The sequence below is a fragment of the Cyclospora cayetanensis genome, unplaced genomic scaffold (assembly GCF_002999335.1).
Source record: "Cyclospora cayetanensis isolate NF1_C8 unplaced genomic scaffold, CcayRef3 CcayRef3_contig_7, whole genome shotgun sequence".
Lineage (NCBI taxonomy): Eukaryota > Apicomplexa > Conoidasida > Eucoccidiorida > Eimeriidae > Cyclospora > Cyclospora cayetanensis.
Genome location: NW_020312700.1, coordinates 37,514 through 270,319, shown reverse-complemented (window position 1 = coordinate 270,319; position 232,806 = coordinate 37,514). Strand labels below are relative to the sequence as shown.

General features: G+C 52.4%; 34 protein-coding genes across 34 annotated transcripts; 15 read left to right on the top strand and 19 right to left on the bottom strand.

Annotated features, from left to right (window-relative positions):
• Positions 1–4,277: 4,277 nt before the first annotated feature.
• On the bottom strand, positions 4,278–8,204 carry LOC34620777 (puromycin-sensitive aminopeptidase). The gene is made up of 9 exons (XM_026335468.1): positions 8,051–8,204; positions 7,797–7,875; positions 7,294–7,530; positions 6,969–7,125; positions 6,634–6,822; positions 6,055–6,378; positions 5,341–5,722; positions 4,709–4,929; positions 4,278–4,454 (listed from the first exon to the last, which is right to left on the bottom strand). The coding sequence occupies exons 1-9, from the start codon at positions 8,202–8,204 to the stop codon at positions 4,278–4,280; spliced, it is 1,920 nt and encodes a 639-aa protein (XP_026191253.1).
• Positions 8,205–12,396: 4,192 nt separating this feature from the next.
• LOC34620776 lies at positions 12,397–22,130 on the bottom strand. Its single transcript, XM_026335467.1, has 20 exons — positions 20,427–22,130; positions 20,251–20,318; positions 19,908–20,095; positions 18,957–19,549; positions 17,910–18,719; positions 17,229–17,409; positions 16,779–16,951; positions 16,451–16,610; positions 16,141–16,287; positions 15,659–15,802; positions 15,403–15,509; positions 15,179–15,266; positions 14,986–15,032; positions 14,687–14,800; positions 14,416–14,526; positions 14,066–14,197; positions 13,430–13,703; positions 13,094–13,156; positions 12,604–12,918; positions 12,397–12,518 (listed from the first exon to the last, which is right to left on the bottom strand). Exons 1-20 carry the CDS (start codon positions 22,128–22,130, stop codon positions 12,397–12,399), a joined length of 5,541 nt encoding a protein of 1,846 aa, XP_026191252.1.
• Positions 22,131–22,768: 638 nt separating this feature from the next.
• Positions 22,769–25,223, top strand: LOC34620775 (zinc finger CCCH domain-containing protein 13). Its single transcript, XM_026335438.1, has 7 exons — positions 22,769–22,843; positions 23,098–23,164; positions 23,252–23,429; positions 23,894–24,046; positions 24,236–24,320; positions 24,456–24,544; positions 24,773–25,223. The coding sequence occupies exons 1-7, from the start codon at positions 22,769–22,771 to the stop codon at positions 25,221–25,223; spliced, it is 1,098 nt and encodes a 365-aa protein (XP_026191223.1).
• A 1,053-nt stretch (positions 25,224–26,276) lies between these two features.
• On the bottom strand, positions 26,277–28,133 carry LOC34620774. Its single transcript, XM_022734010.2, has one exon. The coding sequence runs from the start codon at positions 28,131–28,133 to the stop codon at positions 26,277–26,279; it is 1,857 nt and encodes a 618-aa protein (XP_022588935.1).
• An 876-nt stretch (positions 28,134–29,009) lies between these two features.
• On the top strand, positions 29,010–31,220 carry LOC34620773. Its single transcript, XM_026335466.1, has 7 exons — positions 29,010–29,134; positions 29,197–29,437; positions 29,689–29,776; positions 30,027–30,087; positions 30,289–30,454; positions 30,758–30,829; positions 30,921–31,220. The coding sequence occupies exons 1-7, from the start codon at positions 29,010–29,012 to the stop codon at positions 31,218–31,220; spliced, it is 1,053 nt and encodes a 350-aa protein (XP_026191251.1).
• A 1,315-nt stretch (positions 31,221–32,535) lies between these two features.
• LOC34620772 lies at positions 32,536–35,447 on the bottom strand. Its single transcript, XM_026335465.1, has 4 exons — positions 34,557–35,447; positions 33,656–33,844; positions 33,198–33,290; positions 32,536–32,772 (listed from the first exon to the last, which is right to left on the bottom strand). The coding sequence occupies exons 1-4, from the start codon at positions 35,445–35,447 to the stop codon at positions 32,536–32,538; spliced, it is 1,410 nt and encodes a 469-aa protein (XP_026191250.1).
• A 1,353-nt stretch (positions 35,448–36,800) lies between these two features.
• LOC34620771 (proline-rich protein 36) lies at positions 36,801–41,431 on the top strand. The gene is given in 8 exon segments (XM_026335464.1): positions 36,801–37,016; positions 37,200–37,292; positions 37,936–37,976; positions 38,287–38,384; positions 38,513–38,568; positions 38,797–38,829; positions 39,293–39,998; positions 40,149–41,431. Coding segments are annotated over 8 exon segments (2,526 nt in total).
• Positions 41,432–42,607: 1,176 nt separating this feature from the next.
• On the top strand, positions 42,608–43,555 carry LOC34620770 (delta(3,5)-Delta(2,4)-dienoyl-CoA isomerase, mitochondrial). The gene has a single exon (XM_022734006.1). It carries the CDS (start codon positions 42,608–42,610, stop codon positions 43,553–43,555), a length of 948 nt encoding a protein of 315 aa, XP_022588931.1.
• Positions 43,556–43,937: 382 nt separating this feature from the next.
• Positions 43,938–46,449, bottom strand: LOC113146861. The gene is made up of 7 exons (XM_026335463.1): positions 46,419–46,449; positions 46,097–46,305; positions 45,836–45,934; positions 45,449–45,784; positions 44,903–45,261; positions 44,386–44,795; positions 43,938–44,248 (listed from the first exon to the last, which is right to left on the bottom strand). Exons 1-7 carry the CDS (start codon positions 46,447–46,449, stop codon positions 43,938–43,940), a joined length of 1,755 nt encoding a protein of 584 aa, XP_026191248.1.
• A 165-nt stretch (positions 46,450–46,614) lies between these two features.
• LOC113146860 (antifreeze protein Maxi-like) lies at positions 46,615–47,242 on the top strand (the record flags this gene model as incomplete). The annotated part of the gene is made up of 2 exons (XM_026335461.1): positions 46,615–46,668; positions 46,745–47,242. Coding segments are annotated over 2 exons (552 nt in total), but the record flags the coding sequence as incomplete, so codon positions are not given.
• A 4,792-nt stretch (positions 47,243–52,034) lies between these two features.
• Positions 52,035–54,759, top strand: LOC34618384. Its single transcript, XM_026335494.1, has 12 exons — positions 52,035–52,083; positions 52,194–52,324; positions 52,500–52,636; positions 52,908–52,977; positions 53,116–53,187; positions 53,418–53,481; positions 53,594–53,668; positions 53,902–53,970; positions 54,116–54,177; positions 54,297–54,357; positions 54,454–54,512; positions 54,697–54,759. The coding sequence occupies exons 1-12, from the start codon at positions 52,035–52,037 to the stop codon at positions 54,757–54,759; spliced, it is 912 nt and encodes a 303-aa protein (XP_026191279.1).
• A 5,872-nt stretch (positions 54,760–60,631) lies between these two features.
• Positions 60,632–64,424, bottom strand: LOC34618387. The gene is made up of 6 exons (XM_026335460.1): positions 64,401–64,424; positions 63,020–64,268; positions 62,218–62,698; positions 61,689–61,770; positions 61,265–61,531; positions 60,632–60,838 (listed from the first exon to the last, which is right to left on the bottom strand). Exons 1-6 carry the CDS (start codon positions 64,422–64,424, stop codon positions 60,632–60,634), a joined length of 2,310 nt encoding a protein of 769 aa, XP_026191245.1.
• Positions 64,425–65,365: 941 nt separating this feature from the next.
• LOC34618388 lies at positions 65,366–68,493 on the bottom strand. The gene is made up of 5 exons (XM_026335459.1): positions 67,570–68,493; positions 66,977–67,319; positions 66,456–66,710; positions 65,980–66,254; positions 65,366–65,851 (listed from the first exon to the last, which is right to left on the bottom strand). Exons 1-5 carry the CDS (start codon positions 68,491–68,493, stop codon positions 65,366–65,368), a joined length of 2,283 nt encoding a protein of 760 aa, XP_026191244.1.
• Positions 68,494–72,120: 3,627 nt separating this feature from the next.
• LOC34618389 lies at positions 72,121–74,389 on the top strand. The gene is made up of 4 exons (XM_026335458.1): positions 72,121–72,420; positions 72,664–72,855; positions 73,180–73,482; positions 73,796–74,389. Exons 1-4 carry the CDS (start codon positions 72,121–72,123, stop codon positions 74,387–74,389), a joined length of 1,389 nt encoding a protein of 462 aa, XP_026191243.1.
• A 2,593-nt stretch (positions 74,390–76,982) lies between these two features.
• Positions 76,983–83,496, top strand: LOC34618390. The gene is made up of 16 exons (XM_026335457.1): positions 76,983–77,165; positions 77,574–77,808; positions 78,002–78,083; positions 78,285–78,525; positions 78,932–78,997; positions 79,335–79,389; positions 79,511–79,578; positions 79,835–79,959; positions 80,207–80,312; positions 80,445–80,519; positions 80,647–80,808; positions 81,054–81,177; positions 81,441–81,587; positions 81,832–82,043; positions 82,182–82,280; positions 82,405–83,496. Exons 1-16 carry the CDS (start codon positions 76,983–76,985, stop codon positions 83,494–83,496), a joined length of 3,072 nt encoding a protein of 1,023 aa, XP_026191242.1.
• Positions 83,497–84,123: 627 nt separating this feature from the next.
• On the bottom strand, positions 84,124–90,719 carry LOC34618391. The gene is made up of 8 exons (XM_026335456.1): positions 90,145–90,719; positions 89,482–89,976; positions 87,530–88,777; positions 86,891–87,013; positions 86,405–86,644; positions 85,231–85,328; positions 85,032–85,105; positions 84,124–84,927 (listed from the first exon to the last, which is right to left on the bottom strand). The coding sequence occupies exons 1-8, from the start codon at positions 90,717–90,719 to the stop codon at positions 84,124–84,126; spliced, it is 3,657 nt and encodes a 1,218-aa protein (XP_026191241.1).
• Positions 90,720–91,449: 730 nt separating this feature from the next.
• LOC113146858 (sporozoite antigen-like) lies at positions 91,450–93,143 on the top strand. The gene is given in 5 exon segments (XM_026335455.1): positions 91,450–91,488; positions 92,045–92,134; positions 92,136–92,310; positions 92,313–92,613; positions 92,828–93,143. Coding segments are annotated over 5 exon segments (921 nt in total).
• A 358-nt stretch (positions 93,144–93,501) lies between these two features.
• LOC34618393 lies at positions 93,502–96,368 on the bottom strand. Its single transcript, XM_026335454.1, has 6 exons — positions 95,888–96,368; positions 95,306–95,566; positions 95,053–95,159; positions 94,765–94,889; positions 94,318–94,707; positions 93,502–93,973 (listed from the first exon to the last, which is right to left on the bottom strand). The coding sequence occupies exons 1-6, from the start codon at positions 96,366–96,368 to the stop codon at positions 93,502–93,504; spliced, it is 1,836 nt and encodes a 611-aa protein (XP_026191239.1).
• Positions 96,369–100,714: 4,346 nt separating this feature from the next.
• On the top strand, positions 100,715–110,982 carry LOC34618394 (puromycin-sensitive aminopeptidase). The gene is made up of 15 exons (XM_026335453.1): positions 100,715–100,788; positions 101,034–101,275; positions 104,004–104,100; positions 104,253–104,538; positions 104,973–105,341; positions 105,708–105,893; positions 106,380–106,617; positions 106,877–107,006; positions 107,237–107,473; positions 107,720–107,876; positions 108,110–108,298; positions 108,737–109,120; positions 109,568–109,958; positions 110,294–110,514; positions 110,800–110,982. Exons 1-15 carry the CDS (start codon positions 100,715–100,717, stop codon positions 110,980–110,982), a joined length of 3,384 nt encoding a protein of 1,127 aa, XP_026191238.1.
• A 4,133-nt stretch (positions 110,983–115,115) lies between these two features.
• LOC113146857 (peroxisomal multifunctional enzyme type 2-like) lies at positions 115,116–117,943 on the top strand. Its single transcript, XM_026335452.1, has 6 exons — positions 115,116–115,133; positions 115,631–115,770; positions 115,963–116,114; positions 116,412–116,536; positions 117,393–117,474; positions 117,720–117,943. The coding sequence occupies exons 1-6, from the start codon at positions 115,116–115,118 to the stop codon at positions 117,941–117,943; spliced, it is 741 nt and encodes a 246-aa protein (XP_026191237.1).
• Positions 117,944–132,786: 14,843 nt separating this feature from the next.
• LOC113146856 lies at positions 132,787–134,769 on the top strand. Its single transcript, XM_026335450.1, has 3 exons — positions 132,787–133,410; positions 133,474–134,183; positions 134,259–134,769. Exons 1-3 carry the CDS (start codon positions 132,787–132,789, stop codon positions 134,767–134,769), a joined length of 1,845 nt encoding a protein of 614 aa, XP_026191235.1.
• A 186-nt stretch (positions 134,770–134,955) lies between these two features.
• LOC34618398 lies at positions 134,956–137,895 on the bottom strand. The gene is made up of 7 exons (XM_026335449.1): positions 137,599–137,895; positions 137,268–137,434; positions 136,721–137,149; positions 136,497–136,563; positions 135,911–136,276; positions 135,457–135,534; positions 134,956–135,030 (listed from the first exon to the last, which is right to left on the bottom strand). The coding sequence occupies exons 1-7, from the start codon at positions 137,893–137,895 to the stop codon at positions 134,956–134,958; spliced, it is 1,479 nt and encodes a 492-aa protein (XP_026191234.1).
• An 18,757-nt stretch (positions 137,896–156,652) lies between these two features.
• Positions 156,653–157,854, bottom strand: LOC34618400. The gene is made up of 3 exons (XM_026335448.1): positions 157,819–157,854; positions 157,158–157,704; positions 156,653–157,041 (listed from the first exon to the last, which is right to left on the bottom strand). The coding sequence occupies exons 1-3, from the start codon at positions 157,852–157,854 to the stop codon at positions 156,653–156,655; spliced, it is 972 nt and encodes a 323-aa protein (XP_026191233.1).
• A 96-nt stretch (positions 157,855–157,950) lies between these two features.
• LOC34618401 (uncharacterized abhydrolase domain-containing protein DDB_G0269086) lies at positions 157,951–160,963 on the bottom strand. Its single transcript, XM_022731732.2, has 4 exons — positions 160,859–160,963; positions 159,851–160,594; positions 159,434–159,728; positions 157,951–158,006 (listed from the first exon to the last, which is right to left on the bottom strand). The coding sequence occupies exons 1-4, from the start codon at positions 160,961–160,963 to the stop codon at positions 157,951–157,953; spliced, it is 1,200 nt and encodes a 399-aa protein (XP_022588839.2).
• Positions 160,964–163,823: 2,860 nt separating this feature from the next.
• Positions 163,824–167,407, bottom strand: LOC113146854. The gene is made up of 8 exons (XM_026335447.1): positions 167,363–167,407; positions 167,096–167,143; positions 166,516–166,863; positions 166,202–166,446; positions 165,927–166,139; positions 165,542–165,796; positions 165,219–165,359; positions 163,824–164,010 (listed from the first exon to the last, which is right to left on the bottom strand). Exons 1-8 carry the CDS (start codon positions 167,405–167,407, stop codon positions 163,824–163,826), a joined length of 1,482 nt encoding a protein of 493 aa, XP_026191232.1.
• Positions 167,408–170,270: 2,863 nt separating this feature from the next.
• LOC34618402 lies at positions 170,271–172,849 on the bottom strand. Its single transcript, XM_026335446.1, has 8 exons — positions 172,835–172,849; positions 172,292–172,483; positions 171,925–172,052; positions 171,629–171,779; positions 171,325–171,444; positions 171,028–171,111; positions 170,694–170,837; positions 170,271–170,642 (listed from the first exon to the last, which is right to left on the bottom strand). The coding sequence occupies exons 1-8, from the start codon at positions 172,847–172,849 to the stop codon at positions 170,271–170,273; spliced, it is 1,206 nt and encodes a 401-aa protein (XP_026191231.1).
• Positions 172,850–173,473: 624 nt separating this feature from the next.
• On the bottom strand, positions 173,474–178,840 carry LOC34618403. The gene is made up of 9 exons (XM_026335445.1): positions 178,553–178,840; positions 177,850–178,030; positions 177,640–177,742; positions 175,466–176,358; positions 175,153–175,235; positions 174,624–174,797; positions 174,291–174,397; positions 173,904–174,090; positions 173,474–173,656 (listed from the first exon to the last, which is right to left on the bottom strand). The coding sequence occupies exons 1-9, from the start codon at positions 178,838–178,840 to the stop codon at positions 173,474–173,476; spliced, it is 2,199 nt and encodes a 732-aa protein (XP_026191230.1).
• Positions 178,841–185,772: 6,932 nt separating this feature from the next.
• On the bottom strand, positions 185,773–193,034 carry LOC34618405. The gene is made up of 8 exons (XM_022731736.2): positions 192,835–193,034; positions 188,937–189,101; positions 188,739–188,857; positions 188,329–188,513; positions 187,276–188,032; positions 186,775–186,951; positions 185,999–186,589; positions 185,773–185,861 (listed from the first exon to the last, which is right to left on the bottom strand). Exons 1-8 carry the CDS (start codon positions 193,032–193,034, stop codon positions 185,773–185,775), a joined length of 2,283 nt encoding a protein of 760 aa, XP_022588843.2.
• Positions 193,035–196,219: 3,185 nt separating this feature from the next.
• On the top strand, positions 196,220–198,149 carry LOC34618407. The gene is made up of 4 exons (XM_022731738.2): positions 196,220–196,374; positions 196,617–197,473; positions 197,761–197,852; positions 198,057–198,149. Exons 1-4 carry the CDS (start codon positions 196,220–196,222, stop codon positions 198,147–198,149), a joined length of 1,197 nt encoding a protein of 398 aa, XP_022588845.2.
• Positions 198,150–199,191: 1,042 nt separating this feature from the next.
• LOC34618408 lies at positions 199,192–204,209 on the bottom strand. The gene is made up of 5 exons (XM_026335444.1): positions 203,798–204,209; positions 203,353–203,761; positions 202,977–203,118; positions 201,043–202,708; positions 199,192–200,660 (listed from the first exon to the last, which is right to left on the bottom strand). Exons 1-5 carry the CDS (start codon positions 204,207–204,209, stop codon positions 199,192–199,194), a joined length of 4,098 nt encoding a protein of 1,365 aa, XP_026191229.1.
• A 1,820-nt stretch (positions 204,210–206,029) lies between these two features.
• On the bottom strand, positions 206,030–207,681 carry LOC34618409 (ubiquitin-fold modifier-conjugating enzyme 1). Its single transcript, XM_022731740.1, has 5 exons — positions 207,494–207,681; positions 207,103–207,166; positions 206,531–206,607; positions 206,299–206,389; positions 206,030–206,095 (listed from the first exon to the last, which is right to left on the bottom strand). Exons 1-5 carry the CDS (start codon positions 207,679–207,681, stop codon positions 206,030–206,032), a joined length of 486 nt encoding a protein of 161 aa, XP_022588847.1.
• Positions 207,682–208,303: 622 nt separating this feature from the next.
• LOC34618410 (AF4/FMR2 family member 4) lies at positions 208,304–211,084 on the top strand (the record flags this gene model as incomplete). The annotated part of the gene is made up of 1 exon (XM_026335442.1): positions 208,304–211,084. A coding segment is annotated over one exon (2,781 nt), but the record flags the coding sequence as incomplete, so codon positions are not given.
• Positions 211,085–212,856: 1,772 nt separating this feature from the next.
• LOC34618411 (centrosomal and chromosomal factor) lies at positions 212,857–216,746 on the bottom strand. The gene is made up of 5 exons (XM_026335441.1): positions 216,596–216,746; positions 216,326–216,386; positions 215,043–215,872; positions 213,776–214,313; positions 212,857–213,493 (listed from the first exon to the last, which is right to left on the bottom strand). Exons 1-5 carry the CDS (start codon positions 216,744–216,746, stop codon positions 212,857–212,859), a joined length of 2,217 nt encoding a protein of 738 aa, XP_026191226.1.
• Positions 216,747–217,209: 463 nt separating this feature from the next.
• On the top strand, positions 217,210–220,367 carry LOC34618412. The gene is made up of 8 exons (XM_026335440.1): positions 217,210–217,389; positions 217,855–217,916; positions 218,181–218,340; positions 218,495–218,565; positions 218,715–218,798; positions 219,310–219,370; positions 219,853–220,008; positions 220,254–220,367. The coding sequence occupies exons 1-8, from the start codon at positions 217,210–217,212 to the stop codon at positions 220,365–220,367; spliced, it is 888 nt and encodes a 295-aa protein (XP_026191225.1).
• The last annotated feature ends 12,439 nt before the right edge of the window (positions 220,368–232,806 follow it).

The following is a 232,806-nucleotide window of genomic DNA, read 5'->3' as shown; positions in this document are numbered from 1 at the left end:
TTTGGCAGATGAATGCTCTGTGACTCAGCTGTGCGTAGCTCGTACAAGAATGCAAATTACAGCAGCTATTTGAACTCCTTTAATCGAGAGCTACATGCAGATGAGCCTGTAGCCGACAGAACACTCAATAAGGGCATACACATTGAAAAGCAAATGCGGCGCAACTATTAGTTTTTACATGTATACATAGATTCAAAGCACATGCAGGCATACTAATGTATTATACATACGATGAAGGTTTTCATTAGCTACTGAATATGAGTTTTCGAAACACAAGCGACAGTTGCTTTCAGGCGGGGTGGATGAGGTGACACAAAAGACATGTATGGCAGTGTTGAGTAGGCCAGGAAGCCAATTCAAGACACAGAACAGCACTAAAGTGTATGGCGGGAGCACATACACATGATAGTCTGGAAGTATTCTTTTTCCATTCCTCTGTCGGTTTTTGTTCCCGCCCCTGTCCTCAATTGTGTGTCCCGATGTGCGATCGCCTGTAGGGCAGCCAGGAGTAAGAGCACCATCTTTTGAATGTACATAATAAGAAAAGGGGGGCTACTAAGGGAAAGCCACGACCTCCTGTTGATGAATGTCCTGAAACGAGCACTCACGTTCCTTGTTCGACAAGCCGCGTGGTTACATATGTGGTTTCAAGATCGACAGCACAACCGATGGGGTCACCAGTCCCTGGCAATTCTCTTATCCGCCTCGTCACATGCTTGCTGTTTGATCCTCAAGCGCTTCCTTTTCTTTACAAAGTCCGCTAGCATTCTTGTACCTTCTTTACTCCAATTTTCGCCTTTTTATCTTTCTCCCGCAAATCATCTTCATGATCGTTGCCCCCCGTCCCTTTTCCGGAATTGCTCTCCTTTTCTTGTTTCGCCTGGCTCTCTTTGGTTTAGCGAGAGTAAATAAAAGCATCCTTAGCGCTCTTCGTGCTGCGGGCAGGTCGGCTGACAGATTACTCGTATCCCTTCATATTCAGTTCTTTGGTGTCAGGAGAGAAGGCGCCTCACTTGGGCGGATGGAGTCCCCATGCAGCTTACAGAGTACTCCGTACTAGAGGCAAGCAAGCCTTCAGTGACTCATCTGCCAATGTCTATTGTCTCAGAAAATTCCCTAAGCTGTAGTGCTTCCTCCTGCGCCCCAAGCGCAGCAAACGGCGTCGGCCGCATGTTGTATGGGTCTTTTTCCGAACACAGCAAGGCCCCCAACATAAAAGCAAGAACGGGCCTCCAGTTGCGGATAGCTGCAAGATTTCCTTACTCAGCCTTATGCATTAAAGGGCTCGTTTTTAAGGTAAGTTAGGCCTTCTTCCTTTGGAAGAGGTATACAAGCTCCTTGAGCCGCAAGTGTTGCTCAGACACTGCAGTTCCCAGAAAGCGCGTTGTCCAGGTAGCGTGGACTGTGCCAGTCCCTTTTAGAAACACCTACCTCGGGATGCTGAGGCACCGCAGACCCATGAGGGCGCCAGTCACCTATGCTTTTAATGCCTGCAGGTACCTCGAGAATAGCCCGCGGAGCGAACTTTTAACGAAGTGGTTTCCTTATTCTTACGCAGATTAGCTCAAGTATTCTTTTTGTATAGAGGGATATATGCTCTTTTGCGTCATCCCTCAACCTTTTCCCCCCAAGACACTCTACGTGCACTGCTTACAGCTGCTCCTCCAACCACGGGAAAGACTACCGGAACAGGATATAGCTCATGATATTCATAAATACAGGTAGAATATTCAAATAACTTCTTAAAAACAAGCGAAGGAGGTGGAACACCTACAAGGATCACCGATAGGCTGAATAGCACTATAGTGAAAGGGAAGCGGGTTTCTTATGATATTTGTTCACCTGCTCGTAGGAATTTTCGCTAGTTTTGCTTATGAGGCTTATGTAATTCAAAATTTTAGAAAAAGCGAATTAGCATGCTAATAGTAGAAAAGATGCAAGAATAGGTCAGTTAAAAACAGGATAATTAGCCTCACTTCCGGAAACGGGGTACTGAAAAAACCGTCCACGGGAATTGTGGGTGCCAAACAAGTAAAAGCAAGGAAAAAACATCGATTTCCTGGATATGCCAGAGCTTTCCATACTGAAAGAAAGGCTTGAGGAGGGAATGGGAGAAGTGTCTGCTCTTTTAGTTGCAATTTTCATGGCGAGCTGAGGTTTAGGAGACCGCTGATTGACACCAGTATGGAACGCGCACCCCAGACAAAATATGAGAGAAAATGCAGCAAAATAATAGAGCATTGCTTTTGTGCTTTATTCCTTTTATACCGCATGTGCACCTATGAATTCACGAGTCGCTATGATGGACGACAAAGCCCATAGGCACTCCTCACAGAAAGCATGGTTCGTCAACGTATTATTCTAGAACAAGTACGAAACTACAAGCAAAGCTAAGCCAGACTGTATGTCATTAACTTGGATGGGCTTCATGCCAAGGGATATAAAATGAGTGCTTATTCTCTGTTCTCGCTGGTCTCGGCAGGTTCAATGTACACAGCACAGGCCTCGGCGGTGCAAGCGAAAATATCCAATAGAGCAGGAGTTAAAACAGAGTATACAATCAGTGACACCAAAAGCAATAATCATGTGGCTCGATAAATATTCATTTCATGAACATGTTAGATTGTTGTATCCCTGTCATGTGTGGTACCACTGAGCACCACCAATCGCCCAGTAGTGTTCGCATTCGAGTTTTGCCTCCTAAGCCCACATGTAATATCGCTTTCAGTCAGTCTCAGATGAGAGACTCTCACAAAAGTAAAACTCGCTGAGATGACCCTTCAACCATTAGCATTCCACATTCTGCCCCTTTGAATAAAGACTCTCGCATTGGCGACGCTTGATATATCATATTTTATGCAAAGACTTCATTCAATAGCTTGTTTTGTGTATGTAGGAGCACGGATACGTAGCAGTGCAGCTCCCTTCTGTGTGGCACTTAACCAAAGCTGGGCCAGCAGCCTTGGGCGAGGTGCCTAATGTGGCATGCAAACTACACCTATCCATTTTCTATTCCAGTAGGAGTGGTTGGCTAAGCTTAAGTAAGAAGTCGACCGATTCGTTCGTCTGTTCGTAGATCTTAGTTTTTGCGGCACACCATTACCTTGACACAAGGAGTCGCAATGTTGTGTGCGTGCGCACTGGAGATTAAGTGCAAATTTTTGTAGATGCTCAGAATGCTTAAGGGGAGCAGCTACGCGTGTCGTAGCTGTCCCTCTCCCTTATCTCGGGAAGTCTGAAGGGTGCGGTAAGGTAAAGGAGGGGAGGATCTTTTCAAAACAATACTTTATTGCAAGTTTGCATTGGTGTGAATTGAAGCGTCTATGTACGGAGACCTTAACCAAAGCCATATAGTTAGCCTAGTAATTAAATGCTATCGGTTTAGTGGACTATTTTCTTCCATTGCCCACTGATATTGGAAGAATTCCCGTGCCGTTCCTTTATGACCCCGCGACGTTGCATCGAGCGCTTACAACACAAGAGTAGGGGCAAGGAGGAAAAAGTGAAGAGTAAATATGTGAATCTCACATTTATTATAAATGGGCTTTGTAACCCGAAAGCTTTACCGATTCCACAGAACCTACCAAGCCTACTGGCTTTCATGGTGGCAATATCCTGGCCAATGCGGAAACTGGAAACCAATCCTGTTGGGGTACTTCACTGTGAATAGCCATGAAGCACCAACACTACGGCCCTACTAAGGCATGCAGATTGGAAATGAATGGGCCACTGACCGGCAGGTCGTGAGCCTGCATGTGCACTCGCCTAAAGGTGATAAGGTTTCGGCGTGATTTTTGTTATCTCACTATCCACATCCGAAGAGCCCAACCATGAAGAGCCCACAAGCTCGTTCAATTGCACGATTGTACCATCCCAAGGTTCGCGCTCCTACGAAGTGTCGAAAAAATTCAAATGTACAGCGTCACCATATAGCCTCCGTACAATCCCATACGGTAGCAAAATTCCAGTTCTTCATTTTGGCGAGACACATTCACTCAAGGCGCCCTCTTACGCAGACTTTTACCAGCTTTACAGCAATCCTAGTAGACATACTATATGATTCAGTTAAAGGTCAGAAGGGAAAAAATAGCCTTTTTCTTTCTGACCCTCAACTGGCTCAAAATGTATTATGGCCACCAGCATCAGACAAGAAGTCAGAAAGAGCAAATTAAGCTCGGAGCAGCAAGAGGCTATGACCACGGCAACGAAAATCGCGGTTCTAGATGGTCGCAAGAGTGTCCCCATTTCACGTCTTTATCAATGTATTTCCCTTGTGCTCAATTCGCGGCAAGCGCTTTGGAAGCCCAGTCTTTTGTATTAATAGAGAGAGAGGGCTGATTTAAGATTCGCCTGAGTTGCTTTTTCATGAGCTCTTGGCGGCTTTCAACAAAGTTAGTCCAATTAGTCAAAGGAATAAGAAGTCTAGACGCCATTTTGGGGATGTGCTTATCCACCTGAAGAGATAAAACACCATAGGCTCTTAGGCAATGCGATGTATAGGGCATAGTAAAGTTGAGGAGACAACGTAGACACGGAAAAGCACAGCAGTAGGAGATGAATCCATTAAAGGCAAAAAGCCGCAGCGCGAATATTCCGCCTTCTGTTTGCTGTACTGGCAAGACCGTGCCGCAGCCCCTAACTAATCGCGGTGCTTAATGCCGTCCTTCTCTTGCCCCCCTCGCCTCATTTTCACCCCCAAGGTTCTTACCTGAATAACGACGTCGGCCAGGAGCTCATAGCCCCTTCCGTCTTTTCTGTGAAACTGCATGCTGTTCCACGACGTGAGCGTCAAGAACAGGGCCCCCAAGCGGGCGGGATTGGTGTATGAGAAGTCGGGATGCTCTAAAAGTCGTTCCACTCTCTCCAGCTGATCAGGCATATCGGCTAACGCCTGTAGACGAAACCAATGATTGATAAGCTCCGCATTACCTGAACGTTTCCACCGGAAATACAGAGGAATACACAACCAACAAGGGTGCTACAATGTTATGTTAAACTGCACTAAATAAAGGTGCATCACTCTCAGTAGTATCGAGCTAGGCGAACACGGCATGTGCGGAAAGAAAAACACAGAAAGAAAGATAAGCATATTACACTCCCCCTGATCCCACTGCATTTGCACTCCCACACCACGCAGGGCTGCCAAAGTTGCTTGTTGATGGACAAAATACGAGCAACGGCCGCGGCTCCATGTCATCAAGGCAAGTCTTCCGCGCCAATCGACAGCCGCCAGATATAAACAGCTTGAAAAGACAAGCCCGTTCCTCCATCCAGCCCTGATATTTTTACAGCATCTGTCCACGGTGCTATCTGAGCCGCAGTTCCCTGGACTCAGCTTACCTTCGGCTTCTTCATATAGTTTATTGAGCGCGATGTGCCCTTCTGGGTATATCATGCTGGCAAGTGCGTACACCGCGTAAAACGTGTCCGACGGGCACCGTGAGCTAGCGAAGTGCTCAAAGGCTCTCGTTGCCGCCTCTCTGTCTCTGTGCGAGGTGAGGTACATTAGTAGCTCGTTCCGTAGCGGCCGTCGACTGACTTCCTCCAGTGCGGAGTTCTCCTCTTGGCTTGTCAGTTCATTGTACAGCTCAAGCATCTCTCTCTTTAAAGCACTTGTTAAATCCACAATCACGGATCGCCTTGCCCGGTGAAGTGCTGTCGGGTCAGCAGGCCGCATATGGTCTTGGAGTTCAAGCATTTCTGGCATCCGCAGAGTCATGGCCTCCAGACACACACAGTAACACGCCACGAAAGGCGCCAAGTGAGGGAAGGTGCGTGTATCAGGCGCGTTTTTCAAGTGGCAAGAGCACCAAGAAACAGGCACGAGGGGCCGTAAAGCTCATGTATTCAAGTGCGCAGGCTAACTATCTGCTAGTCCAGAAAAGTCATGCATGGAGCTAGTGGATGCTTCAAGAATGCACATTACGCAGGCCACCACTGATATATTGTCGTTTGCACAAACAAGCTACGGTTTTACAGGTAGACTGTCTAGTACATGAGAAGTCCCTTCAGCTGCTCCGCCTCCCGTCTGCCCGCCAACCCCATTAGCCTTACCTTTACAGCTCCCAGCGTTTGCTTATTCAATAGCATAGCTTTCATTAAATCCACGAAGATAGACGGAAGCTGCTGGAATTTTACATCAGGGTTCTGTACGGCCTCGGCGGCCCTCGCAAGAATAATACTCATTGCCAGTTCTTGGGCGGCCCTCCATTTGTTGATAGGGTCTGAGTCATAGGCCATCATGAAGGCCAATTGTTGATGTGTCCTCTCGTAGATAAGTCGTACAGGCGCAGAGAAATCACGAAAAAAAGATGGTTCACAGTCTTCAGTAATGCCTGTGTAGCGGAGGGTGCGCCACTCGCCCGTGAGCAAAACCAGCTGAGAACACGGGCATAGAGCACAGAATACACGCCATGTAGTGTCCAGGGATGCACACAAAGGAATCTAGACGGACTTGTGCAGACCACACACATTGAGACGGCAGGCATGCTCTCTATGAGAAAGAGTGTTACCTGTTGTGCAAAGTGTCAGCAACAGGGGGCATGGATGCGCCATGTGTCGATTTCATCTTTAAAATAAGCCTACAGCTCGTGAGACCTGTGCAACTGCTTGTGCAGTTGGAAGTCCGATTACCTGAGTTGGTGGGTCTAAGATATCCTTTTTGCTTTTTTTGCCGATTAGCCCGAAATTCATGGGAATCATGAGCCACTCTTTAACCGGTTGTCCAGGCGATGGCGGAGTCCTCTGCCTCACAGTGACGCTGTAAGTGTGCCGAACCGGATCGAATGAGGTGGCCTCAACAATAACTTCCGGAGTGCCTGCCTGCATTGAAGCAAGGACAAAAATGCAGCCTACTCAGGAGAGAATAAAGAGGTGCATGCCTGAGCGCGCTCTTGGAGTAGCACGCTCACACGCAGATATGCACAACAGCTGCTACCAATCACTAAGGAGGCTCCGTATCGGCCCACCTGTGAGTACCACAATCCAAATTGATCAAGTTGGCGCTTGTTCGCCCTAGACATGGCCTCCCTAAAGTCATCCGAAGTTGTAGCTTTGCCATTATATGTCTGTTGGTATAGAAGCATGCCTTTTCGGAAGCCAGCATCTCCTAAGATTGTATGGTACCTGAGTCGGGGAGACATACATCAGATGGATCCAAAACATTGGAGGCGTGGCATGAGGGAGCTGATAGGTGGCAACGGGACGGAAGAGGCACAGGACAGCCAAATAATTTCGCCTCAGGAGCTTGAAAAAGCAAAGGGTTAGGCACAGCCTGAGCCAGGAGGGCCTTACATGCGCATGACTTCTGCACCCTTGAGAAACACCGTTGGCGTGTACAGATTATCCACTACCTCATAGCTTTCGGGACGAATGGGATGAGCCAGAGGGCCCGCATCCTCCGGATACTGAAAGTTCAGCAAGTTCCTTAAGTCTTGCATACGTGTAACTACGGGCGGGACCAAGGTAGCAGTGAAGAGTTTCTCCCTGAAAGTTGCTAGACCCTCTCTGTGGGACAACTCGGACCAGTCCCTGCGGAAAAGGGAACACATCGAGCAGATAGAAAGCGTCTATGCGGGGCTACAAATGCATGCCTTGTGCGTTAACATAGATACCAAAAGAAATAGGCAGCCGGAGGCCTAGCAGGTGCGCTTCCAAGGCCATGCGTGCCCTCCTGTCTGCAGGGCCCCCCGACGGCCCCCTTCCTCATCGTTTGCCTCGGTTCGCGCCGAAAAAGGGGGCCCTCCTGAGCGTTTGCGGCAATGCGCCTCCAAAGAAGCTCCCGCAGAGTTGCCTACTTTATGGTCATGAGGTTGTTTGTCCAGCTGTGGAAGTACGCGTGGGACACCGTCTGCACCACTGAGGCATACTCCATGTCTGACAAGGCAGAACAATACCAGCGGCGGGTGCCGAAGCATTTGTTTGCACACAGCGTTTAAAGAGCAGCTAATTTTCTAAGGGGCGGGCAACCTACTGGTGGCCCTGCAAAAGCGCATCAAGTGACAGAAATGGGAGGGTGCATGAGCTCAGGGTACCAGGAAAGCAACCGGACCAATGCTTTCCAGAGGGTCTGCGAGGAGGCTGTCGCAGTCGAATATGAACATCCCCTTGTTCTTTGTCATGCCGATATTGAAACCGTGGAAGCCGACCAAATGTAAGCCTTCGAGAGTATACTCTCGTCCTGCATTTTCCTCATCCCAATGCATGGCCGCCTTCAGGACATCGCTCGCCATTAGTAAAAAGTCACGGCCAGGTGGACTGGCCAAGATAGTGACAACTACGCTTCTGTATCCCTGCAATAAAAATGCAGAGCAGCCGTGGAACGAAATAGGACCAGCGACCACGTCAACTGAGCAGCCGCAACATACAACAAGGCATATGCAAACAAATGGGAGACTGAATTATTCAAGGAGAGGCAGCACCCCTGCCGCCGTCCCGCAAAAGCGCTCGAGAGCAATGGGGGAAACTTCTTTGTAGATGGGCTCAGGATGTGCCAGAAAGGAAACCGCGGCCTTCTTCACACCACTCGCAAAGAGTCTTACAAAAGTCCAGAATAAAGTCATGAGGCTTGTGAACCTTCCACCAATGAGCGAGAAAAGGTGTGATGGTTGTTGATATGGGTCTAAAAAAGTCGCGTAGTGTCGACCTGGAAGATTTTCGACCAATCCATGCGCAACCTGATTTCCATTGCTCAGCAGCAGTGGGTACTTTTCCATATCCGCCTCTATGCGCACCTGCGGTGACACAGGCCCGCAGACAAAACCAGCCAATTACAGCCATCTGTGGAGGGGAAGGGAAGGGGGGGGGAGAGGGATTGGGAAGGATAAGCTGCCTGTGCCTTGCGAAGGAAAGCGCACACCGCAGTGGCGGCAGCGGTTCCGTGCAGCGGCATTTTTGCTTGGCCCTGTGGCGTACTAAATACCCTTGCACCAAGTGTACTGGGCGTTTGCACACTGCCGGAAGCTGCCAAACTGCAAGCTTCTTGGGCTGTCTGTCCTATGGAAGGGGTTCCCTCTGTCGGGCGTGCTGCCTATGGTGCGGCCGCAGCGTTATTTAATTCAATAGCCTTGGCAATTCCAGGGATGAACTTCATGGCTGAACTTACCTCGTACTGGGTTAAGGAATCCGGACGGTCGAGGCAGTAAGTGATCCGTCTGAACCCTTCGGGTTCGCAGTGCGCAACAAAATTGCCATCAAACATGAACAGCCCCTTGAAAGAGAGGTTCTCCTTGGGGTTGATGATCACAACTATCTTCAAAAAAAAAATCTTTTCCTTCATGGGTGAAAGCAAGGTATATGGCACCTTAAGTCTCCCATCTGGCAAGATAGTGTAACCCGTAAGGGGATCTTCAGTCAGCTGTGTTTCGTCCAGCTGGATCGAAACCAGCTGCAATTCCTCGCCATCGAGCACCAAGTCCGTCTCATAGACTTCTTCAGACCGATACACGGACATTATAGACGTCACCTGAACTCAGCCAGCGCGGAAACAAGTTTAAAGTGCCAGCAGCGCGTACACTGGGTTAGCAAAGGAGGGGCATGGAGGCCAGGGACCAGCGGGGTACAAACCGGCCAACGCAGTTCAGGATGAGCGATTGCCGAGCATGCACACAGCTAAAACAAAATTCAGCAAACAGCTGTTTGGGGGACCGAGTAAGAGGTGGACAAGACAAGAGTTACTGCCCGAGATGGTTGACCCAGGGTAGTCATCGCCCGCTGTGTGAGAAACACTTTTTCTGCAGGTAAATTACGATCTTGGCCACTACCTTGGTTGCCTCTTCATCGAGCTCTATTTTTAGGTCGGTGCAATCGACAGTATATGCCAATGGCTTGCGATTTCTCCGGTAGGTCACTTCCCGCGGTGCTTCCTTAACAGCAGTCCTTTCCTGGGTACTGGGCCTTGCCTCAGAGGCATGGGCCGCCGATGCCGCATCTGCAGTAATCAGATGCGGGAGATGCTGCAGCCAAGAAGAAGTCGGAGAAGGGTTTTTTACCGGGGTTCGCCAAAGTCGATCCGCTTTCCTCCACGACTGCAGGGGAGAAGGTGCCAGCCATGCAAATAACAAAGGTGCCGAAACATTTTGGAAATGCTTGAGGTGATCAAATGTGAATTCGAGTGCTTCTGCGCCTACAGTAATCCAAACACACAGCACGCCAGATCACTGTACGCCGTAAGCGCTAGGCAGTTTTGGAAAGAGCTTTCCCATCCGACTATCCTGAAGTGACCTCTAAAATGTAATGATGACCGAGAAAGAATCAGTCCTAAGAAGGGGCGCTAAGATTTAATAGCTGAAGTGTGGAGTTTCAAAGCCCCAAGAGACGTGATGCCGTCGTTGTCCTCGACCTCCCCATTCCCTGTCTGTCTTCCTTTCAGGGGTGCGAAAAACTTGTGGCTCGATTGCGCAAGCACGCTTAAGCAGTACAAAAGCGTTGTATAAGGCTCTAACACAAATAACTCTTCACTAGGGGGAGGAATTTACTTGTCAGATTGTGGCCCTGGAGGGAGGGGGCAAGGAAGGATGGCAAACAAAGAGTCGCTAGACCAGCAATCGTTAAGGCCCTGAGGAGCATCTTGCTTTGGTCCCTGAGAAATTGAAAATTCTTGATTGAAACAAAGTCTACGTCTGAAAGGTGTGTTTTGTGGAGAAGAAGTGTTCAGCGTGTTCGCAGGATCGAGGAATACTGCCCAGAATTCAGGGGGAGTGTGCTCTCCATCGTCCCACAGTGCATCCACACCAGGACGCAGCCCCCGTGCTTCACACTGGCCACAGTCAGGGTGTGGCAATGCATGTATATTCCCTTGCCCCTTTTCAATGTCTTCATTTTGAAGGTTTCATACTGCAATGCTTTTAACGATGAGACCTGGCTGCCTGCCTGTCGGTGGACACACGTGCAACGCATTTCCTCTGCTGAGGGAGCTTGTGTGCGAAACCAATGTTTGAGCATTGGAAGCTGGGAGTTTAGGGTAGGGCGCTCGATCTATGCTTGCCAGTGTTGTGTTTCAAGCTGTAAAAGCAAGTGTCCGTGTCGGCATCTCCATGAGCAGAAATCTGAAGCACTGAGGCGTCCTCCACTTGATCGTATTTCCTTTTATGTACGTGGCGTGTGTATTGTTGCAAATGTAAGACACGGTATCTCCGAGTTTGTGTTGTTTCTGGCCAGAGTTCTCTTGGGAAAACCCGTGGGCACTCCCGAGGCAGTCAGGAACCGCTGGTGCAGCCAGTTGCTCATTGCCCTGGAGAAACAACCCTGAGACCAACAGCAGTCACAAGGAAGGCCCTGGCAAAAAACATTGCAACCTTCTTCTATGGAAGGCATAAATGGCAGACCAGCGGATCTGCTTATGGGGCCCTAAAGCGTGCCTTGCTTAGCGGGAATGTCTTGTATACTCTGAGGAATTGCGTCCCCGCACATTCTCTCATTGGAAAGCCATTTAGCCGTTTCTCTGTCGCAACAGCTCTCAAGGATGCTGTGACATGATCCGTAGCCGCAGGGCCTGCGCCCTTCGAGTCCTCAGGCGCTCCTCTGTGCACATATAGTTCACCCTACGTAGAAATTAGGAACTTCGGAAAAAACTCCACAGGCGTTTGCACATGCGTAGCGGTCGGCTTTGCGTGGGTGAGACTGCGAAGGTGACACGTGAGAGACTGCTGCTGTTTAGGAACCACAATCGCAACACTGCCTCCAAGGTCACCGCACAAATGATCTCGTGCCTGTTCCTCCTAGCGTCCCCCAAGTGCCCTATCAGGGGAGAGGGGCAGCCACGGCACGCGTAAATACGCCTTCTAGAACAGTCGAGCATTCACAGCTACTTGTACATAGCATCGAGCACACTCGTGTAGGGCCTTGCTCCATCCTGTATTGCTCCAACAGGCTCTAAGATGTACGAACAGACGAGCCAACTCGTCAATCCCTAGAGTCTTCTAAGTAAAATGTCACTAGTGGTCACGTGTAGGTTAGCCCGCCATAACATGTCTCTCAGGTCTTCTCTGTACCGGGAATGCTGCTAGGCAAGAGCATCGGCAAGAATGCTAGGAAGCAGCAAATCGACGACGGCTGCACCATTCAAAACTAGCATTGTCTAAAGGAGGACAGTTTCTTAAAATCTCGACGTGTTCAGTCAGGATTCCAGAAAGAACCAATGAATCAGCGCAAGCGGCCCTTGTGCTAACCAGAGGCCCCGCAGCTGAGTTGTCCATCTGCTAGTAAACGAAATGCCTTGGAGTTGTCCCTCTGGTCCCCCTCGCCGAGGTAAGGGGGGCCCTAACGGCGCCGTTTGGATGCCGCTTTGGCTTTTGCGCCTCCCCGCTTCTTGTGCTTGTTGATGACAGACTTGAGGGACTGTAAACGCAGCAGCACCCCGCAGCACAAGAGCCGCACAGCAGCCTCGCTCTCTCCCTTTTAGCCTTCGTTTCCCTCGCTATCTGCTTCTGCCCCGTATGGACACATGACGCCCCTTTCCATAGTTGCACCGTCGCCCCTCGGTGAGGGCTCGGCTCCAGCATTCTCTGCGATCAGCAAGGCTAAAGAGGCTGAAGAGAATGAGAATAGTGAATGAATAGTTGAAGCTTAGAGTGACTGCCACCACATCTGTGAACAGTGTGTCACGCTCTGCGAGTCGGATTGCAACTTGACTGACCCTAACAGCTTGAGCCCTATACTTCTCTTTCAGCACGCCCCTATTGAGCTTCACGAAGGCGTAAGGATCCATTCCTGCTTTGAGTTTAAGGTCTCCCTGGGCGCGTTTGGCCTTAAATTCTTCTCCGCTGCGCTGCACGAAGTGCCCGCCGCTCTGCTTCTTCCGCATCTCGCGTAATGCGGCACGCCGAGCGGCCAGACAGCTCAGAGTTACTCGCTTTCCAGTCGTGGCCGGGCTTCTGTCGGGGTTGTTGGACTTGGCCGCAGCAGGGGAAGAAGCAGCGGAGGAGAGGCCCTGAACTCAGCATCACCCGCGCAAGCAAACATAACGCCTGTATCCACGGCTTCCCCCGAGTCGCCCCCCGTACCCTATTGCTAATTGTTGCTGCTGGCCAGGCCATAGTCTGCTAGCCTGTGCCGGCAAGCGGCCGTCTTTCCCCGAAAGGCATAATATTGCGCCTTGCCTTTAAGCCTTTGCGGCGACCCGCGGCTGGTGTCTTCTTGCCAATAGAGAACTTGGGAGCTGCCAACAGAAAGCGCACCAAACCAGCCTAGAAGGAGTTAGGTTGCAGAAGCCGCCTCATATCCTACAGGCGCAGCCAATAGCAGGGCACCTGAAGGTGCCCGCTGCGGCCGTAGTTCCAGCAACCCCACCATCATTTCGGCTTGCCAGCAGCAGAAGCAGCAGCAGCACATGCCACGGCCAATGCCAAAGTGGCAGACATCGCGTCGGTACACAGAGCCCGCGCGGAAGCAGTATTTACAGTCCCAGAACATGCTGCCTAACCTTGTTTGCCTTGCGTCTCCTGACCATCATTCTCTTCTTCATCCTCGATGACGATTTTACCGTCTTCGTTGACCTTCACCTGACTGAATTTTCGTTCTCTCTTCGCTCCTCTACCGGCATTCTCTGTCTTTCTGTCTTTTCTCGGCTGCATGCCAACGAGAATCTGCTGAGCAGCGGATACACCGCAGAAGTCTAAAACAGCAGACGATGCGTCAGCCCCGTCCCCATCCTCGAAGATGCACAGATTGCCCGAAGAAGAAGCCCCTGTTGATTGTCGCTTTCGCTGCAGAGTCAGTCACATCCATATGGACATACGAATATCCATCCATCCACCCCAACGCCCTACAGGTGTAGTGCACACTCTTACTGTTTGTCAGGTGCAGCGGCAGCGGCAGAAACGTGGCTATGTCTAGCCCCACACATGGCTCTCCCAGCACTTTACAGCATGCTCGTACATGCTTCTGGCCAGCTTAAGAGGGAGCACTGTGCTATTTGAAAAGGGCTGCCCCCAGAGCTGCTTATACAGAGGTTTTGAGAAGTGGTCATGCAATACCAGATATGACACCCGCTTGCTGATGAGTATCCGTCGGTACCGCGGACTCAAAGAAACATGCAGCTGGGTCGCTCAGTCAAAAGTAAGCTTACCCTGGACCTTCGCTCGTTTTCGCTTTCCTCTTCAAAGGCATCTAACAGAGATTTTATCCCTACGGCTTCAACGCCTCGGCTCTCAACCCGCAATTCCTCCCCTCTGGCCTTCGCCTTGCGTGGTGGCGCAACCTGAGACGCACAACCCCAGCAAACTGTGAATCCTTAGGTATTGAAGCTTTCGCCCTATGCCCCTAACCGCGTCATTCCATTACCTTGCACGACAACAGGCGGAAAGACTCGGCAAAAGCTACAGGGAGACCCTTTAAGACCGAAACTCTGCCACCAAGGGGCTAGATCCCCAATCCGAGACTGACGAAGGGTCCGGGTGAAGCAGCTGATTCGCATACCTTCTCATCGACGGCGACATCGTCCTCCGAATCTGCGTCCGTCTCGGATTCCTCACCACCTCCTCGCTCCTCCTCGGAGCCTTCACTCTCATCAGCCGAGTCAGCCGTTCCCTAAGACACCCCAAGCCGGATATGATGAACTCTAGAAGCACGTTGTTAAAAAATAGTGGGGTGGACGACGGATCAAGAGCATGCTCCTCTAGTATTCCAGATATCAGCGGCTTATTTGGGCACAAGACTTTAGGAATACGGGGTAGGGTACACGCAGCACCTTCAGAGTCTGTTGGATGAGCCGCCGAATAGTTCGCCGCCTCTCGGAGCGAAGGATGTAGCGCAACAAAGGGATGTGCTGCTCTGGCATGGCCTTCTCTAGAGCCTCTTCGCCCTGTGGAACCCATATAAAGACTTGAGAAGTCTGACTCTATATTCCGAGGGCAGTACAGGACAGCAACCCTACACCCAAAGTTTCTCGGGCAAACAGGTAAATACGAAGGTCGCTGCTCAGCCAGCGCAGCCAAAGGGCAAAGAGGCTATAGTGAGCAGTCGATAACACTCTAGCAGCAGACGCACCATCAATTTGCACAGCTTTTCAATCAAACGGCGGATCTTCATGCGAGCTGCACACCCACATGGACGTCGCAACGAAGCCGCAAGGCCTGAACCCCACTCTTTACCCTGAATCAGCGGGGGTGTGGGGGGGAGGGTCCGCACGCTGCAAAGAAAGGAATCTCGAGGCTGCCGGGTTGAAGCTTGAAGCACGAACCTTTTGCAGCATTTGGATTATCCAGGGCGGCGAGCATCGAAGGCAACCAGGCGGCCAAGTCATCCATGTCACCAGCACGAATGCATGCCTGAGAGACAGAAAAAGCGGAGCCTCTGTGCAGCGCCATGTGGCCAACTTCTCCCGATGAAGCATGAGCCATGACTCCCCGTTTCAACACGGAAGTTTAAAGGCTGGTACTCTGGTGAGCTAGCTTTCGGGCCTGCCTTTGCGAAGTGAAGGCCTGCGAGAAAGGCGATGCGGTTGTGATCCTTGAGCAGCAACAATCCAACCTTTGCCCACTGCTGGATTTGGCTGTGGGGAAGCTCATCACCTACGGCACAAACGGTACACCCTACGGAGTGCCAACCCAACGGTTCGCTGAAGCGCTTTTCAACCCATCCTTTAGCAAACACGGCGGCCGTCAACGCAGGCACAGACACACTGCCGAGGGTTTAGGCCTTGTAGGTGCAGGAAGCGTACCGTAGAGGTCAAGGAGTCTCCCTAAGGCGAGGGCTGCCGCGGATTTGAGTAACGGAGGAGGTGCCCCTTGGTCCCCCTGAGGGCCCCCGATTTCGGGTGCAAGACCGCCGAAGCCAGCAGCGACAAACGTAGCCAGGGCGGATACTGAAAGAAGCATCCCGGAGCAAAAAACAAACACACATGCACACAGAAAGACATGTACATGCAAAAACCTAGAATGCCGGCACTCCCTGTCAAGTGCTTGGGACCTGCTACACGAGCTACCCAGCCACACCTCGGTCGAGCGGTGAATGATATACACGTCAAAAGCACGCAGAAGAGAAATGGAGCAAGCACGCAAAAGGTCCACACAGCATGCTGCCGGGCATTAAGAAAACGGAGGAGACAGTGCAAGAGTCGCTAGGAAAGACTTTGTAGCGTTGGGTAGCAGGAAGCAGTAGGCGCACGAGCAGCAGCAAGTGCATGTGGGAAAGGCCCCTCACAGTGAAGCTGTTTGTCTTCACAGAGCTTGACGAGGGCCTCGAGAGCAGCAGCAGCGATTTCGCGGCTCTTCTTGTTGGGGTCCTTTAGAGACAGCAGTACTTCAGGCACCGCCGCAGGCAGCACCTCTTGCAGCAGCCCTTCCCACTCTGTTGCCACACCGTCGAGCACCCACAGACACACTCAAAAGGTCAAACAGACGCATTCCAAAAGGCGTGCACTGCACTTCTCTCTTGATGGTTACAGCGAAAGAGAGGCCAGGGGAACAGCGCCGACTGCGCCCTCTTTCGAAAAGGGTCGTTCGGGGTTTACCAGACTCGGGGAACGCCGTGCGGTGTCTGTCGAAGGACTGCAGAAGCGCGAGGAGACAGCCGAGCCTTTGTTTTAAGTCAATGGCCGCTGCGGTAGTGCCTCGGCTTTCCTTGAGGGCTGCCCACACCTCCAACAACTGTGGCTGCCCGACCACAAACCCCTTCGGCGCACATTAAAGCACACAGGAAGGCTGCCGTTAAGGCCTTCGGCCTAGACAACCCTCGGGATATTTGCCCTGTGCATCGCGCGGCCCTTTTTTCCTGAGTTCCTAGTCTCGGGGCTCGTATAAAAATCGGCGTGTGTCTGCTTAGCGGAGGGGCGGCCTTACCGAATGCTGCTCGGCGTCGTCAAGTGTATGCTTCAGAGCTCCGTATGCCTTCCGCTGCAGCGTCCGCAGCAGCAGGACGGTGTTGCTGCTGCTGCCGGAGTTGCTGCTGCTGCCGCTTAGTGCGCTGGAGCAGCGTCTCAGCAGAGCGAGCAACGCCTGGAAGAGATCGGCGCCTGCAGGGGTCAACCAGCAGCAAAACTCCAAACCCAGGCGTATAGACAAACGCAGGTGTATCAGAAAAAGGAGGCCGCGAAGGGAGCTCCAGGGAGGACATTGCGCCGAAGACGAGGGGCTCTGCCCTCGCTTTTACAATAAGAAATACGAGGCACTCGAGTAGGCGCCGCCAGCCCATGAGGACAAATTCCCGTAACAAGACGCGCATACCACTGCCCTCCCGTGTCGAACGAATTCACGAGGACACCTTTATCATGGCCGCAAAGAAAAACTCACCCGTGTCTGCCGCCGTGAAGGGCCGCAAGGTGTCACAGACCTCAACCAACGCTGCACACTCTTTCGGGGCGAGTGCGGGAGACGCCGCGATGGACGCAGAAGCCGCAGACGCTAGAAGGGCTGACGAGAAGCGTTTCACATTTGATTCCATCAAAGCACGCGGGCAGAGCGGCGCAAAGGCCTGATAACCAAACGGCACCTCCCAACAACCCTCGGGAAAAATCCAATGCAGCCCAGCCCCCAGAGAACCCCGCACATGGCGGCGTCCGAGCAGCACAACGAATGACGCGACGCTAAAAACGTGGGTCTAAAGGGAGGCATTCCCGCAACGGCCGGCAAAAAAAGACCCTCAGATCACACGGGAAGGGCGGGGGGCAACAAGGGCCAGATCAGAGCAAAGGCGGCATTAATTGCAAAAGAATGCCACATGAGAGTCCTTGCATGACCGCCTTTGCATCTCATCTCGGCAGAGCGCTGGAGTGTCGCCCGCCTCGGTCCGCGTCAGCTGCATACCCCGTGTACTCCCCTATCTGCCCTCCGTGAAATCGAGGCGCGTTGCTTCCTGGAGGACGTCTAACGCGTTTTCCACAACTCATATTGTGTGTGTATGCGTGTGTAGATCTGCACCTCTTAGATCTGCCCCCCGTGAGCTCTTTGACCTGGCGTCTCTCAGAAACTTACCTGAATTGCTTGGAGCAGCTGCTGCGCAGCTTTGGCCTTCGCGGAGGGCGACAGCGCAGCAAACACCGCCTCCGCTGGTCTGGCTGCCGCAGCTCCCGCTGCTACGTCCTTGTGCAACAGCAAATACCGAACCGTCAAGAACCCGAGAGTCTCCTCGGCGAAGGCAGAGAGGGCTCGACGGTTGCTGTGGGATGTTGCTGCAGCCGTGACTGCGGCAGGCAGCAAGCTGCTGTCTGCGGGGCAGCAAATGCGAGCGGCACGCGCTGCGGCGGCCGCTGCTGCTTGCACGGCAGCTTGTGCTGCATCTGCTGCTGCCGTGTCGCCTGGAGACGCAGCAGCAGCAGCGTCAGCAAGCTGCTGCAAACAGTGTAAGACGCGAGCCCCCGCTGGTGTCGGCGCGCGTTTTCCACCACTCCCTGCCCCGAAGCACAGCAGCGCTGCCTGCTGCTGCTGCTGCTGTTGTAGCTGTTGTTGTTGCTGCTGGGCCGTATGCCCGCCTGGTGCGGCTGCAGACCTGGAGAGAGCAACAATGGCGGCGCACGCGGCTTCCCTGAGGAAGGCGTCGTGCAACAACTCCAATATCCTGGGAAGCAGCTGTGCGGGCTTTGAAGCTTCCTCCCCGTCTCGCGGGGAGCCGTTGCCTCCCTCAGGCGTCGTCTCCCCCTGAAGAACCTCCTCCAAATCTAAGGGCTGGGAAGCGAAGGCCGGCAGCAAACACCAGAGCTGCCTGTGCACTCGCACCCAGTCATTGCTCTCTATCGAACGGCCATTTGCTGTCGCCTCCTCTGCCCGACGCTGCACGGCTGCAGCCTGCAGCAACGCATGCGCACTCACGCACGCACGACGCAGAGCACTACGGCAATAGCAGCACCAATAACGCAGCAACAGCAACAATAAGAGCAGCAGCAACAACAGAGAGCACATGCTCCGTGGATAGCAGGCCAAAACAGCACCGGCGGGGGCCACCACAGCATGGCTAGACGCTGCACACCCTCGTGGAAAAAAGGCAGCCTCCTTCTCCACTTCCGCGCTTTTGTAGCAGCTCACCGCTGGTAAAATGTGCCTGCAAAAGTATTGCAGGCTATCCCTGCAGACGAAGCGCTGTAACAACGGCAGCATCCAGACATTACTGCGCGTCACAAAGGCCTCAAAGGAGACCGAAGCATTAGCGGCGAGCGAGAGGTGCAAGCGTGTGCCTTCCTGTCCATCTCCCAAGAGCCGCATGCAGCCAAACACGCGCACCGCAGTTCCAAAAGCAACCTCCAGCTGAGGCCTGAGGGACAAAAAGCGAATGCAGCAGTAACCGACCTCAACTCCATGCGCTTGAATGTGGAGTAGGGTGTCGGGGGAGGAAGGGGTATGCCGGAGCGCGCGATATATGGCTACCCACAGCATATCGCACAACATACACCCCGACTTCCCCTGCGCTGGAAAAGGGCCCAAAGGAGCGCCATCCATAGTTGCAGAAACCTCGCTTGACTTTTTCGCAAAAGGGGGCAAGGGTAAGTACTGCACGAACTTGTAAAAGCGGATTTCCTGCTGTTTCGCCTTCAAAAAAGCTGCATTTTTTCTTGACGCGTCGCTGCCCCCCCCCATCGCGGCAGCCTCTTCCAGCTGCCTGAGCGCGATGCCCTCCGCCGCTAGGAGGAGAGACCATATGGCAGAGATGAGGGGCAGAAAGATAGGATAGTGATAGCTGAGATAGGCCTCCCTAAAGGCTTCGAGTCCCTTCATCGATCCCACCGCTCGCTGCAAGCGTGCAGCCATCAACACAAAGCAACATATTCCCATTCGTGAACCCTCAGCGCTTCTGCAGCTTTACAAACGCAGCGGCGATGCCCCTTGTACACCTCACAAATTCACGCCGCTCCCACAGCGTTGAGTAGGATTTTCACGGTGACCAAGGCGGGTCGAATGTGCAGACTTTTAAGCTGAGGGCCCTTGCTAGGGTCCCCGAGTGGAGATGATAGGCTGCACAGTCTGTGTGTGCGCGCAAACTCGAGAGCCTCTGCAGTTTGGGGGTTGAGGGTGTGACGCTTACAAGAGAGAGGCAGCTGGGCTTGGCGTCTGCTACACTGCATCCTAGGAAATCCACGAAAGAAGCACATTCCAACGCAGTCAACGCTTCGGTGCACAGTTCAAAGGCCTCAGGCCAGCGCGTCTTGTGTCGGTAATGCAGCAAACTCCTGTGAATCACGAAGCACACGTCTCGACATGCGGCAGGCTGCATGCATTGCGGGGAACGCTGTGCAGGGCCTGCCATGCCAAGTGCACGAATCGCTCGGCAGTCTAACGCTTAAAGCTCGGCAGCGAAGAGGGCGCAGAGGAATGTAAGGCGCACATGATGAGAGGGATGATAGCCGAGTATAGCGGCACGTTCGTGACTTGAGCCTGCAGCACCAACCGCTTCTGCAGCAGCGTCGAACACACATACGCGCAACACACCCCTAGATAGCGGCAGACCTCTGAACACACGCGCATGTGCGCAGAGACTAGCGGCCACTGGAAAAGACGTACTGCTGCCTTAAGTGCTGCCGATACGGCGGTTGGGTCCGAGGCCTTATTCACAATCTCCGCGAGGGCTGCCACGAAGCGTTGCACTAAGGATAAGCACACGCCCATCCGATTCCGTCCCTGCTGCTCCTGCTGTTGTTGATGCTGTTCTTGTTGATGTCGCGAAGCCTCGAGGCTGAGCCTGTCCATAAGGGCCATCAATTGATCCTCCGCTGCATCGGCTACTGCTCCTGCTGCACCTGTTGACTTGCCACTCGCTCCTGCAGTGCCTGTCTCCTGTCGCGTCTCTTGTTGCACGAAACTCTCGCTTGCCCACAGCATGACGGCAGCAACCGCAGCAGAACTAGCGGCGCACCAAGCGGCAACGTCCCGGGGGCCCCCGCTGGTGCAGCAGTAGAGGGCCCCCTTCTTGGAGAGCAGCCGCGGCAGCAGCTGCGAGGCAAGACAGAGCGAGGAGAGGCTGTATGTCTGATGCTGCTGCTGCTGCTCGCCGTGCTGCTCATCCTGCTGCTGCAGCTGCAGCAGCAATGCACGTCGCTGATGCAACAACTCCGTGAGGATTACTCCCACTGCCTCCAAGCACTCTGCGGGGACCTTTCCCTTGTATCCCTTCTGCACCAGCAACAAGCATAGGGCTTCAACTTTTTCCTTCTGCTGCATCAACATCTGCTGCTGCTGCTGCTGCTGCTGCTCCGGCGGCAGCCGCTGCAGGGCCTCCAGACGGCGGCCGAGGGCCCCCAGCAGCTGAGGCAGCATCCGCTGCAGCAGCACCAGCAGCCTGGCTCCGCTGCTGCTGCCCTGTTGCCCCGACAGGTGCTGCTGTTGCTGTTGCTGCTGCTGCTGCTTGAGCGCCCGGATAAGCGCAGTAGTGAGGGCCCCTAGACTCGAGGAGGCTGTCGCCGAGGCCGCAGTTTCCCCCTGCTGCAGCTCTTCGCAGAGCCTAGAGAGTGCGTGTAGCAAGAGACGCCGAGCTGCTGCCTGCGCAGAGACGTGGGGCACTTCTGCTGCGACACGCAGAAGCACCTCGAAGCAGCCGCGCGAGATGCCGGCTACGAGGCCGCATCTGCCGTTGGGGACGGTGCGAACAGCTCCTTCTTTGCGAGATTCGATGCCCATACAGAGGCGCAAGGACTGCACAAGTGAGAGAAAAGCCCTCTCAGGAGCAGCGGGAGCGACGGTTGCGGCCTGAAGAAGGTGCAGAAGCTGTCGCAAAAACTGCTGCTGTTGCTCTCCCGCTTGCGGGAGAAGCTGCGCCTTTGCGCCGGCAGCCAGCAGGGCCTCCAGAACGACTGCCATACCTACGACATACAAAGAAGGGCCCCTAAAGGGCCCCTTCTCTGCGACCTCCTCCTCGCCCCCACGCTCCTGCTCGTTCTGATGCTGCAGCTCTTCCATGGCTTTCTCCAGACACTGCAGCGTGACGGTAATCGCGAGGGTCAGCGGCTGCTGCTCTGCAGGAGCAGCCGCTGCCGCAGCTCGAGATGACAAGGCAGTACGCAGTGCCGTCCAGCAAGTGCGGCCTGCCGCCCTCTCGGAGGCAGATAGCCGGAGGGGGGGGCCCTCCCGAAGAAGGCGGGAGGCGTCATCTCCCGACGGCTTGCCGCCTTCTGACGCGTTGTTGGCTCCTCCTCCCTCGAAGAAAGCAGCCAAGACTGCAAGCGAGTTTTGCTGCTGCTGCTGCAGCAAAACCCGCTGAGTGAGCGGCATCATCGCAACGCGCGTATGGACGTACTGGGGCCTAAGGGCAGGAGAGGGGCCTCCTTCTGCCCTAAGACCGACGAGGAGCCCAAATAGAGCTGAGAATTCGCTTGAAAATCAACGGAATACGGTCCAAGAAGGAACAAACTATCGTCTGCTGCGGGGAAGGGCTCTCGAAGCGGTGTTCGGCTCCCCCCGTGGAAAGTGCTGCCCTCCGCGGACGCTTCCACAAGGCAAGGCGCTCACAGAGGGCTAGAATTCAGTGCTTAACGTACAGACTTGGAGCGAATACCTGGAAGAACTCTAAAGAATCTCGACAGGATCGACGTGCAGCGCGAGGCCATGCGCCACAGGCAAGCCTACCTGCTACTGCTCCGGGGGGCCCCCTCTCTTCCCCAGCCTCTCGCCCCCCATGCCTACCTTACCCGCGAAGGGGCCTTTTCGTAAGACGCCGCCCTTTTTCCGGTTTAGACGAAGAATTGCGGACCCCTAGCGTGTTTGTGCATTCGCTTTTCCCAGTATTCACTCAAAGGAGGGAGAAGGAGCTCAGATTTTAGGACCCTCCTTTCCGCCGGGAGGGCAAGCTGCAGAAACTGCGTTTCCTCTCCCGCTCAAGTTTCGCGCTTCGGGTTTGCACAACGGACCCCATGGAGGAGGGAACTGAGAACGCGGGCGACAGCCAGCGCGTCCAGCAGCTCCTGCAAGTCATTGCCGAACTCAAAGTAAGGCCAAGCGACAGCCCTCTCTGCCCTGAAGCCTCAGCTGTAGACATACATACGGAACGTCCGCGCGTTGGGGGCCCCATGCGACTTTCGTTCTCTCCTTCTTTCCCTGTGCACTTCTTACGGGCCCCAGGGGGCTGGTTGGGGTCTCTCTGTGTGTGTGTACACATATACATGTGTTTGGATGGAGAGGTAGGAATACAGATCACCCCCCCTCAGCCGCATGCACTGTCGTTCGCATGCGCGTCCTGCAGCGCCGGGAGGCCCTTCACCTGTCTCTACTAGCCTCGCTAGAACGCCAGCTATCCAAAGCTCAGCTTGGCGGAGGGGGGGGGTTGGAGGGCCTCCCCTTCACGAAGGATATCAAACGGGAGGACGAAGGACGCGCAACCGCAGGGGGCCCTCCAGCGCCTCTTGGGCATCCCACGCCTGCAGGATCTCAGGGGGGCCCCTCGCTTAGGGGCCTCGTCCTGGACCCTGCAACGCAGCTCGAGATCAAAACGCTCCGCACGCGGCTTGCAGAGGCAGAGGGGGCCATCGAGAAGGCAAAGGAGGCTCAGACGGCGCAGCAGTTCTCTGGACAGAGGTGCGGATCTACGCTCGAATCCTTGCAGCTTTCGCTACTGCCGCTGACAAGAGTACCTTGCAGCTTTCGCTACTGCTGCTGACAAGAGTATCTTGCAGCTTTCGCCACTGCTGCTAACAAGAGTATCTTGCAGCTTTCGCTACTGCTGCTGACAAGAGTACCTTGCAGCTTTCGCTACTGCTGCGGACAAGAGTATCTTGCAGCTTTCGCTACTGCTGCTGACAAGAGTATCTTGCTGCTTTCGCTATTGCTGCATGAATGTGGAGGGAACGCAAGTGGACTCTTTCTTTCTCCTCCATGCAGAGGCCTCCACGAGCTCCTCTGACGGCAGCGCATCCATATATATCTATCTAAATATCTATAATTTCACGTATGCAGTCCCTCATCTGGTACCACGAGCTCGCATGCAGCTCCCATGGGCATTTAGCTACCCTTTTTTCGATGTGCGCTTGCGGTTGCCTCAGCGTCACTGGCCAGCGACTGATCACTAAGTGCAGAACTTTGCAGCAGGAGAACGCAGAGCTTGGACGAGCGCTTGCAGAGGGCTCTCTGCTCCCAGCGACAAGCCAAATAGGGGCCCTCAAGAAGCATGTTCTATTCTTGAAAAATGAGCTGAGGCACGGCTCCCCTGCGATGCCGCTTGGCTGCCCCCGAATAGAGGCCCTAGGCGATGAGCGGCAGGCCTTTACGCCTCCCGCAGTCAACGGGGGCAGAGGAGAGGAGAGGAGAGAAGAGACAGAGTGGCGAGGATGACGCCACGGATGCTGTGCATCGTCGTGTGGGCGGCGTGCTTGTTTGGTGTGCAGGCAACTGCGCGAGCTGAACGCGGATCTCGATGCTGACAATGAAGACCTTTCGCAGAAGCTCCAGGCTGTGTTTGTTAATTTTAGTGTAGGCTTTTGCGGCGTCGGTGGGGCTTGAAGAGGGCGTGTAGCTCACAGACAGCCTTTTGAGGGGTCTTTTTTTCTGGCCGCTGCTGGCTCCTGAGGCTGGCTCGCGAGGGCGGTGTGCGTGGCGTGTGCTTAGGAGGTTAAGGGCGAGCGAGATTCTCTAAAAGTGGAGGTGGCAGAGCTGCAAGCCAAGCTGAAGGCGACAACTAATACGCGCCCGCCACGGTGTGTTCGAGGCCTTCGCTGTGTGGCAATCTCTTGGCTGGCTAGGGGTATTCCGCTGCCGGCGCATTGTGACGAATGGTGCGAGTGGTCTGTGTCTATATATATGCATATTTGTGTGTGTATTTGTATTTGTGTGTGTATTTGTATTTATGTGTGTGTTTGTGTATTGTGTGTATTTCTGTATTGTGTGTATTTGTGTGTGTATTTGTATTTGTGTGCATGGTGCAGCTCGGAAAGAAGCTATGCTGGCCGCGAAAGCCCTTCGGGCAGCAGGGCGGAGCCAAGGGTCTCGTCGAGGGGCCCCTCTGTGGACTGGAGCAAGCGGGGGGGGTCCATAGGACCCTCTAGAGATAAAAACGCCAGATCTAGCCGGCGCGTTTGGGATAGAGAGCGGTCCCCAGAGGGTCACGCGCGAAGGGGGGGCATGCCCGAGGGGCCCCCGTCCACCTCCCACAGCAGAGCAGCGCGGGGAGAACGGGAGAGGGAAAGAGAAAGGGACAGAGAAAGAGAGCGAGAAAGAGAAAGGGAAAGAGACAGAGACAGAGAAAGGGAGAGGGAGCAGAAGGAAAGGGAAAGGGATTGGAGGGCAAAGGAGACACACAGGCGGCCATCGGATGACTCGAGGGGTGGCCGAGGCTCAGCCAGTGCAGCCTCGAGGCAGCGTAGTGGAGCGCGCTAGCAAACATTCTCAGCGCAGCCGGCTAGTCAGATCACCAGTTGGGTGCTTCGGCTAGGGGGGGACTGCCTAAAGGGAGAGCTGCCTAGCATTTGCTTGGCGAGCCGATTGGCTTGTGGCTGGCCGGCGGCTGACTGCCTCATTCATCGATTGTGGGTGTATGCTGAAATAGAAGGCACGCGTTAGAGGGTGATTAGCAAGTTCTTAGGTTGACTGCTCTACGCACACTAGAGAGTTGTTTGCTGCCTCCTGGAAATTAACAATACAACGGCCCTGCTTGAGGGGCGTCTTGGTTAGGGGGCGGGGGGCGGGGGGCGTTGAGCGCAAGCCTCGTAGGCCGCATGCGGTGCGGCATTTTCTCGGTAGCCTATCACCTAGCTAGATGATCTTTACGATGGCTTCCTAAATGGCTTGCACGCTAGCTGGCAAGTCGCCTTGCTGACACGTGGCTCCTAGAGCGCAGGGCATGCACTGCTCCAAGCCATCGTGCGAGATGCGTTTTTCGTTGGAGCGTACGGAGAGCTGTTCTCTCGTGAAGCGCCTCGTCTGGAGAAAAGTGTGTCTTCATCATGAGAGGCCCCTGGCGAGGATGCAGCGAGCTTTTTTCGTGATTTTGCAACCCCTCTCGCCCCCGACTCGCAAAGGATTGAGCAAAAGAATTGGTTTTTCCAGCACAAGGCCGAAGGCGGCAGCATCCCGCGTCCCTCGGGGAGGGCCAGGAATGTGCCGCGGGCTGCCGCTTCATCCCCGCATGCAAAGCAAATGTGGAAGGCGCAAGCCTCAGTCTAGAAAAAGGCAGGCAAGGACGACACGGGCCCAAGATGCTGCTTTTCAGAGGCGGTGGCTGCTTGCATCCCCATCTACACCATGTTTTTTCGCACAGGCCGGGTGTGTGCGTGTGTCTGCATGTGTACGTGTGCGTTCTTTCTGAGAAACCTGGAGAGCGTTCAGGGGCTAGAGGGCGGCGCAAGGGGGGCCCCTGAGAGGGGAGGCGGCCGCTCCTGGCCCCTCTTCGCCCCCCCCCTCACAACACGTCCCCCACTGCCGCTGTGCAATTCAAGCAGTGGCTCTAACGGCTCCGGAAGGGGGCCCCGACGCAAATCTTCGATGTCGGCGGTCCTGCGACTCTTCCGCGAGGGATACAGTACGACTGTTGGCTTCATCTTGGCAAGGGTGGTTCGGACTATGGGTGGAGCCTCTTTCGAGACCTCCATAGTGCCTGCCATCGCCCAGTTCTCCGCGCTGTGCTGACACAGATTCTCCCTCTGCAGGGGCCCCTGGGTGGGCTATCAGGTGCCCCGAGGTGCTAGTGGGTACCAATTCCATGGATTGCCTGCGCTCGGATTCTTCGCGGAGATGGAGTTCCTTCTCCTTTTCGCGGCCGAGGTTTCTGATGAGTGTGTGCGTGAAGAAGATGCAGAAGCAGAGGGTCGCAACGAGGGTCAGGACTAGCGAAACGATCGCAAGGACGGTGGCACTGCCCAGCCTGCAGACGGCAGCTCCCCCTTCCTGTGTTACGCAGGCTGCAACGTCAGTGCCGACACCCCACGCAGTGAGAGCGCTCAGCTGCACGATCAGCGCGACCATCCAAGACACCGTGCCTACAAGGTTGAGGGGCAGCTGCTTTAGCTTAAGGACGCAGGAATTGTTGAAGGGGACCAGCAGCATTGACGCAATGGCAGCGATCATGCCAAGGGAAGCAAACACAATGTACCCCGTCATCATGCGCAGGAACAAAGAGCCACTCTTTAAGAAGTGCGGGAGGTCCTTGCAGTGCAGATCAAATAATGTAGACCCCAACAAGGCTTCCCGCATCTCTACATACCGGCCCGACAGGGAGCCAGGTACACCCGGGTGTCTTCCAAGAGTCACACTGAAGGGTGGGGGGTTCGCCAGCGGTCCCTCGCGACTAGAGGTGTCCTCAGAGGAATCTTGTAGCTGACGCGGCAGGAAGCCCTCATCCAGCAGTGTTCTCCCTCCCTCAGCAGAGGCCCCCAACGCCTCCCCAGCGTTGGGTGCTGGTTCTGTTGTCGCTTCTGACACTGCAGACGATCCGGTCAGGGAGGGCGCAGTGTCGGCCGTCTCAGAAGGATGCTCCTCCTCTTCTCCAGGAACGGACAGCTCCTCTTCAGGGAGGCAATATGCACTGCTTATGGCGTCGTCATAGCTCAAGGGAGGATCGAACATGACCACAACCCCGGTGTCGCCTGCTCTCTCAAGGGTCTGTATTCTCTGGAGGTAGGCAAGGCCTAGCTCAACGCGAGTAATGTTGTGTCCGTTCGAGTCCTGATACATTAGCTCCTGATACCTCCATGTCCGTAGGCTTAAGGCTACGGCTATGAGAATGATGGAAAGGGAGCCGCACACGATGCAAACCCACATGGCGCTGTCTAGGGTCCTATTCCAAGCCTGCCCCACCTTCTCTCCAGCAATTACAACCTGTGCAGAGGCGTGCTTAACGCCCTCTTTCATGGACGTCGTTGCGCGCTTCAAGGTGCTGCGAGCGGTAAGGGCCTTCGAAGAAAGAGTGTCGCTTGGGCGTGCTGCTACGTTGCTTGTAGGGTTAGGAGGCTCTTGCGGATCGCCGGAGTGCCGTCTTGGCGACTTCTGACTCTCCATGCCTCTATAATCCTCATATATGGGCTGTAGATCTGGGGGGCCTCCCTGTTGGTTAAAAGGGTTATCTGCTTGCTGGTCCTCCTGCAGCCCTAAGCTTCCTCTGCGTCCACTGACGCCGTGTATTCCTTCCATCTCAGCCTGCTGGTGATAGTTCTCGGTTGTGTCAGACACCCCTTGAATGACAGGGCTTTCCCCAACGGCCCCAGGGTCACTTCCTGACTCCTCTGGTCTATCTCCTTCCTGGCCCCCTATAACTATGTACTGGGGAGTCGGCTCCCTCTCTAAAATACTCATAATGCCTGGCCTTTTTAGGTAAAGACGACAACGAGTCTGAAAAAACGCAAAAGGCGAGGCGGTATGCTTGCGCGACCTTTGGGGCACGCCAGACAACAGAAGGGGCTCCCTACTGGACTAACTAGAGAGAAGGCACTGGATGAATTCTACAAGGTGATATTCATATTAAAATTAAGCTACTGTGAACTATAGATGGTCTTTTGTGTGTACAGATACGGAATGCGCAGCAGTCGACTAGCAGAGGTGGGTCCGCCGGAAACACGAACGACATGTGGCCGCTCCAAGTTCTTCCGCTGTTCTCTTTCATCCTGCTCTTGCTTATTTTCTGCGCCTAAACACCTTAATACTGTTATATATACTCGGTAGCCTAAGGGGCTAATGATCTCTTGCATATTGAGGAGCGCATCATCAATGATGCATCCATTGCAGTACAGAGCGATGTTCGTAGGAGCGCACCACGACCACTGGACCGACAACAACCCATGAAAAATTTTTTGGGTCCGCAGATACCTTGAGGCTTAAACCATAAAGCACAAACTGTTTATCATTTTAATTGCACACATTTAATGTAACATTGAAAGTTTACCACATGGGCCCATTCCGGAGCCCCCCAAAACAAAATAATAGATGTTCTGGTTGGCGCGTAGGCCCATCCAAGGCTGGAAACAAAAAGCACTGTTCTTGAAAAGATGATCTAGAGCTTCAATGATAAGCATTTCGATATTACTGATGTTGAAAATGGTTTTGAATTACCTGGTCTCTCCCCAGTTCTGCACGAGCTGGCTGTACACCGCATCGTGCCACTGTTCCCCATGACCCAGCAGCACCCAAGCGTGCAGAATATGTTCTTCGTGATCCCTTAAGCATGCTTCCAAAATGGCGCACTGTTACTCCATTGGGAGTTCAAAGCTATTTTGTGCTTTGTTCATCCATGTAGCCATTGTTTCATGCAGTGATCCTTTTGATGGGCACAATGACACCGTTCCCCGGGGGGATGAAGGGTTCCGTTCTCCTCACTTCATGCAAACTAAAGGTATTGTCTATCCTTGAGCCTCCCATAAAGCCCTAATGAATTCTACGTATTTGCTCTAGAGCGGTTCCTGGGAAATCTTGCAAAGGGGGCACTTTCAGGCGCAGTGAACAGCTTGGCAAGTACTCTGCAGATTCCCGGAGCGGGAGTTCTCGGCGCGGGAATTCCCGGTGCGGGAGTCTTGAATGGAATGCCGGGCGGGGTCATGCAAGACCAGGCGCAGCCCGCAGCTGACTCTGCCCCAGAGGCGCAGCCAGTGGACCTTGATGCAATCGTAAGGACTTCATGATCAGGGAACACTGGAGCAAAAGATCAGATTCAACGCGTCGACATTACAGGAAGCAGCGCAAACGGCAGTGGATGAGGAAATCGAAAAAAGTGAATTGAGCATGACACAAAGGAATTTCCTTCTGTATTAACGTACATCCGTTGATGCTGTTTCGTTCTCTGTCAGCTACGAAGCTTGGCAACAAACTGAAGGAAGCAGTTGACGTAGGGCCTTTACTCCTCTGAGAAAGCCTTTAGAGCATTAACTCATGTCTCTCCTCAGATGCTGTCTGCGGCGACTTCATCTCACGTCCGAAAGGTAGCGATATCCCAAAAAAACTTCTAAGTGCAATGCCTCCACCGCACACTTGGTTACCTAGGGCGTCAATTACTCAGCCACAGTGGTGCAGCCCCCACCTCCCCCTGAAGAGCAAACTGTGAGACACCATTATAAATGCTTATGAAACGTACATTCGTTTTACGAAACCGTTACCCACTTTACATTATCTCAGGGAATCGAATTAACTGCTGGAGGTCGTACGTCTGCTACTGCACACACGCCGCAGGGAATGAATGTTTAATGTTCTTCTATACAGAACAAGAGCCTCTTTACACCGCCCCAGTCATCATCCTTCTGCCCCCTGAACCGACACCCACGTGGGTTACTGCCGAATTATCTTTGAACTTTCCCAGCAAGTCACCAGCTCTGTTTCTCTCTGGACTCATGCCGCTCTATCTGGCATCCTCTTTCTCTTGTCTGTTTTTGAATCACATCCTGTATACCCTCTTTGTCTTTCATTTGTTCATGGGGTGACGCATTCGACATGTAATCTGCTTCCATGCGCTGCTTGTCTCCAGGGAGAAGCTGGAGTTCGCAAGGGCGGTTGCATGCCTTGGGAAGATGAACTCTCCCGAAATGAGGCAAGCAAGAAGCGCGGAGCTGGCGGAGATGGCGACTATCAAGGGCCACACGATCGCCGAATTGCAGGCGGAAATCGCCGAGGCGCAAGAGGAACTAACAAAAGTTAGACTCCCCCCCTCCCTCCTCACACAATATCCCAAAGGGATTCAAAAGCATCCCCTGTTAAATTACGTCTATTCATGCAAAGGATATCCCCTAGTGTTAGCGTTTGTGCTCGTGTTTCTATTTTTGCTACCAGAAGAAACTACACACGCTTGCCTGTTTGCTTTACTAGCCGTAGATTTTTGTGGCTACAAAGCTGTCCGAGAATTTGTCTACCGCTATCACTTTTGCACAGCTAATATACGTGAATGCGTGAATGAAAATCTTGCGATCGTGGCATTGAATGGATGATCCTCTCTTCAGGCGAAATCTGACAGGAGGCGAGTGCAGCAAGAGTTGCGGCAGGTAGCATCAAATGCAGTGGAGGGTGGCGCGGTGAGTCATATGAATGTCTTCAACGCGCTATTCCATTCTGGTCAGTTCTGTGCTCCCTGGCAACTGCATCTGTGCGTGTGCGTGTTCTTAGTCTCAGGCTGATGTCCTTTTCCTCAAACGAGACACGCAGCTGGCAGACGAGAAGATTACTATCTATCTTGATAAGTTGCAGCGACTCGAGATAAAGTTGGCCAGGGCACAAGAGAAAGAAGAGAAGGGGGAAGGCCAAGCCCTTGCTGAGGAAGAGCGAGAAGAAGAACGTGAAGAAGAAGAGGGTGATGATTTTGAGGATGAAGCGTCAGAAGAATCCAAAGGAAAGTCGGGGAGATCGGTAGGCTCGCATATTCCAAGACTGAGCACTGGGGCAAACGAATTGCATACCTTGAACTGAATTGCCCAGAATAAATCAAAGAAGAAACCAAAGAAGAAATGGTGGAAGAGCAGATCAGGTTTTCCACAAGTTGACAAGGATAACCTTAGAACTTCTGTACGTGAATTTAACGACGCTTCCACTATACACTCAAATGAGGAGCAGCAGTACCGCGTGCAGAAGGTGGATCAGATGCTACCACAGAGATCTCAGGAGTTGCGAAGCACCGCAGCAAATCATCAGCGGCAGGAAACGCCTTCTTGGTCAACCCTACGAAGTATTAGACGACAGGATAGAGGCACACGTAACAGTAGCAGCAGCCGATAGCGCTGTTTTGTTCACAGCTTATGGCTGAACGGATGCGCTTACTACAAACACTGCATCGCGTCCCTCCTCCAGCAGCACGTTCCCGATGTCAGCGGTGCCCATAAGGTTGTTGTCCTCTTCTGACGCTGCCGCAGCCTTTGCATCGAACACGTTCGGCAAGTACTCGCAGCTCACCAACAGCTGTGAGCTAAGGCGTTCACGTTAGCAGAGGATTTTTTACGAAATCTAGCAGGGACTCGGCACTGTGCGTTTGCCAGTGTGTTGCTAACAATGGCAAGTTAGCTGCACCATTCAAACGTTTAGCGGTTCGACTGCAGAGGAGTTCGTAAAAAAGAAGCGTGGCACAAGAGCCGCTCTGCGGCTGCAAGGAGTGTCGTCCTCCCCCGAATCACTAGAGGTGTCAAGTGCATACCGGGAGGTGTACTTGCGATAAACGCCTGCTACATCCCACCCGCAAATGTCCCACAGTTATATCCATCAGTCACCACCATAAGGTAATGAAACCGGGGCCGCAACAGACCCGATTTAAAGAGGGATGTGTGCATATGTTGACTGAGATATATCGAATAAACATATAGGTACCGTATACATAGAGACATATCCGCGCTGCGAAGTGGCCATTCCATAGAGCACGCGGTGTGGCGCAAACGTGCCTGTGATTAGCATGGTGTTCGAGCTAGCTTGCATATGGTAGGTAGGCTGTTTAGGCCGGGTTCCCGTAGAAGGAACATATCTGTTTTGCACATACAAAACGATGTAAATTAATACCTGGTGAGCTGGAGGGCGGACCGCAGCGTCACGTGGCTGCGGCAATGTCCCTTAAAATGTCTCTAGACAGGTAAAAAGGGTGTTTCTCTGCAGCTCTCTCTGCTGCTGCTCAACTTTAACCGCGCCGTTTGCTTTCTGGGATTCGACATGTTTCCCGTGTCTGCGGCTCTGTGGCCGGGCTCTGCAGCACGCGTGCATGGCAGTGCGAACGGATGGGAGGTGACTTGGAGCCGTCAACCTGTTAAACGTCTGTTGTAAGCTCGTCGATCTTGTTCCTTTTGGTTGCCGCCGCGGTCGTGTATTCATGTTCGGGACCGCAGAGGATGTACAGGAGGTTGTAAGCATCCTCAAAGTGGCGACCTGCAATTCGCAGACGGCTATTTGCATAGGGCTTTCCCTTCGCCTGCACTCTGGACCAGAGCACGTCTCCCATCTCTTCGTACAGCCAGGCCAGCGAGTACGAGGGCAAGGGAAGCACCTGAGAGGGGGCAAGCAGAAGATCGCATGCACGAGGAAGGTGCGCTTCACAAACCTCTAGAGGAGTCTAAATAAAGAGCCGTGGACGGACAGCCTCCATGGAGGCATCTCTGCGGACTATTGGCGAGGAATAACGGGAACCGCCTCGAAAAAAGAACGAACGGAGAGGGGCACCACCGAAAGGTGACTCTCAGAAAAGCTCAAGCGAGCAGCAACAACGGTGAAAAAGGCCAAACAAGAAAGGAAGCAACGCGGGGAGGCCCAGGGCCATGGCCATCCCGGCATTTTCAATAAGAAAATGAATGCGCATCCACCGCGTACTTGTAGCCTTACAAGCTACCTATTCCCAAGCAGCACGATCAGATCGGCACTCCTCAAGCACACCCTCCCCTCCACCCCCGGCCCACCCCTCCTTCGCCCACTTACTGCCGAAACATATTCCAGTCGGTGCATCTGGTGGACGTAGGCGGACTCATAGTCGCCTGCAGCGCGGTAGCCTTCAAACAAGATAGTATCCAGCTGAGAGGCAGCCACAAAACGGGAGCCGCTCGCACAAACATCGAGGAAGAGAGCAGAACGCACTGGACACTACGTATGCGGCACAATTATTCGGCCCATAGGGGCGTCCCGCACACTTCTCCCCCCTCTTCCTCCTCCATGCACGCCTGCTTAAAGACATGCACAAGCGTCCGATTGCTTTTTGTTTATCTTCTCGTTCTCTTTTTCTCTCTCCCCCTCTCGCACGGATGCACAGTACACATCTGGACATCTATGTCTACACCCATATATACGCCCCTACGCATACAAATCCCCCCTTCTGTGTGTTCGACACCTGTCCTTCAGCCTCAGATTAAAAGTGAGCTCGAAAAGGTTTTTCTCCTCACTTGGAAAAGAATCCAATGCCGCGTAAAAACTCGAGAAGCCTGTTCGTAAACCATCTCCGCATCGGGCATATCGTTCTTGTTGGTGTCTGCCAGCCGATCGGCATAAGCCGTTTCAAAAGTAACATACTGCTCAATAGTTGCGTCAACCGGCACAGTTCGGCACACACTGCAAGGGCTGGAAGTTGTGACCTGCGCCACACACAGACACACACAGAAACACACAAAGACACTACCCAGTCCCCTAGAAAGCACAGCATCACCGGCTGCCGCATGGCAGGTGAATACGAAGGAGATAAGGAGAAGAGGAACAAGAAGAACGCGAAGAAGAAGCAGAAACCGAAGCCGCAGAATTGAAAGCAAAAGAATAAGAATAAGAAGGACGCCTTTTCGGTGTATCCGTAGTATGCGTGCTCGTCCTCTGTCCGGCAATCCGGAATGTAAGGCAGTGAAAGTGTGCAACGGGTGCGTGTGGAGCGAGGAAACAAGCGCGCACCTCATCATCTGTTTTAAAGTACATGCTGCCGGTGCCGCACGTAGGGCATCTGAAGCCTCGTGCTTTGTCGACTGGATCGACGCAACGCGAGCAGCCGCACGTGAAGAGCCAGCCCTGCACCTTCTCCCTGCGCATGTTTGTGCTTTTGAAGAGCTCTTCATCGCCGATGTAGCTGATTGTGATTTCATCGCCACGGTTGAGGGCCACTCGCGAGCGCAGAACGAATGCGTCGTCCTCTCCATAGTGCCAGCATGCGGTTGCCTCGCAGCTGTGCGCCATCATGGAGATCCTGTTGTACAGCACTAGGCCCTGTGTCTCCGTGTGGTGTCCAAAGCTGTTGTATCGCCAAACTAGAAGCAGGCGTTCGTACAGTCTGGCGTCGATGTCGCCTTCCAAGTAGCCGCAGACTCGCAAAACGTCTTGGCTGGGTTCGCTATCCTCGTCGGGCACCCACTTGTCGAGACACACGTTGAAGGCCTCTTCATCGAGCATCGTCAGCGAGCAGAGTGCCGCGAGATGCCAGATGGGGGGCAGCTCGAAAGCCGTCTCTCCATTCAGCTCATTCAGGAGATCCCACAGTTCTGGATTGAGGGAGGGCACAGCGACCAACACAGGCCGCTCGACAAAGATGACTTCTCCCGGGGCCAGGGCGTTTCGGGTGTACAGACACCTCCCCTTGCCCTCCACGCGGCGAACATGCACGCGCTGGGCAATCTGCGATAAGGTGAAGGGCTCGAGCGACTGGGAGGCCTCTTCCTCCCCTCTGCCTTCCGCAGCAGCTTCTTCTTCGACACTGGCTTCCGCCTCGTCCCCTTCCTCTTCTATCCCTGTTTTCTCCTCCATATCCACGCCGTAGTCCTCGTAATCCGCCTCCGCCTCTTCGTAGGGCCCATTCGTGCCTTCTTGGTCTTCCGCTGCCCCCTCCTGCGTCTCAGCACCCTCATAAGAGTAGTCATACGCCTCCTCGTCCTCTAGTTCCGCCACGGGAGACTCCGCTTCCAAATATCCGGAGTCTCCGTCTTCCCCCTCGCCTTCTGCCGCCTTCTCCCCATCCGCCTCCGTGTAATACTGCGTGTAGTCGAGGTCCTCGGCCTCCCCGTCATGCTCTGCATAGTCGCCCTCCGGGTACAACGTCTGTCCTTCCTCGGCCCCTACCCCTTCTTCTCCCGCTGCGGGTGAGGTGTACGGGTGACCCTTCCTACTGGAAGCTCGAGCCCAACCATCCTCTGCGAAGGTGACTTCCTCCCTCTTATACCCTCCTCCTGTGGAGGCGGTAACCCCTTGCAGCAACCTCCGCATCGTGCTGCGCTGGATGCCTTTCTAGTGTCTGCCAAGCAGCTGAGAGGAAAAATGCCGCCAAATGTGGCACAGCAAAGCAAGCAAATAGGAACTCGGACAAAAAAGGAGAGAAAGAGGCCACCTTTACACAGGCTTCAGTGCGCCGACTCGCAGCAACAACGGCCCGCCGCGACTGGCTCAGCCAAGGAATCGTAAAACCCAAATCGAATTTAAACCCCTGACCCTACACGCTAAAACTCTGTGATATCGAAAACATGAAGACGGAAGAAATCATGACAGAAAATGAGAAGGAAACAAGAGTAAAAATGATCCCGCGGAAACCGCACCGACAGCAGCGAGCTGGCCGAGGCCAGCGGTATGAGGCTCTCCAATATATGATTTTGATTCTTCTCTCCCCGTGACAAGAGAATAAGACAATTAAAAACGGTGTGACAGACGAGAGAAGAACAACAGAACCGACACATGCACAGGTGCTTGGATGCCTGTGCTGAGACCGGCGTGCCGTGTTGAGGTGTACATACGCCGGAGAAGTCTGGAGCCCTAAAATGTACTCAGTCGAGCTTCAGCTCTAAGTGCTAGACCTTGATGCTTTCTTCTTGTACAACGTTAAAATGCCAACAATATTCCAAAGAGGGTCTCTCCTAATTCCGTCGTCAATCGCCTGAGCTTACAGGGCATCCGTACGGCAGCAATCGAGAGGCGCCACAAAACTTTAGTCTTCTTCGCCCCAATAGACTAAAGAATTAATCAACAAGGCAACAAAATGAGGTTGGTTTTCATATTGGGGATCTCTTTTTATATTGTGAGGACGTGAGGCGTAGATTTTGTATGGTGTGTATAGTGAGGAAACTAGGGCCCCTGAACGGCATCAGCGCGCGAGTGGGCGCCCGTGCGCCGTTGGTGGGATGAAGAGTTTGCCCCCAGATCCGAGGCTTCGGGGTTATTGTACATTTTCTGTGTCATAATCTCCTGCGAGTGCCATTGCTATCCGTCTGTGTGACTTCTATTCTCGATTTCTTTGCTACTCCCTTCTGCTTGTTCCGCAGTGCCTTCCTCTGCTGCACCCCAAAAGGGAGATCCTGTTTTTCTGTGCCTCGTCTGAACGCTATCCTCGACGCCTGGTGGCTCTGTCTTCTTCCTACAGGCCGTTGCCTGTGCTACGGCTCTGGGGGCCCCTGCATCGCCAAAGGGGGCCCCCAGGAACGCCTGCGAGGGTTCGTCGGCTTCGCACTTCCTTGCAGGGGCCTCGGGTGTATGCGCTCCGGCTCATGTGACTGGCCTGTGCGGAATACTGTCTCAACGCTTTCTCTGCCCCCTGCCTAAAGCACCGAAAAGACGCAGACTTTCGGCGTCATGGATTTCCCTAGGGGGGCTTCTCCCCCTTTCGCCGATGCAGTGGCCTCGTGCCTGACTTACCATGGGGGACCGCTGGATCTTAGTGTTTCTTTGGCCCTTCAGTGCGTTGATGCCTGCTCAACCAGCCGTGACAATACGAGATATCTGCTTTCCCAAGCTGCAGAAAAGCTGAGACAAGGCTCCGACCCAGAAGGCATGTACAGGGCCCTAGAGGTAAGGAAGCGTTGCGCCTCTATTTACGGTGTTTTGGAGGAAGCATGTCTTGCTGCGGCTTAGGAGATTCGGCGAAGGCCCTTCGCAAAGAAGGCTGTACAGAGGGATACGGTAAACTCTCTGTGTATGTAGGGTCTGGGTATATGTATATATATATGTATATTTACGCGAGCGCTGCTTCAGCTGGTGGAGATCTGCGTGAAAAACAATGGCCTAGACTTTGCACGACACATGGACGAGCACTTTCTCCGATCGATGGCGAAGGTTCTCAAGATCGTCAGTAAAAGGCACCCTTGCTGCCTACACCTTGGGGAAGATGTATCGCTGCTCTAGCGTCTCCCCCTTGGGAAGATGTATCGCTGCTCTAGCTTCTCCCTCTTGGGAAGATGTATCGCTGCTCTAGCTTCTTTCTCTTGGGAAGATGTATCGCTGCTCTGGCTTCTCCCCTTGGGAAGATGTATCGCTGCTCTAGCGTCTCCCCCTTGGGAAGGTGTATCGCTGCTCTACGTTCTCTACCTTGGGGAAGATGTACCGCTGCTCTAGCGTCTCCCCCTTGGGAAGGTGTATCGCTGCTCTACGTTCTCTACCTTGGGGAAGATGTATCGCTGCTCTAGCTTCTCCCCTTGGGAAGATGTATCGCTGCTCTGGCTTCTCCCCTTGGGAAGATGTATCACTGCTTTAGCTTCACCTCGGGGAAGATGTATCGCTGCTCTAGCCTCACGCGTGTTCGGCCGCCTGCTGCAGGTGTGTGTATTCGTGCAGACGACCTTCAGGCGCTCTCTTACAAAGGATGTCAAGGAGAAGCTAACAAAAATTATAGGCGGGTACGTGGCCTTAGATTTGTCGGCATTCGGGCATGTCACGAAGGCATAAAAGAAGAGATCTGACAGCGGCGTTTCGGGTGGATTTGTGTATTCAGGCCGTTTGTTCATCCTGGAGTCGCGACGGATCCTAGAATCCATGTGAGATGCAAGCTGCTTAGGACGTCGATTGACGTGCTGTTGAGGAATTCGGATGGATAGGGCTGCGGGGAAAGGAGGGGAGGCGAGGGTTCCTTGGCACTGGAGCTCTTTGTGTGCATGCATACAGAAATTGAAGCGGAAGGTTCTGTACATGCTGCAATTATGGCACGGTGGGGATGGCTCGAGCGCTCGCCCTTGCTTCTTTACGGGCCTTGTGTTTAGGGTGGTCGCAGGCGTGAGCGTTTAGGCCGTATACATATATATATATATATATCACTATGTACTGATATATTCAAATATATATAAACACTTTGGTAGCTGTATGATGTGGGCGCAGACTCCTTTGTGCTCTACCAAGAGCGGTGCCCCGCCCTCTTTGCAATGTACAGGAAGCTGCGGAGCAAAGGTGGGTGGACGGTGTCTCGAAATGCGAGAGATTAGATTCTGCAGAAGGGTTGCGCTGGAAGGGCATCTGCTTTTGCTTCTGCGTCTGCGGTGTGTGTGTGTGTGTGTCTCTGCACATCCCTACATCAGGGGTAGAATTCCCGCAGATTGATCGATCGCAAAGGTATCTCGTCAAGAATGCAGAGGTATATATAGCAGGCCCAAGAAAGACAGTCTTTCTAAGTGTGGAGATAATGCTGAAGGGGCGAGTCTCCCGGAAGGCGCGCTGCGGGAATCTGCGTTTGCCTTTCCACCGAAGCCATCTGCATTTTGGCTCCTGGGCTATGCTCTTGTCTGGCACGAGTAGTCGCGCTGCACTGAGCATTTTAATGCAAAAACACGCTTTGTCATGTGTACTTTGGTCGACCTTTTAGGAATCACCTGCCTTCAGCGTTCCGCGACATGCAGTGCCGCCAACGCCACCGCCTCCCCCACCATTACCAGGCCGAACTTCTTCTTCTTTTTCTTCTTCATCACCTTCTTCTTTTTCTTCTTTCTCTGGCTCCTCCTTTTCGGCAAACTCTTCGGGCCTTTCGGTCGAGCCCATCGAGCAGCAGGTTCGTGCGCGTCCGCTGCGTCCTCTCTAGAAGCTTTTTTTGCTTCTGTGTGTGCATATATATATATATATATATATATATATATGTGTATGCGTGTGTGTGTTTGTGTGTGTCTCTGTGTTTTTGTGTGTGTGTCTGTGTGTGTTTGTGTCTCTCTCTGTGTGTGTGTTTGTGTGTGTCTCTGTGTGTGTGTGTGCTTGTGTGTCTCTGTGTGTGTGTGTGCATGGTCCCCGCCTTTCCCCTCCCTCACTCCCTTCTGCTTCATTCTGCTTCCGCTTCTTGCCGCTATGTCTTTTTGCTGGCGAATTTTTAGGTTGGCCAATTACGGCAGTCCCTTGCCATCCTCGCCTCCCCGGGGGCCCCTCTTTCCCGGCGCCTCGCGGCGTACAGACACCTGAAGGCCTCCCGGGAGTCCCTCGGAGGGTGGCTGCAGTCTCTCTCCCAAACGGATCAAGACATGCAGCGCAACCTTTCCTCCTTATCAGCGGGCCTAGAACTAGCTGACTACGTGGACAAGGAACTGGCGAAGGGGGAACCTTCAGAAGACAGGCTCGACGAGTCACGCCGCTCCTTGGAAGGCCGTCAGAAGGGGCCTCAGAAGGCCGTAGGCTCGTCAGAGGGGCCTCGAGGGGCCTCCATCAGCCTCCTGGACCTATCGCCAACAGAAACCCAAGAGGATCAGGCCCCCTCTGCAGAGAGAGAGGCCTCGGCTGCTACCAGGGGCCCCTCCGTCCCCTCCGCTGGTGGGGCCCCCGACCTGTTGCCCCCAAGGGCTGGAGGCCCCTCCACCTTCGCCCTTCTCCCTCCGCCTCCGGCTTTCTCGACCCCTGCAGGATCTGTGGTGGCTGCTGCCGATAGAGTTAGCCAGGGGGCCTTCTCCGGGGGCCCCCCTCAGCAGGATCCTTGGTCTGCTCTCAGCGACCTCTCGTGTGGAGGAAAAGGCTCTGCAGGGCCTCCTTCGCCGTGTTCTGGCTCCCGCTCTCCGGCAAAAACCCCCCTATCCTCTGCCCCCAATGGCAGTAGCAGCAGCAGCAACAGCAGCAGCAACAGCAGCAGCAACAGCAGCAGCAGCTCCCTAGGGGCCCTCCCAGCAGCAATCTCGGTGGCCAGCAGTTCGTTCTCCCCCAGGCTGTCTGCTCCTGCTCCCTTCATTCCTTTGCTTCCTCCAGAGGGCCCATCCGCCCCTTGGGCCTCGGGGCCTGCAGCAGGCTCGACTTCTCAGGGGGCCCCTGGGGGTTCCTCCGGGATGGCTCCCCCACCTGGCGTCCTTCCAGATTTGCATCCATGTGTCGCGTCTGTTGCACCCTCAACGCCAGGGCCCTCGAGTAGCGCCTCCGGAGCTGCTGCACCCTGGCACACGTTTTCTTTCGGGGATTTCGTTGCTGCTAGCCCCCAGCAGGGGACTCCAAACCGGCCTCAGGGGCCCCCTCTGGGGGGCCCCCAAGCGGGAGGAACCCCTTGGCAGGGAGGCCTGCCCTTTGGGAACCGTCTGGCTCTTATGGGGCCCCCAGCGCCTCGCAGTGTAGAAGACGACCCCTTTGCTGATTGCGGACCGCGTGATCAGCAAGACCACTGGCTGCGGCAACCCTCCCAGCAGACCAGCTCCTCATCAACAGGCGCAGGGGCAGAGGTGCTGCCGGTACAGCTCCCTATGGTATTGGTACCCAGCCAGCAGGATCGGGAAGGGAGAGGCCCCCACTCGCCGCCCAAATCGCCAGATTCATCCAATTGTAGCTCTTCTGGAGGCAGCAGCCAGGGCCCCCCCCCTGCTGCCCGTGGCACTCACAGCCCTGTCCATGCCGCCCTTTGGCCAGATACCGACACTCAAAGGAGCGCAGAAACCAACGCCCGCGACTCTTATTCATTCGCGGCTGCTTCTGCTCCAGTCAGCTGCCCCGCCTCTCCTTTCAACGAGTTTTCACCATCTATACACCCCTCCAGATCCTTTTCTAAGGGTCAGTCTGCAGAGGGGCCTACTTGGCCAGGGGACTCAGAAACGCAGAGCGTGCAGCAGCAGCAGCAAAGTCACCAGCAGTGGCCAGGGCCAGTCGAGAATCTCGCGAGCAGCGACAACAACGCTGCTGTAGACGGGCGACGGTTTTCCTTTGGGACCCCTTCAGAGAGGTCGACCTCCCAGCCGGAGCAAACCAGTCGACGGGGGGCCTCCCCAAGGCCGACTTTAGAGGGCAGAGCGTGGACTCGCAGCAATTCAGGTGCTTCCGAATGCAAAGGCTCCCCAGCTGTCTGGCCACAGGGCACCTACGGGGGCATTAGTGAGGAGGCCCCCTTCGGGGGACCCCGTCGAGCCACCCCATTCCCTGGGGCTCAAGGCGCCTCTAATGGAAACACCCAAGCGTTCGGTCCAGGGGCCACCACTGACAATGAGCTGTTAGATAAAGTGCATCAGCAGCTGGATGAAATGGCGTTTAATCTTGACCTCTCGGAGCTGTAAGCAGCAAAAGGGTTGTCTACAAGCCCTAGGGGTCGCCCCTGGACGGCGCCAACTTAGGCGCTATGCATTGGATGGGGGCACAAGGGGGGTTTCCCCGAACTCCATTTTTTCTTTCACTGGATGTTTTTCTGGCGAAAGGCTGGAGGCCAGTTCCTCCTTTTGCTCTCCCGCTGGGTGGTCACTGCGAGTAACCTCTCGCACACTCGGGGCTGGTGCAGCAGGGCAACTGCCAGCTGGCACCAGCCATGCGCCAGCGCATTTAGTGCTTTAAATTAGAGTTTTAAAGCCGTGGCACCAGGAAGGAACGCAGAGCACACGGTAACAGAAACGAGCAAAAGGGGAGACCTTGATGGCGTCTCTTAAGGCTGGTGATCGCTACAAAGCTGGTTGAGTATCTGAAGCAGCGTGGAGGTCGGTAGCTAGCTGCACTCCAACCTCCGGGGCACTAGGGAGGAATCTGGGGAAAGTATGACGACACAGGGCAGGAGGGGAATGACACAGGCTCGTCAGGCCATTTGTGCTCTATTCACTCCTTTTCACACAAAGATATCGTGCATAGGGGCTGTTACAATTCCGGGTGTCACTTTACGTAATCGGATGAGGGCTGTGTCACCATTGGTGAGCGGCGAAAGGGGAAGGAAATAAACTATGATAAGAAGATTGCACGCTTTTCGGTGGCTGCCGAAATCCGATTTATACGAAATAAGGAACGCGCGGGGATATGAGATGAGTTTGGAGGGGATTTGCGCAGCTCTTTCTTCCATGGCTTACGGCGAACGGGCCCCTCATGATACCAATCGTGACGAACCTCCTACACGTCTCGGTATCATTCGCTTTAACTGAAAAATGCATTGATTTATACATTTTCTTCTCAGAACGAAGGAAGAAGTGCTTATCCTCAGAGAAACTTCACGCATGAGCTGCTTCAGGTGACCCTTCATGTACTCTATGTTGGATATACCTGTCAGTCAAGGGTCTCGAGAAGCGTAGCTTTCCAATGATTGATTTTGCAGAGGTCTGAATTATTTATTGAAATACGTGTTTACTGTGGCTTCCTATTTATTCAGTGCGTCCCTCGTGCACGGTCCGCCGCCGATACCAGTGGTCTATCGCGTTCCGAACTCCCAAATCTCGGTTTTGCACAGTATAAAACCTTGACTGCCACTTTCGCCAAAGATGTCTGAGATTCCTGACATTCCAAGGTCCTTACAGGAGTTGGAGTCGCTACGTGTGTCCGTTGCCGCTTCGCTCCCTGGTCAAAAAGGCGTTGTTGTGGAAGTTTGTCTCAGTCGCCCCCGAAAGCTCAATGCCCTAGGTGCTTCGTTTTGGCGCGACTTCCCTCTCTGCATGCGCATTTTGGATACATGGGCGCCCTGCCGCTGTGTTTTACTGACGGGAGAGGGGGCAGCCTTCTGTAGCGGCATAGAACTGCAATATGCAGCTTCCCTCTTCCAGCCAACGGAGGCCGAACCGCAGGAGGAGAGCGGCAGAGAAGTAAACTCGCCAGCAGCTACACTCGCGGACCCTGCCAGGCGCGCTTTGCACCTCCGCAGAGTTGTGGCGCCCCTGCAAGAGGCCATATCCAGCGTGGAACATATCAACAAACCCGTGTTGGCTGCAATCTCTGGACCGTGCATTGGGGCTGGCGTGGACCTCGTGAGCAGCTGTGATGTGCGGCTAGCCGCTGCAGATGCTCTGTTCAGCGTTAGGGAAGTGCAGCTAGCCATGGCACCCGACATTGGAACCCTGCAGCGGTTGCCACGTATCGTCCGTAGTGGTAGCTGGGTTAGGGAGGTGTGCTTTTCCGCGCGCTTCTTCTCTGCGCAAGAAGCAGAACGGGAGGGCTTTGTCTCTGCCCTTTACCCTGATAGAGAGGCCCTGCATAAAGCCGCTGTTGCTCTTTGCCTAGCGCTAGCTGAGATGAGCCCAGTAGCGCTTGCAGCGACGAAACAGGGGCTTAACTTTGCGAGGGGCCGTCCGGTGTCAGAGAGTCTTGAGCAGCAGCTTACTGTAAGCGCAGCAATGCTCCAGACGCTAGACATTCCCCTTGCGGTTGGCATGCAAATGCAGCAGAAAGAGCGAGGGAGCAAGAGAGCCCAAATGCCTCCTTTTGCAGGGCTGTGAAGCCCTACAGAGCGAAGCATCTAGTGGCAGTAGCTCCTGCAGCCGCTGAACGAGATACTGCATCCTAATGGCACCACCTAGCAAACCTAACGGGCCCTCGCGGCTCCTGAGTTAAAACCTTCTGCAGTCTGTGTGGAAGCTATTTTAGAGCGGCGCACATAGCAGCGCCAATAGCGACATTGCAGTGTCTCTATCCGCTGCCCTATGTAAATATGTAGAGAGAGAAAAGAGTCAGCACCAGCAGCAAGCGCTCGGTCCCGTATGCCGAATTGAGAAGTGCGTAACGGCGGGTGCAGCGCTCTTTTTCGCTTTTACTGCATAAAATAGCCTTCCTTCTACAGCCCCGAAGCCGTGTGTGCTGGCAAGCTAGCTCCCGAGAGGTCTAGTTCCTCTCTATAGCGAACCAACTATTTAGTTCCCTTGCGAGCACAGCCAGATATACGGCCTTCTGCCTGGCCTTGCAGGCGAGCCTGCTTCGCTTAGCGGCTCCCCGGGAAGGGGATTCGGGGCCTCTCTCGCCTCTCGCACAGCAGACTGGAGCAGCCACTGCTGCTGCCAGCACAGGAAAAGGCAGAAGAGACTTGCAGTGCTCGCCAAGAAGAGGGGGGGAAGTGCTGAGCAGTGAGGCGAGTGGGTGGAGCGTTTGCCCCGCAGGGAGGCCGGTCCATACACATACACCCCAAATCTGTTCAGCTTGAAAAAAAAGAGGTTGGCAGATCAAACCAAAGCCTCAAGGGGAGGATGTGCCCTCAAAAAGTCTCTCTCTGCCAAGTGCCACTAGGCCCTGGAGCGGTGGGGGGATGCCAGTCTCCCCTGGAGGGCCTCCTGGCGAAGGGCCCCATTAAACGTGAGCCGGAGAAGCAACGGCGATAGGATCTGCAGTGGCTGCAACACGAAGAGGGCTCTAATAAAGGCGCTGCTGTTACGCTCGAAGTCAAAGGCCAGGCACCCTAGTTCTCTGGCTGCTGCTGCTTCTGCTTCTGTCGATGATGAAGGTGATGACGATGATGATGCGCCGAGAGGCGGAGGGGAGGAGGCAGCGGCAAGGGAGAGGCAGCGCGACAAAGAGGCACGCACAATGGACCCTTGATGCATGTGCTGCTGCGGCTGCTGCTGCTGCTGCTCCAGTAGTTGTTGGTGCTGGTAGTACTGCGTCAGCAAGGCTTTGAGACGCCACGCGCATTGCATGATTGCCACGAGCTTTTTGTGCAAAGGGGCGAGACGGGGTGCAAGGAGGCACCTGCAGCGGCAGCCACAGCAAGGGAGATATTTTTATGGGGGATATGGCATTCTGCAGGGAACTCACGGATTTGCCGTCACGGTTAAAAGGGTTTTGGTGCGTCCCACCTGGTATAGATGTTGTCTGCACAGCGTGCATGCGCCTCCACCAGAGCAAAGTAGCTCAGACGGTAGTTGCCTTGCTCTGCGGCTGCCGCTGCTGTCGGTGTGCTTTCTGTTGCTGCGGCTGCTGTCGTGACGTGCTCCGAGAAGACCGTCCATTCCGATTCAATGGCTTCGGTCCAGACAAATTCCCAAACGGCCCTCAGGAAGTGCTGCATGCGCTGCTGCAGCTGCGCGGCTTTCGCGGCGAAGCGCTGCAGTTGCTGCTGCCGACGCCGCAGCATCCAGCATTCCGAGAGCGCTTGTAAAGCAGCGTCCATTTGAAGGGCGAAGCGCAGAATTGCAGCATAGCGCTCGCTCACGAGCTGCGAGCAAGCAAATTCGCGCGCCCTAGTTCGCGAGCTTAGGCCCCTTTCTTTACTCTCATCACACGAGCAATGCAAGCCTCAGGAAACATATGCCACGCTGCATGGCGGATATGGGCCCTCCAGAGCTCAGAAAGTACAGCTTGTCAAAGCCTTTGGCGAGGGATGAGGGTGAAAAGAGACGTACTGGAGGAAGGAAAGACTGGAGCGGCGGGGAGGCGCTGGGGAGCATCTGCAAGCGGCCCATCAACTGCGCTGCGGCTGCGGCTGCGTCAGTCTCTGCAGCACTTCCTGAGAGGGGTAATACTTCTGTGGGAAGTGCTGCTTCGTGCCGCAGGCTGCATGCAAAGTAGAGGAGCTGCTGCTGCTGCTCCTCCTCCTCCGGCTCTCCCGTTGCGCTGCTGCCGGCAGTAAAGGACAGAAGGGCCCCGTGCAGCAGCCGCTCAACATCCTTGCAGAGGGCCCTCTCTGAAGCAGCATTAGCGGCGTCACCACCAGATTTGGCTTTCGCTGCCGCAGGCGCCTCTCGTGCAGTATCTGCAGCCCCTAAAACATGGTCGGAGGCCGAGGCTACAGCCGCTGTACGCCAGCCCTCTCCTGCGTGCTGCTGCAGGCGCTCCTGGAGAGACTGGCGAAATTCCTGCACTGCGTGGGTGGCTCCGAGCAGCAGCAGCTGCAGCAGCAGCAGCAAACGCAACATAACAGGGGGGGCAGAGCAGCCAATGAAAGTCGCGTGGGCCCCTTGGAGCAGCAGCAGGAGCAGGAACAAGAGCAGGAGAAGCAGCTTACACCTCCGGATACAACAGCAGAAACGCTACCAGGAGGGTCAGCTTGCCTGTTTGATTTGATGCAGAAGTCTCTCGAGACTGCCATCTCCCAAGACGAGCATCAACAGTGCCCGTGTTGCTAGAGCCTCTTGCAAGAGCAGTGGCCGCTGCAGCAGGGCCCCCAAGGAGGCCCCCAGCCATTCTGCGGGGGCTCTTGAACCAAACTTGATACAGAGGGCCCCCTCGCTGTATCCCTCGGGAGGCTTTACGGAACGTCCTCCTTCGGGAGACCCCTCGGGATTTTCGGCAGACGTTTCTCTCTCGCGCGTCACATAACGGGGGAGGCGCTTCGCTGGTGGCTGCTGCTCGAGCGGCAGAATCGCCTGTTGCTTTGGGGAGCGCTCGAACCCTTCTTGCCCATGAAGTAGGGGCCCCCTCACGGAAGCCTCGGCTGCAGCGCATGCGCAGGCAAACAAATTCTCTCCTTCTTTCTGCTGCAGCTGTTGTTGCTGCTGCTGCTGCTCTTTCTGCTGCAGTTGTTGTTTCTGCTGCTGTTGCTGTTTCTGCTGCAGCTGTTGTTTCTGCTGCTGCTGCTCTTTCTGCTGCTGCTGTTGTTTCTGCTGCTGCTGCTCTTTCTGCTGCAGCTGTTGTTTCTGCTGCAGTTGTTGTTTCTTGGAGAGCTGAGCGCCCCCCCTGCCAGCAGCAAGTTCCTGCAGACGGCCGATTGCCTGCAAGAAGAGGCGGTCCTGCTGCTGCAAGACGGCTGCCATTCTGCTTGGGTCGAAGAGCAGACGGGCAGTGCTGTTACTACTGCTGCTGCAGTCGGTAAAATCCCCGCTGGAGAGGACTTCAAGAGAGGGCCCCTCCCCCCCTTCCCCCCCATGCGAGTTGAACGCAATAACCTCCTCTCCATCGTGCTGCGCGTTAAGGCTGTCGCTGGCACGCCCGTTGCCATGGCTGCTGCTTCTGCTGCTGCTGCTTCTGCTTCTGCTGCTGCCTCTGCTGCTTCTGCTTCTGCTGCTGCTGCTTCTGCTGCTTCTGCTTCTGCTGCTGCTTCTGCTGCTGCTGCTTCTGCTGCTGCTGCTGCTGCCCTTGTGCTTGAGAGCTGCGACTACATGCGCCTGGAGTGTCTCTACACGGACACAAAAGTCGGAGAATCTCAGGGCCCCAGGGGCCCCGAAAAGGTCTGTAGAGTTTTTGCGAGGCGTTTTTGAGGGCCTCCTGCGAATCCACGCGGCGAGGCTACGGCTTGTGTTTTCGCGACGGCCAGCAGCTAGCAGCGTTTCTTGCGAAGGGAAGAGGCATGCGGCAGCGGCTGTTGTCGGGTTGCACCCCTGCAGCAGCAGTTGGAGGGTGAGGCAGCGCTCAACGAGGGGCCCCAAAGAGGCCAGCGGCCGCGGGAGGAGCAGCAGCCGCTGGGGGCCCCCCACGGCGAGCAGATCCGCGTTGGGCCCTAATGTCTCCCCCCCGCCCCCCTCGCCTGTCACTACCTCAGCGGGGACGGAGAACTCCATAGTGACGTCATCGAGACGGCCCTGAGTACCTCGACAGCGCATGCACAGAGCGTGAAAACGCATGCGTCTGCTGCTGAGTCGGGCATGTCGACAGCGGGGATGCGGCGAATCGCGAGAAACGCCTGGCAAGAGTCGAGGCTTTTAGGGCCTCCCAAGCGTAGAGCCGGCGCTGCACGCCTGCTGACGAGGACCGACGCTCCCACGCACGTGTGAAGGCCTACCTTGTAGCAGCAGCGAGTGAAAAAACGGAGGAAGGGAGGGGCGGAGCCTGCAAACAGCCGCACGGCTAGCGCGCATTCATGCGGCAGTTGCTGTTGCCGCTGTTGCTGCGAAGGGGGTGGCAGCATGGTGTGCTGCAGGGCTGCAGTGGTCCTCAACAGGCGAGCGAGCAAGGCAGTTCCTCGCGGAAACTGCCACCCCTCCTTGCTGCTGCTGTCGAGGCAGGCAGAAGAAAAATCAAGCTTGCACAGGCGGGTGAGCAGCAGCAGCGAGGGACGCCACCGATCGACTGCCGCGGCCAGAAGCAAAGGAGAGCTCCACGCGCGCATGCTCGAGATGACTTCGGCAGAGAGACAGAACTCGAAATGCTGCAACTCCGCTTCTACTGCCCTGGCAAATGCGGCGAGGGTGGTGCCGTAAAAGAGCTGGTGCTGTTGCTGGTGGTCAATGCGTCTGCTGTTGTGGCTGCTGCTGCTGATAACTCGGGAGAGCAGTACAGTGGGAGGCGTTAAGAACTCGTCAATGAAGGCCTTTATACGACGAACTAGAGACCCCAGCCTGATACAATCGCATTGGAGCATGCAGCACATCCTTGCTTGACTTTAGAGGTACAAAAACACGGGGGATAGCGGCGGAGACGCACGCTCACGCAGCGAGAACTGCTGAAACCGCTGAAAAGCCGCGTACAACAGCAGCAGCAGCAGTAGCAGCAGCAGTAGCAGCAGCAGGAGTCTACAACACAGAGACAAGTGAGCCTTACTCGGCGATCTGAGCTAGCGCTTCCCGCCACGGTCCTGTAATGCTGCAGTCGGCATCAGCAGCCTCTGCTGCCGCGGCTGCGGCACCTGCAGGGAGGAGGGCCTCATAGCAGCAGGCTAAGTCTGCTGCAGCAAAGAACGGTCGTAGTCTTCCGGGGCATGAGCTGCTCGTGTTGCAGGCAAAGACGCTTTTGCTGTCTCTGCAGCATGCAGAGGCGAGCGTCACTGCTTGGAGCTCCACACGAACCTCTGGGGAAAGCAGCTGCTGCACGTGCTGCTGCGCCTCGTCAGAGCTGGCGCGGCAGGAGCAGGCAGACACCAAGCGGAACAGAGGTGAGGGGGCCCCCAGCAGGGCGAGGTAGCAGCAGTGCACCCAGAAGGGAAGTCTAGATTCCGGTGGAAGCGGCGTCTGGGGGCCCTCCTGGGGTGCACCTGGGGGCCCTTTAACAGGCCACAAAACCTGCACGCTGGGGGCCCTTCTTCCCGGCCCCCCGGAGTCGCCCTCCCGTTGCCTGGGGGCCCCGTTAGGGGGCCCCCTTGTCCGCCGAGACTCCTGGGCGCGAGCGCCTCTGGACGCCATCGCCAGTCTGCACAGAAAGAAAGCACAGCAGGGAGGCAGCCAGACGCATGCAGCGTTTTCGAAGGGGGTAGCGCGGAGCCGTCGAAAAGAGGTGGGGCCCCGTGCTGGTCGTCCTGGCGCTGCGGGAGTTGCCGTGGAAGGCACTGAAGGCAGCGAGGAATTTTTTTCGCTTCACCTCGCAGTGAGGCATGCTAGGGTGCCTTCTGCGGCGGCTTCTGCGAGGCTTCTTGCTGCTTCTGCTGCGGCAGTTGCTGCTGCAGAGGGTGCAGCTGCGGCGCGTCGCATCAAGACAAAGGCCCTTTCAGGGGATCTATAAGGCAGCGAGGCGGCAAGCCACTGCCCCGCAGGCATGGAGCCCCCCTTTGCGAAAGGCAGTGGACTGGCATCCGCTGCATGCATCGTAGGATGCGCGGAGCAAGGCTTTTGAACCCCTGAAGCGAAACGCAGCACAGCCTCCTCCGGCACGCGAGCTAGGAGGCCAGGAGGAGCTCCTTGAACCCTCGCTGCGGGGGCCCCTGGGGGCCCTGATGTTCTCTGGCCTTGCGAGAGCGCCTCGAAGGAAGCGTGCCGAAAGTCGTCTCCCCCCTCCTTCCCGCTAAGCGCGAGCGCTGCAAAACGCTGCAGCTGCCGAGGCCCCTCTTCTGGAGCCTCTTTGGCAGCGGCCGGCGCAGGATCTTTGCGCAGCCGATCTCCCGGGGGCGGGCCCAAGGGGGGGCCCCTCCAGGGGTGTTCAGAGGCGGTCTGGAAGGGTTCCTTGCATGTTAGACGGGGCCCCCCGATTTCGTCTGCCCCTCCGGCTGTGGCTTCTCTGCTGCACAGGGTGGTGGCTCGGAAAGACGCGCACAAAGACTCCCCTACTCCTCGCAGCACGGCTTCCGTCTTTACGCCAAAGGGGCCCGTCGGGGGGGCCCCAATGAGCGCACCCGGTGGACCCCTGCAGAGCCAAGTGCTACTGCTGCTGTCGTTGCTGCTGCCGCTGTTGCTGCTCTTGAGACTCGGGCAGTCGTTGCAAGTGGCAGCAGCAGAAGCAGAAGCAGCAGAAGTGAGGGACGGAGGAGGCTGCGAGGCCTCTGCCGGTGTATGGGAGGGCCCTTGTGCCCTCACACCCTCTCTAGAGAATTCAGACGTGCGAGGAAGCCACGCTCCAAAGAGTTGGTTGTTTGCCGCAGGAGTCGCTGCCTCCTCGACTTCGATGGCAGGCAGGGAGGCGCTGAAGAAGGAGCTGCAGGAAGAGAGGCCTCCGCCAGAGGGGCCCCCCCCTGTGAACCCCCCAAAGGGAAGCCGCGCACTGCACGCAGGGGCCCCGCGCTGGCATTGCCTCAGGCGCAGCCGAGAAGAAAGCCTTAAGGCCTTTGAGCCCTCGCTGCTAAACAGGGACCTCAAAGGCTCAGGAGAGGCTCGATAAAGCTCCTGCTGCTGAATAAGCTGCAGCAGACGCTGCCGCAGGGTTTCCCGTTCTGGTGCCTCTGAGCTTCGAGCCGCTCTCGCCGCTACAACTCTTCTTCCGCTTGTTAGCGCGTCTTCTTTGTCAGCTGCACCGGCAAGCAGCAGTAGCAGCAGCAGAGCGTCATGGAGGTTGTGCAGAGGAGGAGGAGGAAGAGGAAGAGGCGCCTTCGAGCCTTCAGCGGGGCCCCCCGAGGAGCCATAGACGCTGTCCGCTCCGCCACAAATCGCAGCAGCTGCGAGGTGCAAGAAGGAGGCCTCTTGGGTTCGGCGCTGCAGCAGCAACTGCTGCTGCTGCTGCAGCAGAAGGCTCAGGGTCTCTTGGGCTTCACCGTCGCCTTTGCAGCTTGTGCTGCAACTTGTGCCGCATCTACAGTGCGCAGAGCCATGCAGGAGGCCCCCCCAGGCAGCACTGCGCGCCCTCTGTACTGCGGGTGCAGGGGCGTTCTGAACGCCTAAACAAGCGATCCGGCTTTGAACGAGCCTCCCAATAAGTGCATTGACACTCTCGTTGCGGCAGTTGCGCGTGGCCTTCCTTTCAGTGGGGTGGAGGGAGGAAGCGTTGGACTGCTCCTGCATGCTGCTGAAAGCTGCAGGGAGGGGGGACGGCGCATGGAGCGCCTGGGAGGTCTCTGCTGCCATCGCGGCTCCGTGGAGACACTACGCGAAGCTGCGATCCAGAAAAGCGCTTCGCGTCTTGGCAGGGCATGCGGCAGAACGCTCTGCTGCGCTTTCAGATCTGCGCCATCCACTGGAAACGTCCGTCATTCATGCGAGCAGGGAGGGAAGGTCTGCGAGGGCATGCGGAGGAAGGAGCTTCTCTCCTTGCCAGTTGAAGCCTCCACAAAGGGATCAGAGAGGAGCCTCCTTTGGCCCCTTCGTTCTTCTTCCCTCCCTCCTTTCCCGTGGAGAAGAAGGAGAGGACAGGGGGGGCCCCAAGGTGGTGTGGTCGGTGGGAGCGCGCCAGGAAGAAATAACGGAATTCCGTGGAGTTTGGGGTATTTATGACCTGCATGCAGATTTATTTGGCTCAAAAAGCCTTATTTTAGCCAACTAAAAGGACAGGAGAAGGCGAGAGAGACTTGTGTGGAGCCCATGGCCAAAGGGGGGGCCCCAGCCAACGGGGAAGCTGTCTGAGTGATACCAGCTGGAAGACAGAGGAGGGAAGGCCGTACACTTCTCATTCCAGGGGATAACGGCGCGTTTCCCTGCTGCCAGACCAAGAAAATGCATTTAATTTCTGCACGTGGAAGCTCATGAACATTGCGTTGCAGTCTACTGAAATTCGAGATCGCAGGAGTTACGTTTTGGGTAGTGACACGGTCCTTCCTCGTTTGGTATCGCGGCTCCATTTACAGCGGCGAAGCACTCCTTGCTTCGCGTACTCCGTTCGCGGGGGCCCCTTGAGGGGCCCCTTCGAGGGGCCGTGCCTTCCTCCCTCCCTCCCCCGCTGCCCTACTGAGGTCTCCTCCCCTCTGAGCCTCGTTCCAGAATGAAGTTTAGCGCATCTCTCCGCCTCGAGGCAGTGCCTCATCTGATAGGTACGAGGTTTCTGTCAACTCTGAGGGGCCTGCGAGGATGCGAGGGTAGGTAAAGGGGTGTCTGTGTCTAGAGGCACATCCGCTGTGGGTGCTTGCTCCGTGTGTGTTAGGAATAACTGCAGCCCTCCAAAGGCTGACCAAGGGAGGCCCCCCTGGGAGTTGTTGCCTGAAGCTGACGCCAAGAAAGCTGTTTCTCAACACGAGGCAACCGCTCTGCGAGCTTTACGCCGAACTTAATATGGTCGAAACACCACATCCAGAGACCCCGTGTTTGACGACAGCTGCCCCCCGCAGCCTCCGACTAAGGCGTTTCCCTTTGGAGTCTCTCGGCAAACTGCCTAGTCTGACTGCTTCCTGAATCGGCTAGCTTCTCCCGATCCAGGGATGCGGTTGTTGTTCACGTTCCTTTTTTGCAGGCAGATGTCTTTAGCCTGGGCTGGATCCTGGAAAGCAAGCGCAGTGGTGCAGTGGCCCTCCAGATCGACCCCAAGCAGCTGCATGCAACCCTCAAGTTGGCACAGACATGTCGTCGCATTTCTGTTAAGCTGGCAAAGTGCGTAAGGCTTGGACCGCAGAGACCTTCTAGCTTGGGGTGCAGGCAGGCCAGAGAGAAAAAATCAGCAGCCTGCGGAGGGAGGGGGAAGGGGGGAGGAGAAGGGAGGAGGGAAGGGGGGAGAAGGGAGGAGGGAAGGGGGGAGAAGGGAGGAGGGAAGGGGGCTAGCCAAGAAAGTGCTTTACCCCTGAGGCGCGACGTCGGCAGTCTTTAGCTGCTAATTCCTAGAGACTCGAGTAGTGAGAAGACACATCTGTGTGCGCTTATTCAGACGGAATGGTCAAGGGGCCTTAGTCTTCGAGTTCACTGACTTGCAACTGGCAAATGTGTGGATCACACAAGTAAGATTCACGCGCCAGGGAAGGGGGGAGGGACAGAAGAAAAAGACGGGGAGACTCTATGCGTTGGCGTGCGAATCGCTGCATGCATGCAACAGGATGCTGAAAATTCAAAGGCTTCTTCTTCTCCCTGTGCTGCAGGACTGCCCAGTGGTGCCTCTCCAGGGCGCAGCTGTGGACGAAGCTCAAACTCCCGATATTCCTCTCTGCAAGGCGAGCGACAACAAAAGTTTACTTGAACTCTGACCCTTTGGCATTTCCTTCCTCTGCCTTCAGACACCTCTCGCGCCAAGCGCTTTCGCTTTGGCCGTGCAAAGCTGAGTGTCTCAAAAATAGTGCTTTTTTCGGTGCTTTCTTCAAGTGCACATGATGGAGGTGCTCCGAAAGGCGATTCAAACTGTGGATGTGCAAAGGGTTCAGGGTGTGGGCTTTTCCCTGCTCAGTCAAATGTGGAGCTGCCCAAAGTGAAGACTCTCCTCGCGATGCTCGAACGCCTCCGAAAACTTGGTATTTGCACACTTTGACTCTGGACGCCACCCTCTGGCCCTTGATGCCTCAGACTAAGAGCGCCTTGTTGCAGCCAACTCAGGAGGGGGGTTCGAGACTCGATGTGCTGCAGGAAGCGACGAGTTGACTTTAGAAGGGATGACAAATCAACAGGATCCCAGCGCCCTCGACCTATCGATCTCGGCAGGTCCTGCTTGCGCCTTCCTACTAACTACCCTTCAGCTTCAACGCGTGGCAGCTTCTCTAAAGCTCTAAAATATCGCTCTTCAGGGGGCAGGCAGGCAGGGGGAAGCGGGGGTCTAGGGGGGCGGCTGGCCTCTTTTATAAGGCAGCATTTTTTGTCTTCGGGGAGGCTGCAGCTCATAATTCTTATGGGGAAAAGACGTAGCCTTCAGGCCTGCGGCTTGTGCGCCGTCTCAGCCTCCGACTTGGTCACTGCCAAGGCCATGTACACTCGCTGCAGCCGGCTGGTGCCGGAAGGGCAAGAAGGTTCGCAGCACGCAGTTCTTACGCTGTATCCACGAAATCGTGCATTTAAAAGAAGCTGTCTGCTGTTCTTCGAAGTTCCCGCCGCCTTATCTATTGTTCGTGGAGTAGAGTCGTTGCCAGACTGCGTGTGTTTGCGGATTGCCAGCTCTGGAGGATATCTCCTTTGTTCGGTCTGTCTTGACGAAGCACCTCATCGCTGGCCTAAAGGTGTGCACGAAAGGCTCAAGAGGGGGGTTCTCTGGCAAATGCCTCGGGTTTGTCGTCAGAGCGCAACAAGGGGTGCAAGTTTACGGTTTGAGGGGTAATTCGTATGCCTCCTTTTTCAGGCGTTGGTGGACTGCAGCAACAGCAACCAGGGGAAGGAGCCAGAGGGTCTCGTGGCTCTACGTGCGTCTAAGTAATTCCTTTCGACCCCCATACTACCCCCAAACGTTGGGCTCAGAAATTAGGGTTTGGTGTGGGGCATTGCTGGCTTTGCTTCAGTTGTGCCAGAGGATGAGACGGTTCACGGATGGCTGTCAGTTGTGCTGCAGAATGAAGGGGTGAGTGCGGGGCTTATGAACGTGGACTTCACTACGCTTGAACTCTATAGGGCTATTTTCTGGACAGAATAGAGCAATCAGAGCCTCGAGCGGAGCACGCAGGATGTATGATGCCGGAACCTCCGGCTGTGGATGTGGCAGTGTGTTTATGTGTTATGTCTGTGTGTTTGTGCGTCGGCCTCAGCTCGAGAGTTTTCGCGTGTTGTTTGTAGTTCCAACAGCAGCGGCAAAGGGTCCTATCGAGTGAAAGGTTGCTTGCACGGCTTTGTAGGGGGGAAGGTGGCAAAGGCCTGAGACACCTCCTTGTATATATCCCGTGTTGTGTGAAGCAGCAGCTGTTGGCATCCTCCTCCCCCGACTCCCCCACCCCGTGCTTCCTTCTGCCCCTGCATAGTAGTTGGGCATTACTACAGAGGGCCTTTGTGAAAATGCGGCATATACGTATATATATATACGAATATATATACGTATATATATATATGTATATATATATGTACATATATGTATATATATGTATATATACATATATACACAAGTGAGGAGCAGGCCTATTGCCCCTTTCTCGCTCAAGACCTTCCTTGGACTCCAGAAGGTTCCTGAGGCAGCATTTTGCACAAAGCTTCATTTTATTGCATCTCGGGTTGTGGGTGCTGCCCTGCAGCATGCTGTGTTGTGCGCAGTCCAGGGCCCTGTTTTTGCTGAGTCTGCAGCAGCGGCTTCTGCTGCTGCTGAGGCGGCATCTGCGGCAGCAATTTGTGTAGCAGGTGCTGCTGCTGCGGTTGTTGCTTCTGGGTGTCTTCTGCTGCTTCGGCCTCGGCGATCTCGCGCTGAGCTTGTTCTAGGAAGTGGAAGGCTAAGCCCTAATTAGCAAACAAGCAAATCCCTTCGCACCGTATTGCCATGAAGCAGCTAGCTGTGGAGGTCACTGCCTCTTTGAAAATCTCTCCTCTGCATGCATTACATAGCGTTCGGGCACTGCGCGCATCATCTCTAAATTTCCTCTGCAACCACGACGCCGATGCGAGGAAGGTATTAAGGCCCCCATTTCCCAGTTTCCCAAGGATGCATGTTGAAGGGATGGGCGAAAGAGGGATGCCTGGCGGATCGAGAGCTCCCTGCACCCTTTTTCTCTAGAAGGCATTTCAAGGCGTCTTTCTACAAAACCCAAGTTGCTGGAGCCGTAGAGCCTCAACAAAACCCCACGGAGGCCCTGTGTACTGTGCGTGCTGCTTGCCCGGATTGGCGCAACGTCTTCCAGCTTGACAAGTCGAAACTCCGCTCCGAAGAAGAGAGCATGCTTAAAGCAGCAGTTCACGTGGGCTACTGTGTCTGTCTGCGTCAAGCGGCAACAAACGCTTTTGAGGCTGCTGTCGCTTCGGCGCAGTTCACACATTACGCTGGCTGCACGGCAGGTGGAGAGCGCTGCTGCTTAGCAGCGCTGCTGCTTAGGGAGGGCACCTAGGCTTCGGGCCTACCTCTAGCAACCAATCAAAGTGCTGCCTGTAGATGTGGCAGTACATCTGGAGTAGCTGTACGAGAATGTGGGAAACAAACGATGGAAAGTTTCGCGGAAAATCCTGACCTGCACAGCACCCCGAGAACTCCCAACTCCCCCAGTGGGACTGCGTCTATTTCACAAACCTAACAACAGACGCGCTCCCACGCAAGGAGGGTGAGGCGTTTTTTGTCAGTTTTCATTTTTGCGAGCACATGTGCATTTTCCGCCGTCTGTTGCTGGAAATTCGGCAGCAAGACACGCATGCTGCGCAGACTCGGATGTTGCAAACGCACCAGGCTGGCAGGCAAATATGCGAGGGTCCTTGAGGATAGACCGACATTTTTTGAGGGTGGCTCGAATGTGATCTCTTGCAGGCGCTGACGGCTCCGTCGCAGCCACCAAACTGAAGCTGAGGCAGATGCACAGCCGCCTCACGCATGCGAGAATGAGACCAGACGCAGACTGCAGATTCTCACGTGCATGATGCGACCACTGCACGCACACGACACCCCAGCCACTAAACAGAAACAGGCGAACGCACTGCGGATCCCCCGCCTTCTGAGAGGGGTTCCTGCAGGGCACGCGAGCGCATGCTCCAAGTATGCATAACCAGCAGCCTAGCAAGCGACTTTAGGGAACTTTCACTGCGCGTATATATGTGCTCAGACTCTCCCTGAGAGGCTGCGCTGTCTCGTCACAGGCGGCTCCTCTATATGCCCTGTCTTTTGCACACGATGAGCATGCTTCTTGGCACGCGTTCAACAAAGTTCCCGACTCACTCCCCCGCAGTCAAGCGCCGGCAGCTGCAAACGTCTCGGACAAAGCCCCAAACCACCGTCGACTCGTTAAAGATGTCATACACTGCAAATGCATGAGCCCACAGTGCTGGGGCGAAATTGCGCCTTCCCCTTGACACGCGTCTGCACCCTCACCTACAGACCGCTGCCGTTTCATGTCGCGTGAAGTAACGCAGCAGCAGACAGCAAAACATGCACAAGCCGCCACAGAGGGCGAGTCCTTGGAAACACAGAGAGCAGCGCAACACCAACAGAGGTACCATGTGATGCGAAATCACCAACGATCGTGTTGCCAGACCTTGGCATGCGAGCCATTCATTAACGTCGACCATTGAGGAGGGCAGCCGCACCGCGAGTGGAAGGAGGGCCGTACCCAGAGATGCACGGGCCGCCAGCAAGGTACTGAGGCACTCAATCGACAACACAACATTCAACCCTATCGTTTTAGCACCCCTTAAAGAAACCTCATGCAGTGCTTTTCAAGAATGAGGCCCTTTCGCCGATAGACAGCGGCCGGTTGCTTACTCAAGTGTACACATTTTCTCATGCACACGAGCAGAGGAATGCAAAAGCATGGGATGAACAAAGAAACGCATTGTGGGCAGCTCTGGGTGTATGTACACAATAAACGACTTTAGGGGGCATGAACACAGAAAACGAAGGCATGTTCAAGACCATTCAACTGAATGAAGCCGTGGAAACACCATGGGCACGTTCGTGCACCCCGTATATCACGCATGCAGGAATGGGTCTTCTGAACATGGCAAATGGCGGCTCCAAAGTCGGCGCAGCGACTCCATCGCTAGTGGGAGGGGTGCTTCGGAGAGGGCCTCCAGAGGGCCCCTGAAAAGCTTACAGCGCCCATTTTTGTGGGTGTGAAAGTGGCTTGTCCTCTGGGTATCTCTCAGTACTGCGGCTTGAGATGTGCATTTTGTCTGCGCGGCAACACAATATCCAATCCGTGCTCGTTCAGTCGTGCCAGTGCTGCTGATACGCGTAATCTGGGGAGTTAAGAAAAAAGGGGCCCTGAGTGCTCACTGCCGCGGGTTGAAGCCCCCAAAGCCGCACCGGAAGAGGAGGGTGGGGAGGGACCCTCGTCTCCCAGTAACGGCTGAATGTCTCTGCGATGTGAGTCTTTGACGAAGCGTTCGTCCATCAGGCGGAAAAGGGGGCTTTCCCAAGAAGTTAAGGGGTCGATGGAGTACAATTTAGGGCTAGATATCAGAGTTAAGGGCCTGAAACTCAGGATGGAAGAAAAGAAAATTGCATCATTGACGCCCCTTTCAGCTGCTTCTGTAATGTTCTAAGAGGGAAAACGTGCACGTTTGACTGCTGCGGCGAGGACGCTCGCTTCCAATTTTGTGCTCTATCTGGACACTTTTGCGCACTTTATGCGAGATGGGTAGAGAGTTAGAGGAGAGAGGGGTGTTTTGCCAGGAGGGGAACAGTCAGCAGGTAACAGAGTAACAGCCCCACAAACCGGGAGCCTGGCCCCCTACCCCTCCCAAAATTTTTTTTTGGCTCTTTTACGGGGAACATCCTATTTACTTATTGTTCTTGCATAAAATTTCATGCAGTTTTCATCTGGGTACCTGAAGTCTCCCAAGTGACCTCGGGTCGCGTATGCGCCGAAGGACCGCTGGTCCGTCCGCTGCGTTGTTTGCTCTCCAGGGCACAGCGCAGCAAGCCTCGAAAAATAAATGCCTGCAAGTTATGTGAAATGTACAGGCTGAAAGGAAGTGCGTCAATGTGAACTGCATTGGATGCGACAGGCTTGCAACAAGTGCACCCGAAGCTTGCGCTAAATTGCAAGAACTCAACCAATTCAGTTTAGGACCACTGACAGGCTAGCACATATACATTTATTTGCGCCATCGTTGAAGATCGCGACTTTGTCTGGATGAAAGACTGTCAAGCTCCTCTCTTCTCGTATCCACACAGCTGAACAAAGCCTTTCAACTGCTGCTTTACCAAAAAGAAGCAGGCATTCTCTATAGCCTATCCTAATCTGCAGCCAAATGAGCTCAAAAGCACCTAAACCGCATAATTAAAAGCCTGGAGGCTGCGAGTGGGACTGAGGGCAGCATGGACTGAAGTAGTGCTTGCAGAGTTCCCATGTGTGCTGGTGAGACAACGTGTAGATATGCCAGGCATTTCCTGACTGCTCCTACCCCCACAGGGTCGCCTAAATAACGAGAGTCACAGACAATGATCGAAGGCTACGAGTAGACAGAGCCTCAGCAAGTTAAGGGTAAATTAAGCACCCTTTCATAAGAGCCTGCGTGGCCTGAGCGGATTGGGTGCATTCTTGCTTAAAGGAAACTGCGCTGGCCCCTCAGGCCTTCACGCAGTGCCATTTTGCAGCCCAATCTTTCCACATAGGTGTATGGAGCCAAGGTAAGGGGAGCAAGCCCCACGAGTCTACCGTCTTGGGCTGCTCCCTATCGATTCAAGAGGAGCCCTATCAGAGTTTGCTTCCAAAAATGATTTGCGTCCATATGGCCCATGAAGCGACTGCATCTTTAGAATTCCTCCATGCAGAATCTCGGCGACTTCCAGAGGACACTCTTGGGGCACGAAGACTGCGTACAGCAGGGGGCCAAGTGGGGAGCCCTGTCGCAGCGCGGGCAGCACCCGAAGTTCCTGCAGGTGCGCCCCACGAAATTATCGAGTTGAGAGTTCAAGGTATCTCAGCGTTGAGTGAAGAAAACAGGGTTGAAAGCTAGTATACAGTGGGAATGCATGCTCTTACCCTTTCTGCCGTTGAGACCGGGAGCTCTTGAGGGATCTGGCGAGGGCATTCGCGTGCCCCTGTAGGACGGAGGGAGTTTGCCCGCTGGGGGCGTTTCTCATTAGAAAGCCTCTGGGAGCTCCTGCAGGGCAAACCCTCTGCATCCTCGTTTGCGCCTTCGTCTGTTTCGAATAGACAGGGGGGGCTGTTGCTGAAGAGCAGCACCAGGGTCGCTCAGCAGGCTTTCCGGTGACGCGATGCCGTTGTTGTTGCTGCTGCCTGAATGTTCGTGGAAGGGTTGCATTGCAGCGGCATGCAGAGACTGTAGCTGCTCTGATATATTCTTTGGGCTTTAGAATAATGTTAGGCCTCTCTTTATCCGCAACAGCAGGTGTTTTAGCTGATGCTGCTGTTACTGCTGCTTTGGCTGATGGAGGCATTGCGCGTGAGTATGCCTCCAGGAACCCCTTAGAAAGGGGAACATCTCCACTAAGTATACAGTGATGGCAACGCTTATCTTCTTTCTCGGGGTCTCGTGTGTGCTGCGGGCATCCCCTGAGTACAAAGGGTGTGCAGGAACTGCTGCGGCAGCACCTGCTAGGGTATGGGGAGCAGCCACCCCTCTTTTGTGGCTCTGCTATTGCTGCTCTTGCTCCTGTTTGTGCTGTTTGCGTAGAAACGTGTTTTTTTATGTCCAGCTGCATCGGATCAACAAAAATCCCAATTATTCCTCAGCTAGCAAAATCTGGCTTCGGATACCCTGGTGTTCAGTATGAAGTTTTTGATAAGTACCTTGCACATCCTTCTAGATCAAAGACCTGTAGAAGTAGTATTCAGATTATGAAATTTTTATCCACACAGCTGTAGCATACGGGAGTGTTTGTTTGAGCTTCTGTTTTTTTAAGGGAATTCCACGGGATCGGCCCGTAGAGCTGGTAGCCGCCCCCCACTCTCTGGAGCAGGGCTTCGTTCCTCCTCCTACCGAGGCCTCCCCTAGAAGGCAGAAAGGGTACTGAACGCCGATGCTGCTGCTTTTGAGGCTGGTGCCGCTGTTTCTGAAATTTTTTAAACTCTGTACGATGGTGATAGCCATCTAACGAGGACACACACCGCCTTTGTTGGTGTTCCTCCTTGTCGGGGCACGGCCACCTGTAGCTACACGAACAGCAGTCACAGCTGCAGCTGACCCCGTACGGCCTCTGTTGCAAGTGCTGCAGGACTGGCTCCTGCTGCTCTCCACATGCGCTGTGTAAAGCGCAACGGGGAAGACTCGAGTCGTCTGCCCCACGGTCAACCTCCACTATCATGGTATGGGTGCAATGCGCTCGAGGCCTCTCCAAAGCCCCTTGCTTCTCCAAAATTTCCCGGTAGACCACCGAGCAATATTCATGAGACACTGAATCAGGACCGGCAACAGGGACCGCATGTGAACTGCCGTAAGCAGCCGCCGCACACCCTGATGTAAGTTTCTTCTAGTAAAAGGTTTTGGGAATCATGCTTTGGACTTTAAGGTTTAAAAGGACGTGTCTTGCCGTCACTGTCGCAAGAAGAGAGAGCATCTTGAGGAATGGAGTCGCTCTCTGGCTGCAGCAGAAACAATGGCAACAAAACCCGCCAAACAAGTAATCGAGTCGGAAAGTTCAGGGTGCCTAATGAACGAGAATACACAGCAGCAGCATTAAAAAGCCATCGTTATCAGCAGCACCACGGAAAGCAGAATCAGCACCCTATCTAGCTGGCATTTGAGCTTTGAGTCTTGACTAGTGTTCTCAGGCGCATGAGGCGCTTGTTGTGTCGGGGTATTTGTCCCTCCAGCCGTCCATCTATGGGCCCTTAGCTCTTCTTGATGCCCCATGAGCCGGTTTTCGCGCTTTCCCTTACTCTCTGCCTCCGTATCCCTGCGCAAAGCGGCATTACTGTGCAGCGGCGTGTTGGGGATAGCAAAATGAGTCCTACGAATGGCCCGTAGTGTGCCGCCACACCGATCCCCGCTCTAATGCCTTGAACAGGGCCTTTGAGAAGGCATGATTTCTCGGGAAATTTTAGGGGACAGAAGGATCTGAACACGAATAGGGGACTATGGAGGAACTTTCATGCGTCTTTGACTGCATACAGACACGCGTTTGCTCAGGGCTGTGGGCATAGCGAACCACTGTAGGGCCATTCGCATGGCATCCCCACTCAAGAGAGCCAGGTAGAGCTCCTGAGATGACTGCAGCGAGGTCATCTTCTCTATATCCTTAAACCCCCTACCGTCAAGATCCAATGCTGTTCGAATCCTCTAGGAAAAGAACGGGGTCCCCTTCACTAAGGATATAGACCAGTTTATGTGTAAATATTTGGCTTTTGTTTTAGATTCAAGCTTAGCTTTGCCCAAAGGAACAAGCAGAAACATTCTGCCGGGTGCAGAGGAGCACACAGCAACCAGGTGACCCTTTAGACGCATGCAAGATCAACGGAAAGGGTATGCTAAGGGCTCCCATTGCCAGAAATAGCAGCTCTTTAAAGCTCGAAAATCAAAATATACAGGAAAATTGAGGAAGAAGAGATGGATAAACTCCAACAGAAAAAACCTGGGGGCTTCCCAATCCTCCGGGAGAGAGGTACTCAACTGCCTGCTCGCTCATTCCCACACACCCCTATACACAGTAAATATCGATCTTTATAGTCCCTTATGGCCGCTGTGTTTCGGCTAGGGTAAGTTCCCATATCTCTGCGAAAGCCGTGGCCTCCTCCGCCTCGGAGGGACTCAGCCTAAACTGCTTTTCTTTAGCCTTTCTGGGGGCCCTCTGAGCATCCTTATGGCTCCCTAATTCTCCATCAACGCCCTCAACAAGCGACGCAAGATCCTTTTCAATGAGCTTTTTTACCTTATCAGTCTCCACAGGGTCTGAGTATCCTGCAAAGACGACTGCATTTGGAGGGGTGGGATGTGTGGTCAGCAGAAACCGTCTGCTTGCAATCTGTATTTCCTTGGGGTCACTGGAGCAGAATCTGTCGAAAAAGTCTTCAGCATAGATATCGACCGCGACAGAGGAAGTCGGGCACACAATGCCCAAGCGCCGAGAGTGGGAAAGGAGGCAGCGGCATGAAGGGTTCTTCTCCAGAATGGCACACAACAAATTCGAAAGGGATGAAGTTAAGTTAAAGTCGTACAACACTGCATATGCAAGCGCACGCAGGCACACATTACGTACATACACTGCAGTACCTAAGGACGGTGGGGGGAGGATACGAAAAGAAACGCGGAATCGATGAAAAAATCGACGGCCAAATTGGCATGCGAACGCAAAACGCGTGCCTATAAGACCGATACTAGAGTACACTGATCACACCGTTTGGGAACAGTTCCCTTCTCTGCTGGTTTCACTCAAAACTGGTAGCTATAGAGCTATCCCTCCGCGTAGCGTAACGCTCCCTTCGGGACTCCGAGGGGGGTTCTCAGTGAGTAATGATAACGATTGCGTTTGCTCATGCTTACCATCTGACGCTAGAACTAAGCTAAGGGCACCCTCTTTCTGCAGCATCTCGACCTCTTCTCGAGTCCACTCAAACGCATCTTGACCTCGGGTCCTTGCCACGGTAAGGTCATCCTGAGATTCAGGATCGTCATCTTCTACACGTGAATGATCCGTCTGTGGGGATATACCTGAAACGTCGGCTGCCCAGGGGCCTCCGTGCCTCCAATCGAGTCTTCGCACAAAGGTTTTGACAGAAGTTCCCGGAGAGCACTCAAAATGGGCTCTCGGTGATTTTGCTGCTGCCAAGTCGGGACTTGACCCATGTCCAAAGGCCTCTTCACGGCAGCCACTAGGACAGATGCCCTCGTGGAGGAGTCCAAGAATGGACTCGTCCAGCCGCTGTGTTCGCTCACACATTTGGAGAGCCTCTGGATCCGTGTCGCTCAGATATACCTCCACAGAGAGGTCAGACGCCCCTTTGGTGCAACCCAAAGAGGACGCGCTAAAGTCCCCTCGGGCAAAGAGCCGCCGGAGGAGGGGCCCTATAAGGCCGACGCCGCTGCCAAGCTCCAAAATCCTAAAGACCTTCGGGACTCCAGTAGAGGCCATTTCAACAACATTCCCCAAGGTCTCCTTGGGAGTGTTACCCGTGATGCCCCGGGGTTTCTTCGATGCGGACTGACTCTCAGCAGCTCCAGCAGTGTTGTACTTAGCTGACAGGCTGGGTCTGGTGGTGACCCCCTCTAGAGACCCCCAAAAGACGGCTGGCTGCCGATACAGGAAGCTACCTAGTGCAAGCGAGGCGGACCAGACGCCCCTGCCAACTTCGTTCAGGTCCTCGGCATTTTTCTGAAAAGTCCAGAAACACTCTGAAGGCCCCCGCCCATGAGGCATTCCGAACTTCAGTGTCTCGGGGGACACCGCCGTCGCCTTCCGACTCTTAGGATCCCGGGTAATCCCCCTAGAGCCTTGCGGCCGTCGTGGAGGCTCCAAGTCCCCATCGGCATCCGTTGGATAAGAAGTGTCGGAAAGTCGCCTCTGGCGAAGGGCACTAGTACCACGCCAATGTAGGGCCTTCCCTGAGGGCGTCCCAAACTCCTGCAATGAGAACGGAAACGAAGAATCCCCTTGGTTCCTGTCATGGGGCCCCGAGATCCTCCAGAGGCAAAGGTACATAGCCAGAAGCCTGATTCGGATATCCTTATCAAAGGTTCCTCGCGAGATGGGCGACGTTTTGGGGACACCCCAGGGATCGGGGAAAACTTCAAACTTTCCAAAAAAGGAGGTCACTTAGTGCGGAAGGAGCGAATACCACCAAGACTTGGCTGGGAAACTCCTAATTACACCGGCTTGCGTGAAAAGCCCGATACACCCTAGTGAAAGACAGGCGATAATACTTACGGGTCGGAGGCCACGGGATTCCATGGGGACAGTGAGGGAGTCGCAGGGCACAGCTCTATTCTACCCAGGTCTCAGTATTCAGGAATCATTATTCTTCATTCCATTCTTGTATGCGCAATCTTGGTAACAAAGATGAAAGCAGGCAGCCCTGAGTGAGTGCATTTCACTTCGGTCGATGGAAATGGCAAGTACGTGATCACCCCTCACATCCAAGCAATTTTGCCTGCCCTCCAGCTTCCCATGCAGAAGCACAGATATAGCAAACAAACCACATCTCTGTTCTCTAAGAGGCTTGTGGGAACAGCGTTAGACAGCTCGTTCGCGCATGCTACGGATCGGTGGCCGTCCACCAATGGTACTCTTCATGCAGTAGGCACCTGCCATGCTGTCCAATGCGTTATCATCTATTGAGTTGCCACACAAGAAAATAGCTGGAAATAAACCAGTCTAATTCGAGATTGGTGTATGCCAATTGGTACGTGCGTTGGTCCTGCTCCTAGGTGCGCGCATTCGCCAAGTGCTAATAGCCGGCAAGAAAGTCCTCTTCCTTATGTCTTCGTCGGCACTTAGAGATGGGTGAGGTGCTGGAAGAAAGGTTTACACTAGTCTACCTCTGAACTTGGGGCCCTCCAGAGAGCCTTTCGAACATACTCCCTCTGCGGCCGTGTCTCTCGCTACGTAGCACTAACACCTATATCTTCCGGCCTTCCTGAGACTTTCTGCGTAAGACCCGAAACGGCACCAGCCAGTACCGACATGAGAGGGCAGGATGCATCAACTGGACTTCTCAGAACGCCACGAGACACTAGGCACTAGGCTACTTCTGGAACAGCCTCCTCCCCGCAGCCATACAACTGAGCCTCTTCAAACTTAGTTTAAAACACTTGTTGTTCGCCTGGACAGGTACCTCAAAATTCTGTTCGCATAACTAGAAATGCGTGCTGACCAGGGCTTGTGAGGCTGGCTTAGAAGAATAGACCACCGCTGACTGGAAGGGGAGATGAGGCCCGCTGGGGCTGTGGTGCGTGGCCACCTGGAACAAGGGAAAGGACAGCAGCTGGGTTGAGGATAAGGCCGGCGAGGCTGGGAAAATCAACAATGGGGGCAGTGAGCATGTCTTGTAGGGCTGCGGAGAAGGAGAGGAATTGGCCCAGGTTGAGGTCGAAAAGGGTGGCAGGAAGGCTGCTAGCATCAGTCACAAGGCTGCTTAGTGGCTGGCGTAGCAGCGAGTCTGGTAACTGATGCTCCCTAAACAGAGTTCCTAGGGTCTTGCCCGCATTCGCAGGGGACAGGCCAGAAAGAAGGGGACTGCCCTCCACAAGGACGAAGTCTTGAACTGCCGATGTCAGCTCGCGCAGGGACATTAGCTGCTCCAAAGATCCCTGACCAGGTAACTCTAAACGGCTCAAGCCTGGGCCCCGGGAAAGAATAGGCAGAGTGATGAGGCCGCTCTGAAGAAGCAACAACAACATGAGCAGTGAAACTCCGCAGGTGTTGCTTTCTTAGAAACTAATGTAAGGCCCTAAAGCCATCCTCAAACGATGCGCAGCATCTGGACTTCGACGCTCAAGTACCTCACCTGTAACTTGCGTTTATGCGCTAGAAGTCCATGCTCGCTCTGGTCGTCAGTGGATGAATGCCCGTAGAGAGAAGCCAAAAAGCCTACAGGATTCTCGAGGCTTTGCATGACGGTCTTTGCTGCACTTGCTGCCTCCGCTGCTGCCGCCGAAGCAGCTGCTTCAGCTACATCAAGCCCAAACAGTCCCCTCGCCCTCTCACTAGCGACGTCCACAGTCTTTTGCAAAGTGGTGGAAAGCGCCATGGCAGTTTTGAGGGCCTCGTCAACGGACACACCTGCAGCAGCAGCAGCAATGGCAGTAACACCAAGAATACCGGTGCCCTTTTTCGTTGCAAGACAATCAACTATCGTCTTTCGTTCACTGAGTTCCTTCATCCAAGGCCTTGGAGAAGTCTAGAGAGGAACTCCCACAGAAGCGAGTAGATACTTTGGTGTTTAACCTGTTTAAGCCGTGCAGTTTAATCCTAGGTGCACACCCTGAGCGTCTCTGATGGAGCTAAGACCCTGTGGGAGAGAAGAGTTGATCTTGCTTTCCAGATCGATCACCGCCTGCTGGAGTTCTCTTATGAGGCCCTCTATCCGCTCTTGCAGCGTTAAGATGGCTGCCTCAGGAGCCACCAGAAAGTCGGGGAAGGAGGGCAGAGACAGGTCCATGGGGCAATCCGTTGCACTGCACAGACTAAGGGTCTTGAGCGGGGTGAACACGCAGGATTCCATCTCGCGGGGAATGCCTGCACCCAGCGAAAAGCGCACACATGGATGAGGAGCTGGAACCACACAAATACGCCAGCAGACAGGTACATACCACAAGAGTGCAAATACACAGGCACACCAGCACATGGGAAGAGCCCGCATGCAAGCGAAACCGAGCTCTCCTGTTCCCAGCTTGCTGCACCTTAAAGTAGGCAGGGACCAGGAGAAGCACCACCCACGTGAAAAGGGGGGAGGTAGTGAGAAAGAACATTTTATCGTTTTCTGCAGGGATCATATAGCTCACCGACAACAGGGATCCCGAAATTTAGGAATTTCAGGTTAAGAAATTCATCGAGGGGTTCGCGCATGAGTTCCTGAGTGCTGGGGGGAACGCCTCGCTCCGCTGTGAGGTCCGCAAAGCTCCTAAGGCCTCTTCTGAGCTGTGAAGTAAAGTCCGCAATAATGCGGGCAAGTTGAGTAGGCTCTCCTATGTTTCGGGGCACCCCGTTGAGGGACAGCGCCACACGCGGCAGAGATGTGACCAGCATGACGGGGCCGAACAGTGCGGGTGCATCAGAGCCCAGCAGAGTGAGCCTGCTGAGCACCGACGTCTTCACTGTAGACCACAGGGTGTCCACATCGTTCAACTGCGCACAACACGCACAGGCTTCGCCGGACTTGGTTTCTTTCTATGGCCTTTTAACGGGGATGGGAGTTCAAAGGTCTCTAGTTGCAGGCTTTGAAGTTTCCGTGATGGGTTTGGATGAACAAGGCATGCGTATCCTCGCGCAGGGGGCACTTTGCCAGTACTCACGCGGCTCCCGACACAGGCACTCTAATTTGTGGAGCACTATGCCTAGTGAGCAATATGAGCTTAGAAGCAGTAATTGCTGTCACCTCGAAAGAAAAGAGTGCGATTGGCTGGATGGGGATTTGCTGTGGCAACTCGATCCCCTGGAAGACTGCTGAGGCTTCTGAGAAAAGCAGGCGCCCCTTGTTTTGCGCGATGGGGATAAGAATGTCTCGAACGTCTACGCTAAGTTGCTGTAAGCCTTGAGTGGGTCCGAGATCTGGAAGCTCAATGGAAGAAACATTGCGAACCAGAACGGGCACGAAGAAAGACAGCCCGTCGTAAGATACTGGGAGCTCTAGTTCTGTTGGCAGCTGGAACAACTTCGCGACATTCCCCAAATTAGCAGAGTCCAAGTCAGCAATGAGGCCAGAGAGAACTTGAGGCTCTCCTCCCTGTTGACTTCCCTTTGTAGTGGTCGATGCAGAAACAAGGTCTCTGAAGACAGGAGGGAGCTGGGGATTCTGCTGAAGCAGAGCTGTCAGATCCCCTGACTCAGCGAGCTGGACGACAGCTCCAGGAACCGAAGCGACTCCCCCCAAAGGTTCAGCTATATCTTTCAAGAATTGATGCACTTGGGCGAGTTCTGAGCTGGACGCAGAAGCGAATTTTGGCACAACCCAAGATTCCGGCAGCACTGCAAGGAAGAACCGCTTTTGCATTTCGCCCATATGCTCTAAAAGCGTGTCGAATCTCAATGCACCGAGCAACAGCTTTTCTTCGCCCGGTTGTTGCTCTTGCTTTACTTGTTGCTGGTCCCGAGGAGGTTGCTGCACCTGCTCGGCCTGCTTGTTGGTCAGATTAAGAGCCTGGTCAGCATGGGGGGAGGAATGCTCAGCAGGCTGAGCTGCCTGGGATATATCAGAGGGCAACACAGGAGGCTGGAACAGAGCGGGGTCCTCTGCTGCTTGTGCATATCCCGCTAGGACCACCACCAGGCCCACCAGGGTTTGCAATGAGAACCCCCGCATTTTCGGGGTGTACTAGTTTTCAGGCTGCTAAAGTGGTAGCTGTAAAAACAGGGAAAGCGAGGATAGGGATAGAGCTCTTTGAGTAAACGAGTACAAGACCGGAGTGGGACCCTGTCGAGCCGCAGCTATGCCGGTGTGGGCTAATCAGGGGCCTCTATGGAGAGGGATCGGGGGTAAATCTTGAGTCCTTACATTAAAATCAAACCGGATAAAGAGAGAAGTAATTTCCGCAGAGCTCTATGTAGCCGTTTCACGCAGCCCCTTAAAGCGCCAGGCAGGAGGGACAGTGCAGCACGGGGGTTAGGGGATGCAGGGGGCGATTCCGTTGAGGATAGTAAGTCTATCTTCGCCCCCTATTTTTGCTGTACAGGCGTAATACTACGTAATAGTATAGTAATTTGAAGCAGCGTAATCGCATTCGACAACAATTAAGAGGAGAAACTGAGTCAGAGGCCAGTTTGGAAGTATGTGTCCAGACACTGTGCTTAAACCCCACCGATAGATTCGTACAAAGCTGAGCGCCGAGCCTTAATTTCATGAAATATTGCATTTATTTTTTGCTTTTTTGCTGTCTTTCTATGGGGCAGTTCAAATAGTTCATGCATACGCCCTTCACAGGTAGGCGTCAAGTTAGCGTGCCCCGCAACGACAAAACCAAGGTGTTAACCCCCACAGAGCCAATGGGGCGCCATTTAATGAAATCATGCATTTATTAAAAACTCTGAGCTCTTGCATCTCAGTTTGTATTGTGGATTTCCTTTGAGAGGAAGCGAGGTTCGGCCGAGGCCTAGCCATCCAATGCACGCTGGAGACATGAATAGCGAAGTGGGGTGAGAAGATTGAAATAGCACACCAGAAGTGCCAAACTGAAGGTCCAGTAACGCTAAAATCTCACAATGCGTAGCATTATGTCTATTAAGGCATAATTTCTGCTAAGACCTACGCAGGTGCGCGGAAGGAGGATTGGAAGTGATATGAGATGAAAGGAACGCCTACAGACAATTCAAGAGGGCGAGGAGTCAGAGGCAGCAAGTTAAACCGCGGCGCAGTAGCTACGCGTGCGAGCACTCTAGGGATCTGAAGCATGGGGGCAAACCATTTGTTGCAGCATCTGCAAGAAGACACAGCTGAACGGGGTAGAGTCAGTTTTGGTTACCGTGCGGGACTCTAAGGGGCTGCCCTCAGAAATGTACTAAGTCGCTTCTGTTGCTCATGCTGCGATAGCTGGCTTTACTACAAAGTATGGCAAGCGAACAGGGGCCCAGAACTTTCCGCCGGTCAAGTTGAGATGGCACGCACAGCTTGTTCCCATTGATTCCCCCCCAAATTTGGGAGCCCAGCAACCGAGCTAGCTCTCCTGCTACCCATCCACGTACACTGCTAGCTTTAGGGCTATACTAAGTAGCCGGTTTGATTTTACTAGCTATTCAAGCTTCCGCTAGGCTATCCGGATAGCTGGAGAGCTGAAGGGGTAGCTAGTCATCCTTCTAGCTACCTTATCGAAAAACTTGCTACTATGTCTGGTAGTTGGGTATTGCCTGGGACGGACGGGATGTCTTTGTGTGGAGGCATCGTTCCACTAGGCCGAAGGAGCTGTTACGGCTGTATCTAAGGATACCTATGAAGATATGTGTGAGTGACACCATGTAGCTGTTCTGCACATTCGACTCTACATGTCGGTCTCCATGGGAAGGCAGTCAAATCCCTCCTTTCCTTGCTCTCACCCCTAAGAGTTGAAGACACGAGGGGGAGAGAACCAGCTAGTCTGTGCATAGCTGCAAGGCCTAAGCCCTCCGAGCATTCACAGCTAGCTGCATATCTCATGTAGCGCACGCGCACACAGCATTGTGTCTCCTTTTATCGACCAAACTAAACAACAATAAATAAGGTATTAGAACACACATGCTCGCTAGTTTGATCTGAAGCTACCTGCGGAGTAGTCCGCATTATGTCCAATACCTTTGTAAAAGAAGACTTATGTGCGATCGCGTTGAATTGTAAACCTAGCTCAGGAGTGCGTTTGGCCCTGCGTATGATTAAAGCCGGTCGTTCAGCATTGAATATTCCAAAGCCAAATTAAGGGCCTTGAGGAGAAAGTAGGGACAACATATCTAATAGTGGCTGCGAATATATCCGAGTTCAGGAGACGCTTGGTACAAAAATAAGTGCCAATTTCCCCAAGCGTTGCCCGTCGATGACGCTAGCTATGTTATGCAATGCGTGCCCTAGGGAAGCAGAATAATCCTGGGCAGCTACGCTGTTAGCCAGGAAGAGCCCCGAATTCTTTCGCAGGCAGCCGATCCCACAAATGACGCTTCTGCAAATGTTGAAGCTGGCGTCGTCCACGCTTCCTAGTCTTTGTCACATTTCGGTGATGAGGCCACATGTAATTCTCCAAGTCCAAAGGAGCACGATTGGATTAAAAGAGACTCGACAAATTGGAAGACTGCAACATGCACTTTTAAGTATGTTCGGAGTGCTAGTTCTCAGCAAACGTTTTATAGAAGCATCAACACACAATCAGCCAGGTCTTCCGTTTCCCCTTCCCATAGCAGCCGACCCCACAATGCCTGTTACTGAGGCCACATATGAGATGCCGTATTTTGACTCGATATAGGATATAAGTCTCAACGCTTCAAACAAACTGACTTCTGCGTATATATAGGAGGGGAAGACCAATTGTCATGTCCAGTAGCCCGCAGCCGCACGGCTAGATTTGAGTCACGAGGTTCACATCTTGTTTTGCAATATCGACGGCCAACAAATGAAATTGAGCCTTGAGATACTTTTAATTTACTCAAATTCACTGAACGAAAATAAGTTGGCCCTCTTCGAAGGTACGCAAAAGTGCAGGGAGAGAAAAAGCGAGAGCAGCTGCCGATGGTGAGCGAGGTGCTATTGTAGTAACACCTTATCAATAAAAAGGTACGTGCTGTTCCTCCTTGCCTTCTTTTCGTTTTTTCTATCACATCTAGACCCTCTAAGCATCAGGTTTCATCCCAAGAAGCATAGTCCACACGGCGCTTTTCATTTACTTGTACCAGTGGGGCTGTCGCTGGTCCGCTGCCTCAGGCGAGAAGCCTTGCACTCTTTGTCCCTCTCAGTGCTCCACCCTTCTCTCAAGGCTGGACACCCGGAATAAGAATTTTAACTGCCACGCTATCAGTTATCTAGAGATATGTGGGCTTTCTAAACAGATTATTCCTTTTCAAAACCCGCCTCTGCTTGGCCACCTCAGTGTCGAGAGGCAGTGGCCCACTCGTTTCCCTCTACAAACTCTAGCTGAGCAGCGGTGTCAAAGCTTATAAAGACCAACTACGACGCTTTATTCAGCAAGAGGAACAGGGTTCCTCTTAAGGGGCCTAGCCGTCTTTCAAGCCTTCAGGGTTCCTGATTACTTAACTCTCATAGGTGCGACAAAGGCCTAATGATGTTTCTTTTTCACCTACCACCAGGAAAGGCTTTACCAGTGGAGTCGGTCTTCAAGCTGTGAGCTGTGGGGGAGGGTCCCCGTCGGCGTTTGTCTCTCCCAGTCGTTGCCAACTTCTGCATCTCTTTCGGGCCACGGCTCCTTGCGCCGATGCACCTATTTGCTTGTTTCGTGGCGGGAAGGAGTAAACTCCAACAATGTTCTTTCCTGATCCTGCGGCGATAGCCTGCTGCGCTGCCACATGCGCCTGTGGAATTGGTAGCATTTGTGTGTATCGTAACAGACAGGCAATCCCTCATCCCTCTGAATGTTACCTTTTGGGCCTATGCTTCCGGAAACTCGGCTGTCATGACCATGATAAGTTTGACATGCTGGTGGAGGTCCATGAAATCATGAATATCGAAGGAAATGGACAGTTTTCTGTTGAACTGCGAGCGGGTAGATTCTTCGCGCGGACCACCCAAAGTGAAGCCAGGAAAACCAAAGTAGAAATTCAGGCAAGCCACTTTGTACATTACATTTGTCCATGTATGGGTGTATCCTTTCATGTCTCAGTTATTCATGCATTGCTGTGGACACAATGACGTGTTTCTTCCACCTGTCGGGATATTATTCGGGGCTGTTTGTAGAAAGCTGAAACTCGTACCGGCGCATCCTTCTGTACTGTATTGCCGCTATTATTCTTTGCTGATTCTTTTATAATTTATGAATACGCGGGCATTTTATCTGTCGATTTTCAGGAACGGCTTACTCTGCATGTGAGACAGTGCGAGCGAGAAATTCAGGTGCGGGTTCTTCGCCATGGTGTCATTGGCTCTGAGCCAGTTGGAGAATGCCGCATCAAAGTTAAATCGGATTTAATTGACGTGGGGTTTCCAAAAAGGCAAAGTTATGCTTTGATGAACGCAGGGAAAATCTCGTGTAAAATCATTGTGAGTCGAAATACTAGAGAAGTTAGCTTGCTTTACGTCTTCCTATTTTATTATCTTCTATAGTTTATTATGCTTCGCTGCTGCCTTCTCCGGCCTCCTTCCTCCACGAGCTTCCTCTTACCCTTTCTTCTCTACGAGCGGACCGTGCAGAATGCTTAGAGCTTAATGCGTATACATATACCAGTAACTAATAAAACTCCCCGCTGAGGGCTAATGAGCTAGTCCGGTGAGCGGCATTTAGGCAGCAGCAGGGCAAAGAATGTGTGCAATGCGCCAAGAAGAGATAATGAGGTTTAATAATATTTTTTAAATGCGGCTTTTCAGCTATCGTTTCACCGTCTAGATACCGCAAATGTAAATCTTGGGGAGTATCAGATGTCGCCTCTAATCCACCAGGCTCTTCTTCATGCTCAATACGAAGCAGAAGGGAGAGGAGAGCCTTTAAAAATTGATATTAATAGCATGAGCGACCTGCAGAGGCTCCGCTTTTTCAGCAAAGTATTGGAGGGGCCCCTCAAACTTATGAGTTCAATCGGCGGTTCCTGGATCCCTCTCTACTTCAAGGCAACTGAAAGACGCAATGGAAAATGGGAATGGCAATATTGGGATTCCAAGGAGGAATGCCTCGTGAGTTGCTATGTGGTATTCTTTTGTTTTAAGTATGCGCTAGCAGCGAAAGTAACTGTTCACAAGCCGGAGAGAGAGGAACAGAATGTGTGTTCAGTTCTATAGATAGATTTTTTATATGCCACCTAGTCAGCTCACAGTGAAAGCCTTGCTCTACTTGGTGCCTTTTAGCTGCAGTTTTTACTATCGTTATTTGCATTATTTTGCGTGTAACGGGTAGAAAATTGGTTTAGTCTGCTTTGACACATACGCTATGTCAGCTTCTGTGTCTCTCTCTGTGTGTGGCTGTCCGGTTTTGGGGGGGCTGGTGCAGTCTGGTGCAAAAAAAAAAGGTGGTTACTCATTTTTGGCAATCAGCTTAGTGCTTCCGGACAAGTATGACCGCAATACATTCTACATGCGCTACCACAACCACCAAGGGGTTCATGATTTGTTTTTTCGACGCGTCGATAGGGACAGGAACTTGTGGTCAAACGGCCTCTATGAATTTATCGAAAAACTACGAGAGTATCTGGAAAAATCACCAGAGCTACCTGCGGCTGAAGCGTATCTTGAAAAGAAACGGCAAATCGATGAGGAAGCTGACGGAAAGTCAGGCAAGCACAAAAAAAGTGGCTCTAAGAACCTTTCGAAGAACCCCAGAGGTGAATTGGCCTTCAGTCGTTCTCAGGACCTCTTAGACATAAAACGCATTGCAAGCCCTAGACAAACGGCGGCAACTGAGCAGGAGAGGCCTCGCATTGCGGAGCTGAAAAGGCGAATGGTTGATGGGCTCATGATGGAGGCGGCAAGCGACGACAGCGATGCTACAGATACAGCTAACGGGAAGCAAATTGTTGCGTGGAACAAAGAAAACGCCTCGTCTTCCAAACCCCAATTTTCGAAGATGTATTCGCTTGATGATTAATTGTCCTTGGAGCCCCTTGAGACCTTTTGGTGCTGGAGTGGGGCATCACAAGGGGCATAGCTACAAATACATTTGGGTGTAAGCACATATGTGCGAATGTACAGATTTTTGTGTGCTCATATGTCTTACTATGTTTATAGTGCAGGTTGCATTGCTTAACCATATGCACTTTAGATACACATCTGCTTGTATATGCACGAGTGGTTGCCGATATGCATGTGCACCTAAAGACATACATCGACATCTTCGCACCTGATGAGCACCTGTATGTATATTTATAAATATATACGTTCACGCGTCCTTGCGACCAAACTAAGATGGTTTTCACGTCATAGTCATATAACTAGGAAGAGCAGCAGATACTCTAGCTGCCGTTCCCTCGTACAACAACTTTCTCCGTCGAGGGCCTCGTCGCCACTCGACGGCGTAGAGCAAAACTGGAGAGAATACTTCCATGAGGTTCTGTGGTGTTGTATGTACATCTGAAGTGTGTCCGACGTTGCATCTTAGCTCTTTAGTCTTTTTATTACTTCCTTCACAGTTTTATTGACTTGTGAAGGCTCTGCGAGGCCCAGCTGAATGCGCCGAGTGTGTGCTCGGTCACTAGAGTTCTACATGAATTCAAGTGCCTAAAGACCTATTTTGCTGGCCTTCTGATTAATCGGTATTCTCCTCAGCGCAGATGGCCCCCGCATGAGCGCTTCGGGGCCCCTGTGGAGCCCCCTGAGCTGTTTCCAGCGATTTGGAACTTGAATACCCCAACGAGCGCCACTTCCCAGGTCTGTTTTACAGTTGTATAAAAGTGCACGCATTTAGCTACGCTATCTGCATAGCAAAAATAGATGAAAGCATATGTTTGTCTTGCAGCTCAGGTTGCAAAGGACAGAGGGCCTATGAGAAACTAATCGTTTACCCGGTTAAAATGCCGTGAGGTCATAGCCAAAAGAAAAAGGGGATGAGCTCAACCCTACATTGAGTGTAACTCACGTAACTGTTCGCAATGACTTGTAATGGCTTGTGAGCTTGGCTATTCCAGCTGCCTTGAGCAATAATTTTACCAAGCTTGACAGGCTAGCTGGCTGTAATTTTCTTTAGCCACTTAGCCACCGCCACACATTTGGGACTTTGTAAATTAATTCGATGTCTTTGGGTATCTGACGCAGCAGAGCGTTTAAAGTGTCCTACTGTCTTATCCCAAAGCCGTTGCTAAAGTCAAGCACCAAGCCGCATGCTAACACGGTGGCTGCTTGACTAAAAAAACTTACAGCCAGCCAGCCTGTCAAGCTTGCTAAAATCCACCTGAGTGGCTAGGATAGCCCAACTCATGAGCTGTTGCAAATGGATGCGTACAACTCCATGAGTTATACACATTGTAGGGCAGAACTCCTCTTCCCTATCCTCTTGCGTTACTTCACATGCAGCGGCCTGTGTAGACGGTAGTGGGCCAAGCTATACTGAGGCTGTTAGTAAAACAGCAGTATCATTTCAGCAAGAATAATTAGGGTTTTTGCCGAAGGCTTTGCCTGCACGTCCATGGTATTTGCTGCTTGGCATGTCTGATTGCGTGTTGTAGGGATAGGTTCAGTGCTCAGACAACAGTGTTACGTACACCTCGGTTGGCTGTTAGACTGGAAACTGCAGTGTGAGAGTAAGGAGAAGGAGAGCTCATGGGAAGGGACATGCCAGTTTTCATAGGGTTCGAGTGGGCTTTAAGGCGTAGAGTATCCCTATCTATTGCCCAGTAATACGATTAAAGAAAAGCCGAATATGCCTAATGCTCTAGAATTGTGCCCGATTACCTTGCTTTCAAGTGCCGGCCACTAAGCAAGCTGTTGCATGTAGAGACTGATGTTTTACAAAGACCCCATGGGTCAACAGGAAGGGATAAGCCCCTGGACGAGGTAAGGCAGAGATACAAGGCACAGCATCTTTGGAATAAAAGAATACTTGAAGTGATACTGTTTGCTTTGCTTTTGTGGAGTGGCCGGATCAGTGCCACTGTGGCAGAGCGGCATGCGATTGGCTAGGGCTTACACTGCTGAGGCGGAAAGACTTTAGTATTATTCCATCGCAAAATACTAGCTGTCATATTCATTATGGCGAATCAAAATTTATAGACATCGACTAGTAGTACGGAAAGTGGAGGTCGCAGTGTGCTTTAGCCTGCGCAGCCGACGGGGGGCCTGTGAATGTGACCAGCCCAGAGGCCAGAACTGCAGCACTTTTTCTAAAGACCCTCTCCGCGCTTTCCTTGTCCCAGTATGTAATGTGTGCTCTAAGTTTCCATTTAACGTTTTTAATGCTTATGGCATACCGTTTGATTCTTCTGTGTGTGCTCACGGTTCATTTCAGCCTACAGCTTGTAGGGCAAGTGTGTCCTCACTCCGCCGGGAGGCACCCTTGGGCCATGCTTTTGAGCGAGCGCATCCCTCTCGTGTCTTTTTAAATTTCTTCATCCTACTGTGTTCCGGGTGAAGTGGCCGGTAGCCGGTAGTGGGATCTGTGACGGGGCCCCCAGGGGGGCCCCCTTGCAGTCCAGGGTAAGACATTACCACGTTTTTCATTGTTTGCTTCTTTCTTCATTGTTTATAAAATGGATTCGCGGGCCTTAGAAGAACCGCAGCCTTTGGATATATGCCTCTTGGATGATATCAATGTCTTGGCGGGATGGGAGTATTGGCTCAAACTCTCCTACTACACCGCCGACCTCCACATCGTCCGGGCCTGGAGCCTGAATTCTAGGGCTACAGAGGTGTCATTTGAGTCTCAGGCCAGGGTGAGAATTTCACGAGGCCGCCCTTCATGTTTGATCCTCTGCTTGGGAGGCCTTTATCCACATGCGCCTTGTTGCCCCACAGATAGGGCTCTCTTGACACATGCGGATATTAAGGTCAACATAGTGCCTTTAACTGTTTGCATTTTACTGCCTGATTGTGCGCTGTCTGTTGATCGGTGCTGCTGTGTCCTACAATCCCTGCGTTCTCTCTCCCTTCCCGACCCCGTTAACGAGGGGCTGTCCCCGTTAACGAGCATCTTCCAGAATGCATGCAAGCCCATGTGTGCTTCTGAGTGGCTGCCCCCCTCGAACTCTACTTCTTCCACCCGCGCTTTTGGCGCGCGCTCATGCACTACGTCTTCTTCCGTCCTCAGTGGATCTTTCTCCGTGCCGCTTTGTGTGCTGCAGGCTCTGCAAGGAGCAATAGTGTATTCCTTCCTGGACGCTGACCGCTTGCAGAACCCTCAGTCCCTCGATGAAGCTCTGAAGGGCCGTCGATTTGCTTGCGACTGGGAACAGCAGGTGTTTCCTGTAGGAGCTCTGGAGGCCCCCGTCTCCTTCGCCGCTTCGCCCACGGGAACCTTTAAAGTCTTGTTGTGCAAACTCGCGACGGGGAGCACCCTCGCTCACCAGGAAGCAGATGGTGAGTCTGCCCTTTGCCCTTGCGGATGATGCGGACGGCGCTCGAGGACTAGGAGGGGAGGGGCAGCATTGCCGCTGCTGGATCTTACTAAAACGATCCCTTCTTCGGCAGGGCCGAAAGGCTCGGTTGTGCAGCACGCGGAGGGCACGCTTCAGGTACACAGGTATTTTTCTTACGGCTGTGAGGTTTGCAGGCGACTTTGCAACACGCGAGATTCCGGGGGCCTATGCTTCTATGGCGCTCATACAATCTTCTCCAGCCACAAGTGAAACAAAGTCAGTCTGCACCAGTCAACGACCTCTCACCCTGAAGCCGCATGGTGGCGCGTTGCCGAGGAGGCCTCCTCCTGACGAGTCCTTAACGTCCAACGAATTCGGGCTTGGAGGCTAAAGTAGGGATTTTCCTCGCTCAGTGCTGCTGGCTTTTCTGTTATTTGGCCAAAGATATCCCTGTTTGCCTCTCGTGGTTTCGAACAGGATGCTGAGGATGCAGTACCGCGTGAGGAAGAGCACGCAAGTGCTGCCATCCTTGGTCCTGGAGTTCGCCTTCCAGTCTCTCCTCATCGAAGTCTCCCAGCCGATGTGCGAAGTCTGTACTTTCCTCCCCGCAACGCTTTTCTGCCCTGCAGACAGGGCCCACCTCTGCGATGAATGCGATCAGCTTCATCACAGCGCCAGCAGGCTCCTGGCCAGGCACAAGCGCCTCCCTGTCACACATGTACGCATGCAAGTCCAACCCTTTCAAAGGGCCCTAAAAGGGGGTCTCTCGACGCATCCGGTGCTCTGCAGCGGCATCTTCTTGTATATCTTTTGGATCTTTCTGCGGGGCCTTATGCATGCGTATCCTCACGAGGAAGCGGGATGCAACGCATGTATTGCGGGCTTTAAAGATATATAGCTGGAACTCCTCCGATAGTCTCTTGCTTCGACAACTTTAGAACCGGAGGAAGCTGTAGTACTCATAGAGGGTGTTCATATCTACATAGATACATAGATATTTACATGTATGAACCCTAATCCGGTCCTTATTAGGCGTGGGGGAGCCCTCGGAGACTGCCATTCACCCCGTAATACATGCGCTGCTGTCTGTCTGTCTGTCTGTCTGTCTGCCTATCTGCCTGCAGTCTCCATTCCAATTTGGACAGTGTCCTAACCATCCCTCTGAGATGATCGACTGCGTCTGCATGGTGGTGCGTAGTTCAGCCTTTCAGCCCCAAGAGGATCCTTCTCTGTGCATAGGTCCTCATTTAGTGTGCATGCAACGCTGTAGGGTTGTTCCAACTATATGGGCTTCTGGCTCTCGGACTCTTCCTGCTGCTGTATTCTTCTCCCCTCTCTGCCCTCGCATCGCTCCTATCTGCCCTTGCATCGCCGCCCCTATGTGCCTCCTTCCCCACATACATATATTCCGTCTGTCAGGTTGCCTGTTTGTGTCTCGCTTAGAAAGTGGCTCGTGGCGCGTGCTGCTGGTACCCGGCTTCGCCGCCTTGAGGGTGTGCTGTTTGTTTATGCGATGTCGCTGTGCAGTGCTTCGTGGCATTGTGTCCTCACTGCATTCTCATAGGACATCACTCAGCGGCAGGTAAGAATCGTGATCTGGGCTCTCTGTGAAGGGACTACCCGAGCAGCAGAGGGCTTCTTGGAGTGGTAACACCAAGCCACCCGACTAGAGCTCGGAGGCGACTTGTGTGCGCCGCCTGCAGACTTTTCTGAGCACCCGTTGATATCGACTTTAGACGCATACAAGATGAGCATGCAAGGCACTTCCCCGGTATGCCGTTGTTGTCTCTTCGCACCACACTCGCCTTGCATGCAGCTGTTGACTCATCTGTGGGCCCCCCTCCTTGCTCCCCCCTTCCTCCCCCGAAGAAGCCCACCCTTCCCCTCAGGCACTTTATGTCTCGACAGAGGTGGCAGGAGCCGCGCAAGGTTTGTGCCGAGCGGGCACTTCTATGCTGGTGTGCTGAAAAAAAGTCGAGTTTAGAGCCCGTGGCGGCCGAGGCACTGGGGGAACCTGCTGTTTGCAGAGTGAGGAAGCACTCAGCCTGCGACGCGAGAAAATTCTCAAAGATCTTCAGGATAATCATCGCCTTCTTGCCCGACTTCATGCCAATTTCGTATCTGTGCATCGCAAGATAGACGACTCTAACAAGTGCGTCCTAGGGTCTCAACTGTCCTGTCGCCTCAAAGCTAGAGGGGCCATGGGGATCCTTGAACTCTTGTCTCCTCCGCTATCTGGGGGTGAACGTATTTTTCAGCAGCGTCTTCAAGGCCTCACTCAAGAGTGAGGCGTCGAATTATGTGTGCACTTGGTTACGGGGAAAGCCGTGGTGTCTCTACTTGTATACATCCATGTCTACACATATCTATATTTCCAAATTGGCACCTTTGTGCTTCAGGGCCCTCATGGAGCAGCTGCAGATTCTGAAGAACCGTCAGGTTGGATTTTTGCAGGCCATTAAGAGAGAGCTTCTTACGGAGTGCCTCATAATTGAGTGGATGGAGGTATAGCCAACCACAAAGCCGCAGGCCCTAAGTAGTCGCAGCTGAAAAACACGTTCCCCAAACGCCTTAGCAGCGTGTTGATGCGTATTTTTAGGGAATTCGTGTTATGGTGGACTGTCTTCTCGTCTGCAGGCGTTCTTTGCGCACTTGCGACTGGCGCTCTGCCCTTCGGACTATCTGAATTACCAGCATCGCCACGATCTTCTCGTGCGTGCCCTTCCCTCAGTCTGCCCTTTGTTGCCTCGTGTGTGGAATCAATTCCATACGTTCGAAGGCTCGAGATTTCGTGTGTTCGAGGGCCTCACGGGGTGGGGGGTTCGTTGTGAATTTTTAGGCGGCAGACCTGTTTGGTGGAACGCTTCGGATAGAAGTCGAACTGGAAGCGCTGCCTCCCTGGGTAACAGAAAAGCTATTCCTTGAGGGTGGCTTTAGGGTCAGCTCGACTCCCTTCTCCATCCCCGAGCTTAGGGCCTCCAAAGTTGCAGATGACAACCTGGTGAGCGTGCTTTGCAAGTATACGGCTTTGCACTTGAGAGAGCAGGAGAGTAGGGAAAAAGGGGAGGAGAGGGGAAAAATACGGGGAAAGTGGTGGGGCCCTGACTCCAGGGTGAGTCGGGAGTTCGACTGCTGCTGCCGTGCCGCGAGAAACTTTTGTTGCTTAAGACATATCACCGACGGGCGTGCTTCACATGATCCAGCGCTTATTTCTTCCATGACGCCTTTATTTCGCTACGTACGCAGCTACGCGTGTTTTTGACGGGAATAGACAAGACTCGAAAAACCAAGCTGAAGATCCTGGAAACCGAAAGTACTGAGGAGTCGGGGGTGGCTGCCTGCCCTGCCTCAGATGACGATTCTTCTTCCGGTTCGCTCCTCTCCCCTTTTTATGTTTGTAGTGCTTTTTGGTGCCTCATAAACAGGCTTGCACTTGAGCCCCCTTGACCTTTGCCTGCGCTTCCAGCAGGGTCCTGTTCAGGGGGTGTAAATGCTTTCCCTATGTGCAAGTGCCTGCACCCATCCATCCCCTCCATGCATGCATGGACATATTCCTAGCTTTCCTTTCCTGCCGCGTGCTTTTCGCTACTGCATGTGCGCGAGCAGACGATGATGAAGGAGACACCGCCGTAGCAGAGTGGAGCCTCCTAGTGGGTACTGCAGACGATGCGATTCCAGGGCCCCAAGTCCATGCACTGTCTAAGGTGTTGCTCTTTCCTGACGAGCCAGCAGCGCAGGGCCTCCCCAGTCAAAAACAGCAAGAAGTCATTGAAGCAGAAGGTAGGAAGGTGCAGGGTTGTTTTGCGCAGGCAGGCACTGCGCGAAAGAACCCGAAGGGCTCGCGGCTTCGCTGCTGCTTTTATCCTGCAGTTCGCCACTCTTGTTGTGACACCGTTTCTGTCTCTTTTTGCTGCTTCTGCCATGCGGCTTTTCGCCCGCCTATCCTAGCCCCTTCTTCCCGCCGTGCCGCACCCAGTGTGGGCCTGAGGGCCTCCGGTGCGTGGCTCTGTGCGTTCTTTGCCAGGAACGAACTGTGAGAGGGCAGAAACAGACAAAGACACGCTTCCTCCTCAAGTGCGTAAAGCCCTGGAGGCTGCAGAACGGCGCGAACGAGAAGATCTGGCTTCAGGAAACGGCCTCGTAGATCCCCTGAACTCAATACCCAGAGAGCTCCCCAAGCAGCTCTGGGCAATTGCCTCAGACATAAATTTCAAGCCCCTGCTTCTGATTCTCAAGGTACGTGGGTGGCTAGTTCCCAAATGTTTTGTGGTTTACCTGTGTGTGGAGCCTCTTGGCATGATGCCGATTTCCCCAAAAAAGGGGTCTCGAGACAACAAACACATAGTGCTCGAAACATGGCGCGTTGTGGTGCAGGCTGCAGGCCGGCAGCAGCTGCCTGACCTGTTGAGGAACTCTTGTCGCCTTGCCTGCTACATGAGGGATATTCAGAGCTTTTTAAAGAAGCTTCTTGAGGTGGGAATGCACAGATCAGGAGGTCGTAGGGCTTACATGGTGCACCAGCAAAGAAAAACAGGCTCATCGGGGTCAAGGGAGAGTAGATCTATTATACGTGCGCCTTCCTTTCGAATGTGCGCAGTTTGAGCTGGAGGCTGTAAGCCACCTGCCCGAGTCGATGTTCCTTTCCGCCGCCTCCCTCGTTTCGCCGCTTCTCGACAGCATGTTGCTGCCTCCGCATCCCCTTCTGCTGATGGAAGACCGCCGCTGGCTCTTCTCTATGCTGGGGGCCCCCTTGGGAGCTCTTACGCGGGCTCTCGCTGCTCAGGGCGAGGCCCACAGCGGACAGAACGGGGCCCCTGACGATGTGGTATTCCCTCCTTTAAAGGAGCTTGTAGATCGCGTGACAGAAACCAGGTTCTGCGTCATCCCGGCAACTCTCAGGGGGCTTCTTTACTTGCTCACCGACTGCATCGATGCCCAGGGGCCCCTTTGGGGCGGTCTTACCCGCGTTCACGGGGGGCCCCCCATACCCTTCAACACAGTCAGTGCAGCGGCAGTCTGCGTCTGCTCCCAGGTGCTGCTCTGCCACTTCTTTGCAACTTCGTTGCAGCTCATGCGCGAGGAGGCCCTTGCAGGGCTGACTGCGAAAGAGAATGTGAAGCAGCAGCTGGCGCTGGCAGTCCCTCCTCAAGAGGCAGGCAAGGAGGTAGCGGAGGTTGCAGCAATTCACTCAGAGCGTTATTTCTGGGAGAGACGGAATCTACCATCCCTCTCTATCCTGGGTGAGGCCCTGAGGCGGTTAGGGACCTTCTGTTGGGATCCCGCTGTCACTGCCATGTTGTTGGATCAAGACAAGCTCAGCTTGACGAAGGAAGAGAAGGCCATGGGAGAGGCCCTCGCGAAAGTCAAGGAGAGACTTGAGACGCATCCCGATCACCGTTTCTTCGCAGAGCTAGCCGTCCGCTTGGTGAGCTGGATGCGCGGACAGCTAGCGCTCCCTCGGCTCTTTTCCCCTTTGACATTCTCAGCGTTGGGGCAGCCGCGTGATGGCCAGAATGCAGCCAAAGCTATTCTCACCCACATCGCCAAACTTGATGAAGAGCTCAAGAACGGAGAAGCTACTCTAAATGCTCGATTGACTCCAGAAGACATCTACTCTCCACACTTCGATCAACTGGTATCCCTGGCTCTCAAGGCCGCCGCCTTCACGCTCCCTAAAACAAGTGCCTGACTGAACCAGGGACCCTAAGAGAGAGAGCCACGCAAATCTACAGGCACACCAGTTGCTGCTGCCCTTTGGGATGTCCCAGCAACAATGTCTAGTAGCAGGGAGGCTCCGTGGTCGGTTTGACACCACGGCGAGAGTACGCTCTGCCGGGGTCAGACGGGGTCTCTGCACTAGTGCAACCCCACAAATGCACCGGCGGCTGCGAGGATGCTCCTGAAGGGCCTCAACTCCACCTCACCCCACCCCTTGTAATTTCCCAGCTCTTACAGCTCGTAAAGTAGTGCCCCTTTGCATTTTTTCGAGTAGGTTGTCGGCCTTTCCTGGCGCGGCCACGTTTTAGGCGCAGCCAAAAGAGCCGGCAAACCCATAGTAGTAACGTCGCGCGGCACACGCTTAGTTTGCCTTGCATGCATGACTGTCGCACTGCCTGCTTTGCGGGTGGATTTTCGGGTCACCCTACGGGGCCCATCTGTGTGACAGTTATGCGGCTTCTTTGCTGTTCACTAGCGTGTTGAAGCCTTTGTGAGATCTGAGCTTGAGAACCGTCACCGCACACGCGGAGGGCCGAGAAAAGAGAAAAAGGCAGTCCAAAAGCAGTTGCCTTGAGACCCCACCTAAAATGGGCCCTTTCTATGGACCCGAGTGCGCGCGCCGACGGCCCCGGTAAAGGGAAGGGCCTCGACGCCCTGCTGCGCAAGTTCCAACCGAATCCCCTACAGTCGCTGCAGGAAAACCTGAATAGGCTCTCAATTGTGCAGCGGCTGGAGAAGAAGCTGCAGGCACAGAAGGGGATAATTCCTCATCGGTTGGCGTCCTGAGGGCCTCGCCCATGGACATGGCCTTTCGTGGACTATTACTACCCACTGGTTTTGCGGAATGTGACTGGTGGAGCACCTGTTGCACAGGGCCTCCAAAGATAGGCGCTCCAGGGGCCCACGGGTACTGCCCGGGGAGTGCGACGGAGGGAAGTACTGGGGAGGCCCCCACGCCGGATCGCCGCCGCTGCAGCACCCACCGAATTGCGTCTGCTGCGCTTTTAATAAAATGCACAGCCAACGCCTGTTGGGGGGGCGTACCAGTAACCCCCTGAGAAAGCCCAAATAAGGCAGAGGAGGCTTGTGTGTCCCGAAATGGGGGTGGGAGGGACCCCTGGGGAACGCTCTCCTGTGTTGCTGCTATAGTCCGGGCAGGCGACTGTAGAGGGAATTGCGGAGCTTGGAACGAGGGAATCTCCTCGTGAAAACTCCCCCTGAGGGGGGCCACGGAAAAATTCGTATTGGACTTTCGCCCAGAGCGCCACTCTCCCAGGGCAAATCCACCCGCTGGCAGAGGTCCCCACGGTGGCCCCCACGCTGCATTACTAAGGGCCCCGTTGTTAGCTAGTCCCAGGTTCTCTGTAGAATGGAGCTTCTCTTGAAGGACCCCATCAACTCGCTGCGAAGGAACTGTCTGAGCGCGCGCACACACACACACACAGCAACAGTTGCGTTCAGATGTGTGGCGAACTAGCTGTGACGCCTGCGAGTTGAAGCATGGACGCGAGAAGTGGCGGGGCAATCCAGTTGCGCATGGAAAAAGGGGACGCCGGTTTTACCTTCTGATAAAGGCCGGGCTGTTGAAAGCTTGGAGTGCCGGGAGGGGCCTCTGATGCGCCCCCCGCTTGGTGCAGCTGCTCATCCTGCGGCGGCACCTGCTGCCTCTGATCGTGTTGCTGCTGTGGCAGTAATTCTGGGGGGCTTAGGGCCTCCTGTGTGCGAATGTGCCGCTCATTGAACTTGGAAGCTGCTGAAACCACAATGAGCGGCATAGTTGCTAAGGCGGGGCCTGAGCGTCCACAGAAGAGAAAAAGACGAGCGGGCGGCTACAGGGATGCAGCAAGCCATGACGGCCGAGAGAAATGGACACGAAGCATGTTTATCTAGTTCGCTAGCACCAGCTGCATGCCGAGCCGGCACAAGACTCAGAACCCCTGAGACTGGAAGGCGCCCCAACTGCATATACAGGGCCGGCAGAAGGCCAGAAAAAGCTTGGGACTGCACATGTACACTATGAAAAGTAGGACAAGACACCTCAAAGACATGTGATGAAGGGAAGCCAAAAAGCCACAAATTTAGGGCCTTGGCAGTTACAAGGAGTCCCGAGAATTCGGAGAATATGAACAGAGCATCAGGTATCGCTTGGCCTTTTAGAAGACCAAGGAAGAGCAACAAGAAACAAGAGGAGCAGCAACAGCAAGCGATGACAGTTGTTCGAGGCCCTCAGAAGGACCCAACGCAGGAGAGGTCATAGAATGCTAGGAGGACCAACGCCAAGAGGGACAGGTGCATCAAAGGGGTGGGCAGCCACAGGTAGCCAAACTCGGAGATCTGAAGGAGAGCCTATATTCCGAATGCGTGGATTTTTGCATGTCTGTAGGACTGGTGGTTTGGGAGTTGCGCAGTGAAGAGTTCATGGCTTCGCCAAATGCACAGCCAGAGGGCCGGCACATCCTCGTAGGCGCGTCCCTTAGTGAGATGCGAGAAGAAGACTTCATGAAGCTGTAGAGGCAGTAAGGGAATCTAGAGACAGGTGTGGGACGTTCGCGCTTGCCAAGGATAATGCCTTTGAGGCCAAGGGTTGAAAGCCCGAGGGCCGCGGATAGGCCTACGAGCCACGGGCTCGCATCCGGAATCTCTCGGTATATGCACGTTGTAACATTCCACCAGACTAGCCTGTGGACAGAAGCAGCGCGTCAAAATCACTTTCTTTGTTCACAGAGGCGGAGCGAGCTGACCGGCATCTGCCGATGCGTAGGGTGGGTAGGGGGACTGTACGGGCTTGTTGCATGTACATCCTGCTGCGGAATCAGGTGGTGGGACTTCAATACTTGGAATTGGGGGTCAGAACATACGCATTCGCTCCGCAGACAGCAAGAGCTGCAAGTCTATGGGGGGCAGCCAGCCAAGGGCCCCATGCCTCTGCTGTCTGAGCGTCCCCTGTAGAGAGGCCCCCAAAGTCCCTAACATCCTTATGCAGCCAAAGCGCAATAGAGGGAAGGAGAGAGACGACTTCTGGGGGAAGGATGGGAAGGAGGGCCAGCAGTGACGAAACGGCAGTTGGCACGTATACCACCGGCATACCGGTGCTCTCAAAAATCAGCCAGGTAAAGAGGCTGAAAAAGCGCAAAACCTGTGCCACAAGCTCTCTGGAGCGCCCTATCCCAACAGTCTGACAACCAAGCTCAGCATTATGTTGTGCGCTCAAGGATTTGCTGCATCTGACGGGCTTAGGGCGACCCGGTGTGTTCCGTGTTTGCAGAATGGGGGCCTGAGAAGGCTTGTGAGATCTTCGCGCTGCAGTTTTTGGGGGGGCTAGGCGCTTAAGGGGTTTCCTGTAGTGGGTGGTTGGCTAGGCCGACCTGTAGAACCACACTTTCTTCACGGAGGAAAAGAGAATGGCGCGTATCTTCTCGTTCACTGATGTAGACAGGATTGCGGAGGGGTCCACAACGCAGAGGACCTCATCTACCAAATCCAAGGAGCTCTTGGGGGTGCAGAGCAGCGCATACAGGGCCCCAACAAAAACGATAAACTGAGGGGTAAGGGCATGACAGCACACGAAGGCGGACAGGCCCGGAAAAATAAGGCCCCAATCGCGAATGGGAAGAAGAGAACAAACATTGTGATTGGGGTGGGAATGAAGCACACACCAGATATATATTCATATGTATATCTACAAGATATATATACATACATGCACACACACACATACATACACATACATACATACATATATACATTCACACACATACACAAACCGTGATCCTGTTTGCACTGCCGCAAATTGAAACGCATACTGGCCCATGCAACGCCAAAGGCCGAACGTTTGAACACTCACTTGAAAGAGGAGATCAAACGCTGAGAGAAAGAAGCGGAGGAGAAATGCCACAACAAAGCAGAGGACCCTCCAGGCCCCAAACCTGCACCCACCGACCAGCAGAACCCGAAGACTGTGCATTTTTTAAACATCCCAGTGGAACCGCTCTTTGCAGCGCTACCCAGTCTTTAAAGGGATTGCTGTTGGGCTCAGTTGCAAGCTAGTGCAAAAAGAGTAAGAGTTCGCTTGCCCGCTGTTGAAGGCCCAAGCTAGGAGTGTGTGCGCATGCTCCGAGAGGTACTTCCACCAGGCCTCTCTGGTCAGCGAGTAGACCTCTTGAGAGGCTTCAAGGGACCGTTTCAAGGCCAAGAGGAAGTTGCCCTCTCTCAAGTGACCCAGCAACTCCGCAGTATTGGGCCACCTCTTCCACAAGCCAGCTGGAAGCAACAGGGAGAGAAAGGATGCAGCCCAACTGCTTCCTTGGAGGCCTTCCCGTCGACATGAAGTGCTCGTTGAGGGCCAGGCGAACCCCAGGGGGAAGACTCTCCGCGCGCTGCCGGCGTCACCCCCCGAGAGCCTCCAAGGATCGATGCAAGAAAGAGACACGCCATCGTGTAGACGGAGCAGAGAGACCTCCAAACTGGGGTTGGTGAGATCTTCCGCCTTGGTAGCGTCCCACCCGGCGATTTCTCCCTGGCAGGAAGAAAGCCCCTCCGGTAAGCCTCCAGAAGAGAGGAAGCACGCAGCTGAGGCATGGCCTTCGAGGTCCACATCGACCTCGTGAGGCTCTGAGGCCAGGAATCGGGGGCAGGTTTCGGCATGCGAGAAAAACAGCGGGTCTGGAGGGGTGTGAAGGTGAGTGAAACGGCTCTTTTGCTGCTGAGGCTGTTGCTGCGGCTCAGGAGCGGCCAAGGGCCATTCCGCGCTGGGAGTCGCTAGACGCGGGGGGTCCTCTGTACTGCCAATGCGAGCACGGGAGGCCTCCGTGTGGAGGCTCGAGGAAGCGGTGGTGGATGTCCATTGCAGAGCCGCAAGGGAGGCGCTGTCTGCACCTGCAGCAGCGGAAGCCGCTGCATTTACTGCGGAGGATGCAGAGGCCAGCTCCTGAATGGCCCTCCATAGGTCCGAATACCAACCCAGACTTCCTCCGAGCAACAATGTTGCAGTGCTGCTGCCGCTACTGGACCCGCTGGGAGCTGCGGTGCTCCTTACAGCGGATGCGGCAGCAGCAACAAAGCCAGCCAGTGTGTTGGGTGTCTCTGATGCTGCTGTTACTCCCTCCACAGCGGCAGCAGCAGCAGCAGCAGCCCCGTCGGGTTGGTGCTGTAGCAGGGCAGACAGCTTTGCGTATGCTTCCTGGAAGGAGGCAGAGCGAACAACGTAGACCTCAAGAAGGGAATGAGCTGTTTCCCACAGCGTGGTGAGCTCGCTATATATATTGAAGCAGAAGAAGGCCGTGACGAGGAGGCCGCACAAGAAGAAGCAGCAGATAACAAAGACGGAGACAAGGGGAGTCACATAAGCATTCATTGTCTCCGCGGAAATGCTCAAAGAAGGGCGCAGAGACGCGAATCGCTGGGACCTGAAGAGAGACATAACAGACGCACAGGTGCAGATACTGAGCGAGGCGTGGAAAAGCGGAGCGAAGTATTCCGACTCTTTTCTGTTTGCCCCTCCGGCAAACGCCACATATCCTTTCTTATGCGAAGGCTCTCTCCGCCGTTCTGTGTGCGGCCGTCAAAGCGATCGAGGCAGAATGGGAAGCGTTCAGCACGCGATTTGTTTCCCCGCGCGCGCAGGTCTCACCAGCGGAGGAACCCCTTCTTGAGAAGCGTCTGTCCCCTGAGCGGCAGCAAGAAGACCTCGAGGAGCAGCAATAGCAGGAGGAGGGCGCCCACCGCATGCAGCACTTCCTGCGGGGAGAAGGGGGCCAGACAGAGACGATAGAGCAGCAGCAGCAAGCAGCAGCGGTGGAGCAAGCCAAACCACGGCTTGCTAGCACACCGGTCCGGCAGTGGCCCCGCGAGCTCGTAGATCGGCACCAGCATAAAGGAGAGCAGCGATCGCGAAAGCCGCATGGACAAGGAGTTTCCTACGAATTGCAGAATGCCTTCGCCAAGGTGCCACAGCCACCGCAAGAGCCGCGCACTCCTGCTGGTGCTATTGCCGAAGGGACAGGAGGGTATGGGGTAAGCGGGGAAGGAGGCTTCGTGAGGAGCGCCGTCCCCGGAGGGGTCTCCGTCATCCTGCTGCCGTCGTTTCTTGCTGCTGCGGTGGAGATGCCCTTCGCCAGGAGCGCGCATAGGGGCCGAAGAGCCCCGCTGCATAGAGGCCCTCGCTGCATTGGCCGTCGCCGCTGCTGCATGCGCTGCTCTTGGCGTTGCGGCATCTGTCACTCCCAGATACAATGTGGCCGTGGCAGCCTGCGTGCCGCCTTTGTTGGGGGGAGAGTCCGCGTCTCCTTGCTGCTGCTGCGAGTGCCTTGATGCGGCCTCTCGAGAAGACTTGAGCCGGATCGCCCTCTTGTGAGCGGCAGTTGGGGGCCCCCCGTCCTTGGGAGTTCCGCCGAGGGCCGCGTGGGGGCCCCCCGCAGCGACCTCGCCGGCCGCAGAGGGGGCCCCTCCGTTGCTGTGGGGCTGTCGGGAAGACGAGGACCGCACCCGCTTCTCACACTGCTTGTGCGGCTGCAGATGCTGCTGCTGGAGCCGCAGGGGAAGGGTAGAAGGGGGCGCTGAGGGGGAGGGGGGCAACAGGTGGACTGTTGCTGCCCTTTGCAGATCCTGCAGCGGCACAAGCCGGCCCAGAGGCCCCTGCTGGTCACGAATAGTCCTTTCGGCTGCTGCAGCCAGGGGGGGGGGAGCTGCAGCTGGAGAAGGCGACACACTGGAGACGGAAGGCGCGGATCGCTGAACAGGCTGCCCAACGATCGCGGAGACAACGGCCCTTAGGGGGATCGAGAAGACCACTGCCCAAAACAGAGCGAAGATGTGGGCCTCTAGCACCACGTAGTTCAAGTATATGCACACACACCCGATGCAGCACACCAAGTACACCACAAAGTGTATCAAGGCAACTTCACTCTCCAAGGCCACCTGCGATGCGCCGAGGGCCCCCGGCGCTCCGGTAGGGGCCCCCGACGGAGTGGAGGCCCAGGTGGCTTGCTCGGACCCATATGGCCAGTACGGGGAGTATGGGGAGCCAGCAGAGGGCCCCCATGCTCCCTGGAAGTGGTGAGGCGGATAGACGCCTTGATGTTGAGGCGCGTTTCCTGGGGATGGTACGAGTCCTGTTGGACGGTAGGCCCTTTCCTCGGGAGGGCCCCGTGAGGCCCCCGGAGGGAGAAGCAGCGAGGGCTCGCTTGCGCTGTTCATTCCGTGTGCCACACAAGAGGCCAAGTTCATGGAGGGCCTCTATACAGGGAGGGTTTGGGGCCCCTTGGGACGGGGCCCCCCAGCCGGGTCCGTCCTCTGGACCCCTCCGTAGCGCAGGGAGTCGTCTCTGTGATAGAGGCGTCGTCAAGACTGGCAGAGGCCACAAAAGCAGTCAGCAGTTTTAACGGGCACCGAGATCCTCGTCTACCCGAAGCGGCGGACGAAGAGGACGAGGGGGCCCTAGCGCCAGCGATGTGTGACTCAAACAGAGACACCAGGGAAGCATCAGAAGTGCTGCGGCGTCAGCGCACCATATTACACCGCCTTATAATCCTTAGAAAGACCCTATATTCGGAAGCAGCGCTGGAATTCGGGTGTCACGCACATCTGCCCCGAAGAGGGTCTCTAAAGCCGCTCTGCTAGAGGGCCCCAAGGACATCCCGCTACATACACCAGAGGTGCTGAAAGGGAAACCGAGATTTTCTCCGGCCGACCAGATAATAAATGTGCGAAATAAGGGGATGAATCGAATTGTAAGTGTACCACAAAAGCAGAGAGGGATTTAGGAGGAAGCGTTTGAATGGGGAGGCAGCGCTGGCGCGGTACCAGTTCAGCGCAAGCCTTAATTCTTTATCCAAGGCTTTTCCCACCAAAAGACACTAATGAAAAGTAAAATCCTGTGTTTTCTGATTTATGTTTCCCAGGGGCAACTTTCTTGATGCACGTTAACATGGCATGTCGTGTTTCGGATGGTCTATTTACAGGGAGGGTCTCACTGTCGTCTGTGTTCCGGTCTACGGAGCCGCTGCCTGTCACTTAGTTATCCGTAGCTTCTTCTTCGTAACAACTGCGCTGCTGTTAGTAATACATTTAAAGACTGGAGAGGCAAAAACGGGCAAATGGAAGGGTTCCGCGTCTTGCGTCCGAGCTTCCCGTGTCTTAGGGGCAAGGGCCGACACCGATCGGGTACGGGCATCAAGCGTAATGGGCAGAAAGCGAAAACGAGGGCACCCATTTATTTTTGTCCAGGTAGCTCTGTACAACCAATTAGCTAGGGACAAGGAGAAGAGGGGAAATCGCTAAACATTGCAGCCGAAAGCATTGCTTGTGCCAGGCAGCTTGAAGGGCGCCGCCCTAAGCAGCTGCTGCTGTCTCCCGACTTCCGTTCTCAGTCTGGCCCCTGGTCCCCAGCAGAGCTGCTTTATTCAGCAGTAGAGCAAATTTCTCTGCGCCTCTTTTCTCTCAGCTACCATCCCAGGCCTCTCCTGTGGGTGTTTTACTTGGCTTCTTAACCATTAGCCCTCTTCTTGACTTTTTGCGCGAAGCTGGCAGAGCTACCGACCTTAATCAGCGGCCTAGTTGGCGGTGTTATTAGAACGGTTGCTGCGGTGAACGTTCCCGCGAAAGGAGAGCGACACCCCTCGCTCAGCCCCCAGTAGAGAGTGAAGTGTGGGTTGCGGGAAACTGTACGAGTCTGCACGCGAACTCGACGGGCTTGTGCAGCAATTTACCTTCATTATGGGGAAGGCTGCAAGCTCCGTGAGAGTCGGTGTGGAGCACCTTGACCGTTGCCCGGCTGAAGGTAAACTCCCGCTTCGTGCCCCTGTTTGATAGACAGGTGCAAGTTTGACCAGGGTATTGACGCCGGCGAGCAGGAAGCCGAGTACCTTCTAAGGGGCAACAAGCTTGCTCTGGAGGCCTTCTTGGAAGGTGCAAAGGTGGACGCAGCCCGTATCATGATCCTTGTTGAGGGCAGCAAAGATACAGTCCTAGGGAACATTCCCCATACCCAGGAGAAACTAAGCCAAACCTATGCCTCATTCTTCAGGGGCTATCAGGAAAACAGCCGCTCTCCTGGCTATTCTGCTTCCTACCAGACTGTTCCCTATGGACAGCAACATTACACCCCCTATGGGGCCCCGCCTAGCAGCGGGCAGCCGTCCGGCAGGTTCTTTTGGTCGGGCCTACACCACCCTGTCAGCCGCAAGCCTGGCCCTGCGCACCCTGCAGAATTACCCTAGGGGCCCACCTTTCAAATGCCACTAACCGCAGCATAATGCATCGAATGCGTTGCGAAGGGCTTACAAGTCCCCCTTGTGTAAAATAAGATGGAAAAGAGTTCGAGGTATCGATGTCTACTCCCCCGAGGCGCACGGTATGGTCAGCTGTACATACAACCCGCTTGAGTGTGGTACGTTCCAAACGTGCATTTGCATGAGGGGACCCACAATCCTTAGCGTTTTTCAGGTATCTTGGCATGATTTTTCTACTTCTTGTGAAGCAACTGCTAGATCCTCGCAGTTTCCCTTAGACGCATCCTGTTCAATGGTTCTGGACATCTCCTGCAAGAACTTGAGGCTTCTAGCCCCCTACCCTGATGCGCTAGAGACGGATTTGTTGACAGACGGTCGCACAGGAGTATGACACCCTCGCTTTATTCAACTCCGATTGAGACTCGATTGCGGGCTACCCCAGCGGTTGTAGGTTTGGAAAGCTTGTTCGTGCTAGCTAAGCAGCCTGACAGCTCTCTCCTGGGGCCGCTTAAATGGCCTTATTTTATACATTGAATAGTTTTAGTGGCTCCATCGCGAGGGGGAACTCTGTTAATCACTCTGCACCATTTGTTAATTGTGTACTGTGGTAGAGCCGAAATACTTTCCAGCTGTACAGAAACGATTAAGATTTGAATTATCGGGGCTAGTACCCTTGTATCTGGTTGCTGTAGAGGCACGTGTTTGTCCTCCAATATACACAGGCAACCAGTTCCTATCAAAATCTTAATTTAGAATGCCTTGCCTGCCAGAGATGCCCCGTTAAGTATCGGTTTCACGACGTCTTTGAGCTTCATCCTCACCAATTGCTGCTCTGCTTCCTTCTTATGGGGCACTTCCTTTAACCAGTCGTTGAAGATCGCGGACAGCACACGTCGGTGCACGCCTATAACGGACGAGAAAATGTATTTGCCCACGCACAAGGTAACTGAGAAGTATGGGCCTTCATCTGCTGCACAATCATCTGCAGCAGTTGTTCCTAAGGGCTTCACTGTTGCAGTGCCGCCAGGGACAGACTTTGGAGCTGGTGACTGCCCATGCACGCCTTCGCTCTTCATTTTCGGGAGTTTTGGCTCTGGAATGGGGAGATCGGCTACCGGCCAAGGCTCAAAGTACAGGAAGACGTAGGGTGCAATCTCAATGCCCTCGGGGTATTCCTTGTGGGGGTGTTTCGAATATCTCAAAGACTGGGGAACCGGGCACCTAAGGAGCCGAGACAGGACATGGGGAAATAGGGTGCAGTTGGGGGCCCTCACGGGGAGAAGAGGGGAGAGGCGCAAGACAGACACATATGCACAGAGGTAGAGAGGGAGGGAGGGGCTAGCAGTGCGGAGGCGCGTGTGAAGAGAGCTGGTCATGGTCATGGACGATACTCCTGAATATTACATCAAGCAGCTTTCTGATGGGAAAACTGGCAGTGCAGGTATTAGCGCCGCGGCGGCCTTGTAGTGCCTTAGATTTGGGGTGGTAGTTGGTGGGTTTAAAGTAGCAATTTGCGTGGATAGCGGGCATATATATAGGGGCCTTAGCTTGGCTTGGCTGCTTACTGGGAATCCCCTGACGTGCCAAAGACGTAGGCTGCGGCCTCTGCGTTCTTCCGGGGAACGCTCGTATCTACGTGTCTCCAGTGGCGAGTGTCTGCACAAAGTCTCTCGGAGGCCTCAAAGCGATCTAGAGAGGCTACATTAGGAGGCTCGGAGCACACGGGAACAGTGCGGCCTGAGAATGCAGAGACAACGGAGGGATAGTAGGCTACTGCGTTTGAATCGGACACTGCAGTAAAATTGAGAGAGAGAGAGAGAGAGCATAGTGGACAAATGGAGAGTGGCGAGAAAAGGGGCGGGGTCGAGTAATGCCACGAAAAATGGTCGACGAGTACGACATCGAGAGACAGGGGCCCCCACATGGCAGGATAGGAGGCAGAAACAAAAAGACAGCTGCATGGGAAAGAGGAAGAGGGGCGTTTCGCATGGGTACACAATGGGCAGTTTCACTGAGGCAGCTTACTCTTGCTGTCTGGCGGAGTTATTGTGAAGGCGAAGATAGTTATTTTATCTGAAGGATGCGACTTCATGAAGATGTGCGCCGAGACAACCCCAAAGGGCATGAACTCGAACATCTGCAACCCCACATGTCCACATTGCATGCATGCGGAATAAGCCGACTAGCCATCAGAACGCATGCAGTAGCAGACACAGCCGAACAATTAAACAATGTAGGAGGCATGACACATAGTCCTTCGGCTGCCAGGCCGCTAGAGATGTGCAGAGTGTACGACTGACCTGAGAATGGAAAGAGGCAATTGCCATCCTCGTCGAAGGCTGACAGGAAGCATAGAGAGAGGCCTTAAACGCAAGGGGTATGCGGCACTCTGAAAGGTCATCCGGGACTGCAAAGCGAAGCGCAGAGGAAAGAGGAACCGCACTGGAGGCAAATTTTGAGGGGATGAAGATAAAGGGTCATTTAAACCCTCTACGTGAGGAGAAGGCAGGGATCAAGAAGTGCTCCTCTGGACGTATATTACGGAAGACTAACCAAATGAGGGGACACTTTCGGCTGGACGCGTGAGGGCTGTTCTCTGGCCATAGGCCATCTGAAGGCACTTCCGCAGTCTGTCATCGAAGGACTGAGCCTTCTTGCCCTTCTTTACATCACTCCTCAAGGCGTTACTAAAGGGGACCACTGGCTTGTTGGGCCCCCACATCTGTCTCTCTGTGGCTGCAACAAACTCTTCTAGCTCTGCTGGCGTGTAAGGACCACAGGCCCCTGCACCTGAGAAGGGGCCTTCAAAGCTCCCTGCAAAAGCAAAGTCAGACAGAGGAGGCGTGTATATACACGCGGGAGGGGGCAGGGGAAATGGAGGACGAATCGCCAGACGTCTAGAAGCGAGACGGATATACCGAACATGCAACGGGGGGCAGAGGGGGGCAGCAGTGAACAAAGCCGTTGCACACGTACAAGCATGCATGCATACACCCCGCCCAGCTCCATCAACCACAAGAAATAAGTGTCTATGTCCACAGGCCACTGCGGACTTTATAGTGCAGAAGAGACACGGGAGGAGGCATGAAAAGGCACCCCGAGAGACAGATAGAAGAGATGAAGGCCGCTGGATACAAGAGGCATCATCATCACGGTTTGGCCTACGTCGCATCCCTTTGGCGCTGTAGCAGAGTCTTGGCTGCTTTCGGCTCGGAGGGTAGGCCACCACAACTAGGGGAAGTGATTGTGTCTCTGAGTTTTCGGTGCTGTTGCCAGGGAGGCCACCAACTTGAACGAAGTAAGTTTCCCCCTGACTGTTTGTGATTGTCACAGAGTGTCTCCCTGGATCCAGCGGTGGAATTGTGGCCCTAAGTGTGCGGCCCACCAGAAATGCCTTGCAGAGAATATCCCGATCTGCAGGCATCGACAGTAGAGAGGCAATACAACAGGCTAGTGGACCAAGAATATAAGGGGCCTCCTGCGCCTTAGACAGTGCGAGTGCGAGCAAAAAGGGACACTGAGTAAGAGGCTCACCAACGCAAACAAATAAGGATGAAGCTGGAAGGGATCGAGATAGTAATACAAGGGCGAATTCTTGTTCCTTGCCGGCCTCCATGACCCCCGTATACGCCTCAGTCAACAAGCAGTGGCCTTCTGAGGAGTCGCAGTATGATGCGGACAGCGACCAAGACATGCGGATGAAGGAGATAGAAGTGAAGGTGGAGCGAATGCGCAGAAAAGGAAGAGAAGGTGTCCAGTCCCTTTACAGGGCTAACCCAGTGCCAGAAGGTCAAAGAGCCAACGAACCAGCAGCACGAAAAAAAGAAGCAAACACGCATTGGGATAGAGACCAAGAGGAACGGCATCATGAAAGGGTTGCTGGGAGATAATGCCCAGCAAGACACTAAGACAAATCCAAACAGCCTCATGGAAACTCAAAAAGTCGCAGAGATCAGACTGCTCAAGATGACGGAAAGACTGAAGAGAAGATGGGTGAAAAGTGCACCAAACAGTGGCGGCACAGCGAATCTTCTGGTGCTCCTGGGAGCATTCCCATCCTGACTCTTAGACTGGTCCCAATCTAACTGTGCTCAAAGCAGCTCGCGCTGTGTAGCCCCACTTCCTTACCGTCAACGATAGCCTCAGCTCCTCTGTTCAACTCTGTCGCTTCCAAAGGATAGGGAGTCCTCGGGACGGACGAAAGTGCTGTTAGCGGAGAGGATGTCTGAGGAGGAGACACCCAGGAGGGCACAGTCGCGGAAATGTGCCGCTCCTGCCGTAAGCCGTAACCGCTGGGATGCCCCTGCGAAGAGCCACCCAGCTGTCGGACTGTGGAGCCACCAGCCTAGCGTCGGCAGACATATCGGGAAACGCAAGCGCAGCAAAGCCCAACAGAATAAAGAAGATTCTGGAAAGGAAAGGCGAAGAAAAGGATGTGCTAGAGGGGGAAAGGGCAGCAGTTCTGAGTGCCGCCGCTTAGGGTGCCCGGGGAGGGACAGCAAGGAGTGATGAGAGTGATGATGGAGTGGCGCTAGCAGCGCAAGCAATCCTACTTGCGTCTGAGCCAGTGGCATGCTTGAACGCGATGCAAAGGTCTGGTACGAGGCCCCCCGAGCATCTTCCATGTAGTTCTGATAGCGGGCGAAGATGTGGCGCACTCGCACTGGCAGCCCCCCCTCGTCCATCAGCCCTGGCACGTACTCCTTGGGAACCAACGGCGATAGCGTACGGCCTGCCATTGAGAGAAAGTGACCCCAAGGTGTAGAAGTGACATGCAAGCACGATGCGCACAGGACCAAAACCTTGGCAAGACAAACGCGAGACCGCGCCAGACAGGAGGCCCCTGATGTGCCTTTTAGCGGTGAAGAGGCCCCAATGCCTGGGTTTTAGATTCTGTCGCCCTCTATGTCAGACGAAAGAGCCACTGGGCAGAGCACACGAGGTGACAGCCACTACGGGGCTGCAAGATGTCTGCACACACTGGGACCACTGTCTTTTCACACAGCTGTGGAGAAGGGCACACGGAAGGCCAAGGATAAGCTGCTAGCTGACGCCAAGAAGGCTACGCTTGAGCCATCAGGGTTAGACTGAAACAGACAGAGTCGGGAAAGAGCGCGCGCAGATACTCCAGCTGCCCTTTGGGGAGCATCGGCACAGTGTGCCCTCTGGCGCTAAACACTGCCTTCTGCGCACTCCAACAACGTATTGCGCAGTTTTATGGGAAAGTTCATGCAATGAGAAAGAAGAGATGCATGAAAGTTCTCGTGGATTCCCTTAAATTCGTTCGGGCCGGTCTGCACCCGGACTGCTGGGTTTGAAAGCCGGCGGGACCACTGGAGACCCTCCAAAATGCCGCCACACCAAAATCTAGAAATTCTAAATGAGGAAACTGTTACTATCAGATGCTTCGTCGTGGCTTCTGTGGGGCAGAAGAGAGAAGCACAGGCACCACACAGACCGAGTCTGTGGCTGCGTGGTCCGGACTCGGTGGACCAGATACTTCCTTAGCCACTTCCCTTCTATTTTTAGAAGGTATTGAGGGTGTTTTGTTTCAAGTGACCCTAAATTTTGCGTGCTCATGCATTCGTCTTGCCTCTAATAACGATATTCTGGGCGCCACTTTCTCTAATCGTTGTAAACCTCAAGCCGGCGCGAGCGACCACTACCACGATGTCGAGAGCCAAAGCCTGAGCGATACGCACTACATGATCGATAAAGATTAGCCTTTAGAGTTTTTTAAAGTGTGTTCCATCCAGAGGTGTACCACTTTGCCGAGGTAGTGTTCGGGCGGTCGGCTGCCTTTTCCATTCAGGATACGACATTGATTCTTACTGCAGTTTGCACTGCTGTCTGTGGCCACTATGGCAAACATAAAACGGACAGACGGAGGGAGACAAAAAATAGACTTCTTTTTCTCCCTAACTCTATGCCCTCTCAGATGCCCAAATCGTTAAAACCCGTTTCCTTTCATAGTTCGTAGCAAACCTCCCTCTTACCAGAACATGGATCAGCGGAAGAGCTCGAATGACGAAGCAGAGAATAAGGGACGCCATGTTTGGATTAGGTTTCAAGTGCCTACCAAGTGCTTCAACATAATCACGTGTGATTCTGCCATTGCGACTGTTTTCCGTCATATAAAATACGTGGCAATGAGGCGAAATATGTGTGGTATTTGGCCTCACGCTGAAGTACAAGAAGCAACTGAGACCAAATGAGTTTGCTAGTAAGCGAGCAAGTTTGAGTCAATGCACCACATACATCCACTTCGGCGAGCAGAGGCTTAAGTAAGGGCGATCTCTCACTACTAATTGTTCTATCCTCATGAAAAATGCACTGTGGAAACCGAGCATAACGGGCACCAATAGCACTAGTAAAACAAGCCATCTGAGTGTAGTACTTGCCACTTGAAGCCAAATGGACGGGGATGGGTATTCCTTAGCACAGCGGGCTACGCTCCAGTTCGATACTTTTAACCATACTAGCTGTGTTTACTTGAATATTTTTTTGAAGTTGCCTAATGATTTTGGTCGTTTGCATAATTCATTTGCTGAAGAGTGCTGATAGTTCGATACAATACGAAGTGATGCTCTGTGTGCATCAGGTGCACTGGCCAGCTAGATGTCAATGCTCAACATTATGAGATGGTGTAGCTCACACACCCTAGCTCCCTTCTGTCCTCATACCAGAAACTTTGAAAGGCCCGAACAGCAGAAGGAAGAAGACATCTTTGGAAAAAAGACGCAGAATTCGTTTCTATCAAGTTTGAATTCAGTCTAGGGGAAGGTGTTCGCCTGCCGATACTCTAGGTAAAGCGTTATTTTTTGTAGCACCGAAACCTGTAAGATGTCAGGTTTCCTACAACAGTTGTCTTCTTCATACGTTATTGGCACTTCAATAGTTTATATTGCTTCGGCAATAAGCTGGAACGAATAAAGCCTCTGGAGGTCGACAATGTCAAAACGCCAATGGGCGGCAGACACCCCTTGGAAAGCTGGCGTGAACGCAGCAGCTTCACAACTGGAGAACAGGCATAAGTCGTTCCCTTACACAACGCGCATGAATGCATCGATGAGATGATGAAGACCAGAAAAATATTATGACCAAAAAGAATAGGCAAGTATTCGAAGGTATCAGCAGCCCGTTGGACTTGTGCCACGCTTTGTATATCCAGACGAAAGAAGTGATAAAGAGAAGCGAGTGCTCCTAGTGGCAGGTTATTGGAAAGCTAGACGCTACAATGGCAGCTCTACTAAAGTGGAGAAATGTATCTACCTGCATGGATTAGTGCAGCCAAAGTCTTCACACACTCCCTCTTTCATCAGTCTGAGCGGAGATTAGCTTAGCAGGAAGCTTTGGGATTGTTAAGACGACTAAGCCACAAATATTTATTGGTATATCGGTACATATTTAGCTGTGAAAGTTTGGCTCTGCAAAAGCGACAATGTAAAGGGATGATATCTTAATCAGTGTTTTATTTCGGGCCTACCCGGAAGGCCACCAAACGTGGGTTCGGGATGGTAGACAACCGGGAGCTTAGGCAAGCTCCCAATGGCTCTTCGCATACAATGGACTACTTGAGGCTCAACAATCAAACGAGCGCAACCCCTGAGTCTTAATTTAAAAGGAAAATTGCAGTCGGGATATAGAACCCACGGTTCTTGAAGCCATGCGAACTGACCGTAGCTTAGAGTCGAATCTGACAAGAAGCAAAAGCTAGAGGGAACCTGCGCATTTATGCAGACAGAGGTTCACCTGTGGAGGCTTGCTTGCCAGGACGGGCTAGAAAGAATTAATATCTGGTTTTTAATAACATTTACTTGATATATGATGAGCGGGGTAGAGGTGGTTTCTCAACAAGGTGAGGCAGAGTCTTCATGCGGGAGGCTCAGCAGTGCAAAGATCAGACGGCTGTGAGAATGCTTCCTGTCTCGGTGGCTGAGCAACTGGTTGGATATTTGCAAAATGACGTTCAACGCTCTGCCAAGCAACGATTTAATGAGCGAAGGTCAAGGAGTTCGCGGATATGATAAGTTACTGTAAACTACAAGCAGCCTGGCCACTTTCTAATCATCCAGTACAGTGCATTGAGCCAATCCCCCGGTCAGGTCTACCCCATGCTTCGTGGCATGGAAACCATTCACGGCTTGAGGAGGAGATAGTGCAATAGGCACATGCTTTCAAAGAAGGCAAAGTGCAGGAATTTACACACCGCGCTTGGACATAACTTGGTGTTGACACCAAAAGATAACAGAAGGTAGTACATAACTTGAGCCAAATTTAGCACATTTGAGGAACAAGGCGAGGCCTTTACCCCTGTGCTACGGCAAAGGGGTTGGAAAGTTTTATGGGGTCTCACCATATTACCAACCTTTTATTTCACGAGGTGCTCAGATCGATACTCTCTATATGTATCCACTTCAAAAACAGGAGCATATTGCCTGGATAGAGGAGGCTCATGCCGTACAATGTATGCTTATCTGTCGCCTTCCAATACCTCCGGCACCTCCGCTGCCGGGTGTGGGCGTAATTTCTTCGTGTTAAACTGAGAGTATATGACTTCGAATTAAATACGAGCGCACTAATTAAATCGGCTGCTCTCTTCTGCCACTTGCTTCAACCCATAGTTAGCCCTTGCAATAAGAATGAACGCAGAGTACCTGTACGCTTGCCTGCTGCGTGCACCGTGCAAAGGCTTGGAAAGCACGGAAGTAGGTATAAAAGCTTGCATCCCCTCTGCCTCCATATCCTACTGTTGCAGCTCTATGGAAGGTGGGCAAGAAAGAGAGGTTTCCTATAATGGTTACCTGGTTACTTTCTGCTAAATTTGGTTTTGAGTTTGGGGCATAGGACCTCCGTGCCGAGGACAGAGAGGGTGTGGCATATTTAGGGCTACAACGACCATTCTCTTTGTGGTACCTACTAATGAATTTAATCCAGGCCATAATTTGGATTTTTGAGTTGTATCAGTTTTATTTACTTACTTTAGATTAGTAATAGACTTGTCTGATATTTCCAACACCATACCCAATTGACATTCAAGAATTGATCTCCGCAACCTCATTTTGGATATAAAATTAGAACCTGAAGCTGTAAGTTACAGCACTCTCGGCATATATATTGGGGACTGAGTTGTACTGACTATGTAATCTAGAAAATATTGGATGTTGAAAGGTTGTACCATGCATAAGTAGGAGGCAGCACAAAATGGTCGGGTAAACTCACCTTTTAAAACAGCATACAGAGTGCCAAAGACATATATGATTGTTTTGCTGGCTTTACGCTACGAAGCTCTGGGGATTGAAAATATGTTTTGTCAGCTACCGTTCCACCGTCCTTCGTAAATCTACGAATCGGAAATCCAAACCAGCTAAAGGATGAGGGGCTCTTTTCATCTGCAGGAAACAAGACAACTGCCTCTCGCTCCCGCAAGATGCTTTCAGAAAAACAGCCTTGCTTTCACTACAGGTATGGTATAATAGCTCTCCCCAAAGATCTGAGTGGAACTGCTCAATGTCGAGCTACTTAGCGTGCAAGTTCAGGCACATACGCCAGGCAATACTCCTCGTACATCATGCGCAAACACAGAGGGATTAAAGAAAAGGCATTAATATCGTTACCATTCTCCTATGTCTTTTGTAAGTTCAGCCCTAGCTAAATTCCCAATTGGTGTAGCAGCCCAAGCCACAGTTTGGCACTTTCTCGTACCTTTTTTGATTAAAATACGTTAGTAACGAAAAGCTTAATCGCTATGCCTGTTCGCACCTCTTATTTAGGGAAAAGCATTGTCAAATCGATGCAAAAAGAGGCAGTGCTGTGCGCATGTGTGTTGGAAACTGTGTGTAAGTAGCTGTGAAGCACATAGTGCCTGGAGGGTGCAGCTACACGCACCCTAGCTGTCGCTCTGTCCTCATGTGGGAAGCTTCGGGGGCGCGAGAAGGGGAGCAAGGAGAGATATTTTTGGTAAAAAGCACTCCGCACTTATGTTTTATGTTTGTATTGAGTATGAATTCGGTGACACTGTGCCAAGACCTTTGATAGCCCTTTCATTTACTTGCCCAAAAAGTTTGGTGGACCTGGCCAAATAGGAGTTGGGCGAAACGGGATGCAAGTCGCTGCACTGTTTGAGCAGTCCTAGGATCCACACACAGCCATGTGGAGTAATTGTGCAGGTGCACTCAGTGTTTTTACTCGGCTTAGTAATGACCTGACTCCGCGAAAATATGACATCAGTACGTGCAAAACATACACTTGATCACTGATTAGCTATTGATCCATGCAACTAGTATAGCGGGAAACGAGTTAAGCGTATCTGTTTCCTCCGTAAACTTCGTCCATTATGCCCGCTGGGGATCGCTTAACACGGATTGCAGATTGTGGTTGAAGTATTTAAATAGCTTCACCACCTGAGAGATTATAAAGACGGCGAAACATTCTATCTCAATGACGAATCCTTTTTTGTGTGTCCGTCTGCTGAATCGTACTATGCCTTCTACGGAATGCTTCCCTGGCAGAGTGCACTATACGCGCTACGTCATCGCCCTTAGTCCTCAAGCCCATGGTTTGACTAAAAAAGGTTGGTATTGCACCCACGAAGTAATGCAACAAGCATTTAATTCAGAATCAGTTGGAGCATAGAATTGGTGAAGAGTAACAAACATACACGGGGAGCCAAACACTACACTCAGGAGTGCCGACAGCTCCCATGCCAGTACAGTAGCCAAGGATCGCCCAAGGGACCCGCAGCGCGGAGAGACTCCTGAAGCACCTTCAATGGAGGCCGGCTTAAATTAACAAAATATACCCATTCACTAACGGGGGCACAATAGAAAGGAGCTCCCACAGACGTGAGTCGGGCGAATGCGCGGTATTGGGGGACTCGAGGGGTACAAGTTCGACGCACAACGAACTGCCCTTATTGGTTAGGGCAGGCTAAGCATGATGCGAAATTGGATGGGGCTAAGAGCATGCACGTTTGCACCATGAATATCGCCGTCCGTGCGGCTATCGGCATCGCACTGTTGCCCATACTACTGAGCTCGGCATGCCCCCTTTTCCCAGGTACGGCAGATATGCTAGAGCCTAAAGGACGCCTTAGCATCCCATCACATACGCTGCTAACACCCGAAATTCATCTAATGAAAAGGAAGACCTTGTTAATGGGGGGGCAGGGTTGAGGGGGAGTTGAATGAGGCCCCATTCAGGGGGGTCTGCTGTACACCTTCGTCACGTGTGGAGAGGCTTCCTTTCCCAGTGCTCCTCTTCCTCGACACCCATCAATTTGCTGCTGGGGAGGCCGTGAAATTTGCCGATCAATCCAGACCGATCATTGAAAACAGTGCTGTTCACAGGTGGGCGTCAGCGTCAGGACTATTTTTGCTCGATGCGCTTGGTTTTCTGCAGTGGTTCTTGCGCGAAGTACGCCTAGCTCTCCTCATGATGCACTTGGAAACGGGGGGCAGGGGTCCCTGTTGCTGGAGCTGCTGTCCTCTTCTCCCCCTAGGTGGCGACGGGAGAGTCCCACAACGGATGCAGCAGCAGTAGATCGAGCTGCAGAACTTCTGCAGTGGCAGTTACCACATTTGGACTTTGCCGAGGCGTCAGCTCCCCAAATTCTTCTAGATCAGAAGGAGAAAGAAGGGGAGGAAGAGCGAAATGGGCTGCCACTACGCGAGCACCACGAGGATCATATCTATGCTTCTAAGGTTTTTAGGGAGAGCTACTCACCCCCAAGCTTTCTGGTGGACTCTGTGAAGCTAGTCGTAAAGCTTGATTTCTTCGACACCAAGGTGAGCTCGAGTATTATAGAGACAACGAGGTGTACGCCCATCCAGTATGCAAAAAGTATCCTATCTCCGCACAGTCAGCTTCTGGTTTCGTCTTTTTCAATTGAACCAGAGAGTGTATTTTGGTGGGCTCTCTTCATGGAGCGACGCACGCACAGTCCTCAATCCATGTGTGTCTGAGGGTGTAAACATGGCAAGGTGCCATTCAAGTAGAAGGCACAAGGACACAGCTTGGGCGGAAGTTTGTGTAGCTAGCTAGATTCACGTCTTCATCGCCTGCCTACCCCGTGTAGTCTGTGTTTGTCATTGAACCAAGCATCGTTTCCCGCAAAGCCGACCGCCTCTTTCTCATCCTGTGCACGCATTTGTGTATCGGGCCCACTGGACTCCAGCAGTGTCTCAATTTCTCACTATCCCTATCTGTCTTGGTTCGCCAGGTCTTGTCTCGCTTAGTGTTACACCGTGCGCCTTCTGCACCGCCCCAAGATCTCGTGTTGGACGGGGAAGACTTGGAACTCGATCAGGTGGTTCTAAACGGCAAGTTGTTGCTGTCCGATCCAATTGATGGCTTTTCTCTTCGCCAGGAGGAAGGACAGTTGGTAATCCCTCAGAAGCTCCTGCCACGGGATGGAGATACACCGTTCGAGCTCTTAATTGATGTATCCCTGAAGCCGATGGAAAATCGGTGGCGAAAGGGGCTCTTCATCTCACAGCATAGTCTCATTACGCAGTGCGAGCCTGAAGGATTTCGAGCGATCACCTTTTTCTTGGACAGACCGGACATCCTAGCCAGATTCTACGTACGCGTGCATGATGGGCAGGGAGAAATAGAGGGATGGAGAAGCTGCCTTCAGGGAGGTAGAGGGATGACATGCATATGTATGTATCTGTGTATCTATATTGAGAGAGCTAAGAGCACGACGGAGGGAGGGGGGCATGCGCGGGAGCTGCACAGAGAGGGATTATGAAGGTGGGAGAGAGCATAAAGGCGCATGAGGGGAGAGTGCAGCGGGTGAAAGAGAAGAGGAGTAGACCTTTGAGGACACAGGAGCTAATGAAGGAATGCGTATACTACTGCAGAGGGAAATTTTCTTGTAGATCAGCAGCTTTTGTATATTGCTACGATATTGCTTCATATCGATGCTGGTTTGCCGGTGTATGTACAGGTGCAGCTTGAGGCAGACATGAAGACGTTCCCTGTGCTTCTTAGCAACGGAAATAAAGTAGCGGAAGGCCCAATCGACTGGTCCCCTGGGAAGCACTTCGTGGTCTTTGACGATCCCCATCCCAAGCCTTGCGACTACTTTGGAATTGTTGCAGGGAACTTTGGGGCTTTGAAGGCTGGAATTATGACACAGGCCAGTCACTGCTGTTGCTGCCTTCATCGTGTTTCCAGTCAATTTGTTATTACTTAAGCCAGATGGGCAGACTTGTCCAAATATGTCCTTGAAGCCTTTGCGAAAGCTGCACCCGTGGAGGCACTACACTCTCGAGACCGGTTGTCGAGCTTTCTTTAAGCCATCTTGAGTATTGCATGCATTGAGTCGTGATTTAATGGAGCACTTTTCGTGGGGTACAAGTTTGTTCTGAAGGCTCTGCCGCCTTGACCGCTCAAGGTATATCAGTTTATTTCTTGTGGGCTTTTTAGCTCTTGCAATTCCCATCGATGTCTGCCTCCGCCCCAACCCGCACCGCCCCCTTCTCTGGGCCCGCTTGTCATATCTCTCTTTCTTGAATATGACTTCGTGGCTGTGTTTCTTCAAACATTCGGTTCCCCGACTGTGGCTGCTCTGCAGCGGCTACTTCTCACTGGGTGTGGCCGTTTCTGTTCTGTGTCTTTTCAGGGAGGCCGTCTGGTAACCCTCCAATTCTATAGCAAGCTGGCGGATGTGTGGAAGTTGAACTGGGCCCTTGAATCTCTAAAGAAGAGTATGCGGTGGGACGAGGAAAATTTTAACATTGAATATGACTTGGATCTATTAAGCGTTGTTTGCGTTGAGGACTTTGGGGGCCAAATGGCAAACAAAGGGCTCTTTATCTTCGACTGCGACGCTCTGCTTGTGGACCCCAAAACGAACACTGGTACGGTCTCCTGCTGCTCTCTGCCCCTTGTTGCTGACTCCTTCTCCATGTTTTGCTCATTCCTCCAGTTGCTCCATATTAATTTGGTGTGTTTGCTTCCCTATCCTACAGGTGTTGTAGCCGTGTCTTGTTGTGTAATGCATCTGCATTCTCTGTTACTTCGTGCCCCCCGCACCTCTTTTTCTTTTTCCGTATCTTCGGGATTGGACGCGGTGGAGTCCACCGTGTATGTTTTCCCGCTTGGCCTTTTATTTGCCAGATAATAAGCGCCCGAGAAGAGTGGGGGAAAGGGGTGCTGTTTTTTTCGCAGACGCCGATCTCTACAAAGTCATGTCCGCCGTCGCACACGAATATTTCCGCAACTGGGCAGGCAGTCGTGTTGCAGTGCGGTGCGTCTTGGCTCTTAAAATTTCCGCTTCAACTCTTTCTGCACATCTCGTCCCTCTTTAGATTTTCCGCTGGCTGCTATCCTGCTCTTCCAGTCATCCTCTCCACGCGTATGCCCTTGTTCAATATGTTGGTCGCAGCGACAAAATTATTTTTCGCATTGCCTGGCTTCGGCGTGTGCAAATGTATTTGCATGAGCGCGTTTCTTTATGGTCTACTATTGTCTCTTCAGAGACCGGTTCCAGCTGAGCCTGACCGAGGGTTTGACGAAGTTAAGGGAATCTCTCTTCACTGCAGCAATGGCTGCCCCAGGGGACCGTCGAGTTAGCGGTGTGCGCTACATTTTCTCGAAAATCTTTCGATTGGATCAAAGTTCGAGGGCGAAGCCGCTGAGGCCCGACAGCTATGGAGACGTTTACGAGCTCTACAGCCCGGCCTTACACTGGAAGGCTGCCGAGGTCATGCGCGCGTAAGGATTAACTTATCTAGGCACCTGGGAAAATCCCCTTATCAGTTCCTCCTGTATAGAGATGAGCAGGTTTGGCTAGGCGGCGTGTAGAAAGTATCGGACACGAAGGAGAACAGTGGCAGGCATAGAAGCCTCCAGAGTGATGGTTCAAAGTTATCAGAGAGAGAACGCCGGTCAGGTAGAGTCTCAGGATTTTAATGAAGCCAGGAGGTTGACGCAGCCTCTCGAGTTGTTTGCGGGGTTCAGGTATCAAACGTTGTTGGGGGAAGATGGGTTTCGACGCGGTCTTTCTTTGTATCTAGCGAGACATGACGGAGAGGCAGTGACGATAGACGACTTTCGAAAGGCCATGGAAGACGCCAACGGTCTGGACCTCAAGCAGTTCAACCGCTGGTATTCTCAGGTTAGAAGCAAACAGGAGAGACAGGGAGACCGTAGATAGACAAAACAACCGTCATAAGACAGAAGGCGCTACCGGATCGCAGTTCGGTTTGTGCCTGTTCATCTCTGATTTGCTCTGAGCTGGGCATGTTGGTGGCAGGGAGAAGGCTGGAAATTGCCAGACCGCATGATGAAAGAGGTGCAAGAAACCAGATGCGTGGATTTTGAGTCTCGAGGATATTTCTGCTTGCTCAGGCGGGGACACCCGAGGTGCGGGTAGAGCAGGCGACGTACAATCCAAACTTCAAGACCTTCACACTAACCCTGTCGCAGCATACTCCCCCCACCCGCAGTCAGCCTACCAAACTTCCTCTGATGATACCTATGAAGTTTGGACTCATCGGTAAAATAAGCAAAAAGGACCTCCTTGACCCACCCACCATGGTACGGCATAGGTAACGAGTGCTGCGCGTGTATTTTTTTGCACCAAAGCTCATCTGTTGTGTGCGCCTTTGAGTGCCTCTCTGTCTTCGCTGCTCTAAATTCCAAGGCCCCCGCTAACCCGGCCGCCTTACTGCGCGAATGGAGTCTCTCCCTCCTTTGGAGGGCGAGTTGGACTGTGGGCAAGATGCACCAAGTCAGATGTGGCTCAAGGCTATCTTCTTGACCGCTATTTTTGAACCCGTGTCTCACTTGCTTTGTGGTTTTATCTACTTTCAAGCTCAGTGGATAAGGAAGTACACAATGCGGCACCCTCTTTGTTGAGCACACATGACTCGATTGCTGGATTCGAGCTCTGGTATATTCCGAACTGTCTTATGGTGAATTTAGGGCGGTACATCCATGAAATATATCCTGCATTCGCCTTCCTATTATTTTCAGGTTCTCGCACTAACGAGCGAAAAGAAGACGACGGTGGTGTTGGACGTAGAGGAGGACTGCGTGCTCTCTGTACATCGCGAGTTCGCTGCACCCGTGAAGTTTTATGAACCCCTGTCGGAAGAGCAGAGAGCCTTTCTTCTTGCTTATGATACCGATCCAGTCAACAAGTGGCGCTCGGCAAACGTTCTTTTCGTGTCCTTCATTCTATCACGCGCGGTTCTTGCCCGACAAAACCCCAATGCAGTTTTCGCTCCTCTTCCCGTACATTTCATAGAAGCACTGAGAACCGTTCTACGAGACGAAACTACTGCGGGTTCCATAAAGGCGAGCCGCTTTCCTGCCCCTGTGTCTTCTTTAATACATGAAGGTGTCCATTCGAAAACAGCAAACAAAGAGCGGCTGTCCTCATTTGCTTGCATGTTTTTGAGCAAGTCCTACGCGTAGGCTTGGAGCAATACCCTTGCTTAGCATCGGCAACTGCACAGAATCTACAAATGCGACTGCCCATCTATAGCTCACAAGGCCTTGGAGGGTGAATGTGCATGCGTATCTGTGTTCATTCTTGAACACATATTTGCTTGTGTGCGTGCACCTCTCTGTTGTTCTAATATGTACGTGAAAAGATGTGTATACTTGCTTGTATTCCATGTTGATAGCAAGTGTATTCGCGCGGACAACGGCATCTACTTCTGACTTTGTGTAGTAGATTTATCTCTACCAATGCAAGTATATTCGGTGTATCTGTACTTACCTACGAATTTTGGGCATTGTTCTATTCGTCCTTCTGCATTTGTCAATTAGGGCGTATTCCTCTGTTTTGTGCGATTGCAGGCTCTCACATTGATGGTTCCCAAAGTCAGGGATTTGTCCAGGAAATTTCGCCCTTTGGACCCCGATGCACTGCATTTTGCCCGTCGCTCCGTTATCCGCGAAGTCCGGGCTGCTTTGATGGAAGAACTGGTTTTTCTTTTTGACGAGGTGTATACCTCTGCACCTGGAGCTAACTGTCATGACAGGGAGGAGCTGTCCAGGCGTCGTCTGCAGAACGCTTTGTTGTTCTATTTGTCCGAGACAAGAGATAGCGAGGCAGCAGAAAGGGCCTATAAATACTTCTTTCATGCGCAGTGCATGACAGACAAGTACCACGCACTTATAGCACTCTCCGGCATGGAGCATCCTTTGAGACAAAAGGCGTTGGATCGTTTTTATATGGAAGCCAAGGGTGAGCAGCATGCTCTCTCGCCCCTCTAGATTTTTTCTGTTTGTTCTTCATGTTCTCGACCTCCACATAGTTACTCATACAATTTTGCGTGTAGCCATCGTAGAAGAGTCGTCTACCAGCGCCCAGCTATCTTACTTGTCATCTTTCTCTGACAAGCTGGCTTACTAGTTTGCTCAGAAAACTTCCAGCCCCCACAGCACCTGCAACCTCTCCTTCTTGTAGTGTATACCCCTCTGTTGTCTACTCTTACCCTCCCTTCTGTGGGATATTGTTGTACATAGGATGCTTTCCGTCAGTACAACAGCCTGTGTCGGTCTCTTTATTTTTACTCTTAGGTAACCAGCGCCTAGTAAACAGTTGGTTCAGCGTGCAGGCGAGTGCCGACCTGCCTGATCAAGTGGAGAGAATGCGGCAGCTGCAGCAGCACCGCGAGTTCTCCTTCTCCAACCCAAGCAATGTCCGGTCTCTTCTGTTTGATTTCGTGCACACGAATGACGTGCACTTCCATCGTACAGATGGAGAGGGCTACAAACTCTTGGCAGATGCTATAGTGGAAGTAAGCAGGAAAAGGGGAAAAGGTTTACACTTGTCAGTCTTGGTGTGTATTACTGCACTCGGTTTAAGACGGAATCGCTTAGAATGTCTCTGTCTTACGTTTGTTCCTTCTTGTTGCAAGCATGGGTTTTCGTAGTCTGCCTTGCCCGAATCTTAAAGTGGTCCAAGTGTGTTCCTTCGCGTGCCCCCGTTCCGCGTACCTTGTTGGAATTCTTCTTAGGTGGAACATTTTACTCGGCTTCATCCGTTTGCTGTTGCTTTGTGCGGTTGCTCTGTATGCGTGCAGCTTGATCGGTTGCACAGCCTCCAAGCATTAAACGGGGCGAAGCTGTTCTTTGGATGGCGTGACATGGATGCACGCAGACAGTTGTTGATGCAGAAGCAAATCTCCCGCTTACTCGAAGATCGATCTCTCTCCGATGGCGTTCGTAAGGTCCTCTCTGACGCCTTAGGGAGAACAAGTGGGTAGAAAAGATATGAAGCGCCTGACCGTGTTGTGTTTTGTTGTTTGCACTTTGTTGTCTCCAGTATTGGCTGTTTCACTGTGGCTGACCCCATCTTATTTTTTGCAGTATATGATGAACTACAGTGGCTTCTCCTGCTTATGTTGTCTCGCCCTGACATTTTTATGTGTTTTACGCAAGCGCGGGGTACAAGGAAAGGTAACGAGCATTGACCCTTCTTTTGGGGGGGGGGGTGAGGGAGTCCCTCTTCGAGACATTGGAAGCCTCAGCAAGAAATCCAAGTCTCTTCTACCGATAACTTATGTGCTGCCTGTAGAGCAGCACATGGTCTTCGCTGTGTGGAAACATGTGTGTTTCATGTAGAGAGACAGCAATGTCTGCGGTACAGAGGCATTTGGGCTGTCCTGAAATAGATACAAGTCTATTGTGTGTCTGTTTTTGGTTGTTGTCACCTTAAGAGACAACTGGTTAGCTACTGCATGTGTTTTAAGTTATATCATGGTAGTTCGACTGGCCATATGCCCTACCTAGGACGCAGGAAAGCCGTTCTGAACAGCCCGGATAGGATAGAAGCGACAGAAGATGAAGCCACATCACTCACACCACCTGAAAGCGCCGTAGAACCTTGTCAGACAATCTGTAGCTCCTTTATTTGTCATAAGATGCGTAAAGGCACACAGAAGCAGCGAATCCCATAAGAAATTAAGGATCCATAGGTCTTCCGACAGCAAAATTTATTGGTTTTTCGCGTGATCCAACGAAGTCAATCTTGCCGCAAATTTGAAGCCTAGTCCATGCATATAAATCCACAAAAATTGCACAGAAAAGGGTGGGGTCCTTTGTTTGTAAGTCAATGCCCTAGAGTAAACACCTTATGCACCTTGCAGACCACAGCGTCCATTTTATCTTGCACTCATATCTGCATTGGCTTGTTGTGAGCTTATCGGTTCGCTGCATGTCCTATTTCCTGACCTTATTCATCCGCCAAGTAAGATTGTAAAGGTTTAATTCTTTCTAGCCTCGCCTAATGGACGATTCCAGCGTCCTCGTATGTTTCAATTGACTGTAAACGCAAACTTTGTGAATTTGGAAGTAGAGATTCCACTTTTGGCCTTTTAGTTGCTGCCAGCCCTCCATCAAACGACCCAGGAGATTTAGCGAAATTAAAATAGCGGGTCTCAAGGGGGTGGTTCAGCACGTGATGAAAGGCGGAAAAAACGAAGAAGAATGCGCAGCGGTGAGCTATGCTTGCCCTTCAGCAGCTGAAGTAAGGCAGTGGTCATTTCACTCTTTGTAGATCCCAGCAACCAGAGGTGCAGGTACGATATTTGAAAGCACCCTTTTACTTTGTACAAAAGGACCGACACAGAACTGTTCAAAGCCCGATTCGTAGAGTCATAGTCTTGCTTTTCACCACGACCGTCCAGAGGTAGGGTAAAACAGTATTTAAGCATTGAAAATATCAGTACGCAGTAGGGCCCCCGCAAAAAGCCTTGCATGTAGGCCTATGAATATTACTAAGTCAATGCAGGTGGCGGAGGAGTCGCATGAGCTCCCATGGGGCGCACAGACAACGTTCACAATATCCTAAAATGATTCGAAGAAGGCCACAAAACTGTGCTTGAAGGTTAACTTATCTAGAGGATTCGAGTGAGAAGGCTGCTGCTCTCTGCAATGGATGTGCTAATTTTGATATTGCACTGTGCAGGCTCTTCTTCAGCGTTCTTTACGTGCCATCTATCTAACAGCCGGAAGCATAATGAAGCAGTACGAAAGACAAAAAAAGCAGCTAGCGTGGACCATTCAGAAGAGAAAAGTTCAGGTAAGGGGAAGGCAAACAAGTAGGGAACCGTGCAGACTAAGGGAACTTCCGTCAAATATGCTCAGATTACAATCAGCAGAGTCTGGTTAGTAATAGGAGGGAACAATTTGTTTTGTAATGGACTGAGCCACACGCTATGCAGCGATTGCCGTAGATATCTGGGAAGCAGGCAGCCACACACCTCTTTTGGACGTCCCTTTATCGTGCGCTTTTTTAAAAACTGTGGATTTTAGTACACTACCATTCAACCAGGCTTTAGCACGGGCGAAAGTAATGTGCTACTTTCTTCCCCATATTACTACGTGCTGGAAGTGCAGCTGCCATGACCTTCTTAGTTGTCTTCCCTGATGGCCTACACTCATAGGGTCTCCGAACGCAGCCAGATGTAGATGCTAACATAGAGCAACAGTGAGAAGTTTTCTAGGACAGTGGTATGATTATTATGGTTTATGAATGCATTTGTTATTAGAAGAATGAACATATGTGAATTAACATGCCTGCTGCGTCTGCGGTGACACTTACGCAGTCAGCTGTTCCTTGCAAGGTATAATTTCGTGACCCTTTCAGGAGGTTTCAAAACTTTCCTGTATTTGTAAGAGGCATGCTGCTGTGTTTGTTGCCCCATATAATTTCATCTGGGCTTCAACAAGGCTCAATTACTAATAAGAGCTGTATGAGTCCTTAACCGCATTGTAGAAAGAAAATTTACTCCCAGACTACCTTAAGGGCATTTCAAAGTCTCATGGTGACGCTACGGGATGCCTGCATCCTAACTGGCCTTACGACGCAGAACGTTTCGTGTTTCCCTATTCATGTAGTTGAAAAAAAGGGGCTCCTACTCCCTTTGCTGGAATCTGAATGCATCATATGATGAATACTTTCGCGATGCAGGCATATTACTTCAGGACTACCCACTTGCAACAAAAATAAATGCTTTTGGGGTTGTTTGTCTATTTTTTATTGTTGTCGTACTTCGGCTTTTATGCGGTAAGCGTGGTGGGCTAAGCTACACGTTATATTCACTAATAAATTATTAAAGAGTTAAGTAGTTGATTGCCTACTCGCATCTATCATGTATGGCGGAGTATTATCAACTTAATACAATAAAGATCGATGTTGTGCGAGTGTGCGCTAGATGCCACTCACAAATAGCTGAGAATGACCGGAGTGCTTAGAGAATGCAACTACACCCTCCCTAGCCGTCCCTCTCCCCTCATGACAGAGCTCGCAGAGCCGGGGGCAGGGGAACGAGGGAACTATTTTGAGAAACCACTCACTAACTATCCACTATTTTTTGTGTTGGGGCTGCGGAAGGGTACAACTACCTAACTGCAAAGTGTAGCGCATGAGGATCTCATTTGCACCAACGGTGATGTTGCTAGGTCTAGCTCTTTCAATTAGTATTTGTATGTGCTTGCCAGGGAAGAACACAGTGAACAAGACGGATATAGGAGGGAAGCAATCAGCGTGCCCTTCTGGGTGTCCTAGCTGGTGAGGATAGTTAGTCTGTAGGCTCCCCCGTTTCTCGCTGCTCATAACTCACTTGATAGCCACACGAGAGGCATGTTAGTGACTTAAAGCGTTCATTTGTGTCCCGGCTTGAAGAACATCTATCTCGATCGCCGTAGAGAGGCCTGAAACAAGAGACAAATTTAGATGCATCAAAAGGCAACAAAGCTGCGTGATCACTAGACTCCGTATGTGCAGTAATGATATAAATAACGAACTCTCCTAGCAACTCAGAGGCCTGAGCCTCTACCTCTTCTCTGGCAAAGGAGCACGTATGTAAAGAGCACTCTGCGCCTCTGGTATTTCAAGATCGAGAAGACCAAGCTCCTTCCGTCCTGTTTTAATTAATTTACAGAGCTTCCTTATCTTCACTATGGATCTGTGATTTTTTTTGTCTTTGCTCTGCTTTGATGCCGTATTGTGTGTTAACGTTTAGAGGGTCTACTCCCCTGAAGATTTGTTTCTTTGGTGCCCCTCCCCCGGAACCGAGCAATGCGGGTAGAGGAGGCAAGCAAATAGATTTGTATTGGACAGGTGTAATTGGCTTTTACATCTGGATACAAAAATAATGGAGCAGCCTGGGGCTGCATTTAACTGTGTGTATGCATATGTAAATGTGGCGGTATGTGGAATCTCGGAACGACCCTGGTCTACTGCTCCTGGGGCTTTTGAAGCCAGATAGCAGACACAATATCTTCCTTGTTAGGGTATCATTCGTCTACTTTGTGTGCGTCATAATAATTTAAGCCCCTTTTCCGTCCCATACCTTGCAGACAAAGGGGGCAGCAGAGGGTCACCTCGAGTCTTATGGGGAAGCCAAAGAAGGCGAGCACCTACTGACAAGCTTCGACTCTAATTGCAGCTTCCTTTTCTCTATGTTTCAATTCTGTCCTGGACCAGGCTCCCTTTGTGCCGCCATAGGGCTATGAACTCAGGACACGATAGCAGAAGTGTATTTGATAAGCAATGGGATACTCCTGCAGCACACCGCGTGCATTGTTAGCGGCATCAACACCATGCCGTACCAGCTCTCTTCTCTCAGCCTCTTTTCTAAATCCTGTTTTATCTCTGTCTTTGCCATGAGTTTCTCCGACGAAGCCCCCTACCCTGTTTCCTCGTAGCTACTCATTGGCAGCTCTGACCACTAGTTTTAGGGTGTTGGGCGCTTGTCTGCGCGGGGTCATCCCACCTCAAAACAGGTGGAAAAGGGGAGATCATCATCTTAGGAATATTGTCATACCTGGTTTTATTGACGGACGCCCATTTACCTGTCCACACTGTTTGCCTGTGCTCATGGGTTGTGTCCTTCTGTCTTTGTGCAGGTAATCCCCGATTTGTGTCGGGGGTTTGTGTTGGCGGAGGAGGAAAGGGACGTCACCACCCGCGATTGCATCCTTTACGCTCTAGGGACTGCTGCATGTCAGGTACATTTGGTGCCCGGGGAGGCCGCTCCTCTGACAGAGTGCAGCTTTTTCAGAATTGGCTCCTTTCCCTGTTTCTTACTCTTTACTCAGGGCCCTAGCAACCATTGGGACAGTTTATATCTGTTGCGACGTTGTAAGACCTCCCATGTCACACCCTCGGTTTCGTGGTGTACTTTCATCTCATTTCTTCCGCCCCTGCCGTACCTCTCCCATGTGAATACCTTCGTAAGTTGCTCATACTTGATGACACAGGACCCTCTCGACGAAAAAGACCTCCGTTACTGCTATGAGGGGAGCTCTCTAGGTTTTTCTGTATTACCAACATTCGCCACGACGTTTATGTCTGTGGCTGCTATCTTTGAAGGCCTCGACAAATGCCCTGGTCAGTTGTTTGTACGGCTCAACCCACCTCTCTGACATTCTTGTTGTGCCTCTTTCTTCGTACTGTCACTACACAGGGCACTTGGGGTTTTGCAAAGGCAAAATACTAGTTTGACATGATGGCACCATATCCTGTCAAACAAGAGGAGTGGCTTTTCTGTGGGCCTCAGATCGCTGCACCTTGAATCTTGACATGTTAGGTACGAGCTTTTCCTAGAGTCGTCATGTGGCCTACAGAGGAGGGTTACGCTTTCCATGTCACAAGCTTTGGACCTTATATGGGGGTTTTTGCTTCCAGGGCTTCCCGACTTCAACCCGATGCGTCTGCTCCACGGCGAGCACAAGTTGACCCTATTCCAGCCTCTGCAAGCAGATATTAGAGTGAGATGTCGTGCCGCGATTCAGGATGTTCTCGATAAACGGGTGAGTGAGGCCAATTTTTTACTGTGTAAAGATTCGGTTCATAGGGTTAGCAGTCGCCTCCCAGGAGCGCGTTGGCGTGGTGTTAGCAGAGTCACTTTCGTCTTTTGGTCATGCGCATGGCATTCAGCCCACCCGAACTCTAGTGCTCTGTAGGCCATTCCTGGTGGTATAGACGGTGAGCACACTGTTTTGTAGTTGTGGGAATGCCTCAGTCGGGGGCCCTGGTAGCCGTCCGCGTGGAAGCATTTTGCGGGGGTGACCTACTTTGTGTTAACGATTTCCAGCTCTTCATTAGAGGCATCGGTGAGCTAGGGGCTGATCCAGAGAGACTCTTTGAAACAGAAATGCATAAACGTGCTCCATTCGCGGATCCAACACTCTCAGGAGCTAAAACTCAACTTAGTAAGCAGGAATTACACCTCCGCAGAAGGCCCCTGGCGAGCGTTGGTTGTGCGTTTCCCAGGTAACTTTGGCGAAGGACCATCATCCTCTGGAGCCTCTATAGCTACCTTTCAATCCCCGATGGGAGCGCCTGAGAAGATTGCTGAGATCCTGACCCAGCCCAACTTGGCTCTTGTATACCGACTCTCAGGGGACTACAACCCGCTGCATGTAAGGGGGCGCTCCGAGCTTTGGGGCCTCTTTATGCCCTTTCCCATTTCTGCTAGATATATAATTCTTGTAACCTTTGTAATCTGTGCAATGAGACACTGACACGCCAAAACCCGGTGGCCTGTGGAGGACAGGGCTTCCTGAAAGGCCCCCCAGGATATACTTTTCCTTCCGCGTGTCGTGCCGTATGCCTACCCACAAAGGGAGACAATGTAGCGCACTTGTTTTCTCTTGAGTCTCTCAGGTGGATTCGGGCCTTGCAAAGATGGGTGGCTTCTCGAGGCCTATACTCCATGGGCTATGCACTTTGGGAATAGCTACAAGGCGTAAGCGCTCTCATCAGAGTTTTGGAGGGAAAGAATCTCGTGGCCTCTATGTCCCACATTCCACATTAAGTGCTGAAGGGTCATGAAGTACACCAAAGGGTTCAGGACACTTACAGACCCCCATGTCCTGCAACAGAAATAAGAGTGCTGCGCGTGCATGCCTGCCCTGAGCATTGAATCGTAAGCCCTTAGTTCTTAGCAACCGTGAGACAATATCTAGTGGGGTCTTTGTGTACTTCCTGCAGATATCATTAAAGAATGCTTAGATGGAGACCCCGCTCGTGTGGCAAGTATATCCTGTCGCTTCACGGCGCCCACTACCCCAGGGGACCGCCTCCGCGTGTGCATGTGGGGCGTAAACACTTCTACTGTCGTCTTTCAAGTTCTAGATCTCTCCAACAAGGGCACAGTTGTTCTCAGAGGCACACTGGAAATTAAGCCCCTTACCACTGGAAACGCAAAGCTTTAGAAGGAAGACTGGCGGTATGAATATGTGAAGATGTGGACACCCGTGAGAGCCTTATATAGTGGCACCGCATCCGCGTTCGCCGTTGCAGCAGCGGCAGCCTCTGGGAGAAAACCGAAGCCTATCTATTCCCTTGCCTGCTGCCCCTATGAGTGGGCAGTTGACAGGTGAGCGAGCTAAACCGCAACGTTTACATGCGTACAATCTTCTCACCCATCATGGACGACCCTGAAGGAACGCAAAAGTTGATGCTTCAAAGCATCCCCCAAAATGTTATTCGGAAAAAAACGTTTAGGAAGCTCTAGCTGCTGAGAAATATGGTAAAGATGGATCAATTGCTTGGTTGATGAGAAGAGGAGGATTTTGATTTGGATTGAAGGCTTTTGGCGAGGTGCGCGTTTATACGCTTAACCACCCTATCTGCAGTCAGACTCATCCTCTCTGTTCCGGGGTGGAGTATGTACACCCTATCTGTCCGTTTCAGCAGGCATTCCCTATGGGGGCATGTGACAACGTAGTGTTCTAGGGACCCCAAACCTCTTGAGGAGACACGCACCACAAGAGACAGAAATACCCACAATAGCGACAGGAGTAGGAGGCTGCTCCTATCCCTGGTTCATTGGGGCCTCGCCGTAGATTAGAGACCGTGCAGTCAAACGTTCAGAGGTATATATCGTCTAACTGACATGCAATTCTATACCCTAATAAGAGGGCTAATTACGGCCGCCTGCACATTGAAGGGGCCCCATACCGGTGCCAGCTCACTGTCGGTACAGCGCTATCGGTATCTTGTCGCGCAAGAGCATCGTTTCAAATAGGCGACCAAATGTCCCATCCTCCTCGAATGCATAGTCAGGTACATCCTCCAGCTGCAATCCACGCTGCACAACACACCAGAATGAGCAAAGCAACCCATACGCACATGTTGACAGAACTCCCTAGGGACGCCTATACGAGTACTAGGGAAGACACTCGTAGACAAGAAGGCTGTGGCCAATTCACAACAAGGCGAAAGTACAATACCCCCTACATGTCCTTCATAGTGAGGAAACAATTATCACACAGTACCGAATAGACTCCAGGCTCCTACACTCTAGCAGGCATACGCTGGGGGAGGGGGACAAGGTCCTAAACCATAGGGCAAGTTTCCCGTATTCGATTCGCTCTACATACAGCGGAGGTGACAATTGAGTTCCCAACGAGCTCGACAAGCAACTGGGGAGGGACTGAAAATTCAGAAAGGGTAGGGTTCTGCGTGATGACGCTGTAGAGCATGCGGTCGCAGAAGAAACTGCCGTTCATGTAGGCCGTGGAGTGAAGATAAGAGGCAGTAGAATAACAGGGGGCTTGCCGCAAGTCCTTTTCGATCCTGCGCAGTGACAGCAACCCGAATAGCAAACACAATCAATACAAAAGTCAAGGGAAACGCCAGTTGAACATCTTTTGGAGCATCTTTGGAGGCGAACTATCGGCGGGAACTAGCCTGTGAACCATCTCCCTCATTCTGAACATCCCGCACACGCGTCAAGTTTCAATTCGACCGCGCGCCTCAAGGGTACCATTCTGCATCAGTAATGAAGCGCCAGTTGTCATGGTCTTGTAGCTCAATGATAACAAGCTCCTCCCCAACAAATCGTCGGAAAAGGAAGGGTTTTTTGAATTTGAAAGGACCATCTCTGCTGTTCCTTTTGACTGGACCCCTTTGGAGGCGGAATGCAGCCCCCCGCCGCCTCCAAAAGCTCTTGCGGGGAGGAGAGGGCCCAGCGCTCGAAGGAGCCGGTCCAGGGGGTTTGCAACGGAGAGGGTGAGGTTCGAGGCGCGCTGACACATTACACCGCCCCTTGGACGAGAAACTACCGGAGAAGCCAAAGGCATTGATGGACTTCAAGGCACCGTTGCCAACGTTTGGCGAACCATCGCTAATTCGAGCCCCAGAAGATTGCAGCACTTCCATTTTCTGAGATTAGGGACATCGCCCACAGTTGCTTGAGCGCATGAGGCTTGCAAACATACACCGTGTTTTGCCGACAGTCTGTGGTTTGGCAACCAGGGTTTGGATTTTAGGCTTTGGGAATAGGCGGATTATGACCTACATGAAGCAGAAGATGACGAATCTGCAGATACACCAGGATAGCGTTTCTGTCATTGTGCTGCTGTATGGTGGGCGTCCCCTCGTAGACGGTGCCATCTAGAGCTAATGGGAAGATATATATACATCGGGCCTCCAACAGCCCTGAACTGCAGCACATACCTCTAGAAACAGCCACTAGGCCTCTGAGTTCTCGGAGTAAGACAATGAACAGAAGTGCCTACCATAGGTGTGACTGGTTGCAGAAGGCTGACAGGTAGGCCTTCGGAAGGCATAGTGCCCACGATTAAAACGGTGTGCAAGAACCCACTGCATCAGATCGACCTCATTAAGTGGCTGGCCATTAATAATCGCCGTGAATGAGGCATAAGGCAACAGCATCTTCAAGTCAGACCACGGGGGAGGCGTCTGCAAGCAATCAGATAAGGCCGACTATACGGTTGCATGAGATTGAGGCCCCCTAATACAGGTCGCCCTTTGCGTACTACAATCCTGGAACTCAGAGGCTACTAATTGAGGAGGCTTGATACAATCGATTAGGGAAAAATACATCAGCGGAAAGTACCGATAGAGGGGCAGAAAAACTTGGGGTATAGCAGTAAAAGGCAGACAAAAACGGAATACTACTGCAGCGAACAAGATGAACAAGGACGAAAGTCAGCATTACCTCTGCAGCGAGCACTATGACGTTGTTGCCGCTGCCCAGTGAAAGTTTCTTGAGGAGACGAGAGAGGAACTTGGGCCAACCGCAAACCAGAATCAGCGGCTTCGTGGCATCCACAAAGCTCCGTTCGTAGGCCTCCGCAGCGGAGCTCACAAACAGCTGCAGCAGGAAAAAGCACTCCAAAAGAAGCATTAGTCAGAATACTCATGACAAGAAAGCACATACACAGGGAAGCGGCGGTACACAATGGCTTTGGGACTCCACACTGCTATAAAGAGACCAGGTCGAGTGCCGGAAACAGGAAGATGCACAGAGCGAGGATGGCGACCAAGAGTGGATATGTACCAGACTAAGAGAGCACACTGCTGCTTCATGCGACACATAAATGCTGAGGGACGATGTAAAGAGCAGCTGAGGGCCACTGTGGAGGAGGGGCAAATAAGAACGGAAGGGAAAGCCCATGCAACAGAGAATACGCTGTCCGTTGTAAGCTACGGGACAAACGTGCGGGATAAGACGGAGCAAAAAACCAGTAGATGTATATACACATATACAAGTAGGCAACGGTCCATGATGTGCAGACTGCCGTTAGTAAGAGATGAGGCAGCGGGTGACCGAAGGCCTGTTGAGGGTTGTCAGCTTGAGGGGGTCAATCGTGTTCTCGAGAGGACCCCGTCCACAAAAGCAGAATGGTCCCTCTGGATTAAGCGAATGAGCAACACTACGGCTGCAAAACTGCACGAAGGCACAAACCTTGCTCGTGTCTGCATGGGCCAGATCATCGAATGTCTCTTCAGAAAGGATAGAGCCCTGACGTTCCACGTGAAAGGCTGCGAGCATGAGACAGAGAAACAACGTTAGATCCTGCTGTGTATGAACGGATCTTTTCGATATGGGAGCGGGTTTTTGGCTTTGCAATTAACAATTGGTTTTGTCTCTGCCTAAGGAACACTGACTCCGGAAGGGAGCAAATGCATCCTTGTGAGGCAACGTCTCTGTAGGCGCAAAAACAGGCTACCACTTGCCGCCTGCACAGGCAAAGAGGCTCTATGAGCAAACGAGAGAGAGAGAGAGAGAAAAGGATACAAGACAGAAAGCGGAGGAGAAACGTGCCTGCTGCTTCCTCTTGGGGCCCTTCTGGTTCGCTTAGGATATCACTACAGATCAGTGGCACCGCGGGCTCCGCCTCCTGCACTCATGGACAAGGTACAGTCACTCCGCGTCTCAGGAAATCCACGGGGAACGAATCGGCCAAAAGCCTCTTACGACTGGGTCGAGGCAACAGCAGACCATCCTGAAGCGATCCACGATTACGTGGAGGCACATGCACGCAAGCACCCAGTAAGCACGCAGACGTGGTGGCTCCCCCGGAACGCCTCACCGTTTCAAAGTGAACCCGAGAAAGTGTGGGTTGCAGCCCTGCAGTTTTGCTGGCATCCAAAACCAATTGGCTCTCAGCAGGCCTGCCTTGCACGAGTTTATGTCCGACGTGTACTTCGCTCTTCCCTAGAAATCGGCTTGAACGGCGTGAAGTGTCAGGGGCCTTTCCCGCTATGGTGGAAACCCCTCCGTGCGAGGGCCGAGTGGGGGAAGTATGTGGAGAAGGCATGGAAGCCTCAAGGGTAGAGCTGTTACGCGACGAGGAATTCGACTGGGCTGGCGAAGAGGGGCCAGCCTCCGTTTCCGGGTTTCTGGAGAAGGCACGAGGCCCAGACCTACTTTGAAGAATTGCAGCGCCAGCCGATGCCCCGCCTGCGAGGCCACTAAACAAATCACAGGGGGTGTTAGATCCACATCCAGTCGTCCTACGTGCGGACACCGTGTAGGCTTGGAGGGGGCAGCTTGCGTGTTCACACATAGGGGAGATCGGGGCAGAAAGCAAGGCAAAGAAAGAATCCGAGTGCTGCTCGTCCACACCTGTTGACGGCCCAGAGTTTGCAAATGCCGGAGATGCCTCTTCCACAGCCACCAATGGATTAGTGGCGATGGTCGGGAGCTCCTCTGTGGGGGATACAGCCGCGAATCCAGTCGCTTCCTCAGCAGGACGCAGAGCGAACGCAGAATTGCGGGTTCCTCGTTTGTCCACAACTTTCGAGAGGCTCTTGCGGTGAAAAAGGTCGGGCTTTACGAGGCAAGAGACCTTCGTCTCCCCGGCCTGCCTCAGGTGGGACACGAGCGTGCGCATGCGAAAGAAAGGCCTAGCCCAGGGGAGGCGCGTTGCATATTGGAGACACTCTGCCACTGCCACGGAGGGAGCAATAATAATGAGTTTGTCGCCTGCTCCTAGAACGCAGTTGTTCCCGTAGGGATTTAGCCAGTAAGAAGGTCTTGTTGTGGTGGAGGAGCCACTAGGGGGGTGGAGGACCCCGAGCGAGGAGCTCTTCATGAGGGAAAGGGAGGCTCCAATGCATCCGCGACGCGCCGCAAGGCGAGGGAAACAACAAGCGCAAGCCCTCGAAAGGACGTCGTCGCAACTAATGCCACGGCCTGGCAGAGGCGTCTGGCCCCTCCGAAAGCCCACTGTAATCACACCAGAAACACGAAAGAGATTGACCGTCACTTCCTGCAGTCCAAGAGACACACACACACATGCACGCACATGCACTTGATTTGCACAACCCCGCTGTGCGCATACGGACTAAACTACATGCACGCAAGTCTGGCTGCCACTGGAATCCAAGTGCCCATCCAAGGCCATAGTATGTGCAGCGACAGCGCAGCTCCCTCTGCGCCCCACTTGAAAAAATGTGTGTTCCACACACGTCACACGGGAGACATAGAGAAAGCTCCTTTGAACAGCACCGCTAGCAGCAGTAGAAAGGTGGGTAGAAGAACGAGGAGCGTACCCCAACCTTACAGGAGGCGCTATACTGCACAAAAGGAGCACCAGGCACATGACCCACCTCGAACGTCATCCCATACATACAGGGGGGGACGGAAAAGCTGTAGAGCGCATGCTTGGCTCCCCTGATATATGCTTCAATGTGCTGCATGGCCTCGGGGCTGAACCTGGATTGCAGAACTCCCAAGGGCACATCTGGGTAGGCGCTGCCACTCAGGTTTGTGATAAGAGGAATGATGCCTGGACAGTCCGAGAGGGAACGCGAAATCAGGCTCATCTTTAGGTCGCTAAGGATGGCTGGCAAGAAGAGGAAAAGCAACGCAGACAACACAGAGAGCTGTGAGCAGGCGCTCTAAACGGAAAGGTGTGTGGAGGGGAAGGTCAGGAATTCGGGAGCTGGGAAAAGGACATGGGACCAGAAGCATTACGTGACGTTCAGTGCAAAAATGGACGATTGACAAGAAGAGAGGGAGGGGGGGTGAGGCGAAAGAGGTAGCGATGAGCTAGACAAAGGGAAGAAAACCGTAGAAGTACGAGAGAGGAGATGAGCATGTAAGATGGAAGAGCATATACGGGATCACAGGCATATATATATATAGATACGCGCAGGTAAGTAAAAGCTTGGTTAGAGAAAGGTTAGAGGAAGAAATGCAGGCGTACTGAATGAAGTGACCCCCATGGTGGCGAGTACATTTGCGCAAATCTCGGTGCCAAGTTGCACGCAGCAACGAGTTGGGTCTACACCCTCTTTAAGAACACTGACGACACGTGTGAGAACCTGTCTATCACAGAAAACGTTAAAAGACGCCGGGGCAGACAGGACAAAGACACCCCTGAGAAATAAACAGGCGGCACAAATTGACAGGGAGTCAGGTAGGGACGAGACCTCTTCAGACCCTTGGGAAACGCAACGAACACCACAGAGAAATAAAATTTCTCATGTTCTTGAAAGCCCAGAGCGAGCGGAGACGACTCCAAACAGAGGAAAGCAAATACAAACAGAAGCAGAGTGGCAATGTGGCCGGGAGAGCCAACCACGTGCGAGGATCAAGACAATTATACCGCCGACACTGAGGTGTTTCCGCATAGGCAGATGCACCGAAAGAAGCGCAAACGGAACATGTGTAGGAGCTTCATCCATGTGAAAAAAGCCGATGCGACAGTCCGCGGAAGCTCAGAGCTGCATCAGCCCCGCGTAACGTGGGACACAAAAGTTTTACTTCTGCAGCTATCCGCAAGTGCTGCTATCATGGCAGAAGTGGGCAGCGTTGCTAGGGTTCCGTGTTACCTTGAGTGTGTCGGCTTCACGAGAGTGAGATCTCCATGTACACCGCCGATGCCAGCCTCTCCACTTACGATACACATGCGCACTCTCCCCAGCTGTGCCTCCTGCAGCTGGTGAGAGTAAGTATTCAGGTTCTCCGCTGTTAGCACAACCAGCTTCGGGGGAGTGACGCATCGCAGTCGCGTTTCCTGTAGGCATCAACGGGCCGCCACACGGCCGAGAGTCATAGGCAAGAGTAAGACAGGAGAACAGGGGAAGAGGAGGGTAACACGTAGAGCGTGGAAGGATGAGCATATAGCCAGGAGGACGGGTGCCAGAGGCAGACACGAAGCAATAGGTAAGACAGCCAATGTGGCGAAGAGCAGGCAAAGGAGAACCACACCTGGATGCCCAAAGTGCGCAAACACGGACATACATGCACACACAGAGAGTGCGCCAACGGCAAACAAGGCTTCTCCGTCATGGGTAGAGTAAGAGGAAGACGGTGCTAAGCAGTGCAGCAAAACGAATGGAAAAGCAGTAAGCTGAAGAGGAGGAAAGGTCACTGGAGAGACAGGGAACGGGAGAAAAGGAGATGCCGCGACAATAGTGTTTCAGGGGGAACAAGTAGAATGAGAAAGTTGCCAAAGTGGCAGAGGTTGACGCAGAAAAGCGGAAGGGGAGATAGAGTGAAAGGAAGCAAGCACGTGCTTGCAGTGCGCCAGTGAGAAAAGGGTGCACAAGGGAATAATGGTGCACCTGAATAAAGGCTGAGAGCTGTGAAGGGCTGACGTCCCCAACAAGGAGAATAAAACTGCTGTCAAAGAATCTAAGAGGGAGGCTGCCAAGGATTTTCTTCCTGGAGGAGAAAGATTCAATCAGTACTGCAAACTCTCGGGGTACCCAAACCAACGAGGTAACAATCAGCACCGCGCAGAGGCCCTGACCAAGCCAAGTTGTCGGATGAATATCGCCGTAACCAACTGAGAGCACAAAGAAAGGCATATGAAAGCAGCAGGAAGCAAAGCGTCAGAGTGGAAAAATTGAGCTGCATACACGGAGGAGGAAAGTAGAGGCACGAAACACAGAGAACCGTTCGAAAACCGCGAAACATGGCGCAACAATATGGCAGGACGCAAGGAAGACGAAGGCAAACAACCAGAAGACACAGAGCGGGAAAACTTGAAGGGCGGAAGACAAAGCGCAGAATTGATGGCGCGTCATTTATACCCGTCTAGACTGTGCGAGAGAACCACGTGATCAGATGAGAAAAGACAAGAAGGGGGAGAGCTATCGTGCTGGATGAGGTGCTGAGAGTTAAAACTACAGACGAGGGAATGCAAATATGCAGAAAGGGCTGCAGTTGGTGCCAATAGCCGTGAAGAGCTCCTGCTCTGGTTCGTGAAGATCGAGGTGTCCAAACAGCACATGATACATACTATGGTTGCGGAGGGGGGCACAACGCACCAGTGGACATTGTAACGATCCCAAAATAGAGATACTTCCAAAAACCAAAGAAAGCAAAGCTGGAGGGGGCCTGGGTACTATGGAATGGATGATCTGACTCTGCCGTATACATTGCGGAGGCGAAGGTCAGCAGCAACAGTGAGATTCCCATGATCAGTTGCACAATCTGCCCCTTCGTATTGCTTCCCCATACTCTGCTGCTGCTCACGAACCGCGCGAAAACTGCAGCACTTGCACAAGTCACGGCCGAGCGAAATCTGGGACAAGCGCGGATTGCAGAGGCAATAAAATTAGAAAAGGGAGACTACCCACGCCAGTTTCATGCGTATAAATCTATATATATGTTCATCATGCCGAGTCCACATCAGAGATGCAGATACGATAGGAAGAAATGTGTCATTGAAACGACCGCTGCATGGGAAGGAGGTCAAGCTGCATAAGCATAAGCAGTTAAATGCTCTCTAGTAACGTATAGACGGCACTTTGCGGGGCGATTCACAAACACCTCTACAGCCAGTGATTCAAACACTCTCAGTATTGCATTTAGCGTCTTAGTAGTGACTGGATAGTAGGGCACTGACCGAAAGACTTTAGCCACCTTAGGCAGCCCATGAGGAGCAGCACCTGGGAGATCCTGTAGTCCCCCAAGAACGTGCCAAACGCAAAGTGTACCGCTGCAATGCAGGGCGGCAGAGTCGCCACTTCTACCCAGAAGGACGGAGATAGCACGAGGGAAAGTAATTCCATCTGATGAAGAAAAGAAAGAATAAACTCCAGAGTTGCAGCCGCCAAGAAGACCTCCTGGATCGCGTACTCAGTAGTACTCAGATTCCCAAAGTCCCAGCGCTGAAACGTACAGCCGTCAGACATACATGGATGCATATATGTATACGATATGCATGCATGCGTGCATATAAGTGCAGAGACTGGTTAGATATGGTGGCCAACACACCGCACGTCAAGGATTCAGCTACATGAATACCTATATGGACACCTGTATTATCAAGGCACGACTGCATAAGGAGAAACTCAAAGTACACTACGACGCAATGACAGGTGTGCAGAGACACCGAAACACCCAGATTATGGAAGGCATGATAGCAATACATGGATGCCTATGACCGCTGAAGCCGTATGGCTGCAGCAAGAAGCCAGACCCGAATACAAAGCCATTCTGATACTGCATGCACACATCGACGCCAGCGAAGCCAGACCTCCTCGTTGCTGTCTCTTCTCCAATCCGCTAAGGTACTGCACCAGGTGACGGAAAAGCCAATGGCCCAGAGAACAGCAGCAGCCCTAAAAGAGGGCCTTGAACAGACGCGATGGATACCATTCTTCAGGTTGGCATGCAGCAGCATCACCCATCTCACCACTCCTGCGGACCAGAAAAACCAGCAGCCTTCGAAATGCCCTATTCATTTTGGGCAACGATGGATACTGAAGGCATGTGGGCTAGAAATGCATTCAATCTGTTCCCGCGTTTGTCGTCGCCTTCATTTCTTAAACGCAGAGCGCTCCCCTCCAAACGCCTCGTTCGCATAGCATTGCACGGCAGCCCGTAAGCGCTTGAACCCCACTTCCCCGGCCCCAATCTCCAACATGTAAACCCCCCTAACCATAAATCGATGGAACTGACTGGCCAAGTATGTCTCGCTGGCGTTGAGATGCTTGAAGTCCATTGATTCCGTTCCACACTTCCGGAAGGACCGGCACCACCGACACTCGGTGGAAAGTGTCTGCCAGCTGTTTAGCCTACAATCGCAGTATCAGCACATTGAGCCGCCACGCGTTCCTAGCCCCCTAAGCAGCCAGCCGCAGCGGCACCAGCCTCAGCGTCGTCAGCAAGTCCAAGGAGAATACCCGTGGAACATCTTTAACGGGGCAAAAACACCAGCGCTTTAAGGGCTGAATGAATTTTTTTCTATGAGCGCGGTGCCAAGCCACCAACCCAAACAGAACTTGCTGGTGATTGATTACGAGGTCATCTTGCGCTTACGAAGGCCATCCCTGAAGCCACTCTTTGTACAGCTGGTAGAGCTTGTCGCTGAGGAGCAAGCTGAGTGCGAAGAGGCTCCAGCCGATGATTGTGGGGATAATTCGAACCGGCGCGTAGTCCCATGTATTGCTATCCAGGGCGACATACATCATGGAACCCACGAGAGCAAGAACAACCGCCAGATCCAAGCATAATCGGAGCAACCGAGAGTAGGTGAAGACTGAGGGAGGCAGCTGAAGCGGCATTCTCGCAACCGTGAAGAGACCCCCGGAGGAGGAAAGTCAAAATGCCTCTCGGAGAAGGCAGGGAACACAGAAAACCACACATGTAGGAAAGCGCAAGAGACCAGAGTCTCGAAAATATCAGGACGCTTGGGTGACACCAAGAGCAGAGCCTCATTTGAAAAGCAGCTTAGGATTCACTGCACTGGGGGCACTCGTGCAACTGTTCATGTTCAGAACCCCCAAAGTGTAAGGTAAACGAGAGGGAGGCATCCGTTACAAGACAAGAGTGCAGCGAGCCACAACCACACAGGTAGGGAGAGAGAGAGGGAGACAGTTCTTATACACATCCAAAGGAGGCCTACTGTCCTCCGTGGAAGACGCAAACAGGCGAAACTGGTGGGAGCTCCTCGTCAAGAAAGTAGGGGCCCCCAAAGGCCTGCATCCTGTTCGACTTTAGAAAGGCACAAATGACACCTTCGGGCTCCCTTCCAGAGTTCAGAGAAAGGCAGACAGGCAGTCTCTCTGTTTTTGAAAGTCAATGAAGATGTCGCCCTGTCTCTAGTACTACTCTTTCGCTGTCGACAGGAGTGTTGCTGCCACCTTTTGAGCCCGTTTCATCAAACGTAGTGCTTCATTCCGTTAAAGCTCCCTTTTAACTAGGGCGTTTTGAGGTGTTGGTGGCTCTCAAAGCCCCAAGAGAGGCTTTTCTGGATCCCTGAGGCCTATGAAAATGTCCTTCGATGACCACACAGCAAGGCAGTGCAGGCAATTGGTCTTGTCAAAAGTTGCTAGCATAAGCGACCTTAAGGCTTGGAGAGCCTCAAGCCACGGAACACCTCTTTGAAGGAAGATTTCGGTAGGAGCAGCGGAATCGTTTGTGGGCGGGGGTCTCTTGTAAGCACGAGCCTGGGGCTTCAGACCACGGGAAACCACTGGAGAGGGCCCCCTCTTGAGGGGCCCAGCATTTAGCCTTCTGATACTTAGTTTGCGTGAATAACGATAAAAAAAGAATGCATTACTGTAAAATGAGAAAAAAAGCTCACTAGAGACGATCAAAGACAGCCTACAGTACCAGTCCAGGGGACATCCAAGCTGCCAGAGTAGGTCTCTACACCTGACTATCTCGCGGGTAGATGAACACCCACAGAGCCTCAGACCTCTACCAAAAATACATTCTTTTCTCTATGGCACTGCATGGAAATCTGAGGAAAAGGCCTTTACTGGACCTTGGGTCGCTGAGGCCCCCGCCCCTGGCCGCCATCTCCCTCACCTACTCTTCCCCCCTTTTCTTTCCCCAGTGTGTGTCATTCCATTCACCAGCGTATGAAGGAAAACGGGCATTCCTTCATCCTCCTTCCTTCTACATGGATCTGTCAACTGCACTGGTCACACTGCTACAGCAAAGGTGATTAGAGCTTATTGGCTTTGAGGGCCCCCCTTCGCGCCAGCGGTACCTCGCAGTACCCCTAGTGAGTAACAACGAAGCAGCAGTATACTCCTCCAAACCCACTCCCAAATGTTTCGGGGTCTGCTAGGCGACTTCTGCAATCGCACATGCCCAAGCATAACGAAACTTTGCTATCTCTTCAGTTGGCTGTAGCTTTCATATACAGGGGGGGTGAAAGAGCCAGCAGAAACCCTATGAGTCTCTCCTAAGACCTAAGAAGAGAATCTTGGAACGTTTCAAGGACTCTGTTACGACAATGGGCCTTATACAAAAAAACGCAAGCGGAGGATACGGCCCACACGATAGGGTCCTTAGTGTGAATGAGACTCGTAATCCGCGAAAGGCTTCAATTGCCGTTTCAGTGCGGCAATATCATAGGCAAGTAATTGGGCTTGTTTCTGCAAGAGGAGACAGACAGGGGGGACGCACACAAACACCAGAGGTAGAGGGAGGTAGCAAGTACTGTGCATGCTAGGCCTTTCTATTTCCACACGCTAAAAAGCTACCACCCAGATGCATCTGAACCAGTTCCGTGCTGTAGGAACCTTCAGACCCTAGACGATGGACGTCCTTAAGGTACTCTAAAGGCACATCTAACACGGAAGGCCCCCCTTCGGCCCTGTAGGAGGAGCAAATGCAGAAGGCTTCGAAGGCCTACAAACAATGCAGAACAGAGCTTGCTAGCGGCGTTGGACGGCACATGGAGTAAGGCATGGACCTCACACTTATAGCATTAGAGTCATATGCCCTCTTGGATGGACCATAAACGACTTCTTGGGGCCCCACAGAGGGGCTTCCCGAGGTCACTTCACAATTTGCGGCAATACGGCTGCCCTCTCCAAGGCAGTCGCAGCCTGAGACATGTGCTGCAATGCAGGGAAAGTAAAACCACAAACCAAAAGGGGAGAACGTCAATGGCCTCAAATATATACCATGCGCTGCTCAACATGGGGGCTAACGAAGGGAGGGCTCTGTATGGCATTTTTAAGTCCTTCTCTCTACCTCTGGTGCCGACTCTCGCGAAGTCTCTGATGGAGCACACGTTGTATACAGCTGAATGGACAGGCACATACTTTAGCGGCAGTAGCAGCCCTTGCTGTATCCGTGGTGAAAGCCGGCCAGTGTCAGGCTCGACGCACGACAAGCGCCCGTGGCGATAGGCGGAAGTCGAAGAGGCTACAGTGGAAGCACAGTCGACTTACCGGATGCCTCTTCAAAGAGGCAGAAACTGCCGACAGTCATTGGGGTGGGAAGCCTTCAACAAGAACACAGGGGGAAGTCGAAGGGCCAGAAGGAGATACCCTGATGGCTCAACGCGCAGGAGCCTTCGAAAGGCTGAGGAGGCGGAGGGTGGGACGGTCAGCAATGACGAGAAGAATCACGTGCAGATCAGAAAACGCTGCAAAAGGGATACTGCATAGCGAGGAGGCCTTTTGCTTACGCGTTGGAGATAGTGGCCAGTTCGCGCACAACCGTGTACCTGCCGAATTCTATACCTCCGTCGCCCCCCTGTATCTTTGCGGCGGCACAGACACAGCATCCCGCACCAAGACGTACATTTCCATTTATGTGTGCCTCGGGGTGTACATACACATCGGGGCCCCACCGACTCAAGGGCCCGGTTGCCGCGGATTCGCCGCTGGAAGTAAGGACAGCTTGGTCACCAGAAGCAGCCTCTGGCGCTTCCATTTCTTCACTAGCACCACACTGCGTTGTGGCTTCTCTTGTTGCTGGAGTCGCTGCTCGGTGTAGGCTTGCTGCCCTGCTGCTCGTGCCTTGGCTGTGCCAGCGATGCTAGCAGCTGCCTTACGTGCGAAGTATGGAACCCCACGGAAAAATGTATATACGGACCACTAACTGGCGCCAGAGGCGCAGGCGCTTGGTTCAGCAAGGGTAACAGGCATGCTAGACTACTCTGCTCACCACACATGCAACTCCCCCTGACTGCTGCTCTCGCGTCGACACACACGTGCTACTACGCATCTAGGATTTAAGAACATAAATTATTCATGCAGGTGGGAGAAATCACAGCTTTCTGCTGCATTCTGCACGCAGTGCTCCTCACTCAGGCCGAGCGGAGGCCCTTGAAGGGCCCACGGCTCCCACGATGGGGGCCCTCCAGGGCACCCGTGGCGGAGCACCACCAAATTAAGCGGCTTCTATGGAATTCCTGCGCCGAGCATTATGGTCTGATTGCTTTTGACTGCTGCGACGGACGCGCTCCTTCCAGCTGTGAGAACTGGCGCTTCAACCAGCATCCAACAGCAGCAATGGTTGCCGTTGGTGCTGCAGCTGCGGCAAGGGCGGGGGGGGAATAAGGCATGCATGTGGACCGCCCACATAAAGGCAGCAGCGGCCATGATGCCACCGGCCTTGTGGCGCAGCCACTTTGTACGTACAGCACGGAGGCTCTGGAGTAGTACTTGCAGTGGCTCGGGCAGGAAGGCCCCCAGCAGCAACACCACGACCATTCCCCCGGACCGACCGGCTGACAGCCTAGGGGACCTTCTAGAAGCAGCCAGAGCAACAACCAACGCAACAACAACGAGAGCAACAACAACGTGTCGTATCCTCTTCCCTCCCTGTAACCAGCGGGCTGCGCGGGGTAGGGCCCTTGCAAGGGAATCCAGCAGAAAGGTGGCTGCTTGCAAAGGTAGCAATAGCGGCCGTTTAGACCGGGAGGACGTAAGGTGGAAGGGAAAGCTCATGGAGGCATCACGGGAGTCGTTGCAGCGACAGTGGCTCGCCCGTCTGTTGCTGCTGCAGCACCCCCTGACGGAAGCGCAGCAAAAGCTGCTGCACGTCCTACAGGAGAAACCAATGCAGCTTCAACAGGAAAGCTTGCCGAGCATGCATTACGGTACCAAATTGCTCAGGGAGTTTCGGACTGCAGTGCAGCAGCTGCAGGGTCAGATGCACCTGGAGAGCAGCAGCAGGACTGCATCAAGTAGACGGCTGCGAGCTTGTCTGGTAGATTCCATTTATTTCTTGCCCGCACTAACAGCAGCCACTGCAACCCACTGCCTTCTCCTTGCTGCCCACGCTTACCCAATCCAACAGCAGAAGCCTCCGCGGGACGGAGAGTGTCAGCAGGAACAACCAGGAAACTCAGAGGATTTGCTGCAACTCCAGCAAAAGACGACGCTACAGCTCATCGAGTTACTTTTTGCCGCTGCTGTAACCCGCTTTAGCGCTCGCTGTTTGAGGAGCTTTCTGGCTGCCGATTTGTCGGTGCTGCTGCATGCTCTGTTGCTGGCTCGCCGCAACGGAGTTGCTGCTGCTGCAGCGCCAGCAGCGAACGAATTGGTGGACAGGACGGCAACAGAGGTACAGTGGAAAGCAACAGCTGCAACGCTGCGAGAAGTCTCCGCTATTCTCGTGTCCCTTGCTGCACTGGGTCATCGGACTTCTGCGGTGTACATCCACCTCACATATCGCTTGACACAGCTCATCCTGGATTCAGATGAAGAGCAAGTGCAGCAGGAACAAAAAACACTGGAGAAAGAACACATGCATCAGGAACAAAAAAATCCGGAGGAAGAACACATGCAGCAGGAACAAAAAAAACTGGAGGAAGAACAAATGCAGCAGCGCGAAGTCTTGCACCGGGCCGAACAATTTGCTGCAGCCGGCAAGGCCCTTGCGGCTGTAGAACACTTAGACCTTCCGGCTGCTAGGGTGATTCTGTTTGCTGCGCTTGCTGCTGCTGATGCTGGACCCCCCGCTGATGTCAGTACCCCGTTACAGCAGAATTGTAAGCGACCCCAGCCCGCCTTCCTGCGTGCTCAGGCTGTTTCTGACACTGCTTTCTTTGTTTCATCATACCTCCGCCTGCAGCAGCAATATCAGCGGGAACACGAGAGCAAGCACTCCGATGAAGGTTCTCGGACTCCCCCTGAAGATGCAGCCTCTCCAACTGCAGGAGCAGAAGCAGCAGCAGGACAGCCCCCCGCCTTTTTGACAGCTGCAGAAGCAGCATTAGTTGCAAGAGCTCTGCTACCGCATGCAGCAGCCGCTGCCGCTGCCGGGGACATGCGAGGGGACCAGCTCTGTACGACGCTGCGGTACTTCTCCACAGTAAACTGCGCGTCTTTCGGCGCAGCCGTGCAGCAGCAGCGGCTTTTGCTTTGCGCCCGTTTGCTACATCAGCTGCTAGCGAAAGGACCCTGCAGCCTCCCGCAGCACTCCCTTGCCTCTTCCCTGCAGGCACTTCGATCTCTTACCCCGCTGCTCTTGGAACGACAGCAGCAGCAGCTACAAAAGCAGCACTGGCTACTGCGGCAGCTCCGAATACGTTGGGCAACCGCATGCGCTGCCCCTAGCGTTGTGGCAGGCCTAAAGCCTAAGGCTTTCGTGCTGCTGTTGTGTGTCACTGCGGACTGCGCGGCAGTACCCGCAGTCGCAGAAGGCCACTGCGGAGATGGGGAACTGACTGAAGGCGAGCATGAAGAGCACACTTTCACGTCTACTAAAACAGCAGACGCAGCAGCGGGGGAGCTCTCTTTGTTGCTGCAGCTTCTGCAAGCGCTCCAGCGCGCCCCCCTGCTGCAGCAGATGGCGCATGCGGCCCCTCAGGTGCGGCGGCAGCAGCTGCAACTGCTCGAGGAGACACTGCAACAAGCTGCCGCAGCGTTTGGGATTTGTGCTGCTGCAGGGGAGCCTCGTTGCACCCAACAGCAGCACCAGCAACAGGCCGACGCAGCTCAAGAGGTACTGCTACAATTGCGGCAGACACTTCACCGAGCGTGCACGCGGCTCTCCTGGCAGCAGCAAGATCCCCGGCAGCCGCACCGAAAACTTCAATTGAAACAGCAGACAGTTTCGTGTCTTTAGAGCGCCGGAAGCTCCTTTCGGGGTAAAATATAAAATCCACCCGGACTGCGGTGTCCTCCGTTCCCGCAAGGGATCTGAGGATGCAATCACTTTATGTTTTGTGCAGCCCACAGCACTGCTATCAACATCCATGCTGCTGCAGCACGCGCTGCAATTGGCAAGGGCTAGATTAGCATTTGTGAGCTTCTACAAGAAACTGCCATGCAAGAGTCTCACAGATTCCGTCTCAATGCAGTAATCCACTGAGCCTGTTTCTTCATGCTGAAAAAACCACCGGCAAACATTTGAAAACCAGCGAATGATTATCCTATCACCCACATAATGCATGCAGACGCACAAGGGTACACGAACTGCGTGAAACGGTTCTAGAGTCAGTCGGGGCAAGGGGCGCATGCATGCGTGTTGTCCGATAAGCTAGGGTTGCATGAAAAGTCACATTCACAAACATGGAGAGCGTCAAAACATAGAAACGGCATAGCACCGGGCTGAAACTCGGAGGCCTGACATGGTGTTGGTACGGAGCAGTACAATAGAGCTAAGTACACCTACATCCCCTGCATTATTATCCGTTGAGCAGTGAATGGTGGCAGATCCTAGTAACCGCCTCAGAGGCATGGGCAGAAAGAGCATTCATGAAAAGAGGTCTAGTATGCATGGGAGAGGGTGTCAAGTGGAGCTGAAGGTCACCTGTATTTGAGCAAGTCTGAGGGACAGTACGCCGCAATTCGAGAGCTTCCGACGGGAAGCGGGCAAATCTGCCTCCGGCTGTGCAGCAACCAGAAGCAGAAAAAAAGAGCCGCAATAAAAGAAGGGCGATTGGCAGAAGCTAAGTCGTGTGAAAATGTGGAGTGCTACGCAAACTTTCCCTTAGAGGACACGGCTAAATGGGGCGTTAATGTCGCACTTCGCACGCGTTCCCAGAAGAGACCCCGAGAGAAAGAAAGGAAGCCATGCGCATTGGTACAGTGAAATGTGGCAAGTCCTAGCGTGCAACTGAAAAACGCCTCCAAGAGGAAGAGCTGGCCAAACAACACGCTTTTAAGAGCATCTTTTCGAATAGAAACCGTGCGGACTGAGGGTGCTGTGTGTGCTTCACATCCCATGGGAGTGTCTCTGTCGACCTCCATCGACGGCGTCGTACCAGCGAAAAGGCCCTAAAGAATTCACGGATCCACCTGCTGTGCCCCACAGCAATGACTGTTTCCTCCTGCACTCCCATCGCCTCTTCTGCAAACTGCAGCAGACGCTTCCACAGTCTGCTGCTGCTACTGGGGGGCCCCCTGTTCCCTCCGGGGTCTACGCAGCCCACACCTGAAGCAGCTGCCGATGAAACAGCAGCGCCTCCTGCTGCTAGCGTGGGTGCAGTGCGGGGTGGGGGGGCCCCTGATGCACGTGGAAAGCCTCCCATGGGGCCCCCACAGCCCATCAGCGCGATTTCCAATCGCGATAAAGAAGGCACTCGAAGAGCCGGGGCCAGAGGAAAGCCGTCAGGGTTGCGAGTTGTTTCCTGAAAAGCAAAGGGAGAAAGATTGGCATTTGCAAAAGCATGACTTTTTTAGCCAGGCCCGCTAAGTAAGAGCCAGTTGCCGCCTGTACCTCGCTGTCCTCTCTACTCTTCAGCACATGCTGCCACTCTATTCGGTGCAGGAGAGGCCTCAAAGCGCTCAGCTCAAAACAAACGGAACTGAGCAACTAGGATGTGAGCCTACGTGGAGGCAAGAAGACACGCGTGCTGAACACTTCCCACAAGCAAGCACAGATCCGGCAGCCAGGAGTAGCGTCGAAGAGGCGCGCCTGGAACAAGAAAATCCACACACCGCATTTTTGTGGAGGCATCTGCTGCTGCATTCGATGCTGTCAGCAATAGCTGCAGCTCGCAGACAGGAGCGAGGTAAACGTATATATATATGTATATATATATATATGAAGCAGGCAGGAAGGCGGGGGCCACCTGAGATTCGACGTCAAAAGGAGAACTCTTTGCTGCTGCACGTCTGGCAAAGCATTAGCAAGTGCTGCAACCCGTGCTGACTCTGCATCTTGCTGCTGATGCTGCATAGCAGTGGCTGCTCCAAAGTGTTTGGGGCCCCTTAGCGGCTCCTCTGCTACTGGCGTTTCAGGGTATGTATCGGCAGCAGCCGCTGCATTTGCTGCTGCTGCTGCCTCTGCTGCTGCTGCCGAGTCAGACTGCAAGATAGAAGCAATGACTTGACGGATGGAAAGGGCTTGCTCAATCCCTAAAGACGAAAGGGGGGAGTCCAGCAGAACCGAATCGAACTCCCACAGCAGCAGCAGTTCGCACAGCACCAAGAGAAACAAACGAAGAGGAAACTCTGGTGTCAAGACACCCCGGTTAAAACACAAATTCCATATGGACTCCCTGAGTAGCAGAAGACGCAAAAGCAGCGTTCGCTGCGATTTTGGAGAAGCAACCACTAGCTGCAGCACTGGCCAGTGCAGCTATTTCAGGATTGCAGGCATCTTTAGCGATTCCTCACCCATGTCTAATGAAGACAATGGTCTTTCTTCGCAGTACCGTAGCCCTTTTGAGGGATATGCGATCCCGGTGTACGTACACCTCAAGCCCGTCCTTGTCCTTCCACAGCACCCAGAACAAAACCCAGCGAGTCGTCACCAAACATTTTCCAAAAAAGTTACATATCACCTTAATTCAACCCACACACAGACGCACACAGAGACACAACCATAGACACACAGACACACACACACACACGCATGAACTTGCTCTTGGTCTTGGTGCCTCTAACTTTGTTGCTTGTCACTGTTTCCACGGAATAAAGTATCACTTTGAAGGTCCCACCAACGCACTTCTCTAATAACGGCGCGAAGGAGCACTACATGGATTTTGAAGAGTTGTATCCGAGTGGCGTCCTTGGCTGATGTTACTGTCGCTACAGCAACAGCAGCAGTCGCAGCAGGCCCCCCTGGAGAGATTGTGCCAGGGAGGTGTTGCTGCTGGGCCAGAAGCGCATAGCGAATCAAGACAGTCACCGTGAAAAGGGCGAACCACAAGAACACAGCGAGACGCAGCAGGGAAGCCCCTGGGTACTCCGCGTCAATGTCAGGAGAGGCTGCCTCAGAGGGGCCCCCTACGGGCCCCTCCATACCTTCTTGCCTTGTTGCGACTGCAGACTGCAACGTAGCGAAGCAGCCGCCTTAGCCCTTCAAAAATCTGCTAATAATCAAAATCAACAGAAAGAAGAGGCCAAGACATAACCACGAGGAACGTGCCCTAGGCGTAACGTCTAGCGCTCGCTGGTGCTGCAGCTCATGCTGCTCGTGCAGCCTGTACATAGACAGGCCCAGAGGCACCAATTTCCGATTAGTTTCGATATTTCATAAGAAGGGGACAGAAAAAGGGGCCAGTGATTGCAGATCGGCTGGTTTCTCCACTGGTGCAACAGGCCTGGGGGCCCCGAGAAAGGCAGGAGGCCCCGGCGGGGATGCACCACGAATAGCACTAGCACAACAATTGAGGCAATAGCCACGTACGCATACTTGTTATTCAGCATAGATCATCTCGATGATCAACTCAAGTGTAGTCTTAGTTCGTCCATTGGGAAAGTAGACCATGCATTGCTGGTTCGCAGGTCATCCCATGGTAAGTCCGCCACCTCCGAGCGGAGAGCCCCTCTACCTTTCCTTTGCAGCGAAACAGCTTTCCTGTATGTGTAGAAGCCCTCTCGACATCGATTTTTTCTTGCGAAGAGAGGTTTCTGAAGCTTAGAGGACTAGGTGCTTTACAAATCCACGAGTTTCCAGGAATAGTGTCCTATGTGACTCAGAGCTGTCCCAAACCAAAACGGAGGCCCCTACAGTGGGACACTCTAACTAAAGTGAGGCTCCATGGGTATGCACAAGAATATCCTTCGGGGCCCCCCTCAGAGCACCCTACTTGGGGCCCCTAACGAAAGTGGCGCTAAACCTACGAGAGACGGAACGAGCACCGTCCTGTGGGCCAGGATGCACCTTCGCGGCTTCTCCTACAGTAGTTAAATTTACATACTAATTAGCAAGGAACTGACGAAATGATATGTCTATGTAAATGTCTATTTTATTGCAGACTACAATTGGCCCAAGGACGCTGTGTTGTTTGCGTGAGCGCCATATGCTATGTGCGACTATCTGTGTGTTGGAGGACATATATACGCCCATCCCAGCTGCCCGTGTCGACTCATGGCGAGCGGTCTATGGGAAGCTGAAGAAGTACACGCTATGTGCGTGCTCCACCCTCTACACCCTCCAAGCCTTCATAGAGAGTTGCACATATGGTCGTGTTCACAGACGCACAACATTGCATCTGCTTATAGCAATGTAACTGTACTCTTCAATAAATAGGTACATGATCAGACAAATCAGTTAGTCCTTTCTTCAATGATTCTCAGTGAAGAACAACTAATGTAGCAGAGAGTGTTTAGTTAAGCTTGGCCCGCTCGACACGAGGACAGTGGAAGGAGGAAGTTATGTAAGAAACTTCCAATAGGATTTTGATCAATTATTATTGAGTTTGGAGCGACAACTCTAACTCTCCGGAAACTTCAGAGCGTTCCATTCGGCCACGACAGGCGCCATAGTAAAACCCCTCTCTCCTAGGACGAGGCTCCTGGGCCCCCCAAACGCGAGCAGCCTTCTCTTTCCCGAATGAATCCGCCACAAACGTGAACGGGGAACCTGCTGCAGCGTCTTCGCCACGCAGGACTGCGGGCTGAGCTGCACCGTGGCACTCCTTAGCGCCATGGCTACTTGAGAATTAGTAAACAATTGACTATTTGGGTTGGTGGGTTGAGTAGGGCTTTGCTACAAGGTAGCCTTAGTACAATAAGAGTCAACGCTGCATGCTTGTGTGCGTATGACGTGTACACGCTCGATGCTACATGCAAGTAGCTGTGGATGTTCGGAGTGCTTTGAAGGGTGCAGCAGTGCGCGCCCTAGCTGGCTCACCCCTCCCTACGAATGTGAGCAGAAAATAGGGAAAGAATCTCTTATAGAAAACCGCTCAGCAACTTTCTCGTACGCCTGTATTGTGTGTAGATTTTATGGTCCCCTATTCACACCGTCAGTTGATGAAGCGTTACGAACAGCAACAGGAACCCTCTTCCACCTATGCAAAGTGTACAGCCAGGATTCCTGGGAAGCTTCAAGTCCTGAGGGATACCAAAGACGGCCGAAGGGGGCCCAAAGACGGTCAGAGGACCATCTCAAGTAACACAAGCCCGCTGTCTTTTGTAAAGTCCTCTAGAGAACTTTGGCCTGATAACGCCCGTAGCCGCTGCTGCTCCTGCTGCCAATCTTCGCGCTGTTGCGGATTGCGCTGCTCTTGTACCTGCTGTTTCACCTTGGCAAGAAGCTTGATTATTCTTGCCACAAAGTCCGTAACGTCTTTCTGCTTAAGCCGTTGCCGCGGCTTTTGTTGCTGCTGCGGCATGCCCTCTGGCCACCCCGTGCAACAAGTTGCTGCTGCATGTGCTGTGGTAGCAGCCGCTACGGCTCGATCAGCACGTCGCAGCGCGGCAGCGACGATTGGACAGTACGCGTCTCTATAGCCGTCATCAGCATCTCCGAGGATTGCAAATATGTGGCCCAGCGCAACTGAGAGTACAAACCAACAACAGCAGTCGCAGCATGCCTAGCGGAGGGTCATCCACCGTCGCCGGCACAGCTGCAGCACCTTCAGCAGCACTGGGAAAATACTAACTTGACGCGTCTTCCGAGGGATACAGTGGAGATTCTGTGAGCTGTTCTGTCAGCTCAGTCACGGCAGCATCCTGCAGGCAAACAAAACAGCAGCCTCTGGAGCAGCAGAGAAACACTTTTCTCGAGCAACACCACATGCCGCAACCACAGCAGTCGTAGCGGCTATATCAGCACCTCCAAAAGCAGCAGCAGCAGCAGCGTACGCACCAGTAGTTCTGACTGCAGCGATCTCGCCAAAAAGTCCCTTAAATCGAGAACTTGTTGCTGCAGCAGCAGATGATCCGCAGCGGCGTTGCCCACGGAACCCTTCACCAGCTTGGACGATATCTGTACGACCCACAAGCGCAACCACGACGATGGACTGCTAATTCTGTTGAACACGGTCAGTGTTTCCGCAGCTCCAAGGGTCCCAAGGCAGTGCAACACCAAGTGACGCAAACACGACAGGGACAGTGGAGGCAGCGACAGCCGGAGCCGCTGCTCACGGCGAGTCGCTGGATTTCGGTCAGCTCCTGCCCCCTCTCAAGTGCATGCAGCAGCAGCGGTGCATGCGGTAGTAGGAGCAGCAGGACTGCCCTTCTTCCAAGCGCTCTGATGCCAATGGCCGCGCCAAGGGCTGTCTCCAGGCTGCTGCTAGGCTGAAGCAACCCTCGCAAGAGCTGCAGAGCAGCAGCTTCTTCGATTGGTTCCAAGGCTGCCCGCTGCCTCCGTGCTCTGGCAAAGAGCGACCCCAGCACTGCTGCTGCTCGCCGACGTAGCCGCAGCTGCTGAGGTGTCAACGCCAGACACAGATCGGGTGCCCCTCTTGCTGCAGACGCTGCTGTCGATGTCGAAGACCTTGCTGTAGAAGGCTGTGACAGGGGGGCTAGAAGACAGTCCATTAGCGGCATCACGAACTGGTGAATCTGCTCATATCGACGAGCACACGAAGGGGAGAGATTCTGCTTCAGAGAAACTCGTACCACCATCCCCGATTTCGGCCTCAGTCACAGCAAGACTGCCAACACTGTGTAAGAGCAACCAGCATGCAGTCTCTCGTGTGGAGGCTAGTCGGTCTCATGTGCCGTGCAACAGCAAGCTAGGCGGCTGTGTGAGGCGGCAGCGCCTTCACGCCTGCTCTCTATTTCGACGGCAAACGGCACAAGTGGCAACAGGGGTGGAGAAGGTACATGTGCATGGATTGATGTGTGAGGATTCTGCAACACCGCATGCCCCAGCTGGAGCAGCAGCGTTGCCCGGTGTGGCAGGTGCTGATAGGCGGGGAGCTGCGCATTATCGCAACACACACGAGCAGGCAAGGGAAAGAGTGGCCTCGAAGCCTCAAAGACACGGGGTTGACTCAAGAGATCAGCAGCAACGACGGCAACAAACCAACTTGGTATCGACGCAGGCGCGCGCAAAGCGGAGGTCGCGCATGCATGCAGAGAACTGAACAGCCAGCGAGAATGGCATAAACAGAAACGAAGTCCTCGCTAAATGATAGCGCAAGGCGCACCTGGGTTGCAAAGAGCTGGCCAAGGAAGGGCAGCAGCGGCTCGATCGCGAATATACTCCTGAGGACCCCAAGTGCTGAAATGCGCAAGACGCACCATATCGCATACACCATTAACGTAAATTGTGAGCCTCTCTTTTCCCTCGTCAGTCTCCTTGCCCCCTCGTGAGAAAACGAAATGCTTCTCTGTAGATCTGCTACCCCGTCAGTCTCTGTGCCCCCTCGTGAAAAAACGAAATGCTTCTCTGTAGATCTGCTGATCGAGAGGCTGCCGACAGCTCAAACGCCAGCTCTCACTTCTATTAAACGCGCGTCCGCTGTCGATCCCAGCGCGTTCCTCCATCGCTGCCTCGAGGGCTTCACTAACAGACGTCAAGAAAAGCTGTTGCTCCTATGCAAGCACAGCAAAAGACACCACAGCAGCACCAAGGCGAACACGATGATGGCTTCTCGCCAATGTAGCGACATCGGGCATTCAGCTACACCCGATCCGCCGGCTAGCCGCTGTTGCTGTACCTTTCCAAGGACGCAGTTCACTTTAGGTGCCACCAACAGCTCCTCGACGGGCAACAAATCGCTGCTCCCTTCCTCTTCGTCATCCAGTTGCACCTGCTGCTGCTGCTGCTGCTGCGGCTCCCGTTTATACAACCGCAAGGCACCGTAGGGCTTTGGCTCTGCTAAAGCCTTTCCCGCCGACTCCGTCATTGGGGCCCTCTTTGCATCGGAATAAGCTCCCCCTTCGTCTGTTGCACCTACTCCTGCTGCATGCGCGCCACTGTGTGCTCCAGCTGCTGCTGCGCTCCGCCCATCTGCATGCGCTGCTGCTGCAGCAAGCGAAGACCACGGGGGGGGCTCGTTTTGCGGCAAGGCTGGTGGGCAACCCTCGACAGACAGCCAGTGAATGCCGAGGGTGGGAGTCTCTGGGGCAGGCAGCATCATGTCATTCATAGCTAGAGCCTCCAGATCCACGTACTCCTCCCACCTAATGTTGCTGCATGCAGTCGTGGTAGTGGTGCTGCTGCTGCATGCGCTGCTGGTGGGGAGGGGGGCCGTCTTCATAGTGGCGAGTGCGGGGCCGCTGGCAATGACATGCAAGTCATCCTCTTCCTGCGACTGCTGCGGGTGCTCCCGCTTCTGTTCTCTCTGCATGTGCTGTTGCAGACGGTGATGGAGCTTCTCGTTCAGCTGATGCTGCTGCTCCCGCAGCAGCAGTAGCGGATCGGGGGGCCTCGCCTTCTGCCTCCGCAGCAGCCGGCTGCCGCTAAGAGGACGGGGAAGCGCCATATAACGGCAGCAGGATACACCGGCGTACCCCAAAACGGGCTGGAGCGCAGACACACACAACTAAAGGATCCTGCTGCTGTTGCTGCACTGCAGCAACAAAGGGCGGAGAACAATCACGCGAAAATACGAGGAACTACCAGTTGAAGAGCAACAGGAGCCGTAGTTCAAAGCACGCGAACAGACCTTGAAGTTGAGAATCTTCATGGCCTCCTTTATGTCGGAAACGCACAAGACTCCACGTCCAGATACGCGTGTACTCCGGCGGCTCAGCTTCAATGCGAGAGATACCAGCTGTCCACACACCCGCATGCACACATCCTAGCAAACTCCAAGCCCCAAAGGCCAGTCGACTATTGGACAGAGAAGGCGTCTGCGGGAGCAGGAGGCTGTCTGTGTTCTATGCCCCTGCTCTTCGGAAACAGCAACCGAAACAACAGCGACACTAGCAACACGACCCCAGCAGATGTCTCGTCTCGTACCTGAAGCAACCTGCCCTCCACAGCTGCATAGATGAGCCTCGCCGCTCCCTCTGAGAGCGTTGGCCCCTCTCCTCTGTTGTGGGGCCCCTCAAACCCATGGGCCCTTCCCACGTGCTGCACCAAGAGGGCCCCCAAGCCATGGAGGTCCTGTGGGGGGTGGCTGCCTGAGGAGAGACAGCCCGCATCCGCCAGCAGAGGGGCCCCCGTCGCTGGCCTCATATTGTGCTAAGTCTGGGGGAAAGACAGCTGTTTCCTTGATGGCGTGGGAGGACCTTGGGAATGCTGCAACATCCAGAGGGACCCCTGGCAAATATCCCTGCTGCAAAAGCCAGCTTCCTGGGGTCGAAATTCGAACCCCTGAGGGTGTGGACAGACGCGCGGGGCCCCTCCTGGGGCCCCTTATGAGTCATAGAGGCGAGCCTTCTGGCCCCCCGATTTGGAGAGTAATGCTCTAGGGGGCTCCCCCGGAGATTCACGCAGCAATTAAGGACAGCGTTTCGCCCGAGGGCCCCTCTGCTATTCAGCTTCTAGCCTTACAGTTCTGCGTATATATCTAATGCAGCAACGGGAGAATGCTGTTTTGCAGCATGGAGGAGAATGCGACAGGCGCTGCGTCCGTCGTACCCTCGGATGGGCATAGGGGCCCTGTGTTACATGCAAGTTTGTTGGCACACGCCGCCGATACCTCTAGAAGGTTATAATGCAGTTTTAGTGGGAAAGCAAAGGCGGCAAAGCTACGGCCGTGTGCACCTGCTGAGGATTAGGGGCCCCCCATCTTGGAGCTGGACGGTGGCTGGGGCCCTCACTCTGCCTGTCCTTGCCTTAGTAAATTTCTTACGCCCCCGCTTTTTCTTATTTTAAGGCAATACTCCTGAGTTGCTCTTGTTAGTCCCACCTGCTATGTGGAAATTGCATTACAAATCTGGCAGCGATTTGTTTTTCTGCTTCGAAGAGATGCAGGCAAGGAGACCCAACTGTATGTATACGTCGGGAGTTCTGAGGAGCACTCTCTATGTACACGAGAGTATAGGGAGAAAGAAACGCCTCAGGTGTACGTACACCCCCTCTGGTGCTTGTAGTCCTTGTAACGTGGTAAGCACCGCTTGGGCACTTTCCTGCTACATTAAATGTTTGCAAATTAGTGGAAGTGCGTTGAGTACTTTGTTTCCGCAGTTCGTCTACCCCCTTGGGTACAGCAAAGAAGTAATACAATGCGATGATACTTCATTTTGTTTGCATGATCGACAGGCCCTAAACTCTGTGTCGCCCTCCTTCTTAGGTCCACGTAGAAAAACACGTGTCTCTCGACTTAACACAAGCATGATAGAAAGTCATTGAATGTTTTCCGAAAGACCTCTCTCATTCCCGTGCATGCGCCCCTCAGAGTTGCCTACATGAGGGAAGGGAGACAGCTAGGTGGGCATAGCTGCATCTTCTACGCACTTCGAGCACTCGCAGCTCAAAACACATAGCATCTGGGGCATCATCACACAATATTGTCTTCTTGTGTAGTTGTGAAATTTGCAATCATTAGAGATACTAACAGACATAGCACTTAGGTAACTCTCCAGCAGTTCATCAATAAATATCACGTGTGGTGGAAAGTGTTAGAGTCTTAGCTTTGCCCGCTAGTGTGCGCATATAGCTGTGAGTAATGAGTGTTATTAGAGGGTGCAGAAACGCGCACCATAGCTGTGGCTTTACCATAATGTCAAAGCCCTTACGCGTGAAGTCATAGAAAGAAGAGCTCTGCTGATTATCCACCCAGTAGCCTTCAAAGATGTTCTGTATTCGGCTTGTGGATACCTGTCTCCCCATGGTGGCTCTGACCGCATCGCTACACACGGTAGTGCCGGGTGGTCCCGAAGACCTTTACTCCACCGAATCCGCCGCCTCTGGATGCAATAATATGCCAGATTTTCCTACAACAGCTTTCTGATTCTGATCAAGACACTTGGAACATTAACCAATTAATTTGCAACAGGCTGAAAAACTACTCTCTGGCAATGGAAGCTCATAGAGCCCCAGTGCATGTTGAGGTGAGAGACGCCGGCTTTCAAGCTGATGTGAACGCAGTAGCTTGCATATGTCTCCTGCGAAGCTTGGAAGTCGACTATGTGACGTGCACCCAACTTAAATTGCATGCAGAAGCTGTTCTGACAAGCGGCAACACTACTGAACAAGTATATTCTCTTATCTACTTTGAAGTTCTTAGTCTGTTTTGTGGAAATACAAGCCATAAACACTTCAGCGATCCTACGGCCCGAGCCTTCGCGCCGCTGAGGTAATGTTTGTTTGGGTCCTCGTTTGGGAGCTAGTATGAATATAATTCCCTCCATTACTTTATTTTTGGGAGTAGATCCTGACCGATAATCCTTATGCGCACGGTATTCCATGCTTCTGCATCTGGAAAACGGCAACAGGTCGGAAGCCTTTCTTCTTTCATGTGCATGGCTAGTCTCTAACTACAGACAGGACACACAAGGCTGTCATTTTTGAAAAAGGGGGAGAACATATATAAGGACCAGTTGCACTTAACACATTTTGTTTCATTGGTTATATCTGAATAAGATATGTAAAGGATAGACGAATTTGTTTGGTTGTTCGTACGCCTCATTTACTGCAGATTGTTGTAAGCCCAGTACAAAAGGATGCAATGTCGTGTACGCTAGATGCTACGTGGAATTAGTTGTGCACAGGTGAAGTGCTTAAAGGGTACAGCACATGCAGCCTAGCCGAGGCACTCCCATCGTGTCAGGAAGCCTGACACGCGAGGTGCAAGGTCGTATCCAATGTGTTTCAGTGTCCTTGTACGGATATCTTATGGTGCATAACAAACTGGAATCAGAGGGCGAACATAGGGACAGCTGCACCCAGCAATGCGAAGTGCTTGGCCCCAGTACAGAGCTCTTTACCGTTGTTAAACGACATTTTTAATGAGCCTTCTTGAATCCTCATCCCCGCTCCTATTGATTGCGCTGCGAGGAGAGAGGGACATCGAAAGTGTGCGTTGCTGCACCCTCGGGGCACTCCAACCATTCGGATCTAGTTGCTCATTGCTCCTACCCCACACCGACAGAGTACAGCTGCTTGTCCAATTAAATAAATCTGCTTTACGATACGAATACGTGGGGAGCTAGTTCTTCTCTAACTTTTAGACACAAATACATTGAAAACTTCTGGAGTTGCTTACACCGCTATGAAATGGGCAGACGCTGTATACTGCGCGCCTCATGGCATTCCCCACCTTTCTGTTTCCCAGAGTAAGATTATCCTGCCCATAATGTCACGGTATTGTTTGGATACAGGCCTTTGGCATTGATACCAGCCAAGAGAAACGCCGAGGAACGTTTGCATGCAGCAGGCCAATGCACAAGCTGCTGGCTTGCTCTACGTGGTAACCTGCCATTGACCTTCAATTCAATACGAGTAGAGAGCTCCGTCTTAAACTGGCGACATACAGCTTTGGATGACTCATTGGTTTTCGGCATCCCTCGTCATCTGTGTTGTTTTATCCAGAAATTCCCTTCCCATAGTGGTTCCATTTGGTAATGGTGTCTGGTCATTTAGTAGAAAGCGAGCCCGATATGGAATGGCCAGAGTGAACCAGTATCCCACGCACTCTCTACGGAGAAACGCTTTCCTTGTGGAAGTAACGAATCCCTTCCGCTTGACAAACATTTCGGAAATCGCACATACACTGAAGTAATTGTGGCTAAGGTTTAAACAGATGAAACCGGCACCAATCACAGTTCACACTTTCGAAGATTAAAAAGCAAGATTCCCATTAGATCAGTAAAGCCACAATAGGGCAGTTCAGGTGCTAAAGTTTCTGCATACTCGTAATGTATTGCTGTCTCTGGAAGAGGCTGCACTTGATGCCCCCAAACTTCTGGCACAACACGCTGAAATCTTCAACTATTGTGATCGTTATGACTGCGCTGCAAGGCAAGACGACGTTACTGAAGATAATCTGATAAGAGTATTTAGTGGCCACAGAGAATTGGAGATAACGTGCACATCTATTACGCCACGCAGTGGCTTAATAGGTGTTCACGTTATCTCCGTGGTCTGTCACAGAGCGTCAAGACTTAAAGTATTGCGAGTCAGTGATTGCATTGTCCGACTAGGTCAGTCAACAGCCTGTATATCAAATGACTCGTGCATTTCCCCTTCATACAACATGTGCACGTATGGGCAACCGTTCTCCTTGCGGCATCGCGCAACGCACACTCTCACTGCCAAGGATTCGAAAAAGGTTGCATCATACAGCATCCTGCTCTTTCTGTCGTCAGACAGCTTCGGGGGTCGTGGCTTGCTGCGGCACGGCTTGTTCTCTTGGTGTTGCCGACGCTATCAGCATGATAACGCCGTAAATGAAGGTCCAGGTAATTCCAATAAAAATGAATGTAGTGAGAAACTGCAAAATCCCGAGAATTAACATTGATCGCCTACCTGTTACGCACGAGCAGACAAGCGTTCCAATGCCGAAGGGTAATAAAAGGTTCAAAATTCCCCCGACTACGAGCCCCTGCCTTTCCGACTCATTTTCGGGAGGCGCAACCTGCAAAATACTCAAAACATAATGTAATATTAGCACTGTGTTGAGTACTGCGGAGCCAAGTAGCCATTCCCTTATAGACATAGAGAAGGCGGCTGCACGTAATATATGCCTACTTTTTACAAATAGGCAAGATACCTGGCATTGACTTTCGAGGGTGAAAGGGAGCTAGCAAGTGCGTGAAATCAAGACTTGTTACAGTCAAGCGCAAAGTCTGGAGTATGCATGTTTCACGATTTCACGAGTTGATAGTGGCCTGGAACTGAAGGATAACCTGCCAATAAGCTACTCGAGGGCATCGTCCGAGAGCTTACAGTACAGCAGCCATCGGATCGGTGCTCGTCCATCATTGTGAGCAGCTTTGGGTTCGGTGGAGCGGCACCGGAGTGAGTGTGGGATCAATGATCAGAAGCGAGCACTTTTTGGTGAAATGCGAGGCACCACCAAGATATCGACTTCTACTTGTCAAAGATACTGAAAGCCAAGATGGATTTAAAAATGGACACAATGAAGCGCAGTTTCTGACTAAAAGCTCAGCTAGTACAATGACCCGTGCCAATGCATTGTGCGGGGGAGAGGGGGGACCGGCCTGGGCTTCCGCACGATACAACAGCTGCTCTCAAACATTGCAATGTAGCATGCGATGCATTGTCTTTGCTTATTTATAAAACAGTAAAACCTCGAAAATTAAGCCAAAATTACCAGTAAAGCTTTCCCCACGTAGAGTCTCGATTTGCAGTCTGTTTAGCGGTGATTTACGGAAATCAAACGACATTACGAGAATCATATTGCTTTGCTCAACTTTTAAATCTAAATGGTCTTTTCAATTCCCCAAGCAAGTGACTGAGACACTGAAGACGCCTGAGTGGAGAGAGACGCAACCTATTCTCGTGTTCGACAGGTTGGCGTCGCACTGTGGAGGGTGTTGCTACATTTCGCCAGTTTCAATTCCACCAACTATGCGTAATAATGGTTTCTTATATACGCAGAACATAGCCTCATACTCAACACTTTACCGTTTGGTGGCAAGCACGGCGAGCCACTGATGATGTGCTGCTGCTTCGGTGGTATTGAAATGCTAAATGTGAGTCGAAGGCCACAAGTCAGCACCATATCAATGTAAATTTTAAATACCAAATTGAAAAGTTTTTAATCCAGCTGGATAATGAATCGTTTTACCCTCGCTTTAGTGGGGTATTCCAGTAAGCGAAGGGGACGGCTAGGATCCGACTCACTGCTCCGTGTGACCCCTTTGTCTGCACCCGCTGACGCGTAGAAACCTAGAATGCCGGTACACATCTTTAATTTTCACACCACTTAGGTGGCCATACACTCAACCAATTTGGTGTAGTAATAGCCAGAGCATCCCGTTAGTTCACAAGTAATTTCTGAATAATTTAACATTACGGAAGTACTTGACGTGTGTCACAGTTAGCAACAGTAAAACTGGACTACTGCTCGCTGAGCTCAGTGTGGCTAATTATTTGAGCGCTTAGAGGTAGCAGCGGTGCGCCTCTCATGTGCAATGGTAGTTCTAAGGTCTCCTTTAGAAGACACGACTCCAGAGTCAACATAAACTTAGTAGAAACGTAGAGCTATCTTGCAGAAAAGCTCTCTCCTGCCTCTGCCCCCAACTCTAAGGATCTAAATGAGGAAAGTAGCATGTAATATGAGCTACTGCGCTCCCTCGGCACTATATTTAGCGGGCCGAGCTACACACTGGTATTTCCTGCTACACATATTGTCTCTAGCCAAAAATACAATAGCCAATTGGGTAATTGGTTTGGCCGCTCGCACGTCTCGCTTGTTGCCTGGGAATGTCAGTCCGGTATATTCACAAGCAATTTGCTATGTGAAGCTATCTCAGAAGCCTAGAACAGCTTAGAGCGTGCAGCTACTCGCATACTAGCCATCTCTCTCCCCTCATTTCGAAAGCTCTGAGGGATCGGGTAGGTCAATACTGGAGATCCTCTGGGAACAATCAATTGCTTTTTATCAGCTGTGTATGGAGTATGGAGCTAAGTTTCTCCTTTAAAAGATCTGAGATGGAGGCTAACTGTGAGATAACACCGCATGATGATTGGACAAAGCTGATCCTCGCTCAACAATGGGCTTTGGATGCCGTAGGATGCTCTTTTAATCAATTCGTACGATTATTCAGTACTTTGCTTCTCTTTTGCAGCAGGCAGGGGTAGAAGCCTTCAGCAATGGGGGTGGTGGCGCTGGCTGACGATTGCTTGGGTAGCAGAGGCCGGCTTGCAAGCCGATCTGGACGAAGTAGCTCCACAGGTGTCAGCAGCCACATTTTGTCGGGCCTAAAGGCCTTATTAAAAGCATGGGTGAGGCTATGTTTACAGTAAAAGTATGATGGCCGCAAGGGTGGGCAGGTACTCGAAGATTTCACCAGGCGGTGGCAAGAGAACGTTTCGTTCTATCCCTCATCTAAATAGAAATGAGTGCTCCTGGCTGCAAAAACTTGAAGGGAGAGACCCCCAATGGTGGCTCTATTAATGTAGGACAACTCCTCTGCTTGCAATTATTGTAACAGTTCATGCCTTCATACAAGCCCCAGGCTATCGGTTTATGCCGATGCCAGCACGATGGCAAGCTTTGGAGGAATTAGGAATGTTGAATCGGGGTAGTTTACAAGCAAATTATCATAGCAACAAATGTGAAACTCTGGTTCGCGAAGTGAACAACTTAAACAAACAGGCGCCTTACCGATGGTTTACCTCGTGTCTACCCGAAGTGTCACGTCATTCGGTAGCACGCTGGGCAGAGACTGGGGGAATACACAGCCCTGTCGTAGTTGTAATCCCCTAAAGCAGATGGGGGCCTTTGTAAGGTGCTTACATAAAGGGGATTTAGCATTACATGAAACTAAAGCGACAGCAATGTACCTGTATAAAGCGATAAAGTGTGCGTTCTGCTCTATTACTGTGGATTTCTGCGTGTGTGTGTCTTATCTGAATATTAAGCATGTTTCTTGCCTTATTCACAGAGCCACCGATAGCTAAGAGAGGGAACCCCACCACAATAAAAAGGAATTGGTCGAAGCAGCAACCGGAAGCTGGGATGCAGAGGGCTTTGAGTGAAGGTAATCTCGCCAAGTTCTAGCATTTTGCAAGGCGTCAGTTTGTTTGTAATTCTATTTAGTGGGATCCTCTTAGATGCAGCGTGGTGAAAGTGATTGAACAGCCAGGCATACCGAATACGTCGGTCCGTGCACTTGCTTGTTGATGGGGCAGGCAAACATAAATCTTTGAGTCAGGGTAGCAACCACAATTACAGATCAGTCTTCAGTGGAAACCTGGAGGCGTGCCCCCTAGTGCAACACTCTCTCTAAGGTCTCTGTACATAGGCCTTTTAACCCAAAATGAATTGGACCTCGATAAATGGTACTTGGGAGTAAATCCAAAAAGCGCTCTACTTTCCTCTTGCCCGCACCACTCAGGGTTCCGGTTTGAAGGTAGAGAATCTGCTAGGATGCAGGTTGCGTGCTACTGTGCACACGCAAAACATTGATTTTTACCGTACTCAGCTAGCAGCACTGTGCAGTAGAAAAAATAGATGTGTGACCAGACCGAGAAATTCCATTCTGTAACAATTCTTAATTACAAATAACTTGTCTATTAGGAAGTGCTCAAATGCAGTTCATCCCTCTACATCTTTACTTCCCATTTCATACCCATGCCCCTGTGTTCCGCACCTGTAACTGGAGACCAACTGTGTGCAAGCCAGCAAAGCTACCCGACCTGTCACCATGATTCACACCGGCAAAAACACAGAAAGCACTGTTAGCAGTAATGTCATGTAAGCAGCAGTTGCTTACGAGAAGTGGGAGGGAAGAACGTAGGACACAGCCCCTAACAACGAAAGAGGGCCCACACCAGCACGAGCATCTACGCGAAGGCTCGCTTTCGTCGGAGCGCTGGATTGTGTGAGCCTGCATCTGGGAGGCAGCAGAAGACAGGTCAGTGAGCAAGGGAAATTGAAATACACGCTAGGCCAGTGGTGAAATTCCCGCCTCATGAAGGGATTTCTAAATGCCACTGGTCCATGCAACATTGCCTATTTTCAAGGCACGAACAACCAAGGAAGTAAGCAGAATGACTGAAAGTGCCTGCGAATAAATATGCCTGTAAAGAAAACCGTGCCAACAATAATGGCAACAATCCAAGCAATGCCCATGGAGTATAGTATCTATTGAAGTCATCGAAGATGCGTGGGTAAAGAAAATCGCTATGCAATGCAAGGAGCAATGTTTAGGGATACTACTGCTGTGATTTTAACAGGAAAATGGCGCCCAAGCGCAAATTTTGTACATGTCTTCAAGTCAACTCTGAGGCCGGCACTCCCTACAGTCCCCCGTCCAATTCACCAAGGACATCCGTCTGCTGAGCCCTTGGCACTCAGCAGTCCTTGATTCCGGTACTTTGACCGGCTCATTGTTGGTACTCCCTCTGCTTACGGAACAAATGCCTGCGCGGCTAGCTCCACAAATAATTCCAAGAGCTTTGATACCTTTGAAGAAAGCCCATATTGATGATTCTTTGTCACACTTAACTTCCAATAAAATAACATATAATGAAGAACAGCTATTCATGAGGAACTTGCAAGCTCTTCTATCCATCTGAGCGCAAAGGTCTTCTCTTAATAAACTTCCAGTAGGCTTCATGACGCATGCCGATCTTTCAGAATCAATATTCAGGCTTGACTCACACAGCCGACTGTCGCTCATGGTAAATCCGTGGCTTCCCTTTTCGATCTCTGCGCATAGTTTTATCTGCACAAAACACCTGTCCTTTGATTCCCTCGGCTGCTAAGGATGGCTGCTGACCCCGGACCAGCGTCCAGCCTGGATCGGAGCAGGAGACTCTAGTGTAGTCCAAGAATGCGTCGGATCAGTGGGTAAGACGAAATTGCAATCGTATAAAATACCCACTCAAAGCGGTGACGAATGTCAATTCTCGTACTTGGAATTTTTGTAAACGCAGAGTCAATTACTATAAAAGAGTGCGTGTGGTCCCTGCGTTCTCCCATCTCCCTTCGGATGGTCGTAGTGTCCGCAACGTCGCTTCGAATTGTTAGTACAGTTGTGCTTCAAGGTGAGCTTCTAAGAGTTGAAAAAGCTGACTAAGGAGTAGCACTTTAAACCATTGGGGACATGTTTTTAGTCTAGCAGAACGGTCAGCCCCTACAGCAGCTTTGCGTAGGTTGAAGGTTTTCTATGGCAGAAGCCAATAAAAGGCCTGCCCAAATCGTTATTCGTGCATGAAATTCCCCAAGAATGAGGTTTGCTGTGATATCATGATAAACTATGCTTAGGGTCGAAGGATGAGCTAGCAGTGAAGTATATTCAAAGCTACGGGGTTGTGGCTGTCGCGGTTCTGACGTACACTGGGACACTGGGAAACCAGTTTCCTCGTACTACCAACTTGATTTGCATGCTTTAACTCACTCGAAAGCTTTTCAGCGGTGGAGGATCAGTCTGGAATGTTATCTTATGAACACACTTTGCCGTTTTCTCACAGTAGTGGATTGTCTGGCATGGAAGGCTTCTTGTACCAGAGTAGCACTCTGACGTGCAGTCGTGACGAAGCCTGTAGATTGAGTGAGGAGACTTATTTTGGTCTCTAGGGTGTAATCGAAAAATATTCGTATTATTCTGTCGCACAACAGAGTTTTGAAAAAGCTATTTAGAAGCCTGTGCAGAGCAGGCATCGTGTGTTAATCATCACAGGGGGCGCAGCCTCCCCGTAATGCAGACCCTCCCTATCCCATCGTGCAGAGGAGGCTAGGAACAGCATGGAGCTTATATATATGTGCCAACACAATAGCGCGTTACCGTTAGTGGCCCCAAATACGTGAATAGAGGCATAATAAATAGCGAAGTGGCTACATGACTCACAGCTGGGCCGTTCGTTGGAGGTGCAGTAGAGACAGAAGCCCCATAGGGCCCCATAGGGACTGCTTAGAATTCTACCTACAGCCCTGCTAACTGGTGTGACTATTTACCGAGCTTCTCGGAATTATCGTAAATGTGCACGCGGTTCATGGAGGTACAACAGACGTACTAACCAGTGTCTGATCATAGTCAATTGTGACACTCCTAGATAATCCATTTATTATTTAAGAATAATTGAGGCAATTCCTTAGCTATGAAAAAACTGAGGCAAGTGGATGAGATGGACACATTTGCTGAGGATGTAATAAACAGCGTAGATGCTATCCTGACCTCGAACTTCCGGCAGTCCAGGAGTGGGGTCCTTAAGTAACTCCTTCCAAATCCCTTAAAATTCCTGCTCGAATTTGCGAAAAGCCAAGGTTTAGGTGGTAAAAGCGTGGCTTGCAAATTCATAATCCTCTGCTATTGGACGTATCCACCACCACAAAGGCCGTTATGGATTTTCCACTTGAACCTTGAAAGGCCCAACAGAACATGATCACGTGTTTCGCGCCAAACGGCATCGCAGATTGAAGTGTAAAAACCGCGTCGCTTGATCAGCGTGTTTGTTTGAAAGCAGTGCAGGCCATCCTCCAAGCAAAAGTGATACACCCTTCTCTCATTCTGCGTGCTAACCATATCGGCAAAGCATGAATGTCAAAAGCATACGATGTACTTACCTTAGCTAGAAACCGTGAATCTTTACTGACATGAGCAGTTGAGCGGCCCAATATCGAATTGCTGGGGAATTGCAAGCGCGCATCTGTGACTACGCTAGTGTTCTCAGAAGACTTCACTGGGAAGTCGTACTGAAAGAAGCGCCCAGAGCAGAGAACAACTCTACGGTTGCCGACATCCCGCAAGCTCTTTGTATTGCATTGTAGAGCCTGGTAGTCGGACTGGAGAGGAATAAAAGCTAATTAAAAATATGCTGAGATTTTTCTGGTCACGCCCACCACACCGCACAGAGTTCCTCGAGCCCCACTGGATACCGGTGCTAGGATTCGGTGAATAAAGAAAAATAACGTGTGATAATTTGGCGTTTTAGAGCACCTGTGGTCTCCTGGGAAAGAATAACACTGCTACATAACTAACTCCGGACTCCTAGGAAAATACGAGTCCCGTAATCGGGCAACGCAAAAACCGGAGGAGCTGTAAGGCAGCGGATACTCGTCCTTCCTGTGCCTTCAGCTTCCTCTGAATGGTTGACAGCTGTTTTCCCTTCTTAGATCAGTCAAAGAAGCAGCATTGAAGCAATCCTAGGAATAAAATTGCAGTATCAAGATACAAACATATAAAGCCTCTAAGCGTCCTTAAAGGGGTGTAAAGGTGACACCTTAATTGCTTCATCTTTTGCCTGCTTTGGCTTTGTTCCTGCAGCCATTCCAGCCACAACGCAGATTTCAAATAGCCATTTGTTATAATCAGAGCCCAAACATGAGCCTGCCTTTCCATACCCCTGCTTTCCTCGCAACAGCTGATCCGGTATTAGTAAGCCCTTCGGGTGTTATTGAACGTCTGCGCTGAAGGCTAACACGTCGTCCGTGTAGAGAGCCATGCAGCCCTCCTTGGTAGGCTCGTTAACTTTTCGATTAGGTTGACATGGTAGTCTACTTGGAACACTATAATTTTAGACATTCTACCGTTATGCTGATCGCTGCGAGAGAAAGTGTGGAAAGCCGTATTGTGGCTAAGCTCCATACAAGAAGGCGCAATGTTGAGTACCCGCGCCCCAGATGCTAAGGGCAACTAGCTGTGACTGCTTGGAGTGCCTCAAGGGTGCATCTGCGCGCAGCCTAGCTGTACCTCTTCCCTCATGTCGAAATGCTTGAGTGTGGTGGCAGGGACTAGGAAGAGCTGTATAAAAGGACACCTAGTAGCACTCTATATTTTGTCCTGGGCTCGGAGCTAAGCGTACCCCTGTGCGGACCTTTGGCGAAGCGTTAGACTCTCCCTATTGCGCCTACAGAGGAGCGCTATCATGGGGCTCCTTGTACACTGCTCACCCTCTGTTCATGCCCGGAGGTAGAGTTAGAGGCATAACTACGATCTCGCGGTCCCGAATGAGCTTGCCTTACACCTGAGGTTGCCACAAAGGACTGCCAACGTATATTCCACTTCCTCAGAACTTTTTGTCGCTGTTAAGTACTTCCTACATGCAAACCTGCATAATCATTCCCTGACTTAACTCTTCTCCGGGATCTCTGCAGTCCATGGCGATGGAGTGTGAAGCGTCCCTCAGTATCCTGGAAGCTAACGGCATGTCGTGTTCCACGATCACTCCACCAAATGTTCTATTGACAAAAACTCGAGGCTGCCATAGGTCGTTGCAGAAAATTCACAAGTCCTCTTGAGGGCTTTTAGAGGATCAAAAAAGGGGGCCCCGGGCTCCTAGGTGCAAGACATCAGGCAGCCCACGTGTGAACATTGAAAGGGCTCAAAAGAAAGGAAGGAGGGACGGAACCCCAAATGCTCCCCCCTTGGACTGTTTTTTGGACGAGTGGTTTCAGAGTACTGCCCCTTATAAAGGAAGGCCCCCCTTGCAGCAAGGCCCGGAGGTCTATGCCCTCGTTTACGGGTTGCTGGGGGCTCCTCCACGGTCCCCCATACTCTGCTTGTTGAAGCTGCGGCTGAGGCCATCCCGTAACTCTTCCTGACTGTGCAGGACCCGCTACCACCGTGGACGAGAGCGGTGCATGCAGGGGGAGCCCCACAGGTGGCTGGGGGCCCCCACGAAGAGCTCCCGAGTGGGCCTCCCCAGTCCCTTGAGAGCCAGGGGCAGCTAGCGGAGACGCTGGCAAAAACACAGAACAGCAATACTGCCAAACTTTTGCCGGACGTAATCAACAATCTAGCTAACTAACGCGTTAGAGGGTTAGCGAACCAAGACTCTAGGAGTTTGTGGCTCACCTTGTCTAATATGCCACTCTGCACAAAGCGCAATATGCTGCAGTGGCACCACAAAGTGACAATTGGGGCAGGGAACGCCGCGCAGCCCCGCTTCCGCCGCGTGGTGCAGTAGGCACTCGTCTTCACTCCCTACCATCTCTCGGTGACCCTTGTGGAAAGCCCCCCTCCGACAAGGTCCAGAGGTTTTGTCCCCATTGGATGAATACAAGGGCACTGGCATGCTCCGAGGGCTTCGGGGAACAGAAGGCAAGCCAATTGAGTCCCTAGAGATCTTCAGGGCGCCCCCCGATGTCACTCTTCTGGAAGAAGCCGTCTGGGGACCCCCTGATGTCGTTCTTTTGGAAGTATCTTGGAGGGCCTCATTCGCACGAACATGTGGGGCCCACTGATTGGATCCCTCACCAGGCATAGGAAGAGTCGCTCCTGGTGTCGGCTCTCTCCGAGAATCTGAGCCCTTGTGGCTCAATTCCACGGATGTCACAGGAAGTGGCACCTCAGAAGCAGCAGAATGAGAGGCGCCCTTAGATTTGAGAAAGGCTTCAGGCACCTGGAATGACTTGGGACTCTCACAGGGTGCATGGGGAAGCTCCTCTGAAGATGAGTTAGTTCTTCTGCTACTGTGGCTCCGGCTGCTGCTCCGACTATTCAGATGCTGCAGCGCATGACTCACAGGGAAGTGCGCACTTCGGGATCTCATAAAGCCTACAAGAAATCAGAAATTTCAAAGAAAGCAGTTGCTTTTCTTCTGCGGTAAGGGAGCCCCAAGATGCCTGTACACTTCTTGGGGCCTATCCTATTGGTGTATGCAAAACTGTGCTGTTGCAAAGTGTGCAGCAGATGCAGCCCGCCATGGGGATATGCGAGACATGCGCTCTCCCACACTTTTATATGTTTCCCATCGCCTTACATCAACTGTAGGCCCTGGGCCCATCGAAAGCCTCCTAGGGGTTGGTTGAGGGATCTCCGAAGGAGGAACCATGGAAGAAGAGCGACCTTTGGAGCCTTGGGGGCTGCCTGTCGCAACTCCCAAGTAGGAGCCCCTCCCAGGCCTGCTCAAGCTTTTAGCTCTCTGCATCAGCGTTCGCGAAAGGGAAGTAGGGTGAGGGGCTGCAAGAGGGGTTGGGGGCCTCCGGGATCCACTATTGCACACTCCCCTCCGGGTGCATCCAGGGCTCTTCTCCCACCATCAGAAGAAACAAGGCAGTGGCAAAGGCTCCAGGAGCTTCCACTTGATTGAAGCTTAGGGCGTTCCAATGAACGCAGTAGTGGAAGACCGCAGTCGCTAGCGCCACCTCCTACAGCAGTTACAGCTGAAAAGCGATGGATGGACTGCGAAGGATTTAGGGGTCTCTGCTAGGCGGCTGCCCCGGATAAGGAGGAGATTAGAAAAAATGCTGTGGAGACGGACAAGGGAACAACAAGATAGTGGAAAAGCAGATATAGGTCCGGTGCATGGGTAGGATTGACAGGGAGGGCCCCTTGGCTGCGCCTGAGACCCCCAAGCCAGACAAGGTTCTTCCTCTCACTGCAAGAAGGTTGTAATATATCTCACATTTGTGAAGGATTATTGCACAATCAGAAGATGGAGGGCCCCTAGGGGCCTGTGGGCCCCCCCGGGCCCCTCAGCAATGAACTCAGCCAATGGTCCATGAGTAGCTCACCCGCCGAAGTAGCAGCAATTGAGCATATGGCAGAAAGAGTCACGGAACGAGCAAACTATTGCTCACAGCTCTAAAAGCAATTAAGCTTGTTTAATTAAACAGATTTTGCCCACCTTTTGATTTCCCTCCTTCCCGAAGTGGACCCCATGCCTCCTGAAACAGGCGGACCACTGGAATACTTCGGCTTGTTGTGTACAGTACAAACATTGATAGCCGGAAATCCACACTTTAATCCCAAAAGTCAAAATTCTATCACTCTGCGCTCGCTTCCAACCTCCAGCGAACGAAGAGTAACAGTATCTGATACGTCAAAGTGGTTAGGATTTGCCTCCCTAAAGTAACCCACTGTTGTACGCACACAGGAGCCTAATTAGGATGTACAAACACGTTGGAACCTGCTCCTGTCGCAGTACCCAGGGCGATTACTACAGTTTGTCTGGGTGCTAGGAGACGCAAGTACTAGCTAATACAACACATTTCGGAGTGCATGAGGAGTGCCCGTCAGTGCCCCCAGAGTTCTTTCTCCCCTACACCCAGGAGGTGTCGTATACACCGCAGGAACCTAGGCAGTTTTATTCGCTTGCGCCAGGCTCGGATGGTGTTCCTGGTTCTGCAGTTGCTGCATCTTCCATTCGTGTTGCAACAGTTGCTGCCCTTGTGTAAGCACGTCGGACTGCAATACTGTTGGCACTGGCAGTTCTCGTTCCTTTTGCTCGCTCGCGGTGTCCTCTTCGGAGAAATCCAGTCCCCAGCCTTGCAGGGGTCTCTGTGCGGACTCCCTTGTTTCCTCCCTCTCAAAATGTTGCAGCTCCATCACTGGGTTCTGGCGCTCGCGATAAGTAGATGCCCTTTGGTTGCTCTCTTGCCGCAAAGTAGCCCACCTGGCTCCCCACTCCCGCTCACCCTGCGCCTTCACAACCTCACAACACCCAAGCGGTTAGTTGTTGTTAGTGTCATTCTTATACTTCATTCCCCAGACCCTTAGCCATATCTCATGAAGTTGCACACCTCCAATCTTAAACTCTTGCTCACTCTTTGTGGTTCAAACTTCCTAGCTGCCTCTTTCCTGGCCTCAGCGGCACGTGACTGTCTCTCCTTTTGAGCCTGTCTGTGGCGTTCTCTTTGGAGAGCCAGCTTCTGCTGCTGCCGCAAAGCAGCTGCTGCTCTTTGTCTCTGAGCCTCCTGGATTCTTTCGAGCCGCTCCTTGCGCATTTGAGAGGTTTTGAACAGTTGCTCTTGCTGTAGCTGATGCTGTCGCTGTGCTGCAACGTCCATCAGCGGTTTCAGGCTTGCATACGCCCGCAAGGATCCACGTCCTACGGCAGCAGCAACACTATCTTGCTTACCACCCTCAATCTTATTCAACAACTCCAGCAGTGGAACATCTGGGGCCTCCGCAGCAACGTCAGCCAAAAACAAATTTTTTTCTTTAAACTCCTCTGATGCTCCTCCCTCTTCCCCTGCTCTTTCAGCCGTTGTTGCTGATCTTCCTACCCGGGATAAGGCAGAAGTTGTTGCTGGTGCTGCCTCCGGTCGCCGCCTAAGAGAAGGCGAAGCTGTCGACCTGTCTCGCGCTGCTGCCGCTGTTCTACTTGCTGTTCTATACCGAAGTGATGAGTGGGGCCTCCTCTTGCGAGTTTCATGATCTTCTTTATCATCCTTCGTGTCTGCCCGTTTACGGGCACCCCGATTGTCTGTTCGGAGCCCGGGATCGCCCACAGAAGAGAAGCTATGCAAACCTGAATCTGCTGGATGCCTTTCCTCCTCCTGCTGCAGCTGCCTCGACACAGTGGAAAATAGTGTAAGTATTACTTCCGGTTGCTGCTGATTCTGTTCCTTTTCCTGCCAGCCCTGCTGCTGAAGCGGAAGAGACGAAGGAGAACGCAGTATCTGCCCTTGTTGATGTTGCTTCAGGTCCTGCGGCTGCTCGGGATGTTGCTCCTGTTCCTGCTTCTGATCAGCCTGCTGCAAGGCTAGGGACGAAAACGCCAGCAGGGACTGCTGCTGCTGGAGAAGATACTCTGGGGGCGTGAAGTCTGCTGGGATGGCGCAAAGGACAGCAGGGAGCATTTCAGCAGCAGCAAACAGTGCCGCAGCAAAAACGGCTTGTCCAGGCAGGCTGTAGGGCCTAGCGGGAAGGCTCATTGCGTTTCATGGGCGTAGCCCTCTAAACGAGCATACTCCTCCGATCCCCAGGTGACCTGACAGGCGGTCAAGTGCGTAAACAACCCTGAAAGTGATAACGGTTTTGCACGTCCTGAGGTATCTGGTTTTGCTTCAATATTCCTAGCGGCTTGAGTTGAAGAAATAGGCAAACTAGAGGAGAACTCGCAAAAGGAGACACGCGGGAAGGGGTGGGGTTGTTGTTTCCTGAAACAAGAGGAGCGTTTTTGTTCCAAACGCAAATAAACGTCAAAAAATAGCCTTTTCAAGTATTCACATTAAAAAACAGGGAAAAAGCGACTCAGAGGGCCCTAGGGATACCCCCTCGTCCGTAGTATCGCTGCGGTGGCGCCTACAATTAAACTGGCACGTGAGGAATGTGCACGACCCACACTCAAAATGGAATGCCGAGTTCGCTTTCTACTTGTGGTCAATGTAGAAGTTTGCATTTGGGGTAACGCGAAAACTGTGCGATAGGTCCCTAGTTCGCCCTGGGGCTCAAGCGGGTTGTTGTTGTGGGGCCGTAAATGTGTGTAGCGGAGGTTGCTGCCCCTAATCATTGCTTCTCAGGATTATCGAAGGAACTGCTTCAGGGATCATGAATAATAGTTTCCATCCCAGAGGCAGGAAGGGCACGAGTAGCGTGGGCGGTGTTGCAGACCTGTAGAATCCGTTAGTAATCAATGAAGCAAGATAACGAAGGACATTTAAACCCAGTCTACTACACTAGTTTCATTTAAACACAAAATAACGCAGCGTTACCTAGCTATTTCGTCTGTTCTTACGTCATATTTATGTCAGAGTACCCTATGCTCGATACAATCATAACGCAATGTGTGCCTGTGCCCTACATGCAATGAACAAACTAGCTGTTGCAATGAATGCTCATAAGATGCAGCTACGCGCACGCTGATTCACCCGATCCCCTCATACTGGTAAATCTGCGGGGCCTTGGCAGGAAAGGTGAGAGCTCTTTCAAAAACCGTAGATAAATTTATGGTCTTCTTGTATTAAGTGTGGATCTAAGTGCCTATCCATGGAAAACTTAGAGGGATGCGTTGTCAGGTTTCCCTACGCAAGTTTTTTGGGTTTGATCAAGCTTTGCGGAATTCAATGCCTTTAAATCTTGGAGAGAAAGGAGCCTCTGGCGATGCAACTGTAAGTGGGCCAATGCTCGTGGCTGCAGAGGGACAAGTGGAAGCCAATGAATTCGATAGCTTCACAGCTCGCAGGAGGACTTTAAACTTTCAGCCAATTTAATGTTGATGAATGCATCAATGGGGTTCTGGTGACCAAAGAAAGTATGAGGGCCGTGAGGATGGGCGTTTTGGTGGGTTGGCATGTGTCCCAAAGTGGGGGAGTGTGCCCTATCAGGCCAAAATTGTCACTGAAGGTGCTCAATTCTTCATAATCTTGTCCTATAAGAACTCTTCTAGTTGCTGAGAGGGTTTGGACTGATGTAGCTTCCGGCTTGATTGCGCGAGTGCCGGAGGTTAAGGGTTAGAAGAGAGCAAATTCATCATTGTTGACAAACTCAGCATTTATGCCCACTCCGTCCTCTGCTCCAGTTCTGTCACGGCTCAGACAGGAGCTCAATTAGCTTTTACGCATATCTGGGAGCTTTAAGGGCTTTCCTTGAATCGTTATGGATAGGTATCAGTAGTTCGCTACAGTGTTCTGTTGTGGTTTATGATCCGCCTAACCACTGACCAATATACGAGCACTGCAAAACAATCCTGAGGATGAACAGATGAACCGCAGCAACTTCACGTTTTTGAATATTCGCGACTCGAAGTTTACCGAAATCGTTGTTTGGCTTGGTAGTTTTTACTATCTTGAATACATACAACAGTCCACTTGTCTACTCATTGCATTATCCCTTCCCTGGTTTACACTGAATAGCTCCTAGCTGATGTAGGTCTGAGTGTAGTCCGATGTGAGTAGGAGCTATTCTCGGCGGACAGACTCAGGGAACAGCTGGCTAGTGCATGCGAATGTATGGGCAGCAAAGATAAAAAGGGGCAAGCAAGGACTTCCGATCTGTGGTGGTCCATTGTGTGTTTGGTGCTTGAATACTTGATCCTGGCGATTACGCTCTACGAAGCGCGCCAGCAGATGATCTGACGATACCGGTTGTGGCCATGTGGCTAGGATCAATTGCAATCTGCTCACAAATCAATGCACTCTCTTACTCGATCGATTATATCAAAGATCGGAGGCGCGATTGGCTCATAACTATTGCTTCTCAAAAGAACTTTTTCGCTAAAGTAAGTGATCCATGCGTAGGCAGAGGATACACAGGAAGTGTCAGAAGCGCTGGAATCTAGGTCTATTGAGAGCCAACGGCACCATAGACCAGGGATTTCATTGTACAAAGGGGTGGGGAAGGCCACGGTCACTGGTCATCGGAAGAGAAACTGCAAGATTCACTGCTTACAAGCGAACCATTTGTTTTATTCGCCTTGAAGCGCTAGTCCTCATTGACGGAGTCAGCGTTCCTCGGCACGTGGTGTTGCACGCTCCGCCTGAGGTAGCTACTTTACTTTTTGTGGATTGCTTGAAAAGTTGCCGGTAAACGTCACCCTAGTGACCTCTCCACGCAGATCCATGTGCAGTCGCTCTCAGTAATTTCGTCCCTAGAGGCATCCTCATGCCTCTTTCATTGTTTTTAAATGGACTGTGCTGCATTTTTTGGAGTTCATTTGCATGCAGATACTGCTTTAAAAGGCATGGAGTTACTGTTTAACTATTTCCGGCTTTAATGCTCTCTCGGAAGCTTTACTTGTTCTCTGTTTTTGTACGGCAGGACTCGTAACTTCAACGCTTCGGCCGCAGTAAGCCATCACGCCGCCATGGTCATGTTGGTTTGGTCCATAGTCGGTTGCTGGCTTACGTGTGAATCTCTTTCCCACTTGTCATCACATTTTTTGCTTGCCTGGGAAGCGGCTTGGACCGGTTTTCCTGGGCTGCCTTTCATCGTAGTGGGTTTCGATATGTAGGTACGGAAGGTAACGGCGTGCGCACTGAAACTAGGGGAGAAAAGTGTAGGGGGATAAACTTTACTTGAACACTTTTACTACATTTATTGTATTCAGCTAAAAACCAGAAGGATGTTGACCGATTTATTTTTGCTTGTATATCTGGTTTATCGCGAAGTACTCCCAGCTTGATACAAGAAGTCGTAACGTACAAAATACTGGATAGGCAATTAATGCAGCATCGTGGAATTCAGCTTTCGAATATAAATCTACTAAATTAATAAATAATCTATGGAAATAGCTGGAAATGTGTCAATTAACATAATAACTGTAGATACAATACACCAAGAAGCAAACATTGCGAGTTAGCACCGTTTGCAACAGCTAGTACAGCAATTGTAGTTTCAAATTATATGAAGATAGAAAGGTAGAAATACCGCCAATAAGTTGAATCAAATACAGTTTAAACGACTGACGTAAAGAAAAAGGACATTAAAGTTGCGCTTAATGTGGGGTAAAGTATCCAACCACTACCTGAACCAAATACAGAAATCAGTAATGTATTTCTTACAATAAACACAATTCGTACAAGTATTAAGGAGGCAAAATTCACTTTAGGAAAGGCTATTTCTCAATTCGCTAAATGAACTGGTTAAAGGTAGCTAGTTTATTCCCCCTAAGGAAGACGGAAAGTTGTGTCCGTGCGTGCGAGATACTTTGTGCAGCTAGCTATGAATTCTGGGAGTGCTTAAATCGTCCAGCTACGAGCACCCTACTTGTCCCCCTCCCCTCATATCGCGAGCTCTGGGAGGCGTTGGCAAGGGAAGGCGGATCTTCTTTTGGGAAATCCTCAATAACTTTCTATCAAGTTTCGCATTGAGTTTGGATTCAAATTGCCCCCTACGGAGACCTTGGATGAGGGGCTACACTATACAAACAGATCCGACCCCTTTTATTCACCCTGCATATCTGTGCGCATAGATTTCAGGCGCTAAGGAAGTATGCCCGTACAAACAGACTCACTGACCTAAGATAGACAGCCGGGAGGCTTAGGAGCCCTGTAGGCTCCCCCGTGGATCTTCCCCCCTTGAAGATCCACTGTTAACAACATACGGAAACAAGGATGCCAGTGAAGCAATAAGAAACAAGGGCGCCCAACAGAGCTGCAAGAGGTAGGTAGGGGCATATGCACCGGGCAGATATGGTTGAAGGCAGTCCAACATACGCGGTACTCATCCATGCCAGGCCGTCCTACTTACAGGCCCGACGTGGGTGCGTTCCAGGTTGGCGGCAGGTCTCTAGCTCTGAGAACAGTAAGCACATTTTCCCTAGCTGATGCTGATATGCACACAGTCCAATCTCGCCATTCCCCTCCGTGAATCTTCCCTCCCCCGTAAAGTCTGACGGATGCACGCATTCATGCAACAATGAGACAAACCAAAAGTGTGGCTTCCTGACCCAACAAATCTTACAGGCGTGTGGTGTCTACGAAGGAGTATCCGCAATTACCAGGGCCATAAGGGCTCCACATGTGGTCTGTCCATGTATGAATGCGTAAAATGCACCCAGACTATTCCCTTACCTTCCTCCGAAACCTCCACCCCGCATAGGGCCGCTAGAAGAGGTGGCAGACCCCCAGCCTCGATTTCCTCCCCTTCTATACCGATGGCCACTTCCTCTATGCTGCTGCGCCTGCTGCTGCATTTCGCCAGTCGGAATGTAGGCTTCTCTCTTGAGCTCCCCACCTACGCTCCGGGGCCCCTGAGGGCCCCCATGGGATCCATTAGGCCCGCCTCCCCTGAAGTTACCCCCGCCTCTACCGCGCTGCCCTCCCCAGTGAGGTCTGCAACAAACGCCACCACACGAAGGATCGAACTACACTCTAAACTCCCTGACTTTTCACCGGTAATGCCTTCAACTCGAAAATTCTAGGATGTGAATGCTTTGTGCGAGCTCACGCTGAATGTCTGCCACCACTAACTGGTGCTCCGCGAAGAGCCGCGTTCGCACGGTCTATACTCTGCCTAAACGCCTTGGCATCGATCTCCTGAGGCCTGCCTCCTGCACACGGTGGAGTCGACCCCACCAGCTGCTGCGACCTTATCCAACTGCGGGCTCCCCCCTCCACGCCATCCTTCTTCCGGGACGTTGTTGCACACGCCGCGGCCAACACATTGTTCCTAAGGACAGTATCAGAAAAAGACAACGCGCAAAATATGATAATCCAGGGAAGATGGAGAACGAGACAACATGTGGTGTGGCCTTCTCTTCCCACAGCCTTACAACTACATGCCCCTCTGAGTTTGCTTCTCTGTGAGCCGCACAGCAGTTATTCCACTCCATGTCTAGAATTTCCAAGGCCTTCTGCCACAACACCCCTATACTTGGCGTAATCTCCACTGCATATCCCCCTATGTCACTTTCAAGAACCTTGACCCCGTTCTCCGCTTCCCCCTGTCGTTCGCACTGTCCAGCTCTGCTTTTTTCCTATAGCCTATGCCAGAATGCGCCTCATCACTCGTCTGGCCAGAAGTTCTGAAAGATGTCTGGGCGTACTTGGTGGCGAAGGGTGTATGGAGATACACAGGAACCGCTTCTCCCTTCTCTAGTGCGTGGAGATTCTCTATAACTCTGCAAACGGTATCCTCGTGCTCCTGCAGCAGCCACAGGAAAACAACGAATAGCACTACAAGTTACCCAGCCGCAGCGAGACAGCATCGGCAAAGATCCATTCAAATTCTTCATGCAAACCCCCCTAACCCCAAGCTTCCTTAAGGGCGACTCAGCAGCAACCCGCAGCAAGGGCACGAATAGCAACGACGCTCCGAAACGAGACTGACGGATGTTTTGACTGAGACCAGGAAGGCTTGGAGGGCCACATTCGCGCGAATGAGGAGGACACGTCTCCTTAGCGCATAGTCCTGATTGAGGCTCTCACATAAGCGGCGCAGGTCAGCCGCCCTCTCCGTCGCCTCCTCTGAGGGGCTGTTTGGCCAATTTGACAGCAGCCAAGGGCCTTCTCCTGACACGTTGGGAGGCGCACTAGGCTGAAGCACGCACGTACGGAAGCAACAGAGCTTGAACCGAGAGTTCATAAAAGGTGCGGAAGCAGCATCAAGAAAAAAGCAGCATTGACATGTGCGACAGCCAGCATTTGGGCGCGGCCATTTAGTGCATCACTGCACTGCACAATCCGCCGAAGGGTCTCTCGAAATGTCTCATAAGCCCCTAAATGGCTGACTCCGCCTCCTCTCTTTGACCCTCAGCGCCCTTCGGCCTGCTCACTAGTTTGCCCCCTTGGCGCGTGTAGGCTGTCTAACCGATGCACCTGTGCAGCTGCCATGGAGACAAGGACAATCTGAACAGACTCTAGGACCTGTATCACGCTGTGTATGCCACTTACCCTGCGCGCTGCTGCTGATGCTGCGGCGCTCATAGCCTCTGCCATCTGCTGCGGGGTAGGCTTCGAGGGAAGCTGCACTGAGAGGGAGCGGCAGACAGAGGCAAGGGCCTGCTGCAGCTGCTGATGCTGTGGCTGCTGCCGCGAAGCCTGGGAAAGACGCAAAGTCAAGGAATTCACTCGCCCTCGTGCCTGCCGTGCTGCCAGAAGTTCTGTCAGAAGCTCCACTGTACGTAGCAGACAGAAGCACGAAAACGCAATCGCATCAGCCTCAATAACATTCGCTGGCTTCTACTAGCACCATTCCAGCAGCTACAGCGCCAGCATCTGTAGCAATCACAGCAATCGGGAAACTGCAGTCTACCAAGGAGTGTACGTCTGTCTTCGAGTGTTGCTGATCGCAAGTCTCCTCCTGCCTCAAATAAGCCTGGGCAATCACAAACCACGGCAGCAACAAGATCGCAAGTCACAAAGTGCTGGCATCTTGGACAGTGCAGCGATTGGAGCTACTCGAGCATTGGTGTCCTTGCTGCCGTAGCAGGGGTACCCATGTGTAGTACAAAGTCTCACCGCGTTGCTGCAGCCACTGTTGAAGAGGGAAGCCCTCTGCCGCTTCCACCGAGTTCCAGTTGTGGCCAACCTCTATTTCATCCTCAAGAGCAACAATCTCGGCGGCAATCTGCAGCGGCAGCAGTGACAAGATTTTTCATCATAAAGTCAAAAGTATACAAGAATGAAAGCTAAAAGGCACTGTACCAGGGACGGCGGCAAGAGCAATAAACGCCCTACCTGGCATGCAACGAAGTCAAAGCGCTTCGGTGACAGCAGCAGCAGCAATTGCTGCTGCAACTCTGATGGGGTGTTCCTGAAGGAGCAGCGGTAAGAGCAGCACATGCCCGAGACGCTTTTGACTGCCTAGGAACAGAGCTAGCAGCAGCAGTAGAGGATGTCACTCGGCTTCGTGGCCCATGCGAAAAAGCTAAAGACGTACTCATCGCCTATATACGGGAACGCTAGGCCTAGAAGCTCTGCCGCTTCCTCATTAGACTCGCAGAAGGTCGCCATAGTGCCAACAAGGTTTGGGATGCATAGCCACCAGCTGAGGTGCCTGTACACCCCAAAGCAAGTCTCCTCTCCTTATTATTATCCGGCTGGGATCAGCAGGTGTTGCCAATATGGAAAGATGAAAGCCTCCAGATCCCCGCTCTTCAGGGGTTAAGGGCGCTGGTATATAAAGTTTAGGGTTTCAGAAAAGGTGATCGCCGCACAGGAGTCGGGCTGTTGGACGTGGTGGCAAGAGAGTGTGATGTGTTTGATACGGGAGACCAGAAAACGGTGTTTGGCGGAGTTCACGGGAAAGCACAAAATAAAATTATGGTGCTTCTTAATGTATGTGCAATTATCGTCCTAACTTGCACTTTGTAGGGTAAGATGGTCTGCAGACACCCCTACAGCCCCATTAAAGTAGGTTTTGTTCTTCTTACCCTAATAATGGTTTGACTGGGTACAACACTTTACTATTACCATTTGACCGATTACTGCTTCTGCGTGTTGAAGAGGCTACCTGCCTTCACCTTAGAAGCCGCATATACGCTCTCTCAGAGCCAGAAGTCTGCGAGCGTGGCAAGGGATATCTCCCTTTTGGCTTTGGTGGCAAACACTGAGGCTTCGTCCGTAGCCTTTTCTCCCTCCCCCTTCGCAACCGTTCATGCATACTCTGTGAAACGAAGGTGTGCGCAGGTACTGCTTTTGTTGCTGCAGTGGAATCTAGAAGAGCCTAGCAGGTAGTCGAATGAAACAGGCATATAATGATCGTCTTCTCTGCCTTTACACCTATTCCATGCTGCCCAATCCCATTCGCCGGGTGGAAGTGCTAATTTTGAGACAGCCTGTCAACCTCAGCAACCAAAGCCTCAGAATTGCCTTACCCACCCAGTAACACACCACTATCAAGTGTCTATTGTAGCGAAGTCTATACCTTGAAAACAAGAACCTGTAGAGTTTCAGCGTATGATGGCTATATGTCCAACGCCGCTGCTTAACCCTGCTCGTTAAAATGCCACTACAACTGATGAAGTGAATCATTAGACGAAGCTTGTCTTGAAAATCTGCACCACATGCCTTAGCACAATGAAAAGCGCACCATCAGCGGAACTGTATGTTCTGTGAAACATAGCGTGGCATGTTCCTGCGAGCTCAGCTGTGAAGTTTTTGACCTTTTGCGGAACATCTGTAGACGGATGAATGTGCAATCTAAGAATGACTATGGTACACTTGGTGCACTTCCTGGGGGCTGCTGAAGCTATTCGCTGTTTCGTAAATTGTTCCCGGGATCTTGTCCAACAAAGTAGGAGAATTTAGGCTATGCTCCATACTCTTCTTTTTATTCAAGTCTAAGCCATCTTCCCCTCTAGTGAAACAGGGGTACAAAACGCTCACTGATTAGGGGTCGGAAGCTTATGATGCAGTTTGCATGTATTTCAACCATATTATGACTCCCACTCTATCGTTGAGGCAAGCGTTTCCGTGCTTTGGCGGCTTGTCGTCTAGAAGGGTCCCTGCTGCCTTCAACGGTTCCCTTTCTTTATGCTAATGTTCACCTTGCCGGCTGGAAAAAGGTGGATGACCTCGGCTGCAGCTTCTTTCCCCTAAGCTCCTGACGCGATGAGCTAGCAGATGCTGTCTCAAGAATCCAGCTGCCGCCCTATGGAAGAGCAAGAGAAGAAAATACTAACCGAAGGGAGCACAGCGCTCCCGAAGAAGAGGTGGCAACAAGCAGGCAGAAGCCGACGCAGGAGATAATGGCTGCTACACTAGCTTGTCATGGCCTTAGTAAACAATTCAAAAAATCGTGTCTGGCTTCTCTTCTGGGGCTCCATCTCTGCGTGCTACCAGCATGCAGAGACCCGCCTCAAAGCCATTCTCTTGAAATAGGGGGGGTGCAGAGAGCAAATACAATGCGGGCGACCCTACATTTGTTGCTGGTACATGCCCCGCCTCTCCTAGCTTCCCCCAACCTTTTCGTCATCTTCAATCTCAGTGTTTGGGGCGAGTTCCAGACTACTGATCGCATGGAGCTGGCTCCGTGCGACGATGTACGCGGGACTGCTGCTGCACTCCATAAATTCCCCTCCCTCGGTGTCACTACGGGATGCTTGGCTGTAACTTCATGAAAGGAGGCTTCATGCATTAGACCCTGTCTCCTCCTCTTACTTGAGATCCCTTTTGAGTTTCCCCAATTGTCTGGACACAGCAAAGCAACGAGGAGCGCGAGCTCGGCAGCCTTAACGGTGAACATTCAAGAATGCTTTAAACACTACTGAGAGGCAGTTACCTGTTGTAGGGGCTGGAGGGTCTGTTCTTCCATGGCCTGGAGCTGCGAGACCAAGAGATCTGCCGAAACGCCAGTGGTGCCTCTCTTCCCGCCCACAAAGTCAAGAAGGTAGCGGCGCTGCCCCTCTGACCACTGTAATCCAAGCTGAAAGAACACAGAGGCAGGCAAAGAGTCAGCCTACCAAAACTGTACCCCATACACGCTTCTCTGAGTTGGCATGGAAAGGGAATGCATGGCCAGAGCTACCCATACGAAAATTGGTTAGAAACTACCAACTCGATCGCAATAACCCCTCCAGAAGTGTCTCCATCGCACAAAGGTGGGCTCAACAGACCTCTGAAAGGATCCGTGCGAGACTATTAACATCCACCCCAGTTGGCGCAGTCCATGGAATGCCATACTTGTCCTCAAAGAGAGCCTGCAGGTAACCCACAAGACGAGCACAGGAGCGCGTGCCGGCTGCATTTACTATTTAAAGTGTCACAAAACCCTTGAACTTAAACAAAGCTGCGGAGAGAGCCCTAATTAGACCGGTATGGGCTGGTAGACGGATGCACAAATGCTAATCTTGTAGGACTCCTTATACACCGAGATGTGTGGGCAGCGACTGGAGTTTAGGGCTTGGTCAGACTCTGAGGGCGTCCTTATCCAGGGGTTCCATGAGGAGCTGCTTTATCACGATAAGCAAAACGTAAAACTCTTCCGCATCTACTCCACCTTTATTGGTGCGATCGAAGATTTGGAGAAAATCCTGCAGTCAAAAATCCCACAATGCTCATAAGAAGAAAAGCTGAGGCGAAAAGCATGAGAGAACCAGCTTTCATACGACAAAGAAAGTAGAAAGGCCTTACTGACTATCATGCACTCAAAGCGCATAAGGCCTCTGGGGACATTGGCAATGAGCATTTGAGAGATCATGCAGCACAGTGGCATACATTGACGTCTGCTTCAGTGCGAATTGAAAGGCCCTGGGACTTCAGGAACTTGAATAGCTTTGGACGGTCAATTTGTCCTAGATGCTCTTCATCCAGGGAGGCCCACATGACCACCATCTGTTCCTTTACGGCTCGAGACACGGAGAGGGCTCTAAGAAGGTAGGAATAGAAGAACCAAATGCACATTGCAGGCATCTAGCTAGCAGCTACACTTTCTCATCGTTGTTTTGTAGCTTTCCATCGATTAAAATACTTCACGGATAAGAGCTGTGGGATGTACAGTCAGGTGTGCGTACTTGATTTGCATTTGCTTCCAAAACATTTCCCCTCCCTCATTGATGGCGAATAACGTGGATTGCACTCGAAGCCCGTCCACTAACTCTGCCGTCCGTCTCACATTCTCTGCCCTCTGGATCTCCCATACCTAGAGCAGGAGCGTCAGCAGCACATTGAAGCCATGCGTAGTACAGTGTGGCTTCTCTCCTCCATAGTTGTTAGTTTTGCGCATTGTTAGAAAAATTCCTTCTCTAAAGGTCACATAGAGGCTGTGAAGAGAACCCAGAACCACTGAAGCCTCTATGAGGTTTGTTGTGCGTGCGCGTTGAGAGAGACAAGGACGCATGAGTTTGTCCCTCTTGCTTTCACTGCTGCCTCTTGTCCTACCTTTTCAAAAAGATCGTGATTGACGAGCATTCCCGAGTGCAGCGCAAGTACGGTTGAATATAGAACGTTCTTTAGCAGCCCAAAGTGCAGCAATGCACAGACGCCAACCGAAATGTTCCCCCACCAAGAAATACGTAGCCAAGTAGCCGGATGAGAACGCAACAACTGAATCCACCAAGACAGTACTATCAGCTGACAAAAGTAGGAGGCCTGAAGAGCAGTGGGAGGGCAACGTCAACACAACGGTCGTGGCTATGAACGATGGCCAAGGATGCGTAGTGTGCTTGTTTAGCTATGGGGTCTTTCCCGCCAAAGGTTCGTCACTGTCTTCCTTCTCCCCACTGCCAATCAGTTCACGCTGCTAGTTTACGCTCGTCTTAGGCTATAGTGGCTTTGCTTCTCGTCTTCCCCCTGCAGTTCGCCCCCTCATTGCTGCTCAACGCGCTAGCTCCACCACCATCGGTGCCTAGCTTTAGTCCTTCCCCGATATCCCTTGCTGTCGTGTTCTGCGTAAGCGGCACGCCTTGTATATCTCCTGTTTACCTCCAGGGTTCTCATGACGATGTTGGGACCATTTGCCCAGAAGCAGAAGAGCTGTTGGTGCTTGTTTGGGAGAGTAGTCCCATAGAAGTAGCGGGAGCAGACACCCGGCCACGCATTCTGCACGATCAAAGTGTAGCAGACGCGCATGTGCCACTTGCCCTACTTGTACAAAGGTGTGGGCCTTGTGGAGAGGCACTGCAGTGCACGCATACACACCAGGGCTGTCGGATACCCACCTTCTGCTTCTGGAGCTTGTACGGAGGAGTATATTCTTCCATATATTCGGCGGCGGAGTCTCCTGCGACTTCTGTATGGTAGCGCATCACTAAATAGTGTGGTATTTGGCGGGGCAACAGCTGCTTCTCGATGCACGCGACGTACGCCCATGTACATAACATCCATACGAGACACACCAGAGAGCATATAGAGAGGATAGCAGCCTCCAGATGCACCCTGAAGCTGAGGAATGGCCTTAGGATTACCACTATAACCATCAAGAACGCCAGCGTGCTGTTAGGTAGCCGTAGCATCTGGATGGCCATTTGCATCAGCGACGCTCTCATGTACTCCATAAAGTAGTACCCAGAGGGATCGATTCCGGGGATGCTCATCGCTTGCACATTATCCGCGAATTCGTATCTAGCAAGCAAAAGCGCAGATATGAAGGATAAGTGACCCTGTACCTACAAGCACACTCGTTTTTCTTGACCCTGCCTGCCTCTCCCGGTTTATAAGTGACACAGTTTGGCTCGTTCCGCAACAAGCCATACAGAGTCCAAGACTACCCCTAACTCCGGTCTCGAAATACTCGCAAACGCAGGCCTGCGTTGGGCGATCCCAAGTGTGAGGAGACATAGATATATCGGTTGAATAAGGCACTTGCTTCCACCACTGGTGTAGTCAACAACAAGCCTATCGTTTTCCCACAGACAACAAGCGGTGCCCCTGAGTACAGCCCCGCAGGTGCCCTTCTACGCGGGACGCTGGAGACGAATCTCGTGGTGTAAGAGAGTCTCCAGCTCTCTAAATTGCCCCGAAAATCACTAAAATTTATTGGCAGCTAGCCAGCTTGCCTGTGTGCCACGAAGCAGGCTTTCGCAATGTCATCTGCCTGGAAGCATCCCCCGCAGGTCGAATGCTGCGCAATCTCTGCCCTCCGCGCAATCTCCGCAACGTCTTCCTCCTCGTCCACCTTACGCATCCACGTTGACAGCTGCCTAACTAGACACTGCAATAGGATGACAAACACCACATACCTGAACCGGCACACCACAAACGCTGTCACATAAGACGCAATGTCATCCCTTTGCATGCATGTATGTGCAGTTATATACACATACTTATGTACAAAGAGTATTCTCAGCCCTAAATGTATGATGAAAGGTGTCGTGAGTGAAACATTACATTTGGTATTACAACGATTTGGCCAGCTGACTGTGTCTGTTGGGGAGCCTACCAGATTAGTAGCAAAATGGCTACAAAGAATAGCTCCTCAAAAAGAACTTCAAGCATTGGGGAAACATTTTCAAGCACAATATCTGCGTCCCTGTGTTGTGGCATCACCTGAGAAGAGTCACAACCGCAGCCACACAAAGCAAGAAAGTAGGATGCTACACGACCCACGAATCTTGTCTCCCCTATCTCTCTGCCCATCCCCCTTTCCGCTGCCTTCCTGCGTGGCAATCCCCCGGTGTTTGCAGCGGTATCTATGCCTGTGCCGGGATGACAGCGGCAACCATTCGCCTGTCTCCATTGTGGGACTAAGCGACGCGAGAGAATCCTATCTTACATCCCCAAATACGAGCTCATCGAGGATTCCTGCCACATTTGATTGCATGCAGCCCCAGAGGATAACATCAACAATTGCTATATACGTGATTTGGCGGAATGCGGTCTCCATGACTTCTCGTGAAAATTGGTCGCCTCCCCTAATAACCTTCCGTTCCAGCACGCGGCACGAGCACTGCACTAGGATTGCGAAGGCCAGCATGCATAACGCCATCACGAAATACGTGTTGTTCTTCCTGTTTTCTAGGCTCCAGAGGATATCCGCGGCTCGCGGGTTCTCTTCAGACGCGCAATACGCCGGGCCAAAAGTTGCAATGTCACAGTTCTGAGCAGAGAAAGAGCAGTCAAAAGATGGCCAGAAAGGAGAAACGGTAGGCATCCAAGAACTGAACACGGCTTTGCAGGCTGCTCCATAAGAGACATGCGTAAATGTCCATCAGAACATCGTGCACCCAGTAGCATTGCTGTTGGCATTATCTCTGCGGCTCCCACTAATTGTGCCCCTTGGGCGCGTTCAAGCTTGTGCCTACGGGCTTGATAAGCTTCTCGTTTTCGAGATGGAGATTTGATCCAGCCTTCAGGCCAACTAAACGGCGAACATTCTTGGCAACCTCTGCAGCACAATGAACGCAATAATGAACCAAGGCTGAGGGCTTAGTTTAACAGGGCTCTCAGTAGAAAAAACTGATCATCCAGGAATCCCCCCCTTCCTCTGACAAAATCTCCACTTTGAATCAGCTGGTTCACATGTCTAAAAGTTCGCTCCACATGCTGATGCCCATACCGCTGCTGTTGGTGCTGTTCTCGCTTCTTTGGTGCGGAGTGCCTTCCGAAGCTCCTTACCCTTCGTGTCTACAAAGTCTTTCGTCTCCTGCTCTGTCAGCTTCAGCTTCACCACTTTCGACGCCAGGGCCTTCTCGAAGGTTTTAAGCACAGAAGTTTTATCAGTTTCTCTCCCAGCCGTCGGGCTTTCCGAGCTCAAATGCGTAGCTGAGTGCGTGGCCTGCGCCTGCTCGTCCTGGCTCTGCGTCTGTTGCTGTTGCTGCAACTCGTCTGCTTGCTCCTGCGCATGTCGTTCAGTATCTTTCTTTGCGTCCGCCAGAACTTCGGCAGTGGTGTTTCCGGCTTTTGAATGGAGGGCGTCCACTTCATCGCCCCCTTTGCCCTCTTCCTTGGGTTGATCTGGCGATGCAGAGCCGTCGGTTGTCTCCTGCGCTTCTTGAGTAGGAGTCACAGGTGTTGCTGGCGGAGCGCTTTCGCGTGCCTTTTCAGCAGTCGGCTCCTCTGTGTCTCGTGCGGCCTCACGAGAAAGCTCGTCAGATGGCCCTGCTGGGGGCTTTGGGAGAAGCACCTTCTCTTCAGGAGGGCTAGGAGACATCCACTCTTCGAATGGATTGGAAATAACGAATGCACTTGGGGTATTTGTGGAGGTGACCGACTTGTCGACAAAAGCGGGGTGCCTACTTTGCTGTTCCCATGCAGTGTCTGCGGAGGTTTGCGGGGCCTTTTTTAAGGCCCCAAAGAAGGCCCTGCGTCTGCCCGCACTCAAGTGATGATGCACCGGACGAATCAGGTGGTCCAGCTCTACTGCACTATTGCCTGCTTCACTTTCAAACAGGGGGAGACCGTCTTGCCATGAACTCTGGAGGGATGGCTCCATGGCAGCTTCGGGGGGCCTGCCGTTCGGGGCTAACCGTGCCGCCTCGGTACCTAGGAACCCTCCCGTATTCCATGGCCTGGAATTGGACGAGTAGGCGTACCCTCTGTGCTGTCTTGGCTGAATAAGCACATGTAAAAGACGAATTGTGCCGTAGAGTGTAGAGACGGTCTAAGCAGCATCGACAGGGCGACGGGAAGAGGGATATACGGGCAGCGACGCACAGAACGCGAGAGGCGAGCCCAAGGGCCCAGAGAAGAATACCTTGTGATATTTAGAAATTCACAAGAAAAGCACCAAAACGATGCTCGGGAAAATAGCTAGGGAGACAATTCAAGAGCAAGCAAAGATCTACACTCGATACGTCCCTTGCAACTGGCAACTTGTAGGGGTCCTTGTATCCCTTAAAGACAAGCAAGAAGAGCAAAGGCTAAATCAGATAAACGATGTAGATGTGCGTGATTCAGCAGCACATGCAATTCGAAGCAAGCCAAGATGCTACCACAGGAGTGGGTGCCAGAGCCCCTTCATAATGAGCAGCAGCAGGAGCGGAATTGCCCTAGCTTACTGATGCAGCGTCTCGTATAGGGATGGAGATCAGAATAAGGACCACATAGAACGTCAAAAAAGCCGCTACTGGGCGCAGCGCCCGCGGCCAAGTGGAAGACGACATGGGGTCCGTGTCTAGTTTGCATCAGCGAGGCGCATCTTCCGAGTGTCAACACTGTAGCTGCTGGACACACTCTTGATCGAAGGGCAGGAGAAGACAATAAAAACTGATCAGATATTGGAATGCAGCGTTTGCGCGAAGACCTGTTGACCGCGAGTTACTGCGCTCCAGCTGCTGCTGTCCTTAGTAGCTGTGGGTGCTTCGCTGAACCGTATTCACTGTCTTCCCCCTTTTCAGAGGTCCAAAACAAACGCTTATCAAGCTTTGCTGAAGAAATAAGGCAAAGAAGAAGGAGGCCCTCCTTAGCGGAACCGTTTGTTTACCCCGCTGCGGGAGACCCGGGTCCGACAGTTAGTCTCTTCGGCGGCAGCACAGCGGCTGCTGGCTGTTTCTCGCTCGTTTTGCGTAGCCTTGTGCTATGCCTCAGACATAACTTCATTGCCTAAATGTCAGAGCTTTCTCCAATTCCTCAGTACACAGAAGTCGCAATGTTTAAGGGCAACGCAAGCAGATCCAGCGGCAGGCCGCTTCTCGACGGTCCGCAAAACGCGGGAAGCGTGTGTCTCCTCACGAGGAAGCACAAATACTATGGCTGGAGCATCTTTTGCTGTCCGTAGCACATAACACACACAAGAAGCCTAGATTATGTGTGGTTGCTTCTTTTTAGACATAAGCATAGCAAAACCTCACGTCTTTACAGACTCTGAGAACATGCAGGTCACACCAATGGACGCGAGGGGTGGACTACCTCTACCAAGCAAAAACAGAAGCTCCGCCTTCTGTTTATTGAGAGCTAGACAAAATAATAAAGGAATAAATAAAACAATTGATTTTTGCGAGCATAACAGAGTGAGGTAGAGCAACACAAAAAGACTTTATCTTTGCGCCGTCCCGGTCTGCGGCTGTATTCCGCAACTGCAGCCTGCAACAAATGAACCGTTTCAGCTGCCCTTATAATACCATCGTACAAGTGAATCCAGACTCTATCTCTAGTGAGAGCAAGTGCGTCAGCAGACTCGATTGCAGCTACATAAGATCTTACTGATTTTCGTCCTTTTGGGGGGCATGTACATTGACCGCCCTAATTGAGAGCCAGCAAAGGCAATGATCTGTTCGTATATTAAAGCGTTTCTACCTCATGCCAATATCTTTTCTTCATCATTGCCATCTGGCACCATCCTTTTTTCCGCATTCCTTTTTTTCTCCTTTTCATTACTGATAGCTACAATACGCACAGCGGGTCAAGGTAGACTTCAGCAGCCACAACTACACCAGTAATATTGATACAGCTCCAGCAAAAATTAAGCAAGCTACCTTTTTGCTTCTGCCGTGTGTTTGCTGTAGAGCAGTGTTTGTTCATTACTGAGAAAATGAATGTCATTTGCCTGCGCACATCGCTTCGATTTTCACCTGTGCACCTTGCTCGCGCTGGCAGGTTGAGATAAACTTAAACACATTCTACTACACTAGTAAATTAACTGAGTCATTTGAAATGAATTAGTAGTTGGTTTATTTTTTCGTATATCTTATTTCTTGCACAGTATGATTTGCTTTGTATGAAGAGTCGCAGTGTTTGGCACGTCCTGTGTATACAATGTGAAGCTAAATGTAATTTATCGAAGAGCATGGAGGATGCAGTAACCCGCGTCTTCTCTGTACCTATCTGTTTATCTTGAACTCTGGGGAAGAGGGCCGGGGAATAAGGGGACTGTTTTAGAAAAACCCTCAAGAACTTTCCAGAAGATTTGTATTGGATGTGAAGTAAGCTGTTTCCCCCGGATATTTCATATGGATTGTTACAGCCCAGGGGTGCAGTTGCGCTTTGCCCTGCTGTTTTTCCTTGCCTATACGTAAATTCTATGGGGTGAGGGCAAGAAGAAAGTAGGAGCATTTTGGATAGATTGTGAAATAATATTCCTCTGGGGCCTTAGGGTCTCCCCATAAATTTCCTAGGATGGATGCTAGAAATATTAAGTCATTACTGAGGTCCAGAGCAATGGTTTCTAGGCCTCTAGACGTTTCCTTGACCTTCTAAACATCATTAAGACTTCAACGCACGAGAAAGCTTTAGAATTCCAATTAGGGCCATGTAGGGAAGGCGAATCTCCATTGCCACCGCGTGGCTTGGTACACCGGACGTGTCGTTGTAAGAGACTTTGGAAAGTCACTTGCATAGATTGCTGTGAATAGGCGTATGCTGCTAAGTGTATAATTAACTTAATGTGTTGAGCCTCCTGCCGGGATGCCTGCACATAGCCGATTGGAGAGAAATCGCTAGTGAAGGTCCCGATCGGTCGGCATGCCTAATATAGAAAAAAGTGCATTACCAACTGCTTGGCATGCGGAAATAAGGCAAGCTACAGCAAGCGTGACGGACCCATATGCACTCGTGCTTGTGCGCAACACAACATCCTCTTTCTGGAAGGCAAAACCAAAATCTCGGACCTTTCCATCTACTGCAGTTGACTCCCTACTCCTTTACGTCGCAAGAGCAACTTTTGCTAGCCACATATGCCTGCCCCCTGGTGGTGTAACCACTCACGGAGTGCACACGTTTTCCAGGGGGAGCAGGAAAATGAATGACGTGGGAGCTGGATGCTTTTGCAAATACGGTAAAGCTATTTTATTATCCCTCCCTGTTGCACAAAGGACTGCACCTCAACGTCAGCCCTCTCAGTAGGCTTCAGCCCTTGAGCATGTAATTCGGCTCTATTCCGCGTGCCTCTAAGGTCTACGGCCTCTTGTCCTGACAATCACAGAACAAAGCCAAGCCGAGAGATATTCAAACAAGGCAGTGCGGAAGGGATTCCACGAAAAACTCCCACTATACAGGTTGTTTATTTTCCCCACGAAGACCTGGTTTCTTTCTCACCCATGGACTCCTTCGCATTTATGAAAACGCGCAGGGGCTCTTTTTAAAGGCAATGACACACTGGAGGAAAGCTTGCAGCTATCTGATAGCTTGTGTTCCTCAAATATAGCCGTCTTCCAGAGAGTCGCGGCACCATAAAATATTATTCCTTCGAATATATCAAGGAGAGAACCCCCCTTCCACATCCGAAAACATTTGGGAAATGCTCTGCACATCATTCATAAAATCTATCCACTCATTGAAGCCACCTTTTCCCCCATCGTAGTTGAACTACGGTCCGTTTTGGGTCGGCATTTGTACCTACAACGCTGGGCCTCGCTCTCTGTCTGCTTCCCCTTCATTGAAGCTCTTTTTGACTGCCCCGCTGATTAAAAACCTGTGGTTTGTGCCCGTGTCTTTCTGCGTGCAAATTGGTTTTTTAGCGAACCCATAAATTGAGAGCGCTTTCTTCAAGATAGGCATTGGGGACGGGCAGAAGAGGTAGAGTCAGTAAGAGGCCCTGTCGCTAAGTCTAGCTTCATGTAAGCTCGAGGAAATTTTCTGTTCAGCTATCTAGATGCTCTACATGTGTGGCCCACAGCGGAGCGCTTTAGGGAGTCAGAGTGTCGGCCAACATCCAGATGATCGTGCCCATAGGTGGAGGGGCTCGACTCTTTCCCAAGTGGGCGAGCGGGATGCACAGGCTGCATGTCAGGTGAAACTGTGTCGTTCGATACGTACCAGCGGCTTTCTCAAGCTAGGGAAAGGGTGAGGGGCATAAAATAAGCTACAGTTCGTGCCATCTATAGGTTCTTCACTTTGAGATGGCCTCATTGTCCTGGCTAAAGACGCGGAACCTCCGCACATTTGCTTCTTAAACTTCAAGTGGTGCAAGGTTCGTGGAAGTTCCATAGCTTGTCTGCTTAATCACGGAGTCGCTGCCCATCCTGAACTATCTTACCTGACACTTTTTGTCGATTATATGTATACCACTGATACATCAACTGTTTGTCTACTTCGTGCTCTTCGCGAGCTGAAGCCTCATACTTCTCAACATACCAATCTTTTGGTGGATTCTTCGGGCTCAGCTTTCTCACTTCCACAGCAGCTTGCTTTTGAGGTCATATCGGCATAATCAGTGAGTCAGGGCTTGTATGGGGCTCAAACTCTAGCATTCTCTAAGGACAGACACCTGGATCCGCAAGAATGAACTGAGTATCAAAGCGCTTCCCCTGCCAGTAAACATCTACTCAGGATCATTCTATTATCCTTATTTTAAATGTACAACGCAAGACACACCGCCAACCGGCTTGTGATATCTTTGGGTATTTGCTAATCCTTACGGCCGTCTCACTTTTCTTATTGGTTTATGACCTTATCAACGCGCCCATAAAAAAATTCAAACACCTGAGAAGATCCTTGCCTTTCTACTAGCTGGAATGCTACACCGTCGACATTGACCTACAAGCCGGCCACTGCCCCCCAACCGTCATTGTGCCAGAGCCAACTTCCGTCTTGTTCCAGACGGCTGCGTAAGAAAATCATATTGTTGTTTCAAATAACATTATCGAGACCGGACACCTGTTGTAGAAAAACCTGACATCCCACTGCATCCACACCTAGCGGATAAGTGAAAATAGGTCAGAATTTAACCGTGCGGTGTTATCAACTGTACTGAAAGCGTTCATCCAGGGTCCGCAGAGGATATTTTAAAAACTATACACTCATTGTAAACTGTATAGAATGTAATTGACGTTTCTCAGAAAGACTTTCTCCTTCACTGCCAACGCCACCCAATATTGAAGGCATGAGAAAACAGGGCCAGCTGAGGTGCGCGTAGCTGCACACTCCGCACTCCGGGGATTTCACAGCTATTGACACACAGAATATAGCACTCACGCCAACTACTTTGCGTCTCGTCCTATCACTTGTACGGGACTCTGCAATAAGTGCGACATACAAATTGAAAATCTATATATTTAATACTTTACCAAATCTTTGTTGAATATCCCTAGTGCAGGAGAAAGTGTTCAAGTGCACCTTAGCCGGCTACTGTGAGACATGTGGATGTTAGGTTGCCCGTATTATTCATGATTTAGAGTCTGGAAACAGGATTATAGAGTACAGTAGCCTAAACGTTCCCGATAGCCCTAGGGGAATCGCACACTCGAATGGAAGCCTTTTCCGCTTGATGTGGCCATACAATAAGAAAAGAAGGGGCATTCCCAAAAGAAGTGTGGAAGAGAGCAAGGGAAACCTTACATGCATATTTTGTGCTGCGCACACTCTTTCCATTGCCTATCATATTTTGAAGGTCGGCAGCCGCTTTATTGGAAAGGATTACTGGCAGAGCAGCAGACCGCTGCCGACTCGGGGTACCCTAGACATACAGAGCCGGCAACGCAAATGCATGCAGGAGCGAGCAGCAGCAACGCAAACCCGAGTGCTTCTCGCTGAAGTACGCCGCTCTTCTTGTTTGTCATACGCTTTGGACACAGGAACTTGGATGCGCAAAGAGTGGAATTTCGCTGTCCGCGTATGACAGCTTCCCGTACAAAAGTCTTGCTGTGTGCCTTGCATTACCCTCTCTCCGTGCCTGTACATGTTTGCCTCACATGAATTTTTCTCTCTCCTTGCATTAGAAGACGTAAAGTAGGAGGATAGCTTAAACACGAGAGAGGCAGGTTCAGCAAGAAGCCTTAGGGTGCTGCAGTCGTGTAGAGAGCCGACCGCCGACACAACTATAGGATCGGCAACAACGGCACAACTTCGTCGACAGTAACGGTAACAGTAGCAACGACCTAATCAGAGGCAGAGGAATCCTAATTACTGGCAAAAAGGGTCGTCTAGGAGCAAGGGAAGAGGCCGGAGCACGATCGCGTCTTCTTCGAGGACCGCCTTTTACCCGGATAGTGGTGTGGGTACAATGCACAGGCCCTTCTGGAGGCACAATACGAGGCTTTCGATCCAAATGTTCAAATCCCATAAGAAGTGAAGAGGCGGGAACACTATGCCCTCAGCGTGAACCCGCCGTGCGTTGTTGCCGAAGAAACTCGACTACGGGAACAACGGCTACTCAGAGGCATTTATGGCTTGATTCTCGAGAGAAGCAGACGGCTACAACGGCTGCAGAAGAGGACACGGCAGCCGGAGCAGCCGGAGCAACTGCAGCGGCGACGAGACCGCATGTTCGCACGAAGGGTTTGTAGCTGCTGCTGTCGCGGGACGGAGCAGTTCCTTTCGTATGTCATTTCGTGCAGCATCGGGTGCTGTCTGCATTTGCAACAGCTGATACAACACGCTCAGCAGATTCTGACGCAGATGAAACCAGGAAGCTTCCCTCGTCGTCGCACGGGCTCAGCCTGGTGGCACCTATGGAGTGCTTCTCCTGCCCCCGCGCAACACCTGAAGGTTTTGTTCGTTGGTCGACGCTTTGCTGGAAAGACGGCTATGGTATACAGACTGAAGCTTGGGGCCTTCATTCCTACAAAGCCCTCCTTTGGCAGCAACACGTGAGCGATGCCGCAGCAGCAGCTGCCACACCCCTGTGCGGCTGTCCACTTCGCAGTGCCTGTCTCCGTGTAGGGCATCGACCCTTTTGTATAATGTCTGCATGTTGCTCCTGTAGAGAGCTCTGCCGCCACTGCATCTGTTACTTCTGCTGCTTCGTGCTGCTAGGGAGTTCTTCGTCCTCCGGCTAGCCCCCCAGGGTTCGTCTTATTCGAAGCCACGAGGAGCAAAGCAGCAGGCGGATGAGGAGCTGCTAGGGGCCACTGCCTCAGACATTGAGGCTCCCACAGCGCCTAGTAGCAGATGCGCAAGGCAGGGCAATGCAGTGGAGATAGAAATCTGCGATGTGGCAGGATCCGATGGCGAGCAGCTCCAGTGGCAGGGACTGCAGCGGGTGGGCTGTGCGGGTGGCTTTGAACCCCCTTCTCTTCAGCTCGCACGCGTTTTTCCACCTGTGTGTCTTCTTCCAGGAGCTCTTGCTGCCCCTTCACTGATGGCTTTTGTGTCCAACAGGCTACCCGCAACGTGCTCCGTCTTTTCCTTGAAGCGACTAAAATGTGTTTTTTCCTTCACCGTGCCCGTGCGCTCTGGTTCTTCGGCCACCTTGAAAGCTTTCGCTTCCCACCGCTCGCGGCTACATCCTGCACACCTCTCAATCTGTGCGTCCATTTGCGCCTTAGGGCTGCGACTGTGTGTGCTTCTCCCTCGACTCCGCCTCCCGCCCCGCGGCGCTCGAGGAGGCTCGCAGAGAATTGCTGGAGCTGTTTTTCGATGAGCATTTTGTGCTGCACCGAGACATCCCCTTTCTCGTTCTCGCCACTAAACAGGTATTCTATCGAGTCCCCTCACCCTTTAGCTGCTCGTCTTCCTCAGCTATTTTTATGCAGCATTCTCTTCACGCTGAGCCCGTTTACCCCCGCACTTTTGCATGCACCTCTCTGTAGACGCGCCACTCTCAAGAGAACCAAGGAAGCCTCTCTGCGGTCCTTCCACGCACATCCTTCCGCCGCATCTAGCTATTTGTTCTGCTGCCTTGGAGTCTCGAGCTCGTGTGCTTGTGAGCGCTCCAGGCAGCGCACACTACTGTTGCGCATTGGTTTCTCTTTCCCCCATGCCCCTACCAGGCGCTAGCTCTTCCACGCAGCATTGTGAAGCTACAATCACTCTTATTTGATGAGCCCCTCTAGGGGCCTTCTCTGGGGCCTACATATACACCTCTCTGCGCTTCCGCCTCATTTTGTCCCTTTCTGGCTACCTCATGCGCCATGTTGCTGTCTATACTGCGTCCACAGGACCTCTGCAACGCGCGGGAGCCACAGGACATAGAGGAGTTTCTGGCCCTGCCGGAAGAAGTCGAACAAAAGTAGGCCATGTGTTGAGGCATTTTCGCTTCACATGGCCGCTTTTTCTTCCAGTCATTGTTGGATGTACTGGCGCCCGCCGACGCCCTTTTAACGGTCTGCCACAGTTATGTCGGTATCTTTCTCTTTATATGACTCCCACGTGCAAATTCCTTGGTTCTGTGTGTCTCCCACATGGCTCTCCTACGCTGCAGATGTAAAGTTGTAGGGTGCAGCGCCCTTTCCGGGCTAGGCGTCTCCGAGGTTGAGCAATGGCTTGCAGCAGTGGCAACAGCGGCAGCAAAGCCGAACAGCAGGTATTGGACATCCCACGTTCCTCCTCAACGGCTGCGGTGCGATAGCCGCGGATCCGCAAGTGCGTACGACGCCAATAGTTTAAGTGGGCGGCGCGATGAGATGTTGGGGCCTTTCGCAGTAACAACCCCACCCGCGAGAACAACAACTCATTGCACCTCGCACATCGGAGTAAGTCCCTCAGGCTCCCGAAAGGTGCCTCCCTCCCCTCCTCCCGCCAAAAACAAAATCCTTAGGGGCAATGCACGCATTTGGTCTGAACGCAGGGATGCGAGAAAGCCGGAAACTGCACAAAAAAAACTAGAGACAATGAATATGACACAAGCGCAAGCAACAACGGTTGCTGCATCCCCCTTTGAGTCTATAGTGGGATGCATGTACGCTGTGAACAGGCGGAGGCACCCACCAATCCCTCAGTCGAGGGACTTGCAAGTGGCCCACCCCCATGGCCCCCTTCAACAGATTCCCGCCAGACATCAGCGGGAGGAGACCCCGTGGTGGCTGCCTCCTTTTCTGCTCTGTTAGATGGCTTTTCTCCACCAAGCGAGAAGCCCGCGGGGGCGTTACAACACCAAAATTCATTTGAGGGAATACCCCTTGATCTGCTGGCTGCGCAAACCCTCCAGCCGCTGCCGAGCGTCTCCGGGAGTTCGCCTCTGTTAGAGGGGTTGTAAAAGGCTGTCACGAAGCTTTTCACTATAGGAGCAAAGGTCAAAACATAAATTAGGAATTCAGCGTTGTACAGATATTGTGGACAGCACCAGTGTCTTTTTCTGTGCGATGGGCTGCAATGTATATGCGATACCCTCACATCCTTAAGGGCTTGCGCCGTGCCTTCATAGCGGCGTCGGCTCGTTGGGCTGCAAGGGGCAGCCCCTTCCTCTCTGCCCTCTGCCCTGTTAGCAGAAACACACACATGGCGCTCCGCAGCTAAACAGGTGATTCTTCTTGAACCCCCCAGGGTACTTTCTTGGCTAGGGCTAGTCTACTGGTCATTGTGAAATAGAGCCAGAGATAGATGAAGAATATTTACCCTGGAGAAATTGTGATGGGGGGCCTCCTGGCTGTGGCTCATGAAGGGCCTCCTCTCCGTACGCTTCGGCCTCTCCAGAGTAATCCCCCTCCGGCTGCGCTGCTTCTTCCTGCCTGCCTAACATCTCTGCCTGTGCCTTTTGCTGCTGCCTTTCCCACTCGGCTGCCGCCGCTGCTTCTGCCGCCGCTGCTCGTGCTGCCGCTGTTTGTGCTGCCGCTGTTTGCGCTGCCGCTGTTTGTGCTGCCGCTACAGCGGCTTCTGCAGCGGCTTGCCGTCGTTCCTCTCGCTGCTGTCGCAGCCGCAGTACCTCTTGGGAGGGCTTGAGGAAAGCAGGTGCTTTGCTCTGTCTCCATCCGGCTAACTGGTTGGCTGGCAGCTGCCGTTCGGCCTGTAAACTGTGTATAAGGTCAGCCTGAGAGGCCCCTGCATACGAGCTATCGATGCACAGGGAGTCTCCCCTAAGCAACTGCTCCTTACGGGGACACGGGAGAGCTTCCGGCCTTATCTTAGGCCTCCCTAGGCAGAGACGTGCCGAAAGAGGCCAGTGGTCCGATAACTCCTCCCCATACCGCTGGGCCACGATATCCATTCCTTGAAAGCAACACGAAGGCAGGCAGTATAAGCAGCAGCTACTACAGCTGACGCAGCTCCAGCAAACATATCAATTGCACGGAAAGGCCCAACACGGCATCTTGATTAGAACAAGGATACATTTACATGTATTCGTTCATTTTACCGCCAACAAAAAAGCAAACTAGAGTTCGGCTCTGTCCTACCCAAACAACTAATCTTATCAAAGGAAATAACGAGGCCCCCGTCTTTGAGGATTGGAATGTCCAGCTCTTCGAAGTCCGGTCCCACAACTTCCTCAGGAGGGAATCGATCCACCAGAGAAAGAACTTCGTCCGGCTTGAGGTACAGACTGTCTACTGCAAACATGTAGTCTACCCGCCCTGAGTACGGAGAGACGGGGATGCACACGCAGATATAGAGCAACATCTGTGACAGAGAAACCCCCTGCACCCATGCAAAAGTTGCTGCACCAGCTTTCCCGAAGTCAAGTTCTCTGCAGCTGAAGAGGCCGGCGTACAGCATGATGGGAAGGGAAAACCCCGATAAGTTACACACAAGATATCGCGACGCACAAAAAAAAGGAATGCCCCAATATAATGTGTTCCTTGACAAAGAGCACACGCATGTGTTGTTGCGAATGGAGCAAGTATTCTCAGACCTTACATTTCCAGAGTGACACAGCCGTGTATTAAGTCCCTTCTTACCCTGAAATGGCCAGGGGAAGAGACTGTTGCCAGTAAACTGTATTGATCCGTCTTTCCGCTTTATCTCCTGCCTCCCCTCTTGTGACACATGCGTGTACTGCGCTGCGTAATTCGGGTTGTTCTCCTTGATGAATAAATCTCTCAACTCAGCGCAGCCCCCCAGTGTACACAGCTTTCGGTAGTCCTTTGGACATTTTATGGGGTCTAGGTTAAAATCCCCCAAGAGTAGCACCGCCGTATCTGCGACCAAAGACGGCGGTGCGTTCGGGCCCCCGCTAGCCCCCGCCGTGCCCGCTAGCTGCCTGGCTAGCCAGTGCAGATACTGTTTCCAGACGACCTCCTTGCAGAACCTGCTGAGCTCGTCCAGGTTGTGGGAACGGGGCTTTTGCCCCAAGACACTGAAGTGAGTCCCGATTAAGACGAGTCGCTTGCCACGGAAAACGTTGGAGACATCGAGCTCTACCACCGTTACATTTTGATTAGAGAACGGAACTCGGGAATCTGAACCAAACAGCTGGCGTTCCGTCCTTAGAAGGCTGCACTTGGACAGGCGCCAAGCAAACCACAAACCCCCGGTCTTTCTGGTGTACAACCGGACGGGATCGATCAACTCCCCCAACCACGGGATGCCGCTGCCCGATTGCGTGTCCGGGAGAATGTTGTGCGTGGGTAGCACTGTGGAGTTAAGGCCCACAAGATTCGTGCCCCACACTTCTTGCAGACACACCACGTCGAACTGTGCAGCCAGACGGCCAATCTAGAGACATAGACGCACAGTCGAAGGGTAGAACCCATGGAGGAGACATTCACCAGTCGGAATCATAAGCAAAGAACTGAAGGGGCCAGAAGATAATCATTGTAAAGCACGCGCATGCCTTGATTTAATTAAACGATGCAGACACTGAGTGTCTAAAGGAAAACAGAGGGACAAAGAAGCCACAGGAGTCCTCAAAATGCACATGGAGGCTCGGACAGAAAGTACATTTTCTTGGAGAACTTCTAATTTAACAGACTTATCGCAGTGTTCCGTGATGGAAAGAATTAAACACGTACTTGCTCGGCTCTAGCTTGAGGCCTCTTGCAGCTCCAAAAAGGGGCCCATAAATATGGATTCCAAGAGATAATAGGGGGTATAAGGTAAGCGTTCAAACACAACACCGAGATGTGTGGACCATACATCTCGTCCAAGGCTGCTTGAGCTCCTGGGCCGGAGGGTGGGGGCGGCCTTCCGTGAGTAGCTGCGGCAAGAGAGAGCGGTAAAGAATACAAGGGGAAAATCAATACAATGAGAAGAGAGATTCAGGTAAAGCCAGACCGATCATTTGAAGTTGTTTAAACGTCGTTTAAGGGGAATAGGCACAAGAGGAATGAAGACAGATGCTCCGCAGAGCAGAAAGGGGCACGGGGAAACATGGAAGCATCCTCTCCCTTCCACAACATAGAATGTTCGATGAGAAACTCACGGTAATAGGAAGGGCGCGATGAGCCTTCTGAAGAGGCACTGCTGCTTTTGCTGCTGCTTCCATCGCTGCTGAGGCTGCTGGTGCGGCTGATGCTGCTGCGATGATTGGGAACTGTGCGGCTAAGCCTGGGGCTTGAGGTTGAACTTAATGAGGGAGAAGCGCGAGCAGAAGATGACAAGAGTAAAGAGGAGGACGAACGGGCACCCCGAGCGGGCATAGGAGACGAAGGGACCATAGAGCTGCGCCTTTGCCCCTGCATTGTCAATTGTTGGAACGTGTTCGCTGTGGGAAGGCGGGGAGACAGGCTTACGAGAAACACTAGAACCAGAGACCGCCAGGGAGTCCCATATACCCCGGGCCTTGCTGAACCACAATGCAAGAAATTTTGGGGTGGAAAAAAACTCCTAGGACATTTGATAAGAAGGTTTGTAATAAAATATCGATGCTATATTGTCTAAAATGGACAGTTAGATGAAGTGTGACTTTTTGATCTGGCGCGCCGTTTCGGTCTCAAGAAAGTTGGGGTGCGGATGCGAATAGAGAATGGCGAAATACATGAATGAGCCACCAATTAAGCTTAGGTGGCATTTAAACAATAAAAAAAACAAATTAAATAGATTCGAGCAGCGACTTTGGTTCGTAGGGCTTCGATTCAAAAGCAAACCTCCCATGGGCCTTCCGCCTGCCAGTGGACCGCAGACAAAGCATCATACTCTCCCCTGTCCAGCGAAGGGGCCCAATCCTCTGTTCTGGAAACTTGTTTTCTGACTAAGAGTATTTCCGCATTTTTGATGTTGTAAGATCTACGTTTTCGTCGGTTCTGTTCTACGCACTGGTACTTCCCCCTTTTCAGTGTATGTGTATGGTCAGGCACTTACCCCCTTACCACGCACGCATACAATCACGCAGACAAAACACATACATCGAATCAGTCATTTTGATCAAATAAGATAAAGCAAAGACGCTCTGTATGTATGTGTATCTGAAGGAACGCATAGCTTCCTCTGCAACCCACTGATACCCGCCTTGCGCGACTACCGGAAAGCTGCCGCTGCTGGTTGAGGAGGTGAAAGTGCACTAAGAGTCCAAGCTTAATTTGTGTGCGATCAAGAATTGTTCAAGAGCTGTCTCTCAAGAGTGTAGTGTGAAGTCAAGTGTCTCCCAGCGGAGACCTTTTATGAAGCGCGATAGCTTTCCCTGCCTGCGCCTGCGCCGCACACAGTACCCGATAACGGCAAAAGTACAGCTAGGAGGTGCATATTGACAGCCTCTAAGCACTTCGAGCAATCAAACGTATCTGCACATATTATCTAGTGCACACGTACACAACATTGCGCCTTATGTAGACAGCTAAAATATCAACTTTAAAGCCTACTGGTGCGCCAGAACGTTTGCAAGTGTACCGTAACCCGAAACATCCCTTTTAAAACACAATTCCTCGCGGTTCGTGCTTATATATAATCTATAAGTAGGACAGCGGCAGGGTTTCGAACTTATCCCCACCCTCCTAGCAGGAAGAAAAGCGGAGCGGGCCCAGTGAGGGAAGCAGATGCGTGCATCCATTGCTAAAACGGAAATCGGCTGGACTAAGAACGCAGAAGACCGCTGCAACACGACGGCGGTGGCACAATGGCTCGCTGCAGTCGGACTGCCGGTGTGTGGGAGGCACCCGCTATAAGAAAACAGTGAGATGTGTAGAGGAACTAACAAATATACTTGTTAAGCAAAGCCGTCGCGCTTCATAGAGTAGACTCAGCGTGCAAATGCAGCCGATGCATCCAGTATAGCCTATTGCAAAACCCCAAAAGAGGCATAAGACAGATTGTCAAAACAACATATCGTAGAGTAGTTGTGCATAAATCTAGGTGTAGAAAATATCTCAACGATAACAGGCAGCTTTTCAAGGAATTGTATTGGGTGAAAGTATTAGATTAAAACAGTACGTGCTCTAGGGAAGACCAGTTACCAAGGAACGCAAGGCATGCCGTCCATGGCAACTACCTGCGTGAACCAAACAGAAACGAAATAAAATTATCCCGCAATCAGCGGCGCCAGCAACAGCTCCTCGGTCAACCACCAATGTTGGCATTCCCCAACCCTTTTCATTAAGAAATTCCGTAGAGCATGTCCTCGGCACACATCAGTCCTACAATTCAACACTCTTGCAGTGTCCTGTAGATTCTCCGCTTCCACACGCGGTTGACGTGCCCTCGCAGCAAGGTCCGCGGACAATTCGGAGAATTAGGAAGCTTTAAAAGGAGCCAGAACTTAGCAGTTCTGTAGCACCTTCAATTTTTATGAAAATTGGCACTGTGAGGCAGATGGTTAGTTTGCGAAATGAAGATAATTGGTCCCAGAAACCTGGCATAAAGAGCCCTCGTCTGGTTGCCCCCTGGCGCTTCTTGTGCAGCTTGACGACTCACCAAAGATAAAATTTTCATGCTCGGAACATACTACCAGCCGCCGCTTAATATAATTCTGTGCTTGTATCTCTTGTGGTTTGCGCACTCACTCGCATGGACCAACCAGCTTTCCTCTAAATTCCTCCGGTGCTAAGAGAGCCTGTTGTCTCCAGATCACTAGGTCCAGGCGTGTATCAAAGAGAGACTCCTTAATGTCGGCCAAGAATGCCGGAGAGCAGCGGTTAGGCGAGTCTGCTATTGCATTATAAACCACTTGGCACAGGGAAGAATGTCAAGCCACGGAAATGGATGCTTGTAAGCATGGAGTCGCATTTCTTGCAGACGGGTACCGTCGGTCCGCCTTGTCTGTCCATCTGCCTCAGGGTGGTCGCAGTGCTAATGCATGATCAATGTGTATCGGCGTTACAGAAGCAGTCCAGAATGCACTTGAGTACTTCGGGTTTCTCGTCTTAGCAGTATACCTGGAGAATCGATGACGATTTCAGATATTACTGATGAATAATTGGGCAGCACTCTGAGCCACGACACAGCTGGAGCAAGGAATGAAGTAGGCCTCTACTGTGTCTCTTTTCAACGACGCAGATGCTATCCTAATCCTTGATCCCAGGCAGTCCAACAATAAAGCTCATAGTAAGGTAGGTTCAAGCCCTTTCAATAGCCTGAAGGCTAGGCAAAAAGCTGAGTTTGCAACAAGTGTGCTGCTGCAGTTGCCGACAATTTGGGCGTGAAAGTGGACACTTCTCTGCCGCTGGACACATCTACATGCCAAGAAATAGCGTGCTGGCTTTTCCACTGTAATATGCGTCCCACCTTGGCCCGAAAGAATATGATCATGCGCTTTATGCAAAACGGCGCTGCTGAGCCAAGCTGGAACGTACAGGTCCTTCTCAAAACAGCAGTGCTTTACTCTTTTGCCATTCTGGGGTTTTGCAATCGTATTGGATGCATGGGTGCTTTGAAGGTATAAGGCGTACGCCATGCCGATACAAACCATGAATTGTCCTAGATGACAGCCGGTGCGCCGCACAACAGCGAATAGCTGGAGCTTCGCGAGAGCAGCCCCAGCAACTATGTTGGTGCCGACCACGTTGGCGATGCCCTGGACATCCTTCGTTGTAAAGGCACATTGCGAGAAAGACCTAAGCAAGCGGAAAAGTATAGGGATATCGACCTCCTAAAAAATCGACCTAGGCATATTGGAGACTGATGGCCGGTCTGAGCAGGAAACCAAAGTCAGTTCAAATAGTGCTGGTATGCTTTGATGTCCTGCCGCAGTGCACAGAGCTCGTTTCCCACAGTAGATAATGCTCCCCTACTTTGTGGAGCAACAAGAATAACGACAAAACTCTAATGTGGAGGGTGGAAATTTCTTTTCTGTGTGTTGGGAGGAAAAGTAATCAGCACTACGTCACTAGCCTTAGTTGTGAAAAAGAAACGACACTAACAATTGGAATCTGTGTGTATCGGAGGAGTTTAAACGTAGCCGACATGCATCCTTTGATGTGGCACCAGCTTCCTCTGTCTAGGTAACAGATTGAGACGCTTAAAATGTATTAGTTAAAGTAGCTCCCAACAGAAACATTCAGAAATTAAATGTTCGCACCAATATGCAAGTCCCTGCACTTTTTCAACCTCCTTGGTGTGCTAAAAGGTAAAGGCCACGCCTTTATTGCCTCAATCTTGCCGAATCTGGCTCAATCACTTTAGCCAAAAATAGGATTCCAGACAGACAATTATTCTTATAAAAGCCAAACACTTGCTTGCCTGCACATATCACTGATGCTCCGGCAACAGCTGGTCCGCGCGGTAAGTGCTGTATGTATTCTTGAATGTTTTGGCTACGGACTAGGGCGTTGTCGATGTAGACAGCCATTCGCTTCTCCCTGATAAACTCCTAAAGCTTTGGGCTGACTTGAGTTTGGAGCCCAGGCGGGGCATTAACAACTTCAACGGCCAGCTGTTACTTCGAGTTTGCGAGCGCAAGTGTGGCACGCCGTTTTGTGCCAGTCGTGAGGGTGATTGGGGATTGTAACAAAGCGTCTATGAAGTCAGATGCCGAGTCACCTATCGATCCATGTAGTCTATACAAGTATTTTTTTCAGCATGCGGCATCGAAAATTTCTGCGCAATAAGCTTCTCCTTGGACTCGAAGCTAACACACACGTACCACCTACCAGCATATTTCGATTTAATCACCGGGTAGTGCCAAACCACTCTGGTCAGTTCCCGCACATAAATTTATCCAAAAGGTCTCCGCCTGCTTCCCAATTTCCCCTTTCCGCTGTCAGCACCTTCAACACTGCACGGTATATTTCGAGGCTGATCCAAGGACTGGCTCCATGCAGTGCGGCCATACGGCCAGGAAGTGTCCACCTTACAGGCAGCTCGCCAGTACTTTGCAGTCACGGATTCTTCAGTGAGAATCGCGTACTTCTAATGTTCCTTGGGAAATGTGCTTGACTGCAAGAAGCTCCAGAGGGCAACCAAGCAAAGACGTTTACTCCAGGTTTTTAGGAGCAATCGTCTTCGTTTCACGAACTAATGTTCTGTCGCACATGATCAATTTTTGTGAAGTTGAAAGCGTAACGGACCCGCCAAGTTCTGATTCTTTTTAAAGCTTCCTAGTTCCCCGGATTGTCCGCGGACCTTGCTGCGAGGGCACGTCAACCGCGTGTGGAAGCGGAGAATCTACAGGACACTGCAAGAGTTTTGATTTGTAGGACTGATGTGTGCCGAGGACACGCTCTACGGAATTTCTTAATGAAAAGGGTTGGGGAATGCCAACATTGGTGGTTGACCGAGGAGCTGTTGCTGGCGCCGCTGATTGCGGGATAATTTTATTTCGTTTCTGTTTGGTTCACGCAGGTAGTTGCCATGGACGGCATGCCTTGCGTTCCTTGGTAACTGGTCTTCCCTAGAGCACGTACTGTTTTAATCTAATACTTTCACCCAATACAATTCCTTGAAAAGCTGCCTGTTATCATTGAGATATTTTCTACACCTAGATTTATGCACAACTACTCTACGATATGTTGTTTTGACAATCTTTCTTATGCCTCTTTTGGGGTTTTCAAATCGACTGTATTGCACGCATCGGCTGTGCTTGCACTTAGAGATTTCTCTATGAGAAGCGGATTCACCACGGACTTAGTTTAGTCTTAAGTTCCTTCATGCATGTGGTTTCCGTTTTCTCGCAGCGAGAGGCTGGCGCATTTCAGGTATCCGACGGAAGCACGGATTCGCGCCACCGCTGTCGTGTTGATGTGGTCCCTCAATTGTTTCCGACTATTGTATGTGTCGTTATAGCCATCAATTAAGCTCAGGAGCTGCTTCACAGATCTGCTTCCTTTACTCGCACTGTCTCTCGCTTGTGCTTGCCTGGAAGGGGGATAAGTGGAGAACTCTGCCGCTCTCAAACATGTAGGCGATCTCGACGCACAGGCACAGAACACCAAAACGTCTGCTTTGAACTGCTTGGGGAAAGATGTAGGTAGCTGAACTACGCATGAACACGATCTACTGCAGTAGTGGTACTCTACTGAGAACTGCTAAATTTTGACAAATTGGTTTGCCTGCTTGTGTAATGAGTTTGCCACAGCAGAGTATTCTCACCTCAGTAGAAGAGTACGCAATGCTGTGCGCATGTATGCTTGCTGCTATGCTCAAGTAGCTTGGAATGCTCGGAGTGCCAAGAGGCGGCCACTCTGCAAACACTAGCTGTCCTTCTCCCCTCACGTCGGGAACTCTGAGAGGCGAGGGCAGGGGAATGCCCGAGTCCTATAAGAGACAATCAATAACATTATATTCACCTCCCACTGAGTCAGGAGTTAAATGCCTCCCTACAGATGGCATTGGTGAAGCGTTACAAGACTGCTGTTCCTGTGGATTGCCCCGTCACACATCCCTCCTCTAGCAGTGATGAATGAGTGCACCGATGCTACAGAATGTGCGTATGCTGCTAAGTGGGGCATGGACTGTGGCTCATGGACACTCAAAGCCAAGAAATCGACGGGGTGCAGGAGCCAGCTTGAGATGATATTCTTCTCTTTTGCGGGTAAGAACTCAAGAGAGACTTGGTCCTTCATTCTGTTCAAGTTGATGCTTCATGCACTAAAGCGACACTGGCGGGAGGCAAGGTTGCCCCTTCTCTGCGTGTGCGATTGATTCCACTGCCGTGAGGCGTGGTCGCTGCCAGCCTGAGTTCTGCGCCTTCTCGCTTCGAATTCAGTCTCACTGGAGCACATAGAGGTACCAGTTAGCATGTATGACCAACAGGGCAGCACAGCATGTGCAGGAAGCAAACGATGAACAGTCTTTAAATGGAGACACCGGAAAAGACCACTGCGCTAAAGGTGTGGGGCCCCCAGCTGGCTGCATGCGCTTTCAGGGCCCTAGTTGAGCACCCTTCCAAAAGCCTATATGCTGTGATATCTCGCTCGGATCTTTATCCTTTTTCAGGGCTTGTTTTGCTTCAAGATGCTGAAGGCATCAGAGGCCCTATGGGAAGACGGGAACAGTAGAAGGAGCCCAAGGCATTCAATGGTCATCGGTCCCCCTGTCTTTGCAACTTTGCGCAAATCCCCAAGAACAGGTAAGCTTCACCCTTATCATGAACCTCACCTGCCTCTTCAGTGCCCCTCAATATTCCCTCCTTCGCCTAGACGTAGACGGCAGCGAATGGGCCCTACTGCGAACTGCCAGGGGAATCCAGTCCGCGTATTATCTCAGTGCCCCTATATAATATCCTTCTCTTGTTTCTCCTTGCATCCCCCTTGGCTTGCCAGCGCTGGGCTCTCCCCTGTGCGCCATTTCTTGAGCTTTGCTCGCAGTAAGCCTGTGTTTTTCCATGTGTGGTGCTTCCCCATCTCTTGGCTTGCCTTGGAAACGTTGAACCTCCGCCGTATCCGGCTATTTGAGGTTCGAGCAGCGAATTTTCCACACATCTTGTGGTCGTCTGCATGACATTGCATCCGCCGGTGCAGGTCCCAAGTAAAGTTCACTAGCAGATCTAGAGGAGACGAACACGGCAGCAGTTGCGGCAGCAGCAGGAGGCGCAAGATGGAGACTGATTTGTTGCAGCAGCTACATGACGGACTGAGTCAGTCCAACAACCGCAGGGGCCGTCAGGGCGGCTTGGGGGGCGTAGCTGGGCAAAAGGATACACAGAACTCGCATTGTTTTTTCAATGAAGACGGTGACCTACACAAGCCCAAGTATAATCCTGTCACCACCCTTTTCCCTTCTGCCCTCCTTGATTTTGGCCTGCTTCATCTTGTTAATCTTCTGTTTATGCCGCGATTGCTGTCGCTGGTACTTCGTTCTGTCCGTGTTTTGCCGTTCCTGCTTGTCGTCAACTTCCCTGACGGCTAAGTATCTTGTACTTCTATCTGAGCCCCTTACTTTCTCCATTCCCCTACATCTGAAGGCGGTTCTTTCTAAACTGCGCCTTTCCAAGGTGCACCGGATTATCCTGCGTCCTAGTGCTGCCCTGGTTAAATACAGCCGTAGCCACCATGTACCATCGACGCTCTCTAACGCGCGAGGAAGCAAAGGTCTTTGTGCAGTGCTGTTTGCCATTTTGCCGGTTCTCTGTAGCGGACTCTACGCGAACTTTGTCAAAGGCGCCACGCTCGGCGCATGTAAAGGCAAGTCGTTCTGCTATTGCTGCTGCTTGCGTCCTTGTTGCCTGCCCGGTGTCGCGTGTCGGAGTGTGGGGTGCGGGACATGTCACCAGAGAGCATTGGGAGAAGCGAAAAGAGGGAAGAAGAATCGCAGTCTTCCCTGTGTCGTGTTTATGCTTGTTCCTCCTATTTGCAGACAAAACGTGCACTATCATTAAAGCAAAAAGCAAGATCCCGCAAGACGATTCGGAGGAGGAAGCGCCTCCAGCATCAGCAGGTGGATCGGCTCGCAGGACGAAGGCGAAAGGCGCATGTGTTGAAGTCGATGCATCAGGGTGTACAGACACTGAATCGGTAGAGACGGAGGCCTTATCCAAAAAGCGCAAGAAAAGAAGGCAACCGGACGGATCGTGCAGCAATGACGATTCCTCCGCTGCTGATCCAGCTGCGCTTGCCTGCGTTTCAGAGGCTCTTGCATGCGGAGGTTCCCTCCTGCGGATAACTATGCGGGGAGGACGGCAGTCCCTAAGAGAGCATCTGAAGGCTGTTCTTCCTCGCTGCTGCCTTTTTCACGTTGTCGGCGGTTGCGGTGCAGTAGATGTGCTACTGCAGCGAGGCACAGATAGGGGCACTCTTCGACAAAAACGTCTCCACGTAACCCATATCCATGGAACCTGCAATTTACGAGACGGTAAGAGGCCTTCTTGCTGCAACCAAGCTTGATGGGCAGTTACCATCTTGGGCAATCCTCTCTGTGCCAAGTAACGGTGGCTCTAGGCCTTTCCTCTTTAACCTGCTTATTTGGCTTCTTCTGTTGGTCTTGCAAAAGTGAGGATCGGATTCTGATGGCGATTACTAGCTTCGTATGAAGTTGAATGTCTTCTGTTGACTCTGCAGTGCGGGGGCTTCCATGCAGCATGCCCACAGCCACCGATTGTGTCTTTCTTGTGCGAAATGCATGTTGTCTGTTCTCTGCAGCTGACGCCAACTGGCCGTCCCTTACCGGCCTCTTTCAGCCTAAGGAAACAACCAAAGAGCTCAAAGAGCAATACATTAATGCGACATTCGGGGTAATACATGCAACCGTGACTTTCACATAGCTAGCTGGGCGTTCCACTACTTCAGCTGGGAATCCAATCGGAATAGCCCTTTTAGCCAATAGCAAATTGATGTTTTGTATGAATGCCATATGCATATATGTCCGGCGTTAAGTGCTTCCTTTTGACAGTTTGTGTATGCACGCTTTCCGGTGGGTGGTGGTCAAACTTCTGCAGGTTGACGACTTCGTTGCTGGAGGCCGGGACGTTTGCGAGATTTGGGGCTTTGCCATAGACAAGCGTGGCGCATGCATCGCTCCGAGTTCCTGACATTGAGGGCTTCTATTCTCTCACCTGGCCCCTTTTTATGTGAAGGACGGCCCCTCATGAAGGCGAGCACCCTACATAAGGTCTCCAGGGACTGAGGGGCCTTGTACGGGCCTAACTAGGAGTCATTAATGCACATGGTCTTGATATTTGGTTGCTTTCGTGAAGCGCTTTTGGGTTGTTTTGATTGTGATCCAACTGCTTCTGTATTGTGGCTCTTGCCGCTGCTGCAAGCGCTCTCGTTGCTGCCGTTTATGCGGTCTTCTGTCAGTCTCCTACAAAAATATCCTCTAGTGAAGTGCGCCTGCAGAAAAGACACATCCTTGTTTGCTGCACGATTGTCGCCAACTGCTTCTGTCCCTGTCTTTCCCTGCAATCCGTGGCTACACGCCTTGTACACCTCCCCAAAGGCCCCTAGTGCCCTTTAGCTCGAACCAGCCTAAACAGTCAGTACAAGAGGTCAACTCTCATTTCTTGTAGGGGTCTCCGCGAAGCAGTATTGGCAAAGGATTTAGGGCCCTCCTTGCATCCCCAAAACCTTACCCTTCTCGCAAAAGTCGCTCTGCCCGTTGCACCTCGAAGTAAAAATGTTCAGAGCCTGCAAAGTCGCAGCGGGGGGCCATGAAAGTAACGTCTCCATTCCATGCTAAGGCATCCGCCCCCCCCTTAAGGGTCGTTGTGAGGTACAGCATCACACAGGGAGCACGTTCAACGATTTGAAGAGGGGACCGAAGCACAAGAGGAGCATCTAAACGTAACCTTAGAAGGGTTTGCAGTTTGTTCTTTGTTGGGATTCTCTAGGGCTGAGTGTGGCCTGCTTTCCTTCCCGCTGTCGAACTAGGCGTATTCTATGTGTAGATACGGTAGATAGGCCGATGCATGCGCTCGGGTGAGTAAGTCTTTTTGTGTGCATTAATGAAAATGAGGATCAGAGGTTCTCCTCTCCCACCTGGAGGCTTGCGGAATTTGTGAAGCCTTCCAGCATCCATCGGATCTTCCAGGGTAACACCAAGGGGTGGCACCTGCGGGGTGTCTGAGCCATAAATTAAAGTGAACAGAGAGTCGCAAACCCTCGGAATGTATCCACGAATGCCCAAGCCCCCCAACCGTCACAGCGCCGCAGCAATCCTCCGTAAACATACAACGCGTCAGAAAATATAATACCGTCAGGCTTCTCGGCACACGACGGGCTAAACAAGGCTAAAAACGATACCCATACGAGTGGCATGCAGCTTGAAGTTGCCTCCTGACCTGCACATTGGCCTTTTAGGCCTCTAAGGATCAGCTCTGAGGGTACCCCGAGGGGCTGGCCCCCAACAATTGCCGTTCCCCACTGCTCTCGCTCCAGAGAGCCTCCAGGCCTTCCGGCCCCTACGGCAGCACTGCTGGCGGCTACCGTGCTGTTGATCACAGCGATGCCTTCTCCTTTACCTGAGTTTAAAGCTCGCGCTGCGCCTGGGGCTGGTGCTGGTGCTGTCTCAACCATCGCGTCACCTGCTGCTCTTTTCATCCCCGGCGCATATGCCTTGTGCCTCCACACCCCTCTGCTTCTCTCATGCTGCATGGCGCCGGCAGTCTTCTCCGTCGCAGTGCAAGGGCAGAAGACGACGGAAGCTCCGCTTATGGGGTTTGGGGTCGTCAAAGCCTTCATATTGTCTCCGCAGCGAGCCACTCTGCCTCTGCGGACTCGGAGATGCTGCTTATAACGAGGATGAGGCCTTTGAAGAGACACCAAGAGGGCGCATGAATTAAAGTGATATCCATAAAACACAAAAAAGCTGTAAAACAAAGATGCCACGACTTCCCAGTCTCGGTCACGCAGAGGAGACTCCCATCGGTTCCGACTCCGGCTGAAAGTGGCAGAAGTCCCTTTTTTGGGGGGCCCCCCAAACTCGGCTGCACTGTGCGGCGCTTCCCGACTATTGCGTGGAGCGCCACAAGCCGCAGGGCACACAGGTCGGATGCTTCCAGCAGCTCGCTTCGCTGTGGGTACTGCTGCATGCTCGGAGCTTGGAAGTGTATGCTGTGGTGGAGCTACATCAGCTGGCAGGCTTTCGCAGGCCTCGTGAGCCGCAGCATCTGCAGAGGAAATCCGAGACTCCTGGACTTCCGTCTCCCCGGTATTCTCCGTAAAATCCGAAGGCAAAACAAAGACATGGCCCGGGATATACCGATTCAAGAGCTGCAGCAATCGGGAGTCTTGAGCCCCTTTGTAGATAGGGCGAAGCAGATCCAATGCCCTCGAGCCCCACGGAGATGAAGCTTCTGGATTGAGGAACCAAACGCTGTGGAGGCCCTCAACGAATTCCACGGGAATCTCCGTAGGCTGCAGGCTTATTTCGCTTCGCGGGGTTGCCCGTGAACTACCGCTGTGGAGTTGCTGCTGAAGTACAACAGGAGGAACCCTTCCCAGAGGCCTCTGCAGATGGGGAAGGAGGGGGGGGGACGTGGATAGACAGAAGAAGGTGACAAGCAGGGACCAAGCATAGCTAGAGAGATAGCCGTTCCGGGTGCCTGACGCTCACAACGTAAGGTGAAGTCTGTCACTCAAGGACCTCGTCTGGTACATATATATATGCTATTTTTGTGTTTTAAACACTCACCAACACTCTAAAGCAAGGCAGAGCCAGGTCATGTTGTAGTGGCGTAGCAATCAACTATGCTGAGAACGCGAAGGCCGTTATACTGTCGAGCGGGTAGCAGGGGTCTGTGAACTACCACTTTTGTGGATAGATACCTATGGCTACTTCATCAACTGTCCTTCTAAGTGACAAGCGCACTATGGGGCGGTAGGGTTGACTATATTTATAGCTGCTTGTTTTTTCTCCTCTGTGGTCAAGTGTTGGTCGTTTTCTGTAGGCGATAACGGTAGGCACAGAAGCGCGAGAGAGCTCACCTGTGAGTCCTCTACACTCTGCCCAGTGCCTGATAAGCCTGGCCAACGGTGGCAGCAGGGGACAGCTCCTTCCATAGACCTTGAGCATTGCAGAGTTCAGGGGCCCCAGGATACACCCCGCAGTTATTTCGAACTTCACAGGGATGCACCCTGGCACAGAGGGCCCTTGATTGGTCTTTTCCGATATCGAGAGACCCTTGGGGGGCACCATTTCGCCGGGAGAAAGCTTTTCTACTGCCTTTTTAGGGGACTGAATGGTGCAGGAGACTTCGAAGGGATTATCTTTGTCTTCAGTTGACTGCAGTCCATCAGCGGTTGGTCTCTGAAGTAAGCTTTTATCTGCTTTGCCTTGTTGTGTGCGTTCTGTTGGGGTCAGAGTCCCCGCGACTTTTGCTGTTGCCGACTCGAGGTTCAGCCCTTCCAGAGTGCATGTGTCCAGACCTTTTTCCCTTGTGTCACCGCTTCTGGCTCTTCCCTGTGGGAGTCTGTTTTGATCCGCTTCTTGCTTTCGCCGACCTGATGATTCCACGGCTGTGCCTGCTGTCTCCTTTACATTGATCTTGGAGCGGCGGGGCCTGCAATGGGGGCGGGCTCTATGAATTCTCGGATGTAGGTACACCCCACGCAGCACGGGCGGTGCTTTCTGCGGGATCACTACTTCTAGGTCCGCTAAAAGAACAGCAATCTGAGGCTCAGTTTTGAGCAGGCATTGAAGCTGCGTCAACACTGAAGCGGCTGCTCCCCGAGGAAGAGACTTTTGCAGGCAAAGCCGGACCGGAGGGCTCTCCTTGGAATCTTGAGGCTCTTCACTGCTTTTACAACAGTAGGCTAGACTGTGTAAAGAAGGTTGCGTATTTTCAGCATAAGGGCTAATGCAGGGGCCCTCTGCTACCCCAGAAAAATCATCTGGGGTAGGAAGTGATCTAGGAAGAGCCTCGGGAGCCTGAAAATTGCTGTGCTCTGCGTAGCCGCAGGCGTGGCCATAGGGGAGCAGCAGGGCGATATCTAGGTCTGAATTCCAGTGTCCAAAGCCTGTCACTGATGATCCGTAGGGAAGCAAGAGCGGAGGCAGTACCTTGTTCTCGTGGAAAGGGCCAACACGTTGTTGGCAAGTGCGCGTGCCTCCGGGAGGAGTCTGTTTCTCTTCCATGGCTTCTAGCCACCTCGGAGCCTTCAAGGATCTAGCCAACACCCGCAACAGCCGCCTCTTCTGTCTGTCGCCTTTTGCTGAGGGGCGTAATTCCTCGTCTAAAGCCCTCAACTGCGGTGCGAGGCGTTGGACCCCGGAAATCCAGAAGCCCTTATTACCCCCACAAAGGCCCTTCGGTAGGGGACGTTGCAAGCCTGCAGCTTCATGGGCTTCCCAAGAATCGGACTTGGAGAACTCCGCTGTACCTACGCTGCAGCCGCCGTCGGCAGTGGCCTCTGGTGTGCCCCGTTTAGTGCAATCTGCAGAATGCCGGGGCAACCACGGAGAGTATGGCCTTAGCTCTTGGTTAAGGAAGCAGCAGAAGGCCTTTGCTGTCGCCTCGTAGTTGTCAGGTGGTAGCAGGAGAGGTTCTTCTTTATCCAGCAACCTGAATTCATCCTCATGGGGGGAGAATCCACGGTTCTCGGTTGGAAATTCAGGAGGTGCCTCCTCTGGACCGTCAACCTGAGGTTTTACCTGCTCTTCCTTCTCGAATCTATGGACTGTCTCCTCTTGTCGCTGGCACCGATGGTTTTGGCGGGGTAGCATCTCCCGGCCCTCCCTGGCACAGGTTCGCTGCGTGAAATGCCTAGTGGCCTCTTCCCTTGCGGCATTCCCTAAAACGTCCCGGAGGCACAAGCGCCGCAGTCCCGAGCGCCGCATGAGGTCCTGATAGATGGCATGCAACTGCAAACTTAGAGGCTCAGAAAGCCCTTCTTCATGCGGGGCAGCTAGAGGGGCAAACCAGCGTAACAGGCATTCGTAGAAGAAACCACTCAGGATCGACTCTGACGGAGTCTTCAGAGCCTCCAGATGCTGCAGCTGCGGCTGCTGCAGCATCTGTTCCAGCGCGAGCAGGGCAGAAAGGGGCGAGGTCGCAGATATTCCTGCAGACAACAAGGCGATAGATGCAAAGTCGAACACCTCACGAATAAAATATGCGCTGTCACGAGGATTTAGAGACGAGCAAGAGACAGGGCAAGCAAGGTGCAGCACGCCATGAGTGCCGACCAGAAAAATGAAAGAGCAAAGGCTTGCAAGTACTCAACTGGTGGCTATCCTTACTCTGAAGGGCCTCCAGACCTGCGCACTCTGCCCGAAGGCGCGAGGCATAGCGCTGCAGCCGACAAGCAGCTTCAGGACTTGCAGGATAGGTCTCTGGTGCTTGCTCAAGCTGGAGAGGCATCGGAGGTAGATATGTCCTCTCTGTTGGGGGATCGCTTTCGTTTTTTTCTTGCCGCTCTGCTTCCCATTCTCTTCTCTGCAAGCCGCCAGGCCGACCAGGGGCTCGAAGCGCTTTCTGCTGCTGCAGACAGAGCTTCATTGCTGCGAGGAGCAGCTCGCCGGCTGGAGTCAGGCTGCTTGCGTGTCTTGGAGGCGAGGGCCTCGTAACGAGCCGTCTGTAAAGGCTCTTTGAAGGGAGCAGCTGTAGCAGCTGCCGCAGCACAGAGATGAGGCGCGGCGACACGGACGCGAGCAAGTTTCTTCGCGGTGGGGCCTCCTGGTAACAGCGCAGGACTCTTCCTAAGGCTCTCATGGCCCCATTCCCTTCCCTCGGAGGGCCACCTTGGATCTCTGGGGGCGCACCAGAGGGCCCTGCTTTCCACCAGGCAGACACCAGAGAGGCCTCAGCCTCCAGCGAGGAAGGCCAAGGCAGTCCTTCCCTTAGCGAACAAGAGACGCTCTCAAGATCACTAAGGGTGCCCGGCGGTACATCCAGGAGACCGACACTCATGCGGACAGCCCACAAAATGTCTCCTCTTTCCCAGGACCCCTGGTCCTCGAAGGGCGGGGATTCGGCGGAGGCCCCGTCATTCGGAGTGCACAATAAGGCATTTAGCGCCTCCCGCTGCAATAAGGCGGCCTTAAAAAGCAGGGCCTCGGCGGTTGCTGAGGAGCGTGCGAACAAAAGGCCCCAGGCGGGCTCAGGCTCCACGGCCTGCGGCCTCATGGGTAAGACTGCTCCTCCTTCTACCATGAGCACACTCTGGAGCGGCTCAAATCCAGGAAGCAGGAGAAGAATAGCAATTTCACTCATTCACCGCGTTCAGCATCGCACTCTCGTCCATCTCCAGTACACAGATGAGAACTTTTAGTGCTTGCAAGGTCGCGGAAGCATGACTCTAGCTAGGGACCACTTTAAAGAAGGAGGCGGAAGGTGCCCACGGCGCATGGCGACCATCTCGTTCTGTGCTCTCCGAGGGGCTTGGTTAGTAACCAGCGAGGAGACGGCACTTTCTGCTGATCTGGAGGCTTCCCCTGTTCGTCAGAGTGACTTATTGACTGAAAGAGAGCTTAGGTTTGTACATAAGACTCATGGGGACTTTGGTAGCGCTTGTGGCACGACTGTTCGAGCAACACGCCAAAGGTTCGGTGGGGTCACTACGAGCAAACGGCACACACAAGGCACCGGTCCAGTAGCCGAGCCTCCAACTGTCTGCGGGGGTAGAAGCCGTTAAAAATCCCTCTGCAACGAGTTTTAATCACAGGGACAAGAGTCAATTCTGTTGTTCTAGGCAGGGAAAAGCCGGTTGTGGACCCCCTAGCGGGGTCGACTCCGGGGACTCAGGAAGGCACAGAGACTGCGGAGTGTTTCCATTGTAAGCGCTACGCAGAGACCGGAATTTAGGCTCTACTCTAAATCACAGCAATAAAATTGCTGTCTTTGGAGGATAGAAACGTGTGCGGATGCAGATATAGCAACGTTCCCTAGGAGGGGCCCAATGGACGTTAGCAACTCGCGGAGTCGGCCGTGGTGTGTGCATGCGTGTGTGGTTGTTCCTCCCACTGTCAATTGATACTTGCTGCACATCTATTTCTTTTGGACCTGAAAATTGTTACGGCTTTAGCAGACTCAAGTGTCGTTTTATGAGACACTAAAAGTGAGGAACTCGAAACGATGGGCTGGCCACCTCCCGTCGTGTTTCTCGCTCTTGCCTGAGCAAGGCACTCCGAAAAGCCCATTGAATCCTTTCCTATCTTCATGCTAATTGCTCTACATGCGCTTCATCTTTGTACGTCTTCAGGCTTCGCCAGCCCCCATAGCCGTAGGGCGACGGCTGCGGTCCTTGGCCCCCATAGGCAGGGCCTTAAAAGCAAGTAAGTGCATGTAGGCTTCTCTGAACATTGAAGCGCCACCCTATGCGCAAGGGCTCAGTGCAGGAGGATGGGTGGTTGCAGCTAGTTCGAGCTGTCCAGAACACCGCCTCGCTCTTTGGGCTGTTGCCGCTCAGGCCCTTCTCAGAAGCCAATTTTAGGATGCCTAGTTCTTAACCCCTACGTTGAGGTGCCTGTATTTGCACGATCTCGTCTCCCCTGATGCCTTAGTCCCACTGCTGTGCGTGGCTACAGAAGCTTAGCCAGGAGACACACGTAGGTATGGCAGTTACACCCCAGAGGCATTGCACCACCTTTCATCTCTCTAAGAGGCGGCCCAAATCTGCCTGACCCCTTCTGAAAACAGAACACTACCCCAAAGGAAACACTAAATGAAACGACGTGAGGTGGAACCTCCGTGTGTCATTTCACTGCCACACACGAATCTCCCTAAACCTACTGAGGGCGTCTCTCCCTTGGTGCATCGTTTCTTTAGTGCATCGTTTCGTCCAACAGAGTGTCAAACAACCTCTGAAAGAAAGGCAAAGAGGGAACCAAACGGAGGCTGCCTCTCCTCAGCCCATCTGCATGAAGAGTACAACTGTACACTTGGCCTCCGCTGTTTTTCGTTACACCTCGGCTGCAGAGCCCTCTCTGCGACTGCTATGCTGTGTCTCGTAGCAGCGACTGCTACGCATTACTCTAAGAGGCCATAAGGACGCCCGAGTCCACCAGATAAGGCACCTCCGCCGCTAACCATGGCCCCAACTGCACGCAGTAGCAACCCCAATCACACATGCGCGAGAAAGCTGGAAGCTAGTCCTGCCGTAGCTGCTGCGCACAGTGCAACTGCCAATGCGATGCAACAACATGAAAGCAGTCAAACGGACCAGAGACTGCCGCTGGCTCCGAAGTAGGAACCGACACGCAAAAATAAACCGTCCTACGAAAGCGGCAATGAGCAGACCTACCCCAAGGGCCAAAGCATGAGCTATGCCAAACTTTGGAGCGTTCTTACTCCAGAGAGGCGCGAAGTGTGCGTCAAGACAAATCCTGCCGCCGCTGCATGCAGAAGGAGCAAACAGCGAGGAGGAAACATTCTCACGAACACGAAGATAAAACGGCGTTGTGTGCAAAGAAAGGCGACCCACAAGAACAACATGCCACCAAACCATGAGACACGCAGATAAAAACAGCACATACCGATACATCTTGCTAGTCTTCCCGTCCAGCTCGGGCAGCCGCAGATCAATCGGCGTCAGCGGGTACGTTGCAGGGATCTGAAAAACATGCGCAAAAAATGTACAAGCACACGGTAGGCTGCATGGCCTGGCCTTCCATACGGCTTTATAGCTGCAGCTGTACAAGGCCAGAACGACACGCCACAGCGATGCACCCCGAGAAAAGAAGAGCACTTGCTGAGAAGGGAGAGAGGAACAGTGAAACGACCACGAGCCAAGGATGTGGCAAGCCGATTGCATGCATCGTATCCATGTATGTATGCGTGTGTGGGCGTAATGTACAGTCCACATAAATTACATTATTAGTTCCCCTGCACAGTAGAGGCTTTCTACTGGCTTTTGACTTTACGCTACATGAAGACGCAATGAGCCTGAAATATATGCTTTCGCCCGCGTTAGCTAGTGCACGTAGCATGGGTGGTCAGAGGAGAGAGCGACAAGGGTCAAAAGAGGCGTATGCGCAGGCCTAAGCTTGGGAAAATTTCCTCTCCTTGCATCCGCATCTTCGGTACAAGGAAGTCTGTCCTGGCTTACGTCGAAAACTAAATCGAACTCGTACCTAACCATTTCGTGAAGACACCAGCAGCGCCCCTTCCATCTGTTAGAACAGGCACACGTTCGAGCACGAGCCAGGCGTGGCTTGAACAAGTATCAGAGTGAAGAGGTGTCCTTATCTATCTACCCTAGTGGGTATCTTCTTACAAGAGAGCAGAGTGAGGAAGAGGCCGAGGGGGCCTTTATTCGCTAGAGAGTCTCGCACTCTACCGAGAAAGCTGCACGGATGTGCTTGTGTGGCTGCATGGGTTGGGCGTATGCACGAAGGAGACACCTGCTTAGATATATCCGCCACATGAGGAGTGAAGGCTTGAGCTACCCCTCAATGGACACCCTTCCCACCATGTATCAATCACTATTTGTCACGCACTCTGTGCCCTCTTGATTGGCTTCAATCTTGAACCACTCCTTGTCATTTTCTTTCGCGAGCGTCAAATAGCTAATGAGCGCCCTGTACTCCTCCTTCAAGCGTTCGTTCCATTGCGGACTGCGGGGGCCTGCATTGACGGAGCAGAGGGGAAGCTTATCTACAACAGCGCGGGTTGCTTGGTCTGCCATTGCCTTCGGAGTCTACTGCCCAAGGATGACTCAGAGTGCAGCGCCGGCTCCTGGTGGACGAGCGGAACGAATCACACGCAGAGGCGAAGACGGAAGGCGGTACTAACGAGGCACGGAAACGGAGAAAAGCCCCAAGGGCTAAGGGGAAATGTGCACTCAGCGTGCCCGATGAGTGAACTGGCAAAGTGGAAGGGACCAACATGTCTCAGGGGAGAGAAAAGACACGCGTACAAGCTCCGGGAGCAAGGTAGAGTGACCATGCATGCATGCATGCACCAGCAGCCCCCCCTGGTCAGCCTACCTACCTGCATGCAAGGCTCCAGTAGGCCTGATTTCTGGCTGTCCACGTGGCAATTTTTGTTTTAGGTGAGCCATTTTGAACAAGACGCCTATAAGGCGTCTTCCTGTGGCTGACACGGCGTTCGGGTGCTCCCTATTCAGCGCCCAGCAGGAGGAAGCTCCGTAGGAGGGCCTCTAGGAGGGCCCCTCTTTCTTTGTATTTTCCGCTCGAATCTTTTTCCCTAGCGCCTGTGTGTCCGTGAGAGCCATGGGGGGGCCTCCCGTGGACGGGGTGGAAGCCACCGGATGCCCCTCGGCGGCTGCCTCGGCTGCAGATTCCTCGGAGGCAGAGGACCCTTTGCTGCTGCTCTCTCTCCCCCCCCCCTCTTCCCTGTGCCGCTTTCTGGCGCTGCCGCAGCAGGGAGCTGTGGGCAGAGCCAGCAAGCAGCGCACGACTGCAGCAAAGGATGCAACGAGTCGCGGCACCAGCCACAAGCCGCAGCCGCACGCCGTTGGACTCGGGCATGCCGCTGCAGCCTCCGTCCCTCTGAGTCGAGTTCTTCCTTCTTTTCTGCCTGATTTTCTGAGGCGTCATTTCCAGCTGGAGGTGTGTCTTTCCAGGGAAAAACAAGACGTTTCCGGCGTCGTGGTTCCTCAGAACTGCATTCAGCATCCTACCTATTCTGCCCGTGTCTCGAAGCTCTCCCCCCTCTCCGTGGTGCTGCTAATCTCGCTGCTGGCGAGGCTTCGGCAGCGTCAGCAGCAGAAACAGCATCAGCAAGTCACAGGCAGCTGTCTTCTGTACGCGCAGCGGCTGTCAGCCTCGCCCCCCCCCTCCCTGCTGCAGCAGATGCATACAGGAAAGCCCTTCGTGTGCTTCTGCTGCTCCCGCCGCTTTTCGAGCTCTGCCTCCAAGTTGTTGCACCTGGAGCGTCACATGCGACGCCGCAGGCAGAAGCAGCAACAGCAGCAGCAGCATCAAATGGGAAGCGGAGGAGGCGTGCGGCACACCACTGCAGCCTCCAGGATACGTTCTATTGCGACAGCAACAGCAGCTCGTCAGCCCTGGCCTGCTGTCGCCTCGTGGATCAGAGCAGCGAGTTGCTCCTCGCCTGAATCAGACTCGCCAGCAACAACAGCAGCACTTGCAGCAGCTGATGCGGAAGGTGGAGGCTTCAGTGCCGCGGGCATGGAGTATGGCCTACAGCAGCAAATGGCGGCAACAGCGCATGCTTTGAACACCCTGGCGAGGGCGGAGCTTAGACAGCACGAGGAGGTGCAAGAGGATCAGGAGATAGTACCGCAGGAAGATCTTCCTGAGGGACGCTTCCAGGCGCTAAAGCGTCATGACCGATTTCCTTCGTGGCTGCCTCCCTCCTTAGGCTTGCACATAGAAGCAGCAGCGGGCATTGTGGAGGCTGCGCAGCGCGCTTCTGCATCTGGGGGACTGTCGGGAGGGGAAGCTGAGTGCTCCAAGGCGGGAGCCTCCGCCTTAGAGCACTCAGCTTCTGCTGCGACGGCACGCGAAGGCCGTCCCACAGAGCAGCAGCAGCAGCAGCAAGCAACAGATCTGGCCCGTGTCACAGCAGAAGCCGCTCGACAGCTGCAGCAGCACGAGACAAAGCTGTGGCAGTGGTGTCTCGCGGCAGCAGACTTTGGCGACTGCTCCCGCGAGCCGCCCCTTCCGGTGGGAAATTCTTGGGGGGAGGAAAACTCTTCTGAAGGTTCTGACTGTGCGCATCATCGCAGTGTGCCTTTGGAGGCTCCCGGAGGGGCCCTCAAGAGCTTCTCCGCTTCCCCGCGTCAGTGGGCTGCTGCTCTGTCGCAGCTTGCTGCTGCCTTGCCTTGCGAGACCACAGCAGCGCTGGCGAAGGCAGCGCATGCAATCGCGACTGGCGAGTCTGCAGCGGCTGCGGCAGCCGCTGCCGACTCCGAGAGTCTGCTGAATGCCTTGCGGCAGTGCGCAGTAGGAGGAGCAGCGGCAAATGCAGCATCCGTCTGTCCGGCTCGCGTGCTCGTGCAGGAAGCTGAGAGGATGAAGCGCTGCTACCTGTGTGGCTGTGGGTTCCAGCTGCAGCTCGACGAGCAGCAGCAGCAGTACTATCTTCCCGACACCATCGGCGTGGTGCTGCAGCAGCAGCCAGAGCAGCAGCAGCTTGCCGCGGCCATTGTTGCTGCAGTTGCGCCGGCTGTTCGCTCAGCTGTTCAGCATACCAGCGACAGCGAGAACATGTGCGTTGAAGGATCGATTGAGGGAAACAACGCCAGCATACGTCTCATGGAAGTCACGGCAGCGGCAGCGGCGATTTCTTCTGCTCCTCAGTTGCGACTTGCGGCCGTCCACCCCGTCGGCGCCTTTGCGTCTAGCAGGAGCACACAGCACCAACAAGGCCCACAGCTAGACTACTACACTAAGCAGCAACAGCAGCAGCAGCAGCCAAAGTACATGGAGTTGAGCAGCTGTATCGGTGCTCAACCAGCGGCTTTGTCTGTCGCTTTGGACCTGGAGGGCGCTCTGTTACTTTCTCAGTCGACGGTTGCTGAGGGAAGTGCTGCCTCCGCTGTCGCTTCGGCTGGAGGCCGTGCAGCATGTGCAGCAGATGCTGCTGCAGCGGCGGCTTACAGAAGCCTTGTTAGCATGGATCTGACTGAGGGGGATCTAGATCCCCACCAGCAAGAAATGGTTTCCCTTCTACGGCAGCAGTTGCCGGAGTCTATGCAGATTCAAAAACGCGCAGCGGCCCCCGTAAAACACGCGTCTGCATGCACGGATGCTTCAGCCACTGGGGCTCAGAGTGAATTGACGCTGCAGCGAGTGCTGCCCACCGATCTGGTGTACGTACACCGCGACTGCTACTTGCAGCACCTCCAGCAGCACAGTTCCTTCTTCCGGCTACTGATTCTTCTGCTGTTGTTGCGTTGGTCAAACGCACCAGAGAACAAGCATGCACTGTTGCTGGTTGGGCAGGTGCTCCTACAGCTGGTTCAAGAGCAGTGCTTCAGCAATGCCAGCAGGAAGCGCCAGCAAATCCTCACGTGGCCGGAGCACATGGGGAGCTTAGAGACTCCTTCATCGACAGCGGCATGGCGTCCACCCGCCATTAAGGTTCGAAAGAGATTCTGAACATTGGCTCAGAACGGCTTATCTACGGATGCCAAGTTGTATATGTAGTAGCCGCATTAACGCCGCTGCTGCACAAATTGGCCTCTCGCAGGCCTTTAGTCGCCACATGTTGCCGTTGCTGCAGCTTGTGGTTTGCTTTGGTGTTGCTGCACGGGGGCACGCTACAACTCTTGGTGTTTGTTCTTAAGGAATAATTATCCATGGGTACACGCAGAGGTAGCGGTAGGTGGTTTTCTCATGCAGACGTTGGAGAGACCGGCCAGGAAGTTTTTCCTGCCACCCTCTCCTCTGCAGAAATAGTGAGACGTAACACATAAAGGAGACAGCACGTCTGTCTGGGAGGCTGTCTTTCGAATTTTAGCCCAACAGCCCTGTCGCTGCCATAGCTGTCGCTGCTGAAGTCCTTTCACACACATAGTTTGCTTGTCTTCAGCTCAACGAGCCTGGTTATAGGCCTGCATACATGAAGGGCTCGAGGTCACTCCTGACGAGTTCCTGTCCAGAAGCTAGGCTTCAAAATGATTTGATTACAGCATGCAGCTGTATTGGTGGCCCCTACCCTCCCTGCCTTCACTAGTGTTCAAAGGTCCCTCTCCTTTTGTTTTCGCGGAGAGGTGCTCGTTGCCTACAGCGCTTATGCGCTTCAACGCCGCTCGCGCCCTCAAGGGTGCCTGCGCTATTTATGTGTAGGAAAAGCCGAGGTAGGGTGTTACGAACGGATACTTCCATGAGTTCCCCATATGCAGAGTACGCATCACGTCTGGAGGGTCTGTTGAAAGTGCCACTAGGGCTATTGTGTTTCACTGTCTGCAGTGTTTTCGTGGGAGCGATATGCTCCAATGGGTCGGTAAGGAAACGGGAGGGCCCTTGTCGCTCAGCTCACTGCCGCATTGCAGTGAGGAGGAGGCACCGGAGACAGACACCCCAGCGTAAGAGGGCCCCAAAATGTGCAGCGCCATAAGGCCTTGTGCCTCATTGGGCAGGCCTGCATGCAGGGGCAGCGGGCTGCTGCTACGGCGCACAAACAAACTGTTGCCGGGGGCCAAGAAAGAGAGACAGCAACACGCAGCACGACACACGCTACCCCACAGAAACAGACAGTCAAACAAGAAGACCGACAATCGACACAGCTAGCCACACCTACGACGGACTTTTAGCTAGCCACACAAGCAAAGAAACCAGATCAGAAAGAAACAAAGCCAACCAACCTGCTGCCGCAAGTGCGAGAGGAGGAGCAGCAGTTGCTGCTGCTGCGGTGAAAGCCCCAAAACCACGAAAACGGTGCATTTTTGTATCCCCTGTCATATTGCTGGGCGGCAATTGTACACAACCCCTCACTGGCGGTAAGAAGCGCTATTGCAGTGGCATTCGGCGTCCCGCCCCACTACAGCTGAAGAGGCACAGGGAGGAAGTTGTTTGAGGCCCCTTCCGAAGGGCCTTTCTAGTACCCCTCCTCCCCAAAGAACCTCATGGGGCCCCCAGACGGGGGGGGCGGGGGGGAAAGAGGAGGGGAGAGAGGATGAGGAGAGGAGGGGCCTCAGCCCCCTTCTCTCCACGCCACTCTGGGGCATCAGTGCCCGTGCGGGGCCCTAGAGGGTGTTCCGCACTTGCCTTCTCGTTTGGCTATGTATGGCATAGATAGACCCAAGAACACTTCCCCTTAAGAAGCGGGCCTTAAATGCTTCGGGGGAGATAAGAATGCTGATATGTTGCGGCAGTTGTTTCCGCATTTTTTTCCTGTTTGTTGCCAGGAATAGTTTTGTGTGTCATCCTCATGACAGCTGAACGTCGATTCTTTTCGGGTAATCTAAGAACTCGTACCTCTGAATGAGGGGGGGAGGACCTGCCCCCGTGGCGACCCCTGGGGGCCCCGGGTGACGTCGGAAGAAATCCTGTAGCTGCATAGCGGCCATCTCCAACACCCGAGCAACGCCCTCAAGGGCCCCATCAATCAGCAATACCCGTTCTGAGTATCCACCTCCCATTAGAACACACAGATTCCCCAAGGCTATGTGAACTGTCCTGCCTCCCCCTTCCTGCAGCGCATGCAAGCCTGCACAGTTGCTGCGCAACAGGCGACCTACGTACTCCCCAGGTACCACCAGACACATCCTGTAGCCCTCGACGTTGAGCCTAAGCCCCGGCCTACTGGTGTCAGCAACCGCAAAAAGATCCGCACTGGCCCTCAGCAGGGAAGGAAGGGCCCCCACAAAAAGCACGCAGCGGCCATTTGGAAATCCAGGAAATGACGCAGACTGGGCAGAAGTCTGAATCCTGCAACGGTGGTGCCTCTCCAGCAGCTCTACCCGACGCCCTTGGAAGCCTAGGAGCTTCACCACGAGGTTGTGATCTGCACAAAGCTTCAACACCGAGTGGCTGTACTCACGGGTACAGGGAGCGAACGGAAACCTGAATACACACACGAGGACACGCATAAACATGCAAAAATGCGCGCATACCCATGTGCATACAAGAGCAACCCCACCCATCACCACCTCGCCTTGCTAGAACCTGTATTCATCTAGTTCTGCACAGCGAGCGAGAATGGAGTGAACAGAACCGTAGTTGGCAACAGAAATGGAGGGGCTAGTGAACGCTTGGAAAAGGCGAAAGCTGCGCGTAAGACACTAAATACATTTTTTTCCCCTCAGACTACCGAATTCATGAGCTGTGCGTTTCCGTGAGACATACGTGCTGAGGAAGCGTTCGACAGAAATGTCGCCGCCCCTAAGGAGAGGAGTTGAAGGGTTCGGTGCACTCCTTATTTCATCTGCGGAGACTTCGGGTCGAGGCAAAACGCCCCCACTTAGGGCCCTGCTGAAAGAGAGGTTAGCTGCTGAGCTGCTGCTGCCGCCGCTTCCTTCAGCGCACCCACTAAACTCGCTCGCAGTGCCGAACGGACTCAGAGACTGAGCCCTAGAGGCTGCACCCCCCTTCGGGGCATGCAGCAGCTGGAAGGGCTGCTGCAGACGCATCTGCTGCTGCTGTTGTTGCTGCTGCTGAATGCGAGACACCAGCAGCTGATTCTCCCGCTGCAGGACCAGAACGGCTTCATGCAGGCGAGAGAGGCACTCGTGAATCTGAGCGTTCCCAGCAGCGTCTACAAGCTGCTGCTGCTGCAAAGGGCCCTGCAGCAGCTGCTTTGCCTGGTGCAGAGCCCCCTGCACCACTGGCCAGCTATTTTCAGATACACCAGCGGTTGGGCTGCTGCGAGTCACCGGATCCGACTCTGCACATACAAGGGCAGCACAGACGAGATCACAAGGCTCACCGACAGCGAAGCCTCGAGAAGCACAAAGGCCAGGCGGGGAACCTAGCAGACGCTTTGCAGTGTGGAAAGACTGGCAGCGTCGAGGGGGGCCGTCGAAAAGGGAGGCAAAGGCGAATAACAATGCTTTCGATCCAGCAGTGCTTCCTCTCAACAAAAAAAGACCACGAAGCAGACAGCAGTGGCACCAGCCATTTACCCAACGTCCCCCCGCCCCCAAACGAGACGAGCCGAATACAATGCCAGAGAGCGACACCCTAACACCTCTACTCTTTCTGGATTATTTCCCTTCGTTTCTATTCCCCTCTTTTGCTCTCTGCTGCTTTCAAGGCTCTATGAATAAAATAAATATATGGTAGATCCGAGAAGCAAACGCGAAGCTCCTTTGAGAGCACACCAACAAGGGGCCGAATTACTATTTAACAAGTCGCGGATACGCCTTGGGTGGTCGTGTCGAGGTGTTACGGCCCCTTAAGAGAAGGACTGCCTCCATGTGTCTGTGCGTGTGTCATGCATCACTAGCTATTTCTTACCGCTGGACTATTTACAAGACAGAACCCTATCTCCAATGATGTAACGCTGATACAACCAAGAGTGCCACAGCATTCAGATGCACATCTGTGTGTAGACAGGGGAGAGAGAGAGAGAAGATGAAATGGGAGGCGTGGGGGAAGGGGGTGGGGGGCTTACGGTTGTGTGGCCGACCGTATTTCGTCCTCCCTTGAGTTCGAGACCTTCCCGATGCCCTCTGCTGCTGCTGCTGCTGCTGCTGCTGCTGCATCTGCTGCTGGTGCAGTTGTTGCTGCTGCGTTCCGTCTACCCCGGCTTCCGCAGGTGCTTGGGCAGCGGCAGCAAAGGGCCCCTCCTCCCCACGCCACACGCGGCCGTTGACTGCGATCTGTGTGGCTGGGAGGAGGCCTTCTAAGGGGTAGTCCGCTAGGGAGGCTTTCCTGGGAGTAGATGCTGAGGAGACGGAACCGCCGCTATTCGCATGCAAGAGACGGCACACCTGCTCGAGCACAGCGTCGAAGCTCATGTTCATACTGTCGCTTGAAAGCACGCTTCGACGGGGAGGAGAGCTGTCGGTTCCGCCACACTCGCCACTCTGCTGCCTCTGCAAGAGCAATTGCTGATCCTGCGGGCTTGGGGAGGCCCCCGGCTGCTGCCATATCGAGTAATCGCTACCCATTGCAGGGGAATACGCGGGGGAGACGCTCTTGGGCCCCCAAACGTCGCAGGACGGGGAGTTTTGGGGTGTATTTACAGCCGACGGGGGAGAGGGCAGCCGCTGCTGCTGCTGACGCTGCAGATGGGCTGCAGCACCAGTCCAACTCTCATATTCCATCGCGTATGGCACAGAGAGAGGCGCGGGCGGACCCCCAGGGCAGGAACGGGTGGGCTCATAGCTAGAACCAGGGGACTGGACAAGGCCACTGGTTGGAGCAGAAAACAGTGAGGCTGGAGGCTGCTGTTGTTGCTGCCGCTGTTGCTGATGCGGTTGCAGCTGCTGCAGTTGTTGCTGCTCCATTATTGAGGGGTCAAAAAAGCGCTGGGGATCTATCCCTATGTATATCACACAATGAGGCTCATGTTACGTGTGGGCACGTATCTAGAGTGTATGTACACTGCCCTGCTCCGGCAGCAGTTGGTGCATGCATGAACAACCACTCGCGATGGTGCTGCGGTTGCTCCGTCGTTGCTGCCAAGCGGACAAGTCACTACGTGTGCCTGTTCTTGTAGTCTCTGGAAATTCTTCTTTGGAATCCAAGAGGAAAGATCGGGAGAGAAGGCCTGCTGCCGCTGCGGCTGCTGCTGCGAATCGCTGTCCGCCCAGCTGATGGGTACGACCACGAGGGGAGGCCGCAGGGTCCTTGTGCATTAAGCAAGAAGTGGCAGCAAAAGCACGAACAGATATTTGGAAGAGAAATCCTGGAACAAGGGCAGGAGAGAAACCTGGGGGCAGCAGCAGCATCAGCTGCTGCTGCTGCTGCTGCTGCTGCTGACGTGGCCCATGAAGTGAAGCGCTTTTGCTCCCTTGAGGCTCTCTGGGCAGTTCTGCTCCCAAAAGTGTCGATGGCGAGAAGATTCAAACGGAAATATCAGCTACAGCAGCGGCACAGCCCGTACGGAAACGACGGGCAGCAGAGCTGGATGCAAGAACAAGACGATACAAACACCAAAGCCACACCAGCCCCTTTAAACCATAAAACAGCAGTCTATGTTGATCTCATATAAATAGAAACAGGGAGAAGGGCCCCGCGTCAGCAAATGAAACGCCTGTTGTGCAGCTGCTGCGGTCCCGTGGATACTACATGAGCTCAAGCGGCTGCCGGCTGCTGCTCCTGCTGCCGGATCAGCAGCAGCAAAAGTCGCCACTTCACGCTTCCTGGCCATAGTTTTCAATTTCCTTCCCACGTGTATTTAGAAAGAACAACGAAGCGAAAGGCCTCCTTCAAAGGGAGCACAGCCGCGCACTCCCTCTCTCAGGCCTTCCTCTGCTCAGACACCAGGGGCCCCAACACGAACTCCTCCCCCACGACCAGCCTTCCCCTCCTCTCCCAGGCTCCTTCCAAAGTCTCCAGTCGCTTCCACCACTTAACACGACTCCCCCCGCCAATCTTGGTGCTGCCCGCGCCGCTTTTTCCCACCCCCCAGCCCCCCAACCCGCCACGTCGACGCCGCTTTCTCCGCGCGAAGAGCTTCCCCCGAGGCTTCGTCAAGCCTCACGGCTGCTCGCGCGGCTCTGCAGCCTCCCCCAGCAGCGCAGCCTTCCCCTGGCAAGTCCTACCCCGCAGCCTCACGCCACTCCCCACCTGCTTGTTCTCAAGCAGCGGCGAGCCATACACCTCTCAAAACAATGGATATCGAGGGGCCTCCCATCCCCCTAGACGCAGGAGACCCCGCAAACACCGCATCTCCTCCCAGGGGGTTCTACTCCCTTTTCTTCTCCTCCTTTCAGGGGGCAGTGTGTCACGCAGAGGCAACATTCACTCGCGAAGGCGCTGCGTGTGGGATCCGTCCAGATGGTCGATGCCCCGTGGAGCTCAGGCCTCGCATCCTCGCCTGCGGCATACTCCCCCTCAGCTGCAGCAGCGCCGCCATTCAAACGGAAGAAAACGTCGTGATCGTTACGGCCGATGTGCGGCAGCCACCTACCTCCTACGACCACGCAGCGTTGCGGGGGCTGGGGACACATTGCACACCTCCTCTGACGATCGAAAGCTTCTCCGCGCTGTTTCTACGCCTCTAGGGGCCCCTGTGGCTTTTCTTCGCTCCTCTGCGCTCTGTAGAAGCCAGTCTCGCAGTCAACGGCTTCCCCTGCAACGCTCATGTCTGAGCCGAAGCAGCCGTGGGCTTAGCGGCTAAGGCTGCACAGAGCGTCGGCCTTGCGCGCCAGGCCTCTTGCTGGGGGGTTCTACACCATCTTTCGAGCTCATAGAGTCTACATGCATGTCTCTTATTTGGGGCTTTGAGTTTCTTTCTGTTGTCGCTGCATGTCCAGGCTGATCTGATCCTACCCGGCGCGGGAGGCCAGCAAGAGCCCTACAGCCTCTCCGTTGGATGGTATGCGTGCAACACTGCTTTCTAACAAAGAGAGCGGAGGATTCCATGTGCCTCAGCCATCGTTCCCCCTCTGGTGGAGAGGCTGCTTGCACTCTGCCTCGGCGTGCGCCTCCAGCTCACACGCGGCGTCTCGACTGGGAGGCCAAGCAGTTCCGTCTGCTCAGCTTCCTCCATCTAATCCGCACTACCGGCAATTCGAGGGCTTCTTCGAAGGCGGTGCGCGGCTGAGGGATTGTTGCGTCTGCATGCGCCTTGTTCTCGCAGTGGGGCTGCTGAGCAGGAGCTCGCAGACGTAACGGGTGGAGACGGAGCCTCTCTCTCGTCTCTCCTTCAGGCCACACTCGAGCAGCTGCTTCTTCCCCACCTCGTACCCTTGAAAGATGAAGGCGGCAAGGCCTCTTGGAGAATTTCGCTCGATGTCATTGTAAGCTTTGAGTCAAGTTCAGAGTTTAAACGCCAGCAGCAGAGGCGGGGTGCGCAGATGAAGCTATACCTACTTCCGCCTTCGCTCCCCCTTCCACCGTTGCTTCCTGTAGGCGGAGCTATAGCGTCGTGGTTTCTGGAAAGTATTTGTGCAGGTTCTTAAGGCCGGTGGCTGCCTCTTGGACGCAGTGAGCCTCGCCATATGGGGGGCCCTAAAGTCGCTCAGGTGAGGGAGAGCAACGGAGGTGGCTTCTTCGCTGCGTCGAGCATCCAGTTCGTCCCTGGTAGAATCCTCCTTTGCGTGTGTTCTACGGGAATCCTCCTCCGAGGTACCAGTCAAGACATCAACACCAACTGGACCGGCTGTGAATGCAGACTGCCAAGCGTTCTAATCGAAGAGGCTGAGGAGAAGGACCAAGGCCTCGCCGTGACAGACCTCAATGTTTCATGCGACGAGCGGTATGTTGAGAAAATACGGCTCGCCTTCCTAGAGTTGTCGTCACCCCCGGCTGAGTGTAGCATGAGGGCAAGCCGTCTACTGCATAGCAGGTAGCTGGAGGGAGACATGAAACTGGCCAGCTAACGCAGGAGGCTGCACCGAGGCGGCACTGCTTCTTTTGGCGTCGCGCTTTCCTAGCTGAGCTCAGACTTCATTCAGCTGCAACTGCCGTGGGCAAGCACCTGCGTCGCATGCCACTCCCTCCATCAACGTGCTTCGATGGTCTTGCGTCCATGGCTTTGTTTCTTGCCCTTCCCTCGCGTTGTGTAGTTTGCTGCCCGATCCCGTACATTCTGTTTGGCTCAGTTTAATCAATTTTTTGCTATCCCCGCAGCGTTGAATGCAGTGGCGCCTCTGCCCGTGTCTCGGTGTATTGGTGCCTGCTCCTACCACAGTATAAACTGTCTTCCTATCGGCCTTGCGCGTGAAGATGTGCTCATGCTTTATGTCTCGTGCTGCCTGTGCCTGCAGTATTGCTGCTGGGAGACCCTACCCCATCGATACGGTGCCGATTCTCCTTACGGCTGCACAGGTAGGAGCTTGCGCCTCGTTCTTAGTTACTGCTTTTAAGAACTCCTGTGTATCCGGAGCGCAGGGTTCTACCTGTGAACGACTCGTACACTGGCCTGCGTATCAATGCTTTCGGTGGAAAAGCCCTTCAGTCTCTTCAGCGTGAAGCTGTGTCTTCCCTTAAGGGCCCTCTCTGGGGGTGTTGCTCTTGCTGTATCTTCTGCGCCTTCCCTGTTAGCACATTCACGCGGCCTTGTGTGTTTGGCCCAGGGTGCAAAAGTATCGCGATATAGCGGCTTTTGCTGCGGATATCGAGCTTAGGCGCTAGATATTATCAGCCCTGGAGAAAGGGTTGTTGTTGGTTTGAGGCATCCTTGCATGTAGTTTACACGGCGTCCGCGTTTCGCCTCATGGGGTTTGGGGGAATATAGGGCTTCGTCATGAGTATTGTTCCTAATATTACTGTGGCTGATCATTTCGGTTGTGCTGCACCACCTTTCGCAGATCGGGGGGACTTATTTGTGGGACTTGACGGACGTTGAAGCAGCTTGCGCAGACAGCTTCCTAGTGGCAGCCATACTGCCCTCGGGAGCGTGCGTGGCTCTTCAAAAGTTTGGACACATTCTCTCTGACTGCCGCACCCTGCAAACGACCCTCACAGTGAGAGGCTTTCGTAATCCTGCCTTGACCATCAGAAACCGAGGCAAGGCCAGCATCAGCTGGCTCTGCCTGCGGTCACGATCGTTAGAAAGCACGTCGTCTGTTAAGAGGCGATCCGCAATACTTATCAAAGCTACTCTCCGGGTCGAAGTCTTAGAAGCTTCGTACTTTGAGTCTGAGGGCTAAGAAATTGACATTTTGTCACTGTATCACCATGTGCGTCTTTCTGCATGTCTTCTGGACAGATTTCACAACGGTTGAGCCGTGAGATCCTGGAGGACCTGAAGCGCCAGTCGGAGCAAACAAAAGATGCCCTTCACGGCCAACTTGACTCCTTCTTCTCCCTGGCCTCACTGTAGCGGTTCTACAAATAATGAGCTTCTCTAACCCCTAGGGAGGCGAGATAGGGGGAGCTTAGCAGCAGGAGCGGGCTCCGTTGATTTGCGGGATTTCACGGACAGAGCTGCTTCTGCTGTCGTTGGGGTCTGCGGCATACCTCCGCCCCCTTTGGAAGCTCTTTAGCGGATCTCGAGGAGCCGCTTGTTTGTAAAGTTTTAACTTCGACTTCGATAATAAAATGTAGTCCAGCTGCGTCGTGTACAGTCTCGTTTGGTGTTGAATGCTAAAGAAGCACTACTTGAGTGTGCTAGTTGGAGTGTTGTGTGGCAGTCTTGCCTTTTCCACATGGTTTCAAAGCGTAACGGAAAGTCCCTAAAAAGATATATATCTGAGAATGAAAACGGTCAGAAGCAGCTCTTGATTTTCTGCTGATTGGTGGTTCTTGCTTCGCAGAAAAAACAAAGACGCCAACAAGTAGTTACTGTGCATGTAGTGATGGTTTTTGTCCACTTTTTTCCGCACAAGTGCAAGGAGCAGCATGTACTTCCGTGCATGGGGCTCAAACAGCTAGCTGCCAGGCTGAGTTAAGAAAATTGATTATTTGATTATTTGCTAAGCTGTTGCATCGGATGAGCCATTTTCAGTACACCTGTACTTGCTGATGCTGCCTCAATCGGGAAGAAGCTGCTTACGAACAAGTGTCTCGAGACTGTTGGTATCTGGCAGCTCTGAAGGGTAAATCGTTTCCCTTCCTGGCGAAATGGGGCATATAAAAAGTAGGATATTTGTACTTACAACCACGCAATGTTATATCCGACCAAGGCAAATGGGGAGAGCTGCTTACCATTTTTTTTAGTAAAATAACGAGGAATATGCAAATTGCGCAGCTGAAGGATGTGAAGTTATACCCTCGTAATCCTCCAAGTGGCCAGCGTCTACCCTGCTAGAGGGCATTGCTGCCGAGTATAAAACTGGTCATTCCTGGGGCGGAACCCCGTGAGCGACAATTTAGCTTCCGTATGCAGCACACCAACTTCTCAAAGAATATTGAATAATCAGGGTCCCAGGTGTTAGTTTACTGGGTTAGTGTTTCCCCGTGGCTCTTCCGCCCTCGCAGCTTCACACTAGGAAACTGTCTGTGCTGTTTTGAATTTCCAAGTATTTCTACTGCTCTTGCTCTTCAATAAAAATACGCAGAAAAGCCTATTGTAACGTATCGTTCTCAGGTACCTCTTTGGTTTGCCATAGTGTATTCTACTTACTGCGCACGCTTGTGAAATAGCCATCGCTGAGTCCACAGCCGCACGTCTGCTTTGCTTGAACACGTTCCTCCCCGTTAATCTTCAGGCCAGGGATTCGCTCTGGCTAGCTAATAGGTACTTTGTTTGTAAGCTATCTCGGGAACCTCCCCTTTTCCAGGTAGCATTCCTCCTATCTTTGATAGAAACGGTCATGTGTGACCTCGCCGTTGCGCACCATCTCTTGTAACTAATAATTATTATGCGCTGCTTCTCGCATTGATAAGCTACACATTATGCTCTACTCGAAGCTCTAATCCCATTCGAGTATTGAGCAAGCGCCATGGCTAGGTGTGTGCTCCTGACAGCGCCGCCCCTCGGCCTGTAATACTTCTCACCGCTCAGCTACCTTTGCGAAGGGCAAAAAGAAAGGTGGTGGGGATCAGTCCTATGATTTACCTGACTACTCATACGTGTTCAGTTTATAGGATAAAACTTCTAACGCTGCCTTCGAGGCGAGCATGGTGCAGAACTCACCAGATAGGATGGACTACTGCTGGGTGCGGCACAACCTTTAAACGGTGCACACCAAAAATTGCAGGCCTCACACTACTTAGGCTAAACGCCAAATTAACAGCAAGCAACCAAAACTCCACAGGAGTTTTCTTACTCTCCTGTAAACGGGTACAGCAAGTGCAGCTCGGTGGAAGCTTACATACCAAGGCCATCTGACCCTTGAACCATACTGTTCTTCCAAGGGATAGCCTAATGAATGTCAGGCACTACATCCCAACTTTCGTGAAAATACAGGGAGCCGTTGTTTGCCCATTCAACTGCATCCTACTTGGTTAGAGCGCAGCCAGGTTTGGCAAAAATGTTAGCTAGCTTGCCGAGGCTGCATGCTTGGGTGCAGCAAGATGATACAAGAGCGTTTTGCACTGCACATTGCAGTGACTGAAGCCACAAGGACTCAGGTAATACTTTTTTAGTTGGGCATAATAAAGGTTCTGTCACGTGTACACTAAAAGGCTTGGTATATTTGTTTATTTGTTGCAGGGACCGCAGGGCTCCTTTCAAGTCGGCACCAAAACACAATCAACCATTAAACCCTATCAAAATTTTGAATAAAATTACTTACAGAGTCTTCCCCAGAGATGTTGAATCTTGTTAGCGATACTCTACAGGGTCTCTGCCTTCGGGCACGGCTCTCAGCAGGGGTGCAGAGAGCTTCACTCTCGGAACACCGCACGTGTAGAACAAAGTACATATAGCTGGTTTAGTAGAAAGTGCGTATGCGCCGTTAAGGATCGGTAAAATTCTATCCCATTAAGTGCATTTGTTCGTATATGCGAATTTCGCAGAGTTGATTTAGCTCAACACTAATAGATCCGCGTTGTGTGCGTTTGCGCTAGCTGCTCTGTGCAACTGCGGTTGTGTGCTAGCAGTGCTCGAAAGGTGCGGCAACGCGCATTCAGCTGCCTGTTTCCCCTAATATCTGAAACGTACAGGGTGAATTTAATGATGCCGGGGGCTCTTTTGAGGGGCGCTTTGTAGCATGCCAACAAATTTGTGTTAGGCTTGAGACTGTGGGTCTCCCCCCCCATGGAAACCAAAGCTGGAGTGCTACGGCAGCAGACTATGTGTAGCTCAACCTGCTACAAAGCAGAGTTAGTTCTGCATTACAAGAGCGTACGCTGCGTATCCATACGCAAATTCCTGTGCGAAGCTGCGTGCGAATGCCCGAACTGCTCGGCGGGGGCAGCTGTATGCATCCCAGTTGCCATGTCTCTCCACATGCCGGAACCTCATGGGGTGATGGCCATGCAAAACAACTGAGCATCTTGAGAGCACACAAGATAATATCTTTAAAAGCCTTTGAAGGGGCACTGGCTTTGAGCCCCTTGTGAAAACCCTACGGAGGAATGTTACGTTCGGTAGCACTGAACTCCTCGGCGTTTGAGCTGCCCGCACCTCCACTGGGAGCTGATGCAGCGGGGTAGCACAATCCAGGCCTAAATATCACTGCTGTAGTCCAATTACTCGTGAACGTATCATTCAAAACTTGCTTTTTGATCCTTAATTCGAAAAAGGCCCGCGGAGCCATGCACGTTGATGCAGATGCAAACCTTGATGGGGCGGTAAATTCAATCAACTATTTACCACCATCACGGCTCTCACTAAGAGCTGAGCGGTTAGCCCTAAGCTGGTTTTTTCTTACCTGCATGCACTACTGCAGAAGGTGTGTTGAATTCTTATTGTAGCCCAGTGACTAGCACACAACAAAATAGTCTCTTGATGCAGCAAAGGATTAAGGTAACTAGTGCGGGGTGCGATCAAAAGAACTGTTTACACCTAAGCTATGAGGCGGTCACCTACAGTAGGTAAGGACAGTCCAAACGATGAATGGGTCAAAGACGGATTGGAACCTGTATGGCAGATTGAGTCATCCGTAAGCCGTAGAAAGTGTCCTATCTCTAATCCCCTCCGCCGTCTGTTAAGTACTTTGATTGCCAATGAGTGACCAAGCTGGCGGATAGCGCGGGTTGATTGAACTTGACTCTTCGCAGATCCCGACTGACTGCACAAAAATAGACCTGATTTCCGTTGGGGGTGAAGACTTCCTAGCACTACATAACAACAGTGGTTCTTATGTACAACACCGAAATACTGCTTAAAGTATTGGAATGGTTGCGAAAGGGAATGTAAAAGCTTAGAACCCTCTTAGTTGGCTGCATCGAATCCCTAAGGATCCTCTCCTCCATGCCTAGCAAAGGACTTTTCACGGGTGTAACTTCCTCACGCAAAGGCCGAATAGAGCTTATAGAAAAGTCACTTGTAAAACCTGATTTTTACTTATGGTTTTCACTCTCTGCTGCTTGTGTATGCTCTCGAAAGGTGCAACCAAGTGTCTTCCTGCATATGCCCCTCCCGTCGCGATTTCAACGAGCGCCCACGATTGGCTGGGAGTTGAAGCACCTCGAGCTATCTACACACTGCTTACCTGTTCAATAAATTATTATATACGAATTTAATCTTGCACTGACACTATAACCGGGAGTGTGGTAGCCCAATATCCCCATAATCATCCGTGGGGTACCGGTTCTAATGCTTCAGAGCGTGAATCCTAGAGGGCTCAAGAGGCGCTTTGAGGAGATGCCTCCGAATTGTTGGTCGAGTTGGGAACAATCAGTGGCTAGTATTTTAAGGCATTTATTGGATTCCTTTGTTCATCTGCACTGAATCACCCTAGGCCCTAATGCGGCGCCCCACATTCTATTGCTTGCCTACTGCAATCTGTCGTCTGTGATTGGCTTTGGAGCGTAAAAACGAGTGCTCCGGGGGGGAAGAAGCCCGAATAGACCTTTAAACGCATTCTTATGGTCTAATCTAGCATTTCGCGCTTCGCCTTCTACCCTAACAGGGCCCGTTTCTGCACAGGGATTGTTGGTTGCAGCACGCAGCAAAATTAAAGGAGAGCTTTGAGGTTTAATAAGAAAACTACTTAAGTGCGTGCTATATTTTCAGCATTAAAGTGACTTGAGTTGCCTCTTTCTCACTTTTATACCAAAAATTTTCGGAATGAATCTTTAGCACACGCTTCCTAAACAGCTCCACCCAAGGTTTTCACGGGGAGGCACATCTCTTCAAAGTCAATACACACTTTGTAAAGCGTTATTGAATGTTCCTCAAAAGAGCTTCTTCCTATCCTGCCGGTCCCCTCCGAGTGCTCGACAGGAGGCGAGAGGCACAGCTAGAATGCGCGTAGCTGCTCGTTCTTGGCACTCCGGGTACTCTCACCCAGTTGCACACTGCATCTAGTGCATATGCACACCACTGCACCTTCTTGTATAAAGTGAAGTACTTTTCCCTAAATGAGATACAAACGGACAAAGAAGTAGGCAATTTTTTACTAATGCTTATTGAATATTCCTAGTGGACTAGAGAGTATGGGAGGTGTAGCTTAGCCTCATTAAAATATCAAATTAGCATGTATTGATAAGAGCAGCGCTTGAAAGCTAGGAAGCCCAACAGTGTGGATATAGACTCGCGACCTGATCCACGCCTGTACAAGACAGTAGACTGCCTGTCCGGTTCTGAGTCGCCAGCAGGTCCCTGAGTTCATATTTTAGTGTGCTTGCAAGGCGCGTCTCAAGGTGACAGCTGGTTTTGTGCTCTCTCTTGTCTGATATGTAGACAAACTGGCAAACAAATGGCAGTCAATGTAGCTCGTGAGAGTTCATGCTTCTCTGGCGAGTTAGCAAGATGCGATGCCCACCCTGTCGAAGAAAACGAAGGGAAAGCAGCCAGCTGTATTCCACAATTCACGGAACTTTGGGGGCTAAGCCTAAGCCTTAAAGGTTTCGAGCAACTGACACGCATCATACCGATTCGGAGGTCTGGAATTCGCATGGGTACACACAGCTGCTATGGGAACTGCATCCGTCTTTCTTTAAGCGTGCCCTACTCCTTTCTATGAGGGGACTTTTGTAGTGAACTGACACTACATCTTGCTTTCAGCCCTTTCCTTGGCAGTTGAAGGAGCAATCTGAGCACTCACACCTTAGGAATTAGGATTCATGCACGCATTTTATTCGGTAGCGATCTCAGTCCCTGAAGATTAGCGCTCGTGCATAGTTTTCTACAACTGCTGCTCATACGCTTACGTGATCAAAGTGATTCATAGGACGGGCATGATTTCCTTCTGCTAAAAGTTGCATGCTGTTGCCCACAGTTAAGCCTGATCATGAGATCAAGCTAAACTATGTGCGGGGTATGAGACTAGATAAGCAATGGCCAACTTACTTTCCGGCCGGGAGCTTGTGGCTGAAGGGGCATTGGCGCCCACTAGGACAATAATAAAACACCCCCAACCTTACTTAACCTTCGTTTGCACTCAACCTTGCACCAATAGGCCTTCATCAATGGCTAAGCAATCTGCAAGTGCACATTTTGCCTATGGGCAGGTGCTCCCTTGAAGTAATGAGCTTCTTCTAGTATGCGGGTCGAAAATTGTAAGTATGAGGGCTTGGCCTGCAAGCGTGTTGAAGCATTTCATGCAACTGTGATGACGTCGAGGCTGAATAAGAGTCTAGTGCAGGATTGCGGAATATTCGCGTTTGCCCCCCAAAATCAGGAAGAAGGCTATACTCTTTTGTGAGATGGAACTTTGCAGAGCTCTTCAGAGGCTTGTGCAGCGCTGGTATCGGGATGGGCATCCCGGCACAAGTATACCTGCTCTGTACTGGTAAACCTTGTTACCTTGGCATGTTGAAGATCTTGGAGGAGCATCAGAAGTAAAATTAGGCGCAAATTCAAAGAGCAAGCTGTTTCTGGGAGCCCTAGTGTGTGGAGAGAGGCACTAGAAACAGCAGATCGGTTACGGGGCCTAAAGCTACAGCGTCTTTTGGGGCGCAGTCCAGCCTCACAAGCCCCTTTTTGTGATCTCTGCGGCCAGAAGCCCTGCCTAATAGTGAGCACTGGGTAAGTTTTGTATTTCGTACAACGGGATCCTCGGAGAACTATAAGCTGTAACCAATTGAAGAGCATGCTGTCGTTAGCAGCTTGCGTCTGAGAGGAGCTGTAGCTGGAGCTACTGGAGTGTGGAAGGGACAGGTATTGAGGTTTTTGGTGAAGAAACGTGGGGCCTCTGAGGGCCATTGTGATATTTTATGGTCCAAAATTGTAAAGTAGTATTGATAGGGTTCCTTATATTGAACAGCCCTGCCTTAGGGGCCCAGATGACCCCCTAGTTCTTCAGGTGTGAATGCCTAGAGCACGCCTCCTGTTGACAAGTAAATAGCTGAGCACGTTGATGTGGGTTCAGTCACCCAGAGCCACTTCGAAATGCAGGAGATGTTTCGCAAGGGCAGGGGCAGTAAGAAAACAATAATTTCCCTTTGTGTTGAACCAACAATACTTGCCACAAGCAATGCATACAAACTGTCATGACAATTAGTCGTTTTCTACTGAACTAACTATAACCGAGGTTTGTGTTACTGTCTATTTTGGGTATTTCGTGTGATCTCACATGAAAAAAATCGAATCGGTGTTTCGGTAACCGCCATTGCCTCGAGATAGCTCTAGTGCAGTTACTGCTTCGGTGTTACTCAAGTTTGCTTGTGTAGTCTTCTTGCTCTGTATCCTTATATGAAAGTGCAGTTGTTGCTTACGAGTGGCTTTTTCCATATCTGGAGGAGCGGTGATTCTACGGGGAACCTCGTGCTCCCTTGTTCACGGTAAGCGACACAAGGGTGTGGATTTCGAAGGGCAGAAAAAGGTCTGAGAATCTATACCAGTAATCACAGACTCATACATTTTCGGAGCCGGAAGGGTCCCAAAGGACCTCAGGCGCCGTACTCGGCTTCACCAGTAAGCAGATACCCACTCTTGAAACGCTCTGAAGTGGCTGGTGGCCTGGTGCGTAGCGCAAAGCCCCTCCACGCACTGGCATAGGGCATGCTCTAGGGAAGATGGATGTGGGTCATAAGGCAGTCATGGGCAACCATGCACTTCCCAATCTCCTAACTCATTCACAGTCGTTCGATATTTTGGAATTTTTTGGCTTTAGTTCTTGAGGTGACTAGCATTCAGGAACACTGATTTATCGCCCCCTGATCCGTCTCCTAAGCTTATGTCGCACCCTCTCTCATTCACACGATGGACAACTCTGAAATCTGATGAGCTTTCTTTGCTATCAGAGCGCTGTTTGCTTGTGTAATAAGGTGACAAAAGGCGGGGATGCCAAATAGTGCCTTGCAACATGCCGTTCAAACACTCAAAAACGTAGAATAAAAGAGTCGCACTTGGGTCCCCGAGAGCCATAGGCAGCCTGACGCTTTGCAAAGGTGTCGAGCTTGCACGAAGCTGTTTTCCACAAAGTGTCAGTTATCCAAGCTCTCGACGAATGCTTTTCGCAGCACATGATGCCTTAAGCTGCGCGTGCTAAATAGTTTTCAGTTTCATTCCATACCAGCTTGCGATGCTGAATGTCTTGGAATGTACATCAGCAGCCCACACCGCAGTCTACTGTACTTCACAGAGCACAACATACATTTCATTAATCTGAAAAACTCTTAAATCTTGTTTCTTGAACTTAGCTCGATGATGGAACTCAGTCCCAATGACCCACAGAGGCACCCTTCCGCAAGAAGAGCAGAAGGGAGACAGGAGCATGGCAAACAGCAATAGTCGGGCTCAGTGCCATATTTTTTGCGAGTATTTTACCACAATCGGTTAGATGTATGTGGAAAAGCAAAATAAACATGCGAGTTACACCACACAAGGTATAGCAATTCATTGTTGGTGAGGTATTCACTACTCGACACGCCTTTCCTGGAAAGCAGGAAATCCACCTGTCCAGTAATGCTGATACGCCCAAGGATCTTGAAAAAACTCTATGAGCTTCGGATGCACTCCGAGCAAGCGCTGCAGCTCGAGTACAGGTTGCTCCTTCGCTACCCTATAAGCGCTCTTCGCATATCCAAACCCCCAACTATATTTCGTTCTTAGAGTTGTCCTTCCTCTCGAGTTTCGGTGCTGTCTTGAGCCTATTTCTCATGGTGGGGTAGCAAAAGCCTCCAACGTGCACTGAGTGCACGCGTGTGGGGATCCCATAGCCGAGATCACTTCGATGAAGCCTTTTGAAAGCCCCGGCAAACTCTGTCTCACGCAAGAATAAATTTCTCTTGCTGTTTCATAAATCAACGCAATCATTCCACAAAGACACACGTGGCATTATCGGCTCCGACTCGTTTCCGCTCCCAAGGCCGGGGGCTGTATGTCTGCAAATAAGATCCCACCACCTACAAGAAGAGCCTTCGTCTTTCCAGAAGAATCGGTACTTCAAAGGAAGAGCCAGCTCTATGCCAGTTCAAGTCTTAAGAACTGTTCAAGCGTTGTTTCCCTGCCTCGACCCACAATTGATGCGTTTAATGTACGGTGGGAATTCTGAACAGTAGCCTTTCCAGTGGCCCTGAGGACGTCAGTTCCTCTTCAGCCACCAGCAGCCAGCTGGAAAATGAATTGTTTACTTTGTTATTATTCAACACTTCCCATATTGAGCCTTACTCTCCGTGTTATGAGTGAGTGTGGGGGAATAACACGCATATAACAATGTCTGAAGTAGCATCCTTCCCCACCCATTCATGTGGTGCAAGATCCTGATGATCCAACAATGACTTCAGGGCTGACAGCCCAAAAGGGATATGGACGTGTTGCGCTCTTGTATCTTTAGGAGCACGTAAATAGCGTGCGCCTTAAACTGAGAAGAAGCCAGCTGGAGGCGCAATTGTAGTGCAAGCTCGCTTCATATGTTCCATGTCCTGCAAAGTCCACCTAGCGTAAGTACTGCACAGGGACAAGCTACACAGAGGCACTTTCTACCACAGAAGTCATACTTATCTAGCAATCAATCGAGAATTTTCTGGTTGGTTTAGCTGTTCGTACACATTTCTAGCAGATTGCTGTTAACTCGCCACCATCAGAATCAATATTCGAGCTAGTCCAATAGGCACTATGAACAACAAGTTGTGAGTGCTCGGAGTGCGTTAAGGAAGCAGCTGCGCTACGCGTTGCAGCTTCTCTCCTCTCAGGCGCGAACCCTGAGGGGCTCAAAGAACAGAGTGCGGAGCAGTTTGCAAAGACACTAGTAACTTTCGATCCGATGTTTTGGATTGGAAGTTAGGGCATCCCTTGAATGTCACAAATGTGTAGTTTGTGTGCGCGGAGTTGCTCAGTGGATGCACCAGCATGCATCCTAGCTACTGGGCTACACGGCCACTCGGCCAAGGGTCTCCAAAATCAAGCCTTTGTCCCCGAAAGCGTACTAAGGCTTATCAAAATACTCTTGAATACATGCTCCAAACGTCATTCTCCTGTCATTCTCTAATTACGGAACCCAGGCGCACGAAAAGGATTGCTCCATGTACTACAGAATCATTACGGACTAATTAGAAAGTTATTGAGTGGTTTCCAAGAGCGGTGCTTCTGCTCGTGACCCTCAGAGTTCCCGACATGAGAGGAGAGTGTAAGCTTGGATGCTTTATTAGAACTCCATGCAGGTCCAGCTAGTTGTACACAGCATCCAGCGCACACGCACACAGCATTACACCCTCGGAAAAAAACCAATTAGCTAGTTTTTTTATCATTATTTACGTATACGCAGTGCTGTAGGTAGTGTTGAAGTGCATTTTTTCCCAGCACATCTTCTCTCCCATTTTAAAACATACGTCCTCGTGTTCCGTACCACCCATGCGGACCAGCTGCGTGCAGGGCAGCGGAAGAGTTCGAGCATTATTGCTACTCACCATGCAAGTAGAAACGTAACATACTGAAACAAAGACATCATATGGGTGCATCACTCTATACAGTGAAATCGAAGAGAAGAAAGGCACACCCAGTAGCCATCAACTAAGATGGATCAAACCATCATGACCGCGGTAGCACAATGGTTTGCAGTCATCGGAGCGCTGAACCTGTGAATCTCTTGCTAAATGAATTCACCCAACACAAAAAATGAAAGAAAAGCAGTAAAAAGTACACAACTGCAGCAGTGCCACTACGCCTGAGAGCAATACTGCATACAATTACAGCCAAGGCAACCTTTGGTACAACCGACGGGTTCTCAGAGTTATACTTTAACTACAGCATGCCATCCCCAACGTAGTAGTGCTGCACCCTCTCGCCATTCTGAGTTGTGGTGTTTGCAGTGGATGAATAGGTTTCAAACGCATACCACGCACGGTATTTTGCGAAAGCCCCACGGGTCAGTGGATTACTGCCTGAGTCGTTGCGTATCTTGCGACCACCTGACGTGGCACTGCGGGGAGATTTAAAGATGATCCACGAACAAAGCACCTGCTCGGCTGCGTTATGGCTCTGGTGTGCTGCAGTTTCATCTAATACAGCGACCTACTGATTGAATCTTGTGGTTCAGATACCTCAAGTCCTCGAGCTCGCTGTTGAGCTCATCTTGGCATTCCACGATTAGTCAGGGCTTTGTACAACGGCTTGAACTATAGTAATACATGAGACGACGCCACATACATTACTAAAGCCACCGTCTAAGTGCCTTTCACTCCAATAATCATGCCGCAAGGAACACTCGTTCCTCTTTATCTGCACGGTACAAAGCGAGGTACATCTCCTACCAGCAGACGAAATCTTCGAATAGTTGAGTCCATTCATATGACAGTCATCTTTAAATGGCCAGCCTAACACCGTCGACGCAAGTATAGACAATTTTCCGGCTGAAGAATCATGTATTCCACCAGCTAGGGAGTATCTGCATTCACAGCAGCTTGCAGGCCAGCATATGCCCCCACAGGTGTTGTGCCACCGTCAGCTTCGGTCGTGTAGGGATGCAGTCTTTCCTAGGCGGTTGCACAAGAAAATAAAATTATTGGATTTCGAAAAGGCTCGATCGAATACAGAGAGCAATTGCAAGGGAACGTGTCATCTTACTGCATGTACAATCAGAGAATGGGCGAACAATAGCTGCATCGAACCATGCAGTGCTACCAAATGTGAAAGTTCAGGAGGCGCTCAACTGCCAATTCAATACAAACCTGCTGGAACTTTGCCAAGTGGTTTTCGTAAGGAATTCCACCCTCCCTTGCCCTGTGTCCCTCAGAGCTCTTAAAATTAGAGTAAAGGGACAGCTGCGGGGCGCACAATCGCTCCTATAAATTCTTCGATCACCTTAACTAGTTGCACTCAGTAGCTGCCGCAAACACACGGGCAGACATAACGTTGAGTCTACTTGTATCGAGGTATCAGTCCTCTACCATGAAGCAAGTGTAGGAATACCCTCACCCATTATTCAGGTCTTTCCAGTTTTTTTCAATTTCACGAATGTAGCAGAGAGTGCTCAACTCTAGCATAGCCCGCTACGCATGTACTGTGGCATGCCACGCTCCAGCAACAACCTAACGGTAAGTTCACTCTTGAAAGTTTACACACTGCACAGGGGCTGCCCTCTTAAGGTTCTCATCCAGGAGAGATATAGCAGACCGAGTTGTGAAGCAGAGAAGGCGCATCCACCAGGATGTGCTTGGAAAAGAGCATAACGTCTTCTGTGCTGAGGAGGCTCCGTCGCGCTAGATAAAGAAGTGTGGTGCGGACTCAGCGCAATTACTTTTATACAACGGCAGATTATCTAATGGTATCTCGTGGTGCCGAATCAGCGAGCGAAAATACATTAGGCAGCCAAGGAAGTCAATGC

Bases quoted from the DNA above. Each gene is read 5' to 3' on its own strand.
- LOC34620777 (XM_026335468.1), bottom strand. From the start codon at position 8,204: ATGCATTGGGATGAGGAAAATGCAGGACGAGAGTATACTCTCGAAGGC. The intron at 7,876-8,050 runs GTCCGGTTGCTT...CTGCCTTGTCAG, and splicing joins AGACCCTCTGGAAAGCATTG to ACATGGAGTATGCCTCAGTG. The intron at 4,455-4,708 runs GTAAGAACCTTG...TTATCTCTTCAG, and splicing joins TGGCCGACGTCGTTATTCAG to GTGGATAAGCACATCCCCAA.
- LOC34618405 (XM_022731736.2), bottom strand. From the start codon at position 193,034: ATGGCTGTCTACATCGACAACGCCCTAGTCCGTAGCCAAAACATTCAA. The intron at 189,102-192,834 runs GCAATAAAGGCG...ATTGTGGTTCAG, and splicing joins CCAGATTCGGCAAGATTGAG to CAAGGCCCGGGGTATATGGG. The intron at 188,858-188,936 runs GTTCGTCCTCCT...CCCCAGGCTTAG, and splicing joins TATGCCCGCTCGGGGTGCCC to CCGCACAGTTCCCAATCATC.
- LOC34620776 (XM_026335467.1), bottom strand. From the start codon at position 22,130: ATGCCGCTCACTCAGCGGGTTTTGCTGCAGCAGCAGCAGCAAAACTCG. The intron at 15,267-15,402 runs GCAGGCCCGAAA...TCTGTCTCTCAG, and splicing joins CAGGCCTTCACTTCGCAAAG to GCATGCATTCGTGCTGGTGA. The intron at 13,157-13,429 runs GCAAACAAGGTT...TTCTGTTGGCAG, and splicing joins TGATGGTCAGGAGACGCAAG to CTCCCAAGTTCTCTATTGGC.
- LOC34618408 (XM_026335444.1), bottom strand. From the start codon at position 204,209: ATGGTAGAAGGAGGAGCAGTCTTACCCATGAGGCCGCAGGCCGTGGAG. The intron at 203,119-203,352 runs GCAGCGCTATGC...TGTTGTCTGCAG, and splicing joins CCTGAAGCTGCTTGTCGGCT to GAATATCTGCGACCTCGCCC. The intron at 202,709-202,976 runs GTTTGCCCCTCT...AAGGAAGAGCAG, and splicing joins TACGAATGCCTGTTACGCTG to GTAAAACCTCAGGTTGACGG.
- LOC34618411 (XM_026335441.1), bottom strand. From the start codon at position 216,746: ATGGCCAGGAAGCGTGAAGTGGCGACTTTTGCTGCTGCTGATCCGGCA. The intron at 214,314-215,042 runs GTAAGCCCCCCA...TTGTATGTGCAG, and splicing joins ATACGGTCGGCCACACAACC to AGTCGGATCCGGTGACTCGC. The intron at 213,494-213,775 runs GTATGTCTCACG...GTGTGTATTCAG, and splicing joins GTCGAACGCTTCCTCAGCAC to GTTTCCGTTCGCTCCCTGTA.
- LOC113146856 (XM_026335450.1), top strand. From the start codon at position 132,787: ATGCATTACGGTACCAAATTGCTCAGGGAGTTTCGGACTGCAGTGCAG. The intron at 133,411-133,473 runs GTGCAGCAGGAA...AAAAATCCGGAG, and splicing joins TGGATTCAGATGAAGAGCAA to GAAGAACACATGCAGCAGGA. The intron at 134,184-134,258 runs GCAGCAGCTACA...CGCTGCCCCTAG, and splicing joins CTGCTCTTGGAACGACAGCA to CGTTGTGGCAGGCCTAAAGC.
- LOC34620774 (XM_022734010.2), bottom strand. From the start codon at position 28,133: ATGAGTATTTTAGAGAGGGAGCCGACTCCCCAGTACATAGTTATAGGG.
- LOC34618393 (XM_026335454.1), bottom strand. From the start codon at position 96,368: ATGGAGGCCGGCAAGGAACAAGAATTCGCCCTTGTATTACTATCTCGA. The intron at 94,890-95,052 runs GTCAGTCGTACA...GTGGGGTTGCAG, and splicing joins TTGCCTCTTTCCATTCTCAG to ATGTTCGAGTTCATGCCCTT. The intron at 94,708-94,764 runs GTGAAACTGCCC...TTTCCCATGCAG, and splicing joins AGCAAGAGTAAGCTGCCTCA to CTGTCTTTTTGTTTCTGCCT.
- LOC34620773 (XM_026335466.1), top strand. From the start codon at position 29,010: ATGGCGCACTGTTACTCCATTGGGAGTTCAAAGCTATTTTGTGCTTTG. The intron at 30,088-30,288 runs GTGGGTTACTGC...GCTTGTCTCCAG, and splicing joins CCCCCTGAACCGACACCCAC to GGAGAAGCTGGAGTTCGCAA. The intron at 30,830-30,920 runs GTGAGTCATATG...GCGTGTTCTTAG, and splicing joins ATGCAGTGGAGGGTGGCGCG to TCTCAGGCTGATGTCCTTTT.
- LOC34618387 (XM_026335460.1), bottom strand. From the start codon at position 64,424: ATGGAATCCCGTGGCCTCCGACCC. The intron at 64,269-64,400 runs GTAAGTATTATC...TTTTTTGGAAAG, and splicing joins AATCCCGTGGCCTCCGACCC to TTTGAAGTTTTCCCCGATCC. The intron at 60,839-61,264 runs GTGCTGATTCTG...ATACCATGATAG, and splicing joins TCAAATGCCAGCTAGATAGG to TGGAGGTTGACCGTGGGGCA.
- LOC34618401 (XM_022731732.2), bottom strand. From the start codon at position 160,963: ATGAGCCTTCCCGCTAGGCCCTACAGCCTGCCTGGACAAGCCGTTTTT. The intron at 159,729-159,850 runs GTGAGCAAGAGT...GAGGTTGTGAAG, and splicing joins GGAAGTTTGAACCACAAAGA to GCGCAGGGTGAGCGGGAGTG. The intron at 158,007-159,433 runs TGCAGAACCAGG...GCATATCCCCAT, and splicing joins CGAATGGAAGATGCAGCAAC to GGCGGGCTGCATCTGCTGCA.
- LOC113146861 (XM_026335463.1), bottom strand. From the start codon at position 46,449: ATGGGCAAGAAGGGTTCGAGCGCTCCCCAAA. The intron at 45,785-45,835 runs GTAGCCTCGGCC...ACTGCACGAGAG, and splicing joins AGGGCTGGCGTACAGCGGCT to GCGCCTGCGGCAGCGAAAGC. The intron at 45,262-45,448 runs GTACGTCTCTTT...GCTTGCTCGCAG, and splicing joins TCCAGTCTTTCCTTCCTCCA to CTCGTGAGCGAGCGCTATGC.
- LOC34618409 (XM_022731740.1), bottom strand. From the start codon at position 207,681: ATGGCAGACCAAGCAACCCGCGCTGTTGTAGATAAGCTTCCCCTCTGC. The intron at 207,167-207,493 runs GTGCGTGACAAA...CTGTTCTAACAG, and splicing joins GCCAATCAAGAGGGCACAGA to ATGGAAGGGGCGCTGCTGGT. The intron at 206,096-206,298 runs GTAGGTCTGCTC...TACTGCGTGCAG, and splicing joins CTCATGCTTTGGCCCTTGGG to TTGGGGCCATGGTTAGCGGC.
- LOC34618403 (XM_026335445.1), bottom strand. From the start codon at position 178,840: ATGCTCCTACTTTCTTCTTGCCCTCACCCCATAGAATTTACGTATAGG. The intron at 177,743-177,849 runs GCAGACCGGGAC...TATTTTGTCTAG, and splicing joins TGCAGTTGCGGAATACAGCC to CTCTCAATAAACAGAAGGCG. The intron at 174,398-174,623 runs GTAAGATAGGAT...GACTCTTCTCAG, and splicing joins ATGAGCTCGTATTTGGGGAT to GTGATGCCACAACACAGGGA.
- LOC34618412 (XM_026335440.1), top strand. From the start codon at position 217,210: ATGGATATCGAGGGGCCTCCCATCCCCCTAGACGCAGGAGACCCCGCA. The intron at 219,371-219,852 runs GTAGGAGCTTGC...CACCTTTCGCAG, and splicing joins TTCTCCTTACGGCTGCACAG to ATCGGGGGGACTTATTTGTG. The intron at 220,009-220,253 runs GTGAGAGGCTTT...TCTTCTGGACAG, and splicing joins CCCTGCAAACGACCCTCACA to ATTTCACAACGGTTGAGCCG.
- LOC34620772 (XM_026335465.1), bottom strand. From the start codon at position 35,447: ATGCGGAGGTTGCTGCAAGGGGTTACCGCCTCCACAGGAGGAGGGTAT. The intron at 33,291-33,655 runs GTGAGGAGAAAA...GCTGCCTCTCAG, and splicing joins GGCATTGGATTCTTTTCCAA to CTGGATACTATCTTGTTTGA. The intron at 32,773-33,197 runs GTAAGTGGGCGA...GCCCCCTCTCAG, and splicing joins GACTGGAATATGTTTCGGCA to GTGCTTCCCTTGCCCTCGTA.
- LOC34618398 (XM_026335449.1), bottom strand. From the start codon at position 137,895: ATGGAGGGGCCCGTAGGGGGCCCCTCTGAGGCAGCCTCTCCTGACATT. The intron at 136,277-136,496 runs GTGTCTTCTTGC...TTTGCTTTTCAG, and splicing joins GTGGGAAGTGTTCAGCACGC to GAAACAACTCGCAACCCTGA. The intron at 135,031-135,456 runs GTGACCTTCAGC...TGGTTTTTTCAG, and splicing joins TCAGACTTGCTCAAATACAG to CATGAAGAAACAGGCTCAGT.
- LOC34618400 (XM_026335448.1), bottom strand. From the start codon at position 157,854: ATGAGATCCCGAAGTGCGCACTTCCCTGTGAGTCAT. The intron at 157,705-157,818 runs GCGCTGCAGCAT...AAGTCATTCCAG, and splicing joins CGCACTTCCCTGTGAGTCAT to GTGCCTGAAGCCTTTCTCAA. The intron at 157,042-157,157 runs GTGAGCCACAAA...TGTTTTTGCCAG, and splicing joins AGAGTGGCATATTAGACAAG to CGTCTCCGCTAGCTGCCCCT.
- LOC34618389 (XM_026335458.1), top strand. From the start codon at position 72,121: ATGTTCTTTCCTGATCCTGCGGCGATAGCCTGCTGCGCTGCCACATGC. The intron at 72,856-73,179 runs GTGAGTCGAAAT...GCGGCTTTTCAG, and splicing joins AAATCTCGTGTAAAATCATT to CTATCGTTTCACCGTCTAGA. The intron at 73,483-73,795 runs GTGAGTTGCTAT...GGGCTGGTGCAG, and splicing joins ATTCCAAGGAGGAATGCCTC to TCTGGTGCAAAAAAAAAAGG.
- LOC34618391 (XM_026335456.1), bottom strand. From the start codon at position 90,719: ATGAACAGCGCAAGCGAGCCCTCGCTGCTTCTCCCTCCGGGGGCCTCA. The intron at 85,329-86,404 runs TGCTGTCTGCGG...TTTTCTCTTCTG, and splicing joins CCCCATAGACTTGCAGCTCT to TGGACGCTCAGGCCCCGCCT. The intron at 84,928-85,031 runs GTCCATGCTTCA...GTTCCTTCGCAG, and splicing joins ATTGCCCCGCCACTTCTCGC to CGAGTTGATGGGGTCCTTCA.
- LOC34618384 (XM_026335494.1), top strand. From the start codon at position 52,035: ATGAAGTTTAGCGCATCTCTCCGCCTCGAGGCAGTGCCTCATCTGATA. The intron at 52,325-52,499 runs GTCGAAACACCA...CCTTTTTTGCAG, and splicing joins TTTACGCCGAACTTAATATG to GCAGATGTCTTTAGCCTGGG. The intron at 53,482-53,593 runs GTATTTGCACAC...GATGTGCTGCAG, and splicing joins CGAACGCCTCCGAAAACTTG to GAAGCGACGAGTTGACTTTA.
- LOC34618402 (XM_026335446.1), bottom strand. The intron at 171,780-171,924 runs GTACGCACACCT...CTACCTTCTTAG, and splicing joins TGGAAGCAAATGCAAATCAA to AGCCCTCTCCGTGTCTCGAG. The intron at 171,112-171,324 runs GTCTGACCAAGC...GGTTACCTGCAG, and splicing joins TGGATAAGGACGCCCTCAGA to GCTCTCTTTGAGGACAAGTA.
- LOC34620775 (XM_026335438.1), top strand. From the start codon at position 22,769: ATGGAGGAGGGAACTGAGAACGCGGGCGACAGCCAGCGCGTCCAGCAG. The intron at 22,844-23,097 runs GTAAGGCCAAGC...CGCGTCCTGCAG, and splicing joins AAGTCATTGCCGAACTCAAA to CGCCGGGAGGCCCTTCACCT. The intron at 24,321-24,455 runs GTAGGCTTTTGC...GCGTGTGCTTAG, and splicing joins CTGTGTTTGTTAATTTTAGT to GAGGTTAAGGGCGAGCGAGA.
- LOC34620770 (XM_022734006.1), top strand. From the start codon at position 42,608: ATGTCTGAGATTCCTGACATTCCAAGGTCCTTACAGGAGTTGGAGTCG.
- LOC113146857 (XM_026335452.1), top strand. The intron at 115,771-115,962 runs GTGCAGCTTTTT...TACCTTCGTAAG, and splicing joins GAGGCCGCTCCTCTGACAGA to TTGCTCATACTTGATGACAC. The intron at 116,115-116,411 runs GTCAGTTGTTTG...TTTTGCTTCCAG, and splicing joins AGGCCTCGACAAATGCCCTG to GGCTTCCCGACTTCAACCCG.
- LOC34618407 (XM_022731738.2), top strand. From the start codon at position 196,220: ATGGAGACTGATTTGTTGCAGCAGCTACATGACGGACTGAGTCAGTCC. The intron at 197,474-197,760 runs GTAAGAGGCCTT...TGTTCTCTGCAG, and splicing joins AACCTGCAATTTACGAGACG to CTGACGCCAACTGGCCGTCC. The intron at 197,853-198,056 runs GTAATACATGCA...AAACTTCTGCAG, and splicing joins ACATTAATGCGACATTCGGG to GTTGACGACTTCGTTGCTGG.
- LOC34618394 (XM_026335453.1), top strand. From the start codon at position 100,715: ATGACGTTCAACGCTCTGCCAAGCAACGATTTAATGAGCGAAGGTCAA. The intron at 100,789-101,033 runs GTAAACTACAAG...AGCCAAATTTAG, and splicing joins CGCGGATATGATAAGTTACT to CACATTTGAGGAACAAGGCG. The intron at 110,515-110,799 runs GTAAGCAGGAAA...GTATGCGTGCAG, and splicing joins TGGCAGATGCTATAGTGGAA to CTTGATCGGTTGCACAGCCT.
- LOC34618388 (XM_026335459.1), bottom strand. From the start codon at position 68,493: ATGCGGGGGTTCTCATTGCAAACCCTGGTGGGCCTGGTGGTGGTCCTA. The intron at 67,320-67,569 runs GTGACAGCAATT...TGTTGTGCGCAG, and splicing joins TCGCACTCTTTTCTTTCGAG to TTGAACGATGTGGACACCCT. The intron at 66,255-66,455 runs GTGTGCACCTAG...CTGCTGCTGCAG, and splicing joins CTCCATCAGAGACGCTCAGG to GTGTGTCCGTTGACGAGGCC.
- LOC34618390 (XM_026335457.1), top strand. From the start codon at position 76,983: ATGGATTCGCGGGCCTTAGAAGAACCGCAGCCTTTGGATATATGCCTC. The intron at 77,809-78,001 runs GTGAGTCTGCCC...TGAGGTTTGCAG, and splicing joins CGCTCACCAGGAAGCAGATG to GCGACTTTGCAACACGCGAG. The intron at 82,281-82,404 runs GTGGGAATGCAC...GAATGTGCGCAG, and splicing joins TTTTAAAGAAGCTTCTTGAG to TTTGAGCTGGAGGCTGTAAG.
- LOC113146854 (XM_026335447.1), bottom strand. From the start codon at position 167,407: ATGGCAGAGGCTATGAGCGCCGCAGCATCAGCAGCAGCGCGCAGG. The intron at 166,864-167,095 runs GTCAATGCTGCT...TGCGCTAAGGAG, and splicing joins AAATGCTGGCTGTCGCACAT to ACGTGTCCTCCTCATTCGCG. The intron at 164,011-165,218 runs GTAAGTAGGACG...TTTCTCCCCTAG, and splicing joins AACGCACCCACGTCGGGCCT to TTTCAGTGCGCACGCCGTTA.